Source organism: Ostrinia furnacalis, unplaced genomic scaffold (genome assembly GCF_004193835.3).
Source record: "Ostrinia furnacalis isolate ACB-3 unplaced genomic scaffold, ASM419383v2 OfSCF0753, whole genome shotgun sequence".
Lineage (NCBI taxonomy): Eukaryota > Metazoa > Arthropoda > Insecta > Lepidoptera > Crambidae > Ostrinia > Ostrinia furnacalis.
In genome coordinates, this window is record NW_021130992.1 from 1 (window position 1) to 267,675 (window position 267,675).

Here is a 267,675-nt window from a genome sequence, read left to right on the forward strand (position 1 = left end):
TTTTCACTGTAACGTAACACGTATCTAATGTATCTTCAGCGTTCTTAGATCACAAGTTATCGATCACGGTCGGTGCACATTTGAATTCTGTTCACAGGACAAACTCCGCAACAAATGGTCAGTGGTGATGTCGGAGATAGAAACGAAGCGCAACCTCGCCATGAAGGCGGAGGACGACATCAAGGAGCTGGCGCGGCTGACGGAGCAGCTGCGCGCCGCCGCCGCCGCCGGACCGCCGGACGACAGCGAGGCGGCGGCGTTAGAGGCGGCGGCGGAGCGCGCGGCGGCACTAGCACGGGATTTGCGCGCGCAACGAGTGGCCTTCGACGAGCGCGCGCTGGCCGAGGCTCTCGCCAGCTGGAACAAGATCACCGAAGCGCAGGCCAGGGACAGCAACCAGAAACCGGTGAGTTTATCGAAAATGTCCGATGAAATGCGTCACCGCATGACTCGGTATAGGTCTAACTCTTAACTGTTTTCTATGTATAATAAGTATTTATTAAAAAAAAAAAGTATTTAAGTATGTTTATATCCGTTGTCTAGTACCCATAGTACAAGCTTTGCTTAGTTTGGGACTAGAAGCGCAGTGTGAAATGTCCAAGTATATTTATTATTTATTAACTCAGTCAGTGCTTGAAGTATGGGATGGGAGTGACACAGGAGGGGTGATATTTATGACGTTACAGAGCATACAAATCTGAAGCACAAGTCACGCTGACGTTTGACGTCCCAAATACCTTCCCGTGCCGCTCCCATACCTCAGGCACTGACTTAGTAAGGAGCTAGGCCTTGATGTACTTTTGAAATTATTGTCGATTTGATTTTTATGATCTGGATCTGATCTGAATTTGATCTGAATCTGATCTGAATCAGATCTGAATTTGATCTGAATCTGATCTGAATCTGTGGTGCGATTGTCTAAGGCAATCGTATTCATTTGACAGTTCATAACGTACGTTATGATGTGTCAAACGGCTAATTCTAATTGTGTAAGGAGTTCATAAAACGATAACGATATGTTAACGATTTGATCGTAATTTTATACGATGAGTGAATGATGAATATGATTTTGACAGAAAATTCGAATTGTCTAAGTTTCATGAGCCCATTGCTAATGTCAAATGATTGCGGTGACTCGTAACTCATGATAATCGTATAAATTCTCATAGGAGGTGTAATTCTATCCTCGTCCTCGTATGCAAATTGTTAAATTATTTCTTTGAAAGATAAAGTGTGGTAAGCGGTGAGTGCTTGGTGTTAATGGAAATAAGTTTTAGTGAGACACAAGAGTTCTTTTTCATCAACACTAAGTTTTGTACTATACTACTACGCAATTAATTACTTAAAATTAAGTCAATAAAGTAGTTAGGTAGGTACCTACTTAACACGTTTTAATCAGCCTTAACCCACAATACTGCCAAAGTGGTAGGGTAAAGTTATGTTGGGACATGTAAAAGTGCCCTGTGTGGGCTTATTTACAGGAATAAATGACTAATAAAATAAAGAAAACTGTTCAAATATACACATCTTTTTATTTAAATTCTTTACACAGACAGCTATAAGTACTTCTTTTGTGGTCAGCCTTCGTCTCTTTACAAACTAAGTTTTTATTTTAAATTTCGTAAAAGTTTTTCAAGTTTTTTGACACTTGACAGATAACACTTGTCATTCACAGAACATAGATTAAAATACTACTTCTCAAAACACTTATTTATGTATAATTTATTAAATGTGAGATTAAGTTCGCCTTAGGTTAAAATTTTGGCATTAAAGTATAAATAAATAAAAAGATTATAATCATTTCACGTCGTTTTTCGTAGTCCATTAACGCCACCTATTGTAGAGTAGTATTCAACTTAGCCTGCCTAGCCTTATAGTATGTATGCCACCTGGGGGCGGGTAGTGGAACTCGTATTTCATTCGTTCTATGCGTTTGGTTATATGATTTGCAGAGGTAAATTTTTAATTCGAATTCAATGTTTTTATGCATAAAAGTATGTTATTAAGGTGCAATCATAAAATTTTATTAAAAAAAACTGCATTTGAACATGGATTTCATTTGTTATTTGTTAAAAAATAATGAGTTTTAGCGAATGTTTTTCATTAATAAAACGCAAATCCATGAAACGATTATATACGACCGGTCACTTTTCGGTCTTCATGAAATGGACAAAATTACACAATTCGAATTTAGATATACGATCGATGATCAATTGTATTCATTGTCCATCCATGAACAACTTTACACAATCGCACCTCTGATCTGAATCTGATCTGAATCTGATCTGAATCTGATCTGAATCTGATCTGAATCTGATCTGAATCTCATCTGAATCTGATCTGAATTATACATGTATGTGGGATTGTGAGATTGTTATTGAAAATAATGGTTTTATTCATTCTTCATTTTATTCAAATCGTCTTACAAAATCGTACATCTTTTCACAGACAGCTAACGTCATCTCCCAAATCTGACATCTCACTATAAACTTAATTAAAAATAAAAACTAAACCAAACTCCTTATTCCCACATGATCTGAATCTGATCTGAATCTGATCTGAATTACCCAGGACGGCGTGGAGATCCGCGCGGCGGAGCTGGTGACGCGCGTGAACCGCGTGCGCGAGTGCGTGGCGGGCGCGCGCGCGCTGCTGCGGGCGCCGCCGCTGGGCGCGCGCGACTACGACGACTTCCCGCTGCAGGAGGACGCGCTGGCCGTGAGTCCTGCTGTAGCCGAGTTGTTACATCGACCACCACCACATACTAAACGTATACTTATACCTCCGCACAACGCTACTCGCTTCGACGAAAACTTCGGGGAAGTCAACTGAACTACGAAGCGTGTATTCACACATTCCTGCAACTTCGCGAGAAACTCTCTCTTGGAGACCACGCATAGGCAACATGGTATTCAAATGGCGGTTGCCATTGCGATTTGCACTCTCAATCATTATAAAAAAGTTGAAAAAAAATTTATTAAGGTCCAATGTCTTGACGCCGAGTTTTGTAGTAAGATCCTTCTTATTTAACTTAGCAACACTTTGAGCCTTTTGACTATTTAAATACGCCACGACAATTTTCGTAAGACGGACGAGGCGATGCGACGTTGCTCGAAGTGAATTGAAGTGCGTCCCACACTATCTCTTCGATTAACTTCGGCCAACTTTGCGAATAGCTTAACGGAGCTATACCAGTAAAGTGTTCTATACTATCCTCTTTCATTGCAGCGAGTCAAGGCAGCCCTGGCTGAAGCCACATCCAGCTGCGAGGAGTGCGAGAAAGAGTTTTCGTGGGTGCAGCGGCGCGCGCGGCCCGAGACCAAGGCCCGCGCCGCGCGTCTTCGGGACAAGATGAACGACGAGCTCAAACAGCTCAATGAGGCCTTCGAAGAACGCCGGGAAAAGTAACTAGCACTTACTTTCTTATTTTTACTTAGATATGACGTTCGCTATATTTGTTCTTTACAGCCAAATGACGTCCACTGCTGGACAAAGGTCTCCTCCCATGGATTTTCACAACGATTGGTCCTACGCCACTCTCGACCTTCACCAGATCGTCGGTCCACCTAGGGGCCTACGTCCCTCTATGTCTTCCGACCCGTAGTTGCCACTCGAGACCTTTTCTGTCCCTGCGTCTATCAGTTCTGCGAGCTATGTTCCCCGCCCATTGCCACTTGATCTTAGTAATTCTGCGGGCTATAATATGTCGGTCACTTTGGTTCTCCTGCTCTCCTCATTTCTGATTCAATCACGTAGGGAAACTACGAGCATAGCACGCTCCATCGCCCTTTGGGTGACTTTGAACCTTATCAATGTGAAGTAAGATCAATAATTGTAGCAGTTAGTAACGCCAAGGCAATTCGCAGATGGTCAAAGTGCCAAGGCGTGTGGGCTGGTCTATACGCGGCGCTAGAACAATGCGGCGAGTGGCTGGACGGCTGCGAGCGCGCGCTGGCCGCCGCCGCCGCGCCCAGCTTACCTTTCAAGGACCTCAAGCAGAAGGTGCGCGACCTCGACCAGCAGGTGAGACATATTTTATTATCTAAATAATAAATGGAGAAACTGACTGACTGACAGACCAACGCACAGCCTAAACGGCTAAACGTAGGCACTTGAAATTTGGAAGGAACGTAGCTAAGGCACCGTAGAAGTGCACTAAGAAAGGAATTCTCGAAATTCCCACGGGAACGGGAAATAGCGGGAATATCTTTTTGTATGAAAAATCTAAACTGTTTAAGTTAGACGCTTGAAATTTGGCATGCAGGTACCTTAGTAAACTTAAAGCTTAGTTACAATAGGATATTGCAAAATTCCCACGGGAACGGGAGATAGCGGGAAAAAACATTTGTATGAAAAAAGCTAAACCGCGTAAGATAGATGAAGGGGGTATAACGGGATCCACGCCTACGAAGTCACGGGCGGCCGCTAGTTTACCTCTAAAGCGAGGTTTAGACTAGCAATGAAACTCGCAGAAGTTGATTTTCTCAAGCTGTTTACCACTGTGTAAATAGCATTGACCAGCCAACTTCTGCAAGATTTACGTAGTGGTGATAGTTTGCGGAAGACAATTTCTGCAAATTTTATTGTTAGTCTAAACCTTGTCTAAGGCCGGGTACAGACTGGTGTAACACTGCGACCGTTACATGTAAAGTGCCTGCACATGTTAAAGAAAAATAAAAAATAAAAATAAAATAAAATGTTGCACAAGTCAGTGTGAGCACAAGTGTAATTTCAATATTATTTTTGTACACTGAGTAACTTCTAAATGTAACAGATAAATACTTTTTGTTCTATTGTAATGTGTATAAAACAAACCCCCGAGACCCAGTGTGGTTTCGTGTCTTGTGTACTGGTATGACGCGCTTGCATTGCCCGCAGATGACAGCACGACGCGTGCAAGTAGAAGCGGCGCGTGCAGGCGGGCGCGCGGTGGTGGGCGCGTGCGGCGTGCCGCTGGCGCGCGACGTGCAGGACCAGCTGGACGCGCTCAACGAGCGCTGGCACGCCGCGCACGCCGCGCTGCACCACCTCAACACCAGGTATGACGTCACGACGCGCGCAGGGGGCGCGTGCGGCGTGCCGCTGGCGCGCGACGTGCAGGACCAGCTGGACGCGCTCAACGAGCGCTGGCACGCCGCGCACGCCGCGCTGCACCACCTCAACACCAGGTATGACGTCACGACGCGCGCAGGGGGCGCGTGCGGCGTGCCGCTGGCGCGCGACGTGCAGGACCAGCTGGACGCGCTCAACGAGCGCTGGCACGCCGCGCACGCCGCGCTGCACCACCTCAACACCAGGTATGACGTCACGACGCGCGCAGGGGGCGCGTGCGGCGTGCCGCTGGCGCGCGACGTGCAGGACCAGCTGGACGCGCTCAACGAGCGCTGGCACGCCGCGCACGCCGCGCTGCACCACCTCAACACCAGGTATGACGTCACGACGCGCGCAGGGGGCGCGTGCGGCGTGCCGCTGGCGCGCGACGTGCAGGACCAGCTGGACGCGCTCAACGAGCGCTGGCACGCCGCGCACGCCGCGCTGCACCACCTCAACACCAGGTATGACGTCACGACGCGCGCAGGGGGCGCGTGCGGCGTGCCGCTGGCGCGCGACGTGCAGGACCAGCTGGACGCGCTCAACGAGCGCTGGCACGCCGCGCACGCCGCGCTGCACCACCTCAACACCAGGTATGACGTCACGACGCGCGCAGGGGGCGCGTGCGGCGTGCCGCTGGCGCGCGACGTGCAGGACCAGCTGGACGCGCTCAACGAGCGCTGGCACGCCGCGCACGCCGCGCTGCACCACCTCAACACCAGGTATGACGTCACGACGCGCGCAGGGGGCGCGTGCGGCGTGCCGCTGGCGCGCGACGTGCAGGACCAGCTGGACGCGCTCAACGAGCGCTGGCACGCCGCGCACGCCGCGCTGCACCACCTCAACACCAGGTATGACGTCACGACGCGCGCAGGGGGCGCGTGCGGCGTGCCGCTGGCGCGCGACGTGCAGGACCAGCTGGACGCGCTCAACGAGCGCTGGCACGCCGCGCACGCCGCGCTGCACCACCTCAACACCAGGTATGACGTCACGACGCGCGCAGGGGGCGCGTGCGGCGTGCCGCTGGCGCGCGACGTGCAGGACCAGCTGGACGCGCTCAACGAGCGCTGGCACGCCGCGCACGCCGCGCTGCACCACCTCAACACCAGGTACACTACTCACTTGTGGGAACTTCACGTCATAAATAAAATAAATAATATAAATAAATACGCAGTCATTACTGAAACATACAAATAGACTACCTGTAAAACTTGATAAGATTATTTACATAAAACGATTGTTATTGAACATCAACCATTTGCGAATAAGCTTCGAGTATTCTTGCATGTAATCACCCGCAGCGTTTTTTGTGCAGTCCCACAGTGCACCCACTGAGGAGGTGTATATGATGGAGGTTCTTGAAATTCGCTTGTGAATTGTCCATGTGTCTTATCCTATCGCGTGTAAAGGGCGATTCGAGACTAGTACTTAACTTTAGCCAATGAATAAACATCAGTTCGCGAATGAGACCGAGATAGACGGTATAATACCTAAAGACGGCGATTCACGTTGCGACCGCGACAAGAGACCAAGACAAGAAACCGTGTCTGTTACTTGACTTGAAGATCTATCTCTATCTCGCTTGCGAACTAACGCTTAAACGTTGCCTAAAGTCAAGTAGCCGCCGCGGTCTCCTGTCTCTGTTGCGACGCGAACCGCCACCTTTAGTCAAGTAACAGTTGCGGTCTCCTATCTCGGCCTCTTGTCTCCATCTCTAACGTCATGTTCTCTGCAGGATCAGTGCTACCGAAGCGACGGCGGTGATGCGTGAGGGCGGCAGCGCGTGGGCGGGCGGCGCGCGCGCACAGCTGCAGCTGGTGCGGGACCTGCTGCTGCACACCAGCCCCAACCCCTCCGACCACACCAGCCTCGCCATCCGCCTCAGCCTCGTCAAGGTGAGCGCGCGCACAGCTGCAGCTGGTGCGGGACCTGCTGCTGCACACCAGCCCCAACCCCTCCGACCACACCAGCCTCGCCATCCGCCTCAGCCTCGTCAAGGTGAGCGCGCGCACAGCTGCAGCTGGTGCGGGACCTGCTGCTGCACACCAGCCCCAACCCCTCCGACCACACCAGCCTCGCCATCCGCCTCAGCCTCGTCAAGGTGAGCGCGCGCACAGCTGCAGCTGGTGCGGGACCTGCTGCTGCACACCAGCCCCAACCCCTCCGACCACACCAGCCTCGCCATCCGCCTCAGCCTCGTCAAGGTGAGCGCGCGCACAGCTGCAGCTGGTGCGGGACCTGCTGCTGCACACCAGCCCCAACCCCTCCGACCACACCAGCCTCGCCATCCGCCTCAGCCTCGTCAAGGTGAGCGCGCGCACAGCTGCAGCTGGTGCGGGACCTGCTGCTGCACACCAGCCCCAACCCCTCCGACCACACCAGCCTCGCCATCCGCCTCAGCCTCGTCAAGGTGAGCGCGCGCACAGCTGCAGCTGGTGCGGGACCTGCTGCTGCACACCAGCCCCAACCCCTCCGACCACACCAGCCTCGCCATCCGCCTCAGCCTCGTCAAGGTGAGCGCGCGCACAGCTGCAGCTGGTGCGGGACCTGCTGCTGCACACCAGCCCCAACCCCTCCGACCACACCAGCCTCGCCATCCGCCTCAGCCTCGTCAAGGTGAGCGCGCGCACAGCTGCAGCTGGTGCGGGACCTGCTGCTGCACACCAGCCCCAACCCCTCCGACCACACCAGCCTCGCCATCCGCCTCAGCCTCGTCAAGGTGAGCTCACCTTGGCAAGCTTGCCATGCACTTCTGATGCTTAAAGGTCGGACCGCATTTGAAAGGCTAAGAACTCATGGCGCGATTTTCACCCGCGCCCGCGGCGGTTGCGGGCCCGCAGCTTCTGTAGAATGCAGATACTTATGTAAAAACTAATGCACAACTCACGACGCGGTTTTTGCTCGCGCGAAAACCGCCCGATCGGCGGGCGACCATTTTGTACCAGTGACTTAGCACGCGTGACTTAGCGCGTGAGTTCGTAGAATAACCGCGCAAATAACCGCTCCCGTGAGTTTTGAAATAAAACCGCAATTGCACAACCACCGCGGGCGCAGGCGAAAATCGCTCCGTGCCGTGAGTTCTTACCCTAAAGCGTCAACGTAATCTTTCAGTCATTTTGTATGGAGTATGTCACATTATGGCGGCGCTGCAATGCTTACGAGAAAATATTTTGACACGCAGTACAGACCATAACTCGATCAGTATCAGAGATATGGGAGCGGGCAACGTCAAACGTCAGCGACGGTCGAATTTCAGATCTCCTTTAGATTTGTATGCTCTGTGACGTCATATGTCAACGTCACCCCTCTCGTGCCGCTTCCATACCTCAGCCGCTGACTCATTTAAGCGATATACCTATAATTATTGTTGTTGTTATTAGTATAACTGTTATTACAAAATAGCATCTATTATAACAACGTAAGATGCCAGAGTGTAAGATAATGTGCTGTCGTCACATGAATCTGTTTCCCAAAACAAATACTCTGGGTACGGTGGTGTTTTCTGTTCGATTTAGACCGGGCTTTCATGGCCGAACACTATCATGTGATGTTGCCACAGCAGTAATTTAAATGTAAGGTTTAGGCTATTTACATATTATAAACACAAATTATATGAAATATATGAACTCTTAATAATTTGTTCCCCTGTCCTAGGGAGTCTGTACTTGTGCTCACGTTCCCTCCGACGAAGCACAAAAGTCAATTATTACCCAAAATCGTCCAAATTCCTCTTATGGAAGAATTTAATTTTGTTAAAAAAGGAATGCGGAGATATGCCACGAAAAAGGACTGGCGGCGTAATAGAAAACAAAACAGAGCGCGGTGTCACTTGCGAAGCGCCTGGCGCCGAGCCAACCTCTCGTGTTATTCGATTTAAAATCCTATCACTTGTAGTGTGCGGTTGAATTTACGGTGCATTGTATAACGAACGCCCGTTGCAGCTATCCGCATGAACCACGTGGATCCATTCCAAATTGTGGATCAGAAATCACTCTTCCGCTAAAAGTATTAGGGTTTACATTTATATCGTGCGTTCGGTAATCTGTCGCAGCTGTGCGTTTGTGCAGCGGGACCTACTGTGAAAAACGGTTTTGATTATCCGATCTATTTGTCTCTCACACTCTCGCTGATGTCATTAGAGTAACAGAGCTGGACAGAGTCGAATATTCCGAATCGGTGTGTAGAGTAGGGTGCGAGGGTTGACGCAGCGTAATTGCAGTTTCTCCGTTTGACAGAGAGGCGCTTTGTGCCCGCTTCCGAGTCATTTGCCGGGCCGCCGGCCGGGCTAACCGTTAACTACACATTTCACCTCTGATTTGTCGTCGCGCTTTTTGGAATGATTATGACATGCAATAAAAATATTGGATTTGAAAGATTGGATGGGAAATTCCCGTTATTCAAGTTAATGTCTTTTTAGCTATCATTTGTATTCAAGTTTTTATAACTTTTGATTTACCATTTTCAGTTTTAATTATTTGGGTGACGATTAGACGGTGATATTGAAAAAAAAAATTTCGTTCTCGCCTATCATCTTTGTCGAATAATTCTAACTAAAGGTATATCGAAAAGCTTGAAAAGCAATGGATAAAGTCCGTCGAGTTTTTCATGTTTTGATTTAATCAAAAGCTCCCCAAGTAATCCGCGGCGCTTTGTATAAAACACACTGGACACGGCCCGGGCTCGGCGAGGAAATGCTTTCACAAGAGAAGGGTGCATGGTACAAAACAAACAAAATAACAGTCAGTGTATTCATATTGTGGGTGACTTTGCTTGATTTGTATAAGCCATTTTTTGTTATTTTCTCTCATTTGATAACAGTTTATGTTTTACCAAATAATGATCCATTTCCGATATTCATTTTTCGTGTCCACTCAAAAACCTTCAGTCTGTGTTATCTTGCTGTTTTCGCCTTTAAGATTAAAGTGGACAGGTATGTTTATTGTAAAATCTTTATTTCCATAAAATTTTTCGTGTAGTTGTGTAAATTCTGCATTTATTTTTCAATATGTGATTTGCTGCGTGCGAGTCGCGGGCGCAATTAGCATGATCGCGGATTACGGGCGCAGTGCTGGTGAATGAACGGGCGTGTCTGTCGCCGGTGCCAATGTAGTCGGTGTTTTTACTTTTAATTCAAACAAAAACACTTGTCGATAAGCACAAACCGGCTGTATTGAAAAATTCTTCCTGTAATAATTACTTGAATTAATAGCCAGTGGTATTGTTGTTGTACTACAATATGTCCTAATTTTTTAAGAGTTAGATTTTTTTTAGACAGGAGGCAAACTATTTGTCTAGTTTGGGTTTTGGGTAATGGAGTAACTATTGTTTACGTTATTATTATTTATAACTAGCTGACCCGGCGAACTTTGTTCCGCCTTAATGGCAATAAATAACGGGATAAAAAGTATCCTATGTCCTTCTCCTGGCTCTAAACTACCTCCCTGACAATTTTCAGCTAAATCGGTTCAGCCGTTCTTGAGTTATAAGTGGAGTAACTAACACGACTTTATTTTATAATATAGATAGATTGGTCTAGATTTTAATGGATTTCTTGAGTTTATTATCTTTTAGTGAATTCATTTCAGTTCGAAGTTAGATTGGCTGCGTTTAAAGAGTACCTACCAGTTCGAACTTGAACAAAGGTTGAAACAGCTTACTGTCAGTCGATGCCTTCCTTCCGCTTATTCAAAGCGCTTTTATTTGGCCGTCTCGCTCCCGGTGACGGCGGGAAATTACGCCACTTCCGACGGCGCTGCCCACCGCCTGGCCCAAACGTGGGCGATAATAGCCCCAGGCAGTTTCAGTGATGGACAGATAACCATGTTGTGCACTTATCTTTTATGTCTTTTTCGAGCTTAAAACGAAGCTCCGAAACTATATTATCTTTTTTCCGTCTTTTTATTTGCCTAAATGAAGTTTAAGTTTTTTGGCAACAACACAAGACCGTATCGGTAGTGCAAATTGAAAGTGCTGTTTTGTTTCGCTAAGCGCAGCTGTGCACGCCGTGATGTAGGCCCGAGTTCGTGGTTTAGTGATTGGTTTGCACACTTAGAAATGCGAAATGGCTCTGGTACTAAAGGCAGCTTCTAAATTTTAATACTGGTGGGACAAAGTCGTTAAGAATTCAATATTAAGAAAAATAGATGGGTAAACTCAAGACAATATAAGAAAATACACGAATCATTCCTTGATGATTCCTTGATGTCTATTTGTTTTTCTTAAAATCCGATAGCTAAAGCTAAAGTGACTTCATCCGTCTATGTTGACATTGATCTGCATCCATCTGTCGGGGAGGGTCGCGCTGACAGTATCAACCCCGCCGTCGCCGGGCCCGCGGCTATTACCGGGCGAGCTTCACGCAAATACGCCATAATCTGAGCGCCCACCCTGATAACTCGTCATGTCCTATAACTACACGTTATATTAACATTCATAGCAGACATCTCTTTCACTCACTCGTGAATTAACACTAGCGGAAGAGAAAGACAAAGCCGATATTGTGTTTCCGAGTGGACCCCTTTAATACAGGTTCGTGCGCTCGCTTAATCGATGTATGGGCTATTAGTCTGCAATTCAATTGCAATTTGGTGATGATTTGCGTTTAGTTTGCTACGAACGGTGTTATTTGATTTTCATTCAAATGTTGGATTATTAACGTAGAAATGATTTTAGAGTTCCAATAAGTAGTTGAATACACTGATAAAATGTTTATTTGGCGTTGCATTTTTAGATCAGAACTAATGCAACGCCGTGGTACTGTATTTTATCTTGATTTTTTACATTTTCTCAATTCTTTAGCGTCTCTACTCTAACACCCAGATATATTTTCTTGGCTCTCACACATTATGTCGTCACCTCGCGGAGGGTGCGTGTGATTAGACACGAAGTCACCGCGGCAGGAGTGCCGGGGCCTCGTTACTGTGAGAGCGCGACGATTCCTCAACTTCAACACGTGTGGCAATCTTGACAACTTCTGCTTGTCGGTGTGAAAAAAAGAACAAGACATTTATTTGGTGCTAAATGACCAAACTAAAAATTAGGACCAAAATATTCTTCGCTCACAACATTTTTCAGCTAAGTTCATGTGCATCTCGTTTTTAGTTCGCTTTTCAGTACTTTTAGATTTCATTTTTGATCTACTTATTGACTGAAGTAGTAGATTACCTAAAAATTTGTCCTCTTATTTTTGTAGTGTTAGGTTTAGGGTGTAGAAGACGGCAGTAGAAATTAAGTGAAACACATGTTTGATGTACGGTGTCTCTATATTGAATGTTTTAAAATTCACATGATTACAATGTTCGTAGTTTGCTAAAACCCTAAGTCAGCAGAACGATACGTGCGCGTGACCGGTTTACGGGAATTGGATGCTATTTGTAAAGTAAGCAATTTACATACTTCACCTCCCCCGAAAAGTAAAGGGTAGGTGCCTCCCCTTTGCAAGAAAAAAAAAGTTTGGCCACGTATCATTGAGCTTTACATACATAAGTAGTCTATTAATAAGTAAGTACAATAACTATTTATTAAAATTATACATGACAATGTTATAATCACAATACATAACACATAACACATCATAATAATAAAACAAACTTTTTTTTTAGTTATTAAACAACTTAGTATTATTCTTATGAATAACAATTTCCTTATTATCTTTAAGTATTTTTACATTTGGCGAAATGTCTTGTATTACTTTATAAGGACCTTTATAAACACAATCTAATTTATTGCCTACTTGATTTTTTACTAATAATAAGTCTCCTGGTTTATATTTAAAATTACAACTGTTTTGATCATATTTAACTTTTCTAATATCTTTACAATGTAACAAATTTTGCCTAGCATCTTGTTGAGCTTTTTGTAAACGATATTTAAGTTCCTTGGGATAGTCATCAAAATTGTATAATGGATCTACATGCTCTGATAAGTTACTTGGTAAATTACAAACTTTGCCAAAAACAAGTTCATATGGAGTATATTTTGTTTGTGAATGTACACTAGTGTTAAAAGAAAAACACCAAAATGGAATCCAATCACTCCAATCAGACTTATTATTTTCGCATTGAATTCTGAGATACGCACCGAGATGCTTGTGTGTGTTTTCTAAACCACCTATAGTCTCATGATGATACGGGGTTGAATGGATTTTTTCTATATTTAGTAATTTGCAAACTTCAGACATAACGGAAGATGTAAACTCAGTTCCCTTATCACTAATAAACTGTTTCGGTACTCCATAGCGTAATATAAAGTTGTTTACAAAACTCCTAGCTACTGTTTCACTATCTTTCCTTGGCAGAGGATAAGCCTCAACGAATTTGCTTAAATCGCATTGAATAGTTAAAATATATTTGTTATTATAATTATCTATATCTAGTGGGCCCATTATATCTAAACTAACACGTTCGAACGCTGAGTTAGCAGTTGACGTTATCGTCAAAGGCTCTTTAAAATGTCTATTCGAAGACTTTTGTATTTGACAACTTTTACATCGCTTTACATACTTCATGACGTCATTGGACATTCCTGGCCAGAAGTAATATTTTTTGATATTATTTATCATCCTATTTATTCCTGCATGTCCACTTGTGGGCAAGAGGTGAAAGTCATTTAAAATCGTAATAATTTCATCTTTATCATTTATTCTTTTTAAGTCTTTGATAATTAAAAATCTTGGTGACGTTATTTTACATTTATTTATGCTGCGCAGCAAATATGTAATGTATTTACAATTACTCTTATTTTTAGTTATGAGCAATTCTTTAATATTTAATTTTAAGCACATTTTTTCTAAATCTCTCGCTAACTCCTCTGGGGATGATAACGATCGAGAATAAAGAAATATCGCGGATTGCGATGGGACGTACGTGCAATATTTTGTTTTTAATATTTGTAAGTTATTTGCAAATTTTTGACTGTCGGAAAAACGCAACTCGACTACATCGTTTGGTTTTTTAAGTACTTCCACAGCCGCAGGTTGATCAGGCCCGCAAGCTGGAGGAAGGTTGTCAGTCTGTTGGTCTCCTACTTGAGTCATTTTACGTTTGCTTTGAGCTCTAGTCAAAACCGATACTACTTGTTCGTGCATATCTTTTAAGTCTTGTGAGGTCACCTGAAGTCGACTTAACGCATCTGCAGCTGCATTATTTCGACCAGGGACGTACTCAACAACAAAGTCGTATTCCTCTAAATATAAACGGAATTTAGTTAAACGACTGGATGGGTCTTTCAATCCGAATAAATAAACGAGAGGTCTATGGTCAGAAAAGATTTTAAACTTTCGGCCGTATAAGTAAGGACGAAAATGACGAACAGCCCAAACTATGGCTAATAGCTCTAATTCTATCACTGGATATCTAGTCTCGGCTGGCTTTAAGCTTCGACTAGCATATGCGATTACTTTTCCATTTCCATTTGATAATACTGCTCCAAGACCTAATTTGGATGCATCCGTCTGTAATTTGAAGATATTATTTTCCGAAAAATCTGGATAGTCTAATACGGGAGGGTTCATAAGTGCGGATTTTAATTTATTAAATGAAATTTCGCAATAATTTGTCCATTCAAAACTTATACCTTTTTTACACAATCGGTTAAGTGGATACACGATATCAGCGAAACCTGATATGAATCGTCGGTAGTAGTTGGCAAATGCAACAAAGCGTTTTACTTCGTCAGCGCAACTTGGCCGTGGGTAAGTCTGTATGGTGTCAATTTTGCCTGGGTCTGGGAAAATACCTTCCTGAGTTATCTTGTGTCCCAGGTATACTATTTCTTTTCGCAGAAATTCACATTTGATGGGATTTAATTTTAAATTTACTTTTCTGAATCGATTTAGAACATCAATGAGATTTTTGTTGTGGTTTTCGATACAATTTCCTATTACAACGCAATCATCGAGATAAATGAAACATTTTTGGTAATTAAGACCGGCCATAGCTATCGTCATTAGTCTAGAAAAAACACTTGCGCTTGTTTTAAGTCCCATTGGACAGCGCTTCATTTGGTACTGTTTTCCAGCTGTGAATGTGGTATATTTTCGAGATTCACTATCGAGAGAAAGTTGGTACATTTTATTTAAACTAAATGAGGTATATTTACGTGAGTTTGGACTTAAAGATAACTGATAATATGACTGTGAAAGGTCTAATTTTGAAAAGTATATACTTCCTGATAAAGAATCTAAGATTTCGGTAATATTGGGCAACGGGAATTTATCATCTTGTATTCTGTTATTTAACTGTCTGTAGTCAACTACTAACCTCCATTTCTTTTGATTTGATTTGTCTGCCTTTTTTGGTACTAATAAAACTGGACTAGACCATTCCGAAACTGTCTCCTCTATAATGTCATTGTCGAGCATTTCCTGTACTTGCCTATCTATCTCGCTTTTTAAAGCTTGAGGGACCCTATAAGGTTTCATATAGACAGGGGTCACATTATCTTTTAAAACGATGTTGTGCTCCATCAAATTAGTTACTGATAAAGAATCGCCTGGTAAGTGAAATACGTCGGCGTATTTGGCACAAATTTGTTCGATACTGAGTCTTTCCTCTTTATTTAAGTAATTCAGATCGAGTAAATCAAATAAAGTTTTAACTCGCTCTACAGAATTATGACTTTTTCCGAGATGTGCTACTTCAAAACTATTAATAGATTGTATATTAATATTCGAAAAATCAACCTCAATATCCTCATTAGTTGTATTTAAAATTCGTAATGGGATACTATTATTTGAGGGCTTTGAAATCATTCCGGCTATAAAAACTCCTTTCTTTATTTCTTCCGCTAAAACTACACTGTCCTCAGTTAAAATGCAAGGAATGTGTTTTATCACTTCACAACGCGCGGGTATCGTATGTACATACCTGTCGCGATTTCTACCTATGCTTATACAAACTAAAGATCCTTGATTGGATAACCTTAGTGTATTTGTTCCATAATCGATAATGGCATTATAACGCCTAAAAAAATTTTCACCTAAAATACCGTCTGCAAGACAAGATAAATTCTTAAAAACATAAAACTTTTCTTTTAAACTAACGCCCTTACATGATAAATCTAAGTATATGTAACCTTCAGAAATTAACCTACCGCTAACACCTTTGATAGTTAATTTATCGTAATTCAATGCATTCATATACTGTGGGTGACGTAGTAGCCACTCATATTTCATGACACAAATACTTGCACCGCTATCTACTAATAAGCTTATATTTTCATGCGTACCTAACTCTAATTGAACCGTACTATCTATGTTATAGTTTAAAATGAAATGTTCGCTAATTGAAGGGGCGAAAAAACTCACTATTCGGTGCAGATTGAGTGCGTTGTTCGCTCTCATTTTGTTCAGGCTGCACCTGGGCAACGCGGGCTTCGTTCACGTTTGACCGGGGTGAGGCATACTGCCCACGCGGGGTACCTCGTTGGTACCTTCCGCGACCATTTCCCCGTGTCGAACGACCTCTATAAAAAGTCCTATTATTCTGGTTATAATAACCGTTTTGTGTATTATGGTTATTATTATTGCCCGAATTATACCTATTCGTGGTATTACCGCGTCTACCACCGAATCTGGCATTTCTATTCCCACGATACGATTTATTGAAGTTCATGACTTGCTCTTGACCGACAGATAAACTACTTTCGTCGAGGGCGGTTTGGATTGCCTCTGGAAGAGAATGGAACTGTCGTGAGGCGATGATGGTACTTAAACGTGAATCGGACAGTCCATCTGCAAAACGTTTAATTGCGATTTTTTCGTTTAAAGGACGAAGGACGTCGAATTTTTTGTCGTCTCCGTCAGCCTGTGCTATCGTTAGGTTAACGAATAACTGTTCTAATTCGGACCCAAACTTGTCAATCGACCTGCGACCTTGGCTAGCGCAATGAAGTTGCGATTGAATTGCGATCGCAGATTTTTTCTGTAGTAAATGCATACGCATATCTTTAATCAAATCATGAATAGATGTGTAACTTGATTTTAGTCGTAACTTAGCACTACTAGAAAGCCTAGTTTTCAAAACAAAATCTATCAATTGTTTCCTGCCTTCGTCGTTAAGCATGCCACTATAAAGTTGGATGCTATCTATCAATTGCAAAGTAATATTTTCCTGAGTAGTCATTATAGGTAACAGCGCTAAGGCCGTTTTCAAGTCAAAATTGTCGGAACCCATGGTTTCCAAGCTATCCTCGAACTCTAAGTCTTCGGAAACACAACACAAACTTAAAATGTTTTTATAAATATTATGTATATCGTCTATGCACTTATTAATTGCTTGCAAGTTACTTGTACTAAGGGCGTAGTTAAAAGGATGCAGTGCAGGACGTAGTGTGGGCGTCGCTCATGTTCGGCGCGGCGAGGCCGGGGCTGGGCACGGCGCGCGGCGGCAGCAGGAACTGGTCATCTGCTTGATGTGGGCCGGGATATCCCTGGACTCCTCTTGAAGTGGGCCGGGCATTCCCTGGACACCTCTTGAATGTGGGCCGGGCTTTCCCTGGACTCCACTCTTCTTTCTTCTTAGGTACTTAGTTGCGTGACGCGAGGTTTTCAATGGAGATGGCGTTTAATTCTTTCCTCAAAGTCTTCACGGCGCTCTTGCGGCACTTTTTGAAGATGTAGACGGCGATTGCGGCGATAATTAGGACGAGAGCCACGATGAGGAGGGTTTGAGTGACGTGGTCGCTTTGTCCTTGATTCAATTTCGTGTCGGCCGAAGCTGCTCCGTTGGCGTTTTGTGCGACGACGACTTCTTCTTTTGAGTATGATTTTCCCATGTTGTTGTTGATGTTGATTCTTGATAATTATTCGGCTTAATTCTTCATTTAAAATTTAGTTTCTGTTTTTCTTTTCTTCTCCAGCAAATGTAAAGTTGGCCAGGTGTGGCGGGGTCGCCATGTAGTGTTAGGTTTAGGGTGTAGAAGACGGCAGTAGAAATTAAGTGAAACACATGTTTGATGTACGGTGTCTCTATATTGAATGTTTTAAAATTCACATGATTACAATGTTCGTAGTTTGCTAAAACCCTAAGTCAGCAGAACGATACGTGCGCGTGACCGGTTTACGGGAATTGGATGCTATTTGTAAAGTAAGCAATTTACATACTTCATTTTGATTTTGTGTTAACTGACTGATAATAATCTGTCATACACAATCTATCATCTTCTGGATCGTGTTATTTGGTGTTCACCTTGTTAACTGTATCGTGGAGTTGATTCCCTGTTGTTGTCTCTCCCTCGGGCACGCCACAGACACAGCCCTTCAGTTGATGTATGATGATGCGCCGTCCGCCGGGAGCGCGCTAACGACGTCACCGTGCTTCGCTCTGTTGTTGCTTGTTGCGATACTCACGAATGTTACGCACGCCCGCTGGGACGGGCGATGCCGTGCTGTGGGCGGTTGGGCAGAACCTCTGTTATCTGTCCTAATTACGTGATCCAATACCGAGGCCAGACGCTAGTACTAGTAGTCAGTTGCCGACGCCAAGACTTCAACAAGTGACAGCTGCTTCAGTCCTTAAAACTACCAGTCTAGTATTCAGTTTTTAACTTGGAACTCTTCCTGTTCTTTTGATTACTTTCGTTGCGGGTCCAATGACAATTTAACTTTCCCCGGGACAAACTTGACCTTCACTGGTTGGGTTTTTATTGACGGTCAAGCTGCAGATCCTGGCTTTACAGGAGTTGCAGCGGTGGGAACAAGAGTTGGGAAAAGTCCCGTATTCTCGTATTCAGTCTGTTATTTCAATGCAATTCTGTCTACAAACCAAAAGTGATGGAATCCCGAAGGAAGGCCGCAATGAAATATTAAGGCAATGTATATTGCCGCTTTCGTGCATGAATAACTAATGCCAGTGACGTCATATGACGTGCGACATGACGTGATTGTCCGCGGTACCCGCGGGACGCCAGTGATGAATGTCGGTGCAGCGCGGGGATTCCCGCAATCATGCACTAGGCGTGTCCTTGTACATGCTTTGATTTAACGTGTTATGTTAATAACTCCAGATAATAAACTTTCTTAACATACGTACAATGAATCTGCTAAATCTCCAGACAGTTATATTAGACCTGAGCCTTTCTGCCAACGCGTATAAATGAGTTTTCTCATTTGGGATTCTTAATTAAGACGCGCTCGCGCTCGAGTATATTTCACCGTCAGGAAGCGTCGAGTAAATGTTCGATAATTGCAGCTGTCATCGGCCACAGAGCGGTTTGACAGCAGGTTTGATGTTTAACACGCTTTTAGAGACGCAGCCCTAGAGACTCATGTGAGTGTCTTGGAAATATTTGTATCAATACTTCCAATAGAGTTTCAATTTAATATGTAAAGCACATAGAATTCTACACAATTTACACTTTATATTAGTTAACTAAATAGATAGTGCTTATTACACTTCGTATAAGATTAATGTAGGTAAGGTTCCGTACACAACGGGCGCACGGTGGATCGAGCCCATACAAGGTGTTGGACATGGTGCTTTAAATGCAACTACTTAAAACAAGATTGATTTGCATATAAGTTGAAAGATGAGACTTCATTCTATCAAATATAATTAATATCAAGTCATGATCTACTATCATAGCTATGTGGTGCGACCGTAAAGTGAACAAAGTCAAAATCATGGATTTTCTGACTTCTGTTTGTATTGTCAATATATCCAATTTCGTTCACTGGTTTTATGTTAGTACTTAATAATGTATTAGTTTATACCTTTATCTTAATCTGTGTGTTAAAATGAGTGCCTAAAAAACTTCTAGCTTGGCTATTTTGACGTAATTTTAAAAGGTATTTTTTTAAATGAAAACTGCGTGTTTTAGTTGACATCTTGGGCGATCTTTAACAAACCATGAATGAGAGATGATAGATGACAATGTGGGCGATATTATTACTCAGTTTTTGGACCCTTGTTCATCCATATTTTCGAGAAAATCACAAAAAACTAAATAAAAGCGCCTCATTTTTCCGCATAGCAAAATTAACTTAGGTAAAATTCGTTACACTAAAATAATGTCAGGTAAACCAAAGATGTTTATTTTGGTTTATGAGTTTGTCTGTCTGTCTGTCTGTCTGTCTGTCTGTCTGTATGTTCCTTATAGAAACAAAAACTACTCTACGGATTTTAACGAAACTTGGCACAATTATTCTTCATACTCCTGGGCAGGTTATAGGATACTTAGGAATTCCCACGGGAATGGGAATTAGCGGGAAAATCGTTTTGTATGAAAAATCTGAACCGCTTAAGTTAGACGCTTGAAATTCGGCATGCAGGTACCTTAATAAACTTAAAGCTTAGTTACAACAGGATATTGCAAAATTCCCACGGGAACGGGAGTTAGCGGGAAAAAACATTTGTATGAAAAATCTAAACCGCTTAAGTTAGACACTTGAAATTTGGCATGCAGGTACCTTAGTAAACTTGAAGCTTAGTTACAACAGGATATTGCAAAATTCCCACGGGAACGGGAGTTAGCGGAAAAAAACATTTGTATGAAAAAAATCTAAACCGCGTAAGATAGATGAAGGAGGTACAACGGGATTCACGCGTACGAAGTCGCGGGCGGCCGCTAGTTGAACAATAAATACAAGTTTTTCATCACTATATTTTAAGAATTTTTTTCACTTATATTAATTGCCATCTAATAAGTAAAACCTATCACATTAGAAAGATAAACTTATCAACCTTACACTGTACAAATTTGAAGTTACTACGTTGACGCAATCTCATTTTATTTTAAAAACACTGAGTAAGGAAGCGATGTCCAACGCTTTGTATAGGCTCGATCCAGTGTGGGGCGGTGCGGATACAACTCCCTCGTGGTACAGGAGTAATTAGTATAGGCTCACCTTTATCGGCGAGCCCGCCTCTATAGCAACGTATTGAAACCCAAAGTTGCTTGATAATGTTGCAGCACGTGTGTTCGCGTCCTGGCATCCCTATTTAGGATAGTTGGAAACTATAAACAGCCGAATAATTAATTTCTGCAGATAGCAATAAATTGCTAAACACAATGTTGTGCTCAGCAAACCGAAGTGTTCGCTTATGTACTCAGTAATATTTGTCTCGATGAACTGGGGAAGTAAGAAATTATTAATTAAGAAATTTAATCAAAGAAAATATAGAAATTGTTCGATATCTCGGAAATACAATTAGGTTTAATTATGATACAACTTTTTTCATGGCTTTAATGTCGTAGACATTTTTGCCAAGAACTCGGAAGTGTTATCGAGTGCCGTATAAGGCTGAGGAATGCCCGGCGATTGGGGCGATGTCTATGCGAGCGTCGGCTTCGCGTCTATTTCTGAATCTATGAAAATACTCCGTGTCCCATCATTTGTTTGTACGCGGCGCGCGAATAGGCGCACGCGCCGATCTCCCCCCAATCTTATTTGAAGCTTACCACGTAGGAAATAGACTCTGTTTCGGCCCAGTCGTTGGTCCTTCCCAATTTATAGAGTAGGAATGAAATAGTACTTTCGTGAATGTAGTGCGTTAGTTTCCCTGCCGGCATTTCCGTGAGTGTTTGTTGCTTCAGCGGAGTCGTCTTCGATCTGTGTACGCGATCGGTGCGAATAAACTTTATTTATAGTGTTTACATCGGCCGGTATTAATATTATTCAGAAGCTGTCCAAGGTGGATTTCATTTTCGTATGTGATATGAATAAATGTTTCGCTTTGAAGTGTTATTAACGCGAGTTGTGTCGGAAATTCGTCATTTTAAAAAAGTTAGTCGTGTGTGTCATAATAAACTATGTATATAAAATCATCACGTAATTTTACCCCTAAACAAAAACTGCTTTGACTCCTATTATTTTGAGATTCATAGCATTTTGAAATGTGTGATTTGCGTTTGGTTTGTTTTATCACATTTTAGACAGTGCATTTATCTCTTAAGTACAGTAAACAACACTTCAGAAAATATATTATATTATACTGCTAATAATGGCCTCTTATAGTGTTAAGTTTGATGTGCTGTCGGCCGTACAATCATGAATATGCCCGTGAGCCCACCCCGGCGCGCGGCGTCCCGGCGACAGGCAGGATTTATGCCGTCTGCGGCGGGCCTGCTGCCGATGACGGCCGTGGCAAATTGTGCACTCTTACCTACTAATTAACTTGTGCTTGCCATGTCAAAAGGTTAATCGGTACCAATTTTATCTGAATCTCCATAAAAACCTTGTAATTTATTATTTTATTCTCAAAGGAATTTCCATTTTTGTTCAAAAGATAAGTAGTTAAGCCTCTTCTCATTGTGTTATTTAAATACTTGCTCTAATTATTTCCTAAAGTGAATTAGAACTGTGCTTTGGCGCACCAACGGCGATGCAAGGTGAACCGTGGCGGGAGCCGTCGATTGATGGCCGCCTCATAAACTGTTTAGCTCGCGCTAGCTGCCGGCTGCCTCCCAACCACGCGGCTCTAATCCCACAAACAACACTCAATGCGGAGTACTTACGCGCTAGTTCACTGCATATTAGTGCACATTGAGGTGCATGGAACACAGCAAAACTAGCTAAATAACGTCCAAACCTCAGGTAGCTATTCTCAGTTGTGAAGCAGAACAGCTATTTTTGGCAGACGCAACGTAGATACCATGATAAAATATCATAACTAACATTCTGCGAGATGGTAAGTGTCAATTATCAACTCTGGCCTATTACTACGCCAATAGTTTTGGTCCCTACCGTTAAGCTTAGCGCTTTTTATGAAATAAAAATAACTTAAGTGACCTAAGGTTAAGGTGTGGTGCGCCGGAGTGCGGCAGTTGTGACGCCGCGGTTTACGGCCCGCACATAAAGCCGTCCGTGGGACGCGACACGTTACTATTATAGACGGAATTAAACTTTCCTATCGTGTTCGTCTCGGCGTTATGTTACTGTAATGGCGAATGCAACATTAATGTCATGTCACTTTACTGCCTAATAAAAGTCGTCTTTGAAGTCTTATTACTCGCACGATTACTGGCGCGCTAGCCGTAGGCGATTTGCTTGGTATTGCTGGTATAAATCTAGGTACCTACTGTCATTTAATTTAATCTAATAATAATAAATAATATTCCTCAATCAACACACTGTCAAAATATAATTATTGATTTATAGATGAAAATGTACATCAATTATTTCCGGCGTGGCTTGTCACAATCGCACGATAGGCGTTTATTGCACAAACCAATAAGGATTTATTAACGACAGCGTGTCACGTCACGTGACGCGTCGAACGCCTCGCCGCGCGCGTGATTGACGTGATAACTGTGATGTCACATCGTTGCGCGTTAATTGTCATTGGTAAATTCATAATTGGCTCGTATGACTTATACGTGCCTTTGGAACAACATTAATCAGTTACGTCTGGCTAACTTGAACGGGGACTAAGTATTCGCAATAGTACGTGCCAAGCATCACGTTGTAAACAACAGCTTCAAGATCAAAATTGCTGTTATTGTTACGTCAGAAATGTCATTAAACTCCATTAATCTACTGAGAACTAAAAATTGTGCGATAAAAAAGCATAATTGACTGTTGGCATCCGTTCCCAATCCAATTACCTACTCGTGACAGACGCGACTCGCGAGTCGCGAGGTTCGATCGAGTCGTCACGTCACCGCAAGTAGCGTGCGCGACACGTAGTGGAGTGTGGTCGCATCAGCCGCAGCGATTACGTCGAGTGACGCACTGTCACCCGCGTGACGTCACCGATGTCGCAGTACCTAATAGCGGCCGCGCTGGATTTTTTATGAAATTCAGTTTGCTATCTTTTGTTAAATCACGGGAATGCTAAAAAGTTTTTGGGTTAACGTACAAAATACATGTGGGAATTCCTATTCTTATTTGAATGACAATCCATGAATTATAAATTATATTTCTCGTCAATTATCAAAATAATATTACAGTTTACACGTCTTTTACTATAACAAACGACTAGATCGTTGTCCGTCTTTCGTCTTACAACAGTCATCGAAATTTTAAACTACTATCACTCTCAACCTCAATCCTCATTCATCCCTTCTGTTTCTTATATTCCATAGACCAATCGTTCCTCATCATTCAGCTGTTAAAATCAAGAAATTAATATTTCATCCGTCATCTTACCGTTCCGTTAACACACAACCCATATTAATCCTGCATATCAACCGGTTAGGCATGTGTAGGTATCTATGCGTCGTTCAAAATTGCATTTTTTTTTTATCCACAACGAGGAATCTCTTGGCATGTATCTCACCTGAGCGAGCTTCACTCAGAATCCTCAACCACGGAGGAACTGGCTATCTCACCAATAACTGCCGGCACACAACAATGCTGTTAACATTATTGTTATGGCGACAGACTTAGGTAAGATGGTGGTAGCTAGCCAGGCGGACTTTGAACGAGCCCTACCACCAAGCAAACCTAATGATGGTATCATGACCGTTACGACTCTGTCGAAGCGCGCCAAAGCGGTGTTGCGCCGATTCGCCGCTAGGTGGCGCACTTGCGTTTCACTTTAGTGTCCGTACTCATGACCGTCTGCGACAAACATATTATTTGAAACATTATCTACAGGGTGTTAGGTAAATGGGTATATGAGCCGACACTAGCCCATGTTAACATGGTCATATAAATGGTATGGTGAGGTTAGAAATTTGATGGATGCTAATGTTATTTTGTGTTGGGCAGGCTCGCGACGAGGAGGTGTCGACGCGTCTGCGCGACATGGAGGTGCTGCGCGGCGCCAAGCACCCGCCGAGCGGCGAGCACTTCGCGCAGTTGCACGCGCAGCTCGAGAAGGTAAGCCGCTTGCTCCAACTCTAACGAGCCCAGGCTGGGATTTTGTTCGCGATATAACTAGTCCGTCAGTAAGGCCGTATACAGAAAGAAAGCTGGAAACTTATAAGCGCTTACCGGCGCTTGACAGCGCTGGTAACCCGCGCAGGAAAATATATCAACGCGCGCCGATAAGCACTGAACGGCGCCGACAAGTTTAAAACGCGCTGGTCAGCGCTGGACGCTGCCATATAAAATGCCATTCAACTTGCTTCCTTTGTGAACGAACGGACCAGCGCTGACAAGCGCTTATAAGTTTCCAGATTTCTTTCTGTATACGGCCTAACTTTTAAATATAAGCAAGCTTCTGGAGCGGAGACCACGTACCGGAAAACGCAGTATGGTACTTCCACCCACAAGGTGAACCGACGACATCGTAAAGGTAGCAGGAAGGCGCTGGATAAAGGCCGCTTCCAACCAGGGGATGTGGAAATCATTGGGGGAGGTCTATGTTCAGCAGTGGACGTCCTGTGGCTGAAATGATGATGATTATGATAAACAAAGGCAGAGATGTAAAAAATACATACTATAAAAAAACAACAGCTACCAATGATGATACAATATTTGATTATTATGGCCCCATTACGAAAACCTGATTGATTAATTACTCTTTAGGAATTCTTTCATCATTCAGCTCTTGCTTTTATTACAAGTATAAAACAGAATGCATTAAAACTCTTCGCTTCACAGAATTAGCAAAAACGTTTCCATATTGTACGCCGCCCTTTATTCTTGGCGTACGCAAAGGGTCGCCGAGGCTAACCGAAACAATATACCGACTTTTTTCGTTTTTCGTATTCTATGACAATGGTCCTTGGGAACTCGCGAGGTTTCCATTCCGCTGGAATTTGTGGCCGGGAAATAACGCCGACGAAGCACCCGCATGCAGATTTTACGACGCGCGAAAAACAGCTACGGCGAGCATTTGCAACCGACACGAGCGCCAACGAACGCTCGCGCTGTGTTTTACGAGTTAAATCTGTGTTTTTATTCGGTGATGCACATAATTTTGTTTGGTTGTACACCACGTTTATAGCTAACTAGCGGCCGCCCGCGACTTCGTACGCGTGAATCCCGTTTTTCCCGCTAATTCCCGTTCCCGTGGGAATTTCGGGAATTCCTTTCTTAGTGCACCTCTACGGTACCTAAGCTACGTCCCTTCCAAATTTCAAGTGCCTACGTTTAGCCGTTTAGGCTGTGCGTTGATCTGTCAGTCAGTCAGTCAGTTTCTCCTTTTATATATTTAGATTTAGATAAAAAGTAACAAAGGTATACATTGATATAAAAACAACTGGCTTATCTACCCACTACCGACCCCGAGCAGTCACATTGAGAGTCATAAGATACATAATACTAGAAACAGTTTGAATACGAGAGACACTAAATGCAAAAGAATTATTATGGAACTTGCAAACATTTTATTTCACCAGCAACATAGTATTTGTTAAAAGTCCATGTCACCAAAGGCAGTATTAACTATAGCTCTAATGAGTATCTAGTTTGTAGTTAGAGCCAGCTTTCACTTCATGCTCGTAGGTAGGACTAGGAATAGTTCTCACAAGCGCCGCGAAGCCGCAGGAATGCGAGCTTGGAATAGTTGCGCGCGGTTCATCTACGTCACGCAATAGATGTATACAGTAGGCGCGGTTTATTTTATGTGTGGTGATCGAAATACACTCGCGAGCAAAAATATGGAATCGCTGTATTTATTTATTCTCGAGCGATCGTAAGAACTAAATGACTAATAGAAGATAAATAAAAATGATACCATTTTAAAGGTAATATTACATACTTTTAATTGATACCATAGATACATACATAGGCATTTAGTTCTTAAAATGGCTCGGAACAATACGCAAGGATTCCATACTTTTGCTGGTAAGTATATCTATTGATCTTTGCTCAAAACGAAAATCCTACTATTGAAATTGCGTCAAAAAAGGCTTTTTATTGACATACCTACTTGTAGTATAGACCGTAGCCAACATAAACTTCTTTGTTATGTTACTTAGCATACCTACATGGCTGTAAGTATTTATATGTGTACTACGACGATGACATTGAGAATAAGATGTAAGATCTTCGGCACATCAATGTAAACACTGGCAATTTATTCCATCGTAATAGGGGCGACTTTGAAACAAAATTGTACTGTCTGAAGTGGTGTTGATTGTACAAAATGGTAATTCTGCCCCTCTTTACTGCACTAGCTGTAAAGGTGTACTGCTAACGCTGCTGACGCCGACAGGCCGTCTGAAAAGTTAACACAATAGGTACACTCCGCCGGCTCGAGTGGTCAAGTTTGTTTGTCTCGTCTCCGCAGGGAAATGTGCGCTAGGGAGGCTGAATCGATCCTACAGGCTCGCGTCTTGATGGTTATTGCATTGCGATACCTTTGAGTGTGCAATTCCATTTGCCCGAAATAAAAAATAATAATATGCGCCAGACAAGAAACCAATTTCATCGGTCTAAAAGATACAAATTTGTTACGAAAATACATATTGACACAAATAGTATTGAATACTGTTATATTGACAATTTAAAAAAAAAGTTATTTATAAAAAATATCACGCATGTGTTGAAACATATCTAAAATACGTATCTCTTTACCAAAATACCTTTCCAAAAGTATAAAGTGAAGTGGTGAGTTTAATAGAGAGCACGTAACCGCGGCAGACCAGAGCCGGAGACCGCGCGCTGTGGCCTGCGGGCGCACGCCTGCCTAACGCGGCGTTTATCTGGCTCGAAGGACCAGACCCAAATAATGCTCTTAAAAGTTTTGTTTCGTTCATATCTACTTGCATTCTGTTCCTGTTTTGTGCTTGTGTTACCATCAATTTGATGGGAATAACCAGCAATATTCTGCTGTTATAACAATAACATAAAAGTGACGTGTGTGTGATGTCATTGTCACAGGCACGTGACGAGCTGTCAGCGCACGCGGCGCTGGTGGGCGGCAAGCTGAGCGCGCTGGCCAAGTACACGGCGCGCCTGCACGACGCCGCCGCCTGGGCGCGGGACACGCGCGCGCGTCTGCAGGCCACGCCGCCGCCCGAACTTGATGCCCTCGCTGAGATCGTGGTAAGTGGCCAGGCAGGGACAGAAGTGACGGCCGATGAGGCAGCAAGCACGGTTCTGGAGTATAGGCCACGAACTCGAAAGCGCAGCACTAGGCGCAAAGATGACCTCATAAAGACAGCAGGAAGGCGCTGGATGCAAGCCGTTGCCAACCGGTTAATCTGGAAATCATTGGAGGAGATCTATCTTCAGCAGTGGACGTCTTGTGGCTGGAATGATGATAAGCCTCAGATGAAATCATTTGGCCGACCATTGCTTGCTTTGGAATGTTACTAATGAAGGACGATTATTTTCCATTTGTATTGTGTTGATGACACTTGTGCCGTTTTAGCACTTCTGAGACTTAGAATTTTGATGTTGTGCGCAGGCGTCAGTCCGCGCACGCGAGTCGGAGGTTCGCGAAGTAATCGAGAACTACAACAACATGGAGCGCGAGTGCGCGGGCGCGCGCCAGTCGGTCGCGCCAGAACTGCGCGACGCGCTGCACGCTCTCACGCGCGACTGGGAGCCGCTACGTGCCGCCGCTACGCCCGCCGTCACCGCCGCCACCGCCGTCACCGCCGCTCCCGACGCGCGCCGCGCCTCCGCCGAGAGCCAGGCCAGCGGTGAGTCTCGCGGGAGGGGGGTCACTTGAGGGAACGAACCAATTAAGGGACATGTATGATCCTAACAAGATTTCAGTGTCTGTGTTATGAACTGCGCCTTATCCAGCCGGGCTAGGAAGCGCACTTTGATAAAATCTTATCGATGATTTTAGACGACAAATAGGATTATCACGTAAAATCGCGTAATAAACGCTTATCGCGGCGCGTGATAAACGCTTATTCTAGGTCTTCAGGGCTGTGCCTATCTGACACAAGGGTAAATAAAATCTATTCTGATAAGAATTCCTTCACTTATGTCCCCATTAAACGATTACTACCCTAAAACCCTTATTCTTTTGTAACATCATCCAGGGTTGTGCCAATCGAGATAGGTCTCTCATCTTTACTGTAGAACAGCTATATTTTTGTTTGTAACGTGCGTTCTTCGCGCTGACGTCACGCGTGGCATAGTTCGTACCTACGACGTGCAATCGAAGTACTGTGACGTAACCCACTTTTTATTTTTTTTTTTTTTTTTTTATTTTTTTATTTTATTTATTTAATAACAATCTTAGCTCTAACATTACAGGTTACCCCAATGCGATAGAGTAGATTAATTAGTACATATTTAACAATTAAGATTGCCGCTATGGCTATAACATAAAATAAATAATGTAACCTTTGTGAATTCAGTCAAAGAACAGCTGAATATGTCAACGGTTCTAGCTACTACATTAAGTGTACGCAACGTTCTGGTAATTGGCGCCTCTTTTAGCATATTGGTTCTTGCATTCGGAATTGCGAATAGAGGAGGCCGCCGGCGCCGCCATACGTACGTACTTAAAGCGATCGGGCTGGTGGAACTATGTTTTCTCCACTAAAGCTTGTCGCGACACTCATAACGAAGTTACGCGCCCCAATTGAATAATCTCACGCTGTTTTTTCCTGGAAAAGAGCTTAAAGCGAAATAAATGTTGTGGTTCATTTCTTAATTGGTTCGTTCATTTCAAGCGACACTGGTATTAGTAATGGTGATGGGATAATTTGTGGTGTTTGTATGGGACTACTAATTATTTAGACTGTACTTACTAATAAATGAAATCACTTCATGTCTTGATCTTAACAAAACGTTGATTGGTAATAAAATACAAAATCATGTAATATGTAAAATCACGCTTTGTCATTTGTACTTAAAATAAAGCTTTGTAACATTCATAAAAAAATATGTGATGATCAGTAAAATTCCAATGCTCAAATAACATGTCTTCAAATCAAATAAATATGAATAAATAGCAATGTATGATGAAATAGGCTTCAAATGTCTTTATTACTTTAACATGTTCCTTGCTAAGGCGTGATTTTACACTTCTGAACTAATAAGCACTGCTTGTGATGATTTGTAGATTAGTAAGCTAACAAAATCAAGTTGATTGTATAGTAAATAATCATTAAATAAATTAACATGATGATCGAGATGATTTTGTAGATAGATACTAACAAATTAATGCTCTTGTACTGTTTGTTCGTAGCTAACCAATTTGTATATTTTGTGTAATTTGTGGCAATAAATCTGTGTGGGTGGGATGTGGTGTTTTCTTGTGCTCCTGGTTCTCTTATCTAGGAAATAACGTTTTCATCATGGAGTGTTCTCATTTCGCAAATGGGTAAGTAAAAGTATGATTAATCACCTATTTTTGACCCTATCACTACTTGGGTCAGCTAGACCAGTACTGTAAAGAAGCAAGAAATTCAGTCACCACTGTCAAACTCTTTGATGCGTGCAAAAATAAAACAAAATTTTTACAAGCTAAAAATTCTCTCACTGAATCTGCTATCAGATAAGCTTAACACCATAATAGGTATAATATTACCGTGTCAGCCGACGTACGCAAGTATGCAATACAGCTCTATTTAAATCTGAACAGTGGGCCAAGTTCTTATAATTTTGAGTAACTACGTCGACTTCGGCTCAATTGAGCTCTATTATTTCAGTTTTGAAACTGAAATACAATGAAAAAGCTACTTAAAATCACGGCAACGGTACAGCGGAACAACATTGAAAAGTCCGAGGGCAAATTCGCCGTTTTTGTTGTAGTGGGGGGAAGGGGGGCGGGAGTTGTACCTAATCGCGGCACATTAACGGAATGCGCGCGCCACGTGACAAGTTTTTTCATTAGTATGCTTCCCTGACTCGACTTAAAAGTTTTTCATGGAATATTAATTAAGCGTGGCCCTCCGCTCCCTCTCCGCATATACTTATTGAATAATATTACATCTACTCCAATAAAGGTTTTAGGTTCCGCAAAAAAGTTTACCTACAATAGGTAATTAAATATGTCGGGAGAACTCTGCCCAAAAGAAAGTATTGCTGAAACTACGAGTGCATTAAAACGTGTATAGTCTTGCGCATATTTATGCTCTCAATCGCATTGGGTCCACCAGCTTTGTTTCCACAAACACCGCGCGGCCACAAATCACTCGCTGCACTCCGGTTTTATTTCCGCGCATCTGCAGTGCAGCACGGAGCAGCGATCTGTATCCATTCTCTTTAATAAACTTAGAAAAGCCTTTTCATCGTTAACTAAACCCTACAAAAGACCCCGTTCACGGTTGACCGATGTGCTGACTCACTCATTCATTTACAGCTCCGTGTTGTACATTGTTTGAATCACGAACTTTGCAAACCCTTTCAATCCGAGTCTTAGATTCTTTTCCCAGTTGTAAAAAAAAACAAATTTTTATTCTGGTTTGTTTCTCTCCGGAAAAGAATGTTTGAATATTTTAAAAAACTGTCTTGTTCTATCTATAATATTTTTTACATTAGATATCCAAGTCATGGTGACCGACTCCGCTACAAAACGACACTAAAATGCTCTTTATTTATCACAATACATCTTCTTCATAACCCTTTCTTGAGAAATGATGGATTCACTTCCTTATTCAGTAGATCCCCATTCTTACTCTTTTAAATTCTAATATTATACTTGCTCAAAAAAATGGTTTTCAGGTTTAGGCGTGATAAGATTATAAAAATACATTCCAGACATAAATAGCCCTTTAGTCGTAATGTTGTTGTCAATTTATCTCGCAGAATTTTACCCCTGAAAATAAATTTAGATTGGGCTGACTTAGCAAACGGTTTTTTTAGAAATTTCTAGTTTTGTTGGTTGTTAAGCTGCTGCCGAAATTGGACTAGCTAACTCCGTCTATTTCGCTATTTCTTAGTTAGTTGTAGTCGACTAACCCAGCATAGCATACAATTCGTAGTTTAGACGGCAGCTGTGCCTCAATCTTCAAAGGTGTGCATCAAATATCACCCTCTGAACACGTGCGGGAGACAATGACGCCCCTCGTACAGTCTGCCTTGTTACAAAATATTCCTCTTCATAGTAGACCTTAGTTCAGTGACATAAGGGAGCGGTAAAGACTTTCATACGAGGAGGGCTGTACCGCAATACACTACACGGCGGCCTTCATTCGCACTAGTAGCAGATTGCGTGCCGCAAGACGTATGGGAGTAGTCGTCGCGTTCCTTTGTTGTTTCGGCCAATATTTTTGCATCAGTTAACGGTTATTTCCTCTATTATGAGGACAGCCAAAATGAGTGGCACTAAAGAGCCGGAACCAGAGAGATTGACATGATAACGTTGATGTTGTTACAAAGAATTAGGTATAGGTATTAGGTATAGCACATTTGTTTGTTTTTCTTACTTACTTGTGATTAGCTATTACACAACTACAAAGTCTATTTCCATGATCGTTTTCGTAGTAGTTACCTAGTCAATTCGTATCCGAAATAGCATCTACAAACACGTAGCAAATAAGGCACGTGCTACGAGCTACGAGCTGGCTCCCGATGCCTCGTAGAATAGGCAGGCAGAAACGTGTGCTCGTAGCAGTGTAGTCCCGTAGTACTGTAGTTGAAGTTACGGCGCGCGAAGACAGTGAATTTATTTTTGTACTAGCGATTTCAAACGACCCTAACCGTTCAGAATTGTAAACAACCAATTTTATTCGAGATCATGAATATTAAATTATTTATCTAATCTCTTAAATGCTTTAAGTGGCTCCTCAGTTCTCAAGAAAGTTTGCCGCCTATGAACACGTTTTTTATCAATTATAAACCTAACATTTCACGAGTACAATAATAGAACCGTCTACGTTCCACGATAATTAGTTGTGAACACGCCTTTAATGAGTTAGCCAGTGCGATGCGGGCCGCCTTAGCAGCTAGTGGGATACTGCTTTGTGAAGCGGCTGCGGGCTACACACGTCCTCGGACTGTGAAATTTATTTACTTACTGAGGACTTACGGTTTTACCCAAAATTTCCCTCTGTATTGTATATGTCAACGTGAAATTGTAAACTCTCTCAGTTTATAATATAACGCGTTAGATTGTAAACTAACAGTGGGTTAGGTTAGGTTAGATTGTAATTTAACTACGTCAGATTGTAATCTGACGGAATTCACAATTTTACGGTGACATATACATTATACCTAATTTTATTAAACAATGAAAAACATAATAATGCTTCTTGCTAGACCTTTGAAATTGAACCTATCGACAAATACGTCCATATTGTGCTCTTTGTCGATGGATTGTTACCGTACACGTGCCTAATTACGTGACCGATGTTGGGAACAATAAAGTTTTATGGGAAATTTATGATGTTGATTATTCACTCAGCGCCAGTGACGCAAGACGTTGTTTGTGGATTCAGGGAACATAATGGAAACTCTTATTCACTTCTTGCATGGTCAGTGTGTTAATAATAAAAGGGAATGTGTAACATTATGATTTTGAAGTTTTATTAAATTACTAAATTATTCCTAAAATCAACTATAATTTTTATTAACAAATCTGTGTTATTTATGGCAAATGTAGTTTGTTAAAGCTCGTAAAGAATGTAGCTTTCAAAGAACGTAAACTCTAATTATTTGTTAGTCTGGAAACCTGCAAATTCCCGCATTAATCCGAAGGACAAAGGTGGACCGGCCCGCGCTGCGCCAACATCGCACCTTTTATTAAAACTTCTGTGCGCGTTCCAAGTTTTGTGCATAAAAATCTTTCCGAATGTAGTTCTCATTCATCCCGCGAGCCTGAAAGAGACACGACCTACTTATCAAAAAGCGGGCGGCGAAAAAATTGCCAAGCGCGAGTCGTGGCGACGCGTTAGAAATCTTTGGTGAAATACCTTATCATGGATAACAAGGGGACTTGCAATTGGATGGAGGGTGAACAAAATATTGTATTGATTGCTCTTTTCTTTGCCTCCTGCTTTGGATGCTTATGGTCCAATCAGCTTGTTGCTGCTTTGATTAGATTTAATGTAACGTTCTAAACGTGTCAATTTACCAAACGCACCAAAATTTTTCTTTTAATGGCTGTAGAGTTGTAGAGGATAGGAATGATAGGATTGTGCGATGTTTTCTAAAGATTCCGTTTACGCTGCTTTCCACGGTCTCCTAAAAATGGAATAACAAACAATAGTTCGTCGTGGCATTGTGTCGCTGCGATCGTCAAAGGCTGTTTCTGGGGCGCCGCCTAATGAGCCGGTTGCTGCTCTAATGATGGCAGAACAGCAGACACACTTTTAGACCGCATTGTGGCGACATATTTCTTAGAGGAGGCCGCCTTTCAAACCACCAATATCTGTGCCAGAGACAACCCTTTTGAATGCACTTCCAAATATTGGTGCTGGTGGAATTCGGACTTTAAAATTACAGTGTTGTGGAAAGATTTATATTTCCTAAATTAACACGTAATCATTATTTATTACGTAAACTTCGAGTAAAAGGGATAAGGAATAATTCGATATTGCCATTTGTATAACTTAAGAAAATGAAACATAAAAATACTTGTAGATCAGAAAGCTCTCACGATACGTTATTTCGCTAGAAGCTTCGAGAAAAAATAATATTTTAGTAGACTCCATCCCAGAGAATGGTAGTAGTTGTAAAATTATAGCCGGCCGCGGCCAATCCCGCAAATGCTACTTTAAATATGTACCTACCTACCTGTAAGGGTACTATTCGTTCAAGTATAAAAATATTGCTTACTTTATCTAATGGAATAAAGCTTCTTTGGTCTTGAATTTCTAAAAATGTTTTAGGTTTTTTCTAATAAGTCATTTATTGGAATCTGTGGAATCTTGGAAATATGGTCTTGTCAGGTCTCCCATTTCCTCTGCCTACATAAAGTAGACTTTTAGTATTAGGTCTTTTTATGTAATTTTCACATGCTATAATGAGTGAGAAGTGGATAGAGTTCTACCGGGCGTTTGTAGAAATGTGTCAAGGAGAGAGCATTGCCCACTGGATATAATGTAGTATTGAGCAGAGCCCACCGTAATTCTCTCCCGGTCCTCGGGCTCTGGTCCGGGACACGTCACGTCAGAGCTTCAATAGTTTGAACCGGACACAAAGGATTCCAAATAGCACGCTACGTGCGGCGTGCTCACTGAATTTAGATGATGTTTTTCCAGAAGCGATTATTTCATTTGGTTCAAAGAGTTCTAATCAGCCTAAACTGTGTATTTCCTTGGGGCGTTTCAACATCAAAACAAAAAAAAATTGTAAGAAAGTATCTCTCAGTTCCTTCTATTGTTGGAATTCTTTAGAGTTAAAACACGAAAAATACTATTCCAAAATAATAACATGCTCACCGTGTTACGCAATATGTTTTTCTGGCTCATCCACGTTCTAACAAAGTTTCGTCCTAAAAATAACCGATCTCAGAGATAACATCAAATCAAATACAACCGAAGTTCCAGGAAAATGGAATCAATTTGCCGCACTCACACCTACGCCTCCGCTACTTTGACGATGTGTCGCACAAAGCCTCCCGTGCGCCTGTCGCCGGCACGCGTGCCCTCCTCAACACAGCAGACATCTAAACAGTAGGCTGGATATTACTGAAATACGAAACAAGTGGATAAAAATGACGAGTGCTGCAGGCTAAACTAAATTGCGAACTTATGCCTATTACATAGTGAATTCTAAAATTTATGTACTTAAATGGTTTATGACAGGAGGCTTAATAGCAGAGATGAGACGTATTTACTAGAACAGATCCACACACTAGGTATTTTACAGTACTAGGCGGCACCTATTCCATTTTAAAAAATACTTGATCCACCTAGTATTTTATAAATTACACGATTTCCGACCCTACACTGAAAGTAATAGAGGTTATTATTGCGTAATCCGTAGTCGTGTATTACGCGCACCTAGTATTTCTCGCTAAGCTTATGTGCGAACGTAGAGATTCACTCCGTCTCTGTCTGACCAAACAAATTTGAGCGCGACGAAGCAAACGCACACAAACGTAGTCAAACCATATTCATGTAAATAAGAAAAAAGTATGTAAATATTTTTATGAAATTGATATCTTTTAAATACGCCAACTTTTAAGTTGACAGTCCAAAGCCTGTTGAAGTATGAAGGGAGGAATTATTATTCAATTTCAAATTGCATTATTCATACTACGGTTGTATCTTTTCAAAGAAAATTGTATTTTAAAGTCATATTACTTGGATTAGTCCACACTAGTCGCGTCAAGTATGCTAAATTACTACGTACTAGGTGGAACAGGTATTTGGATCGAGTATTAATAAATACTTGGAATAGGTGCACCTAGTATCAAATTTACCTAGTATAACCCATCTCTACTTAATAGGAGGTGAAAGAGGAAGGAAGGTTTATGAAGTGTCTAATAATATCTCCTTTATAAAGCCATGCCATGGCATGGCTTGGTTTATAAACTGTTCATAAACAATGTTTCATCATCTCTGTAAACAGTTTATAAACAGTCCGTAAAGATAGGTGATGAAACATTGTTTATTATACATGTTGCCATGCTCCCCGCTATGAGTGGAGAGCAAGTGTGGATGGCCAAGTTTCAGAAACCTGTGTTTATGGTAAACTTGTTTCACACTATTCATAAACAGTTTATCAACAAATGTTGCCTAATGAATACGTGGATTTAAGGTTAACCTATGTATAACACTATGTTGTTGGGCTAGAGTCGGAGTATTTTAAACAATGGACATAGGTAACCCAAGAATATTCCAGTTTCTTCATTTCTTGTGCGGGTATTCTGTATGCTTGTATACTGTGGCGACCGGCGCGTGTTACTATTACGACGCAGATATGACCGCGGGCAGCCCATAACACTTGGTGTACTCCATACCTTGCGGACACAATATCACGTGTGTAAAGTGACTCCTGTAAAGGGTTTGACCCTTGTAAACATGTTTACGACTCGGTTTCTGATATTGAAAAAATATAAATAGGGTTTCGACATCGTAAATGTTCGGTAGATATGTTTTCTTGCCAGAATGTGCTACATTATACTTTTGTAATCGACATGTTTTTATATTGCTACAAAAATAATCTTCATTTAGTGAATTCTATATGCTCTAATGATACTTAATCAGATGTTGGATAACTCTGCATGTTGGACAAGCGTTGTAAAGCTGTTTGTGTACGAGTACAAGCCAGAGACTTTATTCAATATTTCCGTCTTTCATAGAAAACTCATTCGAAAGTCACACCTACTTTTTGTTGTTTATGCATTAGAATGAACTATGAAACTCGTTATAACCTGGAAATATGTATCAGCACACGATCTCCGTCGCCCCGCTCGTCGCGCCAACATATTTCGGACAGTTTATCTGGGAGTTTAAACCACAACACATTTTGGTTCTTGTGTAGTAGCGATTAGAGTTGGTTATGTAAGGCGTTAGAAGAATGCATCTGGAATGCAGTGCTGTAGTGTCGTAGAATCAGTGTTGTAGTGGCGCGACAAAGCGCTGCGATTGACGAGACTGCGTTATGTCGCCTTTGACCGCCGACATTTTTAACGCAATATATGTTATGTAGATAGTAAACTTTGTTATAATATGTAACAAAAAAAAACTTTATTTCAGACAATTTTAAAAGTCTTCTCTTCTCTTTCTTCTGAAAAAAAAATTAATAATTTTAATAAAAAACAAAAATAACTGCTTATGTATCAACTAATGGAATAAATTATTAAAAGGCTGTATTATCTTGGCGCTAATCATTAGTATCTACTAGTACCTAAGTCTCAAGTTCACATTGGGTACAGTTTTAACTACCTACGTAATTAATTGCTTACAATAAACTCATACACCTACCGCTGTTCAGGCGCAGACTACATATTGTGCTCAATATTCATGATATTAATCTCAAACTTGGCCTATTAATATCTAACTTGGCACAATACTAGTCTTACGGTGTTTGTTATCTCTCGTTCTCTCTAATTACACATTCATATAGATACTATACTACAGAAGTCATGCTCTAGACGGGTAGAAATAAAAGTTTTTTATTTGTAATTTAATTGTAGAGTAAACCTCAACTTTAAATAATTCCGGTTAACTTCATTGCTACGAGCTAACTATTCTTGACTTCCACATATTTGTACTACGACGAAGCTCGTAGCTGAGACAGTCGTAGTTTCGTAGCTCTGTTGATGCTACGAGACCTTATGAACTTCGTTGTTTGAATTAGCTTCTAATTTGTTTTGAATCTTAGATACTTGAGAACTATCCTATATTGATTTTATTTGAATGTTTCATAACAAAGATATTTTCGACACGTGTACGGGAATACTTTTTTTACATTATTTATCTGAAAAGTTGCTAGAGGACATTAAGTAACAATTATTTCCAACAGTTTTCTTTTAATACAATTTCCAGTTATGTATTTATTATAGCTTACTGTACGAAAATAACTCACACTCAAGAAAAATCACTCTCTGGTAAATACTTTTAACGAGCTCAAGTGAGCATTATCCGACGACAGCCTTCCGCGTCCTTGTCGCGCGCGGAGTTCACGACGTTTGACGTTGACAGGGGAACACGTGGAAGAACTACCTTGCTTGTGTCCTTGTGTGGTGGCAAAAAGAGTCGGGTCGTGATGCAATTTAATGACGTCATTAGCTGTAGCATGAGTATGTAGAGAAGGTGACTTAACTGTACCTATAAATAATTAATTCTGGTTCATCTTTTTTTAATACTTCCCTGGGATTTTTCTGTACCTTCACTGTGTACTATTAGCTCCTAGTAATGCAACTTTACGTCGTTCTTTGACGGGGCAGGTTGCCGCGGTGTCGACACAAGTTGTTAGCTTGTCTTCAAGTCGCCTATTTACTGCGCTGTCAGCGGCTTTTGATATTCTAAGGTTATCTGATTAGATCCCAACTTCAATAACCCTTTCCACGAGACTATAGACCATGACAAATAAACATAGCTGGCGCGAGGTTGAATAATTACAGCCTGATCGACCGCCATTATTCGTGACTCCGTTAACAATCAAATTTTCAAAGGGCTTGTTACAGCGCGCAAATGAATGCCGACGAAATTATGAAGTCACGGCGTAATGTCTTGCGAAAATATATTGCTGAATAGGAACTCGTGTAATGCTTTGTGGTTCCATGAATACATCTCGTGGGCCGTAATAAGTACCTAAGGTGTCAAATTACACGAGCCTCTGTGGGCGCGTGACGTGGCTCGACGGGTTACTTTTTCTAATTTACTAACGTGACGAGTGAGTTCACCTTAGAAAGAATTATTTACGAAGGAGACGTTCATTTTTATTATAGCTGCACCGACTAGTCTGTGGTTACTTAAACATTCTACCCCTCTTTTTTACCCCCATTCCGGGCTTTAAACATTTGTTTATTCCGCCGGTCCATTAACCTGATTATAGGTGACGTTGCCTCAATTTAATGCTTTTAGTGAGTCGTCACTTGTTACTAAATTACGGGTGCTAAGAAATTGATCACAATTCAATTTTTTTTGATGGGGTAAAGTTAGATTTAATGGAAACTGAAAAAAGGGCGCAACGTAATTTGGTTGATTACATAATGTTTGTTTTCCTACCTAATACTTGTATCTTCAGTATGATTGGATTAAATCTTGTAATTAACTTAAAATATTTATAAAACAGTACATTTATACACGTAAGTATTAATTTTTTTTACGTAGGTACTCGTTTGATTACTACTACTGAACCAAAACTAAAATGTAATCGAATCCAATGGCTATTATGATGTGGAATAACCCGCGGCCGACTGGTCGTCACAACAATGACGGCGGCTGCATTTAGACGAGGCATCAAATAAGCGCCGCGTGTGCGCGTGACGTCACGCCGTACACACAATGGCCGGAGCTTTAATTCGCTAACTGGGTATGTACAGCTTTGTTGTATGCATGTTTGGTGTTCGGTTCGTCGGACTAACGTTAATTAACAAGTTATTATAATTGTAACACGCAGATATGGTTATGGAAATGTGTGTGCCATAGAATCTGACACTGACAAAGTTTGCATGGTTATGTTACGTAGTTTGACGATACGCTTATGTAAAAGGGCTTTTATTTACTTAAATGTATAATTTGATTTTTCAATTTGTAGTATTTATTTAAATTGATCTGCTAGATTGTTTTATTTTAATTAATTATTTTGCATAGATAGATTGGATTTATTTCAAAATACTTTTTCCTAGAATTTACCTTTTGTTTATAAAAGCCCAATCAATATTTAATTGTATTTTGTTCTAATGTATTGTTTTGTATCCTTGCAGGTAAGTCCATTCCGTCATCAGCATCGTTCGGTAAGATGCTCCGCTTTCGGAGCTTTTGAACTGTATTTTCTCTCTGAGCGCTCGCTCGCTCGCTCCACAAACATTTGCGCTCAAATCGGCAAACACCATTAAGCGGAGCTTTTTCTCCGCTCCGCAACCGCGGACAACTGTAATAGTTCACCCGTAAACAAATTTCGCTGACGTTTTTATTTATTACCGTTGATTTATTTACTTACTGTATTCTCTTTTATATCCCTTCGGTTTTATGAGGTACGATTCGACGTGTTTGCCTTTGTGGCTCGAAGAATAAATATTATGCGGTTTTATAAGATGAAGTCACAATCTATCCCGTCAGGAAAACACATGCATTTTGTATTTCTATAGTATATGGAAAATCGTCTAAACTACGTGACAAAAGAGTTTGTCACGTGGTTTATAGAATGTGGATAAGGTTGAGCCAAACTGTTCTTCAAATTGATTATTGTATCATCCTGGCACAGGCACAGGCACATCTAAAAGTGAGTACCTACCAAGTCTATTGTAACCAACACCAGTATTACAACGTTGTCTAATTAAAGCATTAGTGTAGGTAAATATACATATGCTGCTGGCTTTAAATTTATGTAAGTTACTCTATTTTCTCAATTTTCACAAAAACTCCTCAGAATACAACGTATAAACTAATTATGCAATGCATGCAACAGGCACCGCCATTAAAATTCTCCGAACTGCGTAGTTATTCAGATTGTGTTAAATCGGAATCGGATCCAGTGCAATATTCATCAATCGGTAAACACGTTCAGTCACTAAGCGAGATCGATTACGAGGCGAATGCGGGTCATTGCGGGCAAACAGGCGGATGTATGTATGGTTCTACCTACTTGTGGATTTAGGCGGGAAATTGCGTGTGAGGGCGGAAAAAATGGCCGTAAATTGTCTTAGATCTATGACAAAGAATGGTTATTTTTTAGTGTTATCCGCCATTCGACGCCACCATAAAGGGCCACTGGTGACATACTGAGTTACGTGGATCCAAGGATGCAAAAAAGTTCGCTTTATAAGTTAATTAATCTAGCTGTGTTTATTCTAAGGCTTTACAGCTAGCTGCCTCGGGGTTCACTTTTGGTGTTAAAAGCAGGAGTTTATTACGCTTACATTTTCATTATTTATTAACTTAAAGTGCTTTACTCGAGCCGGGGTTTTGTTTAAAAAACAAATTCAAACAAAGTTGGATAAACTTTTCCTTTATTCTTCTAATGGTTTAATGCTCTTAAAACCTTGTGTATGAGTTCATTTGTTAGCCCGTGGTAACCGTGTGTTTGTTAACAAATAAAATGACATGTCCCTTGTATTTCTACTACTAGTAGCGTTAATTATGTGAGGTGGCAAAAAATAAAGTTTTTCATCAAAATAAGTAAGAAAAACAACATTTACTTATTCATTGATTCATGCCTAACTTCTATGCTTACTTCATAAGAAGTAGTATTTTTACTAAAGTCTGCTGGGCCCTATGTTTGCGTCGCAGGCTAGACGTCAGTCAACGAACGATTACCGGTTATCTGGCCTCACGTAGCGCTTACAGATCAGCCAGTTCATCTACGTTACTAGTATCGTTTTTAAATTTCGTACAATAACAAATAAGTTTTAATAATTAATTGTGGCACCGATGGCCTCCTCCAGCCCGTCTCGTAATCTACGGCTGTGTAAATCAGTAAACCTTTTAAAATTAAGAAGCAGCTAACAGTGATTAGCAAAACTAGAAGTGATTAGTTGAACGCAAAAAGCTGTAATGATTGGTTTCTAATTCACGACTTCTTTTACAATTTACAAGATTACGGTTTTCTTTTAGCTGTGATAGAATAAACAGCAAACCCTACTGTCGCAAAACATACCTTAAAGTATTTCGTTAAAGTTTTTTTTAGTAATCGTCTTATTGCAAAGTCGCGTTACCTGCGTGATTCATTGTTGGCTTGCATTATCTTTCGTTTATTTAAGCCTAAAAGGCATGTTTCTTTGAACAAATTAAGCCTTGATTTTGTGCAATGTGCATATTGTACGAGCGGGTATTACTATTTTTCATTTTACAAACGCCAAAGTTAAAGAGTGTATGATGAATGTTTGTTGTTTTTGTTATCAAATAGATTTAAATGCAATTTTCTAACGAAACTTGTGACACAAGCATATTTTTTTTTTGCATAACAAGGCAGTTATTTGACCACAATCGCACCTGATGTTAAGTGGGATGCAGTCTAGGATGGTATATATCTATTCTATTCATATTTCATATTAATATGTTACCAAAAGTTCTATTATTATACCTTATTGCCAGCGAACCGAAGTCCAACTCACGCTGCCCCAAAGGTGTTACCTCGTGTTACAATAAATCTTAGGGCTCCATCCGCCCCCGTGGGCGGGCGGCGCCCTGCAGGATTAGCGGCTCACATCTAATAACTGATATCTATTTTCCCCATTTTGTAAGTAATTTTCTTTCGTTATAATGCAATATGCTTCGTCCAACAAGCTGCAAGCTTTTATAGTGAGCTTTTATTTGTTGGTGTGATAAATTTCGATGGTGTGGTCACGTATCACGTATGACGGAGGAGAGAGTGGCGAAGCGCATCTTCTACTCTGAACTTGAGGAGGGTAAGCGGAAACATGGCGGTCAACTCCTCAGGTACAAAGATGTACAGAAGCGGCACATGAAAAGATGCAACATTGAGCCCTCTCAGTGGGAAGGTTTGGCAGCACAGCGTCCAGAATGGCGGGAGATTGTGAAGAGGCAAGTCCACGAGTTCGAGATGCAGCGTACGACTGAACTCGACGCGAAGCGCGATGACTTGAAGGCCCGTCCATCTGCCGCCATTCACTATAACTATGTATGTTGGCGGCGTGCTCAGATGCCCTCAATGCGCGAGGGATTTTACCGCGAAAATAGGCTACGTAAGCCATCTTCGGGCACACCAGCGCCGCCAAGACAGCTAGGAGTCGGAGTGGTCGCCATGGCCGAAATCGGTCGGATGGATCATCAGTTACAGCAAGTTTGTTGCAAGTCTTATAAAATGGAAAATAATTTGAAGAGCTTTAGGTGGTGTTTATCAGAAAGAAAGAAACATTTATTGCCATGGACATCACAAAAGACAAAAGATGTAAATAAAAAAAGCAAATAATAAGACAGAGGTGACATACAACATACAATGGAAGAGAAAGTAAACTGAGCAGTGCTATATCACTATCACAACCAAGGAAGTGTAGAGAACAGTTGTTTTAAATAACATATTATTCAACTATTTCGTTTCTCAGTGCCACATCGCTCGCTAAGCGCTGGTTATTAGAATAATCAGCTTGTCTGTTCCCGCGCGGGACGTACGGGAACACAAATTGTGGCATTTAATTAAGAATAGGGAATTAGGCGGGCGGCGCCGCGGGGCGGGCGAGTCTTGCCTGTCGTGGGGAAGAAAAGCCAGTAGTGTTTTAACAGTAGTTTAGTAGTAGCGTGAACAAAACGTGATGTTTTCAATAGAGTTTATTTCACCGTTAACGAATATACTCGTACTACATATTCGTAACTAAATTTATGTCACTTTCGTCAGCAAATTTCATGATCCGTCATCTCCCAAACGGGGTTAACTGTGTGCTACCACACGCTGGTTTAAGTAATGCCGAAAGCGAATTGTAAAGTAAAATCATTTTGGATTAGGTGCATATTGTTACCCAAAATGTTACAGTTATGAAACCTAAAAGTCAAGTATCTTTCTGTAATAAAGCGTCGTTCATGATACCTACACTCGTATTATGATAATTTTTCAATATGCCGAGCGTATAAGCCTTACCTTACTTACTTGCATTTCGTAGCAAAACTACGATTGTCCTTGAATATTGCTACATTGCCGCTGCTACGTGCTACATCGTAGTCTCTGCTACGTGCTACGGTTGTAGTCGTTTCATCGCTGAATCTAATAAAATACTACTCGTATTTATTCACATCTTGTCCTTTCGTAGTCAATTTGTTCAAATTAATGTTTGTAATATTGTTTTTGTCACAATATGTATACCTACCTCTATTTTTGCAACAACATATAAATTGTAATGTGACATGCAATAAACGTTTTGAATTTGAATTTGTTAACACGGTGCGTTCCTAGTTTTTTGTCTATTTTTGACCACAGGGCACACATTAACCTTCCAAGATTTAATTACAGACACCGAACCGATGAATTAAACTAAATCGAAAGCTTGTAATAAGACTTCAATAGAGTGTTACCTAAGCTATCATGGCCATAACTGACATAAGTGATTGCATCAATGACGCGGCGGGGCCACGGTAATAATATCATACAGTATTGTAACTTCATATAAACTGACGAAACGCGAGCTTTCCTTCGAAATTCAAATCTCAGTATGCGCTCGACATGCAAAAGTCGGGGGTGTCGCGAATGTGCCACAGTAATAAACAATGACAATGTGTTGTTTTTAAACAGTAAGCGCTCTTTTTTTATAAAAATAATTACAAGTCACCTATTTATACAGGGTGTCAGCCATTTACCTAACATCCTGTTTAATGAATCAAGCATTTTGTACGCCTCAGTCACAATACAAATATATTTTTTAGTTAAATCTACTAATGACAAGACAACCATGCATTTTTATCTTATTTCATTCACAAAGTATTTTGTCAAAATAAAAAAAAAAATTACAATCACAAAATACATTCACCAAACTAGATAGAAATTCTAAGTAGGCAGATGTAGTGATAGGGTCTGCAGGTGGGCAGCCCTATCGCATGTTGTCATAGCGTGACGTACCGCGCGGCTGTTGACATTTATTTCAAAAATATGGCCGAGTTGGAATACTGTATAGATAGTATTACCGTGGCGGGGCCGACCGCAGGCTTTGCGACGCCTTTGTCGCGCTGATTGCTTTAACCGCAGCGGGTTATTATGCATTTCACAGTTCTTTGGTCGGTGAGATTGTGATCAAAAGCCAACACATTCAATATTTCAAAATATACTCGTAGATTATACAGGGTGGAAAAGATAAGTGATCTCACTCGATTATTTCTAAACTATACACGATATGGGAAATCAGTTTACTGATCTGAGCTCGTGGAGCACTTTCAAAATCAAAAAATCAAAATCAAAAATATTTATTTAGTTTCGACCACAAGTGGCACTTATGAACGTCAAATATAGCAAACAATATAAAGAAAAGGTAGCCCTTATGGGGCACTTTACATGTCTCCTTATCTTTTGGGCCCTACCAGCCTTTCAGAATAAGTAACTAGTTTTTCGATTTATTTTGAAGTTTAGAAATAACCGAGTGAGATCACTTATTCTTTCCATCCTGTATATCAGACCTTTAGTGGTTTTTAATACTCTTACTCGTAAAGATAACCTAAACGACCGAAATATAATACAAGATTGCAAGCTGCTAAACACATCGCAATGAGAAAATCCACTTGCATTACTGCAACTACAAAATGCAAACGCAGTAGAATTCAAGCTCCACCTGCAGCTCGAATGTGAAGCACCTGCTCTCGCCCGGCGGCCGCGGCGACTGAGGGCTCTCTGCGCCACTCCACGCCGGTATCACTCGCTTTGTTCGCAATCGGTACCCTTTACCGTAGTAATTAAAGGGTTACGTGGCGTGAATATGCAGTTCATTATGCAATGATATGTCATGATGCTATTACTTCATAATCATTATTTCAGCCACAGGACGTCCACTGCTGAACATAGGCCTCCCCCAATGACTTCCACATCCCACGGTTGGTAGCGGCCTGCATCCAGCGCCTCATCAAGCGCCTCAAGCTACCTTTGTCAGGTCGTCGATACACCTTGAAGGTGGACGTCTCACGCTGAGTTTTCTGGTACGTGACTTCCACCCCAAAACCTTGCTGCCCCATTGGCCGTCAGTTCAGCGTACTATGTACCCATTGCCACTTCAGCTTGCTAATCCGTCGGGCTATGTCAGCGACTTTAGTTCGTTTACGTTCTTCATAATGTTTGTAGCTAATCCAGCGGTTGCATGTGCCGGATTGCGATGGGAGTGTCGGCCTAAGGAGCGGCGGTGGGCTGATAAAAACGAGGGTAGACAAACTATCGGATTTGGGGATGAGCGCGCCATACGTCAGGCGTAATGTGGCTCGGACATGCGGGTCCGACGTCGAACGGATAGGTTATTACGGCCGATGTTGCCGATAGGCATTTGAAAAATGTTGCCACGTGGAAATTATTAGCGGAATCTTTCTAGAACTTATCAGCACTTTCTATAAACTGTACCGCTAAAAATTCGCCGCTTTGCGATAACACAAAGCACAACGAAACTTATATAAATTGTAAAGGCTTGTATTGTATCTACGTAGAACTGAGCAGGACTTACTAATATCATATTCTCGATTTTCTCAAGAAAATGTCGCGTTTGACCCGTATTTTTCCAGGCCACACGTAACGACCGCCGCTCATATACATACAAATTGTCGGCGCGTCCGCGTCGTGCGTGACTCTTGCGACGCGACGCGCGCGTTCTGATAATATGCACACAATGCGTGGCAACTGGCATGCGTGCGATGTGTAGTGTGTCCATTAGCGATGTGTAGCTTTGCAAGTTAAGGCTGGGTTGCACCATCCTAATTTCACTTTAACAAACATCAAAACGTTTTGTGATAAGTTCAATGCAGTTGCGATCAATTGAGACGAATCTAGATTAAATTAGTAATCTACTCGTAGTAATAACGTATCCATTATTTTCATCTATAAATTATTTTTGTAATCACCTGGGTTAATTCGCAATGGTCTCTACCACCTTAATATTTTAAGGAAAGAAAGCTTTAATGTCAATTTGTATAATTTACTGTCGGGAAAATGCTTCCGGTATGATGTTTGTTTCCAAGAGAAACTCATGTTTGCATTCGCTTTGTAACAACGCGCCATGTGCCGCATCTGACTGAGCTTGCAAAATACTTTCATCCTATAAACCTATAAGCCCGTATTTTGCCAAAACATGCCTTATCAAAGAAAAACACACACCATCAATCTTCGCACAAAGAAGCCAGGTAACTTCCGAATTTCCCATTCGGATCCAGATAGGATTGTGCCTTGCAAGGGGGGATCCCTTGCGCTCGCAGTCGCGGCCCTTACAAGCGCGGTGCAGCCGTGAAAGAGCGCCCGTTTGCCCGCGATATTACGGAGGCGTCAATGAAACGGCGGGGACATTGAAAACTGTTGGGAAAAGTCGCCGTGAGACACGAATATTGTGCGTCACGAGTGCGAGAGGGACGGGGCACAGGGGATGATTTCGTTTTCGTTTGGGCGGGCGGCAGTGGCCGTCGGGCGGCCGGGCAGGGCGGCGTGTCGCGTCGGGCGGCGGCGGAGTGCGCGCGAGTGAGTGATCTGGTGCTAGTGAGTGTCTAGTTAAAACAAGTTCAACTTTGGCTGCAGCATACAGTAGCCGGCAAAAGGTTGGATGTGTTGATCAGTAGATTTATTTTAACAAGTTCACGGTTTGGTAAAATTTATTGTTATTGCTTATTGTAGTGACTTGGCGCGCAACGACTAACGAGGCAATTGAGAAGATAAACAACATAAAAACAATCACGCTATTGTAAAAAAATGATTAAGGATAAATTCTATCTACGATGTCTATCTTAAAACTCTCTCTGTAACTTAAGCATTGTTTCCTGAGTAAAAGATGTCCCGAAAACTATCAAAACGGAAGTATTGCTACTGCAGTCGGTCGTAAAAGAAATGAAAGTTTTAATCTACGAAGTTTCCTCGTAAGTCAGCCGGCCGGAGCCCACAACAGAGACACGTGGTCGCAGACGTGCCCCGACCGGCGTCTGAACTGCCGCGCGCTGCATTGTGCAGCTATCACCGAGTTTATTATGGTTTTATAGCTGATACTTCCAGACGGACGTGCAATATTGCTCTATATTCGCGAAAAGAAAAGGTGTTAACTTTTACGACGTTTTTTAAGACCTACGTTTTTTTTGGTACCTTGGCATCCTTATTTTCTATGACACTATTTCGTCTTCCTTATTGCATATTAATCTTTATAACTCTACGATGTTTCTCTTCGGTTTGATTAGGTTTCATAAAGGCGTTTTCACAGTCATCTTTGAAGAAAATGTAATATTAATAAACTCTACCTTATAATATAACTTCAGTGTGTTGTTCTTTATGAATCACGGGCGAGAACCAAACATAATATGACCTTCACGTGAGTAGAACCGTGTTCCATTCACACTAAGCTCGTTTAACGAACTCCGAAATGAACTCTGAGTTTTACCGCAAAATATTAGGTTACTTAAGTTCCTTTTTGTCGAGTAACTGGAAAAGGTTTAAGTATAAATATAACGGGAGTGCGCGGAAGTGGAAATAACTGTATTAGAAGAAATGATCTCTCTCGTTTTCTTGAAAAGGAGAAATGTAAAGTGATATTCTTTATGATAATAAGCTGGAGTATCTTTAAGAGCAAAATACAATGGAAAAATATCTAATAAAGTTTCGTAGAGCATAATAAATAAGTAAAAAAGATTATCGCTAATATCGATATAACATTTAAGAAGAAAAGCGTTGTGAAATGAAAACTATATAGAGAAAATTATAAGATTATGACGTGCTTTTCTGCTTAGTAGGTATCTCATATTTTTTTCATTTGATCATATGATCGATGATACCGTAATATTATTATCAGTGGCTAGGCTTGGACTTCACCGCAGTGGACATGTGAAGTTCAGACCAATCTTTTTTAAAGTTAGATCAATCTGTCCACAAATTTGCAAACTCAACTGGTTACAGTCAAGGGCTGCACGTCACACACAGAGGCCGGAATCGCGACAGTTCGCGCCCTGGCCGTTAGTCTGGCGGCAGACATATTACTGGAAGGGGAAAGTTCATAAGCACCTGATATTGACAATTTTCTGCGGCTTGCGAAAATATGGGGACCGTTGAGGTTCCGATATTACGCCGCTACGTACACGTGAATATTAGCACTGGCAAATATTTGAAAGTTGCTAATCTACTCCTTATTTTCAAGGCTTAGGAACCTAAATCAAGAATGACTCGATATCATCATTATTAAGCTTAAGTCAATTAACTGCTGCACATAAAAAATGCGTTGGTAGATAACTATCTGAAATGTACAGAAGACAGTCAATTTAAAACAAACTTCATTGCAAAAGCTAGACCCATTTATATAAAAAGGCAAGAAAGTTATTACTTAGTCCATATTAAATGATAGCATTTCAGTATACGATGAATATGAAAAAGGAATTTCCCAGATGAAAAATGATACCTCTAGTTCCTCGCTCTTGGCTGCGACATTTCATAAAACTTGGCAACGGCCACAATATCGTCGTGAGAGTCACTTTCTCTGCAAGGGTTGTATTCGCCTTGTTACCGAGACAATATCTGACCGAGACGAAAGGTCATGTGTTCAGAACATTAGCTTCAGACAAAGTAAACTTTAATTAACAGCGATACAAAGATAATAATTATCAGTAAAGACAGTGCTCGCAGTAGTTAACGTCCAGAGTTTCGCTCGTTACAACTTTAATGTCGTCCATTTTGTGTTTATTTGTGATAATTACGCGACGAAAGCGGGTGTTTTTGGTTGTAAATTATTTTTATGAAAGGATCTTGTTTACGTAATTAAAACAATTCGAGATAAGCGTCTAGAACGTTTATAAAAATAAACGTAACTAGTTAATTACGACCAACACGATACAGGAAAAAACATATATCGCTCACTTATACAGGGTGTTGGTGGGGTGGGCCATTTGAATGTTAGTTAAAAAATATCTCCCAAGGTCTGGGTGAGAGTGACACATCTTACTAGTTGGCAAAACATTTGCGCAGTTAGCCGACAACAGCCGGGTAAAAAAAGGGGTTCGGGAGATACAGCGCCGCTACCTACAGAGCTTGTATCCGGGTAACGCTGGCTTCCACTACTGCGGAAGCGATGGAAGCTATGATTTGTTTGCATCTTGCCTCTCGTTTTAGTAATCTGTGTAAATGCCCTCTTTCGTAAATACTCGGCGGAGGTCCAAAGTGTAAATAGGTTTGAAATCCTAATGAAAGTTATGAAGTAAATACCTACATCAAAAGAACCAGAGGTGGAATTGTGTAAAGCAATCGTTATCATTTGACAGTTCATAATAATGTACGATTATTCAGTCAAACGCTTTGTTTAACTGACTTTATCGTACGTTATGAACTGTCAAATGATTACGATTGCTTTACACAATTCCACCTCTGATTGCATTCGTTCGTCTTTTTTGATGTCGTCGTTAATATTGCGATTTACATTGTAATCAAATCGGTAGTGTCCCCTTCGCTTCTCTTCCCCTGGTGTCACTTAGCCTGTAGGGGCCGTTATTATCTTATTATTTATCGCCTCCTTTAAACTTCCGAATATGGACTTATTGGATTTGTCTCGCTGTCTCCGTTATAGCCGTTATGTCTGAGATATATTATGTTCTGCGTAATGGCAGAGCGAGTGTTTCTTATGGTCGCGATACGTAATGATGGATCAATATTTCTTTTATTTCTAAAATACTTGGCTCACACTTTATATGTGTCGTCTTTCGGTCTGACATTTTGAACTGACATTTTCTGCATTTGTTGCTTTGACATTTTTAAAGGGCATTGGGAAAGTCCCTATAAAAGAGTGGCATTATTATTTTTAAGGATCCGTGTTGTATACTAGCATTTTATGGTATAACTTCTTTTTATAAGGTAACTTAAGCGGCCTAATTCAAAGTTGAATTGTAGTTCAAAACTTCCTAAAAGTGGTACAGGATTTCATGTTGTTTTACTTCATGATTATTTTTGTTATTGTTTTTACTATTCCTACCTATAAATGTTGTTTTCCATTATTACATTCATATAACTTATATTTTATCGATTGATAGCCATTTTGCGGCGTTACTCGATAGTTACCCTCATATCGCTGCCGCCCGCCCGCCGCCGGACTCACGCCGGCCAGTTGAGCCGTAATTAGCCGCCGCCCGCCCAAGACGGATTAGCAGGAAAGAGTTTCCCGCAGCCTTCAGGCTCGATCAAACGACACGCGCGCCCAAATGTGCTCACATCTTCATAGGTATAATACCAGGAAAAGAACATACTTGTGACAGAATCAAGCCACTTGCAAATACTTTTACTTGCGCGAAAACATCCTTGTTCTCCGACGATTTTATTTATTTTATTATAACAATATTACAGCTTCCGTGTTTCTCAGCGTAGCTTACTTATTTCCCCGTAATATTATGTCCGTGGTGATCACGGTATGACATATTCTTCTACAGTTGTTCCTATGCCTTTTCAAAAGTGAGAGACACTTTTGAAACGAAGAGCAGTTACATTGTTCTGATTAAAATTTCAGATTCCAAGACGTTAACTTTCAGGTAATCATATTACAGTATGATTGCCCGACCTTTACACCCGGTACTTATGTACCGACCTAATCAAAAAACATTCTTACCTCTTCATATTAGCATAAATACGTATCTAATACACTCGTCCCCAGGGGCTCATTCCTGCCGCGTCAATATCAAGGCACACGTGGCGGAGAGAATACCTCTTATTGCTCGCAATAAATCACCATTCATCGAGCGATTGACCGAATGGAATGGTTTTTGTGTCGGCCAGACGGATGGGGAACAAGATGTGATGGACATCGTAATCTACGATCGGACGCTGAGTGGGAAAATAGGTATACCAATTTGCTCTCGTATGAGTAAATTGCTGTTAATTTAAGATCAGCTGAAGTTTGTTAAGTAGTATGAATTTATAATTTTATTACTTTTACAATCTTTGTAAAGCACGTTAGAATCTTGTTGTAATATCGCACCAATCACAACTACCTACATAACCAAATTGCTGTTCTTGTAAACAATTTAAGGCTATTAACATTCAGTATAAGCAAGTTTTAAGATTATCCTCCGAATCAGCGATACAATTTACAGCTTTGTAATTGGATGGTCTCCCTCCCCTACTCGATCTATACTATGCTACTTTTTTTATTTTCATGCGAGTTTGAAACTAATTAAGTTTGTGTGTGTCAGTTTATGACAGTAGTATAGTACGAGTAGGTAGGTAGGCGTATGTGGAAACTAATCTGTCCAACCAAGTTAGCATTACATTAAACCGTATAAATTCTTTGTGTAACTTGAATAGTTTCAGGGCTCTTAGGCCCACTTCTCATCAATTTTGAGTTGAGTCGGCCTTTATCTGCAGTAATACGTGCTTACGACGTGACAAATTGCCCCGAACTACCTCTCACGTACTAACTACACATTCCCTCGGTTTAATTACTCCTCGAGCCGGAAACTTCTCGTCGCTTCTTATACAGGGTGAAAACATCCGAAATTAAGGATTATCACTTAGAGAGTTAGCGAACTGAAATGAGATTATCTCCGAAAATCTTTGTAACAAATTAATATGGATGATGAATAAAAATTTAATAAAACTTCGTAATAAAATAGGACTCGCCTTGAAGAGGGCCTACATACCAATAAGGAATTTGAACACAATAATCATGAACTGAACTCTGTAATAATATTTGTTCTTTCTTTACATTTTCATTTAAAAAGCATCATAATGTTGTATGCGTTACATACATATTCTTTACATTTGCAATAGCAAAATAACTAATTATCAGATTATGGTACATATATTGGTTTATTTATTATAATTAAAATATACCCAACCAAAATATCGCTCTTATCCAGATCAATACACCTACCCCGTTTTATTATTAGCCGGCGCCTGCCGCCCTGTATAGCGTCCCGAGTCAAGGTCGCGCGCGTCGGCGCTTCTCATTAAACGGATTGTTCCGTTATTAACCTTTTGTTCGGGAAGTGGACCGCGATTCGCTTGCCTGCTGTAAATATTGTCGATATTATAATTGAATCTTTGAAACTGGTGGCTGCAGGTCTACTTAATTTTCATCTCCCTCAACTTATCATGTATGAAATTCGACTACGTTATAAACTACGTCATGAACGACAAGTAACCTGAGTTTATTTTAAAAACCACCTTGTAAATTTGATATTATAACTAAACAAGGCATGTCGGCCTACAATATTTTTGTCACTGCTTTATTTTTAAGTATTTTGAATGTTAAGTTTCAATGATGTGTTTGAGATGCATAAATGAAACTATCAAACTATAGTTAACCTTTCGTTTCATTGCTTTAATAATTTTCTACTTATTTTAATCATAATATTTTGAAATTATCAGTAGCCTGTGTAAACAGGATTTCTAACATCTCATTATTCTGCTACAATTGAATAAGTTTATGCAGCTGTATTGCGGGAGCTTAGTCCCGCTCGGGCTTGTCTCCGCTCGCATTCATTAGCTTCCCGCAAGCTCCTGTAAGCTCCGGAAGCTTTGCACTGTCTCTTGGCGTTGCTTGCTATCATAATAATATGATGGTAAATTAGCTAACTAACAGAATGCAGTATTTGTTAAGGTACAAGATTTTTTTTTTACTATGGTATGTTTACGAGTATATTTACTAAAGAGTTTAATCAACACATCAACATTACTAACTATCCAATAAAAAAATTACTAACAAAGAAGTAATGGAGCAAGTCTCCAATTTTTTTATAAATGTATTTCTAACTTCCAATTATTACACTAATGAAACATTGCACCAATCCAATTAAGGAAAAATAAACACAATGCACAATTTCCAAACCGAGTCTTTTCTAATTACCTGTCCTTCTCTGAGCCTTGTAATTGCCCTCCACAAATCACAATTTAATTTACAAAAAGAACTAATTGTCTACGTGTGTCCGTCGTCTGGCTAATTTAACGTCTCCGCCAAGTTCAGCCAAGTTTGTGGTGTTGCCAAGTTCCGCTGTGGAGTGTATAGGCAAAGTGCCAAGCCTGCCAAGCCGAAGTTGGTGATCCTCAGTGACTTGGCTTAACTTGGCCGGCTTGGCTTAGCTTGGTGCAAGCTCGCGTGACAAATAACCCCTTTTAAAAGCAGCTGGAGTTAGTTCAAGGGAAATTAGGTTTTACCTGAATTCTTTTCAGTCTCGATGTCAACGGGGAAGTAAAAAGAGCCTTTTGAAAGCCGATTAAACTGCTAACTCAATAGGAATAACTGTAGGAGCGTTTCTCTTTTGTCGGTGAAATGTTTGGGAAATGGTATGTTTATTTGATGTAGTAATGTTTGTTTTCTATTTGTGACTTTCGTCTCACATTTCCATTCAGAAGGAGTTATTCTTGACACCTTTTGTACGTAAACGAACGGTATAAGATGGTGAGAAAAGCATTGCCTTGTCTCGGTGAATTAATAAATATCTTTGAAGTATTGGGTAGTTTACTTATAAATAATATAAGTGGGTAGCAAGCAATCTTTGTATGTCAACTAGTTCGGTAATAAATCTTGTAGTGCATACACGCGTCTCATTTAAATCCCAAAAGACTGGTACATAATATGAAGAACTTCTTAAATAACTTTTTTTAGAATACGAACTTACAACGTTATCTATGGGTCTAAACGTTCCCAGGCAGGCACGTAGAGTATAGGTCCTTTCTAGTTCCCGACCCTTGGCTGGCAATAAATGCCGGGCGGCCCGAGGGCCCTTTCTACATGCAAAATCCTATCAAATATTTCTTCGTCAAATGGCGGGCAGGTAAAGGCGGATAGAAAAACTGCTGCCCGTTAGCATGCGGAACGAGCTGCCCTTGTGGTCTCGGGTTAGGACCAAGTGCGAGCTACGGAACAGTTGAATTCTTCTCTGTCTAATTTGACAGCATAAATTGAAAATACATATTATCTTAGATTAATAAAACCTAGATGGATAGTCTTCATACAAACGCTTCGTCATGAGTGAGGCAAAAATCTTATGTCATTAGTGTCAATTTTGTTGGGGAGTGTAGACAGTGAAGGCGATTTTCCCGAAAGTAGGGAAATTTTTAATACGTTTTTAATTATTTTATAATTAACAAAAACAAAACGCATCATGTACTTACTTATTTATTGAATTCAAAGTACCTACCTAATAACAATAAGATAAATCGACTTAAAAGTCTCGATTTCATAAAAAAGGAAGTGTATTTGTACGGCGAACAATTGGGAAATAAATTTTCTTGTTACTGGTATCATTCCCGTATTTAATTTTTGAGAGCCAAATTCAACCAAAATACGCGTCGAATTGTAGTACTTACTTATGAAATGTAACACTGGTCACTTTCTTTCGTTTTTCTGATGTATTTTAGACACCCTTTCACCGTTTTAATTAATTAACCGACAAACCGTTTTAATTAATTAAAATTCGTCGGACGTGTTTACCAATTTTTCACTTTGACAGTTCATGTGACGTTTACGGGTGAGCCGTGCCGGCTCCCTAAAAACTGCCTCACCTTTCGTGCACTGACTATCTATCTAGGCTTTATTAATCTAAGCATATTATAAAACTGTTATCAAGTCGGTTGAGACCTGCGGGTAGTTCGTGGTGAACCAGATAGAAGCTGCAATTAAATTTTGCCACCCCCTAATTAAGGTCCTATTTGCCGCCGATAGACGGCGCGGGAAGCGCGGACGATGACACTCAGTGGGACTAATGGGAAAAGCAAATTAATTAAAACGTGCAAATGAATTCATAAAATGTGCGAAAGGATGTAACTAGCGGTGTGAAATGGGAAAGATAATGGCTAATGCGCCGTAATTTTGTTAGTCTTGTTGATTTAACTGATATTTACGATACTTTTTGGCATCGTAATTTTTATACATTTTTGTGTCACATACACCAATTTTCATTTTTTGAAATGTTGACTATGAAATAACCTATTAGTTTTTATTATCAGAGTAATTTGTGTGTGTTTGTCTATACCAATAAATGGTTAATTTAACACGTTAATTGGATTTGAATATACATACATATACACAAGTGCAAGCGCTGGCGTTATTGTTAATACAAAATTAATTATGTTTCGGATGTTTTGTTCGTCCTGACTGCTCCCATGCGATGGATTTTAATAATTTTGTCGTTCAATTGAATGTTATTATTTTATGAATGAACCTCATTAAAATTTTGCTGAAAATGGTCATCATTTATCTGTCCGTGTCTATAAATACGCTTACCTAAGGACGGGGCACCCAAACGGTCCCTGAATCGAGTTAGAGCCGTAATCTCTTTAAAGCAATCCGTAAAGGAGTATAATTAACAAAAGTGGCCATTCCACCACGTATCATAAACCTTTTATTGCCATTGCAATAAAGACCAAAATGGTATGTCACTTTTTACGTCTCATCCCGTGAGAGGACTTTCTCATGCGTATATAAATCTCGTCTTAACTGCGTAGGTAATAAAGTTGACGTTTGTTCGCGACGACGAAGACGGAATATGTTGCAGTCCTGTGGGAATTTTATGAATTATTAATCGGGAAGGCGTTCTGTTCCTGTCCGAATGTCCTCGTAATTGAATTAGACGGGACAATCGATGGGTTCGTTAGGGCTGGTTAATTAAACGCTCGTCTCTTGAGGTGCGCGACGAACGGGTTAAGGCATTAGGGTAAAAATCTGTGACCCACAACATCGGAATGAATGTGACGGGTAATTAAAGGTGTCCCTTATGAGTAGGGTAAGATGAGGGGTTATGAATACTTACCCAATGCATGGCTTTTGTAAAGCTGTGGGAGGACTAACCCATTGATTATTTTACGATGGGGTTTCCTAAAAGGTGGGGTTGGATTTAAAAAGATTCATGCTCAATTTAAGAAATTCAAAAGTAGCCAGTCTTATGTTGTTTTTATTCTCTCGTGAATTTTTTTATGATTGTTATGCTTAAGTCTCTGAAATATATTAAACATAAATAAATTCGGCGTAAGACGCTTTTTCAAATTTTATTATTTTTCTTGTGCCTATTTACATCACATGTATATTTAAGCCCCTCAGACACGGGTAGACATAACTGTATTTAAGTTGGAATGCCGTAAACATTCCCATCCGCCCCCGGAGAGCTGCGCGCAGCGATAAAGGTGTTAAGTTTTTAGCGCGGGCCCCGCGGAGTCGGGGACGATGCAAATTTGATTGAGGGCATGTCTTATAACGGGGGAGCGAAGAGGTTATTCCAAAAAATAATCCCTTAAAATTGCATCGTGTTTTGTTTCATAATTTAAGGATCGCTATTTAATCTTAATACATTTGTTCAAAAAATAGCGCCTTGGTTTTTTGAGTACCTGCCTTTTTTTTGTCAGGAAAATACATTGATTTGTATACCCCCCAGCCGCGGGGGCGGTTAGTGGGTTATGTGGGGTTCTCCCTGCCAGAAGGGCAGGGCCTACCCACTAAAAACCTGACGTTGCCCTCGGTAGCCATATGAGTCGGGAGTTTGAGTACCTGCCTACCTTAACTGCCTTGACCTTACCTTGTCTTACAAACATATTATCAGAGTAGAAAAAAAAGCACAAAAAGTTTATTTGCTTGCGAAAACAATTCAACTCAACCAAGTCCAAATGAAAGTGTAGGTATAGTGTTTAGTAAAAGATGTTTTTTATCTTTTGTGGCTGCGTCCCTCACGGTTGCCGCGTGTTTGCCAACAAATTGATTCCGATTGGAGCCTCCTCCGAATGGCTGTTTTTAGACGAGTATTTAAGAAGTTCCAACAATTTATTGCTTCATCCTTCTTTGAGGGGGATCTGTTTGCGCTCCGCTTTGTTGATGAGTGTTTTGGAAGTTATGATCGTGGGTAAAGGTGGAAGAATGTAGAAATGGTGACTCTTGGTAATCTCATCTAGTCTAAAGCATATTATTCACTAGGTGTATTATGCTAGAAATTAAATTATGCTTCGAACAACAGCAGTTATTTGTTCCCACGCCAACATACGTGTCTGCAAGTTTAATATTTCCTCCTTAAATCAATTTCCCACGTGTCCCTGTCTTTATTTCCCCCACTAACAAAAGTACAAGAATCTAAATTGCTCGCTGTGTTTGTCTGTACTCCACTGTTCCTGCACCTATACTGTCAGATTAGCAGATGCACACTGTCAACAGTTATTGACGCTTATGTCTTCAGGAATAAGGTCCAGGTCTATCTATCAAATGTGTGTGCTGCTGTATCTACATACCGAATATTACTTACAGATTGTCTTCCCGGCATGAATCCCGCACAACAAATAAACTCCCGCACGAGGGGAGCCTCTGTTGGGGTCTCGGGACCATGCCTAGGGCTGCGCGAGTTGTTTGAAGATTCGTAATTAGCTAGATTTCATTTGTTCACAAAGTACACGTCATCTCCTTACCTCTTTTCTACTTATGACTTTGGCTTCTGGCGGCATATTAGCTTTAAAATATTTTTGAATAAATTATTTCCCATTTCCAGTCTTGTTTTGGCGCAAGTTGAGATACATTTTTCCTAGTTATAAGACTGCCTGAATGTTTTGAACTATCATAGTGTCCTGTAATTTTCAGTTTTGAAAAACATTCCTTCCTCGCCTATTCGTTTTAGTTGTTCTATGAAACACGTGGCAACCCTGTTTACTCTAGATACCAGCTGTCCTTAAAACTTCAGTGATGCGATATTGTTGTGTTGCATAGCAGTGCGTTGCTAATGTGCTCTTATAAACTTTGAATTGTTTGGACTTCTTCTAGTCTTGCTTGTGATTTTGATGCCTAGCATACAATACACAAATAACACATGAATCGTAAATTAATGCTGCAGTTAAAGACTAGACTGGGACTCAATTAGATTTCCAAAAATTGTCTGTATACGAAATGGCATTACTAAAGCGCCTACGATGAATATACATAGTTATTTGTGAAGACTACTCGTAGATAGGTCTTTCAATTTTAGTCAGTCCTTAAAGAGCCGTAAGAGCTTAATGAATGTATAAATTTATAAAAACCCACCTGAAATTTCTCAGATGTAGTTTGTTAAATAAAAACTGAAGTGTTTTCTTGATTCACCCTACATGTATGTTCTGCCAGGACCACAGTACAGCTATGACGCATTCAGTGGTACCGTGGTGGTACTTAGTAACAACCTTTTTGAATGTTAAATAGCGTTTGGAGCGGGAACGAAATGGATCAGAAGAAAAAGGTAGTTCGGAATTTATTATCGACTTCCCTGTTTCAGGAGATTCGACATTGGGGCCCAAATAGGTTCATAAAAAACCTTTATTTGGCCACCTTCTAAACTAATTAAGCTGCCTCCGCCGGTAACTGAACGGGCCCTGCCCGACACCTGTGCCTGATATTAGATTAATTAAATAACTAAGCGACACTAGGTCCTGCCTACGACTTAGATCGTTTTCTCGTTAAGATTCGGGTGTCAGTATTTTGTAATTGAATCATTATGTACAAGAGCTTCATGTCTCTTACATTAGATTTATTGGGTATGGTAGGTACGGTAGGTAGGGTAGGTACGGTAGTTAGCTTTATTTTGGGAAAACTATTCTATCATTATTGATTCAGGTCTTTCGTCTAGATAGGGATCATGTAATAATACAAATATTACAACATCTGGCTGTTTCTATTGCCTATCAGTATAGGGCTAAGTATTTCTCTATATCTTACTTCCTACTAATATTACAAATGCGAAAGTTTGCATGGATGTCTGGATGTCTGGATGTGAACATGTTTGTTACTCTTTCACGCAAAAACTACTGACCGGATTTTGATGAAACTTTACAATATTCATGTTTATAACGCTATAATTTATGACGATCTGTTACAAACTAAATTTCTCGCCGCAGGAAAAAGCTAGTGTATTATAAGTACAGTATTATGTTGAGTAGTTATTGTCATGTTAAACTCGTTCCATTTCCAAAATCCACAAACTGCGAGCGAAGTTGTTTTAAAATTAATGCGGAGTGTTGTGCCACAGTTAGCGTGCAAATCCACGAATATCCGCTGCGAAGGCAGATTTGCGGAGGAAAGCGGAGAACAATCCGTTAGGATTACGCGCCTTTAACTCAACAAATTAAAGGTTACGGGTGAATGTATCAGCCAGCTCATTCGTCTTTCAGTGTATTACGAATATGGCTTTTGTAAACCTACTCGCGGAACTGTAATTTGAATCTGCGCAAATCATACGGTATTTTTAGGGATCCGAAGTCCTGACAAAGAACCCTTCTGTTTTTTTTCGTATCATGTTAATGCTACTTAATAATTTTGACGTCAACAGAATCGCGATGTAGATCTTCGCGGTTTTTGTGCAGATAATAAAGTGAAGACCAATCGAAGCTAGTTCTTCGCTATTATGTACACAACTTTAGTCAGTTTTCCTAAATTATTGTATAGTTTACTGTGAAGATGCAGACAATAGCGCGAAAAATGTGAAAAAGGGCCAACTTTAGCGGACATCTTGACAGGCTGAAGTGGCTCTTCTCGCGGGACTTGGTCAAGGTCGTCGTTTGTTTCTTGTCGCGAGTTTCTTGGCGATTGATTTATTGATGGCGCTGATGTAACCCGCTGTTTGCCGGGGATTAGCTGCGAACACGAATAGTTTGATAAGGAAACAGCCGGTGAACTTACTGATGGCTTTGAGATTGAGTGGAGATGTTTGTTTATGAAGGCAGGTGCGGAAAATTTGGCGATGTTGTTGTTATATTTGCTGGTTACTGCTCTATATTCTTGTAGTTACATACTTTTTGTTATCAGACTAAGTATAATATGAGCCTTCAGGTGTTAGATTAATCCAGTAAGATGTCTTGATTGGTATAATCTAAATACTGACAATGACTGTCAGTTCTGATGATCGCCCCGGTACACATGGTAGAGTTCAGACAGCCGCATGAATTTGGCTAGGATTTGTGCTTTTAAGCCATGTTTAGATATTAATTTGTGTGGTAGTACTGGTTATTGTATTCGTTATGTTATTATTACCCTCCAGCCAAGTTAAATGTATGCTTTCGTTAGGAGTAGGCTCACCATAGCCTATTTAGTCGACGGGGATTAAACTTGCGATCCCTCGAATCGAAAATCTGATTCCAAATCCTCAGACTATTGTCGTCATCTATTTATTGCATGATCATAATCGCTATAATTTCCCGAGCTGTTATACTACACCTGGCTCATTGGATCATATAACCAGTTTATCAAATTCCCTGTTATTCGAGGCCGTGTCTATGCTAACGACATTAACGCCAGTCTATGGCGCTGAACTGATGCGGCAAACATAACTCGTAATTGCACGCCCGGATAATCCGGCTGTGATCGGATTACACCAGTTACTGATGTATTTACTGAAGTTTACTATGTAAACGTTTTAGATATTATCGGTTGTATGTCTCATTGTACAAAGATTCTAGATAAGCTCCACCTTTCCGGGCCTTTTCAACTCGAGAGTGAATAGGCACTTACAAGATAGATATGTATTATCCTAAACTGCATCTCATTTAACACCAGGTGCGATTGCAGTCAACTATCTGCCTTGATCCGCATAAAAACCTGTAGTAAATATAGTGCGGATCAAAACCAGAAACATTGCATCATATCTGTGCTGCATAAAACTCATAAAAAAACCTCATAAAACTCATTTATTTTTGCAAATAGTTAAAAAGCACTTTTACACGTCCCAGTATTAACCCTACCACTGCTTTGGGACAAAAATGGGCCAGTGCTAAGAAGAAGCAGTGCAAGAAACTCAATTACTATTGTCAGCATATTTGACAGATACATTTATTTATTTATTTATTCAATAACAATCTTAGCTCCAATATTACATAGATAAGCCACCAACACCACACCATAGCTACGTTAATATGACGGTATGTATTCCGCCCTGTATTCGCCGTAAAGGCCATAAATAGGGCGCAACTGACAAAGACAGCAACTTCGGCATTTGCGCCCGGACTAATGTCACGCTGCGATTTTATTGTACAGTCTACTACAATTTGCTTAATAAACAAAAAGTTATGATTTTCTTTTCCTCGGAACTTTTCTTGATGAATCAATTTCTTATTAGGTATGTAAGTTTATGGGGATGAAAATTCTCTAAATTGTTTACTATGAAGTTGGTTTCCACGTAAACATGTAATTTGTATTTTTAACAAGTGTGTTAAGGTCGTCTTGGGTAGATTCATTGGTTTTTCAACCGACTTCAAAAAAAGGAGGAGGTTCTCAATTCGACCCGTATGTTTTTTTTTTTTTTTTTTTTTTTTAAGTATCAATCATGGTATACCTACATAAATATTAATTCGTCCTAATAAATAAGTAGGTTATTAGTAATTATTTTTCTACTTTTTAATGTAGGTTTTTATTATTTTTCTTCCATATAACTAACCCAAGTACCTAGTGGGTTCTATCCGACTCTATCACTCAATAGAAAAAAAAAATGAGTCAAGATTTTTCAACACTGCAAAGTATTTTTTGACACACCTGAGTAATCAACACGACCAGTTAATTTTTTATCTATCCGAGTGTACACGGTAATGTCAGCCATGTTCGTCCCGCGGGCGCCATCGCGTGACGTCACCGGGCCCGCGCTGCTGTAATGGACGCGTGCTCCTGTAGCCGCTTGGGGAGCCCAACACGGGACATTACAGATTTTTGGTGTTAATCCCTAATTAATGGATTTGTAAACCTTCCATTTTGATTTTATCGAAGTTTTCGTTGTTTTTCATCAAAGCTATAGCTTAGTTAAATTGCCTTTATATACAGGGATAAACTTGATTGGGAGGTTTTTCTCTTTTAAAACACCCCAAGAGAGTTATACTTCCACAAATACGCCATTCAATCAGTCTAAAATTCTATATTTTAAATTTTAATAAGATAATAATTTCCCAGGAGATATCTTAAACTCAGTGATACACTTATTTAAATTTTGATTAGGTTCAAATTGCGTTTGAAAGATAACATTACTACTTAAAATATACTCTTTAAAGTTTGTTTGTGTATAAAACAAACCTACCTTTGTACCTCTGCGTAGAGTCTGCAGAGCCGTTGAGAACAAACTGTCTGTTTTATAAACACCTGCGACCGCGCGGGCAATTACTCAGCGCGACGCGGGGCCTGAATCGCGGAAACTTATTGCCACTGGATGCTTTGGATGCTTAGACTCGCATTCCTGAAATACAATTCAGACAGAGCTGTTATAATATTGAATGGTTTAAGATTCTATCGCAACTAAAATCATGCTAGAGTTCACACCTGCGACCGAACTGGTATTGCTCCGTTTCGTTTCAGCCAAATCACGTCCACTGTTGGACAAAGACGCGACCTTGACTGGATCGTCAGTCCACAATTTATTACTTATCTTGATCATAATTAATGAAACATTTAGGCTTGGTTGCTCCATCTTACTTTAACTTTGACAAACGTCAAAAATCTGTCGAACTCCATACAAAAAGCACCGGTTATCGTCATAGTTACTGTCAAAGTAAGAGCAACCCACCCTAAAACTCTTCTTGATTTAATAAAACCGTACGACGTAGTCCTGAGTTTCTGATTTATTGTGATAGCGACTGGTCTCTATCTCTTTCCACAACAGAAGGCTCGCCTCGCCATTTGTTTAGCGCTAAATTCGCTTTGACTTTGAACTGCGCTGACTCACAACTTTTGTTTGCGAGCATTCCGCTCTAGTTTCGCCCCCGAGTTTGTTCGCGCGGAAATTGTTTGTAGAGCGTTTTTGGGTTGCGTTTTGGAATTATAAAACTACGACGACCGACTCGTCAAGCTTGCTCCAGACAATGGCCGAAATCAATCGTATTATGCTGTTTTGAAAGTTGCTATTATGGAAGCTGCTTAACTTAATGTAACTATGCATATTTTAAACTATGTTGTTTGCAAGTTATGAATATACTGAGCCAACATCTGAAAGATACAAAACTGTTAATGAGTAGGTATATATGTTTTTAGTTTTTGAAAAAGAAAAAAATTAAAGAATACTATCACTGATTATAAAATCTGCGTTCTTAAAATAAGTGCGCTCTCTCTACCCTTCACACACTTAACTTATTTTCATACTTCGTCAGTTTTTGAGCGCCCTCGAGTCACGTATGCTGTGATCAACATTTCCCCATGAACTTCAATCCTGTCGCCCCTGCCCCTCACCCCTCGCCCCTATTCTGTACTATGACAATAGTTATCGGGACTATTACAGGGGAGCGCAAATACTCTTCCCCTAAAAGCTTGCACGTACTTCGAGTGTCGTAGATTGGATGGTTAGGGTCCCGTACAAAATTGAAAGATTAGAGGTTCCGAAATCATTTCAAACGACAAAGATTTCATAGAAAATTCCGCTTCTTAAACTCCTGATACAAACCTGAAGCTGAAATTATCTTCTATTGAATTGTTCGTATTTAGAGTACCTACCTACACTTCAATGTAGCGCTCTGTAACGCTATATCTATTGCTTCAAACATAATTTGTTTGGAAAAGGGTTAATTTTCGTATTTTAAGTCAACATTTCAACAGTCAACAGTCAATGCATGCGGTGTTTGCATCTAGGAGGTTTTACATTATTAATGCCAACCAAGTTACGTTTATTTTATGTATGTAACTTTGTAAAACCAGTTTTGCAGACCTAATAAAAAAAAAAAAAAAAAACATTTTGTATTATTCTATAGATTTTGTGGTCTTGTAATACATATTTTGGTAGGTACTTTAAAAAGCTAATCAATTTCCTATAAATATGAATAATGTTTTTTTACTTGTTAATGGTTTACCACATTCAAACGGAACCCTAACAAGGTAACGTGAAGTGCGGCACTTATCATACGGCGCGATTTAATGGGGATGTTGCCTGGGTCAAAAAGCAAGAGTTTTAATTAGTCCGTCAGTTAACTTATCAAAAAATACTCTACTCGTATTTTTCACTTTTTCAAACTAATGAAAATTTAAAGAGATAAAGCGCCCCAAAGTTCATAAGAAGAGGCCCGTGACGTCAACGCTTGCTTAAAAATGCCGCACGTTGTGACGTCGTGCGCAACTTCAACGCACCATAACTATGTAATTATTTGTTAGATTGACAAATAAAATTATACGTGTCCAATATTTTTTGATATTAAACATTACGGACTAAAAAAATTTTTTTCGGCGCTTTCCGGTGGCTTGTTGACGACTCGTTTGTTTGCGAATCTCGATTACCGCGGGTTCTGCTCTGACACGCGACATTAACTTCCCTCTTCGTTATGTCTCTTTTGACCTGCGATACTGACCCTTTTCGGTTACATTTGCAAGGTAGTTAATGTCACAACCTAATGTAATTTTGCTGTTATTAATTTGTGAAACCTACTCGATTGGCTGAGGACTTCATCAAGATTATGCGTGCTTCCTTGCTTATCACATAAGTGGTCAGCTTAATATGTAAAATATTTTGATTTCGTGCTGTGTTACCACAAATAGCAAGGATTCCTTCCTCTTTATACAATTTAACATTGTGATTGTGAATAGTAATGAAATGAAATATTAAAAGCTAGTCTCAAAGTGAAAATGTTGAAAGGACACGAAACAAAACACCAGAAAGCAGCATACGTGGCTGGTTTCCTCTCATTGCTTTTGCACTTTCGAGTTTTTTCACCCCCATGTTTAGACATTCCCCTATTTAAGTGGATACAGTCATCCTAAACTGAACATTCGTCTTTATATCAAAGCACTAGGACTTAAAATAGCTTATATGTTATATTTGCAAGGCAGGCTGTAGGTACGTGACTAGGGCCCAAAAACGCTACTTCAAAGTTCTTCTTCCCCAGTTATCTGGACGATAAATTACGCTCAGAAAAATAGGCACTTAAAAACAGATGGAGTAGGCAGAACGCGGGGGATTTAAATATTAAACAGTGTTGTTGTTTTCGATACGGTGTGATGCCTATCTTGTTAATCGAAAGTATTAACCATACACCAAGTCGCCCCGATTTGTAGGAATAATTTAACAAATTGTGTACACATTGTGTCCCCAACTTTCGTTATGTTTTATGTCTGCTCTTAAAATATTTACTAGGTATATGTTTCTCATTAATAAAATACAAAGCTTAAGAAATTAAAGTAATTAAGAAATCGGCGAGTACAGTGACAAATATTTCCTAATCGCATCATAAAAATCTATTCAATGTTCAATAAATTGTTCATTGAGTATAAAGCTGTCTGTTATTATTTCTTTGCCAATATTTCATAGACGCCAATAGACGCAGACGTACGTCATAATTTGTCAGTCATAATCAATTTATAATAATTGTTCGCAATTTGTCAGTGAATGCACAAAATTATTTTATTTCGATACGAACAGTATCAAAACGGCAAAGAAGTAAGTAGTTCTCCATCATTTTCTATTATTGCAATCAATTTGTCTCCGACAGCGAAGCTCGCCGCATTCATTACTAAACGTAGATAAATCTCCTAATCGTACAAGAGCAGTGAATTCCGGCGGGTCCGGCGGCGGCGGCGCGCCGGTCGCGAGGCTCGCCGATTCTCGCTATCCCGCCAATTCGCCGGCTAAGGCTGGGTTCATTGTAAGAGTAGAGCTGTAGTGGTTTTCGATTTCCAAAAGTGTTAAAATCCATATTTCTCTGGAACTTCTGAAAGCTTTGTTTCCCGGAGATAAAAACATATCGCTTATTGGAAATTGTCCAGCGGGATCTAATATTGATTTCGTATTTGATTTCAGTATTTTCTGGTTTACCTGTTGTACATATACGTAGTTCTATCTTTGAATGAGTAATATTCATAGATCTAGTCATGTAGAGCTACATACCTACAGTGTAGCTTAGACATCTCCTTGTTTAATGTCTTTTTCATTTGATAGAGATCTGAAGCTGACTTATTGTATCATTCCTACATTTACCAAGAACTACTAGTCTTATAAATAATGTAATAATAATAATTAATAATGTCCGCTCTCCCCTGCTTTGTGGTGAGCCCGAGCCCTGAGTGGACATAACAGCCATCCAGTAATTCAGCCGCCATCCATCTTATTCTATTGGGCAGAAACTGATTGTGATTGCTCCGGCTTCAGTTTAAATTAATTTTTGACTCGATTACACCCTCCATTATTGTATTTATGTATTTTAATTTGCGTTATGTTTGCTAGATATAATTTAATGGTATAAGCGCATTTTGTAGATGACAAAATAATCATTACAAAACAAGTTGTTTATTACTTTATTTAGAGCAAGTCTTAATGGTCAACAAAATAACAAATCTTGAAGTTACTTAGCTACAATTTCAAAAATAAACATTCAACTCATTCACGAATTTAAAAAAGCGGTATCGCTTTTCCTTTTTCTTTTGAAGAAAGAAGATTATCCTCTTTCTCCTTGTGATATATTTTCGATGAGGTATGCGCCATTTCAACTTTTTGTGTTTCCTGAATATATTTTGCATGACAATAAGAAGCATCTACAATATTGCTACCGGTTTCTTAACTGAGCCAGCCTTCAAAATGGACAACAAAAGCCCGTATAATACCTTTGTTCCCATTACTGTTACCCGGATCCAATAGCTGGTAAAAATTAACCCTTTCTGTGCTCGCCGTGAAGAAGCCCCCAAAATCTTATTGAGGGTCTAAAAGGGCGAAGGGCGCCGTCCGCTCGGCCAATTTACCGGCGCCCTAAGCCGATCCGTGCTCGTATCGGTCCCTCCCCACTTACACGGCATCCCCCCACTTTTGAATGTGACCAAGTTATAAGTGCGTGAATGTAAAGAAAATCTGATTCAATTTGATCTAAAAAAACGTTAAATAATTAATTAGAATGTAATATAGTTCCTTTGTATCTAAAATGTACCCAATCCTAAATAATACTTAAAATAAAGTAGCGTAACAAATATCCTCGTATGTGATTTGACCCTCCCATTGATGAGAGTACCGTGTCCTAAGTTGTAAAACTTTACAATGCTTGTAACAGCGTATTTAGTATAATTCCCGTCCTTAACCCTAAAATGGTCGCGGATTGTCGATAAACCCGCGCCCCGGCCGCGCCCGCTGATATCCCGCTGTCGATATAAAGAGTCTTTCCAATCCACATTCCATCCTTTGCCTGCGATTGAAATTCCACGCGATCAGGACATTATGAAATTGATGAGATTTAATTTTGAGCGGCAAATGAGCCAATAACATAAGCCGATTTGGTAGAAATATGATACGTATTTACTCGTTGGAGCAGATTAAAAATCGTTTAGAAATGATTTTGTAATAATCACTTGTTGGAAGGGAATGGTTTTATCTTTCCCCCAGCGCCGTATTTTGGAATCGATCAATAAATCAAACTCATTCACACTGATAGAAATATTAATTCACTAGCTTTCCGCCCGCGGCTTCGCCCGCGTGGAATTTTGTCTGTCACAGAAAAACTTTATCGCGCGCGTCCCTGTTTCAAAAACCGGGATAAAAACTATCCTATGTTCTTTCCCGGGACTCAAACTATCTCTATGCCAAATTTCATCAAAATCGGTTGCGAGGTTTAAGCGGGAAAGCGTAACAGACAGACAGACAGACAGACAGACAGACAGACAGAGTTACTTTCGCATTTATAATATTAGTTGGGATTGTTATTGCCCGTGGGGCCCTTCGCGTCATATCTCTAGCACGCGCGACTGGGTTTGCGCGCCGCTTGCTGTCGCTGAATATTCGATACAGAAGTAAACAAAAAATACAAAATACCTATTAGGTAGACTTGAAAAGATGTGATATCATTATGAAGGTTTTTAAAGGTGTTAATATTTCAAAAATAAGCTCTGAACGTACCTAATGTAATTTTCATCCAAATCCTAATATTTTATTAGCTTTTCTGGTCTGTTAATACTTATTTTCAAAGTCACGGCCACATTGTTAGTGACTGGGCCAGGTTGACGCTAATATTTTAGCACCTGTAACGGCTCAGTGAGCATTTTGTAGTTGGCTGGATTGGAATTTTGGCTGCCGACCGGGCACGGCTGAATATTTGACACGCACCGGAAAGGCCAGTCCTGAAAGCCCTGCCTATATCTAGCGCTTTTATTCGGTAGATATCGTTTCGCTTCAACTAATATTTGCGATTTAAAGTTATTACTCAATTCACTGGATTGTTTATTAAATCTCAGTCAGCAATTGCCGAACTTTACTTTTGCCTACTTGAGCTAACACAGAAAAAGTAAACGAACGAATCTCAACTCCGCGGCTCTTGACCGATTTCATAAATTTTAAAATCCACTTAACAGTTTCCAGCTTTGGTAACTTTATTACCTGGATTTTGTTGAACTTTGCGATACGCTTGTTTCCGTCAAAGGGTTACTTTTCGCTTAGTGTTAATGTTCTACGGTTTGTAAATTTTCAAACGGAGTTATACTTGTTCTAACATTTTAAATTGCTGGCGGTATGAACATTGCAGATGGAAATTTGGTTTTAATTAATGTTTTAGACTGTTAATTCGAGTATATGAACTCGCATGTGAAATTTTAGTTTTCAAACCAACAGTGTTTACGAGTATGAAGTTTTTGTGGCCTGAAGTGGCATATGAAAATGTAATATCGAGCTGAACTGTAGCATCTTATATGGATATTTGTGGTTGATGCTATTTTTCTACAATATTTGTAGTCTCATGTGCTGTGTACTGTTGAAGCCAATGTGATTGTGAAGACACGTTTCGCTAATAGTATGTGGCAGAACAATGCACATGTCCTACGAATCTCAGTGGACATGCAAACAGCAATGCGTTCAAAGGTGGCCATTGATTATGCGGGCACACTCGCTCGCCGCGTATTGGCCCAATTACTGCGATCGTCCGCCGTCCGGCCGGACGCTGTCCGACTCGGACGGTCTAATTAGCCCACGGTGTCGCGGTTCGGTGGCTCACCCGCGCTTTTGGTCGGTTAACCTTATTTACCGTAACCTGCATGCAACTGGATTTTTGGAAAATTGAACTACATGTTTGATTCAAATTGCAATATTTGCAATTGCCTATGTGATTTGAATAGTCATTTTTCTATTAAATGAAACCTAAATATCTACTAAGGATTCGATTCTAAATTAGCCAATTTCGACCCATTTAGCCAATGCATGCATTTTTACTGTTGTCCAATCAAAAGGAATACCTTATTCAGCTTCCCCAACAGAGTTGGTGTATTTTATTTGGCAAGAGCCCGCGAGCATTAAGTTGGAATTTGTTTCTTTCATTTGCAATAAATCATCGAGTAATGTCCACAGGGACCCGGGTGAATCGAGTTGCCAAATACTTAACAGCTAATTATAATTTACACCGTTTGTATTCAAAGTTTAAGGTCGAAATTGGCAATTTCGTTAGTGTTTCAGTTCGGCTGGAAGTGTATTGTGAGCTCATTACCCTATACATTTGATTTGTTCGTCGCTGCTCAATTCAGCATTGTTGCTGATAAACTGTTGTTTATTTTCGCAATTTTGCCTTTTCTCTTTTCTTTACGTTACTTATGCATTTTTAATTTTTGCACAATTATTATAGGTTGTCTGTGTGACACAAACCGGACGGTAAACAAAACCGACTTTATTTTGACGAAATACTAGTTGATAATCCCAATTTAATCTATGATAAATATTCCTTAATCCTCGTAATGCGTGAGCTTTGACAATAGAAGGAAATAAATGCAAAAATGATTACCGTTTGGTTCATAATCCGGCCCCACTCGGCGGGACGCTAATACGTGCCGACACGCGAGTTGTGTTGTGTGCGGCGGCCACCAGATAAGAATAAGCCGAAATAATTCTAGGGGCGAATAGCGAATGCTGAAGCGATCAGACTCTATGAAATTTCTATCAGATTGCCTTTGAGTTTGAGACTATATGCATCGAAATACGTTATGGTCGTACGGAGTGTTGTGTGACCCGATCTTTTTTGTTAATTGGCAAGGTTCCAATTAACAAAAAAGGTTTTCTTATACTGACTTAATGAACGGCCCCGCGCTGCCCGCATCCAAAGGAAACATATTTTTCACAATTAAGTAAACCCCATGATTCATATCTTCATTTATATATCTTCATTTATTAATCTTCATTTATTTTCTTGTCTAGAACAAGAGAGAAAATATTCAAAATATGTTTATGCCTGTCGTTCACTTCATCACTTGCCATCGTATTTACGTAATAGCGCTTCTAACGTCACTCGAAAATAGGGTAAATGCCTTGGCACCGGAATAGACCCCCATTTTCGCGCGATACGCACCGAGATTACGTGCGAGGTAGTTCACGTCTGGATCGCATTTTGAAATGTATTGCTTTGCTAGGGAAAGATATAAAAAAACTAACTAGAAGTGCAGAGATGTACTAAAATAACCAGATTTGCTACTACTAGAGTCGAGAAAACTAAGAAAATCTTCGAAAGAGAATCAACCTCAACATTTCCACCTTCTTTTTTTGTTTCAATTGATTTTACCTCCATTTTAATAAAATAATAAACCTCAACTCATAAAGAAAGCTCATTTATTTTTTAAAGTAGGCTTTTAATAAAAATCACTTTAACATACAACTTCTGCATACCAGGAAACCCATTTTATAAATTATTCGTAAATGAAATATGTTTCATCAGCACTTAGGCGGTAATTGAGAACAATGTGCTCGACAAATGGCTTCGACAAATTAATTAGTCGCATGTATCGCAACGGTGGGCAGCGGTGCCCAACCTGTGGGGTCCCACTCTTAGGTAATTAAAAATCATACGCTTTAGTACAATAAGCCTTGGTTTTAGATTTCTTGAACTGTTTTAAGTACTGCCCTATACATTATTGTTCCGTCCCGAAGCAATGGTTGGGTTATTGCAAGAAAATTTTTTGGAATACGTAAAAGAGCTTTTCAAATGCCAACTTACTAAAAATAAATGATTACAGACTTCAAACTGTTTTACTACTGAAGCGCTTCTTCTGTTAGAGTCAATATATTTCAAGTTTGAGAACCGAGGACTCTTCCAGCAATCGCTCCATAATTAGCAGGTATTTTTGGAACGTTTCATTTTGACTTATTATAACCTTTACGAAGAATTCTTGCTAATTACCCCATTAAAGGGGTTTAGAACCGGAAATAAACAGATAATGTTGTTTTTCAGAATTGGAGTTGTTTACTTCAGTTTCATTGAAAATATCTTGATAAGTAGGCATGATTTGATCTAGTTTTTACTCTTCATAACAACATAATATAACATTTGCAATGTGCTGTAAAGTTCAATGTCTCTAAACGTATGAATGTCCAACAACAAAATAGATTTTTATACATGAGGGGATTCCAAAGGAGCTTCCGGAGTATTGTTCCCGTATCCCGGGCTTTGGGCGCGGCCCGGGACAGGAGCCTGGGATTCTCGATTACAACACTTATTTCGGCACCCTTTACATTTCATTGCATATTTAGACCACAGCGGTTTGCGATAGCTAAGCAAGTACAGTATCTCATTCAATGGACAGAAAACTACAAATTCCGTTTCAATAAACGCCTTCAAGATTTCAAAAATGTAAATTTAGAAAAAGTTAAAATCATAACCTAAAGATTCTGAAATAAGGCATAATATATGCGCCATTTTCAGCAGTTAGCAGCAGTAAAAGTGTTTTGGTAAAAATCTAACAGTGTCATAAAAATATTTTCTCTTTCATCATGATTGTGCAAACCATCAAAGTTTCCTATCCCTATTATGAATACTGATGATTTCTGAAAAGTAACTACCTGGTGGAATGTTCTTTCTCTCTGTGCTACAGTGTTTAACTTCAGTAAATTAGATTAAGCTGAGCGGCGGCTAACAAAGGCGTAATCTTGGGACGCTCGCTTAGCAGTCATTAATTTGGTCTTCAGAAAAAGCGGGTTTTTAAACCACGCAACTTAAAACAACTGCGGCGAAATTAGCCGAGTGAACGGGCTGCGTTTGGCAGACAAATGGTTTCCATAGTGACTTAATTTAAATTACTTTTTAGCAGACAAAATATAAACGATGTTGTGTAGTCTCTAAGCAGCTATTTATATCTACTTTCTAGGGGTTGATTGGGACTCTACCTACTAGTACCTACTTGTCGAGTTTTTGTTATTCCTGTAGAGATTTAGAGTGATTTGACATTTCGGTAATATTTAAAAAAGTAACTAAATCCTATACATACCTAGTTTTAAAGATTGCAAACTTAAAAGAGAAAGACTTACAAACGCTCTCGCTGTACAACACTATCTTTTTCTATTAGTGTTGGTATTTAGTCGGCCCTGTAATCGAACCCGGTTCAATGCTCGCGCGGCGCTCGCTAACCGGATTACGCCATTACGCCGGCGCGTGAGTGCGTCTGCACTTAACGTACGGAACTACGGAATAAGTAGAGAAAAGTGGAATAAAATAAAGAAGCGTATTTTATGTTCATCGTGGTTTACCTACTTACCTACAAACTATGAAAAAAAAACTATGTTATACTTCTAATATTTATATTACCTATGATTTATACTCTTCATATATAACTCAGGAGGATTTAATGATTGTTGCTGACAACGCCACTCTTGTAGCGAAGTTTTGGGATGACACTGTGTAGGTTTGTTGTCAACACGATAAGAAGAAGAAGATTACCCATGATAACGCTTGACACAATTGGTTTCATAGAAAATAGTGCTTCTGTCTCTGATGGTGGTAGTTATGAATACTTGTGGTAGCTATAAATGTCTGACATGACAGTAACAGCCCAGTTAATCAATAGACAGTAATTAATACGTCATAACACAATTAACGCTTATTGGTGGTTTTGCGGTTGTAACGCGTATTTGCCATATAACTACATATTCATATTATGGTATTGGATATTGCATCATACATACTTGAAAAATGTTTTACATATCTACTTATCAACATGCAGCTTTTGAGCTTTCAGAAATCTACTTTCATTGTTTACCAAACACCAATATTGCTTATTACATTTATGTATCTTTCGGGGTTTGTCTTCGAACATAGGCCTCCACCGAATTCTGTCTCTACATTTCATTATTATTTATTAATTCATAACCTCAGTTCACGAGTTCCCTAAAAGTGTCGCAAGTCTCAAAGTACCCTGAAGTCGTGAACAACTCGGAACGTCCTCGCCGACTAGACGCGATCACACGTCAACTCGATTTAAACTCCGGTCGAGCTCAACTTTGGTGCGGGATAGCTCCGTAGTGTGATGTGATAGGGGCGACAATCGTAACAAAAATGACATGACTTGGTTTAGTTGTTCTATTGCCTAAGCTTCAAATATTGAACACAATTGGGGACCAAAACCTGTCTTCCCTGAGTGACGTTACTCCATCTTCGTATGCAAAGACATTTGACCGATTTCCTTGTTTAGTTGATTTTTTTTATTCATTTCATTATTTTTAAGTCATCGTCAACGTTCGTATTGGCTACTTTGGGTATAATGAACTTATTGACGTTGACTGTACAACTAGATAATAAGACGTGCGTAATGAGAGACGCTAAAGCTAAAGAATTATACTATTTGCCATGTCGCGTTGGAAAAAGTTACATAATCATATTAGAAAGCGCATTGAACACGATAGTCACAAGGAACAAAAGACACCCTAAGATGTCAAGTCCTGAAAAGTTATGACTTAATACTTATACATAAGTCCATGATCCTGATTTTGAAATTCAGTGAGAGCGCGGTTTACGCGTTGCTCTCAAAACGTGATTTAGAATATTTATTTGTTAAAAGATTTTAGGTTACTTACTATGTATGTTATCAATGTGAGTGGTAAATGTTGTTAAGTTATGGAGTCTTGCTTGATTATAATTTGTTGGAAATTGAATGGGTCGATGTTGTAAATGCAACAATTTGTCACCACTTTGGAGTATGCAGCACCATCAAAAATTTAAAATGAGACATTTTCCACTTCCAGTCCGAAGTCTGAGGTTATTAAATCTTATTATTGTCGCGCTTAGCGGTAGGCCCCATGCAGGACGCAAACTCACGACCGCTGGCTTTGTTGTCTAGGGCCGGATCATTAGCACAGACCTGAGTGCCCACTTAGACTGGAAACAATGTTGTGAGTATCCGAAGAGTGGAGCCTTACTGCGAATGTAATGTTTCACGAGAATAAGTTCGAATGAGTGAACTCAATCATGATTAATTAACCAACTATGTAAATAATTCTTGATACCCGAAGTGCTAACTTGTTGACAACACAACCATATTTCGATTGTAACAAAGTGGTGCTGGGAACTTATTCGTTCGTATTGGCTACTTTGGGTATAATGAACTTATTGACGTTGACTGTACAACTAGATAATAAGACGTGCGTAAAGAGAGACGCTAGAACTAAAGAGAATTATACTATTTGCCATGTCGCGTTGGAAAAAGTTACAAAATCATATTAGAAAGCGCATTGAACACGAAAGTCACAAGGAACAAAAGACACCCTAAGATGTCAAGTCCTGAGAAGTTATGACTTAAAACTTATACATAAGTCCATGATCCTGAATATTAAATTCCCCGCGCTGGCAGCCCTGGGCTCGTCGAAGGTTGACATAAAAACTTTCCCAATATCGCTGCGTGGGAGTTATAAAAACCCGCGCCTTCATGACTTGATCACTTTCCTTGAGTTTGTTTGGTATCTCATGTTAATTACTTCTGGCCTGATTTGCTTTTTTCATTACAAACTATAATATCTACTGATTTAAGTAAGTCAATATCCACGTTTATAGTTTTTAGAACTGAATACTTTGAGTTGTAACATCACACCATCTTATTACTGAAGTAATATGAATATTTAAAATTTCCCTAAATCCTATGATTTTAATTTGCAATTTTACTGATTATTTTATCGACGGTATTGACATGGTGTGGTGATTTAAAAACGTTAATTAATAGAAAAGCGTATAGTTAAAAATTTTCAATAAACGGGGAGAAATGTTATCCATGTGTGTGAAGTACCCAGGCTTGTCTATCATTGCAATCGTTTTCCTTTCTCATCCGGGCTGCAACAGCGCGCGTCCGAGCCCGCCCACCAAAGCGCGCGGATATGACGGGGCGTCGATGTCGCGGGGAAATGGACTCATTACTGCTTTCGTGTTCTTTGACAGTCGTTGTCAACGTTTCTAACTTGCTGAATTACTTTGAACTGTTAGAAGCTGCTAATTCAGTTCCCTAAATAAAAAAAATCTGCTACATTTTCTGACCATCTTTCAAAGACTGGTGTCTATTAATTTTGTAGTAATTTATTTCCTACAATGAAGCTAAAACTTTGGAAAATGATGGGTTCCTATAATTTTACATTGATAACTGTATGCAAATGAAAATCTGAAGCACTTTTTCGATCAATATTTCTATCATTTTGTTCCTGTATCGGGTCCGTTATGGACTTGACGGTGCTTTTCGCTGTCGTTTTTTAATTTGGAACTCGATGGAGTTCGTTTCCGGTCGCCGGCGGCGCCATTGCGGCGTGACGTCACCTGTCCACAGCTGATGCCGCACTTTTGGGGCATGCTGTGTTATTATCAAATAATCTTTATTTGGTCGATTCCATGTTTTGTTGTAGTATTTTTTCTGGTTGACATGTTTGTAAATATGTGTCTATTATTATATTTAAAATATTAATTTTGGATAGATTTTCGCCCTAGTCTACGAATTTATATAAAACGTACAAAAACAGAACCTTGAAAGACTTTTTCACTTATTTGTATTATTTTGCTTGTTGCAGATTGGAGCAGCCGCGGCTCGTCGCGGCGCCGCTCGTCGCAGCAGTCGGCGGCGACGCTGCTGGCCAACTTCGACACCGCGGCGCAGCAGGTCAGATACAGAAACGGATTAAAAAAACTAAATTTAATTTCTTACATTCCTCTTGAACTAACAAATAGCTGCTTTATTTTAAATTTTTTGATACAATGATTTAGATTTTTATTTCATTTAACTCGATAGCTTTGACTAACATAACATAACGAAAAACTGTGCGAAGAAACTGCGTTTTGACAGTCCATAAAAAGTATTCGAGGAAAATAAGAAACGATTAAAACACATTCAGCTTCCAAGTTATGCACAGCTCTGATTTTTCTCTGGTACCAGCTGTGCCTTCTGTATTTAATAAACAGGAGGTGCAGTATCGAAACGAGACGTGGGATTGGTCCCTATTAAATATTAACTCCGACAAACAATTTTGTAACAAGTTCTGTACTTTTTGTATTATACCTAAGAGATATGTTATGACAGACATGTCGGAGAGCTGCCTAGCTGGGACGGGACGCGGTAACTTGATAAGTGCCAACGTTTCGCATTATTTCTCTAGGGAAACGGCGGGATCACACTTTCCTTGGTGTTCCTTTGTTGTATCGAACACTTGTAATTTGGTAAATCAAATCAGATTTCAGTTACTATATTTTTTTTTTACTTTTGCATAGGAAAAAATTGGTTGTCTATCGACACCAGCAATCCTATTCATGAAGCAATCGTAACTATCACTGTTAACCTGTATCTAAAGTTTAAATACAAAATTTATTCTCCTGATGTTGCCCTTTTAGATAAGGTAAAGTTTGTTTGGAAAATGTTTCAAAAATACCTTCGACGGAATCTCTTATCCCCTGTAAAGATATTATTTCAAAAGCAAAATTTTAAGCGTCTCCCCAAGGTCATAGTGTCGCCAAGTACAGTAAGCTCCTTTCCTCCATGGTGGCACAAATTTCGAACCAAGGTCTGAAAAACTGAAAAACAATTTAGTCATTTCAGTCGGCCGTTTGGTGTAGTGGTTCAGAACGGACTACTATGCCGAGAGGTCCCGGGTTCGATTCCCGGCCGGGCAGAAATTGAAATGATGAATTTTAATTTCTGTGACGGGTCTGGGTGTTCTATGTATAATTATGTATGTATTTAAAGAAAAAAGTATATAAGTAGTATATCCGTTAAGCTAGCACCCATAACACAAGCATGTTAATTGCTTACTTTGGCTAGATGGCGCTGTGTGAGATTGTCCAAAGATATTTTATTTCCAGTTTGTGTTATTTGTTTGATAAGATCATTAGCTAGCAGATTGTTTCATTTGCGACGTTTTAATCGTAGTTAAAATATTTTTTGCCTAGAATAGTATTGTTTTGAGTATATCTTTTACATTATTATAGGATTTGAAAAATTTGGCGTTCCATTTCAACTAAAATGCCGCATCTTCAAATAAAACGCGACATTTTGTGTATGAGTTACATAATGTTATAATCATTAGTAAACAAGCCTACTCCACCAACCTGCGTTACGGAAGACATTTGTATCAAAGCCCGCGAAGGCATCTCGTTCGCAGGTTCGAGTCCCGTATCTCTTCCGGCGGCTGCGCAGGCGGCATTCTTCCGAAAACATTAAATTTCGTCCGACTGTACCGGCGCACACAAAAATTAAATTTCGCGAATAGTTCTTGTTCTGCCCTTGGAATGTAAGGGAGCGCTAGGGTTGTCCAAATACCGCGAGAAGCCAATAAAATAAACAGGTGCTTTAAGGCTTTAAAACTGTAATTCAAATTACTACTTTGTTAGTAAAAGTGTATTTATTTATACTCATACTAAATAAGTACTGGAACAATAAAAGCGTAATGGTAATGACATCATTTATCTGTTAGATCACCTAAGCTCATTACAAGCAGCTGTATTTTGTTATATTAATTACTCAACAAAAATGAAGTTAAAAAGAGAATTTCATTAAGTTTATTTTTGTACTATGTTAACATAATGATCCGATCTCATGATTTCTATTTTAAAATCAAACAAAAGCAGATGTTTTAATTATTTGATCAAATTAACTCGTTCACTCGTTAGCCAACCCTAGCACAAATCTCGAAACCAAAAAACATGGAACATAATTTAAATACCAAATGCTGGGCAGCCCTGGCCAAGTTAGCCAAGAAAGAAGGCGAAGTTATCAGCGAACTTGGCAACTTGGAGTTGCGGCCAAGCTTTGTGCTTTAAGTTGAGTAGTACTGCAGGATGCGATTAAGCGTAGGTACTGGTCTCTAGTTTAAGTTGGACTGGCACGAAGTGAAGCGAGTGTGCGTTACTTGTCAGTACCATTTGACACACATTTACAAATAACTTTGCAATGTTTTGAATAATCCTTTTTTTTGCACTTCTGTAAGTTTATTTATTTAATTTAGTTCTGTAAACTTCCAGTACAATTATTTAATTAAAAACCGGCCAAGTGCGAGTCGGGCTCGCACACCGAGGGTTCCGCCGTACAAACGTAGCGGTTTACAATTTATGACGTATTAAATCAAATTACTTACTTGATTCCGTTGCGAGTAGTGGCGAATTTCAAAATATGCGGTATGATTATTTTTTATTTATTTATTTTTCCTATATTTGCATTATAGGTAGGTACCTACCTCAGCGTTTTGCGTTGATTTAGAATTTCTCACAGTTTAGAGGCAATTAGATTTAAGAAGTGTTTGATATGAATTTCAACTTTAATATCTCTACGCGTTCATGTGAAAAAGGGTAGGTAGTAAGTTTATAATTATTAAAAAAATATTTTATGTCATGTAAGCAAAAATAATATTTTAAATTTTATATAACTTCAAATTTATCATTTTCGCAATTTTTCCTTTATCTGTACTATATAACGTTGCTTCGTGCCGAATTTCAAGATTCTGAGTTCACAGGAAGTACCTTGTAGGTTTTGATTCCCTAGCGTGTGACGGAAATTCGTCTAAGGTGTCGGTATAAACTGCTGTATCTTTTGATCGCGTTAACTTAGAAGTTTGATTTTTTTACTTCTTAAAGGGACAATAGATCTAGGTATTTGGTATAAATTTCAATTTGATACCTTTATTCGTTCGTGAGAAATAAGGTAGTAAGTTTCATTTTATTAAAATATTTTTATTATATTATATAACTAAAAAAATGTAATTTTCGCAATTTTTCCTATATTTGCATTATATGACAATGCTTTATGCCAAATTTCAAGATTCTGAGTTTACGGGAAGTATCCTGTAGGTTTTGATTCCTTTGCGAGTGTCGAAAATTTGTTGAAAATATCGACATAATCGGCTGTATCTTTTGATTGGCTTGGCTTAGAAGTTTGATATTTTCACAGCTTAAAGGGACAATAGACCTGAGTATTTCATGTGAATTTCAGCTTGATACGTTCACGCGTTCTTGAGATAAAGGGTCTTGACAGACGGACGGACAGACGGACAACAAAGTGATCCTATAAGGGTTCCGTTTTTTCCTTTTGAGGTACGGAACCCTAAAAACAGCATTTGAGTTTAATTGAATTTGCAGACAAATGTTGACAAACAGCGAATAGTTAAAACTACAAAGTTAAAATTGTATTTAACTTTAATTATTATTTACATTCAGTGTTTACTACATGTTGCTAACCTCATGCCATCAGTTCAAATAAACTGTTAGGATTTAAAAGCTAGCCTTTATTTGAGTTAACTCGAACCTACCATTTATTTCAATTACGAGGGGCGGCTGAAAAGTTTTGAGCCTAAGTATCTTCAAGTGTTATTATTGACTCGCACTAAATTTAATTAATTTGCCTATAACCTCCTTAGTATATGTACAAAGTTTCATTTCATTAGCGTCATCACGCTTTTAGTAATTAATCCGTAAACATCACCATGTCTCAGTCATCCGTGCAATGTACGAAATTGAAGTACACAGTTGTCATAAAATTCCTCAAAAAGAGGAACAAAACGTTGATGGTATCATTTGAAGAGATGTCGACAGTTTATGGGGAATCTGGGCCTTCATTTGCCACCATGAAAGATTGGATCCGATAATTCAAGCATGGCAGGGAGTCGCTTAAAGATGACCGCAAGTCAGGGCGGCCAGATTTCGCCATTAACGAATAAAATAATGAAAATTTAAAGAATCTTGCTTTAGAGATCAGCGAATTAAGTTGTGACAGATAGCTGAAGCCATAGGCATCAGCAAGGAACGTATCGGCGATATTTTTCATACTCATTTGCACATGAAAATGGGGTGTGCGCGATGGGTGCCAAAAATGCTCACGCCGTTCGACAACCAGTGTCGAGTCACAACTTCGCAGGAGTTTTAGGACATCTTTGGCCATAATCCTAACATTTTTTTTCTCACATTGTCACTATTGATAAATAATAGATCCGGCAGTACGATCTAGAGTCAAAATAAGAGTCAATATAATGGATTTAAAAGGGAAAACGTCGCCGCGGAAATTCAAAGTGGAGCGATCGACACCCAAGCTCATAGCCACTATTTTTGGGATTGTGAAGGAATTTTATTCATTGACTACCAACTTAAAAAAAACTACAATAAACGGGGATTATTATGCTGTACTGTTGATAAGAGTGCGTCAAGTGGTTGTTGAAATATTAAGAGGCAAACTGGCGAAAGAAAATTTGCTATTGCAAGACAATTCGCCCGTTCACACCGCGCATGTTGCATGGCTTGCCCCGGGTAAAACTGGATTTCAAGAAATTTATCACCCACCACACAGTTTAGTCCGAATCCCTAGCTATTTTTTGTAATTCTCAAATTGGAAAAAAGACCTCCAGGAACGAAGATTTTTGAGTGACAAAGAAATGAAGGCGGCGTTAAAGGCTCATTTCGAATGCAAAGATTGCGAATTTTTTTTCAGTGGGTTAAAAGCTCTTTTACGCAATTGTAAGAAGTCCATTGTAATAGAGGGAGATTAAATAGAAAAATATATTTTTTATACTTTTCTATCGGCATTTTTAATACCCTAGGCTCAAAACTTTTCAGCCGCCCCTCGTACCTAATGCATTTGTGGTATGTAAACCTAAACTATTAAGTATTTGTAAAGCGAAACTATTTTTTATTTTTTTGGTAGAATATAATTTTTTCGTCGTCCATTAAAATCGGTGCTTCGTGAACAATGCAAAAATGCTTTCATAAATTGCTTTAAAATTTCCGCGGCGTGGAGTAAATGCGTCTGATAAAATCGTGAAATATTTTTATGAAGCCAAAATGGACCAGAAGCTCACTTATTTAAGGACAAAGATCAAAAGCGGTGATAAACCGTTTTTCAACTTTATAGTTGAATAAATAAAAATATTTTATTACTTGGAGCTATTAAAAACGAACTATTTTTGCTGTTTTTGAGCATACAATTTATGGAAACGAGATTATAAATATGTGAGAGCAATATTACATGTAATATCACAGTTGTTTGCAAATAGGACTTATATATAGGGCCATTTTGGTCCAATATCCTGCTGTCTGTTCACTCTCACACACAATTAATAATTTGGAAGTAATAAAAGAATACTAGTACTCGTGTTTCTGCTCTAACCAGAAAATAAGGAAAAATAGAGACGGGATTTGGGAAAATTTTAAAAATAAAGCTTGGCTGTGTGTAATATGAATATTTACCTAGTCTAAAATGAAGCCGAGGCAGAGCCTAAAACTAATTGAAGCCGATTCAGTACTTACGGATATACCCCAAAAATAGTATCACATGAGAGACGTCGCAAAAATTCGGCATCAAATGCGATTGAATCCTGTAGTTTATGGCGCGGGTCACGACTCAGGCCCTCGACAAAGGCGGTGGCGCCCTCGCCTCGTCACCATCAGTATGCGGAGTGGGCGCCCCCTATTGAAAAACGCTGGACGTGCCTCCGAGAAATCCTTATAATATGTAGGGTTGACGGAATTGTAGACCTTTTCACAGCCATGTAGTTTAAGTGAGCTTCAAAATAGGGAGTATTTCAGTCGCGAAATTTGACATGCTTTTACACTATTTTTGAAGGAAATTATAAAACTGATGAATTAACTATTTGGATCATTAGCTGATTAAGATTTAATACCTACAAAATGACGTTGAAGAAAATCTTTGTGTAATAATAAAGTGATTATTACCAAGTATAGGTATACGTATTTGTTTGTTCGTAGTCGTAGCCGAGAAATGTTGTTGATCGTGTTTTCCTTATTACGTACTTGAGAATAGGTTCATATCATTTGTTTTTGCTGGCAATAAAGCTACATGCTTTTTATTTATTTCGCATTGTTTGCGCCTTGAGTTTCCTGCGTCCAAAGGTCAAGAGTTCGGGCGATATATTTTTACTACCAGCCCTAAGTGGCGAGGCATATCGCGCGGTGCTCGAATAAAAATTTTGTTGGTATCGGAAACCGATACAATAAAATGATTTCTGCAGAGGTCGGCCGGATCGCCTCTGATGGTAGATAGAATGAAAATGAAGCGGCATTTGTTCTGCTTGCTTCAGATTTCGGGTTTAAACGGATCAAATCTATTTTTAAACCAAAAAGGTTTCGTGAGTAATTTGGAGGCTCAAAAAGAATTACACCTCCAAAAATGGACAGTGGTGGTATAATTGAATCGTCCAATAGTGATTAGAATCACACCTAAACTTAAAATGGCACTTTTGGCTAAGTTTTAATAGCAGACTTTATACAATATTTACTTTTCTCGCGGCATTAGCCAAACCACAAATATAACATGGAGCTGGTAGTTCCACGCACGCGGTGTAATAGTTTTTTGATTGCGCGCGTTACAGCGGTCCGCATGCTAAGCGGCGTCGTTACACAAAATACATGTTACCGTAGGAATAGCCGTTTTAGACTGAACTTTATGGGTCTATTCGGTTAAGAAGCGAACATTTTATTGAATGTAGCGTTGGAATATTCTATCAGTTTCAACTAATGTTAAGTTTCAGTTACTACGTGTAGGGTTGACTTAACAATCAATGACCCATAAAACCGCATTCTTAATTCACTCTTGAATAAAGCCTAAAGGAGTTCATTTACTTATATTTCGGTAAATTTGTTACCAAAACCCAGAGAAAGTTCTGAGCGCAGCTGGTGCTCGACAAGAGTTCCTTGCAAACCTAATTGTGGAACTTTGTCTCGAACCTATAAGAGTAATGTAATAAGGTCTAAGCTACTGATCCATGGTGTTGGTTTATTTGAGCCGTGCTAGACGATATGGTAGTAGGTAATAATATGGTAGCTCATGAGATCTGACAGTATTTTAGTTATACCGCTGCTAAAGAGTATGTCATTGTAGCTCATAAAAAAGATGTCAACTGCGTCCAATGAGAACTTGAACTTCGAATTCTTCCTATGTTTTTCTGATTAATTTTGTTGCGGGTCCAATGACAGTTTTGCATTCCGTTTATTGGCGAAAACTCAAGTCATTGTCATGAAAGAAGAAGTAGAAATGGGGATAATTTTGGAGTTTGAGGCTGAACTGACAGGTGTGTGTCAGTTTGTGGTCTTTGCTCGGGCCGCATTGTCAGATCGCATCAATACAAAATGCGTATAGATTAAGAATGTTGTTCAAACGTGATTCGTGATGCGTTCACTTTGACCTGACCGCTGACCGCAGACCGCAGCATTGACAAATGGTTGAACTTACGTTTGTTGCAGATTCGCGACTGGGTGTCGGTGGAGTCGGACATGCTGCGCGCGCAGCCGGTCGCCGTGGGCGACGTCGACGACATCCTGCAGCAGCTGGACAAGCAGAAGGTACGGTGACCTTGACCCTGACCTTGACTTTGACCTTGACCTTTGGTTTAATATTGCTTCACCAACCAATTTTTGCCTAAACTGTACGTGCTTCGGTTTTGTTGCTGGTTTTATATGAGAAGAGTCTTGAGGGTCAAATAATTTGACTTTATTACAGTGTACATATTTTTTGTTGTTCATGAATGTGAAATGTTTTCGGTGAAAGTACGTTAAGTTTTCAGTTCGGTCGAGCCATGTCAGGCGCCTGTGATAGTTCAGTAGATCTGACACTTTTACGCTTGCTCTTCTTTGGACATAGTTTGATGTTTAATTGTACACAAATAACCGTTCAGCGACGTATTACGTAAATTAAGCATAATGCCATCAATCAGGATCATAAAGCATTCATCAACTTTACACGCCTATAGGTATTAGGTAATACATAGTTGACACAAATACCATTGATTAGCTGAGAATTTTGACAAAGGATCAACTCGTTTTAAACACCCATCATTCAAACCTCAACTTAATCTTTACTCGGCTTAAGTTGAGTTTTCACTGAAGGTGCGCGCGTAATCCTTTTTGTTTAGGGGCTAGGGAACCAGTTCGCTCCGCCAAGCAGAATTCACACGAGTGTATTTTTGCCACTAGATTAGCTTTTTGGGAGGAAATCGTACCGTTTACGCAGTGGACTGTTCATTCAACTCATTATTTGGCAATTTCTCATTTTTATTGGGTTTTATCGTGCTTAATCTTTTACTAAGTTTTCAAAAGGTTAACTTTTTTGCCTTTATGGATATTTGGTTCAAACTGGTGTTGAACTTGAAAAACGGAGGAGGTTATAAATGTTCGGCTGTATGTATTTTACTTGTAAAGTAACTATGATTAATAAGTATTGTCGTTCAAGATATTTAAAAATTGTTTATAATTGCAAAAACAAATAATAGATAATGTCCACGTAGTAGCTCCGTAACCGTTTGTTATTCCATTTCTCAAAATAAACACTCTTTTAAAAATATTTCTTTTTTGGATAAGGCTATATTATTGATACAAACATCTAATAGATTCAATAACATTTGCAATTTAGCCGCTCAAGTCAACCGAAGTCGATCTATGGATTCCTCTCGAACATAGTAATATAGAGTTACGGGCGGGCAGTGGGACCAAACAATGGGCCGTACTTAGCAGCCGCACAATGGCCCCGATATGCCTGATTTATAGCGTGTATGTAGTATGTGGGGAATTATTGTTTGAATATGTAATGCCTTTCAAACATGTTCTAAATACATGCGGTCATATTTCAGATACAAAATAAATTGCACCAATAACTCATAGAGATAATTTAAATAAACCGGGCGTATTGTGAAACAATATCCATTCTTATAATGATTTTAAAATCGGTTGTGTTAGCTTAGGAATTTAAAAAAGGCACTATTAAAGCTCCCCCTAAGAATTTAGTGTACGGTCACGTGCCTTATTTTTAGTGGTATTATCATAATGGTTTTTGTTTGAATGCAATTTGTGAGTGATCAATCTCAAAGAACACTGCACGTGACACCCCCTTGCATTTTGATTGAGTTGCACAAAATATTGGACAATCCAATTGGATCGCGTTACGTCGCCATGTCACTGTCCCCCAAATAAATATGTATGTTTTTTATTGCCATCCCCAGTGTCTATTGGTATTCTATCCGTGGACACCTTATGTAGACTAACGAGAACAGCTAAGTCACTCGGGTAGCAACAAGAATCATTGATTCGATTATCATAGAAGGCTCTGAAGAAATATTTTTCCGTCGAAATCACGTTTCGCTGAAACCTCTGTTCATAGAACGCACGCTCTATCGAAGTTCAGCCTGTAGAGTAGAAAGCATTCGATCGGTCAAACTTGAATCGATGAAACGTTATAAGGTAAACATGATTTTACTTAACTTAGTTTTGTTGCTTTGATTTTCCCAATTCGCTTTGGGTCAATTACATTCCCATATTTGACTCGGAGTGTGGCTGTTCTTTTTCGTTTACATAACTTTCCAAAGCCGGTCCGTTCAATTAATAATCAGCCCCCAGATGCGCCCCAGTAAGTCGCACGCGGGCCCCGCGACTACTCGCGGCAATTTCATCAATTTTGCGCGGGATTTCGACGGCATTATTGCCTTTACGGAATTATGACGCGCCCGTGAAAGTATATTCATTTACATTTACTTTGTAATATCGTACGGGAATAATTACATTTGCTACGTCGGGAAAAAGTATTATGATCAACCGACAAATCGAAACCAAGTTTTAGTCGGATAGTAAACGTATTGGGGAGGCCTTTGTCCAGCAGTGGACGTCATTTGGCTGAAAAGAAAGAAAAAGAAAGTAAACGTATTACTTCTGTTAATTTTCTTTTTGAACAATCGAGTTAATTTAAAGATTATTCAAACTGTTTTTTTTAAATACACTAACATTTTTAACGTGTGCCCCATTTGTAATTCAAACCAAGAAGTTCCTAGTTGGTCTTTCTACAAAAACAACTTAACTTATGAAGTTACAGTCCTTTGTACTGCAAAATATGGAGACTAAAGAATGTATAATGTTCCATAAGTCAGGTCCTTCTGGCAAGGAAATCTAATTTGCATTAATGCATACAAGTCAGACTAAGCTGTACAAAATACTTTGTTTGCTCTTTGGGCGGCGGAAAGGGCAACGGAACGAAAACTTTTGCAGCGATAAGAAGTTGACATTGTACCGTAATTCTTTATGAAGATTTTTATTATTGATAAGTATCTTTTGCTTTCTGTGTTATGATTTTATGATTATTATTGTCAACAAAATATTACATCCAATCTCTGACAACTTGTTAATGGTGTGAATTACTAAATGCATACTTATTTTACTCACATATTTACATGAAAGATTAGTAATATGGATTATCATCTTTTAAAAAATTCGACTTCCCAAACTTGAAAATAAAATTTTAATGGTATGCGTAAAAAATATCATCAATTCCGTGGTACTTGTCTTGAATATTAATATTGAATCAATTACTTTGATTTGAATAGCTATGAAACACGGGCATAAACACAAACAACATCATGTTTTAGGTAAATACCTCCAATCATGTGTAAGTGTTTTCGATGGCTACTAATCAAAGTATACAATGCCATTATAGTTAAAGGTGCCCCGCCATGAACGGCGATGTACCTCAGCCTTCGAACCCCATTGAGCCCGATCTAAAAATAGGCCTTTGTTCCGAGTCTCACCCTGACACAGCCCATGAAATTAATAAAATAATACCATAAATGATTTATCCATATTGATAAGTTACAAACAAGGTTTATCATCAATTATCACATCAAGCTAAACATAACTAAAAAAACATGAAAAAGGTTAAAAAAACCGGCCAAGTGCGAGTCGGACTCGCTCACCGAGGGTTCCGTACAAACCTGCAAGGTTTACAAAGTTCGTTCATTACGACAATCGAGTCATAACTATGGTATTTTTATTGCAAAATGAAATTCATAAGTTTATATTTATTAAAAAAATATATATTTTGTAATGTAACTAAAAATTTAAGGTTTTCGGAATTTTTCCTTCATGTGTGCTATAAAACGTTGCTTCATGCCAAATTTCAAGATTCTAGGTCGACTGGAAGTACCCTTTAGGTTTTGATTCCCTTGCGAGTACTTGCGAGTTTCAAAATATGCAGCTTAAATTGCTGTTTCTTTTGATTGCGTTGACATAGAAGTTTGATTTTGTTACAACTTAAAGGTATTATAGACCTGAGTATTTGGTATGAATTTCAATTTAATACCTTTACGCGTTTATGAGGAAATGGGTAGTAAGTTTAAAATTATTAAAAAAAAAAAAATGTGATGTAACTAAAAATGTATGGTTTTCGTAATTTTTCCTTTATCTATGCTATAAGACGTTGCTTTGTACCAAATTTCAAGATTCTGAGTTCACGGGAAGCACCCTGTAGGTTTTGATTCCCTTGCAAGTGTCGAAAATTTGCGGCATAAACGGCTGTATCTTTTGATTGCGTTGGCTTAGAAGTTTGATTTTTTCACAGCTTCAAGGGACAGTAGACCTGAGTAATTGATATAAATTTCAGCTTCATACCTCCACGCGTTCCTGAGAAAAAGGGTCTTGACAGACGGACGGACGGACAACAAAGTGATCCTATAAGGGTTCCGTTTTTTCCTTTTGAGGTACGGAACCCTAAAAACGTTTAACTTTGGTTGAAATTAATTGTAATGAGTAATTTCAGTCTCAATCTGAGGAAAATAGTTTTCACTTACATTAATATTACGCGTACGCGACTTCGTACGCGTGGATCCTGTTTTACCCCCTAAGGGAATTTTGCAAAATCCCGTCAGTGAGCACCTACGTTCTAAAAGGGCCATGCAAAATTTGAGATTCCTAGCACATAGTTTCTGAGATTTAATGATGAGTGAGTCAGTCAATCAGTGACCTTTCGCTTTTGTAGATATAGATTATTAAGCTAGTTCGTTCTAAGGGCATGTATGTCCGCCTGGAGTGAGCCGTCTGTTCTCCCTCGTGCTGTGGCGAACGGTACAAGCCTTTGATTTAGTTCGCTAGTGTGGATCCGGTCACTAATACGATTACAGAAGCGATTCCTAAATCCTCATCTTGTCTTCCTCGTCTTCTTTGGTGCACTTAATGACGAAATACTTATTGTTTTTGACATTAAATTCACGCTCTATTGTACTAGTGAAGGCAAAATCTTTAATTGCTAGGAGAAAATCAATATTGCATACAAATATTCTAATGTAAACCGAAAAACATTAATATTCGTCGAGCGTTTTGGAGTCTATTGGCGCGGAATTATTTATTGTTCTTGTGTTGCGATATTAAAATATGTTTACCGTTTGAGTTAATTTGACATTCCAGAAAACATTATAGCTAGGAAAAGTTCAGTTAAACAATTACCTTAAATAAGGCGGGTCCATAACAATTAAATTATTCTATTATTTTTCGCGAGACGTTTTCCTTAGCTCACGTCGCCATCTATTGGAAATAGCCAGAACTGACTGTTCAAGAATTTCACTCGTTGTATAGGTAGGTACTGCTCACAGGATTTTGGTACACGAATTTGTGTCACTAAATTATCTATTCAGACCCGAATAACGTCTCATTTTCTTTTTTATTTTCAGTAAGTACTCTTTTTTATTTTTAGTACTTTTTTACGAATATTCTTCAGAACTTTTCAGATAATTCGCGCCACCTAGGGCGTTGACGTTGTACCTTTTACTGTGTATGCCATTGCCTTAGTTTTGTGTTTTGTTCCTAGATGTCTCTACGAGGAGAATCTAAATATTTTTTTCTTTCTTCGACAATTTAATCGCTAATTTCGATCATAAAACTAATATTTAGTCACCAAGATGAAAGGCTAAATAAATAAAATCCGATAGAGGCGTAATTTTGCATTGCAAATGCCGTGCACTCAAATTGCAAATTTTGTGATGCCTTTTATGAATATTCTAATAATGTGCATGTTTTACAAGAATAAATAGCATTAAAGATTCATGAGTTCCTTTATACTATATTTTTAGGGATTGGAAAATTACACACATTTTATTTTTATGGCATAATATCAATGCACTTATGTCCCTTTTACTCCATGTAGAGCTGCATAGAATTAGTGTTTTTTTAAAATGAAATAGGGTAATTGCGCCGGTTTTCCGTCCAGCTCCTGTTTTCGTCCATTTGACCGACTTGCCACAAACAAATACGGAAAATTAGAATACAAACCTAACTTTCCGTGCAAGTTTGGACTTGTTACAATCTATAATATCTAAGTAACAGTTCTACCTGCATGAAAATGTAATTTGACAAGTAATAACTCCAAAAAAATCTACGGAAGTTGCTGCTGCACACAGGTGAATGGAAAACGTCGTCAAGTTAGAAAAAAAACGTGCCGGTAGGGAACTTTCATGGTATGTTCAATTACTGTTTTAGCTACTTTACTTAATGTTTTTGGCACGTATGTCTAATTATTAGCATAATAAACACTATTTTAAGGGTTTATTAAAGTTTTTGTATAGAAATCTTAGATAATTAAGTGGACTAATACTAGCATAACAATTTTGCAAGATTTTGGTTTTCGTCCACGTGGACGGAAACCCTGTCGCCTAGTTAATATTTTTAATAATCATTTTACTTCAATGGACCTACAAAATACAATGTTTTTTCTTCTAATATGATCTTTATTGCTATTAAATTAAACATTTTAGTTTACGTCCACTTTTTAACAGTGATAAACCCATAAAAACCGTTAAAAAGATGTGGACGAAAACAAAAAACAGCTTTAAACGTTGTTGTGTTTTCGTCCATGACGTCATGAGCAAGCACTGGGGTGGACGAAAACCAAAATTAGCTATTCCTGTAGATTAGTTTTCGTCCATTTGTCCTTCGACCTATTGAAATATTTCCCTAAATTTAGGTAAGAAACTTATTTAAATCTTTTTGATATCATTTGAAAGCTAACAAAATTACCTTTTAAATTATATACCACAATCCATAGTTACTGTATTGTAGAATTGGTTTTGAGTTAATAATTCAACTGCACCCTTTTTTCTACACAGTGGTCGAAAACTAGCGTACACTAGGACGAAAACTGATTTTTTTGGACGAAAACTAGTGAAATCGCCTCTTTTGCATAAAATATTTTTTATAAAAAAACCCGTGGTATTTAATTATTGTCATATAATATTAACGTAAAGTAGACTATACAAGGACTAAAATGACATATGATATATATGAGTAAGGGTATTTTAAGTTATTCATTTCGCATCACAAAGTTGGCAACTCCGATAATTGGACGAAAACTAGCACACTTACCCTACATTAATTAATTAAGGCTTGATTTTAATGTATTTCAATGAAGTCTTTACCATAGAGTTATCGGGATCGAACATGATTGTAATGTATTATATGATACTAGCGGCCGCCCGCGACTTCGTACGTGTGGATCCCGTTTTACCCCCTTAGGGGTGGAGTTTCTTAAAATCCTTTTCTAGCGGATGCCTACGTCATAACATATATCTGCATGCCAAATTTCAGCCCGATCCGTCCAGTGGTTTGGGCTGTGCGTTGATTATTGTCATGTTTGAGTTATGAAGTTGCATAAACCTTACTTAATAGAGTTATTAAGTAATTGTATTCCTAAGTAGTCATTTCAAATTTTATTCAAGGGCATTTTGTGTTAACGGTGCGTCACGTTATGGACATAAGGCCATAGACGACACACGACTGCCAGGTGTCCCGCGCGCCACCTGTTTTAAGCGAAGGGGACTGTGTCCCGGCGCATGCGCGGGAAATAGGGACGAGGCAGTGTCGATGCTTATTTTTGTATATTTATTTATTTTTAATAAACAACTTGAAAAATCAAACTGTCTTAGGCAGGAATCGAACCCACTTGAAAAATTTCGACGGGTTCATCCAGTGTCTAAGTAGCTCAGTTGGAAGAGCAGTCGCCCGGCAAGCGAAAGGTCGTGGGTTTGATTCCCGCCTTAAGCAGTTCAATTTTTTCAAGATGTTTATTTAAAATTTAGTTTGAGAAGTGACTAATCGCTAAGAAATTTTATTGGAAAGACCAAGCGTTACAAATGACTAGGTAGACTAGGTAAATAAAGTTATAACATTAACGTACTATTTCCAGCTCTTCACTTATTAGAGATCCATTAAGAACCTTCAATAAGTAACATACATCAGAGTGACATAGTTATTTTCATGTCATGCCTTTAAGTTTAATCTATAAGTTGAACTGAATCTCACACGGGAACACGTCTAATTTTATACTTTTCTTAATTTTCTCTGCAGGCACTGCTCCTGCTTATGCGTATCATGCAGTTTGCGGATGTATTTACCTTCAAATTAACTTTCCTGTAGCGTTGCTTAAAGTTTTGCCGTTATTATAATAGGATAACAGGTATTTCGATTATACTTTTCGATACTCGTTCATCTCACTCGATGTCGATGAAAGTAAAATACAGCTTATCGACACCTGTCGCTTCACTAAACCACCCCTAGCGTAGCGTAGTGGGGCGGCAGGTGGCGGGGCGGTTGCTAGGCAACGGGCCCAGCCGGCAAGCCACATGTGCTCGAATCGTCAGAGCGGCCGTGACCGCGGCGCGGCAAGCACGCGTTGGATTTATCGCTTGTTTATATGCGCTTGCTTTATGGCGGCCATTACGCCTGATATAACCATCAGCCGAGTGGTGATTAGCAAGATGGAGGACTTTTACAGGTGTTTGTTCAGTCTCTTGCGCCTAAGAATAAAAATGGCTACCTTAGTCTTAGTAGATTTATGTTTTAGTAGTTTCAGTCTTATTAATGTTTATATCGACTTGACTAATACTGAATATACTAGGCTTAATAGAATGATAAGCTTATTAAGCCTGAGCTCTCTGCAAACAGTACGAGTTACTATCGCGTCTTAACGCTATATCGCCGAGTACTGCGACAAAATAGATTATACTGAGAAATAATTATAATTGATGTCAATAAGGCTATTTACAAAGATAAGAGCTATACTAAAACTTATTTTAAATAAAGAAATCGCAAGGAACAATGTAATCTAAGTATTTGGTTCATACAAGTAGCCTTTTCTGTTTCCCTCAAAAATCTGATGTTTTTATACAGTTATACATGTATCAATCCTGTTCTTAACTGCCTTACTGAGTTATATTGATAGCAATCGCTATATTTTTTTTATTTATTGGGCTATCAACATGAGATACTGTATAAAAAAAACAATAATAAAAATTAAGCCTTTAAAGCTATATCAGGGTTTCTATTTTTAGTTATTTAAGGATAGTACACAACACAATATCAATTTAGATTACAAAAAATCAAAATCAAAATTATCTTTATTTGTTTAGACTAAACAAATTAGTAAGTACTTACAAATCGTCAAATGCTCTTAAGGAGCCTATACATGTCTCATTCTTTTTTTGCCCAGCGCTTCGAGACAAACATTTGGCAAGTGCTGAAGAGAAGCGCCGCAACAAACTCACTACAATGTGTTTATTTAGATTCAGCGTTGCCAGTTTTTTTTTTCGCCAAGTCGGGACTTTGGTACTTTTTGAGTGAAAATAGCGGGACTCTTCCGTCAGAAGCGGGACATAGTTAAAAAACGTTTATAATCAAAGGTTTTCAAATATTTATCTTTTTATTTGACTTAAAATTACGTTTACGTGACAATATATAGCAAACTCGTCTTTAGAATAAAAAAAGAATAAAATTAAAAATGTTTTATTCTTTAGAATAATATGGCGTTTCAAACAATAGTTTGGTGAAGTGAGTGATGAGTGTCAATCTCCGAAAAGCGGGACAGAGCCTGTCCCGCGCGGGACATTTAAATTTGATTTAAAAATGCAAATGAATAAATAAATAAATAATGGCACCAGAGTAGCCTACTATTCTCTCCCCTTACAAGTGGAGAAAACTACAACCTACTGGTTGTTGGCTATTTGTAGCCGGGATCTAAAGCTTAACTACAAATAAAGTTAAGACTAATCGTTATTACTTCTGTTGGAAGTTAAATTGGAAGACTGTCTAACAACACTAAGGCTAAGTTGTACCACCTAACTTTGACCGTAACTTTGACGATAACCGGTGTTCTTTGTATTAAGTTTGACAGATTTTTGACGTTTGTCAAAGTAAAGTAAGATGGCGCAACCCAGGCTTAGTATGTAGGTACGATAAATAAATTGAAGTAGATCTGTATTATTGTGTATTTGTATGCGAACTGCTTACAGTTAGTTATATTGTGATAGGCCTTGTTTTAGTCTTTCTAGCAACAAGTCACATTACAAAGCCAAGTAATACCAAAGTCTAATACTTGCTGAAACACAAACGTCGTTCGCAAGAATCTCCTTAAAAGCTTAAAACTCGCTTTATTGCCGTCGCGAAGTAATCTCGTAAAAAGAAACAATAAATATTTGCCTCAAATTATAGAGACAAAATCGTTTCCCCGCCGTTGGTGCTATAAAAATTGCAAGAATACCCACCTGCTGAAGAATAGCTACCCACCAGTGAACCTTGACCTTCGCAATGGTACGCAGCGTCTTCCTGACTCGTCTCGAAGAGTACTCTATGAGATGAGCAGGGGGGGTCTGGTTAGGCTGGTTGGTTGTACGCAGTCGGGCGGAGGTGAGGGGATCAATAAGGGTGGGGTGCGGGGTGGGGGGTGAGTCGCCGGCCGGCGTAGCGGCAGTCGCGTGGCGACCGGCAAAAGAAGTGGTCCTTTTAGCTTTCTTAATTTCTTTCGCATTCATTTTGGCTAAAATTTAGTTGTAGTAGTTAATTTAGCAATAATGTTATCAAAGACTAATGAAAACATGATGAAATACAGATCTTTTATTGAGTACTTAGACCCTTTCCAGGGCGCTTATACACGTCCCAAATAGCTTGCCCTACCACCACTTTGGGATAGCATTTATGGGCTGGTGATGAAGGCAAATAAACATTTAAAAAACCTTCAAGTCTTCAAATTTGAAATTACTCGAAAGTTCTCGAGCTTAACATTTCCTGAATTCAAAATTGAAGCTTGGCTATGACTGAAACTCATATCAATCCCGAAGACTTAGATGTATTCCGTTGAAATAACTTAAAGATCTTCCTAAGTTGCTCTAACTTTGTTATTGAGTATTTCTTTTGCAGACTTTCTATTCCTCAGCATCTGATAACTTTTATCAGATTTGTCATGAATTTTAAAACTGTTCAATCTTTCCTCAACTCTTGGAAATATACACGTTTGAGTTTCTTTTGCAGCTTGAGTTTTATCTTCTTTTATGATCATTCTATTTGAATATTTTTGATGAAACGATGTTTTTCTCATTTGGATTATTTTTGTTTCTCTTTAAGTTAATTGGGACGTTTTCGTGGCTTTGAAGAAAATTTAATAAAAATAAAATAACATAAAATAAAAGGTATTTATTCCGTTAAGGTAAAAAGGTCTTATAAGCTATGATTAGTAAATCACACAATAACCTATACATAATTAAAGAACGACAATTTGGTGTCCTTGCCAAAATATAAGAACTACATAATTAAAAAGCTTTAGGAATGTGTATGGTTTTTACAGTGACCTACATTAAAAAGTCGTTTTTAATGTAATTTAGGTGGTTAATTTCCAATTTAGATTAATATGTCAGTGGTGCTTTCAAGCCTAATGACAGTTATAAGTTTTACAATTTGAGTCCATTTACGCTTCATTGCTTGAGAACTTTCTTATATTTGGCTATTTTAACCAGTAAAAATCCAACATTTAGTCCTCTTAGGCTGGGTTGCACCATCTTACTCTAACTTTAACAATCGTTACAAATCTGTCGATAGTAAGTTGGTGCAACTCAAGCCTTAACCGTATTTTTTTTATCCACAACGAGGAAGCTCTTGGCCTGTATCTCACCTGATGGTAAGTGACGATCAGGCCGAAGGTGGAAGCGAGCTTCACCCGGAATCCTCAACCACGGAGGAACTGGCTATCTGACCTCTAACTGCCGGGACACAATAATGCTGTTAACATTGTTGCTATGGCGACAGACTTAGGTAAGATGGTGGTAGCTAGCCAGGCGAACAAGCTCTACCACCAACCAAGCCGAACAGAAAAATCTGCCCCCACTGGGAATCGAACCCGGGACCACTGCGTCTGAAGCAGGTGGTCTTACCACTAGACCACAGAGGCGGTTACTTTTGTTACATTTTGTACTTTTTATAATCTCCTATTTACAAAAGGAGTGGAGTAAGTAACTCCGTAATACCTCCGTAAGACGTCGAAGCGGAGCAGTTGCTGGCATTGTCTGGCGCGAGGTCAAGTGCCATATAATTTCATTGGGGCTGCGTCGCTAATGAGCCCTCGCGTTTGTGCCCTCTTCACGCGCCGTCTCTGGCTCGAGGGAGTTTTTATCCGGAATGTAGCCAAATCTGTTTCTTTAGTTTACTTTATTTTATCAGAAACTATTTTATTTGCTTTATTATGTCAAATAAAACATTTATTTTGTCCATTGTCGTAACGTTATGGTTGACAATAAATGTTTGAGTATTGAAAGTTAAATTAAGTGCACTTAAAAAGTAACGAGTACAGCAGTTTCTAACACATAATATGAGTTAGGTTTCAATCACAAGTTTTTGAGCACCATAACCTACGTTTATCGAAATTAGCTTGTGATGCTGAATAAGCATATCTACTTTAAAAATGGTGATTAATAAAATAAATGCCTGCTGCTGTCTTTCCTGAACATTATAATCCGGGTCTTTTCAAGGCGAGAGTGAACAGGCACTTACAGGGCAGACATGTACCATCCTAGACTGCATCTCACTTAACACCAGCTGCGATTTGTGGTCAAATACCTGTCTTGTTATGCATAAAACTAATTTAATTTGCAAATAAGCTTTTAAAAAGCATTTTAACACGTTCCAGCATTAACTCTACCACTGCTTCGGGACAATAAATGGGCCAGTGTTGAAAAGCAGCGCAAGGAATTCAGTCTCTTGAAAAGAAATCGTTCTCAAAGTCAGCCAGAAGGTAGAGCTTCTAACTTACTATGGAGTCACGGTATAATTACTATCACACATATCAGTTGACTTTGATTCACTTATATAGCTTTAACCTAGACTTCACAATTAACCGTCTCCGTCTAAACGAAGCACGGCAAGATTAATCAACGGCCCGGCAGATAGAGTCGGTCGTTAACGCTAGCGATACGTCGCCACGCCACGATAGCGATAGCGCTCGTAGATTAAGCGCGCGCGCAATTTAAGGTTCGGCCAAACCAACGCGTGCAGCCGGCGTGCACGTTTTTTAAAATCGTAGATGTAACAAAGCCTAGATAAATAGTAAATAGGGTCTGTTAAAAAGGTTTTACATAACTAAAATGAATTAATCATAACATGCCACTAGTCTGACCTACTTGATAAATAAAAAAAGGTTTTAAAATAAAGTATCAATGTCAGAATTTATTTTAATGTAATATTAACAAATTATTCTAGTTTTCTCGAGAACCCTGATAGGTGTCAACCTCTAATAAAGACTTTAATACAGTAATGCTTGTTAAATTAAATTGGAATATTATCTGCAGAACAAAATTGTAAACGCCTGGAAAGCGAAAGTGACAGTGTACGTGACAGTGACAACCTGCACGCGCAGTGATCGCCATCGCGGTCGCGGCAGTGTGAAACAACTTTTGCACGCGCAGTGGTCGCCATCGCCATTGCCATCGTGCACGCCGGCTGCACGCCGCGTTGGTTTGACTGAACCTTTAGCGTTTTAAGTTCCCGCGAGATCGAGCTGGTGCCATAATGGAAATGCAACAGATTTGCTGATTAGAAAGTGATTAGAGAATAGATTAGGAGAAGAGGCGAAAAGTAAATTTAGTCTTGATAAGTTTAAAGGCCTTTTATCTACTTTGGGATAGAACATTAGACAGTAAATTAAAAGCGGCGGAAATTATCAACAAGGTATTTTAAGAATACACATAACGTAAGTAGGCAGGTTCATTATGATCCTCTTTATTTTTGATTCTTCTCTCTTCATAATGGAACAAGTGGACGTGTTTGCGTGTTCTCTGAGTGAATTCACAAGGACGGCTTTGGGTATTATTAGTTATAAAATGTAAATAGATACTGTATGGTTAGTTTTTAAGTTATTATTAAGCCTACCTAGATTAAGTTATGCTATCGCATTAGGTTTTAAGTACCTGTAAAGATAGTGATAATGTGTGTGGAAATAAATAAATAAATAATTTGATCATAAAAATATTAATATTATGTTATGGGGATAAATTGGATATTGTAATTTTATTATATAAAAAGTTTTCCAATAATCAGTCACTCAGAATCAAATAAATCTCTTGTAATGCCTGCTCCCTCGGTCTCTGGCCATTCATTCAATCTTTACCTTTGGTTTCTAGCTGTAGTTAATTCAGTACAAATGTTTTCTTGTGTTAACACTTTAAAGTTATGCAAGACTAGCGTGATCTTGTTTATTGCCCTAATGCTGAGTAAGTCCTTAATTTGTCTTCTGCGAGCCGGCTGCATACCCTCCCGGAGGAACGCGAGGAATTTAATACTTCCTCCTAAACTACCTGTTTGTTTTTATGCGCTCGGAGTTCTGAGAGGAATGAAAGTGTTTATTTTATTCCATGAATTTCAAATTTCATTGGACGTAGATATTAAGTAACTAAAACATTTGTCCACCAGAATATTTAAAGATTAATAACTCCTGTTTGCTTTGTGGCACTGAAATAAACAGTAGTCAAAGCATAAAGTAAGTCTCACACTTTTTCTGGCTGTCTGTGGTGCCCTGAAATTTTTTTACACTTTCTGTACTACCTCCGCGATTCTTTACTCCGTGATAATTAACCCTTTGACAGTCATAACCGTTCCTGTATTTGCTGTTTTTACCATACATTCATGTTTTCTAATCGTCTGGGTGGCAGCATCCGAGCCTCCCGAGATCACAATCCCATTGTCAGACCCAATGAACGGCCATAGGCATGACTTCGACGACCGAGCGCGTTCTCTGAAACAGGGAATCATATTATTTTTTTATTCGGTCAATCATTCGGAGTTTATAAGTATTTGCCATACTGGACGCGTTCTTCGGGCAGTGTTCAGGTCAAAGTGAACGCAGCCCGCATCATTTTCGATCAGGGAACGGTCTGCGGTCCAATCTGTCAGTTGTCGTGACAAGCGGTGCGGTGCAGTTTGCTTTGTTTACTCGTGCCCGCACGGTCATATCGTATTAATACAAAATGTATAGTTAGAGAATGCTATATCTAATAGGCTGCGCTTACTTTGACTGCCTGCAAAACGCATCCAGTGTAACAAATCCTTTAATGTCATTCTTAACTGGAAACAAATAAACATTCCTTTGATAAATTAATATGATGGAAAGCTCCATGAACTTTGATCGAATATTTCATGTTCTCATGTATCCCTCTGGCAGATAACTTAATTGTCCCTATAAATTATCCACATAGTAAATTAGCTTCACTATTAGAGAACACAATTATGTGGGTAGTCGAGTTAAACGGGTCGTGTTGTGACGTCATCACGTTCTAATTATTACGTGTTTTACGAGCTTAGCCACCAGACACCCTTTTGTTCGGTATTTATAATCTTTGTGCCGTGAAATATGGCGGGTAGCATAATAAGGTTATTGTGCGTGAAAGTGATATTCTTGTCCTAAATTGATTGTAGGCTTTTTAGTGCAGATTAACAGGTCACGCGACGATGCCTTGGTTTAAAGCCAATAGCCAAAATAGTGGGCTCGACCGTGTCAAAATTTACATTGATTGCTGTTTGAGAAGTTTTTATTCAAATGTCGTGATTGGGCTCGAATTTGTCCAGTTTTGTTCACTGATATACTTTTGTATAGAGCCTCCTCCTATTTTGAAGTCAGTTAAATACTATGGCCTACCGGAAAACGCAGCGTAGGACGTCCACCAACAAGGTGGACCAACGACCTGATAAAGGTAGCAGAATTACTCTGGCCTTAGTATAAGGACACAACAACAGCTTACAGCCAGAATAATTGTCATAATTTCAGTGTAATTAATGCCTATCCTGTAGATTTTCAGTCCCATATATTTCGTACCAGTCGTAGGTATATCAAGCCGTAGTACCTAATGTTATTTCCGCTGTATTTCGGCGTCAACACTGTCTGGGCTAAAATTACGACTCCAGAATTAACAGTCCAAAAGCCACGCCACGGAAAAAGACCTTTTAGACCCGTCTGTTGTTTTCCACTTCCTTTCAATTGTTCACGTGCATTTTACGTTTTTGGGGTTACGTAAAAAAATAATGTTCAAGTTAAGTTTTTTATTTCATTATCTTCATCAGCACAATCTAACCTTTGATGAGGACAGTTAATCCTACTAATATTATAAATGCGAAAGTTTGGACGTCTAGATGTCTGGATGGATGTTTGTTACTCTTTCACGCAAAAACTACTGAACGGATTTTGATGAAACTTTACAGTATTATTCTTTATAACGCAGAATAACATATAGGCTATAATTTATGACGATCTGTGACAAACTAAAGTTCACGCGGGTGAAGCCACGGGCAAAAGCTAGTAGAGCATAAAGATTATGGAAGTGAGACCGAGATCCGGGTGAGATTACGGCTTCCCATCATAGATGGGTATGGATTTATGGCTGATTTGATGATAATTCACTCAGTGGGATTAATACTTGGACGCATCCGAAGTTATTAACCGTTGAGTGCTCTTACTATGTACCTATTTGTCATTAACAACTGATATATTGCCGCTGAGTTTCGCTAGAGCAAACTATATTTTAGAAGAATTTATACGTCTTTGAAGTGCTTTATTGATGCTGCTAATTAATTTGCAATTGAAGGTTATTTGTTGCTCTATAACAGCCACTATAGGGGGGTCGCGACAGCTCGTAAAAACTACCTCCGTAAAAAAAAGTTTTAAAGATAGATTTATCCAAAATTATGCAAATGCTTATTGAAGTATTCGGTCCCTACAAGATCTTTGTAACATTAAAAAACGCATAAAAAAAAACGAATGGTCGGGGGGTCGCAAAAAAAAAATTTTTTTTTTCATACTTGGGTCGTGTCATGAAATAGGCTGAAAAACACTGCTCTACAAAATATAGAACCTTTAGTACTGCCTCTAGACTCTCTCTTAGCCAGTTTTTACGTGTTCGTTCGTGTTATCCCGTTAGTACTGGCACCGCCGCGTTCGTAAACCAACTTTTTATCTGCCTTATTTACGGCCAGCGGAATTGGCTAGTTTGATCAGGGTTGCCACTCGGCGATTATTGGCTTTTTAGTGCCGAGTAAAACGCTTTATATTCTAAGTGATGAGCGCGGTTTATGCGCTGCATTCTTGATTCAATTTAGATCTACAGAAATATTGCAGTGTTGGTATTATTCGTTGTGCTTCTATTTGTCTTTAGTTCTTACGTATTCGTATTTGTTATTGTTCCAAGGATAATGAAACTATAAAAACTTTGTACACAGATCATTTCTGTATGATTTGCTTTGTCTGTATAAAAATAAGAAAAACTTAAAACTTTCAATGTGTTATAATGTAACGTTATTAATTTAATTACATGGACGTGGTTTATGGACCTCGGCTGCTGTCGCGCACCAAACAAGCTATCCAACGTGTGCAAAATTCATGTGCTCGTTTTTGTTTCTCGATCCCGCCAAGAGCACACGTTACGCCATATTTAAACAATTCTAAAATATTAAAAATGAACTCACGGAGGGCGTTGCACTTTGCTACATTGCTTTTTGGTACAATAAAACACAATGTTCCGACTTATCTACTGGAGAAACTAGTTTGGACTCGGGAAGTCCACTCGCACCAGACCCGTCGCTCCGGCAGCGCTCTCATCCTTCCCCCGCACCGAACCGTTGCCTTTCGGGGTAGTTTCAGGTTTGCCGCTTCCAAGTGCTGGAATGACTTGCCACCGCCATTGCGTAGTCTAAAAACAATAAGCACTTTTAAAAAAAAGTACAGGGAACACGTTTTTAGTACACAATTATCAACGTAGGTAACTTGTATCCATACCTCAAGTTTCCAGACAAACGAGCACGGGGGTAGGTAGGTCACCGATCATCGTATTTGGGACTGTAGTAGCTTGACTTGATTTGACTTCTCATAGAACTGACTCTCTCCTCTCGACATAGCATTTAAGCACCACTATGATTGTATACAATTAATTGACATCGTAATAACAACTATCTGACATGATTATATTTTTAAATATGCGTAAATGAATTTTATATAATTAATTTGATCTGACACAGATGTATTTTATTTTGTTTATTTATTATTTTTGTATTGTGGGTATGCGACTAAAGCGCTCAAGATTATGGGCCAAACTGATTTAACTGATGCTATGAATAGCCACAACCACGCAGAATGATTCGATCGATCGAGACTGTTTTGCGGACGTCGAGACACACACAATCACAGTATACACAAACGCACTTTAATACATTACAATTTATTATTATTATTATGTACACACACACAGTTTTGTTTTTTAAATATTATCTTTTTATTTATAAATATCTTATCACATCTTTTCTACTTCGTCTATATCGTATATTATTATTTTCTACTACGTCTGTATTTACACTTAAAATTATTATTTATGTACGTATATTTTATGCAGTATAGGTTAGTGTCCGTGACTCTCACTCGGCATGGGGCACACTGAAAACCAGCGTCGTGGCTTCCCTCACCGGGGGCCACGGCATATGCTGAGTGGGGTCCCATTGCGATGGGCATCGCTGTGCGACAGGGTGGCACTGCTTAGTTTACTTGCTCTTTCATTGTATGTTTTATGTCACCTCTGTCTCATTTGCTTTTTTTTGTTTATTTTACCTCTTTTGTCTTTTGTGATGTCCATGGCAATAAATGTTTCTTTCTTTCTTTCTTTCTTTCTAATAAAAATCCTTCTTACCGGTATCGTGACAGGTCTTTGATGTTTTGACTTTTGACTTTGGCTATTACTTTTAGCAAACGGCCAACCCTATAGGTACCCTAGGGCAAGGAAAACGGAAAAGTAAACATTAGCGGGCCCGTATTGTCCGGACAATGGACCCATCGAGGCCCGGAGCCCTTGCGATCGCATTTTTGCCAAACCGAATGACAAATTAGAGAACCGAGTGGCCGCCAACAAAGGCCGAGGACTTCGGTCGCTATTGCCCTGAATATTATCGGAAATGTTTTCAGAAATTTACGGGGCTGTTTATAGTCGATTACTAGATCAAAAGCGGTTGTTGGGAAGTGGGAAGTGTTAGTGGAAAGTACGCCTGTGAGATTGGAGTGTACATTTTTTAAATGCATAACAATATTTAATACACAGATCACTAAAAACTCACATGTTCGTAATTTATCAAATCCACTGCATATACGTATGTTATCGGCAATCTGTATAATCCGGCATTCTATGCCATAACTAGGCAATTAATAGAATGCAAAAAACGCTCAGGTAATGTATTCATTTTGTAGAATCTTACGATTAATTTAATACTTACCTGAATTATACACATTTCCGGTAACATATTTTTAGGTTTGATCGATCAAAGAAAGTCACATAAAACGAAACGCCCTCATAAAACATTGCCCTTCATTTCCTGGTATTGTAAATATTGCCAGAATACTAAATCAAATAATTCCTCCGCAGGGTGTGTTGCGTGAGTTGGAGCAGAAAAAGCCTCAGTTGGACGAGCTTCTGCACACCGCCGAGAGCCTCAAGGGCACCGAGAACAGACAACAGCTGCACGGCAAAGGTAAGTCTATTCTAGCCCTTATTTCAGCTAATAATAAAGCCTTTACTGTTTAGGAATAAAACAAAATTCATGTTAAGAAATAAAAATAAAACGGCTCTTTTTCTGCATCATTACACGTCCGTCACGCTTGGACGCTCAATCAATAATGAGTGATTTTAAACGGGCCGACGCTTACGTAACGTCGGCGGTTCCATGGTGGGGGTAATTTTTGATTTTGATTGCATCTGAATTGACTGTTGTATAAAAAAATAAGGTTCAATTTATTATTTATTTATGGGTCATCTGCCTTCTTGTTATTACCCGTAGCTTCAATAAGCCAATAATATTGTCTCCCGCAGTAAATATCGTCGAGACAATAGCAAAAGATTGCTGTCGATTCCGTCTTCAGCAAGAACCATTACAATATGAGTTATATAAACTAAAGATTTGCTCAATCGCTCCCTCGATTGGTATATTTATCTTCGTTTGCGACGAGATGAATCTTCGGTATTGTTTTTTCTATTTCTATTGCGAGATGTTTAACGTTTCGACCCGGTCGGAAATGAGACCGGGGGAGTGAAGGAGGTCGCTGGTATAACCCGGCCGATATAAAAACATTACACAAAACACCGATAAAGCTTTGAAAGCCACCGGAACTGCGAACTTCGTATTACTGTATTTTCATGAAAGTTCAGCAGTTATCACAATAATATTTGTAATATCAGAAAAAATGCTAATGGATGTGTAAAATAGACTTTCAATTGATAACAGGGCAGATATTTATGTACCATTCTGGACTGCATCCCACTTAACACCAGGCGCGATTGTGGTCAAATACTCATACCTGCCTTGTTATGCATAAAAAAACAATCAACCTGCAAATATGTAATTATTTTTTATCAAATGTAAGAAATGAATACCAATATCATTACATAAACATACCTCAAGAATAAGCTTGTGTATTAGTATGAAGCAGTTGAGTTTGGCGTCGTGTTTCTAATGAATCTCGTGAGCTTAACTGAGCGCGTGCGAGAAGCGACTTATGTTACTTATTATGAGCAGCAATTTATGTTGTCTGGGCTCATATCTTTAATAAACTGTTTACTTTAAAACTGACTAAATGAATCTGAACTTGATTTAGAAATTATGCTATGATGGTTTTGGTTATACAACTTTTAAATTACGTATTGGAAATATTAAGATATAGGCTCGTAGCATTATGAAATATTATTGATAGATTTTCAACCTAGTTTTGAGTAGCTGAGTTGAAAATCTTTATTTAATTTATTAGAACTTTATTGGATTGTACTGTATTTGAAAGTATAGATTTACTGTCAATATTGAGTTACCCCAAGTAAAAATGTAACTCCTTTTTTAACCTGCCTAACGTAGAAGAAGCGTTCACTATAAAACGACATGGTCGTTTTGATGAGCAAGCTCATATTGTAATCGAGAAAATGTATGTTTACTAATTAGAATTACATAAGATCACACAGAATTATCTTGATGTTTAGCTTAAACAGCTTTGCACTGAAATCCGACAGTCTTTTTAATCGACACAAACAACGAGGAATAATTCGACTGAAACTCGATTGGAACAAGTCGATACAAATGGTTTCGATTGATTTAACGCTTGTTGGGCGTGATTAACGAGCGCCTGTAGAATCGACACGTTTAGAGATTAAAGATGTTCGTTGTTCGCCGGAACTTGATCAAATCGATGGCTTTTTTATGGTTGTTGTTGGGATCATTTATGTGAGTCTTTGTACGCCTACTGTTTGATTCGCATTTGTTGATTTAGAAGCAGTGACCGGTACAACTTCTTTTTGAAATGAGTTTGTGGTCGATTCAATGGCTATGTATTTTCGACACAAATTGCAAGCAAACATTTGAATGAATCTTAATTTCAACATTGCATCGCTGTTAACAAACTTATCGTTATACCCTATAAGGTGGGAGACGTAGATAGGTGTGACTCGCTCCCTCTTTAACTGATGTTAAACCTCACGTAAGTTACAAGAAAGTTTATTGGAAGTAGAACAAGGTAATGCGTAGTTCGGAAAGTTATGGGCAAAACTACAATGAAGAGCTTACGCACTGAGCGTCAAAACGTCATTACTCATCCTTCAGCCTGTTTGTAGTCGGGTAAAAACTAGTTATATAATACATCAGCTCTGGAGAGGCTTGGAGGGCCGTCGCCGCCTGACTCCGCGCCACTTGGCCAGGACCCTTTATTCAGGGGTTAGGCTCAGACCACACTTTTAAAATTATACTCATAACTTTAACTTATTTTTTTACTTAGTTATACGAGACTTTGGTCGTGTCCACCTTGTTTAGTTAGTGTAAAGGAAAGTTAACCTGTTAATAGATTCGCAATAAGATCAGCAGAAGCAGCAGACCATCCTAGACTGCATCTCACTTAACACCAGGTGCGACTGCGGTCAAATACCTGTCTTGTCTAGCATTAAAAAAAATAGTTCAAGGCTTCTGTCCAACGTAAAGGAGATACCTACTAGAGATGCGTCAAGAGTAGATCTCAGCTCAGACATATACCTAAGAAATTAAATTATATCCACTTTACTCTCTCGGAAAGTATCTTATGCGAGCGACAGGTTTGATAAATTTTCACTGATTAGGAGAGATCCACGTAACTTTAGGTATGGGAGATTAGATTAGTCAGACCTGTTAATGGTCAACTATCGTACCGGAAAACGCAGCGTGGACCGACGACCTGATAAAGGTAGCAGGAAGGTGCTGGGTGCAGGCCGCTATCAACAGTGGACGTCCTACGTGGACGGCTGAAATGATGATGATGATGTTTGCATTTGCAAGAACACTAGTGTTGTTCTATGTGAATGTCGGCCATGTGGTCGCGCCCTATCGTCGCGTTCGTTTGCGGCTGGAGAGGCCTGAGCATCCTCCGCTCGTTAATGCTGCTCTTATTAAGTTTTCAGGCTTCTGAATACATCGGCTCTTCAAGGGTTGTCTTTTGTTAGGGAAACTTCTACAAATAATATGAAAATGTTCTGTTGTTATGCTAAGATGAAATCATTAGGGCTTCTAGAAAAAGAAAAGTAAGAAAGTACACAAAATTAAAATAAAATTCATAAAATTCATTTATTTTTGCAAATAGGCTTTTAAAAAGCACTTTCACACAGCAATTATTGACGATTAATGTTGTTTTAAAAAAGTTGGTAATCGTTGTAAAAAATGAGAAATTATATTGACTCTATTAAAACGGCTTATTTAGAAATGTATCTCCACGAAAGCCTAATAAAGTTAAAAATAAACTTCGCGGACATATTTTGCAAGATATTAAAATACCTGCCCGTTTAATACAGAGCGCTTCACACCATCTCTGCGGTTGCTACGCGGTTCTGTCGTAAAATAAAGAGACACAGTAGTATCAGTCCTGTAGTATTCATTTGATAAGTAATAGCTACAAGATTAGAACTTTTCAGTCTTCAATGATCACATACAATCGAAATTTTAGAACTCTAGACTATAACACGAATCGAATTTAAGATCTCGAGGCCAGGTATGCATACAATCCATTGTAGCGCTTTGAAAAGTCCCTCCCTAAATGTAACCCTTTGAAAAGTCTTCACGGTTCGATTCTTATTCGAAGCATCTTGTGGTAAGTTACAACAAACCCAAGCTGAACTTGCTGCTACCACTTACTTTATGGTAAAAACCTCATGTGGTTCATACCTCAACCGCGAGCTAACTCGCGAACTAATGGAACTTTATTCTCTAAAGTGGGAATAAAACGCTGCTTTAGAGCTGCTGTGCAAATAAAAATGGTGTAAACTTACGCGCGCAAAAACATCCTTACAAAGGTTTGAATAACTGCCTTTAAATCTGGGGCAAGCAGCGCTTTACGCCTGGGCTTAGCACCCAGGCAGTGTGAACTTTTAAGTTTTTTGTTTAACTGTAAGCTGGTATTTAACCGCATTTTTCTCTTGTTAAGTGCGGTTTAGCGTGGTAGGTACATGCCTGACTAGAAGGGGTTTGTTTGCACTGTCTGAAGATGTTCTAATAGGTCATATTGCTCGATTAAGACATAATCTGCAGACTACAAGTTTTAACAGCGGTTGGATTAGAGAAAAAGTATTTTTTATTTATGTTTTTCCATTAATATTCGTCCTGCTATATCAGAATAACTGTATTATTTAGATAGTAACTTCTTTTATTGCTCAGCTTAATCTGGGTCGCTATTTTCGTTTGTAAATAGTTGTTGTTTGAGGAAAATATTCGTTTCCTTCAACTGTTTATATTTCAGCACCGGAATTCGGGGCCTTCTTAGAAAATTCTATTTTGTCTCTAATAATACCAAAAGGAATAACAGCAAAATATAACGGAAAATAGCAGATATTTGAGACAAATATTTTTTCGGGTAGTCGTAGAGGTATTAGTAATACAAATCAATTTATTATCCTTGTATATTATTCACAAAAATCAGCACTCTTGAAATCAACTTAAAACCTTTCTTATAAGAAACTAGCTGACCCGGCGAACTTTGTTCCGCCTTAATGGCAATAAATAAGCAGACTTTTTTTTTAATTTCGAACGGGATAAAAAGTATCCTATGTCCTTCTCCTGGCTCTAAACTACCTCCCTGACAATTTTCAGCTAAATCGGTTCAGCCGTTCTTGAGTTATAAGTGGAGTAACTAACACGACTTTCTTTTATTATATAGATGAACACACAAAGAATTCTGATGAATCTAAATTACCCGTAAACAACCACTCTCCCCTCAACATGAGATAAGAAAATCTGTTATCACGGTGTAACTAAAAACTATGAAGCGATCGAAGGCTCCTCCCGGCATAAATTGATTCTCTCCCTCGAGCCTCCGCTCGACCGGTAAATTACTCACATTAAACAAATCCGCAAACAAAATATTACCTTAACAGCGAACAATAAAAACCATTTTGGTTTACACCCTCGCTCAACGAAATTACCGCCGTACGTTCCGAAATCAACTTAAGCTTCAAAGGCACACAGTGGAAATTCGATTGTGATATGTGCGGAAACTAAATTATTACATTCTATTCAAAATTCAGCTTTAAACTTCTGGCATAAAGTTGAAAATGTGTAGCAGGCAGAGGTGCATATGAAAACTTATTTTTAACACTGTTCAAGGGTGTGCAAGTTCGGGATACGAAAGCGAGATATTCGCGAACTCCAAACTAAAGTTACGTTTCGCCGTAAAACGAAATATTCTTGAAAGGATAGCTCTTCGTTTTGTTTAATGGTACTTAAAGGTTTTTACGACTGCAGTGTTGGATTTTTTACTTTTAACTTTTATGTGCAAACTTGCAACTTACTGAAAATGTGCGTACATTGTAATTACGGCACTCTAATAGTGTGATAACTGATAATGATGCTTCATCAGACTGCTTTTATTATTGCAAAATATTGGCCATAATGACTTTCTTATACAAGCAATTAAAAATTCTATCATTTTTCTTGGTGGACATTTTACATATCAAATCAAATATTTAATACAGCCTTATGATAAAAAACTAATGATTTCGCTCCTACTAAGGTAGCTGCTTAATTTGCAATTCACCGTAGCAAAGTTTGTATCGCCCTCGTAGTAGCGCGTGCCTCAGCTACGCGCTACGAGCGCCGTAGCATGGGGTCGTGTGCTTACTTGTATCGTACGCCGTCTACGTCTTGTAGGGAAGCGCTTAAGAAAATGTTAATGTGTTATCGATATAAAATTATAATCTACTATGTTGGTGAAGTTGAATTATAAATAACCCAAAATATTTGCAAGGCTTCAATTAAATAGAATATTTAATAATTTTATTATCTTATATTGAAAATGAAAATAAAATTGGATCTCCTTAAAAAGCCTTTGTGCTGATCTTTGTCTTTTATAAACATACACTTTTACGGTTTGAACTTAAACTAGCACTGACCTCAAAATAAACATTATCTCATTTTGCCATTATGGAGTTTTAACAATATATTCAATGTGTAATATGTTTTATGGAAACTCAATCAACGCTGTCATGAATAATAAACATGCAATACGCTTTCAAATATTTTTGGGGCAATAAGTTGCATCCGGAATTAACATATGAATGACCAATAACAATTTTGCGCGAAGGCTTCAGCAAACACGATTGTAATTACGTTATTGTCATCGCATGACTATGCCAGAAAAGAGATTATTTATCGATAGGTATCTTTTTAATTCTCTTTGATCATCATCATGTAATCATGGCAGTAAATCACACGCAGTTTATAACAACGAGTGACGTTTATATTCTTAATTTTAGTCAGATATAATTTTACAAGAAGTAAGTACTAATATTAGTTTCTTTTTGTTCAAATAGTATTAAACTTCATAATAGCTTACGTTTTGACAGATGCAAAAAATATCGTTAATATAATAATTATCGACAAGCTTATCGATATCTTACGACACAGCCCTAAGAGTCGAGTCAGACATGTAAATATTAACAGTGACCGCGACGCGACGGTCAAAACTGGCATTCCGCCGCCGCGGCCCCACCGCAATATCAACCTTATCCCCTGAACACACAAACAAAGTTTGTTTGTAGTTCTCGAAGTTAGTGCACGCTGTTTGTTTTGCTTGATGAAAGGCGTAATAGTAAGTAGTCGACGATTGTATTTCTGGAGGGAACACTTCCTAGCTGGAGGTACACACGAGAACATTTGTGGAGGGAAAGAAACGCTTGACAAGGACTCGCTTGTGTTATGCGATGTTTGCAGACTTGTAGAGTGCATGCATGGAAGCGTATTCAAGCTGTATTGCAATTCATCATCTGGTTACTCTAGCATACGGCTTATCCAAGCTATGCAGCTGTAATAAGACTGTCTGAATTTCGTACGTCATTGATAATGTGGAGCCACTTCAAGTAGGTACTAAAATAAGAATAATTATTAGTCTATAGCAGGGGGGGCCAACCGGTTGATCGCGATCGACCGGTCGATCTATTAGTCCAGTCAATCGTGGCAAGGAAAAAATACTACATGATTGTGAACTAAACTATGCTGTTTCATTTAAGATTTCAAAAAGTATGTAAGTGGTAAATCACCCATGGTTTCATTAGTAAACAGTAAATCTTATGTCTATCAAGTTGGCCACCCCTGGTCTATAGGGACTACGAAAATTGTTTTGTATTAATTAAACCGACATTACCGACCTACACGTTTCTAATACTCTTCCGTTTTGTTCAAAGCAGAAGTCAATTGAAAATTAAAGGTCAACATTAAGTACTACTAACCAATTTGTGTTAACTGATAGAATTAAAAGTTCGGAGCTAATGGAATGAAAAGGAAAGGTGAACATTTCTATTTCAAAGTAAAATTAAGTATTCATATCAGTTTCCTGGAAGATAAATCAACAACTATTAAACCGGTTTACAAAAAGGCTTTTTGCCGAAGTTTAGGGCTCAAAAGGTATATCTACCTCGAAGTCCGAGCGGAGGTTTTTTATCCGGCCGGATGTTCCCTGCCCCGGATTTGGCTCACAGTTGCGATGTCCGGGTGAAAACTAAAATAATGGGTAAAATGGCGTTTGTTCACGGTGACCATTATAAAAGTTTACAAGACTTGCAAAATGGCACCTATTTACAACCTACATAAGATGCCACTGAGCTTTATCATTTTTACCATTAATTTTAGTAAGTAGGAAGATCGCTCTCAGAGGTATTTAGTTCATATTGGCAACTAAAGGTAGTGTTATCCAGGAAGACTGTGTTTTACTGGTAAATATCATTAATTTTATGTTTGGTTTATAATAAAAATTGAATTCTCGCCACTGTGCACTCTATTTGATTGGACCCTGTTTGTTTTCATATTTCCTAGACTTGAAGAAATGTATGTATTTTAAGTTTAATCATCGCTTTTGTCTTTAATTATGATATCATCTTCAAAAGCCAAGCTTGAATTTCATTAAGAACTTTTATCTTTTGATTGATGGCGAGCACGATTTACAACATTAGTCATGTTCAAAGGCGATTGAAAAATTGTAAAACTCTTGGCAGCGATCATCCCATTCAACTTCTGTCATTCATCAGATCAAAACAACCATACGTAACCTTCATCGTACTAAATCAGGGGCTGCTATCGCTCGCAAGGAAATGATCGTTAACCTATTTCGCCGCCCTGGCATGGCCGCCCGCCCTACGGCAGTCGCCGCCCGCCCTCGCGCCGCGCCGCACGCGTCCCGCGCCCTGCGCTCGCCGCGACATATCCGAGGCCTATAACTACATATCAACGCTTCTTGTTTAGTGTTAAGGTGTGATATTGCAACTAGTGACTAGTGCAACCTAGTGGTGATTGGAAATTCTCACAGAAAACTTATCTTTGCGTGAACATTCATAATTTTTGGTCTAATTGAGTGAATCAATCGTTTAACTCGATTGTAAACATAATTTTAACGGCACAATGTTTGTTTAGCGTCATGAATTCAGTTCCATGTATACAGAGCATGTGATTTTATGTGTGTCAATAGATTTAAACATCCGGCTCCAGATATTGGAGTTAGTGGGAATGGATGTCTTGAATGTGTCGACACGCTTTCAAACAAATCGTTTCAACTGAAGTAATGGTTAAGATACGGATAAACTTGTTGCTTTTATTGCGCTATTTTAATACATTATTTAGTTAAGCTAATATACTTGCATTTACCGGTGACCTTGGCGTGAATAGTATCGAAGCAGTTTTAAAATTGAGACCATAATATGATTAATGATGCGGTTCTGCAAGTGATGTTGCATCTAATAATACGCTACAAGGCGAGCTTTTTGGCGTCAAATCAACAGATTGTGCCACGATGCCAATGCTCGACTTCTGTAAACAAATAAAAATTTACGCGTGTGCATACACGCCGTAAAGTCGCTTGTTGTTCCGCCGCGGCCGGCTTTTACCACGCGACATTTTGAGACAGCACTAAAGACTGCATGTTAACATGATAAAATTGAAAACGATTCAACGAAATAACTTAAATACTCCATTACTACTGCTACTACTAGCGTTAGGACCCGTGTCTTTCTATTTTATTTTAACTTAAATACTCTATCAAAACCACATTCTTCTTAGATCATCGTTTACTTAACTTGATCTTTTAAATAGTTTGAAATAGAGCAGCTTCTGTTCGGTAGACTTTGTCTGATTTTAGTTTTGTAAAAGTGTTTGAATCTTAATAGGTTTTAAACTTGCAAAGTTGAAATTATGTGAACCGACTGAGCTCTATTCAATCGTCTAAGTTTATGCAAGAATACTCAAGTAAAGTTTTTGGTCTTTAGTAATGACTGTTCTTTTCCCATTTGCTGTTTTTACTCAAGACTTCTTGCTTCATTTCAAAAGATAACATCACATCGTTGATTGCTTTTTCCGACTCGTTAACCTTTCATCGCTGTCTTTTCTTTTAACGCACATAAATAAACTTGCAAATCACCGCTCGCGTCATTCATCCAGTCCCCTGTAAAGGAGCCCTAAATCAAAATATCGATCGGTGTAAAGGCCGCACGCGAGCGATAGCATCGGGAAGTGTAGTATCAAGCCCGGACTGACCATTAACTATGTCGGACGCGGGACCCATTAAAAATGACCGAATTGATTTCCGTGTAAAGGGTGAAACTATTTTTCACGTGAAACTCCCATGATTGATGCCGGGGAATGAATTTAACGCACTTTTTTCGATGGAACCTTTAATTTTATGGATGGTATGGCGTTTTTAATCAAAATCGCTTGTATCGATACCTGTGTGAATTGCAAGGATCGTTTTTAGTGTTCGGAAGCAGATTTTTGACTATCGATCAATATGCCTGTATGTCCGTTTAAAATAATTAAGAGCTCTTTGAAATACTTTAAGGTGCTTTAAGCAGAACGTTACTTGTGCGTTTTCAAGACCGCACAGTAACTGTTGGTGTGCAACGTAGTTGTCATCCCGTGTGTCGTTCTGCAAACGGACGACTGACGTCGGGCTCAAAACGTCTTATTTAAAAGAGCCCTTAAATGGCAATCAATGAACTCATGAAGCCTGAAGTTGGTTGATTAACTAATGATGCTCTAAAATGATACTTAGCTGTTTAATGATCATTAAAATATCAATGAATGACAATGGGATTTGAAGCTAACAAAACTGTTGGTTTTCATCTCTCTCTACTCTCTTTCTAAAATTAACGCTTTCAATACAAACTGCTGCATCCCTGATTATGTTAATCGAATGCACGATCCGGGGAAGGTGAACGGCCCGGTTACGCGGGGACGCCCCGGTTGCGGGGAGCCCCCGGGGACGCGCTAGTCTCCAGGGGCAGCTCGTCAGTCTTACGATTTGAAGCGTTAATCTGTTATCTTAGGATTACATTAATTTTTCATGGGCTGTGATTATAAATAAACTAGCAGCCGCCCGCGACTTCGTACGCGTGGATCCCATTTTACCCGCTTAGGGGTGCAGTTTCGTAAACTCCGTTCTTAGCAGATGTTTACACTAGAGATGAAACGGATATCCGGCAACTATCCGGTAGGCCGGATATCCGGCCTAAATTTACTATCCGGCCGGATACCGGATAGTAACCCACTATCCGGCCGGATACCGGATATTAAAAAATGACGTCAATTTCCTATTTATAAAATCAAATGCATTAATCTTTGAGGTAAATATCAATAAAATGGCTTATAATAATGACGACTTTTATTTAAAGTCCAAAAAGTTACAAAAAAGCCATATTAAAGCCTTTCAAAAAACTTATTTCTTTTTCTGGGCTATTCACGTTAATGACGAATTACATAAATAGTAAATATCTGTTAATGTCGATATATTGCCAAATAAAATAGGCGATCTTTTTTTCACTGATGATCTGATGACAATATGATGCAGTTCAGTCAGATTGTGCAGTAAGTAAACTAATTTAATTTTCACTATTCAATCACACACTCACGATTGGCAACTGAAATCGTCCGAATTCATCTACCCCCTAGACAAGTGGCAAAATCTGACATTCTATTCGGACGGATTCGATTTTCGAAAAGTGTGACTATAGGCCAGTAAACACAAAAATGAATTAAATCGGAAATAATTCCTACTAAAGATTTTAGTGCTTTAATGGCTTCATTAGTTGCCCATAAAGACTCTCCTAGGTTTTCGACTTCGACGGAGTTGTGCTTAATTGGTGGGGGCCCTCGAAATGGGCGCTTTTTCGGTTTTCCGGTTATACCGCGTAAAGGACTTACCCTATCGAAAAGTAGTCTTCCTGACGGTTGAAGGGCATTTAATCCTGCATTAAATAAGACCAAATTCATATGTTTTGGACAAACCGTTCTCGTGCAAATGTTCGGCAAAGTAGAAAATATGTGTATAATTAATGACCCTCTCCACGTCCAATAGTTCGTTACCCGCAGGCTTCCAAGTCTTGAAAAGGAGCGCCTCAACTAGTGTAACCCTATCAAGGCTTACGAGCTGAATGCGCCTATCCTTGTTCGTCCAACTCGTGAGCCTTGACAGGGATACGCTGGTTAAGGCGACCCTTTACAATGCTTGGGAGCCTACGGGTGACGAGCTATTGGACTTGGAGAGGGTCATTAATTATACACATATTTTCTACTTTGCCGAACATTTGCACGAGAACGGTTTGTCCAAGACATATGAATTTGGTCTTATTTAATGCAGGATTAAATGCCCTTCAACTGTCAGGAAGACCACTTTTCGATAGGGTAAGTCCTTTACGCGGTATAACCGGAAAACCTAAAAAGTCGAAAACCTAGGAGAGTCTTAATGGGCAACCAATGAAGCTATTAAAGCAATAAAATCTTTTGTAGGAATTATTTCCGATTTAAAATCTAATTCTACTGGCCTACTAGTCTAGTCTACTAAAAGACCCACTGATCGCGTTCGAAGCACCTGTGCGGCGCTAAACTCGTCACGATATGCAACGATACAATTGGCCAACTATCCGGCCGCCGGATATCCGGCTATCCGGCCTAGCATCTGGCCGGATATCCGGTATCCGGTATCCGGCCAAACAACTATCCGTTTCATCTCTAGTTTACACCCTATAAAGAACCTGTCTACCAAATTTCTTTGTAATGAGAATTAGATAGTAGATAGGAGGGAAAATCCCATGGTTATATCTTATTTCTATTACTTTTATCGAGTTTAGGTAATGTTCAAACTCTTTATTTTTGCTGAAGTTCCAATGACAGTTAAATTTCCCCCGGGACTAACTTACCTACAACCGGGCCTTACTTGTTCACCAAGTACCTATCAGTAGATCCTGGCCTCATAAAAGTTGAATGCATAGTAGGCATTATTCTGTGACAAAAAATATTTTTTTATCTGCCTATAGTATTGCAATTATATTGAACAAAATGTAATCTGAGAATCATCTTAAGTTACCTTATTTTTCCTGATCTCTTTTACTTGCTAATCCCAAATATTCCGGTAATATTACCTAAAGATTTTACACGAATAAAATAAACTTCCTCTTCCAATAAGTATCAAAATCCCAACCACCCTTATTACCTTCCCTATTTTTGTATCTCCATAAAAACCCGAACTGTATTTAAAGGAACCCTTATTACGATTTCCACCTCGTGTCAAACACAGTCGTATCCAACTACCCGCAGTTGATATCATCCCTTATGAAACATGACGTGTCCAATTCATACATATTTATTGGCTGCCTGGACTGCTTCCAAGGGAGGACTCGAGAGCCTGAGGGGTGGGACGTTATCGATATCGACTCGACCTGGATCTTATTTGGACTTAAATAATTGATTTGAAACTTTCGCGTTGCATATTTGAATTAATTTGAACAGGTTTTATCGTGGTCAGCCTCTGACCACTGCCGGTGCAACCCGGTCGAAACGTCAGGTAAATACAGCTAATATTTCAATATTACCTATCCGCGTATGGCGTTAAAAACTGTTTAAAATAATTTTATCTGGACTTGTACTTTAGATGAGGAAGTAGTCTGAACTGAACGCTTTATTTGATAAATGAGTATGAGACAGTCTTGTGAAAGGTTAATTCAGTCATTAGTTTGCTATTCGTGTAGCAACAAGAACATAACACAATAGCAATCTCATATGCTGCGAATATCCATTGCATTAAACTATATTGAAAAAACAAAACGTATATCTTGTAGGTTACGGATTTATTGAAATTACAGGTACAACCACTGTACCTGTAATTTCTCAATTTCGATGAGTATACTTGGGAGCGCAACACTAAAATCAAGAATCACGTAAGATTCACCCCTTTTCCTGAATCTGTCCCTCACTAAAATGTTATCATAATGCAGAACTGAACTTTATTACGTAGTTTTCATTATTTGTATTTCTTTAAAATGTGATACTTTTGTATTCTGGTTGAGCTCTAATGCTTAATTTTTCCAACCCATATAATTCCATCCATCCGCGTGGCCCCACGCACAGCGGTCTCGTCAGCGAAAGCAGCGGCTGTCAGCAAATACGCTGCGGGTTGTTTGCGCGGACAGCGGCTTGCTAACAGCTGCTGTCCGTAAACATTGCGGGGATAGAACCATCAAGCAGCATGATGATCTAATTTTGACAAGTTCGGTTTAATTGAGCCACTTTTTAGATAAAGACTACTTTTATTTGAGAGTTACTGTCGATTTTACGGCTGCATATGATGTGTCTTAATCCCTTTGCAAGACTGGTGGATTCTCTTTATCATATAAAACGTAATTTAGTAAATTCGTCACGTATTTTAGGTACTAACTAACTACTTACCTTGCAACATTTAACATTAGCATTCCATTGTAGCTTGAGATAATAGAGTTATAGATCATTCAAAATACCTAATGATCCATTGTCGTAAAGTGGTAAGAATGAGGCCACAAGTCGTCAAACATGCTCGTACATACGTTAATGTCGTCACGGATCGCTCTCGCGTCGTCAGAACAACGGTTAGCACCCCGAGATTACACGCGCAGCTTACGTATACTCCATCGAGTCATTACTCATCGCGTCCGCTCAGCTCTTCCGCTCCGCTCGCTCCTGAGCGCTCGCTTAGCTCACAATCGGTGAAATACACAGTAAGTTCCCTTCTTCCCAGTTAGCGAGCAGAACTGTCTTGATAATAATACACAAACATGAAAATTACATAAAACAAGGCATTGCAATGAATTACGGTTGTGTCTACCCAAAGAACTGGTGATCTGTTCTCTCCCGAATTCTTACTTCCCGTTTTCCTATGAACTGGTGCTTTTAAGACTGGAGTCGATAGGTATTTACTAATGATAGTGCTGAAATTGTCCCTAGCTCAGCATTAATCGTAGTAAGACACAGGTCTTAACGCGTCGTTTATTAATGAGTTACATTATGTACTCACTTGACTTGACGCCGCGAACCGCCAGTCTGCTTGTGACCACGGCTGCAGCATAGCAGCCGAAACGTCAAGCCGTGAGTACCTACATAATGTAGCTTATTAATAAACGTCGCGTTAAGACCCGTGTCTTACTATTTTAATAAGATTCTTTATTGAAATTTGAAGGTGCTCATACTTGCTTAAACTCATCTCATAAACTCAGTTAGCCTTCTGTACCCCATTGCATTGCGGGCGCTAATTCCACTCGCTCCATTAGTATGCGGCGCGCGCGCCACTGCCCGCCGAACTCCGCACGCCTCGTCCCGCGGCCCCGCTCGCTAACTCGGCGGTGACGGCCGGCTCGAAGTTATCACATTATTGTTATAATTCAATTGGTTTGTTAAGCCAAGTTTCTTGTAAACTAAATATGTTTTTGTTTCTGGTGGAAATATTATGTAGCCAATGAAGAACTTAATAATCTACACAATTAGCTTCTTGCTGTTCGCCAATTTTTGGCTCTCCCTAAACTAAACACTATATTTTGTTACCAAATATGACTACTGTAAAGAGCTCGCCTCAACTCCGCGCTCCTGCTAAATTATAAAAGTTATGTTATTTTTCGACTACAGTTTCTATACCTTGTTTGTACTATTTGATGCAATAAACTTAAGATAATAAGGTATATCCTACCATCCTAGATTGTGTAAGTTATTATCCCCATAAATATCTTTGTCGCCATTTACCTCTCTATATGGTAAGATTTCCCTATGTATTATTGGTGTTAACTGCCGTAACTCTGAATCCTAGGCAAGTTTATGGCCCCCCCGGAGAGCAGACATTCGACTACCATGAATAACCATACGTCATTGTATAATATGGAAATTATCATTCCGCTCACCACTGAATATATGTTTTTGGCGCCATTTGCTCAAAATTACCGACTTTAACGTTTTTATATAGCGCCAGCAGAAGCAATAGAAACCTTATGGTGCATGGAATAGACAGAATACAGATGGGCAAAAGTATTAAAATATCTATGCTTTACAAATACTATAGAAATGTCGATCGAGAAAAAGCATTTGATGCACAATGCAATGAAATATGTAGTAGTTAGTTCTTATTCACTTTTAATTCGTATTATCTAAGCCCGTTTAGCGAACTTTGTAGGTGATGCTATACATAGTAGAGTAAATAGTTACATTGCAGTGGCCACATACTTTCTTCCAGACTGAGCACTACTTTGTATAAGCAACATTACTCTTTCAAACATTTCAGCTTTTCAAGAAACCGTTTCAGTCGGACTGTTTTTATTACAACTATAGTTATTTATGTAAAAATATGGAACTTTCTTTGTTGCTGACAATCAAGTGAGTGTTCAGTGGAAATACTAAATTAGTCACGCAACGGTAATCAGTGAAATTACTTTGGACAATCATTTTTGCATTACAATCATGTGTTGATGAGTTTTCGCACTCATTGCGATTCGAATGGGCGGTTTCCATCGCTCACGTTGTAAAAGACAATCATGTATCCCATCAAAAACAATACTTGTCAAAAAAACCAAGTCTCGCAACTCAGTTGTTCTACGGTAAAAAGTTGTGAGATCCATGTAATACCAAGTCCAGTCCAGGAAATCTTTAACGTTTTACATAAATATATTGACTTGGCCATCGCACTAAATAATTTAATTTACACGTGTTTTCATGCGATGGCCAAGTCAATATATTTATGTAAAACGTTAAAGATTTCCTGGCCTGGACTTGGTATTACATGGATCTCACAACTTTTTACCGTAGAACAACTGAGTTGCGAGACTTGGTTTTTTTGACAAGTATTGTTTTTGATGGGATATCATTTCTTTTTGTATTTTGTAGACAGCAGTTATGTATCTAGAAAACTGGACCGAAATTGAAAAATTTTACTCGACTTGGCGGTTGCACTACCGTGCCCCCAAATATTTTAGTTTTTCCTTGATTCATACACCAAACACTACTTATATTCCAAATTTGAAGCTTCTAGGTCTGCTAGAAGTGCCTTAGAATTTTGATGATCGGTGAGTCAGTGAGTCAGTGAGTCAGTGAGTCAGTCAGTGAGTGACAAAATTAAGTAACTTTGACCCGTTATAATTCTTAAACTACTGGTTCAAATTGAATGAAATTTTAAATATACCGTGTCTTTACAATGCCTGCATAGCTAATGAAAATTCAGCCTTCTAGTTTTATCCACAACGAAGTTACAGGCGGTCGAAAATGGCCTGAATTGCTTCGAGAAAAGGATGGTACGGCCGTGCCGCTTTTTTGCTCGACTTGGTGGGGGCACTGCCGTGCCCCCAGATAAAATTATCATTAGTTTTTTCTATACTCTACAAAAAACATAGTGGGGTATTGAAGGACCTCTATTCAATTTTGGGGGTGTCACTCTGGTCACTGGAAAAGTCCCCACACTTGGAGCTTAGTAAACTTAACCAGTGCGAACCGAAGTCGCAGTGCCACATAAAGTTGTCCTGCAGTCCACAAATCAAAAAGCGAAGGGTCACGACCTGTAATGAACCGATTCAGAGCAAATGACCGAGGCGGGTGTACGTGCTGCCAATAGTGATAAGGAGTTAGGTAGATACATGGCAAGTCAAGCCCTATTGGGTACATTATATTAAGCCTTCTGTTTGCATTCGAGTTGGTAAAAATAACATCAACAATTTCTTGTTGGTGCTTAGGTATGTGTCTTTGTGATTTGATAAAATGATTACAGTCATGTCACGTCGTACCGACGATATTTCGTTATTTTTGAAGCACAAAGTTTCTCACTTTGATAAATATATCACAATTCGTATTCAAACTTAAATTCACGTGCTACCAAATGCATGTCATGACATAGACGACATACTAGATGTTTGCAGAGATTTGTATGCGACTTAAATTCAAATACTTGAACTTTACGTACGATAGAATTGGATTAATATAAAAAGTTTTACAAAATCCAGTAACTGTAAAGAAGCGAATTTTAAGTTGTTATTCCCATCTCGACACTTTCAGTGCCGTGTTAAGACTCCAGCCAATAAATTACCCCTATCTTGCATTTGTTTCCCCGTTAACCCGTCCGCCGCCGCGCATCTGCGTACCTGCCCCTCTGTAATGCATTTCTTACGAGCGCGGGAGCCAACGGCCCCTTTCGAAGGCAGTAAAACCGGAAGTGCCTGATGCGTTTCATTTGATGGCAAAAGAAGTATCTTTTTATGGTTCTATAGTAATTCCATTTGGGTAAAATATTTTTAATGCTAAAAAAGCCGGCATCGAGAATAATTTGAGATATTTATTTACCTTGTTGTTAGAATAGAAAGGAATTTATTGAACACAGTAAGCATAAATAAACAATAACTACGCGACACGAAAAGAACAGAAATATTTTAGAAATGTAGGTAAATAAGGTACAGTAAAGCATTACCACTCAATCCACTTTTGGTACTCTTAGGGTGGGTTGCACCATCTTACTTTAACTTTGACAAACGTCAAAAATCTGTCAAACTCCATACAAAAAGCACCGGTTATAGTTAAATTTACTGTCAAAGTTAAGTGGTGCAACTCAGCCTTAATCTTACCATATTCCTTTCATGAGAATTCCTCAAGTTAATGATTTTCTCTTTAATGATTATCTTAACTACAGTGGCTATGGCAAAGTTTGCTCATTGAAGAACATAAAGCTGAAAGCGGGTAATCATGACGTAGACCATATTACTATCATGCCGTTAAGGGCCGCAGCACACGTGCCACTTTCAGCATGGGCCATCAGCGACTAAGTATCACTTAGGGAGTTCAATGCCACTACCTACCGAACACTTATCGCGGCGACCCAGACGGTAAAACGCGCTATCGCGAGAAAACAAAACTGTTATGAAAGCTGATTTATTTTTGGTGTTCCAATAATTACTTAATTAGTCAAGTCAAGAGGAAACACGTGTAACAATAGAAAACTATTTATAGTTTCTCTGTTACTTGTTATACTAAACATAGAAGTGTACGAGTATTGTAAGTACTTCGCAATTTTCGTGTGGGCAGTAACTTAATTAGCAACAAAATTTTTCTTTGTCAGTGTCTGAGGTTTGGGAGCGACACGGTAAGACGTTTTTTGTTACGTCAAATGTCAGCGAGACTTCAGATTTGTATGCTCTGTTGCGTCATAAATTATGTCAAAATCACCCCTCCCGTGCCGCACTAATACCCCAGGCTTTGACTCAATTAAGCTATAAAATACAGTCGTTTGCAAAAATGCGATGCAGTTGAGCAACTTCTTGCCACCTTCAGTCACATTTTCAGATCTATCTTTCCTCTTACTCATAGCATCATAGCAGGAACTGTCTTGAGCGACTGCGACCCAAAATTTTAAAATAGAGCTAAGGAGCCCACAGGGTCTTTGTTGTGGTAAAGTCGTTAATCGTAGATGCTAAAAGTGGCGCGTCTGCCGCGACCCTAAGATCCAAGATTGCGTTTTTATCGGAAGTGTTATTGTATTAGACGGGGCGATGGCGATATTAGGCTTCATGGACGCGTGGAGAATAATAAATTACTTTTACAATCCCTTTTGGGTTACCAGCAAAGTGCTATTTTTTCTGATGACTCCAGATTTCTTTCGTAACTGCTTTAGTTCTTTTTTCGAACCATTATTAGAGGCCGGTAGATCATTTCTCATAAATAAAACACTAAATACTCAACTTTCACATTATATTGCCTTATTTTAAATACAATTCATCACTAAGCACAAAAGCGCGCGGAGTCTTCTCTGCGCGTCCCCCTATTCTCACGTTTGATTCTAGTGTGACATTGACATTACTTCAATGTCACTATGACAGCAGCTCATTGGCTATAACGATACCGCTATTTTAACGTTTTAGATTTTTCACAATTGACATTAAGTATGTATTGATATGCTATTGTTTCAATCTGTTTAATATATTATCTACAAAGCTATTTTATTTTTATTTTATTTATTTATTTTTGGGAAACATACAGTTACAATATAATTTAACTTAGGTGCAGTAAGAAAACACATAAACCAATTAAGTTTCCACAGTTAAATATGTCACATAAAGTTGGGCAAACCATTATGAATAAAATTTTGTTGTGAAAAATATAAACTTATATAAAAAAAAGTAAACAAAGTGACAAAACACACATTAACTTCTATGTAAACGATTTCAGAACATATTGGTAAATAATTCAAATATTGTTCAACAGCAGTTTGAGGTTGCAATTCAGAACAGTATTTTATAGGATTTATTTCCGTCGCAAAGCATTAAACGAACAGTCCCGTCGTTCAACACACGAACAAACATACTTTGTGTGTTTCGAACTATGTATTTCGTTTATGTGCAAATAAAACTCAATAATAATATTGATAGCTTCAATCGAGGCTATACAGGCGCATTCGTTTTGAATTTTATAATAGGACTAGCTCAAACTATCTCTATGCCAAATTTCATCAAAATCGGTTGCGAGGTTTAAGCGGGAAAGCGTAACAGACAGACAGACAGACAGAGTTACTTTCGAATTTATAATATTAGTTGGGATTCAGTTCAAAATAAAAATATAAACGTACTGCGGCTGGTATTCTGAAACAGTGCCATTTTGTTTATTGCTATTTAGATAATAAAACCGTAATAAAATTAAGCCATTGGAAATAGTTTGAATATAAGTGTTTAGAAGTCGTTAAAGTATTATTATACTTATTCGAAAATAAGATTATACAATCAACTAAACACTCTTTGGCTCATTTTATAGTTCGTTCGTTTCAGCCAAATGACGTCCACTGTTGGACAGGCCCCTCGCAAGGATTTCCAATAAGACCGGTCCAGACATTTTATGTTGTATATTTAGTCCAGTCAATGAATGCCTTAACGACGGTGTAGAGAGAAATCCATGGAACACAATTTCTGACCTCGGGACTTTATTTAGCCTAGTTAGGTGGTGAACATAGCAAAAGTCCCCGCCCTTAGCCCTTGAGCCGGCGGGGAGAGGGGGGTTTAAAGGTTCCACTTTTCGGTTTTTCGCTTAATCCTCGGAAACTATGCGTCCTAGTGACATGACTACTATGAACCAAAAAAAGCTTATTCAATTTGCTACAGGTGAGACAGTCAAGTTTTTCTATATCTTGTATAGTTTTTGCGGCATCTGCTCTAGAAGGTCTGTAAAATTGGAAATTTTATTGTTGTCTTACATGTTCCTTTCAGGAGAAAATCGACTAAATCAACATTGAGCAAACACTATAGACATGCGGGAGCATGTTAAGCCTAGTTCCATGGAGGGGACTGCACCGTGCGTATATTTAGACGAACCAGTTAGAGCCACTTTTGACTCCTCATCATTCAAAAACTACTGTGCATTAACACTTCAAATTTGGCTCATGTATTGAGACTTGCAAGATGTAAATCAGCTTCAAATTTCATAAATATACCTCAAACGGTTATTTAGGTATTGACGTTCAAAAATCGATATTTAGAGCACTACTATCTATCTATCACATGTGAAATGTTAAAATTTACTGGTTTTTTATTTGTTCCTTTGTATTTACAGAACTACCTTTCTGGATGCCAAATTTGAACCTTCGAGGTCATCTGGAAGTGGTTAGAATTTGGTCTATAGGTCAGACATGTAGATTTTTGGACGTCAATATCTAAAGAACCGTTTGAGGCAGATTTATAAAATTTGAAACTGATGTATATCTTGTAAGTCTCAACACATGAGCCAAATTTAAAGTGTTAATGCACAGTAGTTTTTGAGTGATGAGGACTCAAAAGTGGCTCAAAGTGATTCGTCTAAATATACGCACGGTGTAGTCCCCTCGCTGGAACTAGGCTTAACATGCTTCCGCATGTCTAGAATGATTGCTCAATGTTGATTTAGTCGATTTTCTCCTGATGAGAACATGTAAGACAAAAATAAAATTTCCAATATTACAGACCTTCTAGAGCAGATGCCGCGAAAACCATACAATTTATAGAAAAACTTGTCTATCTCATCTGTAGCAAATTTAATATGCTTTTTTTGGTTCAAAGTAGTCATGTCACTAGGACACATAGTTTCCGAGGATTAAGCGCAAAACCGAAAAGTGGCACCTTTAAACCCCCCTCTCCCCGCCGGCTCAAGGGCTAAGGGCGGGGACTTTTGCTATGTTCATCTCCTAACTAGTCTAAATAAAGTCCTGAAGTCAGAAATTGTGTTCTACAGTTTTCCATCTATAATGCTTTATTGACTGGACTAATTGACTTTCAAGTGGCAATCTAATTCAATTAATCTTTCTGGCAATAGGTCCAGGTCAACTGTGCTACTCTGACTTGCTTAATTATTCTGCCAAAAGTGCTAATTTGGTGTGGCCTATACATTCCAAAGTATCCTATGTATAGTCCCAACAAATCATTCAAAGAGACCCTTTTCACTCCAATGCCCCGTTTCTTCCATTTTGAAGTGTTTTTATTTTCCCGAACTGACCTGACCTCCCCGCAAACAATCCGGCGTCGGACCCACCTCAACACCTCTTAACCCTTCGCGTGCCGCCACACAAACTTTACACATAAATTTGCCCCTTTCTTAACCCTTCGGCTTCGGCCAAAGACTGGTTTTGCTGATCCAAATCAGATCAAGTTTATAATACAGACAATAGACACTATTGTTTTATTGGAACTCATTACGAGTCATTTTATTTTTGCAAGTAGGCTTTTAAAAAGCACTTTTACGTGGCTCAGTATTAACCCTATCACTGCTTCGGGAGAATAAATGGGCCAGTGCTGAGAAGAAGCAGCGCAAGAAACTCGGTCACTATTAGGGGGCAAATTGTTTATCCAAGTATTATAAATAGGGTTCTAAACTTTCTTCTGTCTGAGATATTAATATATCTAATAATTAAATGATGTAAGAAATCTTATTTACGTTAATCTTGATTAAACATTTCTAATTACACGACTCCTTTGTACCAAATAACTTAGGGATTTTCATAATAAATATTGTTGTAATTGAATTAACTTTTTGACCTCTAAACAAAAGACAACAACATCTTTTCAAGTTTGCTATAAGGTTATTTATAAATACATCTTGAGTAGAGTTCGCGTTCTATTGGTTGCTTCATGTTTAAATAGTTTCTTATTTCGTTATTTAAAAAGCTAAAGTTTAATAAGTTTAGTCCGTTCGGAGTCTAGACTTTAAAGAATTGAACTTTCGATTTGTGAACCTAAGTTCGAACTTCTTCCTACTTTTCTATACGATGTTATGCGGTGTCGAACGACTTTCACAAGACGATTAGCGACAATACGTGCTTCCTTGTAAATACAGAACAAGGCTTGGCATACAAATCTTCGGCTAATTTAACCGTGTGCCAACATAACATTGAACTTGTAAACTGTGAAGCGTACACGTAATTACCCCACAAGTGGGAACTAAAGCCATTGTACAACGTGCCTAAGTCCGCCGCCGCCTAACTTTCCCCATAAATCCCGCTACACCTGCATTCCACCCTTGCCTTTTGAGGCATCCGTCTCGCTTACTCGTGTTGAGGATTAAGGGTGTGTGAAAGAGAGATGAGTTCGGTTATCTAGTATTAATATCAGTGATGCTACAGTGGCAGCCGCGGTCACGATGGTTTATGCAGTTATTCGCGATTTATACAGGGTGTCTAGTGGAACTGGGGACTGAAGCATCATAAATTAATGATAACATGTATGCGCCACGACGACCGATTTTGTTGTAAAGGCTTTTTTCCTATTAATTATATTTTCACGCAAATAAGCAATCTATCTAATGAAATCATTATCGGGGTTACTTGGCTAAGAATTGTAGAAAGGTGCACGTTTTTTCCTTTCCTAGAGTATTAAGCTCTCTTAATCATAAGTTTGGCTTGCACTGCTCGATCCAGCGAAGCGAGATGGGCATTACCGGTTGGACCGTGGCCAGCACTGTAGGTACTATGTGGTGGTTCGTGCCTTGCGATTAACTTTCTAAAACTATCATCGAATCTAACCCACATGGCACAAAATTCAGCCTAAACTGGGATCAATCAAAACTGACTATAGCTGTTATGCTTTGTAAAAGTTTTCTTTCCGTAGAGTTACGGATAAAAGATATAGAGAAGCTATCGTAAGCAAAATTCTTGCTTTATTTTGGAAAGAATTAAAACTAAAGTTTGCTGCAGCGTTAAAACATCAGTTCTGTCATCTAACCAGAAAATTAAAACATGCAGCGCTAGATCCCTTACATCGAATATAGTTTTGTCGCGACCCAATGTCAAAGTCGCCCTAAAGTGCACGGATCGTAGTACAGTTCAGTTGAACAGAGAGAATGTTCGGATCGCGAAATCTAGTGCGTAGTACATTTATATCGTTGTTTCTTTCCAAAAACCTACAAGGCACGGCAATAATGTATTTTGTAGTTCACAAACAAACGTAGCCCCTCCTCCTGCCAATTATCGGCCGCGTAATTAGTAACATTACCCTGTGTCCACGGCCGGAGGTGCGGTATCCAAATTGGAGTAATGGCAGCGATTCGGTTAAACCGCGACGGTTTTAAAACTATGTTTAACTAAAATTTATGTCAGTAAGTTTTTTAAAAGCAGTACTGAAAAGTAAATATTGATGATATGCAGTTATGTCACTGATTACAATTAAAATGGCTCAAATGTTTCTGAATTATAAATATTTCAGTTGGAAACGCACATAATTCGTTACCCCCTCCCTTGTGCTATTGTCTTCTGATTAGTTTGTTGCGGGTCTAATGACTTTTATTTTTCCCCTGGTGCTAACTCTACTAGTTGGCGTCTTTAGGTCTTAAAGTTGGAATTCAAGTTACCCCTTGTGATTGTCTCAGCAGGCTTCACAAGTTTTATTCAGTGGTGGAAACAAGAATAGTCCTTTCAGTAAGCCTTGTAACTTATGAATACTTGAAACGAGCGTGGCTTAACTTAAAGCCACACAACTACTAAGCCACGAACAACGGCCTAATATTATAGAATCTGTGTGCCGTAGCCACCGAAGTACGACCAAATTGAATTACTCATCTGAGGGACACTAACAAACTTGTATCTTAGCGCAAACATAGAGCTACTTTTGTAAACGAAAACCAACCTTAAGATAATCCAGTAAGATCCATATCAGAACACAGAGATCAAAGACCAACCTTGCGAGATTAGGGGCTGTATAGAAAACTAGGCTTATATTGTGGCAGACGTAATTCTGTAAGTGGCGTAAGTTATCAACTTTGAAACGACTTTGAAATGGAATCTTGATTTGTTAGACCTAAAACATTTACATTTATTTTTGATTCCATTAACGTGAAAGTTTTGAAAGCTTTTAAACAATTGGACTGAGTTTTACTTTATATTTTGTTCTTTTCAGTCAACTACAACTCTGTAATACTTTTCACATTTATGTGCTATACACTCCTGAATTCATAAGTACTAAAGTAACTAAAGCTTTTATTTAATATTGGTATTAAGTAAATGAATTATCCAATCACCTCTCGATGTTTGTTACTAGTTTCAATCAACTTACAAAAGTGTTTACGAGTGTAATTGATAAATCAAACGTGTTTTGTTCCAGTCTGTGTATTCGGTTGTGATTATTTTCCTATTAAATATTGCACCTGATAACTTTACATATACTAAGCATAGCTACACATTATTGTAGACTTTTGATATACGCACTATTTAAGTAGTCAATTTATAAGGTATTTAACTGTTCGCTAAGAGTTTTGATGTCGTTTATACAAAAGTGAAAGATGTCGCAAGCGCCGCAGCCAGGTTTCGTGCCCGAGAAGGTGCAGGAGTTCAACCGGAGAGCTTCTCAGGACATGTCGGATGCTGCTCCTCACCCGAAGGCCCGGTCTCAGGAGGCGACTCCAAAAAAGGAGCCTAACCAGAATGGCACCGATAAGCCGGTGGAGAAGCCAAAGCCGGAGGAAAAAGCGATTCATAAGCCGGAGATGACTTACAGTCCAGCTCGACAGGCCAATCAGGAGAGCAAGAATCCGTTTTCTCCACATTACTACCAGCAGCAGCGAAGCAGCCGTCCGCACGGGCATTTCGAGATGGGTCCCCGCGGGCTGGATTACTCTCCACACCGCATGGGGATGGAATACTCCAGCCGGATGAGGGATTACGGTCCTCAACGCTCCACCTCTATCCACGGTCACGAGCTGACTGATGGACCAATAAAACCGGAGTATCTCGGGCACCGGAGTCATTTTGGAAGCCAGATCGGGCCGGGTGGGATTACCGGGCACCCAGATGTGGTCTTCAGGCATGACTACTACGCCCAGATGGGGTTCTCCCCGCCGCGCGCGTCGCGCTTCTCGTCGCAGGAGTATCTGAATGCGCCGGCGCAGTGCGGGCGCTGGCCCGACTACCGCGCCGAGTACCGCCAGCGGCGCCGCTCGCAGCAGGACCTGCACTCGATGGGGCAGAGCCCTGAATCAGGTACCTATTATTACAAGCTTTTATTTTGTTTCACCTGTCCCTTTTGTCTGTAATCTAATCTATTGATTCTCGAATTACGTTATGTTACTTATTTGAAGAAACCTTAGAGATTCTGATGATCAGATAAATTCTAAAAATATCGAATGTAACATTATTTTTATATGATTCGTAATAGAGGTTAATTGAGAAAGTCTATAAAAGTTAAGCTACACAAAAACAAGTTTGTTAACCTTATACAAACATTTTACTTAGGTATCTTAAGAAAACACGACAGAATCTTAATTTTAATCGCGTGCGGCGCTAAGCTGCTTCAGGAGCTCAGCGCGGCAACACATTCTCGTCTGGGATTATTACTTTCTATTACTCTTAAGTTAAGAAGTCTAATCTTGTGAAATGAAATAGATACTCTAAACATAGTATTTTTGAAGCAATCAGTACATAGTACGGCCCAAAGAACTCTAAAAGTTCTTTCAAACAAGAGTAAATATTAATCTCTGAATAAATCGTCAGTATTGACATAATTTCCCATACTGAAACTGTCAATGTGCCAGTTTGGTCGAATCGTACTTTAGTTGATGAATTTATTACGCGTGTAACGTAATTAATTCATAAATTATTCCAAAAGGGTCCAAATAACTTACTAATGCTACTTACAATTTACAAGTGATTCCATCGAAAACACGCATAAACCAACAAAAGGCGCATTCCTGACAAAACGTCGCCTTAGCGTGATGTACGTCGGATTTGTTGCCGTTCGGGTGAGCCATGTAAACTTGCTGTATGATTGATCACTTCCTTGGCAATCCCTAAAAAATCCCACGAAATCCCTTCACATAAATGATACCGAAAAAATAACCCTAAGTAGGTGGAATAAGAATTGTTATAAGACGTCCATCATTGGATAATACTTAGCTTAAATACGCGCTATCATGTATTGTATGTTTTATTACGATAATAAGTAGTGTGGTTGATGTTAGGGCTGTAAATCATGTAAAACAGCTTTGTGTGAATTTTGATAATAACAGGTTATTTTACGAGCTGTCTAGACATTAATGTAGCACCTTTTGTTAGTGAGCTATTTATTATATGAGTATGCCTTTTAGGCGCTAGACAATCAACTTTAATTGAAGCAACTGGCACATTTTGGATGTTCTAGAAATAATTAATTGGATTTAATGGTTTATTGGCTCCTAAAATGGTGACTGAAACACGCAAATTGTGTCGATACCTGTGTAGTTTCTTCAATTTTATTGCCAGTTCCTAAAACTAAGATATACTTACTCATAATTCCTACGTTTTTACTGTCACGATTGTCACATAATTTAGTGCAGATTGATTTTGTAATGGAATTTTGAAACGTTTCATGGCTTTCAACTTGAAATGATACTCTAAAATCACTCATTACCGAATTAATTAATGTAACACAAATCTCGTAACTTTCATACAACTATTGAAATAAATCTCTCACAAATCTGAAGGCTTTTTGATATTAAATTATGCTAATGAAAACATTATTCTCTGGAAGTTTCCCTCGTCAATTTCCCTCGAAATCATTGAATGATGGTTGACGTACAATTTCTTTGGGGCTTCAACAAATTGGCTCGAAGGGACTGAAAATAGAACCTGGTTTATATTTATCTCGCAATGTTATGATGGCTCAATTAAATATAATTTATATTAATTCACTGGGCGATGTCCAAATTGTTGCTGAAATCTAAGATTTGTTAAAAGATAATATTTATTAATAGAAGTTCTAGCAATTGTGCAAATTTTCTGAATACTTGCATAGGATCTCTGACAGTTGCATTAGAATAGGTTTTCACGCTAAGTGGCATTCTTTTCCTCCAAATTTTCTTTCTCATGATATTAATTTTATCCTTGTATCTTGTACCTAACATCTCACACGACGTCAGATTGCAGCTGTGAAAACCATCAGCAACGTATTGATGTTCGAACTAAAGATATTCCATTCCACTCGGTTTAATGGATACAATTACTAATTTAACCGGTCTTGTACCCAACTGTGAGTAACGCCGTACCAAACTGAACTCGAATATCTCATAACTAATTGAAATTATAGGGAAGATACTGAATCTAGTGATGGGACGACAGATGTATCGATTAATCGATATGTCTGCAAAATTTGACAATAGCAGAAAAAAATCCAATGATACGTTCCTGCTATCAACCACTTTTTTTGCTTTTTCACAAAAACATATAACACCGATTTACTCTAGTTGTAATGGTTGAGATTCTAAGCAAGGTTCCATCTCAAAAATTTGCTAATAGATATCAGATTACAAATACATAGATATGAATTATTATCTTCAGCCTTCTTTTTAAGTAGTTAATGCCGTAATAATATATTTTCCAACTTTAAAAGGGTTAAAACAAATGTACTGGATCAACGTGGCAGCTTACCGGGAGTAATCGGATTACAAATTAATACTTAATTCATCGCCGTTAAGCTTTTCGTTTTATATTGTAACATTCGATTTCAAGAGAAGCCTTAAAAAAGGTAACGTGACAATAGAAACTGAACACGACGTTTAAAACAAACTGTAAAATGTTGTCAACAAACAGAAACAAAACAAAATATGAACGCCAAATAAGTACACTAGCATTATTCTGTCTTTAAAAAAGATAAAATATTTTAATGTGACGTGCTAATTTATCGATATCGATAGATTGTGCATTTGTCCTAATGCGGTGTAGATTGTGTATTGTGTCCACAATTCACGGCGCTTACTGCACAGAGCTTCGCCAAACGTTGCGTTCGCGCAATCAGAGCCATTGTTCCGTCCGGTGCATTAACAATGCATTCCGATGCAATTAGTCGGCGATATTAATAATTTCCACGCAAATAGTGGATACAATCATTAGGATTGATAGTTTAATTTGTTTTTAAGCCGGCGGCCCATAATGTCATGCATTTTTTATCCACAATCAATGAATGAACACACACAATGAATGTAACCTGATAGCAAATGATAACCCTGGCTGAAGGTGGAAGCAAGCTTCACCAAAATCCTCAACCACAGAGGAACTATCTTATACCTGTAACTGTCAGGACACAACAATGCTGTTAACATTGTTGTTATGGCGACAGACTTACTCGTAAGTAAGATGGTGGTAGCTAGCCAGGCGGCCTTAAAACAGCCCTTACTACCAACCAAACCGAACAGAAAAATCTGCCGTCACTGGGAATCGAACCCGTGACCTCTGGGTCTGAAGCAAGTGGTCTACCATGAGGTTACAGAGGCAGTTATTAAGACATAAAAGCAACATAAACATACTAAGACTAAGTTAATGCTAAAGTAGTACTCTAGCTCTGAGAAATTAACCCTAAGCTAGACAAAAGTACAAGATTTTCTTCAATAATGTTATAGACGTTTTTGCACTTAGTCTGAAGTATTATTGCGGCTTACAAAGATCTTAGCAATTCCCTTGTTAAAGATAAAACGATAAAGTAAAGATTTAGAAACCTTTTTCTTCTGAAGCCTAGTTTTTGTGTAAAAAATCTTTTCATCAAACACTGACCTTGTTCTAAACAAATCTCTTGTTGTATTATTCTGGATGTTTTATTTTTTATATGTGACAGGAGGCAAACGAAATTCGCGGAAAAAATGTTCTGGACAGACGAATAAAATTACTTACTACCCATAATGTTTCAAATTCCTGTCTCGATGATAACTTGTTCTTTTCACCAAAATCTGAGCAAACAAAAAAATCTAGCGTTTTAACGTGTCTCTTTTATTTTCTTGTACATCCGCCATGTCAATTTTTCCCGTTATATTTCCACGAGCTGCTCGAGGCGGCTGTCGCGAAGTGCGAAAGCGAAACATGTCGATTTATATTGGAGAAGCATGTTCCTACGCATTAGGGCGAAGATCGAGCGTCAAACTTGCGCCGTTAGTAGTGCTGGGATAGTGCGTGTCGATAATGGTGACGATGTGTGCGAACGTTTAACATTGGTAGTAGCGTGACGATAAATGGTGATGATGTGTGTGAAAACTGAACATGTAATATATCCGCATGAACTATTATGGCGAAAAGCTAAATCAAAATGCTCTACCTACATCATCTACAAGATATTAAAAAGCAATAGGTATTTGCAATAATTTCTGGTTTTTCAATGCCAATATTTTTTGTTAACTGCTTACAACTTGGTAGGCTTGATTGATAGGAATTATCAAACTCCCACAAAATATGAATATTTACGTGAATATTTTATTTTATTCGGATATTAACTTATCTTATTTATTGTTAACTTTCCATTACTAATAGTTTAACACCATACACTGTCGATAATTTACATCACGTACAATTCGCAACACTAGCAGTTCCGACCGAAAGCATTAGGAAGAGTACCGAGCATCGAACTTGCGTCGTTTAGTTGTCCTCCGAGGAAGTTGTCGAATCTTCTGCCTACACGGCCGGATTTATTCTTTGTGGAGACATGTTCGGGGTAATTTGAAAAGCAACTTGTTGGGGAACCTATAAGTTTGTAAGGCAATGGAGGTAATTTTAGATAACTTCAACTATTACCTGAAACTTTGTTTATAGTTCTCTAGAATGTGAACCTGAAACTTAGTTCTTTTCCATCTAGAATGTGATAGGAGAAGTCGTTTCTAATTTAAGTACAAAGCCATAATTTCTTAATATCCATTTAATTTCGGTCTTTTGACAAAATCGTCAAAGGAATCTTCTGTGAAACCTCTTAAATTCATCCCGAAGTTGCTAATCAATTGTCAGTCAAGAGAGACGCAGTACATCAAATTGTGTTCCATCACGAAGCCTAAGAAAGGCTTCGAAAGTTTCAAAGTCGTTATAGAACTGTTATAACTCCAATATAGCACAGTTGTAACTCCAGTTCGGGGACCAATCAGACCGAGATAGAAGTTTTCAAATTAAAACAAAATAATTGAGTTGGGTTTCACTGGTCTTCGGATATTTGGGACAGACAAGTGCGCGCGGCGTTGACCGCGCGTCCAATAAAATTACTCGTAAAGCTATTATTAACTGGGAATATACCCACTCTACACGTTGTATTTCTTATAAGAAACCCTTTAATTCTGATTTGCATATTATCACACAAAACCCTTAAACACAAAATTCTTTCTTTAAAGACCCTTTCAAATTAAACCCACTTCAAGAAACCGCATCAAAAAATTTGTGAACTCGTTTAAAAACTGTTATAACTCGTTTTGAGGGGACACCAATCAGTCAGCCCTTTCAAGTTACAGGGACTTCGCAAATTAATTTATTCCATATTTCAATGGAATTAAGACATACATTGAAGTAGGTATTTGTCAGGGGTGTGTGCTTGTTCATTTTACCCACAGATAATGTTAAAGTCCACAAATGGACATACATGTAATTATTACATATGCTTCTTTGAGTGTAAGTTTGAGTTTGGATTTCTCCATTTTCATGCTAGTGATGTAATAAAATTAAATTACAGGATATTAACAACCTTTCATGTAACTGCCTACATACTTGGCGTTTCATTTGCCGAAATTAATAACATTCTATGAGCGTTTTCTTGAACGGAATTAATAAAATTTTCGCAAAATACCCGTGTTAATTATAAAACGCTGTAATTTGAGGCAATAAGATTAGCATATCTGCCTGTTCCGTCTTGGGTTCGGTGCTTAATTAACGTTAATATACTTACTCACTACTAAATATTAAGGCTGAGTTACACCACCTTACTTTTACCGTAACTATAGCCATAACCAGTGTATTTTTATGGAGTTTGACAGAATTATGACGTTTGTTTGGTGAATTACAGACCACAAAACACAAAAAATTAGATCTGCACAAAGTCTTGTTCGTGGCCGTGCTCTCCAATTTAATGTTAACTTCTTCTTCTCTAACTACGGCTATACTGGATATCTCTTACTTGTGTAGGGGCTGTAGTAAGCCATTAAACTGGCTGTTCCGTAGTTTTAGTGCCGCCTAAATTAGAATATGCACTACATTTTTAGTCGTATAACAGTTTTAGTTTTGAATTATGCAGTTTAGGGTCGTTAAAGTTGAATTTATTTCTAAACTTGGACTTTACAATAACAAATTTTGTAACATTCTGAAGTATGAAAAAGTAAATAACATAATCTGGCTGCTGTAGTTTCTGTAATATTTTAGCATATACACTTTCGACCAGACCGTTCAGAGCATGCAATGGGTACGTTGCAAACAATGTAATAATTTTATACAAATCGGTTAGTTTATTCATCAAGTAAAGTAAAACCAAGTTATAAAACTGTTTCAGGTTAGTAACGAATCCAATTTTCATTTAGGTTTCTTCGCAGACTTACAATCACTTAGAAAATGACTCTACAATCACTTTTCCAATCTTTATCAGACCTCATTTCTCGTGCACTATCGCGTAACGACGCGCCATAGAGACCGGTCTCCTTGTCGCCATCTAATCGTAAGCTATTGCTATCCGGCCATGGCGTCCGCTCGTAGTATCGGGCATGAATGGGATCGATAGTAGGCGGGGTCGTTGACTCCGACAGCTGGGCAACTGCAAGACCGAGTCAGGGTCAGCATTGCGTTAGATGTGTGCATCAAATTTGCTGTAGATAAGTATGTCTAAAATGCCAATAATATTAATGATATAATATTAGTCTCAATATAAAAATAGACAATGTTGTCGTTGTAGTAGTTGCTATGCTATGCTTGCTGATGAGGGATGGGTTACTCCGAAGAGTGCTAAATAAAACCGACCCGTTTGAGTGCTGCTCATACACTAATTTATTACCGAGTGATTCTACAGGCGTGAATTAAAACTAGGTCAAACTTATACGTAAAGTGTTTAACGCCTACTTAGCAATAAATGATTTAACTATATAAAAAGGAAATGTGCAAGTAATAATGTACGATGGCTCGTACAGTCGTTATAAAGAACAGCTAAACATAATAATAAAACTCATTCTGCTGTGATAATATTTGAATTGAAAACATTAAATCTGCCAGAGCAAGCAAAAGTTGTAAATATTTATACAAGATATTGATAAAATATAAGTTGTGTAAGGGCTGATTTTTCAATCGTCAGATATCTTTTAACTATAGAATAAACTTGTCATTTTGACATAATTCCCATACTAAAACTGTCAATGTGCCAAAGTTATTCTTCAGTTTAAAGTTATCCAACGATTGAAAAATCGGCCCTAACTCTCATAAATTATTGTTTTGTTGCCCTGACATGTAGAATTCTTATCTGACAGTATTGCTAAACTGTTTGAAGTCCAATAAAAATAGAACAATGACATCTTTACCGAACAGCTTCGCAACAAAACAAATAAGTATAAAACAAACACGAGTGGCGTACTCGAAAGTTTGAAGTTTGGTGTCGCGATAGAAATGTCGGACTTCAGAAATTCAGGATAGAATTCAAACTGGAAAATGGGCAATGGACGTTGCTAGGGTGACATTGTTAATTTCAACGATAGGATAAATGATTGAAGAACTAGTGTTATTCAATTGTTTAATTTCGTTACAGCGAAATGTCTACATAAAACAGTGCTATTATAGACGCGAAATTATGTGTTATGATGATGGTTTTCTCCTTCATGCAAAACCCACTGAACGGGTTTTGGTGTGAGCACAAAAATCACAAGTTTTAATTATTTTTATTTAGACTTCTTTCTGCACGTATGGACTTGCATTCATGTCTTTCATGCGAAACTGACATTTAAGTGTGTAGTCTGAAGCCAGTTAATATGTATCTTAAGGATAGACTACAACTTTACGCATCCTATAGCCGCTGTACTACAGTCCGGTCTGAGTGACTATTTACAAGCCGCCAATCTTCAGTCGCGTAATTTTTCTCCGCCATTTATCAGCGAGATTAGCCGCGCGAGGCTGCTCCGTCTCAATACGTCGCGCGTGATTCATGGCGCTGACCACCTGGGACTGGACTGGCTGTTAATTTGTGGCTGGAATAGTGACGAGTGTTTTAAAGACGAATAATAAAAAAACATTATTAAAGTAATGGAAGACTAACTGGAGGATCAAGCAGTTTTCCTTCCATCATTCGTGGGTTTTTGTCTAAAATGGAAAAGACAGCATGAGCGTTTATAAATTCTTAGGGATCGAACACTGTCTCTAAAAATTTTTACCGTCGTGTTATGTCCTCATTATTCTCAATATTGCCAAATAATCACGTCGTTAATAATTAAAGACCTTAATATTTTCAAAATAATACGATTTGGTTCCACCGTATCTCAACTTATTGTCACCCTATGTCCAAAGATACGAATTACAATGTGCGCACTCCCCGATATCTTGCATCCGCTCGCAGCAGGCGCAGCGAGCGCACAAGTTGCTGGAATGGACCGAGATTGGTGATACAGTAACTTGTGCTCTTTGTGCAAGGGATCTGGGAAGTCCTTTGGAATCCCCAGATCCCTTCCGAATTCCGAAGGACTTCCTGTAAAATGTTAAAGCCAAAATTGAAGTAGATACTGATAAAACACGAATAAAAATCTAGATCTAGCTCACTGAAAAAATAGTAATAGAGCTGAAAATAATAATATTAGGTATAGCAAGTAAGACAGTGTGGCATTTTACACTGTACGAGTATAATATGTAACAGGAGCAGTTCTGCAATAAAATTGGATAGCTTTATGTGCGGTCTAAATAGCCTTTCCACTGAAGCTTTACGTCAATTGTTCCGCCCCATATGTATAATATGCAGCCCTAATAATAATGGGTAGCCCTAGTGATGCTCTACCTCTGGGCTTTAACTTGATGGGACAGCCTGTATGTATACGTCCATCACTTACAAACACTCATCACTACATTGCTGGGCACTCTAACACTTGCTCTCGGCGGGATCCGAAGCTGAACCCGCATTGGCTTGAGTCCAGTCCACCAAGCTAGATAGCCATCAACGTCTTTTTTCAACATTTCTACCACACGCTGAAAATCAGAAAGCCCCGTGTCCGTATTCATAATTTTCCGCTCCGCTGCCGGCGCCGCTCCGCTCCGCTCTGTTCCGCAAAAGAACGCGTAATAAATGCGCATAATATTAACGCTCACAATACATAATTTAACGGTGTATTTATGCTACATCAAAATTATTTTCAGGTTGTAATTTTACGGTGGATTTCTTTGATCTTTGAATGTTAATTTTAGTATTATTTTTAGATTAAATTAATAATGACAAATTATTTACGTTATATTGTTTCTTGTCAACAACTTCGAGTGTAGTGTCTCCAACCTTCAGAGGAGTGGGTACAACACGGGCATTTGACATAATTTTTGTCTTGTCCATGTTCATTTTAAGACCCACTTGTTGAGAGGCTCTACTGAGGCCATCGAGCATTGTGTTTAGGTCCTCCACGGTCTCAGCCATGACTACGATATCGTCCGCGAAACGAAGGTGGGTGATATACTCGCCGTTGATATTTATGCCGAATCCGCTCCAGTCCAGAAGCTTGAAAACATCTTCCAGGGCGGTGGTGAACAGTTTCGGAGATATGACATCTCCCTGTCTCACCCCTCGCTGCAACTGGATAGGTTTCGAGTTCTGATCCTGGAGGCGGACCGACATTGTGGCGTTTTCGTACAAGCCCTTCAGCGCTTCGATGTATCTATAGTCAATTTGGCACCGTTGGAGAGACTGTAGCACTGCCCAGGTCTCGATCGAGTCGAAGGCTTTTTCATAGTCCACAAACGCCAGACAAAGTGGCTGATTATACTCCTCGGTCTTCTGTATAATCTGCCGTAGCGTATGTATGTGGTCTATGGTACTAAAGCCTTTTCGGAAACCGGCTTGTTCGGGAGGCTGGAAGTCGTCGAGCCTGCGNGGAGAACCAGAGTGACTGACATAGCCCGCAGAATCGCTAAAATCAAGTGGCAGTGGGCGGGGCACATAGCTCGAAGAGATGATGGCCGCTGGGGCAGAAAAGTTCTTGAGTGGCGACCACGAGCTGGAAGACGTAGCGTGGGCAGGCCTCCCACTAGGTGGACCGACGATCTGGTGAAGGTCGCGGGAAGTACCTGGATGCAAGCGGCGCAGGACCGGTCTTTGTGGAAATCCTTGGGGGAGGCCTTTGTCCAGCAGTGGACGTCTTTCGGCTGAAACGAACGAACGAACGATATTGTTTCTTGATTGATATGATTTGTTATCTAAAATATTTTAAATGTTTCTAGTAAAAGCCCACATTGCGAAAGTTTCTCGTGCCCTTATAAGCTAGATAAGCTAAGACTACTTATCCTAAGCTTCACTTGCTTGCTAGAGCTTGCAAAAAAGGTTGTCGTCAAACAAAGTTGTCAGAGTGATTTTCCACCACTTTCGAAACTCCTAACCTGTGTGTACCTACTGTTCAAAATGAGGGAAGCCGGGGCTTAATGGATGCGCATATAATTAGCCGGTTAGCTGCCATCGTCCACGCCGGTTGTCGTGTTAACTGAGTTTGTGTGCGGTGGCCACGGATCGGCGTTTTGTCTACTCATTTAGGTCCAATTGATGCCTGTATTATTTGACCTGTGAATTTTTTCTGATGGCAATGGTGGAGATTGGAATTATATGTGAAACAGTTAATCTAAAAATTTTATTTTTCATTTGTTTTATGCTATCAGCCAAATGACTAATAGGTAAGTCATTTTCTGGCTGACTGGCAGAGAATGCCACCTGGGACTAAGTCCGCCACTGTACAGTTCTTTTGTGCATAAGTATAAATAAATAAAATTTTCACTGGAAACATAAACCATATAAAAGTTGGTTTAAAAAATTACCAATCTGAGAAGTTATTTTCTTGTGTATTATTTTATTTGTCACGTGTATAACTCTTTATTTAAAATAGCAACTTAATACAGTAAGTTTAGGTATTTCATAAATGACAGTGTCCTCCATTTTTTAATTTTGTCACAAGCGCCAGAATTACTCGCATACCTCGTGGTACGTAAAGGCTGATAAATTTATTCATAACTTTCACAGATTTTGTAAACCTCCAGCGCGGCTGTACCACGTGTCGGTCCCGGGAGGCGCCGGGATATATTGACCATATAAATGTGTACGGCTGAAATTTGTTTGCGGGGAGCGTGACCGAGCCCACAGGGAGAGATGTTACCTTTTAAAGGGTTTATAAAGTTGCGTATTTAAATTAACCTACAAATATGTGTCCTCTTTTGCCGATGGTGTTTGGTGTTACTTAATCTTTGTGAATATAAGTGTCTGATATGATTAACAACAACTAAACACGGCATCATGTTTCATTTTGGGAAAATTAAGTTAACTCAAAATTAGTTACACTAACTAAACTAGAAAGTGTGACGTTGATGCTTTTCTTCTTCATCTTTTCCTTAGCCCTTTTTCCCATTATTTGGGGTCGGCTCTCCTTTGTGTGTGATGCTTGGGTGAGGTTGACGCTTCAAAAATTGAATTTACCTACGCTACAAGTATCGACAAAGTTGCTGATGGTTTCACTGCCAAATCCATGGAAAAGTTATAACATGGAGTAGCGCGTCTTTGACAATATAACACTTTTGTATAACTCGAGAAAATTAATCTTCATCAGTTCATAAACTTAATGTATGAAAGTGTGATGTAAGTAGTGCCTCATGTTATATTTATAAGTATATCGCACAAATAATCTTATACGACGAAAAGCATAATACTGGAGGTGAAGTAACTTTCTTGACGAGTGAGAAGGTGGAACATGAAAGTATTTCCCAAGGCGCTGGTGCAAGCAGGTTTTATTTACCTTTAGCTACCTTGTATACAAAAATTGAGGGTACAAAGCCATGAGCAAGCATCAAAATAGTTCAAATATTCATAAATTAGTTATATCAGTTAAATTAAATTGTAGAATATAATTTTAGATCAAGCTGTCCGTCACTCACTGAACACAAAACAACGTCAGAAACAATTACTAGACCTGAAAATTATGTACAATTATTTTCCCACCATCACTCCATTCCACATCAAAGCAAACGAAACTCTTTCATCTAAGTAACTAAGTTGAAAACACAATCAATCAGAAGTTGACCAAGTTAATCGAAGTTTAATTGTGTCTGGACTGGAGGCAACTTGAAAAAGAGAAAACTACTAAGTAATTCTCTAGGTGTGTAGATTCCATTAGGAGTAGTTACTATGCTCAGGTACAGTCAACGTAAAATACTTCGAGACACCCAAAGTAGGTACCCAATAAGTTCATTGTAATAAGATTGTTTTGTCAACCTTTTGGCCACTTTATGTGGCATGAACTATTTGACGCTAACTGTACAAGGTAGCCTTGTTCTACGGCAATAAATATTGAAAAGATTTTAAAAAAGTTTGATTGTCATGATCGTTAATTAAGCACAATTTTATTGGTCCTCAATCAAGCACTTGCTTATGGATTCTTAATGAACTGTGATAATGGATACCTGAAATTGTAGTATATGCGTATCCATTACCTATAGCGAGTTTATTCACTATCGCACATCACAGTTTCTAGCTATAATCGTTTTGACATGAAATACAAGTCTCTTTATACGATTCTTATACTTAATTATATCTTATTTATGTATTGTAATATCTTATAATTAAACAGCATTTCCTAAAGCACCTTAAATTAAAATGGCGACCCCATCCCTTGGAGTTGGTTCCACCCTATTGAGTTCATTAGCGACTCCTCTCCCTGTTTGAAGTCAGCAACATTTTTATTTGCAATTTTTTCCTCCTGGAACTCTGAACTTATAAATAAGGACATTAGCGCAAAAGTAACACCCTCCAATAATTCATGTGCCGCCGACATCGCCGCCATTATATCGTGTTTAAATAGCTTCCAAAACAGTTACCAAGCGAGAACGGGCCGACTTCCGAACGAACTTATCTTTTTAAGATAGGGGTGTTAAGTGTCTCTAATTTCGATAAAATATCGATTGAGTATAAATTGATCAATATTTGCACGAAATAACTTCCAGACCAAGCCATATGAAGCTTTCACGTTCTTATGGCGCCTAGGCTGCCGTAACCAATGAAAGAACCTAGTTTAAAATATCTACTTAGCCTCGCCTCAGATACCGATATAGTGTCCAAGCATGTTTATAATATTTCTTGATTATAAATAAACGATATGTACGATTACATCGAACAAACTGAAAAAATCAAATTACCTAAGGCGGGAATCGAATCCACGACCTTTCGCTTGCCGGGCGACTGCTTTTCCATCTGGATGACACTGGATGAACCCCTCGAAATTTTTAAGGGTAATACCACAGAATACATAATAGTAGCAACAGAAATTGCACTCCTTTGTGTAGGATCAGATGCCGACATTTTAACGGTAATAATAATAATGCAAAATATCCAACGCACATGATGCATTCGAAATCGCACCTTACTACTCCGCTCACAAGAGCGCAATTGTTTTGTGTTCAGAATTGATCTACCTCACAGCTCAAGCGTCAGGGTTGTATAAGCAAAGTAAAATAATTTATTGTATTTACGATTGGTAAACTTTAATCTAGTGGTGTTTGTGTTATCGTACCATCTAAAGTTAACTAAAGTACTTATTAATAAACTTCAGTGTTGCGATAATTCGAAATTGGACAAACAGTTTTAAAAGGTGTAGTGTCGCACACTAGTAGACACGGTGAAGTAAAGTTAATGTTTATATTAGCTAAAATAATTTTTTTGCTACAGTTTTTTGTCTTAAATATTTCAAAATTATTTAAAAAGTGTAGTTTTTTTTAATTATTTAAATTACTCAGTTAATTATTATTCCTAAATATTACGATTTTTCATTAAAAAAGGATAACAGTGCTGTTCGAACAATAAACCTTCATTGTGACGATGATCGACTGAGCGTGTATAGAAATACGCGTGTGCTCACAGGCTCGCGGCGGCCCTGACTGACTTGCAACTTGAAGTTGTCACGCGCTGTAGGTAATTATCTCGGCCGGCATAGGCGAGTGACGGAGGCCTGGTAATACGCTGTTGCGGCCGCGTTTCTTGCTTGCTTCTGTCTAATCTATCGACATTTTTATCTCGATTTTATCATTACAGCTCTACCTGAAAAATGAGTTCCGTAAAATTTTAATTTAAATGAACGGTGAAATAATGTCGGGGTTTGTGCTGGTAACGTCTTTGTCTCCGATTGCTTCCGATGGGATATTGAGGGTATTCGTCATCGTTTGGGGTCCATTTTGTTCTTGGATGGCTTTGTGTTAGGTCAATGATGTAAAAGGAAATGAGTGTTTGAGCATTTAGGGTTTGATTCTGACATCGAGAGATCTTGCTATTTTCCAAAGTTCCTGGTGTCGGAATCAAACCATTATTTTTTTCGCATGTGTAATATAAATAGTCTAATGCTCGTGTTGACAAACGATGCTTGCTTAAGTAAAGCAGCAACGCTATGCGTTGAATAGAGCTCTGTGATTGGTTTGTGTGTCACTCCGCCAGTCAAGTAGTCTATGAATAGGTTTTTGGGTCCCTGTGCGTCCCCGCGCACTGTGAGACCTCATAGTAATGTTTGTGAATACGGGTGTAAGTATTCAGCTTGGCTGGTTGAAGCTAATGTCATGGCATTCATTTTGATGAACCTGTTCAAATATTTATCGCTCACTATTATTTAAGTATGTGCTTTCATTAAAGATACATAACGAATCGACCTTTCTAATTTATTTATCAGTAGCTTTTTTCCGTGACGTCACCTCGTGTGAACTCAAGTGAAATTGGTATACAGAAACGCTAAATTGCCCTTACCTTCGACATAAAGGTACTAGCTCTCGGGACGTCGAACGTATTTTTAAACAACAGCATAATTTGCGTCGCTTACATTCTGCTGCAGGGTGCAGGACACAAAGCAAAATAGTTTGTTTTTTAAACGTTAGCAAAAAATGCAAATAAGTTGTTCCGCGCGCTAATCTCGTGAAGCTTGTAGCGGCTTAATAGGCGCCGGCTGCTGGCAGCGCTGTTATGGCGCCGGTTTATTGCATTTTTACTTTTACTGCTGCCGAATTAGATTTACTAGGGTTATGATGGATTGAAATAGCTTCTACAGTGAACGTCCTTTGATGTCCATTGTTCTTTAAAGAAAAATACTCAAAAGTTTTCATAAAGTACCTAACTAATATTCATGAGATAAACTTTTATTAGATCACTTTTTTAGTATATTTCTCTCTGTATCTTCTTAAGCTTAAGCGTTCAGGCTATTAAATGCATCCGTGCTCCGTGTTTTAACAGTATCGAGAATTCAAGATGCAGTAAGCAGCGTTTGGGATGCTTCTTATCTTAGTTTAGTTTATTTTTCACGATGAATAAAGAAAATTGGTTAGGGATGCTTTGTATTTGTACACGTGAATTGATTTATTTCTCACATAATGATCAACAGATGTTCCAAACCAAAAGTGCGATCGGCAAAAACGTACCACAAAATCAGTTTAAAAATTCACACCGCGTTTTTCATCCGCCGAAAAATACACTTTTTCTCGAAGAAACATTACGCGCAAACCAAAAACAACAGTCAAAGAGAATCCCCGGTTAATCCCGCTCATATTTCAGGAGTACCGTCGCCGGCAGAAGTTCGTTAATACATTTTGTTTTACGACGTATGACCGCAATAAAAATGTCTAACTGTCCAGATGTACGAGTACGTGTAGCCGAATGCATATTCCATTGCGAAACATAAACTTGTTCGATTTCTGTATTTGTTTTCGCGTCAATCTGTGTCAGATAGGCGGAGTGGCGTACAATATCATTAAAATAACAGAAATTATTCAGCCGGATATTTTTAGGTCAGTACACAAACTTTTTGGTTCAAAAGGCTTGTCCGTACACAAACGTTTTACTCAGTAAAATAAGTAGTACTTCAAACAAAATAAACTGACAAGCGTCAACTAATATGATAAATACAAATGTTTTATCAATTTATGGAAAAACTGTTCAAGCCTTATAGGTATTTTTTTTTTCGTAAACTTGGACATATTATATTTTACTGTTGAAATTTTGTTCCGAGCTGTCCCTTTTTGGTCACGGTGTAAAAACCGAATACTTCTCCGAAGGAGCGGATTTGGGCCCGTTAATAATTAATAGACGGTGCGGAGCCCCAACAATTGTTGTATCCCTGGATTTGGCCGCTTCCCGAACTCCCCCAGTCTCCCCTTCACAGACAATTGTTTGCCTAATGGTGATTTTGGACGTAAAGAAATGAAAACGCAGTATTATTTTATTTGAGGGTTCCTTTTCCCTATCTGCAACAAACAATATTACAAAATACCTTTGTCATCGTGTTTTTTATTTGTCACGAAAAGTATTGCACAACAATCTCACCTGATGTTATGGAAATATTTCAACGAAGCTAGATACTTAGTTTATCTGACCAGTTAAATGTAGAAGAATATTTCAAGTACCTACTAAGTTGTTTTGTATTATTTTTTAATTTAGCTTAATATGATTTGTGCTTAACTTACGGTTTGTAATTAAAGTTCCAAATGAATTTGCGGTTGTTTTCAATTTGTTACAATGCAGCTCACTCACTGCAGTTGCAAGTAAACGGTGACGTTCTACCTTAAGTTTTTTAATGCCGCCATATTTGAAGTTCCCTTTGAAGCCAGGTAAATCGGTTGGTTTTCTAAATTAATTTTCTGTTCGTAATAAATGTAATGTTTTTGTAATCAACTAGAGTGCGCTCTCCTTCGCAGTCGAATTCATTCCGAGAGATTTCAAATGTATTGATTGTGGAGTAATTGAATTTTAACTTTTCAAAGTACTCAGGTTATTGAATTTCTAAGCAATGTCTCTTGATTTTTATAACATTATGACTTTGATGACGGATCACATAATATTTTTTGTTAGTCTCACCTACTTTCGTAGGGGTTCTCCAAGGGAAATGCTTAGGTACCTTTTATACATGATGTTTGAAGTTTTACATAATATTATTTGATGGGCTCTGTTTGCTTGTTTTATCGATGGATCGGGAATCTGGATACAACCGGGATGTTATCCCGGGGGATCCTAAAACAATAAAGCATGAACCCTTGGTTGCTCGTGCAAACAAAAACAACGTGTGTTATGGAAAATCTTGAGCCATGTTTGTTAGACAAATTGATGTAATAGTTTAATATGCAAAACGTAGCTTAAATGGCAATGTTGTTTGGCCATACACTTTTGGCTCTTTTCATATTTCTTCAGGTAACTTCTAAATAAATTCTTCATGAATAAAAAATATGTAATATTAAGTAATATGTACTCCCTCTCTAGTCTCTACCTATCATAATCTCATCAGCTAAAGTGCAGATAATAATATGATGAAACCTGTTTTGGTGTTTATTCACTCCTGGCTTTAAGGGTTAGGGTTGTGAATTGGAGGAACACCTTAAATACTCGTAAGAATATGACTGACAACTGTGCACATTTTTCATCCTACTTAATATTATAAATGCGAAAAGTTTGGATGTTAAGATATCTGGATGTCTGGATGTTTGTTACTCTTTCACGCAAAAACTACTGAACGGATTTCAATGAAACTTTATTATTGTTTATAACCCAGAATAACATATAGGCTATAATTCATTACGATCTGTGACAAACTAAATTTCACGCGGGTGAAGCCGCGGGCAAAAGCTAGTATAAGGTATAAAGCAAAACTTTTGATGTGGAAGGCGAATAATTATGTCGAAAATAACAGAAATATTTATCCATCAAGAAGTTATAACAAGCTTTGAAGGCTCGTTTCTCCATATTTTCACGTCTATTACCTACTCGTTATTTTTCCTTTCATTATAGAAAATTCTGCTACTGTTACATTTTCCGATACAAAAATATTCCCCTCAATTTCAAGTCTGTACATTAATGTACAACATTGAGGAATGAAAAAATAATATTTCTACTCCAAAGGAGGTATCCTCCTTCAGCGCCCTCTAACTCAGAAACTCGACTCATATTTTCCTTGTATTTATAAGGTATGTTGTAGGGAGGGATATAAATCGTAGAAGATCCGAATAATAAATATCCGCGATTACATTTTTTGCTGTATTTGGATCTGTCTTCTGTAACCTGAATGATTTCAGAAATTAACAATCTGTATGTAGGTAATGTTAGGAAAAAGTATTTTATGAGATAAATGAGATCACATATCAAAGCATTGAAAAAAGAGTCAATTTCTAGAGAGTGTAACCATATGGTCGCCTGCATATCATCTTACCACAAAATTGCCTCAATTACTACGACTACTTGACGAAATTTTACTCAGTGCTATTTTGGACTACTTACTGGCTGTTTGAACCTTAAATATCTGGACCTTATTGTGTTTTTTCTTTTCTTTATGTATACTATTAATATGATTAGATACCTACGTACGTACGGATCCGTACCTGCCCGTATCCGAACACTCACATCTCTAGTTAAGTCTAGTATTTATTATATTTTGGCTTCTCTGAGAGGCGTGACGTCACTTGCGGATTTATGGGCAAAAATACAGGCTGAAAGCAAATATACAGGGCAGCAGAAATACTCGTAGTCGGCAACAGATAGAAATATGGCCGCTAATAAATTGCTATTCCGGTGTATTTTCTGTTAGTCCGATATTTTTCTGCCTCCTTTTTTGGTTAGTTGCTTGCCCTGAATAAGTATCATTAATATTACCTGAATGTAACAAAAGTTATTGCTCCTCATTACTGCGGCCAAATATTATGTAAGTAAAAGGAGCTTTTGTGTTACTTCTGTTGTCTAATGACTATTTGTACTGACGACAACATAAGAAGCTAAACGATGTGGCATCTTATGTAAGGTATAAATAGGTGCTAGTTTACAACAACACTGTTTAGCATGATGTGTTGTCAATGGTACAAAACTGGAACGGGGTTGTTGGAAAAATTTGAGGAAAAGCAACAGTAGAATGGGGAGAATTGTACGAGCAGTGTTACAGAAATGCGTCTTAAAATTCCTTTGATTGTCAGAAAAAGTGGGTTTCATACTTGTTACATCTTTTACTTTTCAAGAAACCACGATAATACACACCGAAATTGAGCTACAACACTATGAAAGCCTCGCCTATTCCATAACGAATGCCTTTGTAACATAATATAGTGTGTAGTCTCCGCTTCATACACGAAGGATTCGAATTATGAGAAGAAAAATCGTCATAAAGTACATTTGCCTGTTATTGCGTTGTGTTTTCCCTCTTGTAGATTTAAACAGTCCTCTAAAAATTCCTGGAGTCTGCTTGTTTACAGAAGGCGATGCTCATTTGTTTGTTTCGACAGCGAATAGCTCAAATAAATTGTATTTTTTTTACTGCGCCGAATCATTTTCTGCATGCGGTTTCTTTTCATGTGAAGTAATAAGTAATAATAAATTGTTTTACCTGTAACTATCCTTTGCCCAAAAATAGCTCATGTACTAATAAAAATGTTTAGTAACAAAATAAATACTTTATAATAAATAAACAAACTAAAATAGACACTTTTATTAATCTATGAACGTCCTTAACTCTGTGTGAAATGAAATGAATGTCAAGAATTAGGTTTAGTCACTACCTACCATCTAGTAAATGATTCAGTTTTTTTTTTGTCGAGCGTCTACTTAATATGTTATGCGATTGGTTTTTTGATGTTATTTTTTTTTCTTTTCAGGTAAGTCCACCGTTATTTTCTACAACTTCGCATATTTTTAGGGGTAAGTCCTTAAAATAAACCTACTTTATGTTACAAACTTCAATATACTTAAAACGTTGTGTAAAACTTAATAGTACTTACAAGACGCAGCTTAATTCGATCCCGCAGCTTTTCTCCCGAAGCTCCTTGAGATTTCCCGGACTTTAAATAATTTTGTTTTCCTTGCATATAAAGCTCGCGAATCGGGAACATTGGGGACCTAAGTGAATTTGTCTGGAGAGTCTTGTAAGTGCAAGAAATACTACGAAAAGCGAGATTAAGTTCTGGATTGAACGTTATCTTGAAAATTCTTGTTTTACACCATTTAATCTTATGATTTGTTTTAAAAATATTTTAAGGCTGTGATCAAAAGTTTTAATAAGATTCGTCGACATAAGAACGTGAAAATAAATAAAGATTGCTTTTGGAGTCTTTAGAGTAGGCGCACACCGTTGGTTTTTAGTTGGCCGATAGTTGTGCCCGATTTTAATTTGTATGAAGAATCGGCCAAATCGAATCGGCGGAGTGTCCGCACTCCCATACATGCCCATACTGATCAACTGCCCGACTAAACTATCGGCCGATAAAAAATCAACGGTGTGCGCCTACTCTTAGACGTTTTACAGCACCAGTAATTCGGATTACGGTTTAATACTCCATGACGCGACGTAATGCGACCAATACTTCACGTGACGTGTGTAATACGCGACTACTTAGTCGCGTATTTATCGTTAACTATTTGTCGTTCACCTCCAACGGGTTACATTCGCACGCCTATATCACGCGACCGCCTCGTGACATGAATTTCATACTTAGTCAAGTTTTATGTCTGTTGAGGGTCGAAGTCTTAAACGCTTGCATTGAACTCTATCGACCTATCTATCTTGGACCGACGATCAGTAGGTCGCGGGAGGTGCTTGGATGCGGGCGGCGCAGGACCGGTCTTTGTGGAAATCCTTGGGGGAGGCCTTTGTCCAGCAGTGGACGTCATTTGGCTGAAACGAAACGAACCCTATCGCTAACAACTATCTCTGGTTGTTTCGTTTCGTTTCGTTTCAGCCGAAAGAAGTCCACTGCTGGACAAAGGCCTCCCCCAAGGATTTCCACAAAGACCGGTCCTGCGCCGCTTGCATCCAGGTACCTCCCGCGACCTTCACCAGATTGTCGGTCCTGGTTGTTTAATTCTTTTCAATTCCATTCAACCCATTAAGTCACTTCATTCAACATTAAAAAACGCGTAACATCCCCTCGCAAGTTTGACTCGGCGACCCGCGTCAGGCAGGAATCAAACCGGCGATAAATCTACCCACACACGCGCACGCGGATAATGGAGCCATTTAAACCATTACCCACCTGTCGGCGGTCGGTTACGTATCATGGCGACTGGCACATCCTACTTCCTATTCATGATTATTGTGAACATAAAAGTCAGCGAGGGTTGATGGAGATGGATGATATTAGTTATTCTTTCATCTATGAGTAAGACGGAGTAAACAGAAATTGATAATGTAACAACATGCGGAAACGCGATAGTATGACCTGACTAGCTAAAGGGGACTCACTGGACCTTCGACCACCTTCGCGTCGCAGGGTGCCGGCACTCCTGAGCCCTCCTTGGCTGGCAAAGGTTGCGAGCTTAATTCACAAGTACCATCGAAGTGCCAATGCAATGCGGAGCAAATTTACTGCGATGTAGAATTGACAGGACAGGCTGACGTTCTTCCGAATGAAGTCCACCTGTCACTTGCCAGCCAGTGCTGTATAATGCGATTTTAGACAGTAAAAAAAGGCCATAAAGTGGCTTAAACAACAAAGTAAACAAAGTTCCTTCACCTTCGGCCTGATCGTCACTTACCATCAGGTGAGATACAGGCCAAGAGCTTCCTCGTTGTGGATAAAAAAAAAAAAAAAAAAAAAGTTGCGGGTTGTACCTCTAGTAATGTATTTTGAGAAACTAAGCAAAAACTATTAGCTAAATAAAAGTCGTGTAAATAGATTCTTACTAACATTCTGCAGGAAACAAAAAAATCGCTGTCAAAACAAAATGTTCCTGAAACTTTATCAGCTTCCGTCATCGGTCCCTTAGTTGGTTCATTTGTTCAAAGAAAAGAAGGAACATTTCTTCCTTCGTCAATCACGTAACTTTTCTGTTAAGTTTTTTTAGGACCATTTTTTACCATTCAGCCTACGTTACAAAAAAGAGAAATTTTTCCTTTTTCAATTTAGGTTTCCCATCTGAAAGTTGAATTCAGGACCTCCAAATTAAGAGAGTTGAAATCTCTAATCATTCAATCATAAGCTTTATTGATTAAATTAGGCGTATCTACGAAAATACTACGTAGGTGTTATTAGATGTTGCTAAATATAAATACTCAATTGTAGTGGATTAATCTCCAAATAATAAGCTCCTTATTTACTTGTCCTTCAAGGTACCTAACCTTTATTCAGATCCAAGGTCCAAATAATAATTAAACAATACCTAATGGAGCCAGTACACGCGGTTATTTCAGTCCAGACAGGCCAAAATGGCGGCGGTTCGAAAGTGACGCGGCGGAGTGCAAAGGTTAAATAAATCTTTTCAGCCGTCAGGTGTGACGGGGGGGGGGGGGTAATGTAGTGGGGTAGATGAAGATGAATGAGAAATAAATACTGTTCGCATTCAAAGAGTTCATTTAAAATAGGACCTTCTTTGATTAAACGGTACTGAAAAGAAAAAAAAGCACTTAAAACTAGCTTTTACTATCAGCGTCCCAAAGTGGCCAAAAAGTGGACAACACGACCTTATTCAATGTTGCAAACTTTTTGGCTACTTTTTGACGCTGACTGTACAATGAAAACTAAATAAAATCATAATAACTGACATGATTATGCTTGCAATCCAAAAGATAAAAATAACAGGAGCATTCGTGAACGAAGAAAACTTAAAAAGCACGCCCGAGAGCTTAATAATAACACTGCATTAATAAATCCTACTGGAAGATAAAAAGCCTTTGTACAAGCAAAACTTCAAACCGTTTCAGCACCTAAACAAAGCCTCGCCAGCGCCAAAGAGTAAAAAAGCAATACAACAAAATCTAAAACATTACACACGGTGTCGTTGGACATGCTACTTTACCATCTTCATCCTAAGGTGCAAAATTAAGCGGATGTGAAGTAGAGTCGGCAATTAAGAACGGTGCAATAGTTTACGCTCAGTACTCCCCATATTAGCTCTTCGCTATTGCGCTGGAAAACGAAGTGAGTTTCGAAGTTTCCACATTCGTGTGGAATATTTGTAAATGTTACAATTTATTGATAATGTCTGAAAACGAACTTCTGCTGGGACATAGTAAAATTAAAAATCAACTTTTAGCACAGAATGTAGTGTTGCAATGATGTCACTAAATAATTGAAGATGTGGAAGCTAATAGCGTAATTTATATTGCAGTAAATATAATCACTTCTGCTTCGTCAGTCAATAACAATATTACTTTTGTTATCATAAACACACTAAATCATCTGGTAGATTCCATTAATAATGACAATCTTACCACTATTATTACAATCTATTCTTCTAGCGATATTGAAAAAATGTTCATTACTACAAAATCTAATATCGGTTAAGTATCCTAATAACGCCTTTGAGAAGATAGCATTTAACCCAAGCTCCCACATAATGATATTATAAAACCAAATGAACCATAAACAGGTTTTAATAAAGTGACAGCTCATTTTCCGACCTCCGCAAATATTGGCCTAATTTCGGCGTACGAGTGTGTTTACTTAAATCACTTTTGAAGTGGAGTGCTTTAGGGAAGTATTTTGGACCCAGTGTGATATTATCCAATTTATTTATTTAACGTAAAGGTTTCACATACATTCTAGATGTGATCTCGAAATAACTTATTCGCTAATAATTTAGTAGTTAGGTCTAGTGGGAGGCTTAATGAGAGCTTGTGTCATTAATTATTCTCTCTGTAATGATAGTATAGTAAATGTACCCAGAATAATTATATAATATACTGTAAGTAATGTAGCGTAACTATTTAATATTACCAATTAGATATCACTGGGTTAGGATTTGATAAGGTCAATGTGATCATACGTCATTTGAGTAGTTCTACCTACTTTTTATAAAATACCATATCCTTCTAAATAACCCTTTTAGTATTTAGTGGGGTTTTTTTGGGGTTGGGGTTTAATTATCAGACTACCATATCAAACGCCTCCAACTGATTTATAACTGAAATTATAATTGAGCGGGTACAAAATGGTTCTTCAAGCCTTCCTTGGAATTATTTGGTCGCGTGACGGAACCCATAACGCCGCCGGCGTATCTCTGGTTATGAATGGGTTTATTTATTCCACCACTGTATGTTTGTGAGTTAAAACTTTGGAATTGTAATCCTTTTTTAATCACACCCCTTTTGTTTGTCTGTTTTCTTTGATGTTTGTTTCAGGTTTAAAATCGTCACGATCTTATTGGACTTTATTTGGTATCATCTGGTTTACAAATTCTTATTTATAACTAATTGCTTAACAAATTGTTGGCTTTTTGAGTTTTCAATTGATGTTTCTAATTATTGTGTAGATACTAAATATTAGAATGTTAATAGATTTGCTAAATTTCTCAGAAGTGCTGATTCATTAACAGTTTAGTTTCTCAGAAGTAAGCTTATGCAAAGTTGGCTTATGCCTGGTATCTTAGCAAGCAGTTTCCAAAGTCAATATGTTAGTTACATTTGCTGTGAAGACGAAAGCTCCTTTCGTGGAGCTTTTAATACCTCGTAAAAGTACTAAGTCCTCACTCTCGTCATCGTCTCAGGTGACGTATAACTAGAAACTCAGTAATGAACATAATAAAACGTATCCTTTAACTCACAATGATTTATGAATGAAGCTTTCTGGGCGCTTCTAAAAGTCGTAATTCCTAGAAATTATTGGAAGCACGATCTTGTCAATAGAACTTAAGGAAGTAATTAATATCATGTCACCGTAGACTTCTTTAGAAATCCTAAAATAGCTTGAATCGTAAATTTAGATAGGTATAAAATATGATTAATTAATTTATCCTTATAAAGGGTTAAATTAAAATAATTGACATCCTTTTAAATATAGACTACTCATGATACACAGATAGAAAATTCTCTGAATATGAGACAAATCCAATAATACAGTCAACAGCACTTTAGACTTTACATTTTTGTTGCATAATAACACTAATTACATCGAAATAAGATGCCACAAGTTAAGCTTGATGTGCTGTCGTCTATACAAAGTTTTAATTATTGCAGTTTTAATTCATTGGTTTTGTCCCATACTTATTTGGGGAATGTATTTTGTATGATACGTAGAGTCATATTTTAAAAGGATGCCAACGATTTTAATTTCACCCTGTAATTAGAATCCCATCAAAAACAATACTTGTCAAAAAAACCAAGTCTCGCAACTCAGTTGTTCTACGGTAAAAAGTTGTGAGATCCATGTAATACCAAGTCCAGGCCAGGAAATCTTTATCGTTTTACATAAATAAATATTGACTTGGCCATCGCACTAAATAATTTAATTCAAAAAGATATATCTTTCTTATTTCTTAAAGATTAACGTAGATATTAGTTTTATTGAATTTTCTACAACAGTACTGATCCTCATTATCAATATCCAATGTTAATGCAAAATCTATCTACCGGCTGAGTTGCACCAAGTTACTTTCGCCGTAACTTTAAACAATAACTGGTGCTTTTTGTATCGAGTTTCACAGATTTTTGACTTTTGTTAATGTCAAAATAAGTTGGTGCAACTCAGCCTAAATAAGTAAAATTCAACCAAAAACTCTTTTTCAACTGTCTGCAGACCGCACCGACTTGATTCTACATACCAGTATTAATAATTCCCACATGCTGGATTCAAAGTTCGCCATCCTCCATCGCCGTGTGTCCTCCGCGTAAGGGCTATGCATATATCTCATTTAGTACTTATTTGACGATACTGCGGCCTCACAACAATGAGCCTTTAGAGCAAAGGGCGATTTAATTAAGCCCAGTCTGGTTGACTGTGGACCTGCGTCGGGCATAATGTCTAGCACTGATAACAGAAACGACGTATTTTATTATAGTTAATGCCTTACAGTCTTTAGGGTTCTGAAAATGTACGTATAGTTTTAAGCAAAACCACTCGTATTAACATACATACACAGCCCGACGGAGTAGCAAGCTGAAGTGGCAATGGGCAGGGCACATAGTACGCAGAACTGACGGCCGATGTGGTAGCAAGGTTCTGGAATGAACGCAGCGTGGGACGTCCACCTAAAAGGTGGACCGACGACATCGTAAAGGTAGCAGGGAAGCGCTGGACGCAGGCCGCTACCAATCGATCAACGTGAAAAGCATTAGGGGAGGCATATGTTCAGCAGTGGACGTCCTATGGCTGAAATGATGATGATGATGATGATGACTCGTATTAACATTACAAATCTCATTTCAGGATATATGAAATTATTTATGAAACAAATCAAGCTTTCAGTTACAATAAGGTCATTTGCCTTATAATGATCTCCAATTAAATATTTAACTGTTGCTCTAACTAATACATTAACATTTTAGTACATGCCACATTTAAAATTGCAATAACTTTTAAAGTGCGCTATATCAACATTAAAAACATCAGGACGTTATCCAGAAGGACTATTCTCTCTAATTTGTGACATGGAAATAGATAAAAACACATCGGATTCTGAAGGAAAACTGAAAGAAAATTCTAGGAATTTATTTTGATAAAAAGTAATCGAAATTTGAATTTAGCCAACTGTACGCTTATACAAAAACTTTATTTGTATGCTTTAACCAGAATTCCTGCTGAACCCACAAACAGTATCTGTCGAAAGACAATACGTTGCAATTTTTCAGTTCAAAATCAAAACAACTGGTTTAATTTGAACCAAAGTTTGTACAAATATTGGAATGAAACAGGAGCCGTGACCTCTTGCGGAGTTCCCAACAGCCAAGTAAGCCAATTGGGTCGTTATGAAGTTAATTAGTACGCAATGATGATTTAAATGAATATCACATTTCCCACTATTTGGGGAACCCACGATATTATAATCATGCTACCGAGATATAGCTAAACAGAACAGACAGTACGAATTTGTACAGTAAGTACAACAAAAATCTTCCTTTAAACAAAAGTCGTCTTTTAACATAGCTACATAATAGGACTTATGCCCGTTTTCACCATCAATCCCTATTTTTTAGTAACGTTCATACGTCTACATTTAGCAGTGGAGGTAGTCAAACGTTCTTCGATGAAGATGGTTCAGATTACAGGGAGTCGCTTAAGGCTATTCATATCGTATTTAATTATAGATGATTAAACCTAACTTCCCAAAATACGAGTAGTCTAGCGGAATTGAAAACGGTGTTTCGTAGATTATAAGAATTCTGGTACCTATTTATTATTCTTTGAATTAGTACGAACTTTCCTGCCCCAGCGGCCATCAGCTCTCCGAGCTATGTGCCCCGCCCACTGCCACTTGATTTTAGCGATTCTGTGGGCTATGTCAGTCACTCTGGTTCTCCTACGGATCTCCTCATTTCTGATTCGATCACGCAGGGAAACTCCGAGCATAGCACGCTCCATCGCTCTTTGGGTGACCTTGAGCCTTCTTATGAGGCCCATAGTAAGCGACCACGTCTCGCGAAAGTTCTTGAGTGGCGACCACGAGCCGGAAGACGTAGCGTGGGCAGGCCTCCCACTAGGTGGACCGACGATCTGGTGAAGGTCGCGGGAGGTGCCTGGATGCGAGCGGCGTAGGACCGGTCTTTGTGGAAATCCTTGGGGGAGGCCTTTGTCCAGCAGTGGACGTCTTTCGGCTGAAACGAACGAACGAATTAGTACGAATATTTTTTTTCTTTCAAGATCTAAAGATAGTTGTCGCGTGATTCGGTAGTTGTATAACCTTTCAAGATTGTTTGAAGTTAGTTGGCTTTTAAATCTGCTCTATGACAAAAGCCTAATAAACTTCAACTAATATCCATTTACCGTTCAAATAGCAATCAATCGTTGTATTGAAATTAAAATAATCTGCCACAATCGAAGCATTTGTGACGCAATTGCCGCAATTGTATAGTTTCGAAATGTATTTATTTGCCCATTAACGTGCAGGATTAATCCAATTCATCAGCTCCGAAACCAATCTAAATTGTATTCCGTTTTTTGAGCTGTGGTAAGGGGTAATTGGTTTGGGTTTAAATATTATTGAGGGCAATATTTGGCATCAAAAATGATATTAGATTCAATGCGTAAATTGTATACTATGAGCGGAACGTCCGATATTATCGGACTGATTGTATTCTGAATTCGGTTGTGGTTTGAAAATAATAAATTGCAGATAAACGTAGAAACATAGGTATATTGGGGAGACCTACAAGTATAGTACGCTTTTGTGTACACCACATAGTCACATACCTAATATTAAAGAACTCGATCATGAAAACCTTTTTTTATTACAAAACAGCATTTTTTACAACTCGTACCTGCATAAATGTCACAATAAATACCTATGTCTGTCATGTCTCTCGATAGTAGAGTCTGGGACCGTTAACCTACATTCATTTTGTCCGTTGAACTAAATTACTATTCCCACCTCTCGTTCCCACCGCTGCAACTCCTGTGTGGCTAGGAGCTAGATTCATATATATTATATTTTTTTATCACGCTCTCTAGTGAAGACATTTGATGTAAACTCACCCTAAGCCCTCAGGATATGCAGCTTGACCTCCAATAAAAACCCAACCAGTGAAGGTCAAATCAAATCAAATCAAATCAAATTAGTTTATTGCAATTGTAGGTACATATCATACATTGATGGATCTTAAATTTAAACGTAAAATTGTTCAGCTACAATTTGCCAAGCAGATGGCNATCATCCTTTTGAGTTGTCACTGGATCTTGACTTATCCCTAGATGTTCCAAGCCTTTGGCTTTGCGAACACTCCAATAAAACAAACAGAGCGTAAATTAATTATTTCCTGGCAGGTGCCATCCAATAATACAGTCAACAGCACTTTAGACTTTACATTTTTGTTGCATAATAACACTAATTACATCGAAATAAGATGCCACAAGTTAAGCTTGATGTGCTGTCGTCTATACAAAGTTTTAATTATTGCAGTTTTAATTCATTGGTTTTGTCCCATACTTATTTGGGGAATGTATTTTGTATGATACGTAGAGTCATATTTTAAAAGGATGCCAACGATTTTAATTTCACCCTGTAATTAGAATAACGTCAATCATCCTTTTGAGTTGTCACTGGATCTTGACTTATCCCTAGATGTTCCAAGCCTTTGGCTTTGCGAACACTCCAATAAAACAAACAGAGCGTAAATTAATTATTTCCTGGCAGGTGCCTCATCGAGCTCCTCAAATGAGATGCTCTATGGGAGTACAAAAGTATTGTCTGTTCCCATTCTGTTGGGACGGAACACAATAATAAACATTTGCTGCCCGTTCAAAATACACAGAAGGAAATACACTGCGACTTCTCGCGAACTTGTACAGTGAATTTTAATGTCCTTTTTGTACTGTCATTGAAGTGATATAGCGTTTATTTATTTCTAAATGCAGCAACGATACGGTTATAGAAAATAAATTATTAGAACGTTGCTGTACGACTGAAATTCCTATTTGTGAAGTTTAAATGATGTTTCAATTTGAAGTGATTGAAACTACTTACATTATTTTTTGCAACGTAATAAGAAAATTCAAAATTATTTTTCACTACTTTTCTTTATTATTGCCTCTGCTTTTGTCACAAATCTATCATCCAGGCCATAAGGTATCTTCCTTAAATCTATCCATACTTGCAAGCTGGTATAGCAACCACTAACTACCACGGTAGCATGCACTAATAACTCAGCCGCCCAATCAATGACGCGGCCGGGGCGGGTAATCCGCCGTCTGATAAATGGATGCGTCGCAATTCATCTACCAACTCATAGACTACACATGTGCAGAGTGGCCAACTGGTTTAATGCCTAATTTTTCAATTAACGTTAATTGCGGCAGGGTGTCCAAACAGACTATAGTGTAGTCAATAGCCGACAACATGCCTATTTTTAATTCCAAATGTTACCTCCTACAACCACATTTTCTGTTCAAGACATAGCAAAAAAAGATAATACCTATCTTACCTTATTTTAATGAGTTTGCCGAAATTCCCGCTTTTATCCCGAAAATAAAATACACTTGCCATCTGGAAACATAAAATAATATCGTTCTTCTTTGGAATACAGACGAGATGATTTGATAATAAATGTTATGAATGAAATATAACTAATGGAACAAGAAAGTTCATAAGCTGCTGTTACCATCAAATTAATAACCAAACAAAAATGATCGTTAATTACGTATTAAACAAGAACAGCTCGTTTTGTAGATTTGAATAATTAATCTAAATTTATTACGGCGGCAGTGGGCGCGAGTCGAGATGAATTCGCTGGAGGCGCGCCAAAAACTTTCATTAAACAAGTGTGAGGAGAATGTTTTACAGCCGAGGACCCTTTGGGCGCCATTTTGTTTGCTCCCGTACTTAGCAGACGGTTTTTAAATTGACCAATTTAACTTTAATCGATAGACGATCTAAGTTTCGCTAGTCGCACTTTGAATATTAACTAGAATGAATGATTTTTGTTTGAACTTACTTTCTGAAGTTGGAAGCTGGCGTCTTAATCATTTATATCCTTAAGATGTTTTACTTGAAGGATGATTAATAATTTTGTGGCTTAGTGGTTTTAAGAGAATTAGGTGATCCGATTTGGGAGTAAAAGTTTTCTGTTATTCCTTGGATTTTGCATAAGTTTCGTTGAAAATTTATCCGTATTTTATGGAGGTCTACAGGTAATTAAAAAAAAACTTTTTTAAAATCAAGTTTTATTTCTGAGATGCAGTTGTACTAAAACGAAAAAAATAATTGTGTGCAAGGTTCAAATAATTTCGAAAGCTTGTATCGCGCATGGAATTTATTCCTCTTTTTTTCTGTATGCGCTACAAGCTTTCGAAATTATTTGAACCTTGCACACAATTATTTTTTCCGTTTTAGTACAACTGCATCTCAGAAATAAAGCTTGTTTTTAAAAAAGTTTTTTTTTTAATTATATGTAATTTTATTTTACACTTTTTAGTTGTATATCAGTCTCAGAGCCCTGGTCATCATTTAGCACCAAAGTGCTCGGAAAGATGAATCGAACGAACCCAAAGTTGATGCGATTCCGCCGTTTCGTTTAGGAGTTCCTATAGCCACCTCCTGACTCCATCATCAGACCAGCTCAATGGTACCATAACATTGCATTGTCATCGTACTTACATAAGTATACCAAATTTCAGCTCAATCGGTTGAGGAGAACTGGTCTTAAATTCAGTTGCAAGATTTGTCCCACACATACTAACAAGTGAAGTCAATATAAAGCTTGTAATAAAGAGAAGAAACTCCATCAAAGTATTATCATTTATGCGAAAGTTCCTGTTTCATATTCGATTATGAAACGTGTGAATAAAGTAACAATGCTTAACTTGCGTTAGACTCCTATTCAAACGTAAACCATTGTACTATCAATTTTATTACTTGTTTATTAACCAGTGACTTTCATTTCAAAAGTGACGGAATGTCATCCATTTGAAATCCCTCAGCCTAACCCAGCACCAGAACCCTCTGTAATAAATCAAGATTAGAGGAACGATTGCTCTAAACAACCCTTTTAGGAAAATTAACTTACACTTCCGATGACAAACTATGATTTCTAAGCTTTTTTTCAGTATCAGTGCATTACGAAAACTTTTATGTTGTTACATTTTGATTTTTACTATGATTTATTGTTTTGAACAATGTAATTTTACTTTTATTATAAACTGCCTTGAGGTGGACCATTTTTTTTACCATTAAGTTAATTTTTGTCTTGTTTCAAAAAATGCTTAATAAAAATCCTACATAACATTTTCATTTCAATAATTGATTTTGTAGTTCTAATCTTACTAAGAACGCAAGTTTATACAAGTTTCATTTGCTGTTAGAGCAATCAAAGTACATTGTAATAATTTGTCAAGGTCGTATAATCTTAGGCAACAACCTGATGCTGTGAATTGCTGTGTCACTCCTGCAATTAATTAGCTAGTCTTTGACCGCCTTCGGCTGAGTTAGCTACCGGGCCAATTAACAAAGTCGGTATTCTATTTCACGACTTGGGACTAACGTAGCTGTATTAGGATAAGTATTCAGCAAATCTGTTTGCAACTGTGGATGGGTGATGTAGGTTGTTAGCGCAGGTTGGTTGTTTAACTTTGAAACTAATTGTTACCTTGATAAAGTCGTCTTTCTATTAGGCATCATCATTATTGAAGCCAGAGCGCCCTTCGTGTAGTCTTAACGCGGCTTGATTATGATGATGTCAAATCAAATCAAATCAAATCAAATTAGTTTATTGCAATTGTAGGTACATATCATACATTGATGGATCTTAAATTTAAACGTAAAATTGTTCAGCTACAATTTGCCAAGCAGATGGCNTATCATCGGTTCCTTGAGCTTCGTTATAATCAGATTCTACTGTAAAAAACATTTTGAAGCATTAAAAATCTCTTGAATCATATTCATACCAGTCACCAATGATAGCCATGACTCATGCCTTCTTTGTGAATAATCAGATTAATATTTACTTACACAACAGGAAAGTTCAGCATTTTCTTTAATTAAAATTAAGATGAACAATAAGACAAACAAATGTTTTGTGTAGATATTCACTAATTAATATTATTTGTTAATAATTTGGATCTCTCACTCACAATCTGTTTGTCATTACTTATAGATTAAAAGCATTTAATAACAGAACTTTAAAAAGTTTAATCATTATAATTATTTCATAACATACATAATTAAATTACATTATTTTATTATGCAAATTGATTGTAATATTGATCGATTGCTGTAATGATATGAATTATTATGATAATAAAGTACCTAGAAGCAAAATAAAATATATTTTAAAAGATTTTTTAATATTGGAAGTAAGAAGTTGGGAGTCTCTGTAAACTATTTTTTTTTTTTGTTTTATGCATAACAAGGCAGATATTTGACCACAATCACACTGATTATTAAGTGGGATGCAGTCTAGGATGGTACATACAACGTGTCCCAAAATTCAACGATAAGCCGGCGCCGCAGGGTGGACATAGTCATGACTGCTTTAGGAAAAATAAGAAAAAAAATCTATCTCAATTATTTTTTAAGTTACACAATAAATTATGAAATTCGTCGAAAATTGACACCCCTTATGATATTTTACGTTACGACGACCACAATTTTTCAAATACTTCTGTTTTTTTTGTGTGTATCGGCAACTTAAGTAGTGCTGCTGTCCATCCCAATTCTTAAAACCCCCAGAATCCTTGCAGTTTTTACACAAAAGTTAATCAAAATATGATATTTCCTTAAAATTTTGAACGATTTTTACTTTCACTCCACTTTGACTCGTCGTTTTGTAAAAAAAAAGTATGAACACTACTGCGGCAAGTTTTTTATAAAGTTGACGCAACTATCCAAGATTCCAAAATGGTATAATACTTTAAGAAAAATAGTCGCAAAAAAGATATGCGTACCATTTTTACAAGCACTTCGCTTGTTAGTTAGTATGGGATAAATCTTGCAACTGAATTTAAAAGCAGTTTTCCTCAACCAATTGAAATTTGGTATACTTATGTAAGTACGTTGAAAATGCAATATTATGGTACCATTGAGCTGGATGGAGTCTGGAGGTGGCCATAGGAACTTCTAAATGAAACGGCGGAATTGCATCTAGTTTAGGTTCGTTGGATTTGTCTTTTCGAGCACTTTGGTGCTAGATGATGTCCAGGGTCCTGATGATGAAGTCAAGAGGTGGCCAGGAGCTGGCCATAGGAACTCCTAAACGAAACAGCGGAAGCTTATCGAGTTTGGGTTCGATGGATTTGTCTTCCCGGGCACTTGAGCCATGAGATTGAGAAACTACTAAAAAGTTTAAAATAAAGTTATAATCGCGGATGGAATTTATTCCTCTTTTTTCTGTTTGCGCTACAAGCTTTCGAAATTATTTGAACTTTGCATACAATTATTTTTATCGTTAAATTCTTTCGTAAATTTCGCATTAATTCTTGATTTTAAAAAAGTTTTTTTTTATTATAACTTTATTTTACACGTTTTAGTTGTTTCTCAAACTCTGGTCCAAGTGCTCGGGAAGTCAAATCCAACGAACCCAAACTCGATAAGCTTCCGCCGTTTCGTTTAGGAGTTCCTTTGTCCAGCTCCTGGCCACCTCTTATCTTCATCATTAGGACCCTGGACATCATCTAGCACTAAAGTTCTCGAAAAGACAAATCCAACGAACCCAAACTAGATGCGATTCCGCCGTTTCGTTTAAGTTCCTATGGCCAGTGGCCACCTCCAGACTCCACCCAGCTCAATGCTACCATAATAATGCATTTTCATCGTACTTGCATAAAGTATACCAAACAGCTCAATCGGTTGAGGAGAACTGGTCTTAAATTCAGTTGCAAGATTTGTCCCACACTAACTAACAAGCGAAGTGCTTGTAAAAATGGTACGGATATCTTTTTTGCGACTACTTTTCTTAGAGTATTATACTATTTTGGAATCTTGGATAGTTGCGTCAATTTTATAAAAAACTTGCCGCAGTAGTGTTCATACTTTTTTTTTACAAAACGACGAGTCAAAGTGGAATGAAAGTAAAAATCGTTCAAAATTTTAGGGAAATATCATATTTTGATTAACTTTTGTGTAAAAACTGCAAGGATTCTGGGGGTTTTAAGAATTGGGATGGACAGCAGCACTTCTTAAGTTGCCGATACAAACAAAAAAACAGAAGTATTTGCAAAATTGTGGTCGTAATAATGTAAAATATCATAAGGGGTGTCAATTTTCGACGAATTTCATAATTTATTGTGTAACTTAAAAAATAATTGAAATAGATTTTTTTTCTTATTTTTCCTAAAGTAGTCATGACTATGTCCACCCTGCGGCGTCGGCTTATCCTTGAATTTTGGGACACGTTGTATATACCTAACACCAAATAGCATGCATAATATGAACATTGCTTATTCAAACCTAAAAAAATTGTCATTTAAAGTAGTGACAAGGTGTCTAGTGGACCAAGTTGTATGTTATTTGTATTTATCACTACACTTTGACATCAAGTTACAAACAACAATGAAGGATCAGTGCTTGTAAACATCTCATTTTACTCAACTGGCTCATTGTTTACGTACAAACATCCTGGGACAGATTCACTGAAAGTTACTTATTTAATGTCCATTCTGAACCAAAGACTAGCAATTCAACAAAGTACTGTTTTTGTGTTACATGTAATTTTTCTGCCTTAGACACATTTGTTGTGTGAATAAAAGTATGAAAACAGTAACTTTGTCATTACTGAGATTACTGTAATAATATTTTGTATTTTTACTCTATTTTCGGGATTCATATTTTACGTTAACTTCTTTATTGAGCACTGTAAAATCAGATTAAAGGCTATTTTCATATGTTACTGAAATTAACTTCTACTCTCACATAGTTATTTTGCAAACTTACACATAATTAAATATCTGTGTGTGGTAAAATAGGAAACTTAATTAATCAATATGTTAACATTAGCCTCTATCTACACTCAAATTGTATGAGTAACATCAATTTACTTGAGGTCAACGATACTTGCACTGAATCACTCATTCTACACCCACTACATTTCTAATAATAAGCGTGGATGTGAGACTCGTAGAAAGTTTTTATTGATTGATGTGTCTTATTTCTATGCAAATAATGTGCAGAATTAATATTCTTATCTATTGTGCTTAATTAATTAGCTAAGAATATGTCGACACCTTTTTTTCTGGCAGTTTGTAGATTTTGTCATGATAAAAACTTTTCGTCGTGTTCCTGCTAAAATCCGTAACTAACTCACGTAATGGTAAATTATAATCTTATATGCGGCTTATCTTTTGTGCAGTCGATCTACAGTTACTAGATAATTCAGATTTCATTTTCTTCATTAACCTATGTGTTTTCATAACACCAATCGAGGCATAGCCTTAATTTTACTGTAATAAGACCTAGATTCTTCAATGAATTAGCCCCAAACCTTATGAACGTTTATGATTCACAGGGCCATAAAGCATTGTTACTTGTTAAATTGCAACTTGAATGCTATGTTTTATTATGTTATTACAAATTTATATTGAATCAGTGTTTAAGCAAACGAGAATAACCAGTTTTATAAAATTATGAACACTTGCAGGCCGCGTCCTTGTGCATAACCAGGTTTTTGTCGGCCCGAGACCTAACAAAGGTCTGTACACTTGTTCGAGTGCTAAGAATTACGTAATCCTCTTAATCGAGTTCGTGAAAAAATCAACCTTGAGCGAAATTTAGTTGGCCGATATTTAAAACTTAGTTAAACGGTTTTTTATTGGTCTAGATATCGCCGATATCGAGCGAAACACTTGTGCAAGCCACCGTTAAAGACACCGAACGAATAATTAAAGTTTATCAGGTGATAGGCGATCGCTGTTTCCCGAACAGATTATAACTTTCTACAACAACCGTGACGATATTGTTGATAAAGACTTCCTCGTTTAATTAATTGCTGACGTCTCTTCGAAAACCTTAAATATTATCGCGAGAATCTACTTAAATACTTTTGTAAGCAATAAATTAGTCTGTCGTGTCTACTGAACCCCAAAAGTTAAACACACCTTTACAAAACTAATTACTCAAAGTTACTCATCAATGTAATAAACTGAAATTATATTTTTTGTTCATCGGCCACATGAAATGTTCCATGTTAAATCAATGGAACGCTGGCTGATCGAAGATTACCGATCAGGGGTACAATTATAATGTTACACTTTTACTGACCACACGAGAATTTAAATTTCGCTTGCACGCAGCACTTTATCAGCTCCATGCATTTGAATATACACATATATAACTATAGTAAAAAATCAAGTTTGAATTAGTCCGTCGATTAACTTATCAAAACATACTCGACACGTATTTTTCACTTTTTCAAACGAATAAATATTAACAGAGATAAACCGCGCCAAAATTCCAAAGAAGAGGCCCGTGACGTCAAGGAGTGCTTAACGTAGCACTTTGTGACGCCACGCGGCATTTCAACGCACCATAACTCCTATTTTTCTAGCGATAAGAGTCGCCACTCGATCTAAATATTTTTAAAATAACTTGAAAAAATCGAACTGCCTAAGATGCAAGAGCGGTCGCCCGGCAAGCTAAAGGTCGTGGGTTTAATTCCCATCTTAGGCAGTTCGATTATTCAAGTTATTTTAAAAATGTGTCCAATATTTTTGGTATTAAAATTGACGGACTAAAAGTTTTAGGAAACTAGGTACGTCTTTTGAATATACGTAACTCTAATACGACCAGTTACAAAATCAAATCAAATCAAATCAAATTAGTTTATTGCAATTGTAGGTACATATCATACATTGATGGATCTTAAATTTAAACGTAAAATTGTTCAGCTACAATTTGCCAAGCAGATGGCNAAATAAAATCAAACTATGCTTGTTTAAGTGAAGCAGCAAATCAAACGCACAGCGTTGAATAGAGCTCTGTGATTGGTTCGTGTGTGACCCTGTGCGTCCACGCAAACTGTGAGACCTCATAGTAATACGAGCGTAAATGCTTCATCTAGATACTTATGAAAACATAAGCATTCGTAATATAGCACCTTTTACAACTAGATAACACGGTTTCCGAGGCTTACCTACATAATAATACGAGTATGCCGTGGTTATCGAAAAAAGGAATAATTGATTTTAAATGTCTTTTTGAGTATTTATACAATAATGTAGTATGTATTTACAAAGAAAGGATATGCATGTTTTTATTTATATCAGTTGTCTAGATATGTGTCCATAGCAAGTACAAGTTTTACTTAGATTGGGACTAGATGGCGAAGTGTAAAATGCCCAAGGATATTTGTATTATGTCACTGTTGAGGCCAACCAGGTTGAGAAGGTCCTATAAGTTATGTAATTGTTCAATAAATCGCTATTGCATTAATGCAGACCCGCCTCTGCCTTCGTGCAAACCACAGATCATGCTCATGGTTCAAACAAACAATACGTCACATATGGTACAGTCAGCGTCAAATAATTTGTGACAAGTAGTGGCCAAAAACTTGATAACACAACCTTATTCCAATTGTAACAAAGACGTGTTGCGGACTTACTGGCTTCTTTGGGTAAACGAACTATTTGACGCAGACTGTACGTACAATCCACAGCTCATCAGTACCTCTAGCATGAAGAACTTTCGTCTTCGAATCGTTTGCGTATTCGACAAAATTCGATACTCAACCTTTGAATTAAACAATAACGTGACAATTTTAACTGTCAAAATCAGTTTCGTGCAACCATTTCTCATACTAAGTTCACTTTACGACACGTTCACAAGGGCGTTGTTTTAGTTTTCGTACTAAATCTTTTGAGTGCGATTCGAATACGCAAACGATTCGAAATCGAAAGATTTTCGTGCTAGAGGTACAGAATATACATTATTGTTGCAACATCACCCCTATTACAACTGTTTAAGATTAATTATCTGTGTTTAGATTCAGTGCTGTTGTTTGTACACTGTAAACAAACGCGATCTCGAGGAATCTCTGCTAATGCTTACTCCGATGGGCATCTCAAAGGATTCCAGGGAAATGGAGTTTACCACAACTTGGGCAAACCAGTGAGTATTTAGTATGGGTATTCTATTTATGGGAGCCGTATTAGTGGTGATTGAATAGAACCACTCTTCCCGTGGATGTTGTAAAAGGCGACTAAGAGTATGCGTACATAAGACCTCGTCAACTCGTTTGGCCTGCGCGGCGTGGAAGTGTAGGCCAAAAACCTTCATATTTTTGCCATTGGTCAATAAATTAGAGAGGGTTGTGCACCATCAGCGGAGAGTGACGTGCGTGATGATGATGATTCGTTGAATCATTTAGTTAACGTCGATCAAAACTGACATAACTCAAAAATACCCAGAATTGGGCAATGCCATTCTTTAGTTGCGCTAATATAGTACCTAAATGACGTAGGTCTCCTAAAACGGCGACAAATCAAGATTAAGTAATTAAAGGTTGCATCAGTGCATACCTAATTAACCAAGCTATACCTCTACTCTACCTTTTGTACAAGCAAACGTTACGTAATGTTACAGCTCCTGTAAACACTAAACCGACGTACGTAGTGGAATCTCTTCTAATGGCTACCCCGATGGCCATCTCAAAGGATTCCAGTGAAATGTAGTTTACCTTAACTGTCCAAAACTAGGATTCGGGCGTTTGATTTATTTCATTTACTTACGAAAGTAAGTAGGTTTATTTGGTTATCCACGCATGTAGAGGTCTAAACAAAGACAAGCTAAAGCATAAAGAAGAAGGCATCTTAGACAATGACTGAGATATATCGTTAAAAATATTAAGGCTGAGTTGCACCACCTCTTTAACCGTAACTCTAACGATAACCGGCGTATTTTGTATGGAGTTTGACAGATTTTTGATGTTTGTTAAAGTCAAAGTAAGATTATTTTATTATTTCTCCTCTGCAGACAAAATTATTTGGGAAGGTGATTTGGACCCGATTAAGATCCCGCCTGATGTGGCTATTTACACGCCACACCACTACTTTTTGGTGACTTTGGGCTCACACACTATCTGACGCTGACTATACTATAGTTAAAAAGTAAAAAAAAATATATTTCTTTGTTTGACACACTAAAGTAAAAAGCAATAAATATCGAGTTGACTTGTTATTGTAAACCCAAGACCAATCTAGACTTTGTTCTGAGTCGAGTAAACAACACGTCATCTAGTTCTCAATATTTCACGAGATTTGAAATTAACAACAGAACCGAATTCGGTGAGGTATGAATATTGGTATCCATTAATAAATTATTTAGTTGGTATCGCAAATATGCCATTGGTACAACAGAATATTGTACAATAGTATGAATATTGAATGGCATGCATCAGAACATGTATTCATATAGCAACTAACAATTTGTATGATAGTTATTGACGTACAATGGAGATAGCCACCAATTTGTTGCTCTAACGGCTAGAACTAATATTGTCTGAGAACTATGTTACACTATTATTCTGAAGACCTCAGACTTTACTGAACTGACGTATGTATATAGTACGGAGTACGGACGACAGCACATCAAGCTAAAGATTGAAGCTTATGGAGTTGAAATAGGTACTATATTGCAACAAAAAGTATCTAGTCTGTTGTCCGTATCTAATTGGCTTTTAGGTGGCTTAAATTGAGAAAAAATTTGATAGTAAAATGAAAAGTATTAAATTGAAAAAGTGCCAAAAATACTTTGCATTCATTTGCGTTAAAAAGAACACACTGCCAAGATATAACTCCCATTGACTATAATGTGGTGGTCTTTCAAGTAGGTACTACTATCAGCACTCTTTGATTATTAAGGTTTTACAAAGGCTTGTCATTCAATCAGTTGAATCAAGACTTCATTTTCGTGAAACATCCTTTAGTTTTCTGGCTTTATTTAGGCAACTTGAAATCTCTACATTTGTAGACTTGTTGTTTTTAGAGAATAATTAAATCCAAAATTAATCCACTGGTTTGGCAATTGCATGTGTTATTCAGTAAGTCACGGAAACTTTTAAAAGAAGAAAATAAAGAGGACAAAAAATGGTTCTGGGAGCGAGCCAACTAGGGTGTGTACAACAACGTATAAAACAATAGTAGTTAGTATTACTACCACAACTTGTGCTTTCTTTGCGAAAACGAAATGTTTCCAATACTGAACAACCATTGCAGGAAATCATGGCATCTTAGTACATAATTTCCAGTCGTTAGAGCTATTTATGGGGCATTCTACGTTCGTGCAGGGCGCACCGTTAGAGTGTGGGGTAGGGTTGACAATTTTCGTTCGTTTCTACTAATAATAATACCGGATAACACAGCGCACAAGGCGCACAAGGTGGACCGACGACATTGTAAAGGTAGCAGGGAAGCGCTTCTTTTCGTGTCGACAACAAACCTACACAGTGTCAGCCCAAAAATCCGCCACAAGAGTGGCGTTGTCAGTAGCACTCATCAAATCCTCCTGAGTACAGTTGCTTGGGCACTCAGGGCATAACATCAGGTGAAGAAAAGAAGAAGGGAAACGCTGGACCAACGGATCAACGTGGAAAGCATTGGGGGAGGCCTACCTATGTTCAGCAGTGGACGTCCTATGGCTGAAATGATGATGGTGATGAATAATAATACCAATTGTTATTGTTGATCGAAGGTTTCAACCTAAGACGTCCACTGCTAGGCCAAGGTCTCCCCCAATATTTCCACAACGACGGGTCTTGTGCTGTCCGCATCCAGGTGTTTTCCGAAACCTGCACCAGATCGTCAGTACACTTAGCCTAGTTTTAGTTTTCCAGTTCTACCACCCTACCCCACCATATAACAAATCTGTTTACAACTTGAATCTACCAAAAGATATTGTAAAGGTTACTAATTTCACATGTGGTTCAAACAGATTAGAATAGGACAGTAATAGTTGAATATGATGATGATGAATATTTCAATCATGTTAGCTGCCGATGTTTCTGATTTGTGATTAATTATTTTACTCTCCATAAAAATTACTAATGTGCTTACCTATCAACTTACGTAATCAAGTCTTAGCAGTGGATCTAATTAACAAGATATTAAACTAACCCAATATACTCGTAATTTCGCTGAAAAGCAAAATTTCAGACATTTGATTAGTGATAGATTGATTTATAGAGCAGATCAATCTAGAAACTTGGGATTTCACACGAAGATCCCTTACAAGTCGCAGGAAAGGATTCCACGAAAACAAACCAGAAGCGTGTAAGGGTAAAGATAGAAGAAATGTTTTGGTTTCGGGCTGAAAATCAAAAATTTGGAATGAGGAAAACAATTTATGGCCATAATTTGGTTAATCATTTAATACTCGTAACAGTAAAAGGTGCAACAGTTAGATATTTGAATGTTTTTTCACCTTTGTCGTGCATTTTATTAACAAAGGAGATGAAAGTCTAAGCAATTATCATAAACTAGCGACCCGCCCGTGACTTCGCACGCGTGGATCCCGTTTTACCCCCTTATGGGTAGAGTTTCGTAAAATCCTTTCTTAGCGGATGCCTACGTCATAACATCTACCTGCATGCCTTTCAGCCCGATCCGTCCAGTGGTTTGGGCTGTGCGTTGATAGATTACTATGTCAGTCAGTCAGTCACCTTTAGGCTGTGCGTTGATTATCATAAATACATACGTATTTTTGGTAAGAAATAATGTATATTTGGTACACGCGCAATGTTATAATTTTATGTGACACGGCAATACCAGTACGTAGTTTATATTTCCGATATCATCTTAGATTCATAGGTATTTCTCATATGAAACAGGTGCAACCCTAGTGCGGTTTGGTTATAAATATTGCTTTACCATTCCGATCTTAATGTTCGGTTTTAGAGATAATTTATGAAATGCATTCCGCGGTCCTCGTCTCCGGTATTGTATTGGAAAAGGCAGATTCAAATATATTTCAAAAATGGAGTTTCCAGTGTTCTTTTTCCTCAATACTTTAATATGAAATGCAATAGATAACGAGAAAGAACGATTTGTTGTGGTTTGTCTTTGTGTTGTACGTTAGGGTTGTCACATTGTGTGTTATGTTACCCACAAATAATAATAAGTACACAAGCTATGTGTCAGTATTATTGTTAGATGTGTAGGTATTACGGCTTACGAGTCTGACACAAGTTAAATTATTTAGTTACATTAAATTAATTAGGGTTTAATTGTCTACACTTAGACATTTGCATTTGCATAGAAATAGAAACGTTTGCATTGTGAATTTTGTTTATTATAAAATGCATTACAATGATAAAGGAAGATAAAAAACTAAATAATTAGCCCGTATTCACAAACGATGCTTGCTTAATTGAAGCAGCAAAACGAACGCACAGCGTTGAATAGAGCTCTGTGATTGGTTCGTGTGTCAACCTGTACGTCCACGCGCGCTGTGAGACCTTATAACAAATGCTTGTGAATACGGGCGAATGTCAATGTCTGATTTTCTTCTAATAGTGCAATTCCATGCCCTACCTCTAAGTATAATTGCCAGTTATAATTATCAGTCATTTTATAGAAAACCGAACAAAAACAACATAGTCCAACGCATGGACTAGTATATTTATGTGATACCAGACCGGATGGACGCCTTTCTAGAGCCGTCTGGAAACTAGTCTGGCTACAAAATAACTGTTCAGTGCACACGACAGATTATGAATATGCTTAGATTCTATCAGATTATCTCCGATCTTCATATCCAGTGACATTGCAGTAGTCTAAAAGTAGATTATTGCAGTATAATTTCAAAGATTAGATAATTATCAACCTAAATCTGAGTTAACCACAAGAACACATGTAATACCCATCTATTTTATTTACTAGCTTTCCGCCCGCGGATTCGCCCGCGAGGAATTTTGTCATTCGCGCGCGTCCCTGTTTCAAAAACCGGGATAAAAACTATCCTATGTCCTTTCCCGGGACTCAACCTATCTCTATGCCAAATTTCATCAAAATCGGTTTAGTGGTTTAGGCGTGAAAGCGAGACAGACAGACAGAGTTACTTTCGCATTCATAATATTAGTATAGAATATAGAAGTTTGAGTTACTAAAACGTTTGTATTCGAGTTTCCTAACTGGTCTATGTTATGGTTGTGTATTTCAATTAAATCGATCCAATTAGGTAATTTCTAAGGAAATACCTGTGATCTGTCTCAAATCAAATCAAATCAAATCAAATCAAATCAAATCAAATTAGTTTATTGCAATTGTAGGTACATATCATACATTGATGGATCTTAAATTTAAACGTAAAATTGTTCAGCTACAATTTGCCAAGCAGATGGCNTCTATTTGCCTCACACGCACTCCCATAAATAAGTACACTCATCACACACACCTCGCCTCATCGAAGAGAGTATAATATGCCAGAAAAATCTAGGTATTTAAGCAATAAAGAATAGATTTTATTTTATATTTTATAAGTTACAAGTTATAAATTATAAGTGTTATAGTGTAAGGGTTTATATAATGTTTATGTAAAATGCCAATGTTTATTGCGTCCCTGGTTGACGCTCTTTTCAAGATGGTTCCTACAGAATACCAGCATTCATGTTCTGAATGGAACATGATACAAGCTGAGTAGGAGCCATTTTGGTTCAATAAATTATGTACGTATGTAATTTAAATTGTGTAAAACGTCTGTTTGAACCAAATAAACCATTTTTCTTTCTTTCTTTCTTTCAATTATGGGGGATTGGTCCGTGATTATTATGTATGGTTATGGCGACTGATTGCTATTGAATGACTAGTGATTTTATAGCTAAATACTATAAACACCAGAGAAAATAGTCCATTACATAGGTTGAAGATGTGCACTTTGCACATCGAAACGAGTTTGGAATATTAATTTGTCGCTTTTCTTCTAGAATGTAAAAACTAAGTGATCTTTACTAAGACTAAGTATCACAAGTGTGTTACGAATTTTTGTAACACATAAATGGTACCGCAGCACAAACTATTTTGCATGTGATGTGTCATTCAATCATGTATGATTATTGCTAAATACTATTTAAGTTTTTGAGTTTGGCCTTCATATCTCTAAAACCATAGGATTTCCAGGTATGGTCAGGCCCTTCTTTCCCTCTGGGCACTTGGGCACGTGCACAGGGGGCCCCAACTACTGAAAAGACCTTTTTTCAGTTAATAAGGGCCCCCTTAATCCTTACGTGCCCAGGATCCCTAGTAGGTTAAAAACGGCCCTGGGTATGGTTCAAAAATAATTGTTACATCATAAATAATACGTAAAAGGCGTTTTACATACGTTACAGTTGCTATGAGTCATTTCATTCTAACCCACTTAAGGCCAAAATCAGTGGACATTCCAACTCGCTATGCCTTGATTATTGCTGGATCGATTTCCATCACTTTCCATTACGCCCGGAGCTAAGTTTAACAGCGTTACAAGTCTACACAATCCAATTTTGACCCTCGGACCCGACCCGGCCAGCCCGGTCCAATCCGGTGCGAAATGAACCGCGGGATTGAAGTACTGACCCGGGTCGTTTCGAGCCCCTTAGAAAGTTAAGCAAGATTTAGTTTTAAAGTTAGTTTAAAATTAAGAAGGTCAAGTTTAAGATCACTTAAAAGTGCTTATTTAAATGGGCTTATAACAAAAGTCTATGGGATTATTTCATAAAATATCGCTTAGACTAATTTTAACTTCAAATCAAATCAAATCAAATTAGTTTATTGCAATTGTAGGTACATATCATACATTGATGGATCTTAATTTATTCATTGTTTTTATTTGTATAGAGAACAATAGTGTCTAGACAAACCTAAAAAGGATTTAGGACGCTATTTGGATCAAATATGTAATTGCTCAATAATGAATAATAAATAAATAAAATAAATAAATAAATAAATTTAAACGTAAAATTGTTCAGCTACAATTTGCCAAGCAGATGGCGTGCAATATACATATAAATGGTTACTTAATACTAATACCTGTTCATTTTATAATTTTACATGCAAACATTTTATGATCACATTCTTAAATTGTCCAGGAGGAATTCGTTAANTATCTTCTTGTAATTATTTAGAATTGAGAAAGCGGAATACGTTGGTCACACGACTTTAGGTACCTAAAATTATGAGTAATAATACAAGATTGCCGTTAAACCGAACACCAGCAACCAATCACAGCGTTCTATTCGGTTAACGTCAGTCGCACTCCGGCCATTGGGAAGGTGAGATAGGTCGATCGTGGCTCCGGGAAAAAAATACGTAACTTTTTGTGATTATCCATAGACATACCGTCCCTTGCTTGAACAATATTTTCTACCTCTAAAATTTTAACAATTTAATTGAAACTTAGACCATTGAAAACTTAACATGTTAGACTTATTTGTGTAGTATTCGACTTGAACCGTTAAATTCAAATTTAAGGATAATTCATAAAAAACTAAAATTTTCGTCACCTTCGTGGCATCACCTTCGTGGTGCTTTATACACGAAGGTGATTTTAGGCCACGAAAGTGATTTCTTGCTTTGGTTTATTTTAAAATATAGGGACTGGTGTTTATGTTTTTACAATATTTTAATAACTAATAAATTATACGTGGTAAGTAGAGTTCAGTACATCACTAAAAAAATAAGGGCCTCGTATTTTTTGTCTGTCTGTCTGTATGACTATATGTATGTCTGTATATGTGACTGTGTATCTGTTTGTAAGATAAATTTAATCTGAAGTTTGAGTTAAAAATTGTACAACAAAAATACGAGGCCTTCTGGCCTCAATAAAAAATATATTTTTGTTGAGGGAGTGATAATCAGTTAGAGTTCTTTTTTATTGATTTTTTTTCACTGATAATCTTTTTTTTGCTTCTTTAGCATTTCAGAATGCCACCAGTATCACCCTTAAAACCAAATCAAATCAAATCAAATTAGTTTATTGCAATTGTAGGTACATATCATACATTGATGGATCTTAAATTTAAACGTAAAATTGTTCAGCTACAATTTGCCAAGCAGATGGCGTGCAATATACATAATATAAATGGTTACTTAATACTAATACCTGTTCATTTTATAATTTTACATGCAAACATTTTATGATCACATTTTTAAATTGTCCAGGAGGAATTCGTCAATGGAGTAGTATGCTTTCTCAACCAGAAAGTGAAATAATGCATTTTTAAAGGAAATCAATTCTTCTTTATTCCTTATGTTGTCCGGTAACTTATTGAAAATACGTGGTGCCATGCCCGAGACATTTTTCGTGAACAAAGCAGTCTTATGTGTTTTCGAGCATATTTTGTTTTTATGACGTTTACTATTTAATGTCCCAAATAACGATAAGTTCTTTTTAACGAAAAGACAGATTTCCTGTATATAAATACACGGCAGAGTCAGCCAATTGCGTAGAATCTTGTAACTTAGTACGTGACGTTATCGGTAAAATTTTATCTTGTATTTAAGTAGGTACCTATTTATATTATGTTATTGCTATTTATCTATGAAAATAAGACAAAATATATGTTTTATAAACACTTAAGAGTAATTTACAGTAGTAAAGTTTGAAAAAAATATTGCTGTGAAGTACAGAATCACTTTCGTGGCATCAAAAAATTCAAAATGTTAAAGCTTCCAAACGAGACTCGCTATTTGACTGATTTACTGAGAATACACTCTTCACATCAAGCGCTACAATTTTTATTTACAAAAAGTTGAAATAAGTTAGAAATAAAACTTGCCACGAAGGTGACGATGAGAACCGTGGCGATGAGAAATACCCACCTACGTATGTACACGCGCGTTTCATAATACGAGCTATGTGACGTTTCTCAAAACACTTACGTGGAATAATTTTCCAATTATTTTGTGAAATATTACACGCATATTACTCCAATCTGGTTGAGAGGGCGCGAGAGCAGTCCAATTTAAAAATATGATATTTCCAGTGAATTAATTTATTTACGTAGGTATTCTCTTTTTATTTGAGAAAGGTTGGTGAGAATAATTCACCAGGATAAAACATTTCAGACTAGGAAATACCTCTTCTAATATTGAACATGTACATAAACAACATGAAACATGTAAATACATTCTATACATGCTGAGTAAAGGTTAAGTTTTGTAAATTCATTGTAAACTCTCACTCTCCCACTCAAATTATGGTTTCTCCAAATAGAATCTTAACTCCTTACAATAATTAGTATTTGTGACTCGCCATTCCACGTTTTTGTCTCGATAATTACAAAGTCCAAATCCTCCAGCTACCTCGTTCCGCTGTCGAACAATACTGTCTGTACTTTTGTAATACTTTTGGAATTGCTCGACTGTAAACTTTACCCCGGGTTTGTAGCAACTAAACGATATACATTTGTGAGAAGATTCGCTTTGTACAGAAATCTAGAGTTATGCTTTTGTTTTGTATTGTCACAAGTTTGAGGAAATTTTTTATTAACTAGTATTTTATTTGTAGTTATTGCAGGTATGTATAAAAAAAAAACTAAAATTCAAACTCTAGCTGTATTTGAAATGTCATCTCTCCATAGAGTTGTTCCGTTTAATCAACATAGAAGCAAAAGCTAACAGTTGGTTTCCAACTTTAGCAAGCATCGAAAGTGTTTCCTGGAAAATAGTCTGGACGAGCGTGGGGCTTACCAATAAATAAACGCTTCACTTTATTGCATTCATTTTAATCTGGTTTATTTTACGTTTCGACGAAACGAAATCGAGTTCACCTTCGGACAATAGAATGAATGTATGTTTCATTTCACTGGCATTAATACATTTATTGGAAACAACAACGTGACAAAAATGAAACAGGATGAAGCACTGTGAATTGTGAATGACTGCACTCGTGATGTGTAAACAAATTAAGTTTCTTTCTTTTGGAAAAATAAAACATCGGTGACAATAATCGTTACTATTTTCATAAAAATAATTAACGTCTTCATAAACTTACTTTACATGAATGTTAGTATGAATAATGTTTCGTTTACTTGATTCGTTTAGTAAGAAACTCTTGGAGATACCCAAAATGGTGGCTACGTTAGCCCCTGTTCGTTCAATCATTGAAGCTAACGTGTAGGTATATCTATTTTATGAAATGAGTTCTAGCTAGAGCTTTAAATAAAGATACCTAAGCTTTATTAAGAACTTATTGATTTAAGAACTTGTTAGCTTATTATTCAGGCATTTTTTCCTAATGTTTTCAATTGAGGGTCAATAATAATAATAAGTACATGCATTAATAGTAAGTAAATCATGTATTTCTATGATTAAATCAATTATAATTACAAGTCACTTGAAATGGTCATCATTTATTTGGTCTTTTATTAGCAACATTGTGTTTTCCCACACTTTTTCTACTACTGTTTCATCTTTGACAATTTTATTCGGTTCCACAATCTTGCAGTCAGAAAAATATTTTCCTGAGATATTTTCTAGCTCAGGTTCCACGCATAAGTGGAGAGTTGTCTGAGCGCCTTCAACAGGCGTTTTGAAAAACATCTCTATAAATAAATTTATTATCATTTTACGAAGTTTGGAATATCTGTGAAAAATATCAGTTTTAACTAAACCGGGATTTAATGAGTTAACGGTGATTCTCTCTGGTAATCGCTTTGCTAACGCTTTAGCCCAAATAATATTACAGACTTTGCTGTTGGCGTACCTCGACCAGAAATCTAGAGGCCTCTTACCAATTATATCGTTGGGATCTAATTTATGAGAACGGTGTGCAACCGAGGATACTATCACTATTCTGCTAGGTTTAGACACTTTCAGTTTGTCCATGAGTAAGTGCGTCAGTAGGAATGGTCCAACGTAGTTGATTTGCATAATTTTTTCAATACCATTTTCGGTGCAGGCTTGACGTATTCCTGCAACACCAGCATTATTTACTAATATATCCAAACGTTCATAAGTTTCATTAAATTGCTTCACGAATTTCTGTATGCTGGAAAACTTTGATAGGTCCAACTGCTTGAATTCAACGTTTGGGTTATCGGTGGTTGCTATGATATCGCTCACAACTTCATTTCCTGTTTGGGTCGATCTAGCCGCGATAACCAAGCGGGCTCCACGCCTCGCAAGGTCTCTTGCTGTTTCAACTCCTATGCCCAGAGTCCCTCCGGTGACGATAACAACTTTTCCATCTAATCGTGCATTGCTGGTACACACACCTTTTATTGGTCCCACCCAAAACCGCAATCCGACTACGAACAAAAGGACAAGTGCAGCTAAACATAAAATCACTATAATACTCAAAAATAAATAATAGTAGTCAAACATTTTCTTGTCGAACGAGTTGAAATCACTAAATAAATTAACAAAATATTTAGGTTATAACGTCGAAATATGAATAAATTACCAAAAGATGGGGAGATCTAGGTAAGTTAAGTAGTAGGTATGTTAGTGTCAGAATAATTACACAACAACAGATAAAAATAACACGTAGTGTCTTATATTTAACGTAAAAATAATGATGAAATAGTTAATTAAAAATTAATAGCACCTACGCGTACACGATCCAGATGACGGTAAAGTATATTTATGATACGAGAAATATGACTATTAATTAATACACATATTAGGAAAAAGGCTTTGTAGCTTTAAATACTATTGTCTTCATGACAAAACCGAATATTCTTGGAATGTTTAAAAGCAAAATCCTATAATTTAACCAATATTATGCCTGAAGGGCGTTAGAACTAAATATTACTACTTAAACCGTACTTCTAGGAATCAAATGTAAATGAGGACAAAATGTTTTTGGCAAAGAAGCATTATTAAAATGATATTGACTTTTAAAGGTAACAATAGCTCAAGAGAGCTTAATTTCTACTTAAAAGAGTTTTCAGAATTCAGTTGGACACCTTATGATTCGTTGAGATAACTCGAATATTAAATGTTTGTTCTAAAAATCTTCTTCTATACTTATAATAAATCTGTAGAGAGGTCAATTCTGTACATGAAATATATTTTCAAAATAACTATCAGTGGGTGATTAGATTAGTGATCGATACTGATGCCAAAAATGCAATCAGTAAAATTTTTGTCTGTCTGTCTGTCCGTCATTATGTTCCTTATAGAAACAAAAACTTCTCAACGGATTTTAACGAAACTTGGTACAATTATTCTTCATACTCCTGGGCAGGTTATAGTATACTTAGGAATTCCCACGGGAACAGGAATTAGCGGGAAAATCCTTTTGTATGAAAAATCTAAACCGCTTAAGTTAGACGCTTGAAATTTGGCATGTAGGTACCTTAGTAAACTTAAAGCTTAGTTACAACAAGGATTTCTCGAAATTTCCACGGGAACGGGAATTCGCGGGATAATCCTTTTGTATGAAAAATCTTAAACCGATTAAGTTAGACGCTTGAAATGGCAATGCCAGATTTTGTATGGAAAGTGGCGTCTTTTTTTTTTCGCGCGGCCATCGACCAAACTTTGTTTTTTGATTTCAAAATAGTGTAATAAACCAAACTTACTATGGCATGTATACCTCTAAACTCAGTCTGAACTGAGTTACGAGTATTAGAAGTTTGATAATTTCCGGCATTGTCTTTTGGCATGCAGGTACCTTAGGCCCAGTTTTTTGATTCATAGTTAAAATAACAAATTGTTAAATTTTGCTACTAATGATTAAATATTAACAAAATGTTAACTAATAGTTAAAAAAATGTACTAAAAGTCACGCTAACCATTGTTCGAAAAAAAATTTTTATGATATTTAACCACTTGTCATTTGACAGCTGTCAAATTTGACTATTGGTTATTTTAACTACGAATCAAAAAACCGGGCCTTAGTAAACTTAAAGCTTAGTTACAACAGGATATTGCAAAATTCCCACTGGAACGGGAGTTAGCGGGAAAAAATATTTGTATGAAAAAATCTAAACCGCGTAAGATAGATGAAGGGGGTAAAACGGGATCCACGCGTACGAAGTCGCGGGCGGCCGCTAGTACTTAATAAAATTTTAACTACCAATAGGTATTGTTACGTATATTTCAAAGAATATAGATAGCCTTTTTCAATATTAATTATAAAAAAGCTATAGCAGAAAATATATATTCTTTGAACTTAACGATATAAGTAAATGTAGTGTCATTAAAAATAAATAGGTACAAACAAACCCCAATATACCCTAATCGTAACCTTTTACCCATACACGAATAGAACTGGCATAACAATGACTTTATTCTAACATTCAAGGTGTAGCAGTAGGTATGTAGTTACGTCAATTCTTTTTAATTTTTTCTTAAATATTTATGTAGTAGTAATGATCAAATGACGATTAATGGTTCAATAAAATATATCATTTTCGCTGTCCACTTTGTCCCTTAAGTGGATAAGCCGAGGCATTTACCGAAGGTAAACTTTGGCGTATTTATTCAGTGCACGTCCAGTAACGTCGGAATGCCCGCGCTCGCAGCCCGGCGCCCATTGTGCTGCGATGTGACGCGTCGCATCAAACATGTTACACTTCTGTCTGTAAATTGCACAGCTCGTGTATCACATCTACATCAATTCGATAAATGTTTCTTTTATGATACTATTTTATTTATTTTATTTTATTTTATTTGGGATAACAAACTATACAACAATAAAAATGATACGATATCGATTACGCACAAACAGCACAATAGAGCAAAACGGAGCGAAATCGTTTCCAATTCAAAGACTACTTCAACTTATTAGCCATTATCTGGAATTATTTCCTATACAAGGATAATGAGGTTTTCCATTATGTACAATATTATTATTATTGAAGTTCACATAAACTCAGCCACCGAAATGATAAGAAACACAGACTGAATATTGACGTTACTTTATAGACTCAAGCTGAACATTTAGGGACTTTTCAGTTTGATTAGGGACATAGAGTCTTGAAATACACTGTTTCATCATTTGGAAGCCTACAGTTCAGTTTTTGCCAATCTGTCCCTTACACCCTACACATAATATGCCCACAAACATTAAATTCTGTAATCCCCGTCTGCAAACGCCAGCCTACTTGGGATAGAGGTTATTTTGGTACAGCGTAGAGGTTATAAATACACTTACATTTGACTTTGAAATGATTTAAATCAGCATTTAAACCTCTGTCGCTTGCCTAAGTAGGTAATGTAGTTACTGCTTGACTAAACCCGAAACAAAAGGGATAATGGTCAGCGTGCTTTATGTAACTAATCCCGACATCACGTAGTCCTTTTAAACCCGAGCCGGTCCACAAACACGTGAACGTGACGTGTACTGTAAATTCCATTAAAAATTCACGCAACCATCTGGTGAGAGGGTTTTTGACCATCAATATTTCAATAGGTTACATATAAGTTTCAAACTAAGTTACTAAATTACGCTTAAACGTAATACCTGATAGGTATATTTTTTCAGCGTAATTTCAGGCGTTATTGATTAGTGACTTGTTTCAGTCACATTGCGCTCTCACAGTAAAGACATGATTAATTATATTATTTCACTCATTACAGTGTGACCTAAGTTAAACGTGATTAATTAGTATGAAACTAAAGCCTGGTCCGTGAGCACGTAGAATTTTGTCTACGTAAGGATGGGTAGCTTGGGGTCATTGGACAAAATTCTACGTGCTCACGGACCAGGCTTTAGCATTAAGTATAAATTATAAATCCAACATGTCAATACAATGTGACTAATATAAATTATTGTCGTTAGGTAGGTAGGTAGTTGCCTTGTCTCATTAGTATAAATAAATTCAGTAGAATAAGTTGGAATTGATAAAAGTAATAAACATTCTTCGTTCTTATAGATGATATCAAATTGGCGGAGGAAGAAATAAAAAAAGTCTGAGAAAACGTAGGTACACAGCAAATGGGTTGGGATTGAAATGCACCATAAAACTTACGAAAACATATAAAAGTTTTCTCTGAACGTCTCGCAAGATAAAATTTTATTTTAAAACGCTTTCGATTACCTTTCGTGGGGGTTAAAATACGATTTCCATTAGAACGAGCTATTTATGTACTCGTAATTCATTCTTCAAAGTACACTTATTAAACGAGGTCGGTACTAGACATTAGCGCAGTACACACAGCTTTCAGCTTTAACTGTCAAGGAGTGCGCCCATGCTTTAAGTTTAGGATCCTCTGACGCACATTTATCACGGTGACGTAATGTTATTCAGTGATTAACGCATTATTCGGGAAAGCTTTCAGGGATGGAGAATGTAGAGTTCCAGCGAGACGTAGGATGCGTTCAAACCGAACTTATTTTCCATGTTTTTTATTTTAAATGCAATCTGTCCGACTTTACCTCCATATGTATGACCAATCTTCGCTTATTATATCAGAAATCTGGGTAAGCTCGCTGCATCGTATCTTTGGGACCAATTTTATTATGATCAGAAATCGACCCATTTAAATTAATCAAATTAATGTCCCTACTGTAAACTCGTAGGGAGCTTGCTATAGGTGGCAGTTGAAGATTGATTTTTGAATTGGAACGACTTGTTTGGTGTGAGCCCACCCGTATAGCCGTGGTGTCACAGCGTACCGCCCGCGTCTCGACTCCCGCCCGAGCCAGCAGGGAGCGAATCGACTCGTCCGCCTCCACGAGAACTAGTCACGTAATTTTCCGATTTCCGGATATTCAACGGAAAATCTTTACTTCTTTTATTTTTATTTTAAAACTCCGTTGGGTACGTAGCTACTGCTAAAGTAACGTTTTGTACCTATGCATATAAAACAGTGTGTAAAGGTTACGTTCAAGATACCAAGATGAATTCAATTACCTACATTTTTTGAGTTTTAAGAATTTTGTCCTTTGTAATTTATTTTTACGAGTGTTTTATGTAATGATCAAAAACTATTATGGCCGGATTTTAATATTTATCACTTGAAACCTTGGGTAAAGTTGAAACTTTTCTGAGATTTCCTCCGATCGTTCTACTGTAAGTCATTGAAAGACTGGACGAACGTAAAAGATTGAATGAAGGACAGTGTTATTTTCTTTCCTAGTTATTGCTTTGGTCAGACATACATAATAACTATAATTTTCGCTCTGCAATATATAAAATATCTGTGATGTTTTCATTTCTTCACGACTTTTTCTAACACGATATGTTTTGACGAAATTATTTTTTGATTGTGTACAACATCAGCATAATTTACTCAACTTTACTTATTCCCTAAGCTAAAAGTTAATTGAAGTTTCACAACAGTGAAAATTACATCAAACTTCGACCACAATTTCCAATATGAATTCTTAATACATAGATAAACAATAAATTACGTAGGAACTTCCTCGTTTAAAAACGGCGGGGTGTGAGTTTTGAAAACAAACGTTCAGAATAAATAAAATTCGTTTGTATATTTTTTTTATTTGACTCTCGGGGGAAATTATGCGTTCAAATCCCTCGACAGTTAGCCCTTATAAAAAGTTTATGCTTTATATTTTTAGTGCCGACAGGCCAATCACCGAATGTTGGGTGAAACGGTACACTGATCCGGATCAATGAAACCATGAAATGAAACAAAATTATGTTGAAGACTTTTGTAATAAGAAATTATTATCCTTGTCTTATTATGAAGACTTTGTGAAACAAGACATCAAATTAAATTACCGTTTTTTTAATGCTCTGGTGAACTCTCTGAAACTCTAAAGAAAATAGCATTAAGTTTGACCCAAATCACTAAGGGAAAGTTAAGTCATTAACTTTATAACAGTAATAAGAAAAGGAGTGGACGGTCCGGAGACAGTAACGAGAGGCATATTAAGTGGAACGTGATAGAAGATGAATTATTAATAAATCTACCATGTTTAGACTCAGTGTTCTTGTAATCATGTAAAATATACCTTTAATTTGCATTTATTTAATTGAAAGTAGAGTTTCCGCACCATTTTTATAAATATTAATTATTTTATTATACAAGTTACTACGAAGTATGAAGGAATTAGCGTACTTAGTCTGTTTTTGTATTTTTCAATGTTGTATACCTATAACAAGGACATTAATTATTAATCTAATTCGTTACACCTTTCTAATATTGTGTTTGTGAAACATGTAGACCCGTGTCACATGAATAATCTTTAATCTCGTGAAAGGGCATTCCCTCGGCATTACTAAATTACCAAAATCTGCCGAAATGTCGGATAGACGGTAATATTTTCCTCTGTGCGATGGATTGCCTTTGACACTTTTGTTATTCTGAAGTAAACACTTATGAACACAAATACCTAGCACCTCAGAAAAAAGTCAGGATAACCTTGATTTCACCTATTACTTTTACCTAATTTACCATATTTTAGCCCAGACTTTTCGCTTTATATTATGTAGAATGATGCTGATATATAATAAATCTTACAAGATATTATTGCTGTACCAATATTTCTCAGACTTATGAAACAATTTTGTTTTCCCTTTCGTCGAGAATAAATTAAAATCGACTTCTGTTGTTGAAGTTAGATCTCTCAGTGTTTATCAAATAAACTTCACCGAGGATTTCTGGACCATTTTAATCGAATTCAAAACCAATAATAACTTTTCAAATTGATCTTCTAGGAATATTTTAAGGATATTTTGTAGCTTGTTTCCTCATTGACTTTATAGGCCACTTTGTAATATCGCGCAATATTTAAAGTACGGACGTACCTTAAGAGTCAATGTCAACAATACCCTCTTAGCAAAGAGTGGTGCGCGCGGTGATGGGGCAAAGATTTTAATAGATGAAAACATCCCCCGCTCATTGACCTTGTTTCGGTTACCATAGTAACATACCGCCTAAGCGGAACAAAACTGAAATACCTTGGGTCAGCCTTTCAATCAACTGGCAGAATAAACTACGACGTTGGGACCCTTATTAACCGTATTACTCCCGCGACGTGTAAACTCAAGGAATGTGCCCGAAAACGGTAGTGGTACTTATTAGTTTGGCTGGCCCGTGACATATTAAAATAACTTTTCCCCAAACTGTTTCTGTATAGATCTCAACCCCATTTAATTACAACGCAATAGATGACCATAGTTACTTAAATATTAAGAGTATATTTATGCACTGATGAATCATTGTTTTGTTTAGAATAAAAACTAATTGACAGCACTAATGTTAGCAAGAGACCTTAAACCTAAGAATATTGTAAAATAATGTCTATGCAAATTATCTTGTCATGTATCCTTGAAGGTAACAATAACAATATAGGTAACGAACGCTGACCTTTAAGAAAATATAATGATTGACGTAAAAAGAACCTGAAAATCTCCATACTTGTTCGATCAAATATTTTCTACTTAAGTTACATGGTGATCCATTAAATAAGTCAAGAGCCATTTATGCCGACACGTCTGCACCTATTGCTGAGTGTGAAGGTTATCATTCGAGAGAAATCTAATATCCTTTGGGAAAACACAGGCGGTGATAGCGCGCCCCAGCGGAAAATAAAATATTCACCGACAGAGATTTCCTTTAGATAAACCTCGCATATTGTCCAAAAAGACAAAGGGACCTAAAGTGGAGGAATTACAGCATGAATGACATGATAAATGCAGGCTTTTGCTGCCATTGTCTTTGTTGCGCTCAATATTATGAAAACAGACTATTTTATGTTACCTAGGTCGGCTAGGTACGATGTTTAGATTTTTAATAATTAATAAGACATTTAATAATAATTAATATTATGTATCATACTAACCTATTATTATTATAGTTTTCTGACATTGACATTACATGTAGGTAAGGGAGAGAAACCATTGTAGCAAAGTTCGCCTTTGTAGGTATTCTGTTATTATGCTATAAAGATTTAAATAAATTGACTAACTACAATCAAATACAATCATTTTCTTTATTGAACAATGTACAAGGATTTAATTCGTAAGCTTCCTAAATCTGCGCGATTAATCGCTTTAGATTATCAAGATAAATAGAGGTCTCAAGGCAAGGGTCCAAACTAATGAATGCTATCGATTTACAGTTCACAATTTCAATATCGTGAGAATGAATAGGAAAATTGGTAATTTTGTAAGCTGTTTTGGATAAAGCGAGGGCGTGATTTTCATTAATTACCTACCTACATTTATATTCAGTAAGAAGACTTTATGTGTATCCCAAAAGAACCATTTACACATCATTTCGTAAGCAACTCAATATCAACTCCAATAAGATGTGATAGGCCCTGAACTTTGAGGCAATAGCAACTTACGAAAAAAGAAAAAGAAAATATGATTACAAGATCCCCTACAGTGGCGAGTGTCCAATCAAAACTTGTGTGAACAATAACTTACCTTTTGTGAAGTCATAAATATTTTCCGATGTAAGTAATCATAACTTCACATAGTGACCTACTAGCCAAACAACTTGCTTTAATTTTTAATGTAAAATACATACTCGTAGGTAGTATACCTAATATCTACTCTATTCTCTCTGTATGGATTTTATTATATCCTCGGTCGTGTGATAGTTCTATTTTATGACCCTATTATTTTATGAAAGGTGATTCAGAAGATTCCTTTTTTTGAATACTTAATAACGATTGAGTTATTAATTCTAACGCGTTTGACCATTGCGACGCAATGATCGAATGCATGTATAATCATTTATCAATTTGCTACACGAAACTACACTGTTTATTTATTTAAACCCAAGTTCTAGCACAGAACCTTTGAAACTTTTGCTTGAACGAAACTTGAAAAAAAAAAATTGTTTTTCACAACATAATACGCACTTATTTTATTAATAAAAAACTTTTGTTACCTTGATAATATTACCTTCGTAACAAATAGGTAGATACAACGTGCTTTGTCATATTTTTTTGTAATGAAAATCTTGCTCTTTGTCTCGTTTTTTGTGATCATTTATTAACAGTGAACACTGTTACTTTAAGGTACCTTCTTATCTACGATTACCATTGTTCAAATTGAAACCATCTAAAGAGGTCAAACAAAATTTTATCTAGCCGTAAAATCATTCTGCGGGTTCACGTAATGTATTTACGACGGCCGTTGTTGTCTTTCAATAATTGTGTTAGAGCGGGAGCGCCTTTTCAATTCAAATGGCACTTTCTTTCGTAGAAATAAAATATTGGTAGGCCTTACTCATTTGTTTTCAATTTAATTTAATTTCGCTTTTCCACTGAAATTCAATTTGCTGCTTTCAAGTAACAGTAAGTACTTACAGTTTGTAAGGTGAAATAAGTATGTATCCTTTTCAGTAAACGATTTATTTTGTGTCCTGTTTAACATGCAAATATTGTAAATACAATTTTAACTAACGGACATTCACTTCCCTAAGCATAATGTGTACCTACAGCATTTTCGCAGGAGAAGCCCAAGCAAAAACTTCGTTGCAGAAGGAGGTAAACTTTAACAAGTGAACTTTGTAAAAATTAACTGGGTACGACGAAAAGTTGTTCAAAGCACGAAAGTTTTTTGCTGAGAAAATTTCAAACGTGTCGTCGTGCTAAGAAAATATTTGGTTCAAGCTATGTAATAGGTATAGCAATGAAACGTTTTTTGGCACATTGATCATGTAATGCTATAAATATGGAACTATCTATAAATAATTTATGGAGCCTCTCCCTTTCCCTTAATATAGTGTGGAAAGTCCATTTCCCAAGAAATAGATTCGAACTGGGCACGAATCGCTTTCCCTTTTACTTACTGTTCCCTTATCAGGATCAAAGATTACGCCACGGACAAGAAATTGATTGATTAGGCGGAACAATGGATTAGCTATAAGCTTTTAAGGCTTCGGAATTAATTGACATCTGCATTAATAGCTTTATCGTGATCAATTCCTTTTCACTGAAACTATTACAACTACGAGTACCACGACTTATGTAGCTACTTATGATAAAACGCACATCAGTGCCTCTNGATAGCGAGATGCTCGGTAGGTAAACTCATGGTAGAGGCACAGATTGTTGTCTACAATCTCTACACTAAGTACTCTACTTAAGTATGAACAGTGGTCACAATACTTTTTCTGCGCTCTAACTTTATTTAACTTTAACTTTTGTTGTTATATCTAGATTACTATACACACACACATTACTACACTATTACATTAACTATTAATATTTTTAAAAATAAATTAAAATCGAGTGTCACAATAGGCTAAAATCTGCCCAATTACTAATATTTTGAGTAGTCAGCCACTTACTATGAAATTGACAGATTGCTGAATTCCGATATATTCCAGATCAACATAGTCCTATAATAAGATCAATTGACGCTCAACTGCTGCTATCAGCTTAGTGCGAACCATTCTGGATCAGACAAATCTAATTTGACACGTAATCGGATACGACCCGCAACATTTGTGTCCAGTGGGTAATTGCATATGTCTAGACACACAGTAGTAATACACACAAGTTTGTCTGTGTACGAACTTTCTTTTCGCAAATTACAAACAATTTTAAAAATATTTTCTAACTAAATGCAAAAGTACTTCGAATGCGAGCAAAGACTCTGAGACGCAAAGCAAGCTGCAAGTTGTTGAAATAGTTTAAGTATAAGTTTGTAAGCTTTTTGTAGCCTTATTAAATTTATTTTAAAATGTAGCTACCACACTTAAATGGATTCTTTTTGCTCTCTATGTTTTACGTAAAAGGATTGCGATACTCGTAGCTGCAGCTTTCAGGTGATAAATTCTGAACCACTAAAGCAGTGTAACCATTGAATTATACAAATCACCTTCTGCTTCTTAAGCAGTTAAATAATCACCTAAACTGCGTTACTTAACTTACGACTAGTATACGAAAATGTTGCTGAATTAACATCAAGTAACTTGTGTGATACGTTGTAACAGCCTACAGCAGTTCAATGCTGGGTCACAAATACCTACTTATTCATCGATTCTTGACGCTAATTATATTTTTGTATTGTCCTCAGAACTTGAAGAACCAGATTATGACCACAAACCTGTGGGTGGAGCAGTCGTGGTATGACTACAAGCTGCGCTGGGAGCCGCGGGAATACGGAGGAGTGCACATGCTGCACGTGCCGTCCGACCACATCTGGCGGCCCGACATCGTGCTCTACAACAAGTGAGCCCCGCCCGAGCCTATCTGTGTCCTAATCAATCTTCTAAAACACAGGACGGTGTAGCGATACTGACGCGAGCCAACAAAAGATACTTTGTTCCGATTTTCTTTATTTGTCCGGGAGATTCGATGGACCGTTAAATGGCATAAAACTAATCTCTGCTTGTAGTCTTTTATTTTAGAAATTACAGTGTTTCGTAATTATTTACTTTAGTAAGTAAATAAGCAAATAGAAAGGTAAAAGATATGAAACCGTAGTAGAAAAGCAAGCCAATTTTCGTTATGTTGACTGTAATTTTCCACTTCAATAAAAACCTTCACCCGTATTGGTCCAAACAAGAAACTTTCCTTAACTCCAAACTCTTTCAGTAATTGAGTCAGGGTAAATATTTACTTTATAAATTTAGTTCAAGTAATAACTTTCAAGCAGAATCTCAGTTTGTAACGTGGCAAAATACCGAAGTACCTACCTAGTATAGGTACAGCGTAAATATCGCTGTCTACTGTCGAGTCTGTCTGGCGAACCCTTTGTCATTCTCTAAAACGAATTGTCATTGAATTTGTTGAAACAATTTGGATTACTTAGACTTAAGAGTAAATTATTACCTACTCCGTGACTTGGTGTAACTTATAGCGGGCGTATAAATCACACCCCCTATGGAGTTGGGCCTGTAAGGTGCCACAAACGTTTGGCAAGCCGCCTAAGATAACAAAGAGAAATGACGTCACAGGTGACCCAACATTTTTTGCCTTTGAGAGGTAAAGCTCTTATTATCTTAGGACCCTTAATTCTCATAATCGGCTTTTTATAATCGTATTGAATTTAGGTATTTTATTACATGATAATGTAAAATAAATTGCTAATCCCTTGATCCACGCGATAAATAAAGCGTACCTACGGACAGAAAAGACAATTTTTATTTTTAATATAAGTAATTACTCATTAATCATTCATTATTGACTACCTAAAATACCTAATTGACTATTTACCTATTTTCGTTTGAATTTCTAATCACTAATAAATACTGAAGTAGGTAGGCATAAAATCTTGTGTTTCAGTTTGAGAAATCGATAAGTTTCATCTCAAATTTTCCGGTGAAAATGAATGACGTCATTTAAATGGGATCTTTCAAGCAAATGGGGTCTTTCGATTTCAATCAATCAGCCTAAAAGTAAATTTATGCGGAAAGGTCTTAAGAAACATAGGCTTAAGAACGGTTCGAGCGAGCACACGTGGGTTTACTAATTGAGTCTGATGGCTAACTTTGCTTTGACGTTTTAGTAGCTAAGGGCTATTAATTCCACTATTATCTGGAATAATTGTTAGTACTGTTAATAAACTGACAGCAAACTCCTACTGTCATACTATTACCTCCAACTATAAACAAATCGAAAACTTAGGTACTTATTCGAAAATGTATTTAAAATACTACTAGTACTAGTATTATTAGTTCAACATTACTAGATAATCCAATTTTACAGTAACTCTCAGACAAATATCTGCCACAAATGTTCTTTATACCGTTCTGTATTATCATCGCGTCTTTGTTGTACGTTCATCAGTTTATTTCGGTGAAATATTTTGTAGGTACATTCAAAGAGTTTAGTGGAAGGGTTCTTGGTTGCCACAAAGGGATCCCCGAGCTAAGTACTTATCTCCCGGATTATCTTGAGCGCACGTATCGCTACTCCGTCTGCCCTTAAAAAGTGATGGCTAACATTTTAAAATTACGATTTTAACATTTTCCTGTGTTATAGTTTGTTTTTTACATAATCACGAGTACGTACCTAAAACATAACACCATACACATTCGATGTTGCTACCATGACTTAAACACACATAACTCATAATTAGGTACATGCCTTCGATTGTAGAGGTCACAAACAATAGAAATCATTAGGGCTGCGGTCGTACATGTTATACCTTGATGCGATAGAAAAAGCGTCTGCATTTGGCTTTACACTTATCCGTTCGTTATTTATCCTCGACGTTAAAATTTGAGTACAAAGCGACAACTACAACACGACTACTTGTGTATGAGATTCTTTACTCTGAGGTTCAGAGTTTCCTAGTTGCATTGCATAGTTAATGCCTTGAGTTATGCGACTGCGGGGTCTTGTAGAATCGTGCCGCACCAGAGCACAACGCTTCGTGTGGCGAATATTTATTTTAACACTAGAAAATATACTTGATATATTTAATACAATGTTCTTAATCTTACAGTTAATGATGTTCTTAGAAATAATAAAGGTAGCGATAACAAAATTACTTATTTGGAAAGCCCTCTATGTAAAGGCCGTTTCTTTCTGAGATAAAAAGCGTCATTTTCTTCGGAGCGTAACCTGCTCACGTGCTAACAAGAGGGGGCGTGTTGGAGTAAATTTTAGGGCTATTGCGGGTAGGAAGTGGTTTTCATACATTTCAAATCAAAATACATAGCATGTGTTATATACACATGTCACATAATGAATTATGAATATGTCATTTACAATTTGCAGTCATCGCACGAATTTCCCCCTGGTTTTAGTCACAAGTCCTCAGATTTTTAGTTTTTTACTTTATAGAGATACAATAAGGACCATAAAGCCATATGTTTTTCAGTAAATTGCATGTCATGCCATACATGAAATTGCTATTTGGCCACATTGTACGAAGAAACACAACTTGAGGAAGCTTATGATGACAAAAAACCGGAAAATAAAAGATAAGGCGAAAAATAAAGGCGAAGCGTTTTTTGCGAATCCAAAGTCAGCAGCCGGTGTAGACAGGACGCTCGTGCTTTCTAAATCATTACTAAAGATGCGACGTTTGTTTATTCATAATAAATTTTCCAAATGACAAAAACTTTTTGAAAGTATAAACTATTAAAAGTTAATGTACGTTTATTCAGTGTTCATTTAGATACTAAAAGAATAAGGGAAATTAATCATAAAACAAACTTCACGTTATTATGCTTTTATCAAGTACTACTGAAGAAAATCCAAATGGAATTTGGTGTAGTTATTTTAGCCGGGTATTAACACTAATCTAAAAATCTGTACACTGAAAACCGCATGAAAAATTCTCTATTTCTAGAAACAACCAACAAGAAAAATAAATAAACAGAGAGATATATAGATAGAGAGAGATCTTTTTTCATAGGAAATTGAATAGTTTCCAGTTCATACTTTAACAATTTAGTTCAGTACTTTGAAATTAAGTATTACATTCCATCAGCTCTTCTCAGTAACTTACCCTGCTTAATGTTTCTAGCGTCCACGTAAAAGTTAAATTCTGAGTCGGACTCGTAAAACTACTGAACACCTACAGCCGACTAAATCGCATTAAAATAATTGCGGCTACGCTGAAAGTTGGTTCGAACTGAAAATAAAGTAGATAGTAAATGGATTTTCGTTTTAACGCGACGAAAGCTCTAAAAGCTCCTGGTAGCGGACAGCTTTATCGGCCAAGTTCAGTTCAGTCCACTGTTACTGTATAATGTTTTGTTGGTATTGCTAGAACTATAGTAAAAATTAAATAAGAATAAGAATAAGAAATTTATTCATAATGTTCATTATAGCCTGACCAGGAACATAAAAACCCTGGCATAGAGGCGCTTCAATTGCATTTGATAGTGCAACACTGAGTACAGTCGTACATGTGTTAAATTAATAGGCTAAAGGACAATGACCAAAAGTGGTCCAAATGTCCACCACTAATGAGACCTATATTGGCTTATAGTCCATTAAATAGATATTAACTTTCAATATGGGACGAAAAAAAAATAAGCTGTCAGTAAAAAGTTATGACCGTATGAAAAATTGTAGTAGTTTACGCACTAATCTCAGGAACTACTTACTGATCCGATTTGAAAAAATATTATTGTTATGGATAGCCCATTTATCAAAGATGGTTTTAGGTTATATAACATCACCCTACAACCAATAGGGGCGGAGCAGCGACCACCCGACCATAATTCCAATATTGATGTCTTTCTTTTGAGCTTATTTTTTTTTCTTTTAGCGAGAATCTAACACAGCACACTAAGCGACATCACATAACATGCATAGATTAATCCAAAATGTGCAATGGATAGAATGATATCAAGAACATTTTTCGGATGAAAATGTAAAAACCATGACTTTTCATTCAGTCATAACTTTTTACTGACAGCATATTTTTGATTGCGGTTTGGTTATAATGAATCTGTATTTAGTAGACTATTTTACTACATAGGTCTCGTTAGTGGTGGACATTTGGACCACACTCCATACATTTTTGGTCATTGTCCGTTTTATGCATCAGGATTCAGGATTACGGGCTAATTTGATATTTTGATAAATGAACGAAAAATATTATTAAAGGTAACCTGGTTTAAATAAATTAAATGAAACCATCAATCGAGCTAGTAGGATTTATTTTATTATTCATCAATAATCAAATTCAGAACTTGAATATTCAACTGCAATGTCTGCTCATGAACGCTTCGAACTCGGTACTTCTTTCCCAATTCCATAAAATTCAAAACTTAGAAAGTAAAAAAAAACTTTAAAATGGGTAGTTGAAACAGACTACAGCTAATTTTCATAGTGGACTGTACTATACGATAAACATGTCAGTCAATTTGACAACCTTTGTCGGAAAATTATTCAATGAAAATATTGTCCGAACCCTTAGTATTTCTCTTCGACAAATACATTAATACACCGTGAACCACTTTTCTTTCACGACTATAAAAATATTTTAGCAATTTAATTCACAAAATCAATTGCACACATTTAAAATAAAGTTTGTTTACACTTTGACAACAATAGACTGACATGCAAGGTGACATGTCAATGAAGTTTTCAGTTACTGTTGCCATTAAAAGAAATTAGTACCATTAGTTTTCCGCAACATGGCGAGGGTTTTTATGTTCCTGGTCAGGCTATACATGTCAAATTTTCAATATATTTTCTTATTAATAATAAACAATTGCAATATGATAATCGTGCTAGAGTTAATTAAAATAAGTCGACTGTGTAAAGCATTTATGAAGGTGAATTTTAGGGACCGGAATTAAGATATGAGTAGGTACTGTCAAATAAGAACTCTCTTAAATTGTTTTTCATTTTCGGATGGAGGAACAAATTGAATGCCCTATTTTACTTATCAATAGCCGATAGCCCAAGCCGGTAGCTGCTCAAAGTCATTAAACAAAATTAAATAAAAGACCCATTGTAAAAGAGGTCTGTATTTCTTTTCTCTTTGAATTCAGCTCACCAGGCTGGTGAAAAAACCAATAAACCTACGGTTTGACTGGCGTACCTTCGCTAATAGACGCTTAGTCCTCTTTGTACACGAGAGCCGCTTCACATTTGCGTGGTTTGAATGCCGCTGGGCCACTCTAATGACCGCGCTCTTTACTTTTACGGTTTTTATTTACTTTTTTCTGGCGACAGAAATAGACTCTTTTAAGCCTTCAGACTTACTGTTTGTTTGTAAGTTTGAATCTAAGTATGGCACATGTTTGTAAGGAGTCCTTCAGAATTCTTAGACCGATTTCGAAAAGAGAAGTAAAACATCATAGGATATTTTTACGTGAATACTCGAACACAGTTCGCAAAAGGCTCTCTGTTTGTATGTAACAATCGAAACGGATAAGATTGAGTGCTCAGGAAAAGTCATTAATCAAATTGAACCGAAGTAATCGTAAGTAATTAACTCGCTTTTCGTTACCCAAATTGAAAGAATAAGTTTTTGTACATCACTTCAAACAATGGTGGTTTTCTAGAGGCATTGTCACAAAGACACCTATAAGAAGAAACAAGCTACGTTTTTATGTAGATAAAAGAATCAGCACCGTGTAAATTGCCATGTAGAGGCTCTCGTCTTTTGCTCCCGAGTGCGCGCTCCAAACTTCTGCGGCCGTATCAAAATTATTTACATGTTCCTTAGAGTCATATGTCTCTATAAAAATACATTAACATATTGCTGCCGCCAACACGTGTCGATTTGTTTTTGACGTAAGTGACTTATAAACAAAGAATAAATTATAATAAAGAATAAATTAATTCGTCCAAATGAAGCCATACGCCGTAATTGGCTGAATACTCTCGGCTGATCACGACGCCAGTCCGCGACTTTAATTTATTTATGGAAAATGAAGTGGTTCACTTTTTTGGTTTTAATTCTATTGATTACAATTTCAATTTTCGCATCGCAGGTAAAACGATTTATTTTTCAATAGTTAATAGGATTAGATTCGTGACTGATTGCTCAATTAAAGATTATTTATTTTCTAGGTATCCTCTTCACAAAATAGTTCAACCCATGGATTGAGAAATATATTGTACAACCTGAAGTACTCCATGACAAAACTCGTCCAAGATGTGAAGGCAGACCTTGACGATGTTTTACACAGCACGATTAAGGCAGTGGATCGATTGATACATTACAATCATAAATCAGTGAACGATAATAAAATTTAAAGTTCGGGTGGATCATGTCTTAAAGGACTGTACCACTGTACTGTCATTTTGACAGAAAACGTGTATTATGTAAAACACTAATAAATGATTGGATATGAAATAAAGTGGCAACTTGGATCTATTTCTACTTTATTTTCGGTTTGATTTGCCTTTGAATACGTTCTAGACTAATGATTAATGTTACGATGTAGTTGAATTATGCGATGGCATTCATTTTGTTCCGTCCACCACCTTCGGGCGACGCCGCGACTTTGATAAATGGCCGGACAGCTATCGTTACTCATTTCCGATCCTCCCTCTGCAACCTGTGCGCGCCTTTCTCCTTAATGTGGACCTTTTTGCTTTCACCCCGACCAGAAGAAACCACTACGACTGTCGCCCTTTGAATCACGATAAAGGCATCCGCCTCATTGTGTCGCCAACTCATCTTCCTTAATTTAATATGTCCTATTTTATGTACCCATTCATTCATTTTGTTTAGTTTGTATCAATTATTTAAATCAAACCATAAATAAATAATAATAAAGAACATAATAATGTCTGTTGTCGCTGCATGTTTGTGTTAAATGTTGTGTTTTATACGTGTAAATTTGTAACCTTTTCCGGAGGCACGCCGCGCGGCTCGGTCCCGAAATCACCGTAAATAACTGATGTGACAGGTGCATTTTCGAGACCCCAACCGAACTGTACCTACCCCTGTCAAAAAACCACATGTATGCCTATATGCTTCGAGTTTTGCTTGTCACTCAGATCTCTACTGCTGAGCCTGAGGATTATAAACTGCGTAGGTAAGGTAGGTTAATATGTTCAATTGATTACATAGGTGTATAATTATTTTTCATACTTAATCAAATATGGTAATAATTAAAAAATAATTAGGTATTCATATTATATAGCATGCGTAGTTATTGGTTAAAACTTGCCAGATGGAATAAGCAAATAATTGATTAGGGTACGACGTACATAAATCGATAACAGCTATGCCAACAACACAGACACTCCAAGTTAAGAACCATTGACTGTAGATAACAAGAGAACTAATTTCGCATTAGAAGCGACGTACAAAGTCAACACTTGTAGATAATAGCTTAGTTTAGGTACACAGAACACGACAAACAGCAGTCGTGAAGCGATTCGCTCTAGGTGCAAGGCGGCGTGTAATATGCGTTAACATTGCAGTGCCGACGGCAACTTCGAGGTAACATTGGCGACCAAGGCGACCATCTACCACCAGGGGCTAGTCGAATGGAAACCGCCTGCCATTTACAAGTCTTCCTGCGAAATTGACGTCGAATATTTTCCGTTCGACGAGCAAACATGCGTTCTTAAGTTCGGTAGCTGGACGTACGACGGATTCAAGGTAATTTTGCGGAGCTCCGTCACCGCTTTCGCTGACCGTTCTGTTTGTCCGCAGCGCCGACGGCAACTACGAGGTGACGCTGATGACGAAGGCCACTGTCTACTACAACGGCATGGTGGTGTGGCAGCCGCCTGCCGTCTATAAGTCCTCGTGCTCGATCGACGTCGAGTTCTTTCCTTACGACGTCCAAACCTGTGTGCTTAAGTTAGGCAGCTGGACGTATGACGGCTTCAAGGTGACGCCCCGCTGTACGCTGCTTGGCGGCGCGCGGGCCGTAGCGTAGGGCCCGCCGCCCTGGCCGATGTCCATGCAATAGCTTGTTGGCTCGAACGTAAATCGTCGTGTAATTATTATATTACTTTCTGTCCATGTGGTATGTTCTCACTTTTACATATTGACTGTACGACGGTGCTAGCGCAGAGGCGGAGAGCGCGCGTCCCGTGCCGCCGCCCGCTCCTCGCCCGCTGCTCCTTTAGCTCTGACATGTTGCAAGTTTACATTTCTATTGGTGATGTTTATGTGGAGTAGCGGTATGTCGACGTGCGTGACCACGAATGCTCCAGAATATCCTCGGTCGATTCCACTTAGCTCAATCGGCCTTCCTCGCTCGACAAGGAAAGGTATAAAATTTTAACTGCCAGGTGATATGGGATGCAAACTTCACTCAATCCGTTCCCATCCGACACCTCCCGCTCCGTTTGATCTTTCCGCGCCCGGCAAATAATATGAAACAGCACTAACTCTCAATATCAGACGATTGCCGTTTAAAGTAATGATCAGTGTTCCTAGAACCGCGTCAAGGGGCGGAACGGCGTCAATCGGGGCTTTCACACCTTCCCTTAGCTGGCTCCGCTCGCGCCACACACTAACACAAATACACTTCCACATATAAGCTTGTTGCATGTTTCCTTTACGGTCGATGTACACTCAACCCACCGCATGACTCTGGCTTGACTCCGAACCACTTGCATTCCCGATCACGGCGGCCGCTCGCCGCAAAATGCGGCCGGGGCTTTTACACAGCTTCACACGATACCTGACACGCGAACAAGTAAAGCACAGCACGTGAAATGATCAGAGATAAAGCTCACACTTGTGGCTCTTCACGTTCGAGCATTACTATCTTCATAAAGCATATTTTATACCTTTCCCTTTCATAAAGAATTCGGTGTCGCTGGTCGTTCATTGCATGTTTATCATTACAAATAAAAAGACGCAATTCTACTCAAAATTAGACACGGAGTCCAAAAATACAAGACATGCTAGATGTGAAGTAGTAAAAGCGCGTCACCAGTCGAATCAAGACGATGATAATTCTCGTTTCGGCTGATGATGCGTTGTGTGCATGCTATTACAACACTTGAGCAAAACTTGTACCTGATTCCAAAACTACTTATTGTTTCTCTATAATCTGCTTAACGATTGCGAGTAGTTGTGCATCGAAGCGTGTTGGGATCAGGCGCTCGTTGGGGCCGCGCGCGACACACACACGCGGCGGAGCCGGCGCCTCCGCCCTCCTCTTCAAGTGCTTGACTGCTTGCCCCCGGCGTGCCTCGAAGTCTACGCTGTAGGCGAGAGGTACGTCACCTCGCATAGCAGTCAAGAAACTTGAACTCGGAGACCTCTTTCCTCGATTCTCGCGGAAATTCCACGACCTTTCATTACTTCTCGGTGTTTTCTGTGTTTACGCGTTGTGATTTTATGGCATGATCCGGGATATTGTTGTTGTCTCCCTTGATGATTTATTGTTGCGGTTGATCGGTTTTTTGTCCCAGATTAAAAACTCTTTCAAACCAGGTACATCTACTTGGCACACTCTGTGGTATGGTTTAGTGGCATCCGCTCCGAAGGACACCTTTACTGTTTCATGAATTGCTCGAAAGTTAGTCATCTAGCTGCATTATTGTTTAAAGTGAGTCTGTTTTGGGTGATAATTCAATGGCATTGTACTTAGAATAAACTAATTTATCGACTTCACATTGTGTGACAGGGTGCATGTATCGGATAAAACGGTAACTAAATAAGATTCTGATTAAACCTTAAATTGCCTTGATGATTAAACTTAATAATCATAAATAATATCAACTAATACGCTAAAGCAAAAATGGGTGATTGGAATTACGAGTATCATGATAGAACGATTTATTATTTGTGTGAGCAATTATTTGCAAATTATTATTTGTGTAGTACAGACATTTTTGCTTCACGTATGTAGCTGATTAGATATAAAATGCATTATCATAAACGCCTTCGTAATAAATAGTAAGAAATTGGTTTATATGTTTGTAATTTCGGTGTTATTTTAGATGTGATAAAATTGGTAAATAGTAAGGTTTACTTAACTTGATATAATTGAAGTATGAATTGTAATTTAATTAGTTGTGTGTAAGTACTTGTGAGTAGCGCGTGGTGGTGGCGTGGAGTCGCTAAGCTAGTTTGGGTGCAGGTGGACCTGAGGCACATGGATGAGCAGGCCGGCAGCAACGTGGTCTCCGTGGGCGTGGACCTCTCCGAGTTCTACATGTCCGTGGAGTGGGACATCCTCGAGGTGCCTGCGGTTAGGTAAATACTTTTTAGTAACTATAAAGTTCCTTGCAATTTATTCCCTGAAATTTCTTACTTGAGCTTCCAAACAACACTTTTCTAACCCTTATATTTATAGGAGCTATTTTTCACCAAAAATGTAGAGTCTGATGTGCTGTCGTCCGTAATATAACACAGGATATGAAATAGTATTTATAATATTATGAAATTATAATGTTAAATTTATTCTTAGTCGTACTTAGGTATACCTACTTAATACTAGGAATTTTGAACGCTAAAAAATCTGGCTGCCAAAAGAATGTCAACGAAACAAAACCAAAAGCACTTAGCGGAAGATTTGCGTAAATCTTTGCCCATCCGTTTCCAGTAGTAATCGCTGACACAGTCGAGTAACCCGCATGTGAACTCTCGGCTGTCTTGCCGAGATAATAATGTGTTTCCTCTGCCCCACCCACATCCGCTCCTTGCGGTTCCCTTAGATACCTTTCGGAGACGAGCGGCTTTTTACAGCGGCTCTAATTTAGTCAATATTGAACGGTGTAGCTCCGGGATGTTGTTGCCTCTTCAAACGCTTAACGGTTAACTAACTAACGCTCCGTGCTCGGTTGGTCTTTTTGACTAGCTTGAACCTTAGTAAAATGTAAATTTTAACTGAGCTTTCCACGCGTTTACACTGTTATGTGCCTACTAAATAAATCTATAGAACTTTAAGTCACAATTCAATTAGCCTGTGATGGAATTAGAATTGAATAGTTTCAAGTCATTACGTTCAACAGTTTTTAACTGTACACAAGTAAAGATAAAATGATCAATTTTAAAGTGCGAGTAGTTTAATGTAGTATCCTCAGATTTATTATTTGTAGATAGAGTCAGATGCGTTACCTATCTACGTCATAGTCAAACAAAGCAAATTAAAACAAAGTGTTTCTTTCATCGATCTCCTTACAATGATAGTGGACTAGGTACATTATTTCAAGTCCCTTCAGCGCAGACACCAGAGAAAATATTGTTGGTATTTACTTTCACTTAGTGCGACGCGCTCGGAAAATAAACACGAATGGCTTTCGTTATTAGTGGCCACACATTTTTCACGGCGCTCCGCCGGACTAATGAAACGATGCGACTTGAGGACACTTTTAAAAACGATCCACTTAATTAATAGGATCTCATTTTGCGTGCTCGTAAGCATACAGCCTCTGCCTCGAGTAATTTTGTTAGTGTGGGTTTCAGTGTTGACATCAAATAGTGGTTTAACTTGATTGCTATACCGTCTGATGTTGTTAGATGAGTGCTTGAAATAATTAAGTGGATAGGGCTGCAAAAACATTACCGATTAAAGTTCCATTATTACCGATGTCGTTGCAAATTGGAGCCTCCCTAAACAGTAACCTTTATGTTTTATTCAAATGAGAAAGAGAGGGTACCTCAGCGCCTGTCCCAACACTTAAGGACGGTTATCGAGGCTCTCGAAGTCACAAGTGTCATTATTAACCCGGCATCACTTTTACGACATGTATCCGCTTACGTTCACTAAAGCCCCGCTTAAAACGTTCGCTGTACGTTTATCGCAGGTTACAGATTCGCCCCCCGGCGGAGAAGTTTCGCTTAGCCGGGCAAACTGCCACGCACTGTTAGTTTATGTTTCGAATGTTGCGAGTTGTATTTGCATCCGCTCACCTCTGTTTGCTCTTTTCAATAGCAAGGCTAAAACGAGGCTACATTTTACATTACCTCAATGTTCTGAAAATATGGTTGCTATTTTAATTGAAAAGAGGTTTAACTCGTTGCGGTTGTAGCCTTGTGCGGGATAGCTATATCTAGAGATATTGAAAACGTATGCTTTTATTTCATTGGCTTTTCCTAATTGAACTCTATAATTTGTATACTGTGAGTTTGCCTGTATTTGATTATAAATTATGATTTGGCAAATACCTTAGATAGGTACATTTAAATAACGATGTCTTGAGATACTGAAATCCATCATACAATTTAGATAAATTGTAAGGCAATTTGAATTAAAGACGGAAATATTATTTTCCTTAATAAACACAAATTGGAATTCCCTCGGATACCTACATAAATTTACATTTGATTATCCATGACAATCGGCTAATTTGAAATTCATGTGCTATCTTCGTATTGAAGGACTGGCAAATTAGTTTCATTAGGTTTATTATGTGCTCCATGAGCCGGGAAGCTGCTGAGAACTTATACCTATGTTGGTACCTGTTCTGGTATCTGTTCTAATATCAAAAGCCACCTTAAGCACGTGTTTAGTAAACCAGTAGATATTTTATGTGAACTATTCTCACTATCATGAAATATTTCATTGTGAATAAAACTAAATGTATATTTGGCGCAGTTACCAAAAACGCAGTACCCATATGTTACCCAAATAATATGTAGGAAATAGTAACTGTAACAGTTGATATTAGTCAAATAAATATCAACCAGAGCTCAAATAAATTTTTGAGCTCTACTAGTGTAGCAGTATATTACTGTATTAACTTAAAGGAAATATTTATCATTTCTAGAACATAAAATCTATTTCAAACTAGAACTGGAATAAATTGCTCCGTTCGCTTTAACTTCACTTGAATGTGATTTGTTGGTGTCAATCTGAAAATTTATCTCGTTATCCGCTAAAAATAACTATGGCGTCGCCCACGTTTTATTGCATTACCTTGTTACTCCGTCAGCCAGCAATTATTTTTCCTTACTACAAACTTACTTAGTAGGTATCTATAAAACGGTGCGGTTCGTACTTTAAAGATATTCTGTAAAATCTACTTTTAAAGCGTCTCCGCTCTGCGACGACGAAGCTTTTTACGCAATCACTTGCGACAACGTAATTCTACCCTTGTCACCATTTCTGTAAGGCTGAAAATCTAATGACAAGATGCTATCTAACCAACTGACTCTCATTCAACTCCTTTGATTGTAACTGTAAAAATATTGTGACTTTCCGATTTTAAGATATTTTAGGTAACATTTACTTTTAACTGGTTCGACAAAAAGTGTTTTGATTTTCAGAGTCATTTTAACAAGTACCTACTAGAAGATTTTAATGATCGTTTAGCATTTATTTTAACATTTTACAACGCTCCTGGCTATCTTTATTATATTGTAAATACACTTGAGAAAATCCAGTCGAATATAAAAAAATAAAGGCGATAATACAAGTAACTTACTATCTTACTTTCTAAACCATAAATAGTTGTATGCTTCTTGTGTCCATTAAAGGCTGTTAGCGTAATATATTTCAAGCCCGAAACAATATAGCCGTATTAAAAACACTCACTTGGCTAATCGCCAATTCCATACAAAGCGTGATTATCCTCACATATGCGCTAAAACTATTGAACGCATAGGCCGTAGCTTTTTCCGAGTATTATGAATTATGAAAATTGCCATTGAAAATGCAGAAAGGTTTTGTGTTACGAGACTACTCGCAATACGTAAAAGTTACAGCGATTGAGACTGACTTTACGGTCTATTTGATCGATACACAATAAAAATGCAAATATGTTTTATGGAGCACTCAACCAAATTACTTTACCTTCAATTTAGTGGGAGCGCTATTCATACGTAAACGGTTTCATTCTGTAAACAGGTTTTCTTTGTTATACATTTGATATTGAATTGATGGCTTGCTAAAAGTTATAAGACAAAGTGGCAGACTTTATTTTTTGTATGGGTGAGGAATAAATGAATGGGGGGTAACACAAAAAAAACTTTTTTTCACGTACGATGAAATACTGCGAAAGTTGTTACCTGTTCGCTGACACATGTTGCGTAACTTATTCTAAACATGTAACAGTTGCGAGTTTGCTTATTTACGTGTAGTTTGTTTGCAGGAACGAGAAGTTCTACACGTGCTGCGACGAGCCCTACCTGGACATCACCTTCAACATCACCATGCGGAGAAAAACGCTGTTCTATACCGTCAATATCATCATCCCCTGTATGGGGATATCATTCCTCACAGTCCTCACATTTTATTTGCCTTCAGACAGCGGGGAAAAGGTACCATTTATATAGCAACAATTTTTCAAAGATTATTTTTCAGTGCTGGTTTTCACTTTTCAGAAAGTTTTCAGTGGAGTTACAACGCATTTAAGTTAGTTGTTTCTTGAGAAATACTCGTATTGAACTAATATTACAACAGAAGCTTGAGAATTAGTATGTAACTCACGAATTATTAATTTATTCAGGATCTACATGTTCAATTGTTCATCTTTAAGTCCTGTTTAATTGAATTGAGTCTCCTAACCCGGGGAGCATAGTTACAGTTCTGTGGCTTTCCGAAACTAACCTTGCCTGAATATATGATCGCGCTCTATTAGATCTCGGTTTGAGTTTCGAAGTGTTTGATTTAACATCTTCACGCTACGAAACGTGAAATAATAGAAGTAATAGTTCGCAGAATACGTTACCGTTAAATCTACTGTAATTGAATTCATGATAAAGCACTCTTGCGTAAAGTTCACGTTTTGTTAAACTTCTAAAATAAGCAGTATGTAACAACCAAGATTGAATAGGTCTACTGAATGTTATCACGATCCAGAGCCATCTCAATGGCTTATACGTATCATTAATTTCGTTTAGCGGCGCAACGAATGGCGAAAATAAAGTAGATAGGCGACTCGAGAGTGGCGAAGTAACGCTGCAGTAATGACATCGTTTTATGTTCTTGAAAAATTACTCTAACATTATTGGATTAACTTTACCGCACTTTGAATACAAAATTACTTGGTACCTTCGGCGACGGCCGATCAATAGAAGAAGAGAACCTGAAAGAAGTTGTTTTCATAACGTAGTTTAGTAAACAAATATTAAGTGGTTTTACGTTGGTGTTGATCAATCTCTTTATCTAGAATTTAAAACTATAGAAACTTTATTTATCTTGGAGTAGGTACTTTTTGAGTTTTCAAAGTAAAAAAAAATAGTTTTACAGGGCGAATTCATAACCTATTATTAGCTGTATAAATAATAAAATTAAAATACCTAACTCTTCTTTGGAGGTTTGATTGTATTCATCTACCCAAACGATGGTCATTCATCTTCTTTATCTATTGATTGATTTTTAAGATTATTATGTGAAAAGAATAATCAACAACCTATTTTTCCCCACAGGTAACACTATCAATATCAATATTGATTAGTCTCCACGTGTTCTTCCTGCTAGTTGTTGAAATCATCCCTCCGACTTCACTGGTTGTGCCCCTCCTGGGAAAATACCTTATATTCGCTATGATCCTCGTTTCAATCAGGTAAGTCCTCCTTTATTACGTTTACCTTCGTGTAGCAATATACAATATTGTAAAACTTTTCTTGAAATCAATATTCAGTCTGTGTAAATAACTACTGTAACTCTAAGTCGTTTTTGGTAGTTGTTTTTATTACTCTTAGGCTGAGTTGCATCACCTTATTTTAACCATGACTAATAACCATAACCGGTATTTTTAAACGGTTTCATTTCTATAGAGTTTGATAGACATTTGGCGTCCGTTAAAGTTATAGTAAGATGGTGTAACTCAGCCTTAGTTCTTTAAGTTTTTCCAACTATGTACTTTAAAAACATGCATAAACATAATATTATTTATAATTTAATATAACTTGTGCATTATGTTGGTTAACATAGAAAATTACTTAGTACAAACGAGAAAGGCAAAACAAGTACGTATTAATCGGTAATTAATATTTAATCCTTTAGGCTTGACAATGCAAAATATTCGTGTTTGCATTCATGAGATTGTATTGAATATGCGGTATTATTGGTCGGCACCACAGCGAGATGCGGTCGATTGCCGTGGGTAGGTATTTCTGTAGCTATCCCATCTGCTGGATATTTTTAACCGCTGCATAATTTACTTTATGACACATATTCCCTACATGGTTAGGGAAATAGTGTAAAATATTTGCCTTCTGTGGCTTGTTCCGGAATGCTCGGCATTACATCGAGCCGTAATTTGCATTGCGTTGTGGTTGTTTATGTCGATTGTACTTCTCTTAAGCATAACTAACATATATTTTAACTGAGAGATAAAATATGAGCCACACTATCAAAGGCTAGCTTGTCATCTGAAAGAGCTTTAATCTATGTAGCGCTAAAGTAACAAAATTGCACGCTGAATAACGATAACCTAGATACGAACATCCTTGACCTACAAAGTGTTTATCATACAAACACTGGTCAGGGGTACGACGGTTACTGATACTGGCTTATGATGCAGGAATGATTAGAGTAAATGACATTGTCCAGTGATGACAATAGTCTTTACCTAAATAATTTAATAAATATGTACCTACGTACTTCATATAACATGATGTCTTCGTAGAGCATAAAAATCTACGTCGAGTCAATATTTTTTTCTCCTTCGTATTTTTACCTAAGAAGGCAGATTCTTTGTAACAAAAAGCTTGTTTCTCCATTTTCCCGCTTCTTAGATAAATGAAAAAAATCATAGATAAGCCTCTTATCTACCCTCGTATTTTTATGAAAAATATCACGAAAGCTAATGCGTGGTGTGTCATCTACGAGTGCCTACCGAGGCTTTATAGGTATAATTAATTTCTATGTCATATTTCTATTTTACTCTGCAAAGACGTGATTAATATTTCATTTTATTGTGTGTAGGAAGAAAATAGAAACGTGAGAAATCTAATCACTCACTAAGTAAGTAATTGTTCAGTAAGATTAATGGAATACGTGTACTATGGCACACTCACGAAACTGAAATTCAGGGTAAAGGAGCCTCATTAAATACTCAAAATAGACAAGAACAATGATATTTGGTTACGTTTATTTGATATGGAACGTATTCTACGCAAGAGTTGACATTGGCGTAATTGTATTAGTATACCTACGTATCATTCACACGAGCAAATAAATACGTCCATTCCTAATGCCTTCATGTGAGAGTCGGCCGCATAAAGCGTGGCGACGTAGATGACTTGATCCTCCCGTCATATGTGAGCGATTAATCAATGTTTCACTCATTTTCACTTAAAACTGTTATTAAATGTGCACAAATATCGTACTGTCTGTATCTAAATACGTTAAAAATGGTGTATTTGTGATCATAAAAAGTATTAAATAAAATATGGTATTAATTAATGTACCATACTATTGTTAATACATGAAAGAAAACATTAAAATCACCATAGTTATTACTTATACAAGTGTAAAATTCCAGCCTGAATCCCACCTTATAAATAAAAGTAATTATTTAAATATGCCTTAGTTGGTTCGTTCACAAGCTGTGGCATTACCATATAAATTAAAAGCCAGTTTTCTAAACAAGATATTTGATTGCTTACTCTAAGCTCAAAGAAAATTTTGGAACGATTTTGTTCCATAGCCGTATAAAAACATGCAATTAAAACACTTGAATCATTGTCTGCACAAAGTTCAAACCTTTTGTTTTAGCTTTCATTATCTTCAGAATAAATAATAAAACACCCATTAGCATCACAAAGATACTTTCAATTTGTTTTGAGCTAACAAACGAATAATTTATATTGAATGAAGCGGTTTGGCCTGACTGATCAATCAACGCGCGGCAATTTGTGACATATGTTTATTGTTATTGAATTTATACGCCTACAATACTGAAAAGGGTGTATCCAAGCCGCAGAGAAAAGCTAGTGAAATATAAATGCGAGTTTTAAACTTTTCACCAAAGCTTTTCATTTCAATGTTCTGAGAATCACGAATAAAATGAAACTTTCTAGATTTCGTAAAAAGAATAAATGTAATCATGCAATTACGAACGGTACGTAAGAAAGAAGCAGAATTAGGTAATGTTTTCGCATTTGTTTGGGTAGGCATTAGCACAAAAACGTATAATCCCGAAGAAGGTAAACAGTCCTGAAACTGCTTATTCAGGACGCAGCGCAGCCGCCCTCGGCAATACTAGCGCCCGCCCTACGATAAAGCTCACCCAATAAATCTTGATTAATTACTATCTACCCCCACTCCGTGTGTATTAAAACTATTACCCACTCGAAATGACTTGCTTGTCTTGTTACGTCATGAAGATGTTTGTTTGGTTTGGAAACTAATGAGGAACTTGTTTAACGTCTATAAATTAATATGGAATTGAAAGTTAACATACTAACCTAACATTTGATTTTACGCGTTGTTCTAACAAATTAATTAATCAATCAAATCTATTTGAATTAATTTCGTCAGTGTTTATGTTTACTTTAGTTTCAATATTCGAATTAGATTTTCTAATTATAAAATAAGTTCAGTCACATAACACTACTATATTTTTGACTAGATTTACATAAATATTTAATGCATTTCTATTCCAACAGTATATGCGTGACGGTGGTGGTGTTAAACGTCCACTTTAGGTCACCGCAAACGCACAGGATGGCGCCGTGGGTCAAGAGGGTGTTCATCCATATCCTGCCAAGGCTGCTGTTCATGAAACGACCGCAGTACAAATTCGACACGACGAGGTGAGCCAATCCACTTAGTACTTGATTTAGTTGGACTATGTTTTTAGTACTAATATTTATTATGAGCTAAAGCTACAAATAAATATGTATGTGTTATCTACATACAAAGCTTAAAATCACTTGCTAAAGTACCGGGACATAAAAGCTACGTAATAAAGCTCTATTGACATTTCGTAGCGTGTGTGTAGTCTCGTAGCTACGAGCTACGAAAGTTGGCGTAAAACAAACGCCTTCGTCTAACTTGCTTATTGCTACGAGTACGAGCGTATGGGTAACGGAACTATCTAAGTACTTCTCAACGTCAATCTATTCTACTAATTAGAGGTTATAATGGGTAAATAGACAAATTGAATGGTTTGTCTCGTGGCCAATTATACGTAATTGACACTGCGACATGACACCAAGTTCTTGCCCCCATCGGTTTACCAAAGTGAGATCAGCCGACTTTGGAATCTAAGCACGGATCAGTAACAAGTGTAAATTAATTATAAGTTGGTAAAGGATCGCGCACCGTTGAAGTTTGCGCATATTTCCTGCCGCGGATATTCCCCTAACTTTAATATTAATAAGCTCACAACTGCAAAGTACTTGTACAAGAATTAACCTCTAAATTAATACTTTTTTTCTTCAGAAGTTTTGGCTTTATCTCAACTTGTAATTGATTGATCTTGCTAAAGATCGAGAACAGTTGAACTTCTGTTTGTGATTATTACGTAGAGGCACTTTTGAGTTGTTAAGTAATCTTACGACTACCTACAAGGACAACTGCTGAAGAATAATCCCAACTTCCCAACTAATATTATAAATGCGAAAGTAACTCTGTCTGTCTGTCTGTCTGTTACGCTTTCCCGCTTAAACCTCGCAACCGATTTTGATGAAATTTGGCATAGAGATAGTTTGAGTCCCGGGAAAGAACATAGGATAGTTTTTATCCCGGTTTTTGAAACAGGGACGCGCGCGATAAAGTTTTTCTGTGACAGACAAAATTCCACGCGGGCGACGCCGCGGGCGGAAAGCTAGTATACATATAATATGTAGATGACGTAAGTAATATATGGGTATTAATCACATCATCACGTATTTTTGTCACGTTAGTTGTAAAGGGGATTATGCGATCGTCTATGCGATCACTAGACACAATAGAAAATCAAATGACGGGCGTGTCTTCGGCGGGACGTGCTGTCGTCAATTTTAATTAGATGACGTGTCCTGATTGATAGTAATCCACACTGAATATGATTACCAAATATTTATTTGGGTATCCCTTATATGAGTTTTTAATTAAACTGTATTCATTTTATCATTAGGGTATGACACTGAATAAGCCATTTTAGCAACTGATTGTTTAATATTAGCAGCAATTTAATATTTTTGCCAGATTAATACAATAGCAATTTATTTTAATTTATCTGTAACAACAACGCTGTCTCACAAACGTAAAAATAACATGAAAAATGCTTTTCAATATTTTCAATCTGAGCTATCAAATCGAATTAAATAATCGTTTGTTATAGTCATAACTTAGGCAGTTACTAAAATTCTTAATTTAACTAGAGTATAACGTTTTTGCTAGTTATTTCTTACATAATGTTTCTTAATTTAACTAGAGTATAACGTTTTTGCTAGTTATTTCTTACATAATGTTTTCTTACTGTTATTATTGACGAGGACTCTTAACGCTGTGGGTTTAATGTTATTATATCACCTGATGAACTAAGGAAAATAACAAGGAAAGATGCTAGAAAAATAAAAGTACCTACCAGTTTTTCTATTTGCTATCTGAGGATAGCCACTTGGTATCATAATTCACTTAACGAATGATGTCTATTAGCAAGGCAAGTGCTATAATGGCCGCTCGCTGTGGTTACCGAACATTACGTAAATGGATCAGAGGGGCGAATTACGGACTGTAGCGACTCTACTGACGATAACCAGTAGCCTGAAAATGGACAAAAATTGGTTTACAATATGTATGAGACCATTATTGTACAGCGAATATGGTATTAACAACCCCTTTTTCGCTTAAAAAAGGGAACCAAAGTAGTTTAGGGACGGCTTGTCAAAGCTTAAAAGTGAATTTATTAGGATCAAAATCTTCTTTTCAGAACAATATACACACTGTTTGTAAAACATAATGTATATGTAAAGTGCTTGCGAATTTCTTAAATTCAGCACTAAGTTTCTGTGAAAGTAGACATTTGTTTCGAGAAAATAATTACTATGATAAAGCACCCTAAGTTTATGTGATAGCACTCCTCCATATTAGGAACTCCTTAAAGGAGTATGTAACTTTGATTGCAATACACAGTTAAATCTTAGTACTTGATGAACAATAGAGGTACCTACTGTCGGGCACCACAAAGTGTTACTACGAACAAGAGTCAACAGAGTAGAACCAGCGCAATGTCAGTCGCACCCATCAAATAGCCCACGGCTATTTGAACATACCGTATTACGCCTTACCGAGTCAAATACATATTATCGTCTTACGGAATAATGTATGTAGCAGTCACACTTCCAAGGATTAATGTGATTAATTCACATCTGACACGGTTTACACACAGATTTTCGCAGACTTCTCAATTTATTGTATCGCAGGACTACGCTTTGTAACTTTCCTCCCCAAAGTTTTGAAGTTCAGTCCCCAAAGAAATTAATCAAATGTAAAATAGGAGGGTTCCCTAACTTCGACTAGTTACTGTCTTAATTATTTTATTACATTAGCGCTTGGGGAACTAACACGTTACTGTTTTAATTACTTTGTATAAAGTTAAGCTGTCTGCAATGCTATCGTGTGTATCGTATATTTTATGTACGAAATTAAGTTCTTGATGACTCAATTTTCTATTGTGATCAATGTACGAGTACCTACTTAGTATGAAAAGGTTATACATAAGACAGAAATAGAAAAATATTTAATCAATATCATCACACATACCTACATTATAAAATACGCAATGAATGTTACTGAAAAGGTTCTATGGTGTCGCAGCACCTCAGTATTGCTACGACGCTGGTCTTCCGTCTTACTTAAAAAATCCATACAAAAAGAAATTGTCACTCTAACAGTTCTTCTTTCATTGTTCTTTTTCTTTGTCCTCACAGATCACGGTATACAGCGTGTGGCGTCGTGGTCCGATGCGGGGGCGCCGCGCGGCCGCTATACCCGTACCGGTTAGCGGCAGCCGATGATGACTGCTGTGCGCCGGGTGCTTGGCCCCCGCCCGCAGCGCCACCGCGCCCACTCACGCGCACTCCTAGCAAGGAAGACCTCACGCACACCACTTACCTCAACTCAGGGTAAGACTTAATGACAATTTAGGCGGTGATTTATTCCATAAGCTGGGTTTACCAAGGGAAGTCTCTCCGAAACCATTTGAGGTAAGTCAGCGTTATTTGCTGCTAAGCTCCAATCACTGCTACTATAAGGCCACACGCTCACCTGTTTATCAGCTCATGATAGGCAATCTTCCTTCAGCAGTTATAAAGCATAATTAAGACTTTTCTCCTGGCACAGGCAATCATACGCCTAAAAGGAGGCTTCATCTATTAGTATTTAAGTAAGCCTTTATAAATAAATAAAGAATTTTGAATTTTGAAAGACTGAACGCATTCGAGCATATGTAAATTTCAGGACACCATGCATGTTTAAGAGTAAGTAGGTACGACAACCAAATTATGACACTCAAGTGGTTTATTCCATCGAGATAGTCGGTTTTCCTGGTCTACAAAGTGGAGATTTCTCTATTAAATCATATTTCTTTGTAAAACCTACAAGAACCTATTTACACATGTAACGAAATTTAGCAGAGACATGTCTCGTCGTCTCTACATTTTGCTTATACGCGAGTCGTGGTGAGTGAGTTATGACGGTAACAGGCGACATGAATATTTGAATAGAGTGCAGATGCCTTGCCGCACTGTTATTAAATTGTCAGTTATGGTAACGTTTCTATGAATGCCTAATGTGACAAGGTTATGAAGCGTTTATTAATTAGGACTCGAGGAATTCATGTACCTGGTAGTTGTGCATAGGTTACCCAGTTGGTTTTAAATATTTTTGCATATTAAATCTAACACGGACACGTTGCTGCAACAATTTATGTTACAATATTTTTTATTTATTTTCTAGCTCTGCTATTGTTGGCGCAGTACGTCATTAAAACTGCTTGCACTGCACATGTTTTGGCTATAAAGCGTGACACATGCGTACACAATTCCTATATGTAAGCTTTTAAATGCAGGGATGCGAGAATTTATTACAATTTTTATCGCTATTTTCTAAATATTACACTATCGATCAACTTAAGCTACGAAAAAGTTCCGATTCGCTCACGATGCGCTTCATTCTCCTATAGATACCTATAGCTCTCCGCTGTGAGCCTAAAGCATTTATTGGAATGCAGCGAGTTTTGTATTAATGTTATTTTGTGAAACAGTAGGTAGGTATGAGTAATAACTTAATAATTGGTATCGATATTTGCATAAAATCTGCGTCGTAGACGTGCGCGTATTTAAGGTATTTGAGCAACTGGAGAAACTCTAGATGTTGTTTTGGTCACAAAAAATTTGGTTCAAAAGCGGGACTTTTCGTAAATGTTAACATCCCACTCTCTCGCCTAAGTATTTTTTTCCTGTACAGTAGTTAGATAAGCTAGCGCAAATCCTCAAACAGGGTTGGTTCTCTAAAAGGTAGCCTATTTTCAGTAAGTCAACCGTTTCACGTTCTTAATTGAGTTGTATTTCACAGCAGTATGGGGGAAAGCAACCGCTTTGGCGGCAGTTGTGTAGTGCACGGGTCCACCGAAGGCGGCGGCGCTGGGCTCGCGGGGGCCGACGAGGAGACCCTCAGTCCCGTGCCCGACCCCCCACCAGGGTTCAGCCACTCAGCCTGCCCGCCAGAAGTCCACAAGACTTGCTTCTGCGTCAGGTTCATCGCGGAACACACGAGAATGCTCGAAGATTCCACTAAGGTCAGTATAAATTTAAACCATTTACAGTGACAGTCCTGAAAATTTTCTTTCACTTTCAGTGTGGAATATTGTGAAAATAACAAAATAATCTATGGTCATTGTTTATTGTTTTTGTCTATGGCAATAAAAGTTAGTCTTAAAAAAACCGCCAACTGCGTTTTATTAACAGGTTATGGGCTCAGACTCAAAAAGTGCGAAAGTATATAATTTCCGTGTATAAAGTTATAAAAATGTCGACGAACTATATAGCAAACGTTCCAAAACTTAGAGGTCGCGAAAATTATGACGACTGGTCTTTTGCGGCGTCAAATGTGCTGGTGTTAGAAGGCATGGCGGACGCCATTGCAACACAGTTAGCGGCAACGGCGACTACAGCCCAGAAAATTGAAGATTCGAAGGCGAAAGCAAAGTTAATCCTCACTATCGATCCGGCGCTTTATGTTCACATAAAGCAGGCAGCTACCACATATGATCTTTGGACTACATTGAAGAATATGTTTGATGATTCAGGCTTCACAAGAAAGATAAGTCTATTGAAAAATCTCATCAACATACGCCTCGAAAACTGCGAATCTATGACTAATTATGTCACCCAAATAATAGAAAACGGGCAACGGCTAAGAGGAACAGGCTTTAAGATTTCGGATGAGTGGATTGGTGCATTGATGTTGGCGGGACTACCAGAAAGGTACGCTCCTATGCTTATGGCCATTGAACACTCAGGTATCGAAATAACCGCCGACATTATCAAAACGAAGCTGATGGACATGAGTGATGATGCAAGTACGTCTCCAGTATCCGAGAATGCATTATTAGCTAAAGGAACTCATAATCATAATTCTCGAGGGAAAAATAACAACGTCAACAAATACNTAGGGTGTTATATCGACTAATGCCTTTCTTGATAAATGGGCTATCCAATACAAAAATAATTTTTCAAATCGGGCTGTAGCTTAGTTCCTGAAATTAGCGCGTTTAACCAAACAAACAAGGTCTTCAGCTTTGTAATTTTCAGTATAGAAAGCCATCTTTAAAAGTAATTAGGCTTAGGTTTAGCATTATACCTTAGTACTTTTACAGAACTAGTGCAAAGATGTTAAAATATCAAGTACCAGTATAAAAAAACAATAATTTACCTTAACTAACAAGTCCAGTTTAACTAGACCTCCATACACGTACAAAATGTTTAATAAAGAGGGTCAGCTTATGCTGGTTTTTAGTTTTATAATTATTAAAAGTTTTCTGTTCATTTTTTTAACATATTATATAAAAGTAAGAGTTTTTAAAGCGTTTAGTACCTATTCCAAGCCTTAAATAATTTTGTCCAGCTAGATTGGCCTTTTGGTTCACAGTGCGATGTACCGATTGCGATCTTTTGCAGTGTGAATAGATTTGCCGTGAAATAAAAAAAAACATTGTCAATTACATAAATAAATAAAAATATGATGAACAGTTAATTTAACAGCGCTAATGCCAATAACGTCAGGAATTCACTTCCCAAAATGCTTTGCGCTCATGGAAACACGGAGGAATGCCTTTCGTGTATCAACACGGAATACGGCTCCTTGAAATACATTTACCGGCGATATCTCGATACCGAGTCGACATACTCGTAAATGCATGAATTAATTTCCTGCGTCGGAAGCGTGCGGCACTCCTGCGGTTAAGCCAGAGATCACACTCGGCACATCCTCGAGGCAACTACATACCTACTCATAATGGTATTACAGCAATTGCAACGGTTACCTGCAGATATAACTGATTATTTGATGTAACATTGAATTGTAAAGTGAAACATAAAATGCATTTTTAAGTTTGCTGATATTTTAATAGAAATATATTTGAATTGTTAATAGATATAGAAGCTATTTATTAATTCTGAGGATATCAAAATATGTATTTTATAATGATGTTCATGTATTATGTAGTCAGAAAAAATTAAGGTGACCGTCGCATGTCATATGACCCAACGCACACCCGTCCCGCCCGGCACGTGTTCTATTCCACGACACGTACTATATTAATTATACTTACTCTAATCTAAGATTAAGAACTATTTCTCATATCTCTTCTTGTCTCTTGCACCAAATGTTAGTCTTAATATCATGCTAAACAAGTTTCACAAACATTCCCATTCTTATTCCCAAATTTCCTGTAACGTTCCTAACGACATTTCAACATCTAATTGTGACAATAAATCATAGCAATCGACATGATTTTCATCTTACGTTATTTTTGGTGAAAATTTTGTTTCCAATAATTGAAAACCTATCTTTTAATTCTGAATTGTAAAAGTTGACCAAAATTATTTTAATTTAAATAGTTTAAACGAGATCTCATTATTTATAGATTAAATAAGATTAATATACGTTATCTAGATGTTCTAGATTTAAGAGAATGAACGAAACACCACCAAATGAATATTGTCTGTGTTCAACAACAATCTAGCTAATAGACGTAGTAAACATAGATCTTTACTTAAGCTCCATCATACAATATACGTAATCTCCTATGTGCACCTCGCTTAATCTAATAAGGATGCGTATTGTTTTGTTTTATAGCGCTTAAGTAGGCATCGAAATCAGAAGTATTTTTAAGAATAGACTCTAGCTGTAAGATCCCACCTATTTTGAAGAACTTTGTCGTTGTAATATCATTTAGGTGAAATCCCTCGACTCTTCTAAGCAATTCTTACTTAGTTATGTTTGTCGTAGAATAGAACATGTACTACACTAAAATAAAGTTATATCGATTTTATTATTTATAAGGAAACATAGAGGAATCGAAACCAACGTAACGCCGACATTTATGGAATTTACAAAGCAGTTTTGAAAGAATTGTTGGCTTCGGAAAATTAAGTTAACAATGTATTTATAATATAAAATATCTACTGCACATTTACAAAGAAACCAATGTAAAATTATCCTTATGATAATAAGTACAACATAACGATTTACTTTAAGTGATGATTGCTCAATTTTATGAATGGGTATCTATTTCGCTACTGGATCACCAATCTAGTATATAAATCTGATTATGTTGTTATGATCATTTTAACTTGTGTAAATACAATTTCCTTTCTTGAAAATAAATATATCCATACGTTCGGTTATGGATTTCAACAATGTTGAATATATAAATATATTGTTTATGTAAATATATTTTCCATGGGCACGGAAAATCTGTGTCAAACTACAGACAGGAATTGAAAATGAAGAGAATGTATTTAATATAAAATGAAAGAAGATTAACAAAACACTTTTAAATATATTTGTACAAAAATAAATAACGTATATAAACAGTTAACGTAAAGGCTTTTCATGTCACAACAAATAAAAGATGATAAATATATCGAAGAGTCACTCGAATACAAGCATACCTAGGGAACGTATTGGTGCATAGTAAAACCCTTAATGTGAATGAATAAATTATTCTAGTAAATAAGTACTGAGCACATTGGACTGCTCGCGGTAGAGTAGCGCAGCTCAATTGTAGAGAAATAAGTTTGTAATTACCTATTTATATTGTTAATAAAACCGTTATACATAGAAAGGTTGTTTCATTTTCCATGTTTTCTGGTTCATGGACGATCGACCAATACCTAACTTAGTATTTGTTGGTGGCAATTATTTTTATAATAAAAAACAGTCAATAATGGTGTTGTTTATTTAATACTATCATCTAATTACTAATTGTCATGGTTTTCTAGGCATATTGTCACATAATTCTAAAAATAAATTACGACTTACGAAAAATAAGTCTAAAAAGTTATATTATATTTATAACATATAACCTACTCAACCTACAGAAAACGATTTATTTTATGCAAATCCAAATAAGTCAGGGTCATCGAAGACACTAGTCCCGACATTGTCTACCTTTTTGAAATAGTCTTTCATAATGGCATCGTTTTGTTTGCTTTTTTCTATTAATGAAGTGGCCTCTTGGACAGCTTCTTTGTGAGCAGCACTGTCCTTGGGCGCCAATTGAAAAAACTGATGGTAATCTGGTAATTCTTCAGGATATTCCACATTCTTCTCCGTACTACTGGGTTTTACTGTAGTTGTCGTAACAACCACCTCATATTGTTGTGAAGATCCATCGGCAAATCTGAACGTCTTGCTAGTTTCATCCATAATTTTTTTTGCAACACCTTTAAACGTTAAAGGAAAATCCTTGGAATTTTTTATGATATCGCTATTATCTTTTTTAACTTCAGCCTTTTCAAGTTGTATTGGTTTTTCTTCTTTTTCTTCCATTTTTTCAAACTGGCTCTCGATTTCTGCAAATGCATCATCTGATTCTTTATCGGCAGGGGTTACTGTATTTGGTGTTGACATTTCGTCTCCACGCAAAACACTTAATATCTCGTTTAAGATGTGATGTATTTCCGTGGCTTGAGGAGTATTTTTGTGATTTAATTCAAATTCATGAAGTACTCTAATGTCGCCCCAAATGCCGTCTACTGTAGGGTTAGGATTCGATTCTACTTTTCTTAGTTCCCTTTTAACTTCTTCGGATATGGTGCTTAGTTCGCGACGGAGCAAAGCTGTTATTTCAGGGAGTCTATCACTTTCGTGGACAATATTGGCTTTAGCTTTAAGTATGTTTTTATGAGCATCATTTTTATCAATAAGATCCAACATTTTATTATGTACGTTACTGACAGATTCGTCAATTTCTTTTGATACTCGTTCCGACAAAGATTTTTCATTTGAATCAGTTTTAGATACGTAAGATGAAATAATTGTGTCTTCCTTTTTGGCTTCTACATAGGTTGATGTTTCTTTATTATTAAATCCTCTACATCTTGTATCATAATCTGATGACTCATGAAAAATTCCACCCAAGGCTAACACTTGTTTCACTGCTAGAATTGTGCATCCGATAGTTTCCCGAACGTCCACAACCACGTCGTTTAGGAGTTTCCCGAAGCTGCTTTCTACTGAAGACATAACTCCTCGAAATTCATCAAAAAATGACGCAGATGTCTGGAAACAAAAGTATAGTTAACATAAAGGTCATTTCGTCGATAATTCACAAATGCATATTAAATCACATAAAGTAGGTCCAAAAACATGTTGACTTGCATACCTGCGTAAATAATACACAGAAGAAAATCACCTTCCACTTCATGGCAAACATAAATGATTTAATAGTTCCAACATGTATTCTTGCAAGTGTAAGCCAGACTTATGAACGTAGCTTATTACAACTCTTTAATATATTCTAGGAACTTATTTCTGTTTGTTTATGGTGAGTACGACACGCGATACGATGGAATCGAAACACTTGGGCAAATATTTAGCGTCTTACTACGTTAGACTGCTTCCATAAAGCAAATTATAAGAAATATCGTAAAAATAAGCATGGTTACTATGGAACATTCTTGCAACAATGAATGTAGGTACTACTACGGACGCTAATAGGTAACGGTAAATATTTAATTTAAAACGTCAGAAAATAGAATAAACAAACGTCACAAATAAAACAAAGTATTTATGTTAATGAGCTCATTTATTCACTTATTATTATATCACAAACTTTACGTTTAGTGCAGCAAAGTAGGTTCATTTACTTATTTAAAGTGTTCTTGAATGTTTGTTAATTACAGAAAAAATGTATTTAACAAAAATTTAATACCTCAAACTCAGATCTATAATATTGCATAATTGGTTGATGAATAGATATTGACTATATTGTACATGAAGTTGTAAGAAAACCTATTTTCTTGTTTAAGCAGTATAAGTGTAAGTTTGTGTACCTGTATTTCAATTTACTTAGAATCACAATTTAAGTGGAATAGTAATATTTAGGCACAATGGCACATTAAACTTACACTTAGGATACATGACGTCACGTAAGTTTTATTACTCCTATTTAAATTTAAACAATGTAAAAGTTATAAATCATGAAAGGGTAGATTGATTTAATTAATTTCTTAAAATTAATAGTAAATAATATTTTTAATATCATATTTAAAAAAGTTTTTTCCACAGTCCATCTTAAGATTTATAAGTCAAGATCACAAATATTATATTTATTTAGTGTTGTGTTGTACCTTTCAACACAAAGCCATTACATAATTTTAAGATTATTGAATTCATAAAATATACCAATTAAGTACACAGCATTGCATGCACTTTCACTTAATAATGTAAATAAAAATTTACATTACAAACATTATTAAAAAACAATACTAGTTTGTTACATTTTATGCTTGTAAACTGTAAAGTAATATTTCATACCATTATCGTGCATGCGTGACCGTAAACAAATGCCAGTACTTTGTGAGATGTAATGTTATAAAGATACCATTATTGTACCTACATTTACAATACACATTTATTTATGATCTCAAAAAACAAATCCAGCTTTAGGCGCTATGCCAGTTACCATACTTCTTAAAAACCGAAAATAATTTAAAGTCCATGCTATATTACAAGCTCAAGTTGACCCGGAAGTACCTACTTACAAGTGTTACATTTTATATCGATACAAAATAAAATGCACGAACATTTGTAAAATATACACCAACTTATGAGATACGTATCAAAACAAAGTAATCGTTTAAATAATTTACATCAGCCAGTAGCATCGGAAACTGAAATAATTCTAGTTTCCAAGCAACACTGATGCAATAATTCATACGCTTGCAATACAGTATACAGTATTGTCGCTTGAACACATTTTAATTTACATTATCATATAAGTAATAAGAAATACCCCTACGTGATGCACATTTAAAAAATGCTTTATAAAATTATTGTTGTGACACACATTACTAATCGTATTTTTTTTACTTTTTGTATTCTTGGAACACATATGCCTTACCTCTGCACTCTGCATATAAAAATAAAGATGTTGTCTAAAATTTTTATTTGCAGGATTCGTGTTTTACTATTTCTAAAGTTCATCCATGCTGCTTAGAATATTTTATAGTTGGATTTACGCCCTTTTCATAATTTGGCACTTTTTGAGCACAATCGGTAATTGCTTTCGATCTTACATACATTTTCTAAAGTATTAAATAGATATAGTTTTTTAAATCCTAACACCAAACTAAAATGTAAAAGGTTCATTAAATAATTCTAAAATGATATAGTTGCTATAAACTTATCTATTACGTGTCGTGATTAAAGTGTAAATAATAAAAATATAAATTTGATTAAAAACAACATCATAAGATTTGAAAAACTGTATAAAGTGTAAATAATTGAATATGGTAACAGTGGAATGTGATTGCTGTCCTTTACTTCTGTCGATAGACCTTTATAATAACAATAAAAAAATTAATTGAAGTAACGTTGTTTCAATTAGATTAAGATTACACGTATTTTCCAAAACATATTATAGCAAAATGCATATTTTTATTATTAATTAAAAACCGAAAACATTTGATACCTTGATCCCTCACAAAGTAAAATTGTAGGGAATTTACTTTGCGTTTTTAAATACATGTAAATCGTTTTTATCTACCTTTAAAATCCACTATGTACCTATCGCCTCGTATAGGAATACTAGAATACTTTCAATCATTTACTTGATCATTTTGATGTTAATTTATGGTTTTGATCATTTTAAACATAATTCATTTCCAACAACAAAATAACAAATATCAGAATATACATGATTGATATAGTATACATTAACTTTATTTTTAATATCAAATAAATTGCGAAAAATAACATTTTTTTAAGGTAATATCAATATCAATATAAGGTAGGTAATATCAATATAATATTTTTATTATGTACTTCTACCTAATTACGATATTACGATTCGATATGTACGTCATTTACACGTAATACAACATTTCAACAGAAACGGGCCAATACACAATCTTATTTAGATTTAACATTTTTATCGATTCCAAATAAACTCTAATCGCGACAATATGGCATCGTCACTCGTAACCGTCGAACTACATCAACACAATAAATAAATAATACAGAATATAATTCATTTAAAGCATCGCACTACTCGTTAAAAGTATAATTACAAAAGCGGGAAGAGATCATTCACCGAAATAATTCACGAGACGCACCGGTCGCATCATAAAAACGCTCAAAGGAGCCGCTACAAAAATATCTTTCGACCAACGGGCGGTACAAAATATAAAGGTACTTTAATGCTATCGTATCTCATTCGACACTAACCTCCGAGAGTGGATCACAGTCCCGGGCGTCAAGGTAAAGCCGGGGGCTCGTCGCGCGGCGGGGTGGCTTCCCGGGCGGGGGGGAGAGGGAGGGTGTCCTCGTCCCTCGTCGGGGGGACGGGTGGTGTTTCCTCGAGGGGGGAGGCGGGGCGGTCGAGGCCGCGGGGGGGCGGCGCGGGCGCCACGTTAAGTTTGGGCAGCGGCGGGATGGACGGCGGCGGGGAGGCCGCGGGCGAGGCGGCGGCCGGGAAGCCGTTGGCCATCCTCTGGTAGTGCTGCTTCCACTTGTTGACCGGCGGCGTGTAGTTTAGGTGGTCGTATTCCATTTCTGAAATAAAAATTGGCGTTGAATAACTTCTCGACATAAATAGGACAATGATCAAGTTCCACATACGAGTAGAGACCTGTAAGCTCAACCAAAAAAAATCGAATGAAGGTGAAACGCTCCCAATTCAACGATATTGAAAAACTAGCTTTCCGCCCGCGGCTTCGCTCGCGTGGAATTTTGTTTGTTAAAGAAAAACGTTATCGCGCGCGACGCTGTTTCAAAAACCGGGATAAAGACTATGTACACCGTTCTATGTGCATATAAGTTTTAAATAGATAAATTAAATAAATAAAAACTATCCTATGTCCTTTCCCGGGACTCAAGCTATCTCTATGCCAAATTTCATCAAAATCGGTTGAGTGGTTTAGGCGTGAAAGCAAGACAGACAGGCAGAGTTACTTTCGCAATTATAATATTAGTATAGAATAGATAAGCAAAATTAAATTAATAGAATCTCCATTTCGCTTGTCGATATAAAAATTTCTTCTTTTTTTCTTCTTTCAATAAGATAAAGTTAATACAATTCGTATAACGATAATTAAAACAACTTACCGTAGCCCTCCTTGTGCTTTATCTCGTCGTAGACGTGATCCAACTTATTGTCATCGTCAATAAAGTGGTATAGGTTAGGATTGTTCGCATCCGCGTCCTTGTTCTTCAGGGATGACAGCGGATCGTAGGTGCTCGACGATGCTAGTGAAAATAATTGTGATAGGGATTTCATTTTTGTAGTTATTACAATCTAATGTGTTTAATAATAATACTATGTTAATCAAAAGTGTGTACGACTCACATATGTCTACACTTAAGTGAATATCGCGAAGTATGTAACAACTAGACAATGTCTGGGCCAATACTAAAAAAGTACTCAATGACTAGAATGTTCTCGTGATAATTTCTATGCTTTTTAGTACAGTTAGCTAATGTATTTTGTGCTTTTGCTTAGTTTGAAACATACAGGTAAAATACAATGTGATCTTACTGTCAGTAGAACCGCTGGCACGCATTCGCAGTTTCTCCATCGTAGTGTTGTTCAGTTTGCCGCCCAAGTTGTTCAGTATTTGGTTGGCGTTGTTGAGCAGTGTGGTCGAGTCGTCGCCGCGCGTCGACCCTTGGAACGAATAAACTGGGTTGTCGAAGTGTTGTTGTTCTGTAATGTTAATGATGATAGTGAGGATAGGAGTTAGTGACGGAATATTTGTGGCTTGCTTTTGTATGCGTGAGAAAGTGTGCTCAATTGAGATAATTATCAAAGACAAGTATCGCTCGTTGTGCTAACAACGTTGTGTGTCCTTATGCATATGATATTTCGGATAAAGATATACGAAGTTACATGGCATTTTTAGCTACTCATGGAAGTAATGTTGTTGTAACAATTTCAAGGAAGATAGAACTGAATAGGAAATCTAACTTAAATTTCGATGGACCGAGGGACGACCTAAACATGACTCGATGAAAAAAAAGTGAGACTTGGTACTCTTCGGCATTCTGGGGCATTGTTTGTTTTATCAGGGGTCGAGTGATGACTGATGATTGTGGATTAAAGATATCCGGCGTCTGGTGACTGCATACCATGGACTAATATAACTCGTTAGTCTATGTCGCAAATCATGGATTAGTTCTAGCTCTTACTCAGCCAGTGCCAAGTATGGGAGCGGCACGGGAGGGGTGACATTGACATATTATGACGTGACAGAGCATACAAATCTGAAGTCTCACTGACGTTTGACGTCTCAAAAACGCCATCCCGTGCCGCTCCCATACCTCAGGCACTGACTGAGTTAAGCGCTAAACCTAATAAAACAATATCTCATTAGTCCATACTGTATACACATATCAGAATTGAAAAAGAGGCTGACGAAGGTGACTGAGTTTCTTCCGCCAATTCTTCTCAGCACCAGTCCATTGTTGTCGAAGTGGTGGTAGGGCAAGCTATATTTGGGACTTGTATATGTGCCCTAGAAAGGGTCTATACAGGGTGTTAGGTAAATGGGTATATGAGCCAACACTAGCTCATGTTAACATGGTCATATAAATGGTATGGTGAAGTCAGAAAAATATCTTCATTTTAATTTTTTTTATTTTCATACAAATCGGATTTCATAAAATTTATTTTGTATGAAAATTAAAAAAATTAAAATGATGATATCAAAGGACAATGACCAAAAAAGTATGGAGTGTGGTCCAAATGTCCACCACTAACGAGACCTATGTAGTAAAATAGTCTACTAAATACTGATTCATTATAACCAAACTGCAATCGAAAATATTTTATGCTGTCAGTAAAAAGTTATGACTGAATGAAAAGTCTGTTTTTTACCTTTTCGTCCGAAAAATGTTCTTAATATCATTCTATCCATTGCACATTTTGGACTTATCTACGCATGTTATGTCATGTCGCATGTGGCGCTGGGTTATAGATGAATTTGATTAAATAATAATATGTGCCTACAACTTTGTACGCGTGAAAATAGTTTGAATAATATTTACCATTTTTACAACATTTGTCTTTACTGCTCCGCCCCTATTGGCTGTAGGATGATGTTATTTATCCTAAAATCATCCTTGATAAATGGGCTATCCATAACAAAAAGATTTTTTCAAATCGGACCAGTAGTTCTTGAGATTAGCGCGTAAACTACTACAATTTTTAAACGGTCATAACTTTTTACTGACAGCTTATTTATTTTTTTCGTCACGTACTGAAAGTTAATCTCTATTTAATGGACTATAAGCCAGTGTAGGTCTCATTAGTGGTGGACATTTGGACCACTTTTGGTCATTGTCCTTTCTGACTTCACCATACCATTTACATGCCCATGTTAACATGGGCGCGAGTGTCGGCTCATATACCCATTTACCTAACACTCTGTATACAGTACCTCTAGTAGGAAAAACTTTCGAGTTCGTTTCGTTGCGTATTCAAAGTGTCATCGAAAAATTTTGTATGAAAAATTAAACAGCGCCCCCTATATTATAGCCGCCCTAGGGGGCGCTGTTTAATTTTTCATACAAAATTTTTCGATGACACTTTGAATACGCAACGAAACGAACTCGAAAGTTTTTCCTACTAGAGGTACTGTATAAACCATTAAAATTTCATTTCATATCGCGGGCTGTACCTGGCTGCGAGTGCGGCGAGGCGGTGTAGTGCACGTGCGCGATCTCCCGCTTGAGGTGGCGCACGCGCTTGCGGTAGTACAGCAGCACCAGCACGGCGCAGCAGCAGCACAGAAGCGACAGCACCACCATCGCCACCGTCAGCCCGCTCGACGAGCCTGCTGCCAACAACCGATACTTAGGCCCAGTTTTTTGATTCATAGTTAAAATAACTAATTGTTAAATTTTGCTACTAATGGTTAAATATTAACAAAATGTAAACAATTAGTTTAAAAATGTACTAAAAGTCAAGCTAACCATTGTTCGAAAAACATTTTTTTCTGATATTTAACCACTTGTCATTTGACATCTGTCAAATTTGACTATTGGTTAATTTAACTACGAATCAAAAAACCGGGCCTTAGTCTCAGTACTTACGCCCGTATTAAAAGTACCTTAATGAAAAAGGGCTACTATAAAGTCGATGATTATTTAAAAGATAAAAATGTTTGGGATACGTTACTGCCTAGCTCGCATAAATATTTATAACTTTGTACATTTTAAAGCATGTAAACCTTTGAAAAAGAGGCTGACAATAGTGACTGAGTTTCTTGCGCTGCTTCTTCTCAGCACTGGCCCATTTATTGTCCTGAAGCAGTGGTAGGGTTAATACTGGGACGTGTAAAAGTGCTTTTTTTAAGCCTATTTACAGAAATAAATGAGTTTTTTTTTTAATTCACAAACATTACTATGAGGTCTCACAGTGCGCGTGGACGCACAGGGTGACACACGAACCAATCACAGAGCTCTATTCAACGCTGTGCGTTCGATTTGCAGCTTAACTTAAGCAAGCATTGTTTGTGAATACGGGCGTTAGTATCTAAGGCTGAGTTGCACCACCTAACTTTGACCGTAACTATAACGATAAAAGGCGTTTTTTGTATGGAGTTTGACAGATTTCTGACGTTTGTCAAAGTTAAAGTNGTTTCTTGCTCTGCTTCTTCTCAGCACTGGCCCATTTATTGTCCTGAAGCAGTGGTAGGGTTAATACTGGGACGTGTAAAAGTGCTTTTTTTAAGCCTATTTACAGAAATAAATGAGTTTTTTTTTTAATTCACAAACATTACTATGAGGTCTCACAGTGCGCGTGGACGCACAGGGTGACACACGAACCAATCACAGAGCTCTATTCAACGCTGTGCGTTCGATTTGCAGCTTAACTTAAGCAAGCATTGTTTGTGAATACGGGCGTTAGTATCTAAGGCTGAGTTGCACCACCTAACTTTGACCGTAACTATAACGATAAAAGGCGTTTTTTGTATGGAGTTTGACAGATTTCTGACGTTTGTCAAAGTTAAAGTAATATGGTGCAACCCAGCCTAAGTCTGAGTTGCACCATCTTATTTTAACTTTACTAAACGTCAAAAATCTGTCAAATTTAATACAAAAACATCGGTTATCAATATAGTTACGGTCAAAGTTAAGTGGTGCAACTCAGCCTCAGTAGTGACAATACTACAGCTGAGTTGCACCACCTAACTTTAACGATAACCTGTGTTTTTGATTAACAAATTTTTTACGTTTGTTAAAATTAGACTAAGATAGTGCACCCCAGCCTACATAGATGCACAAGTATAGCACAAAGTTCTAATATTACCTCTTCTCTAACTAAGCTATAAGAGGCACCACAGGAATTCACGAAACGGTAGTCCGACACCGATATCAGTTGGAAATGCAGGAAAAATAGATTAACCGATCTTATAGTAAAGACATAGAATAAGCAAACCCACTGTTCTAAGAAAATAGCACCATCGAAAACAATGCGTATTTTCGAACAGTGCCTCTACCATGAGTTGCCATCGAAAACTTGTATTCGTATACTACAGTCGATAGAGTTTAAACGTGGATCGATGAAGTTTGCATTAAAATCATACCATGAGTTCAATTACCGTATACTTTACTCGCTAGCGATAATTCGATGGTTTTTTGATGTCATGTTGGTGAGCATGTTAACGTATCCAACTTCACACTCTATGAATGGATGAATGAAAGAACGAATGCCGCTCCTTTCTAACTATATAGAAAAGATAGAGTAGGAAATAACAAAAATGTCAAAAATAACACTGCAAAATTTAAGTGTCCTAGAACAGTGCTTAAAGCTGAATTAACATAATGATTTTAAATTTGTATTGTTTATTTCTTGTCATTGCGACTTTGACGCAGCTGTTGTCATGACAACAGATAATAAAACATGTTTTGTTGAAGGATTATTGATGATTAATTTTCCACAAAAAATGGATTTTAACCACGATAGGAAAATGAGAACCTGCGCCTATCCGTTTAAACCGATTGTAGAATTTATGGAAAGGTAAGTTAAGTAAAAATAAACATACTATGTGGTGGAGGAATTTCGATATTAAACGAATAATTTTGAGCTGGTTTTTTTGGAGAAATACAACCTTTCCAGCATAACTTCCACGTGCCTAGCTAAAATTCAGTAATATGAGTGCTAGCCCTTTACACACGAGAATAAAAAAGTGTCAATATTTTAATAAAACTTTACTTAGGGGTTATTTTAGAGTTTAAATAAGATTAGAAAAATACGTTAAAAATTTTTGAATTTTCAGTTTTCCTGAAAGTATGCCCTCACGATAGTGAGGCTTCGGTATTATTTGTTAGTCTCACGATAGTGAGTGTTATACTATTTAGTTAATTTATTTATAGAAAACTACTAATTTATGAGCACATAAGTATTCATTTGGTAAGAGACCCCTATAAGTAAAGAGTAAGCTATAATTTAACAAGCAATTAAACCTCTTTTAGCAAATTGTCTTAAAAAAACGAATTAATTAAAAAATATCCACATTTTGACAAACTTGCAAAGTAAAAACCTTTATTAGTTTGGTTGGTACCAATATGAGGTCCGAGATGATTATTAAGAGATTGTAAAATAGAACAAAATTACTTCTTAATTAATAATAAAGAAATAAATGTCATTTTTATGGCTTAAGATNCTTGATTCGTTTTATTTACAAAGAGTTTACAATATGTCACGTCTACAGAGAAAACGACATTAAAAATAAAACAGACTCCAAAAAAGGTCTCTAAAAATAGAAAAATAATTTACGTTATTTTATTTAATTAAGACAATCTTAATGACTATGATTGATTTTCTCGTAGTCGGTGCCAGTCTGCCAAATGCCAAGCTCAAGAAACGTACTTTTACAATTGAGAACCTCCTCCTTTTGTTGATGTCTGTTAAAAAAATAGGTACACATTAATCTACAGTCCTCTCAACTTAAGCTGAGAATTGCATTTGTGTGAGTGCACACCGATAGTGTAGAGTGGCAATCGGCTTGAAGCGCGGCGCGCGTCCCGCGCATGGTTTAAACCGGTTTATTTATAGCAAGCGGCCTGAAGCGCGGCGCGTCCGCAACGCACCGCTTCCTTGCCGCTCACATACTTCACTTCACCGCCGGTACTGGTAGCAGATACGTGTAATTTTATGTAATTGTGTTCCAAATATTAGTGAAATGGCTCCTACTGTAAGTGAATTTCCTGTACGAAATCCATTAAGCAGCTAAGTGAAAGAAATTTTATGCAAATTGAATACGTATTTTGAAGGTGTGAACAAAAAGTTTTTAGTCTGTTTTTATTTTGTAATTTTATAAAGTTTGTCTTTTTGTTGTATTTTGTAAGGCTGGCTGGACGCCCTCTCTATAAACGGTGCTCGCAGAATATCAGCGTCGAGGTACTTCGCGCCTTGGCATAAAATATGCTGAGCGAGGACCTGTTTTTATTTATTTATTTATTTAAAAGGATGTGTCAAGTGTCGTTACAACGGCCCAATTGGTAGCAAGTGTTTTAAAGACTTCCTTTTAATAAAACATTAATTTTATTTGTATGTGTTTTACTAACGGTACTTTTGGCGATCACTCACACAAATGCAATTCTCAGCTTAAGTTGATAGGACTGTATCCGCAGACGAAACGAAAAGATCAGTACATAAAAACCAGGCTTGAAACATATTTTTAGTATAAGGAGCCGGTGGTTACCTTCAGCGCGGCCGATGACCATTGGCTCACTCGCGTGCACGTCGCAGTTGTCGCCGACGAAGTGGCGGTGGCAGGCGCAGCCGATGACGGGGTCGCACACCCAGTTGCCCGTCGCCGAGCAGTTGCACGCTTCCATGCAGTGGTCGCCGAAGTAGCCCTCGGGGCAGACTGGGGGAAATTATAAAGAACTAAAGCATCAGTCATAAAGCAGCGGTAGAAGTTAACGGATATCAGGTATCATGAGGTGTTCCAAGCATCTAGTTAACTGAATTCTTAGGTTTAAATAAAATACAGGCCGAATCGAATGAGGGCTATCGTTTTTATACTTAACAGTTGGCACCCCTGGCGATTGGCAGGACCTTACTCTACAGTGGCGCCATCTTGATGAGTGCAAATGCGATAGTCCTCCTACCACTTTCGCGCTCACCAGTTGGTGCCACTGTCTTCGCTACTAGCAAGTGACAGGACCTTACTCTACAGTGGCGCTAACTGGTGAGCGCTAAAACGATAGCCCTCATTGCAGTAGGTAGGTGATTTGTGGCCAATGGGCCGCGGCTCAAGGCTGATAACTGAATAATGACAGATGTCTACTGAACCACAGAATTTAGCGCGTTAATATCCGGATATTTGTAATTGAAAATAAGCGCCAGTTAACCTGTTTGGCCAGCGTGGGAAGCATTGGCCAAATCCTCCCTTTGGCCTTCGTTAAATTTAGAGAGGGTCATCCTCCTACAACAAACACTATGGCCTGTGTGCTTAGTGCGAGTTTGCCTTGAACGGTCGTCGCTAGCGAGTGCGTCAAAATCTAGGAAGATTTTAGCTCTTAAAAGTATCCGTTTTCGGGTTGCACCATCTTACTTTGACAAACGTCAAAAATTCAGCGTCAACTCAGCCCTTCATCTTTTCGTGTCGACAACAAACCTACAGTGTCAGCCCAAAACTCCGCCACAAGAGTGGCGTTGTCAGCAGCACTCGTGAGTGCAGTTGCTTGGGCACTCAGGGCATCAGGTGCTTCATCGACTGGGGAACTCAGCCCTAATGTCATTATTTTACGCAGTCGCTAGCGAGAACGTTAGATGTAGACTCGCTAAGCCCCCTGTGTGCCTACCATGAGTTTACGTTAGGTGTGCTCGCTAGCGACTGCGTAAAAAAATGACATTTAAATGTATGACATATTGTGCAGCGCCCCTAGCGGCTACTTTCAAGAAATAAAATCTTCATAGAATTTTTTGACGTATTCGCTAGCGAGCTCACCTAACGTATACTCATGGTAGGCACACTGATGATAAGTTATTAAGCTGTGTACTCACACTGCGTGCAGTAATCGCCGGTGTAGCCGGGCGGGCAGCGGCAGTTGCCGTCGGTGGCGCGGCAGGCGGCGCCGCGCGCGCAGCGGCAGGGCTGCGAGCACCCCGTGCCCCACCAGCCCGGCCCGCAGCCCACGTCGCAGCGGGCCCCGCGCCAGCCCGGCAGGCATTGGCACACCCCTGCGAGAAAAACATTGATTACAATAACCCTGTTAAAGCCTCGTCTCTGAGCACGTAGAATTTTGTCCATTGACCCCAAGCTACCCATCCTTATCATCATCATCATCATCATTTCAGCCACAGGACGTCCACTGCTGAACATAGGCCTCCCCCAATGCTTTCCATGTTGATCGATTGGTAGCGGCCTGCGTCCAGCGCTTCCCTGCTACCTTTACGATGTCGTCGGTCCACCTTGTAGGTGGACGTCCCACGCTGCGTTTTGCGGTATGCGGCCTCCATTCCAGAACCTTTCTGACCCATCGGCCGTCAGTTCTGCGTACTATGTGCCCTGCCCATTGCCACTTCAGCTTGCTAATACGTCGGGCTATGTCAGCGACTTTGGTTCGTTTACGGATCTCCTCATTTCTGATTCGATCTCGCAAAGAAACACCAAGCATAGCCCTCTCCATAGCACGCTGTATAACCAATGTGTGTTACCAGTGATAACTTATGGCTCGGAAACGTGGCCTCTCACTATACTTACGCCTCTCACTTGCTGTTGCGCTCGCACACTCACTGCGGGCGCCCGTCGCACAGTCGCGACAGGAATATAATTACGCGCGAGCGATAAGGATGGGTAGCTTGGGGTCAATGGACAAAATTCTACGTGCTCAGCGTCCAGCAGACTATAGAAAGTAAGACAGAAAAAACATCACTTAGTTAATGGCAAAGAAGGTATACGGAAAAAAAGTCAGAAATAGCACATAAATATTACAAGGAAATAAAAAGTAAACTGAACAATGCCACCCTGTCGTAACGGCTTTGCAATGCCCATTGCAATGTTCTCACTTGTACAAACGACATCACATCAACACTGGAATCAGCCCGGCAGGCATTAGCACAGCCCTATAAATATTGGCATTAGAATAACCCTGTTTGTACAGACGACAGCACATCAAGATCCAGCCCGGCAGGCATTGGCACAGCCCTACAAATATTGGCATTAGAATAACCCTGTTTGTACAGACGACAGCACATCAAGACCCAGCCCGGTAGGCATTGGCACACCCCTGCATTGAAAACAATTGCATTACAAAAATCCTGCTTCTACTCTCACTACTTCTACTATCTCGATTATCACTCTGCACCGCGCTCCATCGCATAGGTCGCGTAATGAGAATTGAAGCTATTAAAAATTGTATACAGCAACCATGTTGCGTAGTCGTACTGACAATAAAATTAGTGCTTTTCGGTGTGAGTACGTATTCGCCTAAAAAAGTGCGATTATGGTATAAACAACTCGAGCGCAAAGCTCTTTGTTGAACTGAACTTGACAGTGCATGTAATAGCGCCAATTTATCTGTGTATATCTTGTTTGTAGGTAGATGTTAATTAATTACGAATCAAAAAACCAATAAAGAGATTACTGACCAGTAACATGATGACAATCAGCGCCGTTCTTGCAGTTGCATTTTCCTTCGCAGTTGACTCCGTACGTTCCGAGTGGACACGGGTACTCACAAGTGACCCCCGTGTAACCACTTGGACACGTGTAGAAGCCTGTCACGGGATCGCAAGTTGTGTTACCTGTAGTTGAAAGAAATACGGTAACAGTATTGCTTTGTTTCATAAACCTCAAAAGGAGTTGACACAACAGCTAGCCATTGTTGCGGCGATAAGCATGTTTGCTCAAACTTATATCACTTACGCACTTTGAACGGAAACAAATAAGAACATTTATCGCATTGTTTAATTCGAGCATTACTGCAATGGCAATGTGCTGCAATAGAAATAGCATTATTTTATCTGTGGTTTTGACAGTATGTGTTTGTTCTATACTGATAGGACAATGCGAGACTTTAGTGTGATCGAATATTATAATTAATTTCGTGAACGCATTGGTAAATCCAACTTCGCACCACAATGAAGATTGCGTGACCACATAAAGCATGGAATATTTATAATTTTAATAATAAAATAATTTTGTAATACTCATAATTATATTATGTATTTGCGTTAAAATGTCATAATGATTTATTGATCGTTAAAGAAAAACTTTTAGTGGCTCGTGTTTTAATGTTTCCCTACTTATACACACACAGTATATCAAAGCTTAATCTCTTCCGTTTCGGGAAGTATAGCCCGTTTTAACAATTCTGCCGCACAATTTATAAACGCAGTAAGTAACACGTGAACAGTTTCGAGAAAAACGCGATCAAAGTTGAAATTTTATTTTGGGGTGTCTACAATTAGTTACGCAAATATTTGTAAAAAAAAATTATATGGGCTTATAGAGCTAAACTCAAAGTTTATTTTGATATGAGGTTTTTGTATTTTAATTAATATTTTGTATTTAAAATTATTAAAAAACTGTTTATGTTATGGATTAACTAAGTTTTCGTTCGATACTTACTACCCATGAATGCAGTATGATTGTTCCTTACTGCGTTTATCAGTAGTTTTCGTTACTTACGGTACATGTGTTAAATGATTGATTTAAATTTTAGTTCTTACAACGTAATATATGCGCCGTATCTTTACAACTTACTGCATTTATGAGTGGGAGTGTGAATCAAAATAATTTATCAAAACTTTAAATGCGCAGTAATAATACAATTATACTGCGCTTATCATAAGCCAATAACGCTTTCATGTTGAACTTTCCCAAATGACCAAGGGGTAAATGAAACAAGTATTACAAAATAATTGCTGAGATCGCTTGTTATTCAATCAAAAATTAAGATATGGCACCCACTTTTAGATCTTAAATATACCAATCTAATAAAATAAAGACTCGGTCGTTCGTTTCAGCCGAAAGACGTCCACTGCTGGACAACGGTCTCCCCCAAGGATTTCCACAAAGACCGGTCCTGTGCCGCTCGCATACAGGCACCTGACGCGACCTTCACCAGATCATCGGTCCACCTAGTCATGTTAACACCTAGGCAGCACTCTGACAATCCTTAGTATGTACGCAGTATAATTGTAATTACTGCATTAATATTAAGTACAAGTCATCTGTTTTTCCTATGGAAACATAATATCAGTGTGTGTTTAAGTGGAATTACTGCACATATACTATGTGCAAGGTGAACTTAACAATTGTAGAAACATAATAAGAATGATGTAATAGGCACATACTGCACTATTACTGTGTAGCAAATTAAGTAAGCGCGAGTATTCACGTAATATTAAGTTATTATGTGCTCTTACTGCTAACATAGTATGTGAAGAAACCTACAATCTGCTCTTTACTGCGTTTATGATAACATGTATCTTCCGTTCTAAGATAGATAGAAAAAAACGGGTCTTTGATTCTTATAGATCGCGATGTCAGGATTCAGAATATTCAAAACAATCATAAATGCAGTAAGTGGTACTTACTGCGTTTATAAATTGTGCGGCAGAATTAATCCCTAATTTTTAAGTGACCCCTTATGGTAACACATAACATGAATTCTGTTTTCATAGGGGTCACTTAAAAACGGGTATAAAACACTTACAACGGCCGACACTTACCGAGGTAGTTATTAGGGCAGCGCTGTGAGCATCCCGCGCCGTAAGTACCAGGAGGGCAGGGCTGGCTGCAGTTGCTTCCAGTCCAGCCGGCGGCGCACATGCATTGCCCGACCGAGTCACACGACGAGTTGTTCAAGCACTGGCACCGCTCGGAACACTGCTCGCCGTAGTACCCTTCAGGACATTGGGTCTCGCACCTTACGCCTACAATAAAATCAGATACCCCATTCTAAATAGGTACACATAAAAAAGAAGTGATTGTTAGTGTATTAAGTTTTAGAATTATTTAGTTTTTAGGTGAAAGGTGATTCAACCTACTCTTTAAATAAGCTTCCATGCCATTTAACAAAACTATTTATCATGTATTTGAGAAATATAAGAATCCCAACTTCCCAACTAATATTATAAATGCGAAAGTAACTCTGTCTGTCTGTCTGTCTGTCTGTTACGCTTTCCCGCTTAAACCTCGCAACCGATTTTGATGAAATTTGGCATAGAGATAGTTTGAGTCCCGGGAAAGAACATAGGATAGTTTTTATCCCGGTTTTTGAAACAGGGACGCGCGCGATAAAGTTTTTCTGTGACAGACAAAAATCCACGCGGGCGAAGCCGCGGGCGGAAAGCTAGTAAATTAATAAACGGGTCTTGTGTCAAATAAACATTTATCTTGTTTCAATTAGCGTGTCTCCACGACACGAATTATTATTTCGAGATTAGCAAAAAATATAGGTAAGTAGGTTATTATTTCGGCTCAGAAAATTGACCGATTTGTAAATGTCAAACATTAGTTATTATCATCAAAGATCTAGTTTAATAATCTAAGTATATCTAATCTACATTAAATGATATACTTTGAATGGAAAACAAAATAAGCTTATGTTTGCAACACAAATAGGATCATTATAGTCAGTCAGACATTTTGCTATAAACGCCTGATCTCCCTATGCCTATTTCTATAATACGGTTCGTACAAGAACCAATACTATGCATTCCTAATAAAGTCAACAGGAATTTTATAGTACTTTATTAAGTTTTATTAAAACTGTCATTGAAAATTCACTTGCAATGAAATATAGATAATTTTGATCTAAGAAATATTAAAACTAATAAGGATACTACTAGGTGTTAACAAGTAACTACAAGAAGATTTAATGAACTAACTCAGTGAAATAATATAGTATTTTTATTGGGAAATTTAACTTTACACTACACCCACAAATAAGTTATTCACATAAACTCTACCATTCTCAAGAGACACTTCCCAAATAGAACTGGTTCCGGCTGAAGAGTCTACGGCAGCGACAATAGCTCTTGTTTTGAATCTGTTAACTTTTTCAAAACTTTCAATTGCCTTAAACAACATTGCGTCTGAATCGGAACGTTCAATATTTTGTGTCCAAGAAATACACTGATTTATTAACACATGATTTGTGGTGTCATTTTTCCATTCAGATATAGTACTAGTTGTAGTTTCTTCTGAGATTTTATTTTTAGGGTTCCGTAAAGACATAATATTACTTTCTCTTCTACCAGTAGAATGATTAGTGGTGCTTCCTTTTCCATCGTGGTTTGGATAAATAGCCGCTGTATTAGAGACGCCACACACAGTGTCGAACAATACGAGGTTTCCCAATACATCTGTTATTAAAACACAACACAACTTAATACAGTGCTACAGTACTTTTGAATACGTACCAAGTTTCCTAGGCAGACCTAGACCAAGAAAGGATGGTTAATTGTATTCAACAACAGCAACTATTTTTGAGAAATTGAAACATTAAGCGTCACTGTCAACGGCAGCGTAGGGTAGACGTGTACGCGTACTTGTACGCTGGCATATTATAATATCGCGTACGCAACGCTGCCACTCCGTCGGCAGTCACATTGTTTTGTATGTAAGTAGCAAACAGGCGTACACAAAGCGCACAAATACGCGTAAGTACACCAAGCGCACAAATACGCGTACGCTAGACGCGTACGACACCGTCGACTAGCAATTCATAAATATTTTGGTTAAACAGCTTGAGGAATATTAAATAAATTGCCTTTTACTATCTTATCTTAATCAAGGAAATTAGAAAACCATTTAAAACCAAATTATACGGTACTTGTGGGCGATTAATAATCGAATGATAATAATAAAAATTCACATATTTTCTGTTTCTTAAACAGCGTTTAGAGTGATAAAACTCACACACACCTCCCCAGCTAGCCTCGCATATACATTGTCCTGTGACGTGGTCGCAGCCCTTGGAGTTTGAGGAACAGTTGCAGGCGTGGAGACAGCCCTGGCCGAAGAAGCCGGCCGGGCAGCGCCGCTCGCAGCGCGCGCCCTGGTAGCCCGCGCCACACACGCACTCGCCTTTATGACGTGAAGAATATGGGTTCAATTCAAAATTCAAATTCAAAACGTTTATTTGCCAAAAACACAGTAATACAGGGTGACAATATTAAATAGGATAATGTGTTTAGTCTGCTCGCAGACGTGCAAAAATTACAGGATTCAATAGTATTAATGTCAAATAATTAAGAAAATGTCAATGTAAAATTAAATTAATAGTATCAATGTCGCCAATTTAAACATTTGTTCAAAAGCCAGCAAGTCAATCTGCTTTTAAATATAGGGCCTTGGAGTACTTTAAGTTCTTCCGGTAGTAGATTATACATAACTATACTCGTGTTATATGCATTTATCCCAACTAATATTATAAATGCGAAAGTAACTCTGTCTGTCTGTCTGTCTGTCTGTTACGCTTTCCCGCTTAAACCTCGCAACCGATTTTGATGAAATTTGGCATAGAGATAGTTTGAGTCCCGGGAAAGAACATAGGATAGTTTTTATCCCGGTTTTTGAAACAGGGACGCGCGCGATAAAGTTTTTCTGTGACAGACAAAATTCCACGCGGGCGAAGCTGCGGGCGGAAAGCTAGTTTTATATATATCCTTGGGTTAGACTCGTATGGCTATCTAGTCTTCAAATAGACGATTTTGAACCTTACTATAACGTGCTATAACTAAGCTGTAGTACGACGCCCTTTTAGAAGTTATGAGATTTTTAAACCATTTTGAACGATCGATGAACCAGATCTGTTTGGTCTCATATCGAATATTTTTTGTAAAACAAAATAATCAAAGATTAGCTTAACTTTGAATTTAACGATCAATCGACTTCTGCCCGACTGAAGATTTATTTTATTTACCTGTTTAATAAAAATATAACAAAGAAATAAAATTATTATTGCCATTTATGTCTATTATTTACAGGGTAAGTGACTAATTGTATTGTTTCCATCCAACAGGAAAACAATTAATTTAAATCTAAATGATTGATCATTTATTTTACAGTAGTCATTGAAATATATCGTTATTACATGTATCATTAATTTTTATTACGTAGGTATTACAAACGTAAGTGATTTCTAAGTAGCGTGATATGCACTTGCGGAAAACCAAACATGATTCCTATATTTACTTACTGAAATCATGGCTCACAGTGACAATTTTATTCATTGATAAATAAATTGTTTTAGTATAATAATAAAATAATGATACCTATATGAAAAATTTGCAAATTTAATCTTACCGTTAATTGGATTGCATGGTGAATCATTTTCACAGTCACAAGGTTGAAGGCACTTCAAGCCAAACCTTTTTCCATCGCATGGACGGTCACATTTCAAACCGTCAAATCTGGAACAAAATGGAAATAGAAAAATAGAAAATCTACTAAACTGCAGGGAATAAGAGCGATATAGTCTTAACTAAAACACTGTTTAGGAGGGTAGCACGTCAGCGCAGTTGTCGCCGTACAGCGTTATCGATTTTAAACGATAAGCTCATACACTTGTCGTCATCGATATGAACAAAAGAAGCACTAACCCTGGCGTGTCATACGAGCAGCTAGCGTTGTTGTAACAGTAGCGATGCTTGTCTCGACAAAGATGTACTCCCAATAAAATCTTATTCTACATCGATTTTAGATGACAAATTTATTGGTTTATCGTCTAAAATCGACATAATAAGTCCTCAACACCCACTGGTGGTAACAAATGGAGTACTAACCCTGCCGTGCAATGCACTCGCCGGTGTCGTGCGAGCAGCTGGCGTTGTTGTGGCAGTCGCATGTATCAGCGCAGTTGTCGTATATCGGGTAGAGGTAGCGCAACGATATAATTTTATCGTCATTTTATCGATATTGACGATAAGCCAATAAATACATTTGTCATCTAAAATCTTCAAGTATAAACAAACAAATAAATCACTAACCCTGGCGTGCAAGTGCACTCGCCGGTGTCGTGCGAGCAGCTGGCGTTCTTGTGACAGTCGCATGTATCAGCGCAGTTGTCGTATATCGGGTAGAGGTAGCGCAACGATATAACTTTATCGGAACATTTTATCGATATTGACAATAAGCCAATTGTCATCTAAAATCTTTAAGTATAAATAAACAAATGAATCACTAACCCTGGCGTGCAAGTGCACTCGCCGGTGTCGTGCGAGCAGCTGGCGTTGTTGTGACAGTCGCATGTATCAGCGCAGTTGTCGTATATCGGGTAGAGGTAGCGCAACGATATAATTTTATCGGAACATTTTATCGATATTGACGATAAGCCAATACATTTGTCGTCTAAAATCTTTAAGCATAAATAAACAAACGAATCACTAACCCTGGCGTGCAAGTGCACTCGCCGGTGTCGTGCGAGCAGCTGGCGTTGTTGTGGCAGTCGCATGTATCAGCGCAGTTGTCGTATATCGGGTAGAGGTAGCTCAACGATATAACTTTATCGGAACATTTTATCGATATTGACGATAAGCCAATACATTTGTCATCTAAAATCTTTAAGCATAAATAAACAAATGAATCACTAACCCTGGCGTGCAAGTGCACTCGCCTGTGTCGTGCGAGCAGCTGGCGTTGTTGTGGCAGTCGCATGTATCAGCGTAGTTGTCGTATATCGGGTAGAGGTAGCGCAACGATATAATTTTATAGGAACATTTTATCGATATTGACGATAAGCCAATACATTTGTCGTCTAAAATCTTTAAGCATAAATAAACAAATGATCACTAACCCTGGCGTGCAAGTGCACTCGCCTGTGTCGTGCGAGCAGCTGGCGTTGTTGTGGCAGTCGCATGTATCAGCGCAGTTTTCGTATATCGGGTAGAGGTAGCGCAACGATATAACTTTATCGGAACATTTTATCGATATTGACGATAAGCCAATTGTCATCTAAAACCTTTAAGTATAAATAAACAAATAAATCACTTACCCTGGCGTGCAAGTGCACTCGCCGGTGTCGTGCGAGCAGCTGGCGTTGTTGTGGCAGTCGCATGTATCAGCGTAGTTGTCGTATATCGGGTAGAGGTAGCGCCACGATATAATTTTATCGGAACATTTTATCGATATTGACGATAAGCCAATACATTTGTCGTCTAAAATCTTTAAGCATAAATAAACAAATGATCACTAACCCTGGCGTGCAAGTGCACTCGCCTGTGTCGTGCGAGCAGCTGGCGTTGTTGTGGCAGTCACATGTATCAGCACAGTTGTCTCCGTACAGCGGGTAGGGACAGCGCTCCTCGCAGCGCAGGCCGCGGTAGCCCGGCGCACATAGGCAAGATCCTGTATGAATGCTTTACTCAGTAAGGTGTCTTATGAAGCGACTATAACTACACTTGCGGATTTTTTATGAATACGATGAAATTCTTTATTTATATCTAAACATATTTATTTAATTTGACATATGTCATACTTGCTGGCAACAACACACGTGTTGTTAATTAGAGATTAATTGAAAGCTATGCTACGAGTATAACATGTAAGAGCGGCCAAGGTGTTTAAAACTTCTAGGACGACACGATTTCGAGTTTGGAAAGCAACATGTTGTCTAAAATTTACAGAATGTTATGATAAGAAATAAATAAATAAAACATGTAGGTAGGTACAAAAAAAAAGATGTGATGCTAGATCGGCTGAAACTAGAGTCGATGCTGTTCTTTACATCGAAGAAGTTCCATTGACTTCAACCCTAGTCAACTTTGTTTTGCGGAGTAGGTATCACGATATAAACCTATTTATTGAAATGTTTAGCCACGAATACAGCTGAGAGCTGTTCTAACAAATCAGTGAGCCTTTTATGGAAAACATTCATGCGTCAGCGGGTCTAATGTTTGTAACAATTGTTACGCAAATAACCATATTTATGCCTATTGTGGGAATAGAAATCAATATTCATCTGAATACGCATTGTGGTTGGCGACGTAGTCACTGAACTCTTCCAGTTTATTATTTTATTAAAATACGTCAAAGCTATTACTTAAGTATTTAGGTACTATTCGTTCGCGTACTCCGTTCCCGGATAATCTATCTAAATCTAAAGGTGACTGACTAACTGACATAGTAATCTATCAACGCACAGCCCAAACCGGATTGGGCTAAAATTTGGTATGCAGTTAGATGTTATGACGTAGGCATCCGCTAAGAAAGGATTTTACGAAACTCCACCCGTAAGGGGGTAAAACGGGATCCACGCGTACGAAGTCGCGGGCGGCCGCTAGTCAGCATATAAGGCCTTATGGCATTAAATGCCATCCGGGCACTCAGCGATTAATACCGGGAGCAATCTATGGGAGTCGGGCTTGTTTTATTTGACACAAGTAAGGGTTGTCACCCGCAGAAATGTGGTCTATAATGATCACGTTACCGTTAACAGGTGAGCAGTGGGCGTCGTTCTCGCAGCGGCAAGTGCTTCGGCAGCCCTTGCCGTACGTTAGCAGCGGGCACTGGCGCGAGCACGCTTCGCCGCTCCATCCCGCTGCGCACTCGCACGCGCCGGTCCAAGGGTCACACCTGTACATTACCACGATGATTTGAACCTTATTCACTGAACATAAAGACGAACACTACATACTGCCACCATAATTTGAACCTTACCTATAGTCTGGTCTATGAGCACGTAGAATTTTGTACAATGACCCCAAGCTACCCATCCTTATCGCTCGCGCGTAATAATGTTCCTGTCGCGCTCGCACACTCACTGCGGGCGCTCGTCGCATAGTCGCGACAGCATTATAATTACGCGCGAGCGATAAGTATGGGTAGCTTGGGGTCATTGGACAAAATTCTAAGTGCTCACAGACCGGGCTTTAAAGGTATCATAAGGTTGATTTTATCAATGAAAGTTTTTAAAATGTTATGCCCTAAAGTGGATTAAATACTTGGTTGCACCATCTTACTTTAACTATAACACGTCACAAATCTGTCAAACTCCATACAAAAAACACCGGTTATCGTTATATTTACGGTTAAAGTTAGGTGGTGCAACTCAGCCTTAGTTTGTTACTCTTACCTATTGCTTGTGACATCTTTATTAACAAGAATAAAATTTATCAAATCCTTATCTTCATAATTATAATATGTATTATAAAATATACTCTGACCCTTCCGTCAGAGAAAAGCAAGAAATGTATAAAACTCATAAAAGTAGTGTACGTTTATTCCTTAAGTTTTTGTCATGTTTTCCCTAAAGTGTAGGTATTGAATAAATACAAGGACACAATACACAAAGTAATTGTTTGCTATGGAAAAATGCAATTTAAAAGTGTATTAAGTTTCACTGGTGAATTTAATGTGTCATGAATAATTAGCACTGGTAAATTATGTGTTTATTTTCCCGCATTTTTTACCTTTTGTCATTCGAGTTTATAACAGACATAAATTCGGCTGTTTCAGTTGGTATTCGATGAGTTTCGCCAGCCACTCAATTTGTACCAATTGGTATTACGAGTAAACAGAATTGAAACGCAATTGATATAAATTTGAAGAATCGTGTTTATCATTAGAATACGCAACACATACAGTATGTCAAACAAAAACCATCTCCGATCGGAGAAAACAGGCGAGATCAAATCTAAACTCCCTGTTACAGTTTTATTTCTATGGGGAGGTAAGGCTTTTATAGATTTAGATGTTTACATAGAGTTGGTGTTTTTAAGTACCAGAATAACATGGCCTCTTTTTAAATCAGACTGATTCTTTTTGAAAACTATAAAGATACTTTGATGCCCGTTTTCACCATAAACCCCTAATTTTTAAGTGACCGCTATGAAAACAAAAATCCTGTTATGTGTTACCTGGATTGGTTAAAACGGGAATTAATCATTTGTAAGTAGATTCACTTACATATCAGTGGTCTCCGGGTTGCACTCGCACTCTTTATCGCACCGTGCACCCCACTTGCCGTCCTCGCAAGCTCGCACTTGGCAGAATTCGCCCTTCCAGCCCGGTTTGCACGTGCACGACCCGTTGCGAGGGTTGCACTCGCCGCCATGTTGGCAGGAGCAGTTGCCCAAGCAGTCCACACCGTAGTGACCGAGCGGGCACACGTCACGACACTAGAAGGTTAAATTTACGTTCAAAAGGTTTTTATGCGTGCGAATGCATATACAGTAGAACGCCGATTAACCAAATCGCCAATTATCCGAATCGGTCCTAAGCGTAATATAAAATTTAAAACCAAGTAATTTTTGATTTTTTTGTTGGAATTCGGATATATTTCAACTGAGCGTTATTGTAGCAGTTCTACAATAACGCCAAGTAGAAATATATCTGTTTGTTAAACTAATTAAAGTTTATTCGATGTGTGACAGTTGGTTTTTCTCTATTACCAGTATATGTCCGATTATCCGAATTTACCCCGGTCCCAATTAATTCGTATAATCGGCGTTCTACTGTAGTACATAAAATAGAATTCAAATATTGACATTATAAATGATACTGATATAAGATAGAGAAAGGGGAAGAGAGGGTTTCCCTAGAGTTGCAGTACAGATGTGGCATTTTACTGAGCCCTCGCGCGGACTTCTTGAGAGAAAAGCAAGTGCTGTTGCACTGTATTGTTTCATTTACCTACACTGATGCAAGATTCGCGAACTTAATTAGATAATAATCTACCAAACATGTTACACATTAATAGACGGCTAATGAAAATATTTTGCTGAACATGACGACACTTCCTTCACGGCACTAAAAGGTCAAGTTTACATTCCAATAGGTTATCTTTTAGGTATGTTTTAAGCAAAAAGAAAACGTAGCAACTTTATTTGCAGTAACTGAAAAATTTCGACAAACACCCGCGACTTTTGAAGAAGGAGAAAATGCCAATATGTCAGAGAGGGAAAGAAACAACGCCTTGTGGTTCCAGGTGGTGGTTCAGTAACTACTTGCATTACAACAATATTGCAAAAACATCGATAGCCAAATCTCGGTTTTGTACTCTGCTGCAATACCCCCTGTTTGTATCGCAGTCTTATAGATGCTTAATGCTTTGTCAAATTTACATTTCCAGTTGCTGAAACAGCAACTCGCTTGTCTACATTGCGCCTAAGAAACATTTGTGTTATCAGGTTAAGTCAGCGGCCGTTTTAAATCCAAGAATTGCGAGAAACTAAGAGTAGGCGCACACCGTTGATTTTTCGTCGGCCGATAGTTTAGTCGGGCAGTTGATCAGTATGGGAGTGCGCACACTACGCCGATTCGATTTGGCCGATTCTTCATACAAATTAAAATCGGGCACAACTATCGGCCAACTAAAAATCAACGGTGTGCGCCTACTCTAAAAATCAACGAGCAATGCAAAATCAAGGAAATAAAAAATACATTTTCATACAACATAGATTTTCCTCCATAAAAACTGCTTAAATATTCGCGGTCGAGTTGCATGACTGTGGCATTGAAGATAAGAAAAAATAGTCACTAGATGTAGCAACAACGATCGGTCTGCGCGCTATTTATCTGCCTACGTCCTACGCAATGTTCTCAATGAGGACAAATATTTCATAGAACCGCGGACAACTGCATTGATCTTTGAATTTAAAATCTCATAACTGATTATGCAGTGCCAAATTAATTACGATGATAAAAAGAAAATGTAAAATAAAAAAAGATAATCTTTCGGTTTCGCATTGGCAAACGCCAGTCAAAGGAGAATATTTTAAGTTACATCAATAACACAAATATCCCAACACCAAAATAAGTAGTAGACTCAAAACTAATATAAAAAATAATAATAAAAATTAAGAAAAGAGTATTTAGTAGTGTTTGTGGCGTACTTTTTCCCCGGTGTACCCGGCTTCGCACTGGCACACGCCAGTCACGTGGTGGCAGCCCGCACCATTGGCACATTCGCACGTCCGCTCGCACTTCTCGCCCCATCTTCCCGTTGGGCATCTGAAATAGATAACCAAAACGTAATTCTAACTAACCCGTTTCATTAATAAGAAACTCAAACAGAAAATTACTTAGGTGTATTTTATCAGGTTATTTTAAATTTCAATTAACAAATTGTTTTATTAGAAGCTAAATTAAGAAAGCATGCTTATTTACATTACAACTAATATTATAAATGCGAAAGTAACTCTGTCTGTCTGTCTGTCTGTCTGTCTGTCTGTCTGTCTGTCTGTCTGTCTGTCTGTCTGTCTGTCTGTCTGTTACGCTTTCCCGCTTAAACCTCGCAGCCGATTTTAATGAAATTTGGCATAGAGATAGTTTGAGTCCCGGGAAAGAACATAGGATAGTTTTTATCCCGGTTTTTGAAACAGGGACGCGCGCGATAAAGTTTTTCTGTGACAGACAAAATTCCACGCGGGCGAAGCCGCGGGCGGAAAGCTAGTAATAGATAACTCTAATTGTGTAGTATGTAATTAATATAATGTAATAATTAGTTTGATACACTATTATCATAGGTTACGTTGTACTATTGGCTCTGGGCTATTCAATAATCCCAACTAATATTATAAATGCGAAAGTAACTCTGTCTGTCTGTCTGTCTGTCTGTCTGTCTGTCTGTTACGCTTTCCCGCTTAAACCTCGCAACCGATTTTAATGAAATTTGGCATAGAGATAGTTTGAGTCCCGGGAAAGAACATAGGATAGTTTTTATCCCGGTTTTTGAAACAGGGACGCGCGCGATAAAGTTTTTCTGTGACAGACAAAATTCAACGCGGGCGAAGCCGCGGGCGGAAAGCTAGTAACAAATAATTCCGCTGTTCTCAAGCATTAACTGTCTCTCTAATGACCTATTGTGACAGTATTGGCGTATGTGCAATGTCCATGAGTGATAGATAATGTTGTAAACATGTTTTAAAACGATAAGATGATAATTAATCATAAACAGTTATTATTTGATAAATATCTGTTACTTGCAAGATTAAAAATTATATAATTTAAACGACCGAGTACAAAGAGAAATGATACCAATAACTTTAGTTATAATTTTATTAATATTGACTTTACGGATTGTGGCGGTAATGGCGGTTCGTTTATATCGCGATCGTGCCATTGTTGAATAATGACAATGAGTGTATCGTATGTTACTTGTTTTGCTTACTTGTTGGCGCAAACTTCCCCGGTCCAACCGGGAGTGCAGTCGCACTCGCCCGTGAAAAGTTCGCAGGTTCCTTTGTTCTGGCAGCGACAGCCCTGGGGGCAGGGGTCACTGCCTGGGCAATGCTGTTCACATCTACGAAACGATAACAAACCATTAGTACATCGTGTCGAACGTGATTGACTGGGCAAGGGCTTGTACAAAACAAAAATAATGTTCAAGTCTTCTCAAATAGGTACTGTCTGTACATGAAATGCAATGACAATGAATATTAGTTTGCTGATACACATGGTACCTATTTGATTAATTTACAGTGACATGTTTAGGAAGCTACCACTTTAACAATCAACTAAATGTTTAATGTGTAGCTATTGTTAAATTGTGTATTTTGCAATCGCATGTAAATATTACAATATTATAATAACTTAATACTGTCTTAATTGTGTATCGAACTGTAGTGCATGTAGGCTATAAACTAACGCCCGATTCCCATATTGGAAAGCAGGTAGGAGACCAAAGTACCTACAGTAGATTAAGATCTGAAGATTGCTAAAATATTGGGATAGAAGATCAAATATGGGAATCGGGCGTAAAAGGTATGGTATGGATTGTGTAATATAATTTACAGTCTTGTAATTATAAGTATGCAAGAGTTGGAGTGGACAAGAATTACTTAATAATTAATTAATTTCCAATCATATGTAGGAAAAAACAGTGTACATAGTATGGCACACTTACAGCGGTCCTGTAAAACCTGGCAAGCAGGTGCAAGCCCCAGTGGCAGGGTTACACGTAGCATTGTTTTGGCACTGGCACTTCTGGTCGCAGTTGTCGCCAAAAGTGGGCGGGGCGCACGCACGCTCGCACGAGCGCCCGCGCCAGCCCGGGGCGCACGCGCATTCGCCCGTCAGCGGCTCGCAGGTACCCCCGTTCAGGCAGTGGCATGAGTTCTGGCAGTTACGACCCCATTTGCCTTCGGGGCAGGCTAAAAACGAAATTGCGTCAATAACCTTGCGTTAATATTAGGTCAAAGTGTGGTAGTCTGGCATTACAAGCTTCCTAAACCAAATGACAATCATTATCGTATGTCAACTGAAAAGAGCTTGTCATATTAAAGTTCTGTAACATAAAAACATCAACCACTTTTTGCTTTTAAATGAATCTTCAACAACTTTCACTTTGCAGACACCCTCCCGGAGTAACTCATTCAATTGTCGTACGGATATCGTTTAAGTAGAATTAAGGATCTTGTCTGATCAAAAAATACGGCACACATGGCTTGCAAATTGTTGTATCAGACTGAAGTAGCAATAATAATTGTAGTGTGGTATTTCCGTCGCATACTTTTTCTAACTTGGTTTCATAACCTAATTCTATTTTTATGTATATCCCCCGCTTTGCAACCATCTGCAAATGATAGCCTAATGTCTACCATTGATATCTCCCGCCGTCTGAAATCAGTTACAGCTTCGATTCCCCTGCGTATCAAGTACAAGTTGAATCTATAAATAAACACAGCTACTTTTAATGATATTAGCAGTTAAAATACAAGCGGAATACTGACATATATCACAGGCCGGGCCCCCATATCCGTGCTCGCACGCACACGTATTCGGCGCCACACATTTGCCGTGCTCGCACTTCTCTATGCACACCGGCACGCACTGGACTCCATGCTTATCAGGTGCGTAGCCTGAGCAGCACTCTTGCACTGGCCTGTACTTGGGCAGCGTCTCGGTCTTGAATATTTGACGAAACTTAATTGTATACTTCGAACATCGCGGCGGAATGTTCAAACACCACGCGTACTCCTTTACTTGGTAGGGTTGATTCTCTGATACACGTATTGTCGTTGTGTACCTAAAAACAAACTTGACTTTTACTTGAACTCAGATAAAAATAAAGAAGTTTTCTACAATGAATCACTTCGAATAGATTGACGTCACACCAGCATATTGCGCACATTTTTATCAAGTTTGTGCCAAAGAACATTTAACCAACTCGATCGACCTTTAAACCATACCTACATCTTACTTATTGGTAACATTTATCAAAATTGCAATTTTATAAAAAGTTCCAGACAGAACAAAGACAATGCAGAAAGGGAAGTTCGATAAAAGTTAACTGACCCATTGAACAACGAGCCTGATCAGCAGTAATCAGTCACCCCAGCAATCGTTCAAAAGGCAAATACACAGTAGGTTCATAAAGTAAGTACCCATATTGCTTACTGGACCATATAGATACACCTACTGATTAAGTGATGCAGAACAATGAAACACAATGTCACTGCCAACCATGTAAATAAAAGGATAGGCACAGTCACAGAACAAACTTTACGTTTGTAACATCTTGAAATACGCGGAAGTCCTTATCTTTAACTCAATGGCGAGTATAATGAATTTCTCTTAGTGCATTGTTAAAGTAATTCGGATAAGCGTGAACGATGACCAAGAATTCCGACGTGACTAGTTATAAACATTATTTATCTCTTAATACAAACAATTATCACACGCAATGTTATTTGAGATGGACTAATTTATAGTTAGGAGTTCTTCTTGTTAGTAATAAATACTGCAGTAAGATGCTCTTAAGTGTTGTGTGCTCCAACAGTCGTTAAACTTGGTCCACCGTTTCATATTTTTATACTTTATTGACTGTTAAATATGTTCTTAGACTACTTAAATCTATTACAATAAAGACTTAGTTATTACCTGCCATTTATATCATCGAATTCTTACATGTTTTAGATACCTAATGCCCGTTTTTACCATCAATCCCTAATTTTAAAGCGACCCCTATGACAACAAAATTCCGCTTATGTGTTACCATAGGGGTCACTTAATTTAGGGATTGATGGTGAAAACGGGCATAAATCTATTTTATTATAATACTTACAGTTCCTGCCTGGTGCAGACATTTGGTCCTTCGAGGAGTGCGCTCGCCGTAGCCACCAGCAGCAAAACCGTCGCAATTTTTCGCCACATCTCGACTTTTGTTCACGCAATTCTGAACCGAGTCTCCATAACAAATCGTTTGTTTTGGCGCGATTACGTCACAATATGCATTCAAATTAGGTTCCTTGTTTGTTTCGTTGCTTACTGGGTACTGGCTAATGTTCCTGGTAATGTCTAGACGATATGTCTGCAAAGAACAAAGATATTAATTAGTTTATTGCGTTTCAGTTAAAGAGTAGGTAGGACATTATGTATTTTATCCATGTGATGAAAAGATGTATTGAATATTGATTCAGCATAATTTAGGATTAGAATTCTTGATATAAATTATTCGATCTGTGACGGATGCGCATTGCGCATCCTCTAAACATGATAATTTTATAAATTCAACAATGTGAAAGTTCCAAAGTAGGTGTGCTATTAGCAGCACAATTAGTGAGTATTTCATTTTATAATAAATACATAAAATATATTATCTAAAGTATGCTGAAAATACGGACCTTTCAGGGCAAATATACATGTTGGTGTTCAAGGAGTTGAGTACCAATTATTTCTGGTCTATTTAAACTGCTTCTGCACGCTTGCACAGACATCGAACTAGCTTTCTATTCTTACCTACTTTATCTATATTTCTTCTATTATAGTATTATTTATTTTTAGTCGCATCTACCTAATTTCCAGCTGGTTAGTCCTGCTTGACACTAAGTAAATAATCACTAGGTGCCTACGTTTTATGTAGAGGCACTAACTTACCTAAATTACTACATGCTCATTCACACAATAATTCAATGGGAATTATGGATTCGAAAAAAAAATCAACATCTGTTTACAAATTCACAACAGGCTACCGTGTCATATTCGTGCCAGGTTCGAGCTCGTTTGGCACTAAAAACGGTTCAATTTCAATGAAGGTCATTGGAAATGCCGTTACTTAGGTAGTGCCTTTACAGTTAGTCAAACAAATCATTGACAAACCTACGCTTTCATCGAAGCACAGAGGTCCATAAATCTAAAACAATATTTTTTGGACGATTTCTTGAGTCAAATTTTTATGGAGTAGGACCGACTAATTAGATGAGTAGGCTAAAATCTTGGTCCAGGGCTAATATGCGGCATATTAGCATATTATATACCTCAAATTTCTGAATAATGACATAGATTTGGACGATTAACAGTGGTTTAGATATTCGTCTAAGGACGTAGGTCGTAGACTCTATCAGGAAGACTACAGCAGTCTTGCTTTTACTACAAAATGTAATATCCATCAACGAGCCAGATGCCCTCAAAATTCGCGAATTCTTCTCAAATCCTTTATGGCGCCATTTATTAGTGCAAACATCGGAATTTGGCACTCTGACAATACGAATCTTAAATGGAAAATGATGTAAGAAATAGTCATTATGCCGCCCAAAATTTTTGGCGGGTAGTTAATTTTGTTGTTTACTTTTGGGCCAAAAGTAAACAACAAAATTAACTACAAACCACGTGTGTGCAAACAAAATCGTTTATAAGGTCGTTCGTAGGTGTATTAGGGCAATCGAGGTATTGGTATTATAAATGTACTTTAACAGTTTCGGACAGGCATTAGGCAGCATTTTGATATTATTATATTTAAATTTTATCAGTTTTTAAAATATGTATATGTACCTACGTCGACATGTAGCATAGAAGTAAAGACTCTACATAAGTAGTTAATCCATTTGCGCATATTTAGCACTATCCATCTATGTTGAGATAATCCTGAGAATCAAGAGGGACATAATACAGATAGTCTGTCTGTATAGAAACGATTAATTCTAGTTACACCACAGTATTCATTTACTCTTAATGGCATATTATTTGACCATCCTGTTTGTGTAGATCTGTCGGCGTTGGATCAGACAAAAATATTATAATTTACACATTTTACATAAACTAGCAATAATTATTCAAATGTTTACTATTACTATTACGCCCTTACTTATTATCAGTTTCCTGAAATGAACTTGAATTACGCTTTTGATAAACAAATAAGTCTGAACGCAGTCTGAATCATCATGACATGATTATTATGTAAGCAGGAATCATCCTCAGAAGACACTAATACCACCACCAACATGTCTCCCAATCCCAATCACAGTAAATCGAACCAGACTGGGCGCTGAGGAAGGTAAAGAGGGCAAGGAGGTGTGCTCCCGACATCTTGATTGACATTATATTTCTCTTGACGACAAAGTGTGCATTATGTCACTATGTAGGTATTCATGTAGGTAGTGACTAGTGGGGACACCTACTGCGAGCATGAATGCGTCAAATAAAACCGTCCTCTTGTAGGGATAGATAGGTTAATTCAAATTCTTTATTGTAAGTTTCTAAAATATTTTTGCAGGACTTTAACTGAAGCTTCGGGTTTGGTACGTCGCCGAGTGTACTGACTCAGTACTCTCAGTACATACTGACTGACTACGACGGTTCATTCTCGGAACCCGCAGTTAATCGTCTGGCTGGTGCTGACGACAATAACATGAGCATATGTCACACGCATATTATGCTGGCTTACAACGTGAAATACCAGGGCTGAGGCTGAGCATTGCAATAGAATAGAGATTACAAAGGAGCAGTCTCAGAAAAAAGTGAAAGTGACAACACCACGAGACACGATAAAAGTTGGCACAAACAAAATCGTATCTCTTGTTTCCGTATTTCTTTCGATCTTGTATGCGTATCCTATTAATTATGTAAGCATACAACACCGCAAATACACTAGGCACTTGTACGTTTGAACTGTCTAATAAATAGGTCAAATAGGTACTCCTCACAATTCAAGGATATGCCAAGCAATTATCACACTCATACATAAACGAAATGCAAGCGTTGTGAATATTGTCAAAACACCAGAAGCGTTAGTGCTGTGAAGACAAAACAATTGAGGTCGTTAGTTAAACAGGTCACTCTACCAACGTGTGGGCAAATATTCAAGCGCTCGAATCGCATTCGCGTGAAGAAAGTAGAGCGAAGTCTATACTACGCGCGCTTTAGCGCTTATTCATTAATAAATTACTTATAATACAAAGGGCTAGTTTTTTTTAGAGTCCCATAGATTTAACAAAAATCGTGTCAAACTGATTTCTACGCGGGCGTAAGTGCAGACTGAAACTATTAAGAGTTTTACTGGCTAACAAATTGTAATTAAACTTAAATCAACGAAATAAAATATTACCATAAAGTACACATAGTAGGTACACTATTGTTAAGACAAGAGTATCTTCAGAAAATGTGTTGAGCATCTGTTGGCTGAATGGCAAAGTAGGAAACAAAGATTACTCATAGCTTCTTGGTAAAAATTAGCAACTTTACATAGGTATTTTGTTACAATGTGTGTATGTACCTACCTACCAGGGGTTCAATCACCCAATTTAAATATTGTATTTTTACTTCATTAAAGCTGAAGCTGAAACTACTAGAATGTATTAAGTAAGTAAAGAAAATAAAATTAAAGATAGGTAAGTAGCAAGTAGGTAGGAACATTTTTGTATATGTTACGGTTAATGTGATAAATTGAAAATTAATAATAATAACCGGTTATTATGAATAATCACTGACAGTCGCGGTAAAAGTGATAAATAAATCACATTTAACAGTGATTATTTAATAATTATTATTGAAGCTTAGTACTAACAAATTTCATAAAAGAGAACAACATCTTGTGTACGTGCTCGTGTACAGCCAAACTTTTGAACGTTTTGATATCATATATTAATATAATTTGGCATAATGAGTTTGGAGTGTTTCTTGCATAATATTACTTTTCCATGATGCCTATAACATAATGTTTTAATTTAAAGTGAAAAATAGGTTAAGGTGCGGCGGGGGTGGCTCTTGGGCCACCCCTAAGCCGCCTACTTAGTTTTATACACACATAAATGACCTCATATTAATCACATTTACCAAATCTTGCGGTAATTATTCATAATAACCGGCGATTATTCATAATTTTCACATTTATCACCTTGACCGTAACATATATTCCATTTTCTTCCATAAACTTTGAATTTTTGACTAATTTCAATATAACATTACTACATGTACCTAATATATCATTAGAAAGAAGAGAAGCTAGAGATGTGTTAAGATCATTGGCAATCCATTATCACCATTCATTTTTTTTAAATCGTATTCTAAGTAGAATTTTTCATCTTGGTTTGTACTTTTGTTAAACTTTGGCGGCTCGTAACTAGCTATCCAATCATTATTTGGATATGAAATTTATTTGATTCGACTAAAAACATAATTCACGCGAAAAAAATTGAAGCAGTTTTTAGGTCAAATTTCGGAAAATAAATAAATGAAAACAAAAAAAGTAGCCCACTTAGGGTCAAATGGGCGAACTTGTATAATATTCTTAAAATGAACCTTCTGCCAAACACCCTGTATAAAAGAAGGTGACTAGAAGATAGGATTCATATCAAAATTTTCGTTGCAAAATCGCTCTATTCCTACTAGGTAGGTACTTGAGAAAAAACAGTATTTAGCTTATTGGGCTATCATTCATGACAACAGAAAAAATATTACTTGTCTAATCTTATCTCTGAGAGCATTGATTGGTATTTTAGCACACACAAGTCAATTAAATCGCTACCACTTAAATAAAAGATATTGTGAAAATGGTCTGATTAACTTCTTAGATTAATTGAAACCATTTCTTATCCAAGAATATTTTATAAACTTTTCTAGTCTCTTAAATTTTAAAACATCAAATTTAAAGTTAACTGACACTATGATGTCCCACCACTGTAATGTAGTAAATAAAGACATTTTGTATTTGTATCCTTATGCCCACAAAATGTGATGTCACAGTAGTTTCAGAGCCATAGAAGCAAAGTCATGACATTATACAGATAGCAACATGAAAGCTAAACAAAGAGTTACTTAGAATCACTTACACATACTTATACCTTAAACCGACAAAAAAAATGATTTAAAATTAACGAAAATAATAAGTAGGTATTAAGGTAGATAGCAGTGATGTGTTGTGTAGGTTTGAGACGTAAAAACCAATTCCAAAGTTGAAATTCTATTATGCCGCATGGCTTCTGAATAATTATCAAAAAGGTATTGAGGAGCAAAGCAATAAACGTATGCTTTGCTCCTCAATACCTTCTATAATAGTATGGAAATTTAAGATTTCCAGAAACAACAAGATTCAGTTGTTCTGTTTGTGTGTACACAGGGAGGGATATGATCGTTTAAATAATACTAAGCAGAAAGATATTTAAACTAAGTAGGCTATCTATACCTAGCTGGATATAATTCTTTGTACTTATTTTTTCGTATAAAATTTTGTATTATGCACTGTTAACATAATTAACAGCAATTAGTGCCTAATGATTATTGGCATTGCAATATCTTGCAACTTGCAGATAAGTACATTCTTATTTTTAAATTTTCTCAAGTTATTGGTTGCTTAATTCAAAGATTACAAATCAATTTGATTGTCTTGTCATCACCATCATCAACAGACCTTGAGTGACCCAGATAAAATTCATCGACATTTCAATCATTTTATTGTTTACTTGAGCAATATTATATCTGTAAGTGATCGTAGACAACAACAAACCAGTTTTGTAATTAAATAGGTAGTTAAATACGCTACCAGTTACACTTCTATAGAGTAACAGCTTGACAGTCATCAATTACATTTTGTTCAGTGCAACATACTGTGGAACTAAAATCTAACTCATAATACTTCTTCGAATACCTAGAATCTTTTGTTTCTTATTCGCTAGAAGTTAACACTGTCACTACATTTAATGAATCAGATTTACTTACTATTCCGCTGTGAAGCACTTTTATTTAACACTTCACTTTAGTCCACAATGTTAACGCTCATTAAACGCACAAGCAATTACTAATTATGAAAATAGTTCTTTTAAATTATTTTACGCATAAATTTAATAAAAACAAAAGCCAAACAGAATTACATCGTCACATCACCAAAACACAAGAGTGATTGATGAATGAATGAATTGCTGTGATGAATTGGATGGGTTAAAAAATCTGTGGTTAAATCAAAATTGAACCAAGACCAATAAACCAACAGGAAAGAGCTAATGAATGAATGACTCATTCATATAATAGAAGCCCATTGACGTTGTATACTATGGACGGGGCTATCGTTTTAGCGCTCACCAGTTGGCGCCATTGTAGAGTGAGGTCCTGTCACTTGCTAGTAGCGAAGACAGTGGCGCTGGCTGGTGAGCGCTAAAGTGATAGGAGGACCATCGCATTTGCACTCATTAAGATGGCGCCACTGTAGAGTAAGGTCCTGTCAATCGCCAGGGGTGCCAACTGTTAAGTATAAAAACGATAGCCCTCCCCGATTGCGCCAACTTTTGACGTCTCAAATTCATTGGCGCTTCTTCTGCAGTTGCGCTCCGTTTTTCATTCCAGCGAGGTGCAAATTCGGTATCACGGTAAAATTTATGCGCAAAACAGAGTCGAACGAAGCTGGGCGTAAAACGCACATCAAAATTAAGGACGATGTCGAACTTCAAGTGTTGGTTGCACTACTTTTGACTGAAAGTAATAACGTTTACTGTGTTTTAAAGAATTTTCTAATTTTACTCGAAGGAGCAGCTGCTTTCTGTTTACGTCTATGCGTCGTTTCAACTAACTGTCAAAAAAACGATATCGCGATACGGATTTGTCAAAACAACTGATGTTCGTTCGTCGTCCGGGCGTGTGGAAGATGTCAATTTTTAGCGCAATCGGGGCACTGTCCACTTTCATCCAGTCACGCTCCATTTTCATTCCAAATCCAGCTGAAGTGCAATACGGTATCGCGGTAAAGTTCACGCGCAAACAAAGACGAAACAACAGATTTATGTACTTTCCATTAAAAGTCCGAACACCTTATTTTTTAAATAAAATTACTAAATCACAGCAATTATTCCCACAGGAATTAGCGGGAAAATCCTTTTGTATGAAAAATCTAAACCGCTTAAGTAGACCTGAGCCCCGATTACGGTAATTTTTAACGTCAACAATCCAGACACGCTTCTCGATTCTGCGATACGATTGGTCGTTCAACAGCGTACGTCAGCTGTTTTGACCAATCGTATCGCAGAATCAGAAACGCGTCTGGATTGTAGACGTTATAAAAGTTACCGTAATCGGGGCTCTGAAGTGATGCAGTGACTGCGCGCTCTCCGCCCTCTATCACGAAAACGGTTCACCGTATAAAAAAAGTTTTTAAACAAAATTTGTAGAGAATTTAGTATTCTACAATATTGATAATAAATACAAATAGCAAAAAACCCACAGGAAATGAGATATTTCTAAAAAAAGCGCAAAAAACCGATTTTTGTGACCGTTGACCTTGAAATTTAATAGTTGGGTNGTAGAATAACGTCTACCGCTACATAATTATTTTAATCCACAGTCAGACTAACTATAAGTTTAACAAAATATCATTTTTATCGGAATTAATTAATTTTTGAATCGAGTCACACGATATCATTCGATGACTTTGCGAATGCAGTACGATGATACGATTACTTTTAAGTTGCGGCAATCACTAAAATTCGCTAAAATGACACTAATGACGTTTAAAAAGTGGCACGCTCGGCTTCATACAAATTTTGACACATGCTGCATCTATCCTTATCTGTGATTAGAGTAGATACAGCAAGTTGATCGTCAAAGCGTGCCATTCCGATATGTCCAAATGGACATACATGGTCGAGTGATGTTCATGTAATCCGATTACAACAATCGGTTACGATGATTTTACGAGAACAGTAGTACGAACACGGTAGAAAGAAGATATTATTTACGGATTGAGAATTGTAATTAACAGGCTAACAGCACAAGTAGCAAATAATTAATAAGAATAAAGTAGCAGTAGAAGAAGTATAAAGTAGCATTGTTCTTAATACATATCCTGCGATGTACTCTTAAGAGTTAAAACCATGGTCTCTGTATGTGGTGCACTCATACCGATCCCAAGGAACCGTACTTACTCATAACAATAAGACACACACTGATCCTTGTATTCATGCACTTGACAAATGGCAATGCCAGATTTTGTATGGAAAGTGGCGTCTTTTTTTTTTCGAGCGGCCATCGACCAAACTTTGTTTTTTGATTACAAAATAGTTTAATAAACCAAACTTACTATGGCATGTATACGTCTAAACTCAGTCTGAACTGAGTTACGAGCATTAGAAGTTTAATGATTTTCATACTAGATTTGCTTTTTGTGTGCAATTTTTGTAAGAAATTGCAACAAAATATTGCGCTATTTTTTATTGCGCTGATTCTGCTCCATACTGATGTCTGGAGCCTTTAATGGATGGTATTGTTTGTTTACACATACAATCTCACTATTTTGTTGCTATTTCTTACAAAACTTTGCGCGCAAAAAGCAAATCTAGAATGAAAATCATCAAACTTCTAATTCTCGTAACTCAGTTTAGACTGAGTTTAGAGGTATACATGCCATAGTAAGTTTGGTTTATTACACTATTTTGTAATCAAAAAACTAAGTTTGGTCGATGGCCGCGCGAAAAAAAAAAGACGCCAATTTCCGGCATTGTCTTTTATGTCTTGAAACGCTGGTAGGGTAAAAAAAATAACGAGATTTGACGATTTGTAAGAATTACTTTATTTTAAAAAGGTAAATAAAGATGTTTTTGGTTTTGTATTTAATAAATTATCAGTTTTATCGGAATTAATTAATTTTCGAATCGAGCCACACGATATCTTTCGATGACTTTGCGAATGCAGTACGATGATACGATTACTTTTACGGTGCGGCAATCACTAAAATTCGCTAAAATGACACTAATGACGTTTAAAAAGTGGCACNGTTATCTGGGCATTGTGTATCGTTTCTAAATATGGGAAGGAACAATAGTGTTAAACATCAATATACTTATCTGTCACGTATGCTGTTAGCACCATAAAGTGTATTATGTATTTATTTATACACTTTTATGTTTAAAAAGTATATCTCTATACATAGAGCAAGGAACAGTGCAAGAAACTTTAGTTAACAATGTCAACACCTCTTGCAATGTTTAAGTTAGGAGCTAGAGAATCGTAAATCACTCGCACATTTTTGTTGGTTAAATAGTTTTAACTTTATTAAATACTTTAAAGTCCACTAAAACGAATATTGCCTCAAAATGCATGTTCGTTTAAACATGTTTTCAAAGTTTCTAAACACATTTTCAAAGATACTTCCAAGTGTAAAAGTTGAATTTTCGACACGGAAAGAATTGCGGACATTTTCAGGACCCAAATTATTTTGGTTCAGTTTTTAAATATTTTGGCCCAATGCTAGATATATCACAGACTAGATTTCGTGAAATTTAGACGAATAAAGTAAAACGAAAACGAACGAACTCAGCAATAACAATATGACTATCTATCGGTGAAAGAATTTTTAAAATCGGTTCAGTAGATCCCGAGATTACCCCTTACAATTTAACAAATATACAAAAACACAAACTTTACCTCTTTATAATATTAGTATAGATAAGTTATTATTTCGAAATTCACAGTTGTAGTTAAAATGCCTGCCTAATTGACATATGCAACAGACAGGTAGGTATTTGCAAAGCTTTAAAGTTTGTGTGTATCATAAGTCACCTCCGAGCAATCGAATGTGGGTAGGGCTAGGGCAATGTACTCTGTAAATAAGACTGTTTGCACAGGCGACAGCACATTGGACTATACCTTTTCACTGAAAAATAGCACCTATTTGGAAATACATATAAGATACCACACTTACTTACAAACTGCAAATTAATAATGTTTGTTAGTTTGCTGTACATAACGTGACGCAAAGAAAGTGTTGTGAATATGGCTCTAGTTTGTAGTATAGTGTTTTTTACAGTAATCTGAGTAATAGGTTTGATTCTCAGCATACATTCATAGTGATGACAAAAAATAAATCAATGTGTTTCGCAGTTAATTGAACTTGATGGATTTATTTAACTTTCTTCGATTTCCTCAATGGAACTTTTCGGAGTTTTCAGAACCACTTCAAAATGATAAATCGTATTGAACTTTTTCAAGATACATTTCACAAGATTGAGAAAAAACTGCCACAAAATCGTCGATAGACAATTGAAAAATTTGTTCAATTCATTTTACTACTAGATTTGAAATCATTAGACTAAATTATTAAAAATGCCTACCCAAAGTCTTTATTCCACGCGGACGAAGTCGCGGGCACAGCTAGTCATTAAATATGTATAAGATGCATATAAATAGTCAAATTAAAACTACGAAAATTCATACAAATCGTAGTTAATTGATTGACCGTGTATAGGTAGGTACTGTAGCGTGTCGTAGCATTTGTAGCGAACATGATAATTTTATTGGGCCTACTATAGCTATGAGAGCAAATAAAATCCAAAAGTATTTAAGAAAAGTGTGTTCCTACTTATTATTTAAACTAATATTATTAATTTTCAATTCATTTTCTTGTATATCTTTAATTCCAAATGATTACCTACCTACTCACGAGTGTTTTTTGTATGCAATAAAAGTAAAGCAGATAAATGGCTTTGTTCTAAACAAACTTTAATATTGACTGAAATAATTATGTATGTTGCTGAAATGATAATGTAATTCATAATTTCATAACCAAGTTGCATCATGATAATCCAAAATTACAAACGTGAAACAATCTTACTAATACTTATTAAGTATAAACGCGAAAGTTTCTATGTTTGTTACTCTTTCACGCAAAAGTTACTGAGCGGATTTTGATGAAACTTTACAGTATTGTTGTTTATAACCCAGAATAACATATAGGCTATAATTTATGACGATCTGTGATAAACTAAATTTCACGCGGGTGAAGTCGCGGGCAAAAGCTAGTGAAAACATTATGCACCTTTCAGCAGGTGAGTAAATGGCGGTAAATTAGAAATCATTTCCGCGATCATTATTACGCTTAAACGCTAGAAAAAAAAAACCGTCATCGTCATTTGCAATTATAATAATCATCTTCACAATACAACATTTTCAGCCGTTGAGTTCTCAGTATTACATATCTACTCGTATTTTATTTCTAATGGAAAATTTACATAGAATAACATTTTTATTTCTTTTAGATTGGGTAGACATTTATAATTCCAAATTCAAATTCAAATTCAAATTCAAATTGTTTTTATTGTGAAATCACAGGTAAATACATAAGTCAGGTCATAAAATGTTTGTAATAGATCAGCTGTGTTCCGCCGCATGGGCATACAATAATTGAAAGATACAGAATATTAATTGATGAAATGATAGGTAGTACAATTTTTATAATACAATATTAATGATACAATTTTGTTAGTCAATGATTAATATATTGATAAGTTAGTCATACAGAAAATATTATATTGTTTATAAAAACGATTGAAATGAAATATTAATTAAATCTGCACAATTATTTTCTTTATAAATTACAATATTAAATATGTCAAAATAAAATTTAATAAATGTCAAAAATAGAAATTTAAAAATTTAACAAATGTCAAAATAAAATTTAATAAATGTCAAAAATTTAATTTAATAAATGTCAAAAATAAAATTTAATAAATGTCAAAATTTTTAATATTTTAAATTACATAAGTCTTTATCTCCAAGGTAGTCATTTACATTATAATAACATTTGTCAATTAATAATTTTGATAATATCAATTTCAATTTATCTACGTTACAGTGTTTTAATGGTTCAGGGAGCTTATTGAATATTTTTGGAGCCATTACAAGTACACTTTTGCTCATTAATGCAGTTTTACAAGAATTCATACATATTCTGGTATTCCTAGGACGAAGTCTTGGGATCGGCTTTTCTGTTTCAAACAAATCTGGATGAGACTTAACAAATACACATGTTTCAAAAATATATAAACAGGGCAATGTTAATAGTTTCAGACTTTTAAAATATGGTTGACAGCTTTCGGTAGGCTTAAGGCCGCAGATAGCTCTGACACAACGCTTTTGAGCTCTTAATAGTATTTCCCGATAGGTTGAAATACCCCAGAATATAACACCATAGCGTAAAGTTGAAGCTACGAAACCATGATAAGCAGTTAAAACTGTATTTCTATCAGCTATTTTGGCTAACTTATAGAGCGCAAAGGAGAACTTATACAGTTTCTTACAGACTTCAGTCGAATGCGTTTCCCATGACATATTGCTGTCAATAAAAATCCCTAGGAATTTGGTTGTTTTAACTTCTTTAATTTTATTACCATTACAAACAATTTCAATTTCTGGTCTATTTTTTTCTGGGTAAAGTGCATAATGTTAGTCTTTTCCAGGTTGATCTTTAAATTATTTATTTCTAACCAATTAATAATGTCCTTGAGAGTATCATTTATGTCATCTTTATAAATTGTATTGTCATTACTATTCGATTCAATAAAAACAGTGCTATCATCAGCGAAAAGAATCATGGGGTGTTTTGTTGATTTTATTATGTCATTAATATAGATAATAAACAACAATGGCCCTAGTACGCTGCCTTGTGGAACTCCAAAATTAATTTGCCTATGCTGTGACATGTATTTTTTTTCTGTTTTATTCGTCACGCAAACGTGTGTAAGTTCAGTGTACTGAATTCTATCTTCGAGATAAGAAGAAATTAAACTTAAAGCTTTGCCACGTACACCATAACGGCTTAGTTTGTCTAATAATAATTTATGGTCCACGTGATCAAACGCCTTAGTCATGTCCATGTATATGGCACATGATGCAATTCTCCTATCCATACTCAAGACGGACTTTCGTACCAAATCATAGATAGCAGTGTTTACTGTCTTGTGCTTTCGAAATCCCTTTTGTTCTTTGTTTAATATGTTATGTTTTTCCAGAAAATTAGACAAAATTCTATGAATTATCTTTTCAAAAACTTTAGAAAAAACTGACAAAAGTGCAATGGGTCGGTAATTTTTTACATCTTCTTTGTCGCCTTTTTTATGTAGCGGTTTTACAATAGCAGGCTTTAATTGTTTTGGATATATTCCTGCACTGAGACTCAAATTGATTACATGACATAGTGGAACCGCAAGTATGTCAGATACATATTTTATAACTCTGGTAGACAAGTCATCAAAACCAACACTACCCGTATTCTTGAGTGACATTATAACCTTACGTACTTCAGGTGGTGTTGTAGGACTCATAAATAGCGAAAACGGATTATTTTCAATTTTGACTTTTTCATTACATTTATTATTATATTGCTCTTTGATAATATCAATAAAGTAATTATTAAAAGAATTGGCTATATCTATAGGATTTGTAATATCTTGATCGTTTACTTTAATTTTATTTATGGGTTCTTTTGGCATTTCAGATTTACAGTTTTTTATTAAGGTCCACATAGCTTTAGATTTATTTTTAGAAGTTTGTATAAAATGGTCATTTTGTGAGCGTTGTGTCAACTTTATAATTTTTTTGAGTCTTTTAGAATAGTCTTTAAAATCAACTCTANAAAGCATAGATTCTCTAAGAATAGACTTATAGTTCTGAAAATTTTAATTATTTTCAGGGCTTCTGGATGTATAATATGTTTTAGAATACTCTAGCTAGCTCTTGTGTTAGCAGCCTTTAATTAACGCGTTTCTAAGGCTAGTTTTGACAGTTATGTAGGTATTGATTCATTTATATTCCTGCTAGCTTTCCGCCCGCGGCTTCGCCCGCGTGGAATTTTGTCTGTCACAGAAAAACGTAATCGCGGGAGTCCCTGTTTCAAAAACCGGGATAAAAAACTATCCTATGTCCTTTCCCGGGACTCAAACTATCTCTATGCCAAATTTCATCAAAATCGGTTCAGTGGTTTAGGCGTGAAAGCGAGACAGACAGACAGTTACTTTCGCATTTATAATATTAGTATAGAAATTTCTCCAGTGTGACTGAATGAGAATTTTTTTCCCAACGAGTAACACTTGGGAACAATCCTCATGCAAGTTTTCAACTGCATGTAAGTACTATATAAATCGTAATCTTTCGTTTAATAAATCGTATTCAGTCTCAGAATTATGACGTTTATCAGTTTTATAGGTGTCAGGTGCAGTAGGTAGGATCATTTACCTTTACATAACATTAATTATAATTTATTCGTGCTAAAAACAACTTTTTATAAATCAATAACATTATCTGCAGGAAAATTTTCGTACTTTATCCAGTTATCTTTATTGTAACTCATTGACTCTCTGCACTTGTTGAACACAAATAAATTATGAATTGACATATAAACCTACAGATAACCTGGTTTGTTGCCATCTTACATAATAAGTACCTACACAGATTCTTTCGTTAAATTTCATTCTTCTTTGGCTATTACAACTGTCTACAGTATTTTTGCGCACGGGTTATGCATAGCTTATTTTTATTGCTTTATAACCTAGAAACAAGAATAACAACAAAAAATTGTTCTGAATTTGCTTTTATGTGTAAAAAATAGAAAAATTCATGTCAATGAATGTATGAAATATGAACATAGAGATGATTTAATTTGTTGCCAAATATGTTTTTTTCTTTCTTTCTTTCATTCTTTCTAATTATTAAAACATAACAAACATCCATTTAAGATTTATTCTCACAAGAGAAAAATTAAAATAGAGTCCAAATATTTATTAAAAATGAAAAGTTCTAATTTCCTGTCATGCTCCATAGAAGATTTTCTATATATATAAAAGAAAGTCGTGTTAGTTACTCCACTTATAACTCAAGAACGGCTGAACCGATTTAGCTGAAAATTGTCAGGGAGGTAGTTTAGAGCCAGGAGAAGGACATAGGATACTTTTTATCCCGTTCGAAATTAAAAAAAAAGTCTGCTTATTTATTGCCATTAAGGCGGAACAAAGTTCGCCGGGTCAGCTAGTTTTTCATAAAAATCTAACCCTATCATGCTTTCAGTGTGCTTTCAGTATACTGGCCTTGGTACCGTCGTTTCTCAAATCCCACTATATTTTAATGAAAGCGTGCCCCTTGTTCTTGCGAATAAGCCCCCATAATTATTTATAAATATATCCCAATGAGAATGTGACGTGCATCTTGAGAGACATTCTACTATGAAGATGGAAAATTCAAATCGCTATAACTTCTTAAAAAGCAAATATTTTCGATTTGTAATCGCACTTTTTATATACATTTGCTTATATAATCAGAATATAATAAGTAAAATCCATGCGCAAAAAATATTTTTTTTTTGTTGACCCGTGATGTGGCAAATAGAGCATCATTTGAAAACGGCTCGAGCAATTTAGCTAATTTCCTTTTTGACAATCTATGAGAAAAGATAGAGAGAGTAGTTCAGTAAAAACAAAGAACAATAGTTTAAACATTTGCGTTGAATTTATGCCTTTTGGAATATAATAATTCCAATATCTCATTGAGGTCTTTCCCAATTTGGTTACTGCAGAATTTTATAATCCTTATAATAATGAAGCTTTGTTTACTTAAGTAGGATTTAGTACGATGAAGAGGAAACGTAAAGTTCATTATATGAGTACTTAGCTTGTTATTATTTATAGGAAATGCATTCTTATTGCAGAATTTACGTGACACTAACCGATTTTAAGCTGGGACTTCAGCCATAATACGTGATTGTAATGCAGTCGTTGTCTTAAAGGACGATTTATATTGACTTCTTTAGATTATTTTATATTAGCGGCCGCCCGCGACTTCGTACGCGTGGATCCCGTTTTACCCCCTTAGGGGTTGAATTTTGCAAAATCCCGTCTTAGTGAGCACCTACGTTCTAAATAGAACCCCCATGCAAAATTTGAGACTCCTAGCACTTGTAGTTTCTGAGATTTCGTGAGTGAGTCAGTCAATGACCTTTCGCTTTATAGATTGAGGTAGAAGAAGTAGATCAGTTTTCCGGTTTTATAAGCTGTCAAAACGCGGCTTTATATTGATTTACATTGGCAAAAGGCGCCTGTCACGTCTGTTCGCAAACTCAATTAATTATTTACTGATTTCTAGCTATTCTACATCGAATATAGCAAACTACATAGAAAACAGAGCTGGAATAAAGTATTTTTTCAAACATTTCTTAGTACATAAAATAAATGATAAGGTTACACTGAAATGAACACCCTGTATCTCTGCTCTCGTTATCAATCAACTGCGCATTCAGATGCGTACGCGCATTGACAATGGTACAGATCAGACTATACATGTTTATTGAAAAATAGCCTCTATTACAACGACATACGATGCTATAGTTTAGCTTTGTGCCGTGGGTATAAGAGACAGTGCCATTGTGATTGTTCGTGTATTAATAGATAGGGAGATAACGCTTTATGCCATTGTTTTGTTATGTAAGTTAATCGCATGGCAATGTGTAAGTGAGTTATGACGTGGAGGAAGTTATAATAAATTATAATAAAGATAGCATTTTTTTATACAAAAATCTTGCAAAAATTTTGATCAGCAGCTCTTAGCTAAAAAGAAATTTGTTTACAAATTAAGATGACCATCACCACTTTTTTATAATAGGTACTCAAGTAGGTACTCAATTTTTTATGCTTATTTTTTATTTTTCTTTACTAACTATTTTGCTTTTATTATTAAGTTTTTCATTCAGCAGAACAGATGTCATTTTTTTAGTTTTTCAGAATCAACGGGGTTTTAATAATTAAGGATAATATTTTTCTCCAAATAATCATTAATTCCCATAAGTAATATAGATAAACTATATTATGGATATCATGATCCTTTGGAATTTTTAATCCTATAATTTCGGATTTGGCCATCTTAACTAATCACGTTACTATTCAAAATCAAAATCAAAATTAAAAATATTTATTCAGTTTAGACTACAAGTGGCACTTATGAACGTCAAAATATAGTAAATAATAAAAAAGAAAGGTAGCCCTTATGGGGCACTTTACATGTCTCCTTATCTTTTGGGCCCTACCAGCGCTTCGAGACAAACATATGGCAAGTGCTGAGAAGAAACTGCCTGCCTGAAAGAAACTATTACCTGCTTAATTGGAAGTTCCCTGATATTTTTTTTTTATAAAAAAAAACCATATTAAATGCCTATTTAACGCTTAGGAGTGCCTATTGTCAGATGCTGACATTTGATACCGTGTACACCCACATGGACGCGTGTATTGAGGCTCCATTATATAATAAAGATGCACAGATTTGCCTTTCCTGTCCGCTGTGGCACACATTCTATTTTAGTTCATACTTTGATGACTACATAAATCTTGCATTTCTGAAATAATCCCCCCCCTCTTAAAACTAAACTGTTGGCTTAAAAATCTGGAAATATTCTTGATAATAGTGCTTTTTATCAACTTTCAAGGAAAACTATAACAGTTAAGATAGATCAGTTAGTTTAAGTGTAATAGTCGCAACCGGCAACGCACCTGTAACGCCCCTGGGTCTGCGGGTGTCTATGGGCGACGGTAATCACTTATCATCAGGTGATCCGTCTGCTCGTTTGCCTCCTATCACATAAAAAAAAAAAAAAGTCCTTTTACTCATGTATTATAAAATTTCATACCTAATAAAAAAATTCCTCCCAGCTCCCAGAGTCGTCAGGATATACTGAGCCTGTCCCTTTTAGCAAAATATCTGTTTGTAATGACATTTCGTGCCAAATAAATATTATTCCTTTCTTTCTTATTAGAAGACGGTACGTGGGACACTATTTAAGTTGTGAGCCTAAGTATGAAAACAAAGTACTTAGTTTATTATTAAAATGGTATTGATTGCGTTTATTGGTATTGTCTTTCATGATTTATGTACTTTTTAATGTGTCCGAAACACTTTTCATAGCATTTTTTCCACTCAGCTTGAGGCACCTCCAAAGCATGGTTTTTGACCGCACCGACAGTTGCTTCTGGCTACATAAATCGCTGTTCACGCATTTAATTTTAATATATGGGTACCAAAAGAAGTGTTTAGATTCCAATGGATTCCAAGCAAGAATTTTGTAGAGTTGGACCTGTTAATTTCATATTTTGAGTGTTCAAATAGTCAGTTGTTTGACGAGACGTGTAAAAGCTCACATTTTCGTCACGAATGGCGATTCGACTATGCTGGTCAGTTTCCCTTATTAAACTGAAGACTTTTGGAAAAAAAGTGGCTGTTTACTATTAAGAATTAACCATTCTAAATTTCTCTAGTGACGTTTCTGTCATATAATCGAATATTTCGGAAAAATAGGCGACCGTAAGTTTCAAAGTGTTCCGAGCGCATGGGACTTTTGTTGGAATTGGTTCATCTTAAAACACCTCCATAGTCGATAGCTGTTTATTTTCAGGCGACAACACATCATGATACAATGCTGAGTCGTGGCACGAGGCGATATCACATTGGATTTATGTGTAAGACCGTTATGAAGATAACACTTTTTTGACTCTTCGGATCATCGAATCTCAGAAACGCTGACTCTTAGGAGAAAGTGTTTAGACAATTTTGATAGATAATTGTATGGTCTTAAACCTTGTCATACATATTTTTGTGATAAAACTTACCGTTTGGCTGAAAATCTCAAAAACCCGTATTTTTTAAGTTTGACCTTGAATTTTTTTTTTAGCACATGTCGGATCGATGGGGACTTTTCACAGTTAATTCATAATGGTGCTCCGAACATTCGTACCAATTTTCAGCTGTATGCGAATTATTGCAGGGTTCATGTCTAATTTGACTGGACTATAGTATGTAGGCCTTTTTCAGGGCATTTAAATATGTTTCGATAGCTATAAGGTCTGTGTTTTTCATAACTGCTTTAATTAAGTAAGTATTAAATGCGTAATTAAAAATATAAAAAAATAAGTGTTTGTTTGTATTAAAGTTACAAATTCACGCCAATTCGGTTCAATGCTATCGAAACATTACAAACAGCAAAGATAACCGATCGTTATTGGAGCTAAATTACAATCTAAACAAATAATATTATGTCAAAACAACGCGCTTGGAATAGCGGGAGGCACTGCATTTCATAATATTGAAGTTAACACATTAAATATACAATTTTGTTTTGGTTTGTCCATTCCATACATTATCTACATAGATAAGAAAATAGAAAAAGAAAGTACCTATGTATAAGCACTTAGGTATTTACGAGTAAAAAAATCTTTTCATTATGTTTCCCGATTTAGATTTCTTAAAATTCAGATTCTGAAGATTTTGTAGGTGGTATTTGAGTATTTCTC

At 37.6% G+C, this 267,675-nt stretch overlaps 6 protein-coding genes, 1 long non-coding RNA gene and 1 pseudogene across 9 annotated transcripts; 3 read left to right on the forward strand and 5 right to left on the reverse strand.

Moving 5' to 3' along the window:
* Nucleotides 1-97: 97 nt before the first annotated feature.
* Nucleotides 98-149,111, forward strand: LOC114349944 (uncharacterized; the record flags this gene model as incomplete). Its single annotated transcript, XM_028300543.1, has 13 exons — nucleotides 98-406; nucleotides 2,572-2,718; nucleotides 3,229-3,404; nucleotides 3,867-4,023; nucleotides 4,879-6,200; nucleotides 6,827-6,986; nucleotides 24,743-24,853; nucleotides 27,806-27,970; nucleotides 28,335-28,572; nucleotides 76,678-76,766; nucleotides 84,338-84,436; nucleotides 103,603-103,708; nucleotides 149,028-149,111. Coding segments are annotated over 13 exons (3,120 nt in total), but the record flags the coding sequence as incomplete, so codon positions are not given.
* Nucleotides 12,415-17,372, reverse strand: LOC114349945 (uncharacterized). The gene has a single exon (XM_028300544.1). It carries the CDS (start codon nucleotides 17,262-17,264, stop codon nucleotides 16,371-16,373), a length of 894 nt encoding a protein of 297 aa, XP_028156345.1. The 5' UTR covers nucleotides 17,265-17,372; the 3' UTR covers nucleotides 12,415-16,370.
* LOC114349946 (uncharacterized) lies at nucleotides 101,503-102,202 on the reverse strand. Its single transcript, XR_003655663.1, has 2 exons — nucleotides 101,976-102,202; nucleotides 101,503-101,889 (listed from the first exon to the last, which is right to left on the reverse strand). It is a non-coding gene; the product is annotated as an uncharacterized LOC114349946 (long non-coding RNA).
* A 28,908-nt stretch (nucleotides 149,112-178,019) lies between the features above and the next one.
* Nucleotides 178,020-179,012, reverse strand: LOC114349947 (retinol dehydrogenase 12 pseudogene; annotated as a pseudogene).
* Nucleotides 179,013-187,989: 8,977 nt separating this feature from the next.
* Nucleotides 187,990-213,685, forward strand: LOC114349948 (acetylcholine receptor subunit alpha-like). Its single transcript, XM_028300545.1, has 9 exons — nucleotides 187,990-188,049; nucleotides 189,587-189,741; nucleotides 197,368-197,548; nucleotides 199,995-200,110; nucleotides 203,950-204,118; nucleotides 205,229-205,365; nucleotides 208,418-208,564; nucleotides 211,670-211,864; nucleotides 213,315-213,685. The coding sequence occupies exons 1-9, from the start codon at nucleotides 187,990-187,992 to the stop codon at nucleotides 213,565-213,567; spliced, it is 1,413 nt and encodes a 470-aa protein (XP_028156346.1). The 3' UTR covers nucleotides 213,568-213,685.
* Nucleotides 197,293-199,673, forward strand: LOC114349949 (acetylcholine receptor subunit alpha-like). The gene is made up of 2 exons (XM_028300547.1): nucleotides 197,293-197,386; nucleotides 197,603-199,673. The coding sequence occupies exon 2, from the start codon at nucleotides 197,631-197,633 to the stop codon at nucleotides 197,829-197,831; it is 201 nt and encodes a 66-aa protein (XP_028156348.1). The 5' UTR covers nucleotides 197,293-197,386; nucleotides 197,603-197,630; the 3' UTR covers nucleotides 197,832-199,673.
* A 2,343-nt stretch (nucleotides 213,686-216,028) lies between the features above and the next one.
* LOC114349951 (uncharacterized) lies at nucleotides 216,029-218,955 on the reverse strand. Its single transcript, XM_028300551.1, has 2 exons — nucleotides 218,632-218,955; nucleotides 216,029-218,528 (listed from the first exon to the last, which is right to left on the reverse strand). Exons 1-2 carry the CDS (start codon nucleotides 218,680-218,682, stop codon nucleotides 217,359-217,361), a joined length of 1,221 nt encoding a protein of 406 aa, XP_028156352.1. The 5' UTR covers nucleotides 218,683-218,955; the 3' UTR covers nucleotides 216,029-217,358.
* A 2,306-nt stretch (nucleotides 218,956-221,261) lies between these two features.
* On the reverse strand, nucleotides 221,262-254,503 carry drpr (multiple EGF like domains draper). 3 transcript variants are annotated; one of them, XM_028300550.1, is made up of 20 exons: nucleotides 254,312-254,503; nucleotides 248,445-248,690; nucleotides 247,111-247,406; nucleotides 246,285-246,531; nucleotides 245,550-245,681; nucleotides 244,273-244,390; nucleotides 242,345-242,556; nucleotides 240,867-241,012; nucleotides 239,698-239,785; nucleotides 239,433-239,495; nucleotides 237,746-237,852; nucleotides 236,363-236,524; nucleotides 234,163-234,366; nucleotides 232,075-232,230; nucleotides 230,488-230,664; nucleotides 229,178-229,345; nucleotides 225,146-225,301; nucleotides 223,006-223,173; nucleotides 222,576-222,716; nucleotides 221,262-222,023 (listed from the first exon to the last, which is right to left on the reverse strand). In XM_028300550.1, the coding sequence occupies exons 2-20, from the start codon at nucleotides 248,531-248,533 to the stop codon at nucleotides 221,725-221,727; spliced, it is 3,129 nt and encodes a 1,042-aa protein (XP_028156351.1). In that variant the 5' UTR covers nucleotides 248,534-248,690; nucleotides 254,312-254,503; the 3' UTR covers nucleotides 221,262-221,724. The 3 variants fall into 3 exon arrangements, with proteins under 3 accessions (XP_028156351.1, XP_028156350.1, XP_028156349.1); XM_028300549.1 differs by having other exon boundaries at nucleotides 225,146-225,304; nucleotides 239,433-239,493; nucleotides 239,696-239,785; XM_028300548.1 differs by lacking the exon at nucleotides 239,433-239,495 and having other exon boundaries at nucleotides 225,146-225,304; nucleotides 239,635-239,785.
* Nucleotides 254,504-267,675: the final 13,172 nt, after the last annotated feature.

Coding starts and splice junctions, on each gene's coding strand:
- LOC114349948 (XM_028300545.1), top strand. CDS start 187,990: ATGTGTACCTACAGCATTTTCGCAGGAGAAGCCCAAGCAAAAACTTCG. Junction 188,050..189,586: donor AAACTTCGTTGCAGAAGGAG/GTAAACTTTAAC, acceptor TATTGTCCTCAG/AACTTGAAGAACCAGATTAT. Junction 197,549..199,994: donor GGACGTACGACGGATTCAAG/GTAATTTTGCGG, acceptor GTTTGGGTGCAG/GTGGACCTGAGGCACATGGA.
- LOC114349951 (XM_028300551.1), bottom strand. CDS start 218,682: ATGTTTGCCATGAAGTGGAAGGTGATTTTCTTCTGTGTATTATTTACG. Junction 218,529..218,631: donor TCTGTGTATTATTTACGCAG/GTATGCAAGTCA, acceptor TTTTGTTTCCAG/ACATCTGCGTCATTTTTTGA.
- LOC114349945 (XM_028300544.1), bottom strand. CDS start 17,264: ATGGGTTCCGACAATTTTGACTTGAAAACGGCCTTAGCGCTGTTACCT.
- drpr (XM_028300549.1), bottom strand. CDS start 248,533: ATGTGGCGAAAAATTGCGACGGTTTTGCTGCTGGTGGCTACGGCGAGC. Junction 241,013..242,344: donor AACCCGGAGACCACTGATAT/GTAAGTGAATCT, acceptor GGTAATGTACAG/GTGTGACCCTTGGACCGGCG. Junction 230,665..232,074: donor TGATTGTCATCATGTTACTG/GTCAGTAATCTC, acceptor TTTTTCTCGCAG/GGGTGTGCCAATGCCTGCCG.
- LOC114349949 (XM_028300547.1), top strand. CDS start 197,631: ATGACGAAGGCCACTGTCTACTACAACGGCATGGTGGTGTGGCAGCCG.